The sequence below is a fragment of the Chiloscyllium plagiosum genome, unplaced genomic scaffold (genome assembly GCF_037043375.1).
Source record: "Chiloscyllium plagiosum isolate Xiang-an unplaced genomic scaffold, Cpla_swu_hap1 HiC_scaffold_4, whole genome shotgun sequence".
Lineage (NCBI taxonomy): Eukaryota > Metazoa > Chordata > Chondrichthyes > Orectolobiformes > Hemiscylliidae > Chiloscyllium > Chiloscyllium plagiosum.
Window position 1 is genome coordinate 143,035,703 of NW_028270142.1, and position 287,297 is coordinate 143,322,999.

The 287,297-nt window shown below is 48.3% G+C and overlaps 2 protein-coding genes across 9 annotated transcripts; both read left to right on the forward strand.

The window, feature by feature from the left end:
• The first annotated feature begins 116,215 nt into the window (after positions 1-116,215).
• Positions 116,216-240,304, forward strand: LOC122548822 (carbohydrate sulfotransferase 9-like). Of its 6 annotated transcripts, none has more exons than XM_043687634.2 (4): positions 116,216-116,391; positions 186,692-186,891; positions 233,060-233,097; positions 236,795-240,304. In XM_043687634.2, exons 2-4 carry the CDS (start codon positions 186,729-186,731, stop codon positions 237,824-237,826), a joined length of 1,233 nt encoding a protein of 410 aa, XP_043543569.1. In that variant the 5' UTR covers positions 116,216-116,391; positions 186,692-186,728; the 3' UTR covers positions 237,827-240,304. The 6 variants fall into 6 exon arrangements, with proteins under 6 accessions (XP_043543569.1, XP_087842856.1, XP_087842855.1 ...); XM_087986730.1 differs by lacking the exon at positions 116,216-116,391 and adding an exon at positions 130,139-130,206; XM_087986729.1 differs by lacking the exon at positions 116,216-116,391 and adding an exon at positions 172,180-172,488.
• Positions 240,305-260,041: 19,737 nt separating this feature from the next.
• aqp4 (aquaporin 4) lies at positions 260,042-280,233 on the forward strand. 3 transcript variants are annotated; one of them, XM_087986734.1, is made up of 6 exons: positions 260,044-260,547; positions 264,757-265,165; positions 272,462-272,626; positions 272,722-272,802; positions 275,229-275,555; positions 279,965-280,233. In XM_087986734.1, exons 1-5 carry the CDS (start codon positions 260,450-260,452, stop codon positions 275,505-275,507), a joined length of 1,032 nt encoding a protein of 343 aa, XP_087842860.1. In that variant the 5' UTR covers positions 260,044-260,449; the 3' UTR covers positions 275,508-275,555; positions 279,965-280,233. The 3 variants fall into 3 exon arrangements, with proteins under 3 accessions (XP_087842861.1, XP_087842860.1, XP_043543564.1); XM_043687629.2 differs by having other exon boundaries at positions 260,045-260,547; positions 275,229-280,233; XM_087986735.1 differs by lacking the exon at positions 272,722-272,802 and having other exon boundaries at positions 260,042-260,547; positions 275,229-280,233.
• Positions 280,234-287,297: the final 7,064 nt, after the last annotated feature.

The window sequence follows — 287,297 nt, forward strand, 5'->3', positions numbered from 1 at the left end:
TGTGTGTGAGTGAGATAGATGGGGTGTGTGTGTGTGTGAGATAGATGGTGTGTGTGTGTGAGAGAGATGGGGTGCGTGTCTGTGTGTGTGAGAGAGATGGGGTGCATGTGTGTGTGTGTGAGAGAGATGGGGTGCGTGTGTGTGTGTGTGAGAGAGATGGGGTGCGTGTGTGTGTGTGTGAGAGAGATGGGGTGTGTGTGAGTGGGTGAGATGGGGTGTGTGTGTGTGTGTGAGTGAGTGAGATGGAGTGTGTGGGAGTGAGTGAGTGAGATGGGGTGTGAGTGAGTGAGTGAGATGGGGTGTGTGTGAGTGAGTGAGATGGGGTGCGTGTGTGAGTGAGTGAGTGAGATGGGGTGTGTGTGAGTGAGTGAGTGAGATGGGGTGTGTGTGAGTGAGTGAGTGAAATGGGGTGTGTGTGTGAGCGAATGAGATGGGGTGTGTGTGTGAGTGAGTGAGATGGGGTGTGTGTGAGTGAGTGAGTGAGATGGGGTGTGAGTGAGTGAGTGAGATGGGGTGTGAGTGAGTGAGTGAGATGGGGTGTGTGTGAGTGAGTGAGTGAGATGGGGTGTGAGTGAGTGAGTGAGATGGGGTGTGAGTGAGTGAGTGAGATGGGGTGTGTGTGTGTGAGTGAGATAGATGGGGTGTGTGTGTGTGTGAGATAGATGGTGTGTGTGTGTGTGTGTGTGTGAGAGAGATGGTGTGTGTGTGTGTGTGTGTGTGAGAGAGATGGGGTGCGTGTCTGTGTGTGTGAGAGAGATGGGGTGCATGTGTGTGTGTGTGAGAGAGATGGGGTGCGTGTGTGTGTGTGTGAGAGAGATGGGGTGCGTGTGAGTGGGTGAGATGGGGTGTGTGTGTGTGTGTGAGTGAGTGAGATGGAGTGTGTGGGAGTGAGTGAGTGAGATGGGGTGTGTGTGAGTGAGGGAGTGTGTGGGAGTGAGTGAGTGAGATGGGGTGCGTGTGTGTGAGAGAGAGATGGGGTGCGTGTGTGTGTGTGAGAGAGATGGGGTGCGTGTGTGTGTGTGTGAGAGAGATGGGGTGTGTGTGAGTGGGTGAGATGGGGTGTGTGTGAGTGAGTGAGATGAGGTGTGTGTGTGTGTGAGTGAGTGAGATGGAGTGTGTGTGAGTGAGTGAGTGAGATGGGGTGTGAGTGAGTGAGTGAGATGGGGTGTGTGTGAGTGAGTGAGTGAGATGGGGTGTGTGTGAGTGAGTGAGTGAGATGGGGTGTGTGTGAGTGAGTGAGTGAGATGGGGAGTGTGTGAGTGAGTGAGTGAGATGGGGTGAGTGAGTGAGTGAGATGGGGTGTGTGAGTGAGAGAGATGGGGTGTGTGTGAGTGAGTGAGTGAGATGGGGTGTGAGTGAGTGAGTGAGATGGGGTGTGTGAGTGAGTGAGATGGGGTGTGTGAGTGAGTGAGATGGGGTGTGTGAGTGAGTGAGATGGGGTGTGTGTGAGTGGGTGAGATGGGGTGTGTGTGTGTGTGTGAGTGAGTGAGATGGAGTGTGTGGGAGTGAGTGAGTGAGATGGGGTGTGAGTGAGTGAGTGAGATGGGGTGTGTGTGAGTGAGTGAGATGGGGTGCGTGTGTGAGTGAGTGAGTGAGATGGGGTGTGTGTGAGTGAGTGAGTGAGATGGGGTGTGTGTGAGTGAGTGAGTGAAATGGGGTGTGTGTGTGAGCGAATGAGATGGGGTGTGTGTGTGAGTGAGTGAGATGGGGTGTGTGTGAGTGAGTGAGTGAGATGGGGTGTGAGTGAGTGAGTGAGATGGGGTGTGAGTGAGTGAGTGAGATGGGGTGTGTGTGAGTGAGTGAGTGAGATGGGGTGTGAGTGAGTGAGTGAGATGGGGTGTGAGTGAGTGAGTGAGATGGGGTGTGTGTGTGTGAGTGAGATAGATGGGGTGTGTGTGTGTGTGAGATAGATGGTGTGTGTGTGTGTGTGTGTGTGAGAGAGATGGGGTGCGTGTCTGTGTGTGTGAGAGAGATGGGGTGCATGTGTGTGTGTGTGTGAGAGAGATGGGGTGCGTGTGTGTGTGTGTGAGAGAGATGGGGTGCGTGTGTGTGTGTGTGAGAGAGATGGGGTGTGTGTGAGTGGGTGAGATGGGGTGTGTGTGTGTGTGTGAGTGAGTGAGATGGAGTGTGTGGGAGTGAGTGAGTGAGATGGGGTGTGTGTGAGTGAGGGAGTGTGTGGGAGTGAGTGAGTGAGATGGGGTGCGTGTGTGTGAGAGAGAGATGGGGTGCGTGTGTGTGTGTGAGAGAGATGGGGTGCGTGTGTGTATGTGTGAGAGAGATGGGGTGCGTGTGTGTGTGTGTGAGAGAGATGGGGTGTGTGTGAGTGGGTGAGATGGGGTGTGTGTGAGTGAGTGAGATGAGGTGTGTGTGTGTGTGAGTGAGTGAGATGGAGTGTGTGTGAGTGAGTGAGTGAGATGGGGTGTGAGTGAGTGAGTGAGATGGGGTGTGTGTGAGTGAGTGAGTGAGATGGGGTGTGTGTGAGTGAGTGAGTGAGATGGGGTGTGTGTGAGTGAGTGAGTGAGATGGGGTGAGTGAGTGAGTGAGATGGGGTGTGTGAGTGAGAGAGATGGGGTGTGTGTGAGTGAGTGAGTGAGATGGGGTGTGAGTGAGTGAGTGAGATGGGGTGTGTGAGTGAGTGAGATGGGGTGTGTGAGTGAGTGAGATGGGGTGTGTGAGTGAGTGAGATGGGGTGTGTGTGAGTGAGTGAGTTGGGGTGTGAGTGAGTGAGTGAGATGGGGTGTATGTGAGTGAGTGAGATGGGGTGTGAGTGAGTGAGATGGGGTGTGAGTGAGTGAGTGAGATGGGGTGTGTGTGAGTGAGTGAGTGAGATGAGGTGTGTGTGTGAGTGAGTGAGATGGGGTGTGTGTGTGTGAGTGAGTGAGATGAGGTGTGTGTGTGAGTGAGTGAGATGGGGTGTGTGTGTGTGAGCGAGTGAAATGGTGTGTGTGTGTGAGCGAGTGAGATGGGGTGTGTGTGAGTGAGTGAGTTGGGGTGTGAGTGAGTGAGTGAGATGGGGTGTGTGTGAGTGAGTGAGATGGGGTGTGAGTGAGTGAGATGGGGTGTGAGTGAGTGAGTGAGATGGGGTGTGTGTGAGTGAGTGAGATGGGGTGTGAGTGAGTGAGATGGTGTGTGAGTGAGTGAGTGAGATGGGGTGTGTGTGAGTGAGTGAGTGAGATGAGGTGTGTGTGTGAGTGAGTGAGATGGGGTGTGTGTGTGTGAGCGAGTGAAATGGTGTGTGTGTGTGAGCGAGTGAGATGGGGTGTGTGTGAGTGAGTGAGATGGGGTGTGAGTGAGTGAGTGAGATGGGGTGTGAGTGAGTGAGTGAGATGGGGTGTGTGTGAGTGAGTGAGATGGGGTGTGAGTGAGTGAGATGGGGTGTGAGTGAGTGAGTGAGATGGGGTGTGTGTGAGTGAGTGAGTGAAATGGGGTGTGTGTGTGAGCGAATGAGATGGGGTGTGTGTGTGAGTGAGTGAGATGGGGTGTGTGTGAGTGAGTGAGTGAGATGGGGTGTGTGTGAGTGAGTGAGTGAGATGGGGTGTGAGTGAGTGAGTGAGATGGGGTGTGAGTGAGTGAGTGAGATGGGGTGTGTGTGAGTGAGTGAGTGAGATGGGGTGTGAGTGAGTGAGTGAGATGGGGTGTGAGTGAGTGAGTGAGATGGGGTGTGTGTGTGTGAGTGAGATAGATGGGGTGTGTGTGTGTGTGAGATAGATGGTGTGTGTGTGTGTGTGTGTGAGAGAGATGGGGTGCGTGTCTGTGTGTGTGAGAGAGATGGGGTGCATGTGTGTGTGTGTGAGAGAGATGGGGTGCGTGTGTGTGTGTGTGAGAGAGATGGGGTGCGTGTGTGTGTGTGTGAGAGAGATGGGGTGTGTGTGAGTGGGTGAGATGGGGTGTGTGTGTGTGTGTGAGTGAGTGAGATGGAGTGTGTGGGAGTGAGTGAGTGAGATGGGGTGTGAGTGAGTGAGTGAGATGGGGTGTGTGTGAGTGAGTGAGATGGGGTGCGTGTGTGAGTGAGTGAGTGAGATGGGGTGTGTGTGAGTGAGTGAGTGAGATGGGGTGTGTGTGAGTGAGTGAGTGAAATGGGGTGTGTGTGTGAGCGAATGAGATGGGGTGTGTGTGTGAGTGAGTGAGATGGGGTGTGTGTGAGTGAGTGAGTGAGATGGGGTGTGAGTGAGTGAGTGAGATGGGGTGTGAGTGAGTGAGTGAGATGGGGTGTGTGTGAGTGAGTGAGTGAGATGGGGTGTGAGTGAGTGAGTGAGATGGGGTGTGAGTGAGTGAGTGAGATGGGGTGTGTGTGTGTGAGTGAGATAGATGGGGTGTGTGTGTGTGTGAGATAGATGGTGTGTGTGTGTGTGTGTGTGTGAGAGAGATGGGGTGCGTGTCTGTGTGTGTGAGAGAGATGGGGTGCATGTGTGTGTGTGTGAGAGAGATGGGGTGCGTGTGTGTGTGTGTGAGAGAGATGGGGTGCGTGTGTGTGTGTGTGAGAGAGATGGGGTGTGTGTGAGTGGGTGAGATGGGGTGTGTGTGTGTGTGTGAGTGAGTGAGATGGAGTGTGTGGGAGTGAGTGAGTGAGATGGGGTGTGTGTGAGTGAGGGAGTGTGTGGGAGTGAGTGAGTGAGATGGGGTGCGTGTGTGTGAGAGAGAGATGGGGTGCGTGTGTGTGTGTGAGAGAGATGGGGTGCGTGTGTGTATGTGTGAGAGAGATGGGGTGCGTGTGTGTGTGTGTGAGAGAGATGGGGTGTGTGTGAGTGGGTGAGATGGGGTGTGTGTGAGTGAGTGAGATGAGGTGTGTGTGTGTGTGAGTGAGTGAGATGGAGTGTGTGTGAGTGAGTGAGTGAGATGGGTTGTGAGTGAGTGAGTGAGATGGGGTGTGTGTGAGTGAGTGAGTGAGATGGGGTGTGTGTGAGTGAGTGAGTGAGATGGGGTGTGTGTGAGTGAGTGAGTGAGATGGGGAGTGTGTGAGTGAGTGAGATGGGGTGAGTGAGTGAGTGAGATGGGGTGTGTGAGTGAGAGAGATGGGGTGTGTGTGAGTGAGTGAGTGAGATGGGGTGTGAGTGAGTGAGTGAGATGGGGTGTGAGTGAGTGAGTGAGATGGGGTGTGAGTGAGTGAGTGAGATGGGGTGTGTGAGTGAGTGAGATGGGGTGTGTGAGTGAGTGAGATGGGGTGTGTGTGAGTGAGTGAGTGAGATGGGGTGTGAGTGAGTGAGTGAGTTGGGGTGTGAGTGAGTGAGTGAGATGGGGTGTATGTGAGTGAGTGAGATGGGGTGTGAGTGAGTGAGTGAGATGGGGTGTGTGTGAGTGAGTGAGATGAGGTGTGTGTGTGAGTGAGTGAGATGGGGTGTGTGTGTGAGTGAGTGAGATGAGGTGTGTGTGTGAGTGAGTGAGATGGGGTGTGAGTGAGTGAGTGAGATGGGGTGTGTGTGAGTGAGTGAGTGAGATGGGGTGTGTGTGAGTGAGTGAGTGAGATGGGGTGTGTGTGAGTGAGTGAGTGAGATGGGGAGTGTGTGAGTGAGTGAGATGGGGTGAGTGAGTGAGTGAGATGGGGTGTGTGAGTGAGAGAGATGGGGTGTGTGTGAGTGAGTGAGATGGGGTGTGTGAGTGAGAGAGATGGGGTGTGTGTGTGTGAGTGAGTGAGATGAGGTGTGTGTGAGTGAGTGAGATGGGGTGTATGTGTGTGAGTGAGCAGGTGAGATGGGGTGTGTGTGAGTGAGTGAGTGAGATGGGGTGTGTGTGTGTGAGCGAGTGAGATGGGGTGTGTGTGAGCGAGTGAGATGGGGTGTGTGTGAGCGAGTGAGATGGGGTGTGTGTGAGCGAGTGAGATGGGGTGTGTGTGAGTGAGTGAGTGAGATGGGGTGTGTGTGAGTGAGTGAGTGAGATGGGGTGTATGTGTGTGAGTGAGCAGGTGAGATGGGGTGTGTGTGTGTGCGCGAGTGAGATGGGGTGTGTGTGTGTGAGCGAGTGAGATGGGGTGTGTGTCTGAGCGAGTGAGATGGGGTGTGTGTGTGTGAGCGAGTGAGATGGGGTGTGTGTGTGTGAGCGAGTGAGATGGGGTGTGTGTGTGTGAGCGAGTGAGATGGGGTGTGTGTGTGTGAGCGAGTGAGATAGGGTGTGTGTGTGAGTGAGTGAGTGAGATGGGGTGTGTGTGAGTGAGTGAGTGAGATGGGGTGTGTGTGAGTGAGTGAGTGAGATGGGGTGTGTGTGAGTGAGTGAGTGAGATGGGGTGTGTGTGAGTGAGTGAGTGAGATGGGGTGTGTGTGAGTGAGTGAGATGGGGTGTGTGTGAGTGAGTGAGATGGGGTGTGTGTGAGTGAGTGAGATGGGGTGTGTGTGAGTGTGTGAGTGAGATGGGGTGTGAGTGAGTGAGTGAGATGGGGTGTGAGTGAGTGAGTGAGATGGGGTGTGTGTGAGTGAGTGAGATGGGGTGTGTGTGAGTGAGTGAGATGGGGTGTGTGTGAGTGAGTGAGATGGGGTGTGAGTGAGTGAGTGAGATGGGGTGTGTGTGAGTGAGTGAGATGAGGTGTGTGTGTGTGAGTGAGCAGGTGAGATGGGGTGTGTGTGTGTGCGCGAGTGAGATGGGGTGTGTGTGAGCGAGTGAGATGGGGTGTGTGTGTGTGTGAGTGAGATGGGGTGTGTGTGAGTGAGTGAGATGGGGTGTGAGTGAGTGAGTGAGATGGGGTGTGAGTGAGTGAGTGAGATGGGGTGTGAGTGAGTGAGTGAGATGGGGTGTGAGTGAGTGAGTGAGATGGGGTGTGTGTGAGTGAGTGAGATGGGGTGTGAGTGAGTGAGATGGGGTGTGAGTGAGTGAGTGAGATGGGGTGTGTGTGAGTGAGTGAGATGAGGTGTGTGTGTGTGAGTGAGCAGGTGAGATGGGGTGTGTGTGTGTGAGCGAGTGAGATGGGGTGTGTGTGTGAGCGAGTGAGATGGGGAGTGTGTGAGTGAGTGAGTGAGATGGGGAGTGTGTGTGTGAGTGAGTGAGATGGGGTGTGAGTGAGTGAGTGAGATGGGGTGTGTGTGAGTGAGTGAGTGAGATGGGGTGTGTGTGTGAGTGAGTGAGATGGGGTGTATGTGTGTGAGTGAGCAGGTGAGATGGGGTGTGTGTGTGTGCGCGAGTGAGATGGGGTGTGTGTGTGTGAGCGAGTGAGATGGGGTGTGTGTGTCTGAGCGAGTGAGATGGGGTTTGTGTGTGAGCGAGTGAGATGGGGTTTGTGTGTGAGCGAGTGAGATGGGGTCCGTGTGTGTGTGAGTGAGATGGGGTCCGTGTGTGTGTGAGTGAGCTGGGGTCCGTGTGTGTGGGAGTGACATGGGGTGCGTGTGTGTGAGAGAGAGATGGGGTGCGTGTGTGTGTGTGTGAGAGAGATGGGGAGCGTGTGTGTGTGTGTGAGAGAGATGGGGTGTGTGTGTGTGTGAGATAGATGGGGTGTGTGTGTGTGTGAGATAGATGGTGTGTGTGTGTGTGTGTGTGTGTGAGAGAGATGGGGTGCGTGTCTGTGTGTATGAGAGAGATGGGGTGCATGTGTGTGTGTGTGAGAGAGATGGGGTGCGTGTGTGTGTGTGTGAGAGAGATGGGGTGTGTGTGAGTGGGTGAGATGGGGTGTGTGTGAGTGGGTGAGATGGGGTGTGTGTGAGTGAGTGAGATGAGGTGTGTGTGTGTGTGAGTGAGTGAGATGGAGTGTGTGTGAGTGAGTGAGATGGGGTGTGAGTGAGTGAGTGAGATGGGGTGTGTGTGAGTGAGTGAGTGAGATGGGGAGTGTGTGAGTGAGTGAGTGAGTGAGATGGGGTGTGTGAGTGAGTGAGATGGGGTGTGTGAGTGAGAGAGATGGGGTGTGTGTGAGTGAGTGAGTGAGATGGGGTGTGAGTGAGTGAGTGAGATGGGGTGTGTGAGTGAGTGAGATGGGGTGTGTGAGTGAGTGAGATGGGGTGTGTGTGAGTGAGTGAGTGAGATGGGGTGTGAGTGAGTGAGTGAGTTGGGGTGTGAGTGAGTGAGTGAGATGGGGTGTGTGTGAGTGAGTGAGATGGGGTGTGAGTGAGTGAGATGGGGTGTGAGTGAGTGAGTGAGATGGGGTGTGTGTGAGTGAGTGAGTGAGATGAGGTGTGTGTGTGAGTGAGTGAGATGGGGTGTGTGTGTGTGTGTGTGTGAGCGAGTGAAATGGTGTGTGTGTGTGAGCGAGTGAGATGGGGTGTGTGTGTGAGCGAGTGAGATGGGGTGTGTGTGTGAGGGAGTGAGATGGGGTGTGTGTGTGTGAGGGAGTGAGATAGGGTGTGTGTGTGTGAGCGAGTGAGATGGGGTGTGTGTGTGTGAGCGAGTGAGATGGGGTGTGTGTGTGTGAGCGAGTGAGATGGGGTGTGTGTGTGTGAGCGAGTGAGATGGGGTGTGTGTGTGTGAGCGAGTGAGATGGGGTGTGTGTGTGTGAGCGAGTGAGATGGGGTGTGTGTGTGTGAGCGAGTGAGATGGGGTGTGTGTGTGTGAGCGAGTGAGATGGGGTGTGTGTGTGTGAGCGAGTGAGATGGGGTGTGTGTGTGTGAGCGAGTGAGATGGGGTGTGTGTGTGTGAGCGAGTGAGATGGGGTGTGTGTGTGTGAGCGAGTGAGATGGGGTGTGTGTGTGTGAGCGAGTGAGATGGGGTGTGTGTGTGTGAGCGAGTGAGATAGGGTGTGTGTGTGAGTGAGCGAGTGAGATAGGGTGTGTGTGTGAGTGAGCGAGTGAGATGGGGTGTGTGTGAGTGAGTGAGTGAGATGGGGTGTGTGTGAGTGAGTGAGTGAGATGGAGTGTGTGTGAGTGAGTGAGTGAGATGGGGTGTGTGTGAGTGAGTGAGATGGGGTGTGTGTGAGTGAGTGAGATGGGGTGTGTGTGAGTGAGTGAGATGGGGTGTGAGTGAGTGAGTGAGATGGGGTGTGTGTGTGTGAGTGAGATGGGGTGTGAGTGAGTGAGATGGGGTGTGAGTGAGTGAGTGAGATGGGGTGTGTGTGAGTGAGTGAGATGAGGTGTGTGTGTGTGAGTGAGCAGGTGAGATGGGGTGTGTGTGTGTGCGCGAGTGAGATGGGGTGTGTGTGAGCGAGTGAGATGGGGTGTGTGTGTGTGTCTGAGCGAGTGAGATGGGGTTTGTGTGTGAGCGAGTGAGATGGGGTTTGTGTGTGAGCGAGTGAGATGGGGTCCGTGTGTGTGTGAGTGAGATGGGGTCCGTGTGTGTGGGAGAGAGATGGGGTGCGTGTGTGTGTGTGTGAGAGAGATGGGGAGCGTGTGTGTGTGTGTGAGAGAGATGGGGTGTGTGTGTGTGTGTGAGATAGATGGTGTGTGTGTGTGTGTGTGTGTGAGAGAGATGGGGTGTGTGTGTGTGTGTGAGATAGATGGTGTGTGTGTGTGTGTGTGTGTGAGAGAGATGGGGTGCGTGTCTGTGTGTGTGAGAGAGATGGGGTGCATGTGTGTGTGTGTGAGAGAGATGGGGTGTGTGTGAGTGGGTGAGATGGGGTGTGTGTGTGTGTGAGTGAGTGAGATGGAGTGTGTGTGAGTGAGTGAGATGGGGTGTGAGTGAGTGAGTGAGATGGGGTGTGTGTGAGTGAGTGAGTGAGATGGGGAGTGTGTGAGTGAGTGAGTGAGATGGGGTGTGTGAGTGAGTGAGATGGGGTGTGTGAGTGAGAGAGATGGGGTGTGTGTGAGTGAGTGAGTGAGATGGGGTGTGAGTGAGTGAGTGAGATGGGGTGTGTGAGTGAGTGAGATGGGGTGTGAGTGAGTGAGTGAGATGGGGTGTGTGTGAGTGAGTGAGATGGGGTGTGAGTGAGTGAGATGGGGTGTGAGTGAGTGAGTGAGATGGGGTGTGTGTGAGTGAGTGAGATGAGGTGTGTGTGTGTGAGTGAGCAGGTGAGATGGGGTGTGTGTGTGTGCGCGAGTGAGATGGGGTGTGTGTGAGCGAGTGAGATGGGGTGTGTGTGTGTGTCTGAGCGAGTGAGATGGGGTTTGTGTGTGAGCGAGTGAGATGGGGTCCGTGTGTGTGTGAGTGAGATGGGGTCCGTGTGTGTGGGAGAGAGATGGGGTGTGTGTGAGTGGGTGAGATGGGGTGTGTGTGTGTGTGAGTGAGTGAGATGGAGTGTGTGTGAGTGAGTGAGATGGAGTGTGTGTGAGTGAGTGAGATGGGGTGTGAGTGAGTGAGTGAGATGGGGTGTGTGTGAGTGAGTGAGTGAGATGGGGAGTGTGTGAGTGAGTGAGTGAGATGGGGTGTGTGAGTGAGTGAGATGGGGTGTGTGAGTGAGAGAGATGGGGTGTGTGTGAGTGAGTGAGTGAGATGGGGTGTGAGTGAGTGAGTGAGATGGGGTGTGTGAGTGAGTGAGATGGGGTGTGTGAGTGAGTGAGATGGGGTGTGAGTGAGTGAGTGAGATGGGGTGTGTGTGAGTGAGTGAGATGGGGTGTGAGTGAGTGAGATGGGGTGTGAGTGAGTGAGTGAGATGGGGTGTGTGTGAGTGAGTGAGATGAGGTGTGTGTGTGTGAGTGAGCAGGTGAGATGGGGTGTGTGTGTGTGCGCGAGTGAGATGGGGTGTGTGTGAGCGAGTGAGATGGGGTGTGTGTGTGTGTGAGTGAGTGAGTGAGATGGGGTGTGTGTGAGTGAGTGAGATGGGGTGTGAGTGAGTGAGATGGGGTGTGAGTGAGTGAGTGAGATGGGGTGTGTGTGAGTGAGTGAGATGAGGTGTGTGTGTGTGAGTGAGCAGGTGAGATGGGGTGTGTGTGTGTGCGCGAGTGAGATGGGGTGTGTGTGAGCGAGTGAGATGGGGTGTGTGTGTGTGTGAGTGAGTGAGTGAGATGGGGTGTGTGTGAGTGAGTGAGTGAGATGGGGTGTGTGTGAGTGAGTGAGTGAGATGGGGTGTGTGTGAGTGAGTGAGATGGGGTGTGTGTGAGTGAGTGAGTGAGATGGGGTGTGTGTGAGTGAGTGAGTGAGATGGGGTGTGTGTGAGTGAGTGAGATGGATGTGTGTGTGAGTGAGTGAGTGAGATGGGGTGTGAGTGAGTGAGTGAGATGGGGTGTGAGTGAGTGAGTGAGATGGGGTGTGTGTGTGTGAGTGAGTGAGATGGGGTGTGTGTGTGTGAGTGAGTGAGATGGGGTGTGTGTGAGTGAGTGAGTGAGATGGGGTGTGAGTGAGTGAGTGAGATGGGGTGTGTGTGAGTGAGTGAGATGGGGTGTGAGTGAGTGAGATGGGGTGTGAGTGAGTGAGTGAGATGGGGTGTGTGTGAGTGAGCGAGTGAGATGGGGTGTGTGTGAGTGAGCAGGTGAGATGGGGTGTGTGTGTGCGCGAGTGAGATGGGGTGTGTGTGTGTGAGTGAGATGGGGTCCGTGTGTGTGTGAGTGAGATGGGGTCCGTGTGTGTGTGAGTGAGATGGGGTGCGTGTGTGTGTGAGAGAGATGGGGTGCATGTGTGTGAGAGAGATGGGGTGTGTGTGTATATGTGAGAGAGATGGGGTGCGTGTGTATGTGTGAGAGAGATGGGGTGCGTGTGTATGTGTGAGAGAGAGATGGGGTGCGTGTGTGTGTGTGAGAGAGATGGGGTGCGTGTGTGTGTGTGTGAGAGAGATGGGGTGCGTGTGTGTGTGTGTGAGAGAGATGGGGTGTGTGTGTGTGAGATAGATGGGGTGTGTGTGTGTGTGAGATAGATGGGGTGTGTGTGTGTGTGAGATAGATGGGGTGTGTGTGTGTGTGAGATAGATTGTGTGTGTGTGTGTGTGAGAGATGGGGTGCATGTGTGTGAGAGAGATGGGGTGCGTGTGTATGTGTGAGAGAGAGATGGGGTGCGTGTGTGTGTGTGAGAGAGATGGGGTGTGTGTGTGTGTGAGATAGATGGGGTGTGTGTGTGTGTGAGATAGATGGTGTGCGTGTGTGTGTGTGTGAGAGAGATGGGGTGCGTGTGTGTGTGTGAGAGAGATGGGGTGTGTGTGTGTGTGAGACAGATGGGGTGTGTGTGTGTGTGAGATAGATGGTGTGCGTGTGTGTGTGTGTGAGAGAGATGGGGTGCGTGTGTGTGTGTGTGTGAGAGCGATGGGGTGCGTGTGTGTGTGTGTGAGAGAGATGGGGTGCGTGTGTGTGTGTGTGAGAGAGATGGGGTGCGTGTGTGTGTGTGAGAGAGATGGGGTGCGTGTGTGTGTGTGTGAGAGAGATGGGGTGTGTGTGAGTGGGTGAGATGGGGTGTGTGTGAGTGAGTGAGATGAGGTGTGTGTGTGTGTGAGTGAGTGAGATGGAGTGTGTGTGAGTGAGTGAGTGAGATGGGGTGTGTGTGAGTGAGTGAGTGAGATGGGGTGTGTGTGAGTGAGTGAGTGAGATGGGGTGTGTGTGAGTGAGTGAGTGAGATGGGGAGTGTGTGAGTGAGTGAGTGAGATGGGGTGTGTGAGTGAGTGAGATGGGGTGTGTGAGTGAGTGAGATGGGGTGTGTGTGAGTGAGTGAGTGAGATGGGGTGTGAGTGAGTGAGTGAGATGGGGTGTGTGTGAGTGAGTGAGTGAGATGGGGTGTGAGTGAGTGAGTGAGATGGGGTGTGTGAGTGAGTGAGATGGGGTGTGTGAGTGAGTGAGATGGGGTGTGTGTGTGTGAGTGACTGAGATGGGGTGTGAGTGAGTGAGTGAGATGGGGTGTGTGAGTGAGTGAGATGGGGTGTGTGAGTGAGTGAGATGGGGTGTGTGAGTGAGTGAGATGGGGTGTGTGAGTGAGTGAGATGGGGTGTGTGTGAGTGAGTGAGTGAGATGGGGTGTGAGTGAGTGAGTGAGGTGGGGTGTGAGTGAGTGAGTGAGATGGGGTGTGTGTGTGTGAGTGAGTGAGATGGGGTGTGAGTGAGTGAGATGGGGTGTGAGTGAGTGAGTGAGATGGGGTGTGCGTGAGTGAGTGAGTGAGATGCGGTGTGTGTGTGTGAGTGAGCAGGTGAGATGGGGTGTGTGTGTGTGCGCGAGTGAGATGGGGTGTGTGTGTGTGAGTGAGTGAGATGGGGTGTGTGTGTGTGAGTGAGCAGGTGAGATGGGGTGTGTGTCTGAGCGAGTGAGATGGGGTGTGTGTGTCTGAGCGAGTGAGATGGGGTTTGTGTGTGAGCGAGTGAGATGGGGTCCGTGTGTGTGTGAGTGAGATGGGGTCCGTGTTTGTGTGAGTGAGATGGGGTGCGTGTGTGTGTGAGAGAGATGGGGTGCATGTGTGTGAGAGAGATGGGGTGCATGTGTGTGAGAGAGATGGGGTGCGTGTGTATGTGTGAGAGAGATGGGTTGCGTGTGTATGTGTGAGAGAGAGATGGGGAGCGTGTGTGTGTGTGTGTGAGAGAGATGGGGTGCGTGTGTTTGTGTGTGAGAGAGATGGGGTGTGTGTGTGTGTGAGATAGATGGGGTGTGTGTGTGTGTGAGATAGATGGTGTGTGTGTGTGTGAGAGAGATGGGGGGCATGTGTGTGAGAGAGATGGGGTGTGTGTGTATGTGTGAGTGAGATGGGGTGCGTGTGTATGTGTGAGAGAGAGATGGGGTGCGTGTGTGTGTGTGTGAGAGAGATGGGGTGTGTGTGTGTGTGAGATAGATGGGGTGTGTGTGTGTGTGTGAGATAGATGGTGTGCGTGTGTGTGTGTGTGAGAGAGATGGGGTGTGTGTGTGAGGGAGTGAGATGGGGTGTGTGTGTGTGAGCAAGTGAGATGGGGTGTGTGTGCGTGAGCGAGTGAGATGGGGTGTGTGTGCGTGAGCGAGTGAGATGGGGTGTGTGTGTGCGTGAGCGAGTGAGATGGGGTGTGTGTGTGTGAGCAAGTGAGATGGGGTGTGTGTGTGTGAGTGAGTGAGATGGGGTGTGTGTGTGTGAGCGAGTGAGATGGGGTGTGTGTGTGTGAGCGAGTGAGATGGGGTGTGTGTGTGTGAGCGAGTGAGATGGGGTGTGTGTGTGTGAGCGAGTGAGATGGGGTGTGTGTGTGTGAGCGAGTGAGATGGGGTGTGTGTGTGTGAGCGAGTGAGATGGGGTGTGTGTGTGTGAGCGAGTGAGATGGGGTGTGTGTGTGAGTGAGATGGGGTGTGTGTGAGTGAGTGAGCGAGTGAGATGGGGTGTGTGTGTGAGTGAACGAGTGAGATGGGGTGTGTGTGTGTGAGTGAGTGAGTGAGATGGGGTGTGTGTGTGTGAGTGAGTGAGTGAGATGGGGTGTGTGTGAGTGAGTGAGTGAGATGGGGTGTGTGTGAGTGAGTGAGATGGGGTGTGTGTGAGTGAGTGAGATGGGGTGTGTGTGAGTGAGTGAGTGAGATGGGGTGTGAGTGAGTGAGTGAGATGGGGTGTGTGTGAGTGAGTGAGATGGGGTGTGAGTGAGTGAGATGGGGTGTGAGTGAGTGAGATGGGGTGTGAGTGAGTGAGTGAGATGGGGTGTGTGTGAGTGAGTGAGTGAGATGAGGTGTGTGTGTGTGAGTGAGCAGGTGAGATGGGGTGTGTGTGAGTGAGTGAGTGAGATGGGGTGTGTGTGAGTGAGTGAGTGAGATGGGGTGTGAGTGAGTGAGTGAGATGGGGTGTGAGTGAGTGAGTGAGATGGGGTGTGAGTGAGTGAGTGAGATGGGGTGTGTGTGAGTGAGTGAGTGAGATGAGGTGTGTGTGTGTGAGTGAGCAGGTGAGATGGGGTGTGTGTGTGTGTGAGCGAGTGAGATGGGGTGTGTGTGAGCGAGTGAGATGGGGTGTGTGTGAGTGAGTGAGATGGGGTGTGTGTGAGTGAGTGAGATGGGGTGTGTGTGAGTGAGTGAGATGGGGTGTGTGTGAGTGAGTGAGTGAGATGGGGTGTGAGTGAGTGAGTGAGATGGGGTGTGTGTGAGTGAGTGAGATGGGGTGTGTGTGAGTGAGTGAGTGAGATGAGGTGTGTGTGTGTGAGTGAGCAGGTGAGATGGGGTGTGTGTGAGTGAGTGAGTGAGATGGGGTGTGTGTGAGTGAGTGAGTGAGATGGGGTGTGTGTGAGTGAGTGAGTGAGATGGGGTGTGAGTGAGTGAGTGAGATGGGGTGTGAGTGAGTGAGTGAGATGGGGTGTGTGTGTGTGAGTGAGTGAGATGGTGTGTGTGTGTGTGAGCGAGTGAGATGGGGTGTGTGTGTGTGTGAGCGAGTGAGATGGGGTGTGTGTGTGAGCGAGTGAGATGGGGTTTGTGTGTGAGCGAGTGAGATGGGGTCCGTGTGTGTGTGAGTGAGATGGGGTCCGTGTGTGTGTGAGTGAGATGGGGTCCGTGTGTGTGCGAGTGAGATGGGGTCCGTGTGTGTGTGAGTGAGATGGGGTCCGTGTGTGTGTGAGCGAGTGAGATGGGGAGTGTGTGTGTGAGCGAGTGAGATGGGGTGTGTGTGTGTGAGCGAGTGAGATGGGGTGTGTGTGTGTGAGCGAGTGAGATGGGGTGTGTGTGTGTGAGCGAGTGAGATGGGGTGTGTGTGTGTGAGCGAGTGAGATGGGGTGTGTGTGTGTGAGCGAGTGAGATGGGGTGTGTGTGTGTGAGCGAGTGAGATGGGGTGTGTGTGTGTGAGTGAGTGAGATGGGTGTGTGTGTGTGAGTGAGTGAGTGAGATGGGGTGTGTGTGAGTGAGTGAGTGAGATGGGGTGTGAGTGAGTGAGTGACATGGGGTGTGTGTGAGTGAGTGAGATGGGGTGTGAGTGAGTGAGATGGGGTGTGAGTGAGTGAGTGAGATGGGGTGTGTGTGAGTGAGTGAGTGAGATGAGGTGTGTGTGAGTGAGTGAGTGAGATGAGGTGTGTGTGTGTGTGAGTGAGCAGGTGAGATGGGGTGTGTGTGAGTGAGTGAGTGAGATGGGGTGTGTGTGAGTGAGTGAGTGAGATGGGGTGTGAGTGAGTGAGTGAGATGGGGTGTGAGTGAGTGAGTGAGATGGGGTGTGTGTGAGTGAGTGAGTGAGATGAGGTGTGTGTGTGTGAGTGAGCAGGTGAGATGGGGTGTGTGTGTGTGTGAGCGAGTGAGATGGGGTGTGTGTGAGTGAGTGAGATGGGGTGTGTGTGAGTGAGTGAGATGGGGTGTGAGTGAGTGAGTGAGATGGGGTGTGTGTGAGTGAGTGAGATGGGGTGTGAGTGAGTGAGATGGGGTGTGAGTGAGTGAGATGGGGTGTGAGTGAGTGAGTGAGATGGGGTGTGTGTGAGTGAGTGAGTGAGATGAGGTGTGTGTGTGTGAGTGAGCAGGTGAGATGGGGTGTGTGTGAGTGAGTGAGTGAGATGGGGTGTGTGTGAGTGAGTGAGTGAGATGGGGTGTGAGTGAGTGAGTGAGATGGGGTGTGAGTGAGTGAGTGAGATGGGGTGTGAGTGATTGAGTGAGATGGGGTGTGTGTGAGTGAGTGAGTGAGATGAGGTGTGTGTGTGTGAGTGAGCAGGTGAGATGGGGTGTGTGTGTGTGTGAGCGAGTGAGATGGGGTGTGTGTGAGCGAGTGAGATGGGGTGTGTGTGAGCGAGTGAGATGGGGTGTGTGTGAGTGAGTGAGATGGGGTGTGTGTGAGTGAGTGAGATGGGGTGTGTGTGAGTGAGTGAGTGAGATGGGGTGTGAGTGAGTGAGTGAGATGGGGTGTGTGTGAGTGAGTGAGATGGGGTGTGAGTGAGTGAGATGGGGTGTGAGTGAGTGAGTGAGATGGGGTGTGTGTGAGTGAGTGAGTGAGATGAGGTGTGTGTGTGTGAGTGAGCAGGTGAGATGGGGTGTGTGTGAGTGAGTGAGTGAGATGGGGTGTGTGTGAGTGAGTGAGTGAGATGGGGTGTGTGTGAGTGAGTGAGTGAGATGGGGTGTGAGTGAGTGAGTGAGTGAGATGGGGTGTGAGTGAGTGAGTGAGATGGGGTGTGAGTGAGTGAGTGAGTGAGATGGGGTGTGAGTGAGTGAGTGAGATGGGGTGTGTGTGAGTGAGTGAGATGAGGTGTGTGTGTGTGAGTGAGCAGGTGAGATGGGGTGTGTGTGAGTGAGTGAGTGAGATGGGGTGTGTGTGAGTGAGTGAGTGAGATGGGGTGTGAGTGAGTGAGTGAGATGGGGTGTGAGTGAGTGAGTGAGATGGGGTGTGTGTGAGTGAGTGAGTGAGATGGGGTGTGTGTGTGTGTGAGCGAGTGAGATGGGGTGTGTGTGTGTGTGAGCGAGTGAGATGGGGTGTGTGTGTGTGAGCGAGTGAGATGGGGTGTGTGTCTGAGCGAGTGAGATGGGGTTTGTGTGTGAGCGAGTGAGATGGGGTCCGTGTGTGTGTGAGTGAGATGGGGTCCGTGTGTGTGTGAGCGAGTGAGATGGGGAGTGTGTGTGTGAGCGAGTGAGATGGGGTGTGTGTGTGTGAGCGAGTGAGATGGGGTGTGTGTGTGTGAGCGAGTGAGATGGGGTGTGTGTGTGTGAGCGAGTGAGATGGGGTGTGTGTGTGTGAGCGAGTGAGATGGGGTGTGTGTGTGTGAGCGAGTGAGATGGGGTGTGTGTGTGTGAGCGAGTGAGATGGGGTGTGTGTGTGTGAGTGAGTGAGTGAGATGGGGTGTGTGTGAGTGAGTGAGTGAGATGGGGTGTGAGTGAGTGAGTGAGATGGGGTGTGTGTGAGTGAGTGAGATGGGGTGTGAGTGAGTGAGTGAGATGGGGTGTGTGTGAGTGAGTGAGTGAGATGAGGTGTGTGTGAGTGAGTGAGTGAGATGAGGTGTGTGTGTGTGTGAGTGAGCAGGTGAGATGGGGTGTGTGTGAGTGAGTGAGTGAGATGGGGTGTGTGTGAGTGAGTGAGTGAGATGGGGTGTGAGTGAGTGAGTGAGATGGGGTGTGAGTGAGTGAGTGAGATGGGGTGTGTGTGAGTGAGTGAGTGAGATGAGGTGTGTGTGTGTGAGTGAGCAGGTGAGATGGGGTGTGTGTGTGTGTGAGTGAGTGAGATGGGGTGTGTGTGAGTGAGTGAGATGGGGTGTGTGTGAGTGAGTGAGATGGGGTGTGAGTGAGTGAGTGAGATGGGGTGTGTGTGAGTGAGTGAGATGGGGTGTGAGTGAGTGAGATGGGGTGTGAGTGAGTGAGATGGGGTGTGAGTGAGTGAGTGAGATGGGGTGTGTGTGAGTGAGTGAGTGAGATGAGGTGTGTGTGTGTGAGTGAGCAGGTGAGATGGGGTGTGTGTGAGTGAGTGAGTGAGATGGGGTGTGTGTGAGTGAGTGAGTGAGATGGGGTGTGAGTGAGTGAGTGAGATGGGGTGTGAGTGAGTGAGTGAGATGGGGTGTGAGTGAGTGAGTGAGATGGGGTGTGTGTGAGTGAGTGAGTGAGATGAGGTGTGTGTGTGTGAGTGAGCAGGTGAGATGGGGTGTGTGTGTGTGTGAGCGAGTGAGATGGGGTGTGTGTGAGCGAGTGAGATGGGGTGTGTGTGAGTGAGTGAGATGGGGTGTGTGTGAGTGAGTGAGATGGGGTGTGTGTGAGTGAGTGAGTGAGATGGGGTGTGAGTGAGTGAGTGAGATGGGGTGTGTGTGAGTGAGTGAGATGGGGTGTGAGTGAGTGAGTGAGTGAGATGGGGTGTGTGTGAGTGAGTGAGTGAGATGTGGTGTGTGTGAGTGAGTGAGATGGGGTGTGTGTGAGTGAGTGAGTGAGATGGGGTGTGAGTGAGTGAGTGAGATGGGGTGTGAGTGAGTGAGTGAGTGAGATGGGGTGTGTGTGAGTGAGTGAGTGAGATGGGGTGTGTGTGAGTCAGTGAGTGAGATGGGGTGTGAGTGAGTGAGTGAGATGGGGTGTGAGTGAGTGAGTGAGATGGGGTGTGTGTGAGTGAGTGAGTGAGATGAGGTGTGTGTGTGTGAGTGAGCAGGTGAGATGGGGTGTGTGTGAGTGAGTGAGTGAGATGGGGTGTGTGTGAGTGAGTGAGTGAGATGGGGTGTGTGTGAGTGAGTGAGTGAGATGGGGTGTGAGTGAGTGAGTGAGATGGGGTGTGAGTGAGTGAGTGAGATGGGGTGTGAGTGAGTGAGTGAGTGAGATGGGGTGTGTGTGAGTGAGTGAGTGAGATGGGGTGTGTGTGAGTGAGTGAGTGAGATGGGGTGTGAGTGAGTGAGTGAGATGGGGTGTGAGTGAGTGAGTGAGATGGGGTGTGTGTGAGTGAGTGAGTGAGATGAGGTGTGTGTGTGTGAGTGAGCAGGTGAGATGGGGTGTGTGTGAGTGAGTGAGTGAGATGGGGTGTGTGTGAGTGAGTGAGTGAGATGGGGTGTGTGTGAGTGAGTGAGTGAGATGGGGTGTGAGTGAGTGAGTGAGATGGGGTGTGAGTGAGTGAGTGAGATGGGGTGTGTGTGAGTGAGTGAGTGAGATGGGGTGTGTGTGTGTGAGCGAGTGAGATGGGGTGTGTGTGTGTGTGAGCGAGTGAGATGGGGTGTGTGTGTGTGAGCGAGTGAGATGGGGTGTGTGTCTGAGCGAGTGAGATGGGGTTTGTGTGTGAGCGAGTGTGATGGGGTCCGTGTGTGTGCGAGTGAGATGGGGTCCGTGTGTGTGTGAGTGAGATGGGGTCAGTGTGTGTGTGAGCGAGTGAGATGGGGAGTGTGTGTGTGAGCGAGTGAGATGGGGTGTGTGTGTGTGAGCGAGTGAGATGGGGTGTGTGTGTGTGAGCGAGTGAGATGGGGTGTGTGTCTGAGCGAGTGAGATGGGGTTTGTGTGTGAGCGAGTGTGATGGGGTCCGTGTGTGTGCGAGTGAGATGGGGTCCGTGTGTGTGTGAGTGAGATGGGGTCAGTGTGTGTGTGAGCGAGTGAGATGGGGAGTGTGTGTGTGAGCGAGTGAGATGGGGTGTGTGTGTGTGAGCGAGTGAGATGGGGTGTGTGTGTGTGAGCGAGTGAGATGGGGTGTGTGTGCGTGAGCAAGTGAGATGGGGTGTGTGTGCGTGAGCGAGTGAGATGGGGTGTGTGTGTGTGAGCGAGTGAGTTGGGGTGTGTGTGCGTGAGCGAGTGAGTTGGGGTGTGTGTGCGTGAGCGAGTGAGATGGGGTGTGTGTGCGTGAGCGAGTGAGATGGGGTGTGTGTGTGTGAGCGAGTGAGATGGGGTGTGTGTGTGTGAGCGAGTGAGATGGGGTGTGTGTGTGTGAGCGAGTGAGATGGGGTGTGTGTGTGTGAGCGAGTGAGATGGGGTGTGTGTGTGTGAGCGAGTGAGATGGGGTGTGTGTGTGTGAGCGAGTGAGATGGGGTGTGTGTGTGTGTGAGCGAGTGAGATGGGGTGTGTGTGTGTGAGCGAGTGAGATGGGGTGTGTGTGTGTGAGCGAGTGAGATGGGGTGTGTGTGTGTGAGCGAGTGAGATGGGGTGTGTGTGTGTGAGCTAGTGAGATGGGGTGTGTGTGTGTGAGCGAGTGAGTGAGATGGGGTGTGTGTGAGTGAGTGAGTGAGATGGGGTGTGAGTGAGTGAGTGAGATGGGGTGTGTGTGAGTGAGTGAGATGGGGTGTGAGTGAGTGAGATGGGGTGTGAGTGAGTGAGTGAGATGGGGTGTGTGTGAGTGAGTGAGTGAGATGAGGTGTGTGTGAGTGAGTGAGTGAGATGAGGTGTGTGTGTGTGTGAGTGAGCAGGTGAGATGGGGTGTGTGTGAGTGAGTGAGTGAGATGGGGTGTGTGTGAGTGAGTGAGTGAGATGGGGTGTGAGTGAGTGAGTGAGATGGGGTGTGAGTGAGTGAGTGAGATGGGGTGTGTGTGAGTGAGTGAGTGAGATGAGGTGTGTGTGTGTGAGTGAGCAGGTGAGATGGGGTGTGTGTGTGTGTGAGCGAGTGAGATGGGGTGTGTGTGAGTGAGTGAGATGGGGTGTGTGTGAGTGAGTGAGATGGGGTGTGTGTGAGTGAGTGAGTGAGATGGGGTGTGAGTGAGTGAGTGAGATGGGGTGTGTGTGAGTGAGTGAGATGGGGTGTGAGTGAGTGAGATGGAGTGTGAGTGAGTGAGTGAGATGGGGTGTGTGTGAGTGTGTGAGTGAGATGAGGTGTGTGTGTGTGAGTGAGCAGGTGAGATGGGGTGTGTGTGTGTGTGTGAGTGAGTGAGATGGGGTGTGTGTGTGTGAGCGAGTGAGATGGGGTGTGTGTGTGTGAGCGAGTGAGATGGGGTGTGTGTCTGAGCGAGTGAGATGGGGTTTGTGTGTGAGCGAGTGAGATGGGGTCCGTGTGTGTGCGAGTGAGATGGGGTCCGTGTGTGTGTGAGCGAGTGAGATGGGGAGTGTGTGTGTGAGCGAGTGAGATGGGGTGTGTGTGTGTGAGCGAGTGAGATGGGGTGTGTGTGTGTGAGTGAGTGAGTGAGATGGGGTGTGTGTGAGTGAGTGAGTGAGATGGGGTGTGTGTGAGTGAGTGAGATGGGGTGTGTGTGAGTGAGTGAGATGGGGTGTGTGTGTGTGTGAGTGAGTGAGATGGGGTGTGTGTGAGTGAGTGAGATGGGGTGTGTGTGAGTGAGTGAGATGGGGTGTGTGTGAGTGAGTGAGATGGGGTGTGTGTCTGAGCGAGTGAGATGGGGTTTGTGTGTGAGCGAGTGAGATGGGGTCCGTGTGTGTGCGAGTGAGATGGGGTCCGTGTGTGTGTGAGTGAGATGGGGTCCGTGTGTGTGTGAGTGAGATGGGGTGCGTGTGTGTGTGAGAGAGATGGGGTTCATGTGTGTGAGAGAGATGGGATGCATGTGTGTGAGAGAGATGGGGTGCGTGTGTATGTGTGAGAGAGATGGGGTGCGTGTGTATGTGTGAGAGAGAGATGGGGTGCGTGTGTGTGTGTGTGAGAGAGATGGGGTGCGTGTGTTTGTGTGTGAGAGAGATGGGGTGTGTGTGTGTGTGAGATAGATGGGGTGTGTGTGTGTGTGAGATAGATGGGGTGTGTGTGTGTGTGAGATAGATGGTGTGTGTGTGTGTGAGAGAGATGGGGGGCATGTGTGTGAGAGAGATGGGGTGTGTGTGTATGTGTGAGAGAGATGGGGTGCGTGTGTATGTGTGAGAGAGAGATGGGGTGCGTGTGTGTGTGTGTGAGAGAGGTGGGGTGCGTGTGTGTGTGTGAGAGAGATGGGGTGTGTGTGTGTGTGTGAGATAGATGGGGTGTGTGTGTGTGTGTGAGATAGATGGTGTGCGTGTGTGTGTGTGTGAGAGAGATGGGGTGTGTGTGTGAGGGAGTGAGATGGGGTGTGTGTGCGTGAGCAAGGGAGATGGGGTGTGTGTGCGTGAGCGAGTGAGATGGGGTGTGTGTGCGTGAGCGAGTGAGTTGGGGTGTGTGTGCGTGAGCGAGTGAGATGGGGTGTGTGTGTGTGAGCGAGTGAGATGGGGTGTGTGTGTGTGAGCGAGTGAGATGGGGTGTGTGTGTGTGAGCGAGTGAGATGGGGTGTGTGTGTGTGAGCGAGTGAGATGGGGTGTGTGTGTGTGAGCGAGTGAGATGGGGTGTGTGTGTGTGAGCGAGTGAGATGGGGTGTGTGTGTGTGAGCGAGTGAGATGGGGTGTGTGTGTGTGAGTGAGCGAGTGAGATGGGGTGTGTGTGAGTGAGCGAGTGAGATGGGGTGTGTGTGTGTGAGTGAACGAGTGAGATGGGGTGTGTGTGTGTGAGTGAGTGAGTGAGATGGGGTGTGTGTGAGTGAGTGAGTGAGATGGGGTGTGTGTGAGTGAGTGAGATGGGGTGTGTGTGAGTGAGTGAGATGGGGTGTGTGTGAGTGAGTGAGTGAGATGGGGTGTGTGTGAGTGAGTGAGTGAGATGGGGTGTGAGTGAGTGAGTGAGATGGGGTGTGTATGAGTGAGTGAGATGGGGTGTGAGTGAGTGAGTGAGATGGGGTGTGTGTGAGTGAGTGAGTGAGATGGGGTGTGTGTGAGTGAGTGAGTGAGATGAGGTGTGTGTGTGTGAGTGAGCAGGTGAGATGGGGTGTGTGTGAGTGAGTGAGTGAGATGGGGTGTGTGTGAGTGAGTGAGTGAGATGGGGTGTGAGTGAGTGAGTGAGATGGGGTGTGTGTGAGTGAGTGAGTGAGATGGGGTGTGTGTGAGTGAGTGAGTGAGATGGGGTGTGTGTGAGTGAGTGAGTGAGATGAGGTGTGTGTGTGTGAGTGAGCAGGTGAGATGGGGTGTGTGTGTGTGAGCGAGTGAGATGGGGTGTGTGTGTGTGAGCGAGTGAGATGGGGTGTGTGTGTGTGAGCGAGTGAGATGGGGTGTGTGTGTGTGAGCGAGTGAGATGGGGTGTGTGTGTGTGAGCGAGTGAGATGGGGTGTGTGTGTGTGAGCGAGTGAGATGGGGTGTGTGTGTGTGAGCGAGTGAGATGGGGTGTGTGTCTGAGCGAGTGAGATGGGGTGTGTGTGTGTGAGCGAGTGAGCAGGTGAGATGGGGTGTGTGTCTGAGCGAGTGAGATGGGGTCCGTGTGTGTGCGAGTGAGATGGGGTCCGTGTGTGTGTGAGTGAGATGTGGTCCGTGTGTGTGAGCGAGTGAGATGGGGTGTGTGTGTGTGAGCGAGTGAGATGGGGTGTGTGTGTGTGAGCGAGTGAGATGGGGTGTGTGTGTGTGAGCGAGTGAGATGGGGTGTGTGTGTGTGAGTGAGTGAGTGAGATGGGGTGTGTGTGAGTGAGTGAGTGAGATGGGGTGTGTGTGAGTGAGTGAGATGGGGTGTGTGTGAGTGAGTGAGATGGGGTGTGTGTGTGTGTGAGTGAGTGAGATGGGGTGTGTGTGTGTATGAGTGAGTGAGATGGGGTGTGTGTGAGTGAGTGAGATGGGGTGTGTGTGAGTGAGTGAGATGGGGTGTGTGTGTGTGAGTGAGTGAGATGGGGTGTGTGTGTGTGAGTGAGTGAGATGGGGTGTGTGTGTGTGAGTGAGTGAGATGGGGTGTGTGTGTGTGAGTGAGTGAGATGGGGTGTGTGTGAGTGAGTGAGATGGGGTGTGTGTGAGTGAGTGAGATGGGGTGTGTGTGAGTGAGTGAGTGAGATGGGGTGTGTGTGAGTGAGTGAGTGAGATGGGGTGTGAGTGAGTGAGTGAGATGGGGTTTGTGTGAGTGAGTGAGTGAGATGGGGTGTGTGTGAGTGAGTGAGATGGGGTGTGAGTGAGTGAGATGGGGTGTGAGTGAGTGAGTGAGATGGGGTGTGTGTGAGTGAGTGAGTGAGATGAGGTGTGTGTGTGTGAGTGAGCAGGTGAGATGGGGTGTGTGTGTGTGAGCGAGTGAGATGGGGTGTGTGTGTGTGTGAGCGAGTGAGATGGGGTGTGTGTGTGTGTGAGCGAGTGAGATGGGGTGTGTGTGTGTGAGCGAGTGAGATGGGGTGTGTGTGTGTGAGCGAGTGAGATGGGGTGTGTGTCTGAGCGAGTGAGATGGGGTGTGTGTGTGTGAGCGAGTGAGATGGGGTGTGTGTGTGTGAGCGAGTGAGATGGGGTGTGTGTGTGTGAGCGAGTGAGATGGGGTGTGTGTGTGAGCGAGTGAGATGGGGTTTGTGTGTGAGCGAGTGAGATGGGGTGTGTGTGTGTGAGCGAGTGAGATGGGGTGTGTGTCTGAGCGAGTGAGATGGGGTGTGTGTGTGTGAGCGAGTGAGATGGGGTGTGTGTGTGAGCGAGTGAGATGGGGTTTGTGTGTGAGCGAGTGAGATGGGGTCCGTGTGTGTGAGAGAGATGGGGTGCATGTGTATGTGTGAGAGAGATGGGGTGCGTGTGTATGTGTGAGAGAGATGGGGTGCGTGTGTATGTGTGAGAGAGATGGGGTGCGTGTGTGTGTGTGTGAGAGGGATGGGGTGTGTGTGTGTGTGAGTGAGTGAGATGGGGTGTGTGTGAGTGAGTGAGATGGGGTGTGTGTGAGTGAGTGAGATGGGGTGTGAGTGAGTGAGATGGGGTGTGTGTGAGTGAGTGAGATGGGGTGTGTGTGAGTGAGTGAGATGGGGTGTGTGTGAGTGAGTGAGTGAGATGGGGTGTGTGTGAGTGAGTGAGTGAGATGGGGTGTGAGTGAGTGAGTGAGATGGGGTGTGTATGAGTGAGTGAGATGGGGTGTGAGTGAGTGAGTGAGATGGGGTGTGTGTGAGTGAGTGAGTGAGATGGGGTGTGTGTGAGTGAGTGAGTGAGATGAGGTGTGTGTGTGTGAGTGAGCAGGTGAGATGGGGTGTGTGTGAGTGAGTGAGTGAGATGGGGTGTGTGTGAGTGAGTGAGTGAGATGGGGTGTGAGTGAGTGAGTGAGATGGGGTGTGTGTGAGTGAGTGAGTGAGATGGGGTGTGTGTGAGTGAGTGAGTGAGATGGGGTGTGTGTGAGTGAGTGAGTGAGATGAGGTGTGTGTGTGTGAGTGAGCAGGTGAGATGGGGTGTGTGTGTGTGAGCGAGTGAGATGGGGTGTGTGTGTGTGAGCGAGTGAGATGGGGTGTGTGTGTGTGAGCGAGTGAGATGGGGTGTGTGTGTGTGAGCGAGTGAGATGGGGTGTGTGTGTGTGAGCGAGTGAGATGGGGTGTGTGTGTGTGAGCGAGTGAGATGGGGTGTGTGTGTGTGAGCGAGTGAGATGGGGTGTGTGTCTGAGCGAGTGAGATGGGGTGTGTGTGTGTGAGCGAGTGAGCAGGTGAGATGGGGTGTGTGTCTGAGCGAGTGAGATGGGGTCCGTGTGTGTGCGAGTGAGATGGGGTCCGTGTGTGTGTGAGTGAGATGTGGTCCGTGTGTGTGAGCGAGTGAGATGGGGTGTGTGTGTGTGAGCGAGTGAGATGGGGTGTGTGTGTGTGAGCGAGTGAGATGGGGTGTGTGTGTGTGAGCGAGTGAGATGGGGTGTGTGTGTGTGAGTGAGTGAGTGAGATGGGGTGTGTGTGAGTGAGTGAGTGAGATGGGGTGTGTGTGAGTGAGTGAGATGGGGTGTGTGTGAGTGAGTGAGATGGGGTGTGTGTGTGTGTGAGTGAGTGAGATGGGGTGTGTGTGTGTATGAGTGAGTGAGATGGGGTGTGTGTGAGTGAGTGAGATGGGGTGTGTGTGAGTGAGTGAGATGGGGTGTGTGTGTGTGAGTGAGTGAGATGGGGTGTGTGTGTGTGAGTGAGTGAGATGGGGTGTGTGTGTGTGAGTGAGTGAGATGGGGTGTGTGTGTGTGAGTGAGTGAGATGGGGTGTGTGTGAGTGAGTGAGATGGGGTGTGTGTGAGTGAGTGAGATGGGGTGTGTGTGAGTGAGTGAGTGAGATGGGGTGTGTGTGAGTGAGTGAGTGAGATGGGGTGTGAGTGAGTGAGTGAGATGGGGTTTGTGTGAGTGAGTGAGTGAGATGGGGTGTGTGTGAGTGAGTGAGATGGGGTGTGAGTGAGTGAGATGGGGTGTGAGTGAGTGAGTGAGATGGGGTGTGTGTGAGTGAGTGAGTGAGATGAGGTGTGTGTGTGTGAGTGAGCAGGTGAGATGGGGTGTGTGTGTGTGAGCGAGTGAGATGGGGTGTGTGTGTGTGTGAGCGAGTGAGATGGGGTGTGTGTGTGTGTGAGCGAGTGAGATGGGGTGTGTGTGTGTGAGCGAGTGAGATGGGGTGTGTGTGTGTGAGCGAGTGAGATGGGGTGTGTGTCTGAGCGAGTGAGATGGGGTGTGTGTGTGTGAGCGAGTGAGATGGGGTGTGTGTGTGTGAGCGAGTGAGATGGGGTGTGTGTGTGTGAGCGAGTGAGATGGGGTGTGTGTGTGAGCGAGTGAGATGGGGTTTGTGTGTGAGCGAGTGAGATGGGGTGTGTGTGTGTGATCGAGTGAGATGGGGTGTGTGTCTGAGCGAGTGAGATGGGGTGTGTGTGTGTGAGCGAGTGAGATGGGGTGTGTGTGTGAGCGAGTGAGATGGGGTTTGTGTGTGAGCGAGTGAGATGGGGTCCGTGTGTGTGAGAGAGATGGGGTGCATGTGTATGTGTGAGAGAGATGGGGTGCGTGTGTATGTGTGAGAGAGATGGGGTGCGTGTGTATGTGTGAGAGAGATGGGGTGCGTGTGTGTGTGTGTGAGAGGGATGGGGTGTGTGTGTGTGTGAGTGAGTGAGATGGGGTGTGTGTGAGTGAGTGAGATGGGGTGTGTGTGAGTGAGTGAGATGGGGTGTGAGTGAGTGAGATGGGGTGTGTGTGAGTGAGTGAGATGGGGTGTGTGTGAGTGAGTGAGTGAGGTGAGGTGTGTGTGAGTGAGCAGGTGAGATGGGGTGTGTGTGTGTGCGCGAGTGAGATGGGGTGTGTGTGTGTGAGCGAGTGAGATGGGGTGTGTGTCTGAGCGAGTGAGATGGGGTTTGTGTGTGAGCGAGTGAGATGGGGTCCGTGTGTGTGTGAGTGAGATGGGGTCCGTGTGTGTGTGAGTGAGATGGGGTGCGTGTGTGTGTGAGAGAATGGGGTGCATGTGTGTGAGAGAGATGGGGTGCATGTGTGTGAGAGAGATGGGGTGCGTGTGTATGTGTGAGAGAGATGGGGTGCGTGTGTATGTGTGAGAGAGAGATGGGGTGTGTGTGTGTGTGTGTGTGAGAGAGATGGGGTGCGTGTGTGTGTGTGTGAGAGAGATGGGGTGTTGTGTGTGTGAGATAGATGGGGTGTGTGTGTGTGTGAGATAGATGGTGTGTGTGTGTGTGTGAGAGAGATGGGGTGCATGTGTGTGAGAGAGATGGGGTGCGTGTGTGTATGTGTGAGAGAGATGGGGTGCGTGTGTATGTGTGAGAGAGAGATGGGGTGCGTGTGTGTGTGTGTGAGAGAGATGGGGTGCGTGTGTGTGTGTGAGAGAGATGGGGTGTGTGTGTGTGTGAGATAGATGGGGTGTGTGTGTGTGTGAGATAGATGGGGTGTGTGTGTGTGTGAGATAGATGGGGTGTGTGTGTGTGTGAGATAGATGGTGTGCGTGTGTGTGTGTGTGAGAGAGATGGTGTGCGTGTGTGTGTGTGTGAGAGAGATGGGGTGCGTGTGTGTCGGTGAGAGAGATGGGGTGCGTGTGTGTGTGTGTGAGAGAGATGGCGTGCGTGTGTGTGTGTGAGAGAGTGATGGGGTGTGTGTGAGTGGGTGAGATGGGGTGTGTGTGAGTGAGTGAGATGAGGTGTGTGTGTGTGTGAGTGAGTGAGATGGAGTGTGTGTGAGTGAGTGAGTGAGATGGGGTGTGTGTGTGTGAGTTAGTGAGATGGGGTGTGTGTGTATGAGTGAGTGAGATGGGGTGTGTGTGTATGAGTGAGTGAGATGGGGTGTGTGTGTATGAGTGAGTGAGATGGGGTGTGTGTGTGTGAGTGAGTGAGATGGGGTGTGTGTGAGTGAGTGAGATGGGGTGTGTGTGAGTGAGTGAGATGGGGTGTGTGTGAGTGAGTGAGATGGGGTGTGTGTGAGTGAGTGAGATGGGGTGTGTGTGAGTGAGTGAGATGGGGTGTGTGTGAGTGAGAGAGATGGGGGTGTGTGTGAGAGAGATGGGGTGTGTGTATGTGAGAGAGATGGGGTGTGTGTATGTGAGAGAGATGGGGTGTGTCTGTGTGAGAGAGAGAGATGGTGTGTGTGTGTGAGAGAGATGGGGTGTGTGTGTGAGAGAGATGGGGTGTGTGTGTGTGAGAGATGGGGTGTGTGTGTGAGAGATGGGGTGTGTGTGTGAGAGATGGGGTGTGTGTGTGAGTGAGATGGGGTGTGAGTGATTGAGTGAGATGGGGTGTGTGTGAGTGAGTGAGTGAGATGGGGTGTGTGTGAGTGAGTGAGTGAGATGGGGTGTGTGTGAGTGAGTGAGTGAGATGGGGTGTGTGTGAGTGAGTGAGTGAGATGAGGTGTGTGTGTGTGAGTGAGTGAGATGGGGTGTGTGTGAGTGAGTGAGTGAGATGGGGTGTGTGTGAGTGAGTGAGTGAGATGGGGTGTGTGTGTGTGCGCGAGTGAGATGGGGTGTGTGTGTGTGAGCGAGTGAGATGGGGTGTGTGTCTGAGCGAGTGAGATGGGGTTTGTGTGTGAGCGAGTGAGATGGGGTAGGTGTGTGTGCGAGTGAGATGGGGTCCGTGTGTGTGTGAGTGAGATGGGGTCCGTGTGTGTGTGAGTGAGATGGGGTGCGTGTGTGTGTGAGAGAGATGGGGTGCGTGTGTATGTGTGAGAGAGATGGGGTGCGTGTGTATGTGTGAGAGAGAGATGGGGTGCGTGTGTGTGTGTGTGAGAGAGATGGGGTGCGTGTGTTTGTGTGTGAGAGAGATGGGGTGTGTGTGTGTGTGAGATAGATGGGGTGTGTGTGTGTGTGAGATAGATGGGGTGTGTGTGTGTGTGAGATAGATGGTGTGTGTGTGTGTGAGAGAGATGGGGGGCATGTGTGTGAGAGAGATGGGGTGTGTGTGTATGTGTGAGAGAGATGGGGTGCGTGTGTATGTGTGAGAGAGAGATGGGGTGCGTGTGTGTGTGTGTGAGAGAGGTGGGGTGCGTGTGTGTGTGTGAGAGAGATGGGGTGTGTGTGTGTGTGTGAGATAGATGGGGTGTGTGTGTGTGTGTGAGATAGATGGTGTGCGTGTGTGTGTGTGTGAGAGAGATGGGGTGTGTGTGTGAGGGAGTGAGATGGGGTGTGTGTGCGTGAGCAAGGGAGATGGGGTGTGTGTGCGTGAGCGAGTGAGATGGGGTGTGTGTGCGTGAGCGAGTGAGTTGGGGTGTGTGTGCGTGAGCGAGTGAGATGGGGTGTGTGTGTGTGAGCGAGTGAGATGGGGTGTGTGTGTGTGAGCGAGTGAGATGGGGTGTGTGTGTGTGAGCGAGTGAGATGGGGTGTGTGTGTGTGAGCGAGTGAGATGGGGTGTGTGTGTGTGAGCGAGTGAGATGGGGTGTGTGTGTGTGAGTGAGCGAGTGAGATGGGGTGTGTGTGAGTGAGCGAGTGAGATGGGGTGTGTGTGTGTGAGTGAACGAGTGAGATGGGGTGTGTGTGTGTGAGTGAGTGAGTGAGATGGGGTGTGTGTGAGTGAGTGAGTGAGATGGGGTGTGTGTGAGTGAGTGAGATGGGGTGTGTGTGAGTGAGTGAGATGGGGTGTGTGTGAGTGAGTGAGTGAGATGGGGTGTGTGTGAGTGAGTGAGTGAGATGGGGTGTGAGTGAGTGAGTGAGATGGGGTGTGTATGAGTGAGTGAGATGGGGTGTGAGTGAGTGAGTGAGATGGGGTGTGTGTGAGTGAGTGAGTGAGATGGGGTGTGTGTGAGTGAGTGAGTGAGATGGGGTGTGTGTGAGTGAGTGAGTGAGATGGGGTGTGAGTGAGTGAGTGAGATGGGGTGTGTGTGAGTGAGTGAGTGAGATGGGGTGTGTGTGAGTGAGTGAGTGAGATGGGGTGTGTGTGAGTGAGTGAGTGAGATGAGGTGTGTGTGTGTGAGTGAGCAGGTGAGATGGGGTGTGTGTGTGTGAGCGAGTGAGATGGGGTGTGTGTGTGTGAGCGAGTGAGATGGGGTGTGTGTGTGTGAGCGAGTGAGATGGGGTGTGTGTGTGTGAGCGAGTGAGATGGGGTGTGTGTGTGTGAGCGAGTGAGATGGGGTGTGTGTGTGTGAGCGAGTGAGATGGGGTGTGTGTGTGTGAGCGAGTGAGATGGGGTGTGTGTCTGAGCGAGTGAGATGGGGTGTGTGTGTGTGAGCGAGTGAGCAGGTGAGATGGGGTGTGTGTCTGAGCGAGTGAGATGGGGTCCGTGTGTGTGCGAGTGAGATGGGGTCCGTGTGTGTGTGAGTGAGATGTGGTCCGTGTGTGTGAGCGAGTGAGATGGGGTGTGTGTGTGTGAGCGAGTGAGATGGGGTGTGTGTGTGTGAGCGAGTGAGATGGGGTGTGTGTGTGTGAGCGAGTGAGATGGGGTGTGTGTGTGTGAGTGAGTGAGTGAGATGGGGTGTGTGTGAGTGAGTGAGTGAGATGGGGTGTGTGTGAGTGAGTGAGATGGGGTGTGTGTGAGTGAGTGAGATGGGGTGTGTGTGTGTGTGAGTGAGTGAGATGGGGTGTGTGTGTGTATGAGTGAGTGAGATGGGGTGTGTGTGAGTGAGTGAGATGGGGTGTGTGTGAGTGAGTGAGATGGGGTGTGTGTGTGTGAGTGAGTGAGATGGGGTGTGTGTGTGTGAGTGAGTGAGATGGGGTGTGTGTGTGTGAGTGAGTGAGATGGGGTGTGTGTGTGTGAGTGAGTGAGATGGGGTGTGTGTGAGTGAGTGAGATGGGGTGTGTGTGAGTGAGTGAGATGGGGTGTGTGTGAGTGAGTGAGTGAGATGGGGTGTGTGTGAGTGAGTGAGTGAGATGGGGTGTGAGTGAGTGAGTGAGATGGGGTTTGTGTGAGTGAGTGAGTGAGATGGGGTGTGTGTGAGTGAGTGAGATGGGGTGTGAGTGAGTGAGATGGGGTGTGAGTGAGTGAGTGAGATGGGGTGTGTGTGAGTGAGTGAGTGAGATGAGGTGTGTGTGTGTGAGTGAGCAGGTGAGATGGGGTGTGTGTGTGTGAGCGAGTGAGATGGGGTGTGTGTGTGTGTGAGCGAGTGAGATGGGGTGTGTGTGTGTGTGAGCGAGTGAGATGGGGTGTGTGTGTGTGAGCGAGTGAGATGGGGTGTGTGTGTGTGAGCGAGTGAGATGGGGTGTGTGTCTGAGCGAGTGAGATGGGGTGTGTGTGTGTGAGCGAGTGAGATGGGGTGTGTGTGTGTGAGCGAGTGAGATGGGGTGTGTGTGTGAGCGAGTGAGATGGGGTTTGTGTGTGAGCGAGTGAGATGGGGTGTGTGTGTGTGAGCGAGTGAGATGGGGTGTGTGTCTGAGCGAGTGAGATGGGGTGTGTGTGTGTGAGCGAGTGAGATGGGGTGTGTGTGTGAGCGAGTGAGATGGGGTTTGTGTGTGAGCGAGTGAGATGGGGTCCGTGTGTGTGAGAGAGATGGGGTGCATGTGTATGTGTGAGAGAGATGGGGTGCGTGTGTATGTGTGAGAGAGATGGGGTGCGTGTGTATGTGTGAGAGAGATGGGGTGCGTGTGTGTGTGTGTGAGAGGGATGGGGTGTGTGTGTGTGTGAGTGAGTGAGATGGGGTGTGTGTGAGTGAGTGAGATGGGGTGTGTGTGAGTGAGTGAGATGGGGTGTGAGTGAGTGAGATGGGGTGTGTGTGAGTGAGTGAGATGGGGTGTGTGTGAGTGAGTGAGTGAGGTGAGGTGTGTGTGAGTGAGCAGGTGAGATGGGGTGTGTGTGTGTGCGCGAGTGAGATGGGGTGTGTGTGTGTGAGCGAGTGAGATGGGGTGTGTGTCTGAGCGAGTGAGATGGGGTTTGTGTGTGAGCGAGTGAGATGGGGTCCGTGTGTGTGTGAGTGAGATGGGGTCCGTGTGTGTGTGAGTGAGATGGGGTGCGTGTGTGTGTGAGAGAATGGGGTGCATGTGTGTGAGAGAGATGGGGTGCATGTGTGTGAGAGAGATGGGGTGCGTGTGTATGTGTGAGAGAGATGGGGTGCGTGTGTATGTGTGAGAGAGAGATGGGGTGTGTGTGTGTGTGTGTGTGAGAGAGATGGGGTGCGTGTGTGTGTGTGTGAGAGAGATGGGGTGTTGTGTGTGTGAGATAGATGGGGTGTGTGTGTGTGTGAGATAGATGGTGTGTGTGTGTGTGTGAGAGAGATGGGGTGCATGTGTGTGAGAGAGATGGGGTGCGTGTGTGTATGTGTGAGAGAGATGGGGTGCGTGTGTATGTGTGAGAGAGAGATGGGGTGCGTGTGTGTGTGTGTGAGAGAGATGGGGTGCGTGTGTGTGTGTGAGAGAGATGGGGTGTGTGTGTGTGAGATAGATGGGGTGTGTGTGTGTGTGAGATAGATGGGGTGTGTGTGTGTGTGAGATAGATGGGGTGTGTGTGTGTGTGAGATAGATGGTGTGCGTGTGTGTGTGTGTGAGAGAGATGGTGTGCGTGTGTGTGTGTGTGAGAGAGATGGGGTGCGTGTGTGTCGGTGAGAGAGATGGGGTGCGTGTGTGTGTGTGTGAGAGAGATGGCGTGCGTGTGTGTGTGTGAGAGAGTGATGGGGTGTGTGTGAGTGGGTGAGATGGGGTGTGTGTGAGTGAGTGAGATGAGGTGTGTGTGTGTGTGAGTGAGTGAGATGGAGTGTGTGTGAGTGAGTGAGTGAGATGGGGTGTGTGTGTGTGAGTGAGATGGGGTGTGAGTGATTGAGTGAGATGGGGTGTGTGTGAGTGAGTGAGTGAGATGGGGTGTGTGTGAGTGAGTGAGTGAGATGGGGTGTGTGTGAGTGAGTGAGTGAGATGAGGTGTGTGTGTGTGAGTGAGCAGGTGAGATGGGGTGTGTGTGTGTGCGCGAGTGAGATGGGGTGTGTGTGTGTGAGCGAGTGAGATGGGGTGTGTGTCTGAGCGAGTGAGATGGGGTTTGTGTGTGAGCGAGTGAGATGGGGTAGGTGTGTGTGCGAGTGAGATGGGGTCCGTGTGTGTGTGAGTGAGATGGGGTCCGTGTGTGTGTGAGTGAGATGGGGTGCGTGTGTGTGTGAGAGAGATGGGGTGCATGTGTGTGAGAGAGATGGGGTGCGTGTGTATGTGTGAGAGAGATGGGGTGCGTGTGTATGTGTGAGAGAGAGATGGTGTGCGTGTGTGTGTGTGTGTGAGAGAGATGGGGTGCGTGTGTGTGTGTGTGAGAGAGATGGGGTGTGTGTGTGTGTGTGAGATAGATGGGGTGTGTGTGTGTGTGAGATAGATGGTGTGTGTGTGTGTGAGAGAGATGGGATGCATGTGTGTGAGAGAGATGGGGTGCGTGTGTGTATGTGTGAGAGAGATGGGGTGCGTGGGTGTGTGTGTGTGAGAGAGATGGGGTGCGTGTGTGTGTGTGTGAGAGAGATGGGGTGTGTGTGTGTGTGAGATAGATGGGGTGTGTGTGTGTGTGTGAGATAGATGGGGTGTGTGTGTGTGTGAGATAGATGGTGTGTGTGTGTGTGAGAGAGAGATGGGGTGCATGTGTGTGTGTGTGTGAGAGAGATGGGGTGCGTGTGTGTGTGAGAGAGAGATGGGGTGCGTGTGTGTGTGAGAGAGATGGGGTGCATGTGTGTGAGAGAGATGGGGTGCGTGTGTATGTGTGAGAGAGATGGGGTGCGTGTGTATGTGTGAGAGAGAGATGGTGTGCGTGTGTGTGTGTGTGTGAGAGAGATGGGGTGCGTGTGTGTGTGTGTGAGAGAGATGGGGTGTGTGTGTGTGTGTGAGATAGATGGGGTGTGTGTGTGTGTGAGATAGATGGTGTGTGTGTGTGTGAGAGAGATGGGATGCATGTGTGTGAGAGAGATGGGGTGCGTGTGTGTATGTGTGAGAGAGATGGGGTGCGTGGGTGTGTGTGTGTGAGAGAGATGGGGTGCGTGTGTGTGTGTGTGAGAGAGATGGGGTGTGTGTGTGTGTGAGATAGATGGGGTGTGTGTGTGTGTGTGAGATAGATGGGGTGTGTGTGTGTGTGAGATAGATGGTGTGTGTGTGTGTGAGAGAGAGATGGGGTGCATGTGTGTGTGTGTGTGAGAGAGATGGGGTGCGTGTGTGTGTGAGAGAGAGATGGGGTGCATGTGTGTGTGTGTGTGAGAGAGATGGGGTGCGTGTGTGTGTGTGTGAGAGAGATGGGGTGTGTGTGTGTGTGAGATAGATGGTGTGCGTGTGTGTGTGAGAGAGATGGGGTGCATGTGTGTGAGAGAGATGGGGTGCGTGTGTGTTTGTGTGAGAGAGATGGGGTGCGTGTGTGTGTGTGTGAGAGAGATGGGGTGCGTGTGTGTGTGTGAGAGAGATGGGGTGTGTGTGTGTGTGAGATAGATGGGGTGTGTGTGTGTGTGTGAGATAGATGGTGTGCGTGTGTGTGTGTGTGAGAGAGATGGGGTGCGTGTGTGTGTGTGTGAGAGAGAGATGGGCTGCGTGTGTGTGTGTGTGAGAGAGATGGGGTGCGTGTGTGTGTGAGATAGATGGGGTGTGTGTGTGTGTGAGATAGATGGTGTGCGTGTGTGTGTGTGTGAGAGAGATGGGGTGCGTGTGTGTGTGTGTGAGAGAGAGATGGGGTGCGTGTGTGTGTGTGTGAGAGAGATGGGGTGCGTGTGTGTGTGTGAGATAGATGGGGTGTGTGTGTGTGAGATAGATGGTGTGCGTGTGTGTGAGAGAGATGGGGTGCATGTGTGTGAGAGAGATGGGGTGCGTGTGTGTTTGTGTGAGAGAGATGGGGTGCGTGTGTGTGTGTGTGAGAGAGATGGGGTGCGTGTGTGTGTGTGAGAGAGATGGGGTGTGTGTGTGTGTGAGATAGATGGGGTGTGTGTGTGTGTGTGAGATAGATGGTGTGCGTGTGTGTGTGTGTGAGAGAGATGGGGTGCGTGTGTGTGTGTGTGAGAGAGAGATGGGCTGCGTGTGTGTGTGTGTGAGAGAGATGGGGTGCGTGTGTGTGTGAGATAGATGGGGGGTGTGTGTGTGTGAGATAGATGGTGTGCGTGTGTGTGTGTGTGAGAGAGATGGGGTGCGTGTGTGTGTGTGTGAGAGAGAGATGGGGTGCGTGTGTGTGTGTGTGAGAGAGATGGGGTGCGTGTGTGTGTGTGTGAGAGAGATGGGGTGCGTGTGTGTGTGTGTGAGAGTGATGGGGTGTGTGTGAGTGAGTGAGATGGGGTGTGTGTGTGTGAGTGAGATGAGGTGTGTGTGTGTGTGAGTGAGATGAGGTGTGTGTGTGTGTGAGTGAGTGAGATGGAGTGTGTGTGAGTGAGTGAGTGAGATGGGGTGTGTGTGAGTGAGTGAGTGAGATGGGGTGTGTGTGAGTGAGTGAGTGAGATGCGGTGTGTGTGAGTGAGTGAGTGAGATGGGGAGTGTGTGAGTGAGTGAGTGAGATGGGGTGTGTGAGTGAGTGAGATGGGGAGTGTGAGTGAGTGAGATGGGGTGTGTGTGAGTGAGTGAGTGAGATGGGGTGTGAGTGAGTGAGTGAGATGGGGTGTGTGAGTGAGTGAGATGGGGTGTGTGAGTGAGTGAGATGGGGTGTGTGTGAGTGAGTGAGATGGGGTGTGAGTGAGTGAGTGAGATGGGGTGTGAGTGAGTGAGTGAGATGGGGTGTGAGTGAGTGAGATGGGGTGTGAGTGAGTGAGTGAGATGGGGTGTGTGTGAGTGAGTGAGTGAGATGAGGTGTGTGTGTGAGTGAGTGAGATGGGGGGTGTGTGTGTGTGTGTGTGAGCAGGTGAGATGGGGTGTATGTGTGAGCGAGTGAAATGGTGTGTGTGTGTGAGCGAGTGAGATGGGGTGTGTGTGTGAGGGAGTGAGATGGGGTGTGTGTGAGGGAGTGAGATGGGGTGTGTGTGTGTGAGCAAGTGAGATGGGGTGTGTGTGTGTGAGCGAGTGAGATGGGGTGTGTGTGTGTGAGCGAGTGAGATGGGGTGTGTGTGTGTGAGCGAGTGAGATGGGGTGTGTGTGTGTGAGTAAGATGGGGTGTGAGTTAGTGAGTGAGATGGGGTGTGAGTGAGTGAGTGAGATGGGGTGTGTGTGAGTGAGTGAGTGAGATGGGGTGTGTGTGAGTGAGTGAGTGAGAGAGTGAGATGGGGTGTGTGTGAGTGAGTGAGTGAGATGGGGTGTGTGTGAGTGAGTGAGTGAGATAGGGTGTGTGTGAGAGAGTGAGTGAGATGGGGTGTGAGTGAGTGAGTGAGATGGGGTGTGTGTGAGTGAGTGAGTGAGATGGGGTGTGTGTGTGAGTGAGTGAGATGGGGTGTGTGTGTGTGAGTGAGCAGGTGAGATGGGGTGTGTGTGTGTGGGCGAGTGAGTTGGGGTGTGTGTGTGTGAGCGAGTGAGATGGGGTGTATGTCTGAGCGAGTGAGATGGGGTTTGTGTGTGTGTGAGTGAGATGGGGTCCGTGTGTGTATGAGTGAGATGGGGTGTGTGTGTGTGAGAGAGGTGGGGTGCATGTGTGTGAGAGAGATGGGGTGCATGTGTGTGAGAGAGATGGGGTGCGTGTGTATGTGTGAGAGAGATGGGGTATCTGTGCGTGTGTGTGAGAGATGGGGTGCGTGTGTGTGAGAGAGATGGGGTGTGTGTGAGAGAGATGGGGGTGTGTGTGAGAGAGATGGGGTGTGTGTATGTGAGAGAGATGGGGTGTGTGTATGTGAGAGAGAGAGATGGGGTGTGTGTGTGTGAGAGAGAGAGATGAGGTGTATGTGTGTGTGTGAGAGAGAGATGGGGTGTGTGTGTGAGAGAGAGAGAGATAGGGTGTGTGTGTGTGAGCGAGTGAGATGGGGTGTGCGTGTGTGAGCGAGTGAGATGGGGTGTGTGTGAGTGAGTGAGTGAGATGGGGTGTGTGCGTGTGAGCGAGTGAGATGGGGTGTGTGTGTGTGAGCGAGTGAGATGGGGTGTGTGTGTGTGAGTGAGCGAGTGAGATGGGGTGTGTGTGTGTGAGTGAGTGAGTGAGATGGGTGTGTGTGTGTGAGTGAGTGAGAGAGATGGAGTGTGTGTGAGTGAGTGAGTGAGATGGGGTGTGTGTGAGTGAGTGTGATGGGGTGTGTGTGAGTGAGTGAGATGGGGTGTGTGTGTGTGGGCGAGTGAGTTGGGGTGTGTGTGTGTGAGCGAGTGAGATGGGGTGTATGTCTGAGCGAGTGAGTTGGGGTGTGTGTGTGTGAGCGAGTGAGATGGGGTGTATGTCTGAGCGAGTGAGATGGGGTTTGTGTGTGTGTGAGTGAGATGGGGTCCGTGTGTGTGTGAGTGAGATGGGGTGCATGTGTGTGAGAGAGGTGGGGTGCATGTGTGTGAGAGAGATGGGGTGCATGTGTGTGAGAGAGATGGGGTGCGTGTGTATGTGTGAGAGAGATGGGGTATCTGTGCGTGTGTGTGAGAGAGATGGGGTGCGTGTGTGTGAGAGAGATGGGGTGTGTGTGAGAGAGATGGGGGTGTGTGTGAGAGAGATGGGGTGTGTGTATGTGAGAGAGATGGGGTGTGTGTATGTGAGAGAGAGAGATGGGGTGTGTGTGTGTGAGAGAGAGAGATGAGGTGTATGTGTGTGTGTGAGAGAGAGATGGGGTGTGTGTGTGAGAGAGAGAGAGATGGGGTGTGTGTGTGTGAGAGAGAGAGAGATGGGGTGCGTGTGTGTATGTGTGAGAGAGATGGGGTGCGTGTGTATGTGTGAGAGAGAGATGGGGTGCGTGTGTGTGTGTGAGAGAGATGGGGTGCGTGTGTGTGTGTGAGAGAGATGGGGTGTGTGTGTGTGTGAGATAGATGGGGTGTGTGTGTGTGTGAGATAGATGGTGTGCGTGTGTGTGTGTGTGTGTGAGAGAGATGGGGTGCGTGTGTGTGTGTGTGTGTGAGAGAGATGGGGTGCGTGTGTGTGTGTGTGAGAGAGAAATGGGGTGCGTGTGTGTGTGTGTGTGAGAGAGATGGGGTGCGTGTGTGTGTGAGATAGATGGGGTGTGTGTGTGTGAGATAGATGGTGTGCGTGTGTGTGTGTGAGAGAGATGGGGTGCGTGTGTGTGTGTGTGAGAGAGAGATGGGGTGCGTGTGTGTGTGTGTGTGAGAGAGATGGGGTGCGTGTGTGTGTGTGAGATAGATGGGGTGTGTGTGTGTGAGATAGATGGGGTGTGTGTGTGTGTGAGATAGATGGTGTGCGTGTGTGTGTGTGTGAGAGAGATGGGGTGCGTGTGTGTGTGTGTGTGAGAGAGATGGGGTGCGTGTGTGTGTGTGTGAGAGAGATGGGGTGCGTGTGTGTGTGTGTGAGAGAGATGGGGTGCGTGTGTGTGTGTGTGTGAGAGTGATGGGGTGTGTGTGAGTGAGTGAGATGGGGTGCGTGTGAGTGAGTGAGATGAGGTGTGTGTGTGTGTGAGTGAGTGAGATGGAGTGTGTGTGAGTGAGTGAGTGAGATGGGGTGTGTGTGAGTGAGTGAGTGAGATGGGGTGTGTGTGAGTGAGTGAGTGAGATGGGGAGTGTGTGAGTGAGTGAGTGAGATGGGGTGTGTGAGTGAGTGAGATGGGGAGTGTGAGTGAGTGAGATGGGGTGTGTGTGAGTGAGTGAGTGAGATGGGGTGTGAGTGAGTGAGTGAGATGGGGTGTGTGAGTGAGTGAGATGGGGTGTGTGAGTGAGTGAGATGGGGTGTGTGAGTGAGTGAGATGGGGTGTGTGTGAGTGAGTGAGTGAGATGGGGTGTGAGTGAGTGAGTGAGATGGGGTGTGAGTGAGTGAGTGAGATGGGGTGTGTGTGAGTGAGTGAGATGGGGTGTGAGTGAGTGAGATGGGGTGTGTGTGAGTGAGTGAGTGAGATGGGGTGTGAGTGAGTGAGTGAGATGGGGAGTGAGTGAGTGAGATGGGGTGTGTGTGAGTGAGTGAGATGGGGTGTGAGTGAGTGAGATGGGGTGTGAGTGAGTGAGTGAGATGGGGTGTGTGTGAGTGAGTGAGTGAGATGAGGTGTGTGTGTGAGTGAGTGAGATGGGGTGTGTGTGTGTGTGTGTGTGTGAGCAGGTGAGATGGGGTGTGTGTGTGAGCGAGTGAAATGGTGTGTGTGTGTGAGCGAGTGAGATGGGGTGTGTGTGTGAGGGAGTGAGATGGGGTGTGTGTGTGAGGGAGTGAGATGGGGTGTGTGTGTGTGTGAGCAAGTGAGATGGGGTGTGTGTGTGTGAGCGAGTGAGATGGGGTGTGTGTGTGTGAGCGAGTGAGATGGGGTGTGTGTGTGTGAGCGAGTGAGATGGGGTGTGTGTGTGTGAGCGAGTGAGATGGGGTGTGTGTGTGTGAGCGAGTGAGATGGGGTGTGTGTGTGTGAGTGAGATGGGGTGTGTGTGTGTGAGTGAGATGGGGTGTGAGTTAGTGAGTGAGATGGGGTGTGAGTGAGTGAGTGAGATGGGGTGTGTGTGAGTGAGTGAGTGAGATGGGGTGTGTGTGAGTGAGTGAGTGAGATGGGGTGTGAGTGAGTGAGTGAGATGGGGTGTGAGTGAGTGAGTGAGATGGGGTGTGTGTGTGAGTGAGTGAGATGGGGTGTGTGTGAGTGAGTGAGTGAGATGGGGTGTGTGTGTGAGTGAGTGAGATGGGGTGTGTGTGTGTGAGTGAGCAGGTGAGATGGGGTGTGTGTGTGTGTGCGAGTGAGTTGGGGTGTGTGTGTGTGAGCGAGTGAGATGGGGTTTGTGTGTGAGTGAGTGAGATGGGGTCCGTGTGTGTGTGAGTGAGATGGGGTGCGTGTGTGTGTGAGAGAGATGGGGTGCATGTGTGTGAGAGAGGTGGGGTGCATGTGTGTGAGAGAGATGGGGTGCGTGTGTATGTGTGAGAGAGATGGGGTATGTGTGCGTGTGTGTGAGAGAGATGGGGTGCGTGTGTGTGAGAGAGATGGGGTGTGTGTGAGAGAGATGGGGGTGTGTGTGAGAGAGATGGGGTGTGTGTGAGAGAGATGGGGTGTGTGTGAGAGAGAGATGGGGTGTGTGTGTGAGAGAGATGGGGTGTGTGTGTGAGAGAGATGGGGTGTGTGTGTGTGAGAGATGGTGTGTGTGTGTGAGAGATGGAGTGTGTGTGTGAGCGAGTGAGATGGGGTGTGTGTGTGTGAGCGAGTGAGATGGGGTGTGTGTGTGTGTGAGCGAGTGAGATGGGGTGTGTGTGTGTGTGAGCGAGTGAGATGGGGTGTGTGTGTGTGTGAGCGAGTGAGATGGTGTGTGTGTATGAGTGAGTGAGATGGGGTGTGTGTGTATGAGTGAGTGAGATGGGGTGTGTGTGTATGAGTGAGTGAGATGGGGTGTGTGTGTATGAGTGAGTGAGATGGGGTGTGTGTGTGTGAGTGAGTGAGATGGGGTGTGTGTGAGTGAGTGAGATGGGGTGTGTGTGAGTGAGTGAGATGGGGTGTGTGTGTGTGTGAGTGATGGGGTGTGTGTGAGTGAGTGAGATGGGGTGTGTGTGAGTGAGTGAGATGGGGTGTGTGTGAGTGAGAGAGATGGGGGTGTGTGTGAGAGAGATGGGGTGTGTGTATGTGAGAGAGATGGGGTGTGTGTATGTGAGAGAGATGGGGTGTGTCTGTGTGAGAGAGAGAGATGGTGTGTGTGTGTGAGAGAGATGGGGTGTGTGTGTGAGAGAGATGGGGTGTGTGTGTGTGAGAGATGGGGTGTGTGTGTGAGAGATGGGGTGTGTGTGTGAGAGATGGGGTGTGTGTGTGAGTGAGATGGGGTGTGTGTGAGTGAGTGAGATGCGGTGTGTATGAGTGAGTGAGATGGGGTGCGTGTGAGTGAGTGAGATGGGGTGTGTGTGAGTGAGTGAGTGAGATGGGGTGTGTGTGAGTGAGTGAGTGAGATGGGGTGTGTGTGAGTGAGTGAGTGAGATGGGGTGTGTGTGAGTGAGTGAGTGAGATGGGGTGTGAGTGAGTGAGTGAGATGGTGTGTGTGTGAGTGAGTGAGTGAGATGGGGTGTGTGTGAGTGAGTGAGTGAGATGGGGTGTGAGTGAGTGAGTGAGATGAGGTGTGTGTGAGTGAGTGAGATGGGGTGTATGTGTGTGAGTGAGCAGGTGAGATGGGGTGTGTGTGTGTGCGCGAGTGAGATGGGGTGTGTGTGTGTGAGCGAGTGAGATGGGGTGTGTGTGTGTGAGCGAGTGAGATGGGGTGTGTGTCTGAGCGAGTGAGATGGGGTTTGTGTGTGAGCGAGTGAGATGGGGTCCGTGTGTGTGCGAGTGAGATGGGGTCCGTGTGTGTGTGAGTGAGATGGGGTCCGTGTGTGTGTGAGTGAGATGGGGTGCGTGTGTGTGTGAGAGAGATGGGGTGCATGTGTGTGAGAGAGATGGGGTGCGTGTGTATGTGTGAGAGAGATGGGGTGCGTGTGTATGTGTGAGAGAGAGATGGGGTGCGTGTGTGTGTGTGAGAGAGATGGGGTGCGTGTGTGTGTGTGTGAGAGAGATGGGGTGTGTGTGTGTGTGAGATAGATGGGGTGTGTGTGTGTGTGAGATAGATGGTGTGTGTGTGTGTGAGAGAGATGGGGTGCATGTGTGTGAGAGAGATGGGGTGCGTGTGTGTATGTGTGAGAGAGATGGGGTGCGTGTGTATGTGTGAGAGAGAGATGGGGTGCGTGTGTGTGTGTGTGAGAGAGATGGGGTGCGTGTGTGTGTGTGAGAGAGATGGGGTGTGTGTGTGTGTGAGATAGATGGGGTGTGTGTGTGTGTGAGATAGATGGGGTGTGTGTGTGTGTGAGATAGATGGTGTGCGTGTGTGTGTGTGTGAGAGAGATGGGGTGCGTGTGTGTGTGTATGAGAGAGAGATGGGGTGCGTGTGTGTGTGTGTGAGAGAGATGGGGTGCGTGTGTGTGTGAGATCGATGGGGTGTGTGTGTGTGTGAGATAGATGGTGTGCGTGTGTGTGTGTGTGTGAGAGAGATGGGGTGCGTGTGTGTGTGTGTGTGAGAGAGAGATGGGGTGCGTGTGTGTGTGTGTGAGAGAGATGGGGTGCGTGTGTGTGTGTGAGATAGATGCGGTGTGTGTGTGTGAGATAGATGGGGTGTGTGTGTGTGTGAGATAGATGGGGTGTGTGTGTGTGTGAGATAGATGGGGTGTGTGTGTGTGTGAGATAGATGGTGTGCGTGTGTGTGTGTGTGAGAGAGATGGGGTGCGTGTGTGTGTGTGTGAGAGAGATGGGGTGCGTGTGTGTGTGTGAGATAGATGCGGTGTGTGTGTGTGAGAGAGATGGGGTGTGTGTGTGTGTGAGATAGATGGGGTGTGTGTGTGTGTGAGATAGATGGTGTGCGTGTGTGTGTGTGTGAGAGAGATGGGGTGCGTGTGTGTGTGTGAGAGAGAGATGGGGTGCGTGTGTGTGTGTGTGAGAGAGATGGGGTGCGTGTGTGTGTGTGAGATAGATGCGGTGTGTGTGTGTGAGATAGATGGGGTGTGTGTGTGTGTGTGAGATAGATGGTGTGCGTGTGTGTGTGTGTGAGAGAGATGGTGTGCGTGTGTGTGTGTGTGAGAGAGATGGGGTGCGTGTGTGTGTGTGTGTGAGAGAGATGGGGTGCGTGTGTGTGTGTGAGAGAGATGGGGTGCGTGTGTGTGTGTGTGTGAGAGAGATGGGGTGTGTGTGAGTGAGTGAGATGAGGTGTGTGTGTGTGTGAGTGAGTGAGATGGAGTGTGTGTGAGTGAGTGAGTGAGATGGAGTGTGTGTGAGTGAGTGAGTGAGATGGGGTGTGTGTGAGTGAGTGAGTGAGTGAGATGGGGTGTGTGTGAGTGAGTGAGTGAGATGGGGTGTGTGTGAGTGAGTGAGTGAGATGGGGAGTGTGTGAGTGAGTGAGTGAGATGGGGTGTGTGAGTGAGTGAGATGGGGAGTGTGAGTGAGTGAGATGGGGTGTGTGTGAGTGAGTGAGTGAGATGGGGTGTGTGTGAGTGAGTGAGTGAGATGGGGTGTGAGTGAGTGAGTGAGATGGGGTGTGTGAGTGAGTGAGATGGGGTGTGTGAGTGAGTGAGATGGGGTGTGTGAGTGAGTGAGATGGGGTGTGTGTGAGTGAGTGAGTGAGATGGGGTGTGAGTGAGTGAGTGAGATGGGGTGTGAGTGAGTGAGTGAGATGGGGGTGTGTGTGAGAGAGATGGGGTGTGTGTATGTGAGAGAGATGGGGTGTGTGTATGTGAGAGAGATGGGGTGTGTCTGTGTGAGAGAGAGAGATGGTGTGTGTGTGTGTGAGAGAGATGGGGTGTGTGTGTGAGAGAGATGGGGTGTGTGTGTGTGAGAGAGATGGGGTGTGTGTGTGTGAGAGATGGTGTGTGTGTGTGAGAGATGGGGTGTGTGTGTGTGAGAGATGGGGTGTGTGTGTGAGAGATGGGGTGTGTGTGTGAGAGATGGGGTGTGTGTGTGAGTGAGATGGGGTGTGTGTGAGTGAGTGAGATGCGGTGTGTATGAGTGAGTGAGATGGGGTGCGTGTGAGTGAGTGAGATGGGGTGTGTGTGAGTGAGTGAGTGAGATGGGGTGTGTGTGAGTGAGTGAGTGAGATGGGGTGTGTGTGAGTGAGTGAGTGAGATGGGGTGTGAGTGAGTGAGTGAGATGGGGTGTGTGTGAGTGAGTGAGTGAGATGGGGTGTGTGTGAGTGAGTGAGTGAGATGGGGTGTGAGTGAGTGAGTGAGATGGTGTGTGTGTGAGTGAGTGAGTGAGATGGGGTGTGTGTGAGTGAGTGAGTGAGATGGGGTGTGAGTGAGTGAGTGAGATGAGGTGTGTGTGTGTGAGTGAGCAGGTGAGATGGGGTGTGTGTGTGTGCGCGAGTGAGATGGGGTGTGTGTGTGTGAGCGAGTGAGATGGGGTGTGTGTGTGTGAGCGAGTGAGATGGGGTGTGTGTCTGAGCGAGTGAGATGGGGTTTGTGTGTGAGCGAGTGAGATGGGGTCCGTGTGTGTGCGAGTGAGATGGGGTCCGTGTGTGTGTGAGTGAGATGGGGTCCGTGTGTGTGTGAGTGAGATGGGGTGCGTGTGTGTGTGAGAGAGATGGGGTTCATGTGTATGTGTGAGAGAGATGGGGTGCGTGTGTATGTGTGAGAGAGAGATGGGGTGCGTGTGTGTGTGTGAGAGAGATGGGGTGCGTGTGTGTGTGTATGAGAGAGAGATGGGGTGCGTGTGTGTGTGTGTGAGAGAGATGGGGTGCGTGTGTGTGTGAGATCGATGGGGTGTGTGTGTGTGTGAGATAGATGGTGTGCGTGTGTGTGTGTGTGAGAGAGATGGGGTGTGTGTGTGTGTGAGATAGATGGGGTGTGTGTGTGTGTGAGATAGATGGTGTGCGTGTGTGTGTGTGTGAGAGAGATGGGGTGCGTGTGTGTGTGTATGAGAGAGAGATGGGGTGCGTGTGTGTGTGTGTGAGAGAGATGGGGTGCGTGTGTGTGTGAGATCGATGGGGTGTGTGTGTGTGTGAGATAGATGGTGTGCGTGTGTGTGTGTGTGAGAGAGATGGGGTGCGTGTGTGTGTGTGTGTGAGAGAGAGATGGGGTGCGTGTGTGTGTGTGTGAGAGAGATGGGGTGCGTGTGTGTGTGTGAGATAGATGCGGTGTGTGTGTGTGAGAGAGATGGGGTGTGTGTGTGTGAGATAGATGGGGTGTGTGTGTGTGTGAGATAGATGGTGTGCGTGTGTGTGTGTGTGAGAGAGATGGGGTGCGTGTGTGTGTGTGTGAGAGAGATGGGGTGCGTGTGTGTGTGTGAGATAGATGCGGTGTGTGTGTGTGAGAGAGATGGGGTGTGTGTGTGTGTGAGATAGATGGGGTGTGTGTGTGTGTGAGATAGATGGTGTGCGTGTGTGTGTGTGTGTGAGAGAGATGGGGTGCGTGTGTGTGTGTGAGAGAGAGATGGGGTGCGTGTGTGTGTGTGTGAGAGAGATGGGGTGCGTGTGTGTGTGTGAGATAGATGCGGTGTGTGTGTGTGAGATAGATGGGGTGTGTGTGTGTGTGAGATAGATGGTGTGCGTGTGTGTGTGTGTGAGAGAGATGGTGTGCGTGTGTGTGTGTGTGAGAGAGATGGGGTGCGTGTGTGTGTGTGTGAGAGAGATGGGGTGCGTGTGTGTGTGTGAGAGAGATGGGGTGTGTGTGTGTGTGAGATAGATGGGGTGTGTGTGTGTGTGAGATAGATGGGGTGTGTGTGTGTGTGTGAGATAGATGGTGTGCGTGTGTGTGTGTGTGAGATAGATGGTGTGCGTGTGTGTGTGAGAGAGATGGGGTGCGTGTGTGTGTGTGTGAGAGAGAGATGTGTGCGTGTGTGTGTGTGTGAGAGAGAGATGGGGTGCGTGTGTGTGTGTGTGAGAGAGATGGGGTGCGTGTGTGTGTGTGTGTGAGAGAGATGGGGTGTGTGTGAGTGAGTGAGATGAGGTGTGTGTGTGTGTGAGTGAGTGAGATGGAGTGTGTGTGAGTGAGTGAGTGAGATGGAGTGTGTGTGAGTGAGTGAGTGAGATGGGGTGTGTGTGAGTGAGTGAGTGAGTGAGATGGGGTGTGTGTGAGTGAGTGAGTGAGATGGGGTGTGTGTGAGTGAGTGAGTGAGATGGGGAGTGTGTGAGTGAGTGAGTGAGATGGGGTGTGTGAGTGAGTGAGATGGGGAGTGTGAGTGAGTGAGATGGGGTGTGTGTGAGTGAGTGAGTGAGATGGGGTGTGTGTGAGTGAGTGAGTGAGATGGGGTGTGTGTGAGTGAGTGAGTGAGATGGGGTGTGAGTGAGTGAGTGAGATGGGGTGTGTGAGTGAGTGAGATGGGGTGTGTGAGTGAGTGAGATGGGGTGTGTGAGTGAGTGAGATGGGGTGTGTGTGAGTGAGTGAGTGAGATGGGGTGTGAGTGAGTGAGTGAGATGGGGTGTGAGTGAGTGAGTGAGATGGGGTGTGAGTGAGTGAGTGAGATGGGGTGTGTGTGAGTGAGTGAGATGGGGTGTGAGTGAGTGAGATGGGGTGTGAGTGAGTGAGTGAGATGGGGTGTGTGTGAGTGAGTGAGTGAGATGAGGTGTGTGTGTGAGTGAGTGAGATGGGGTGTGTGTGAGCAGGTGAGATGGGGTGTGTGTGAGCAGGTGAGATGGGGTGTGTGTGTGAGCGAGTGAAATGGTGTGTGTGTGTGAGCGAGTGAGATGGGGTGTGTGTGTGAGGGAGTGAGATGGGGTGTGTGTGAGGGAGTGAGATGGGGTGTGTGTGTGTGAGCAAGTGAGATGGGGTGTGTGTGTGTGAGCGAGTGAGATGGGGTGTGTGTGTGTGAGCGAGTTAGATGGGGTGTGTGTGTGTGAGCGAGTTAGATGGGGTGTGTGTGTGTGAGCGAGTTAGATGGGGTGTGTGTGTGTGAGCGAGTGAGATGGGGTGTGTGTGTGTGAGTGAGATGGGGTGTGAGTTAGTGAGTGAGATGGGGTGTGAGTGAGTGAGTGAGATGGGGTGTGTGTGAGTGAGTGAGTGAGATGGGGTGTGAGTGAGTGAGTGAGTGAGATGGGGTGTGTGTGAGTGAGTGAGTGAGATGGGGTGTGTGTGAGTGAGTGAGTGAGATGGGGTGTGTGTGAGTGAGTGAGTGAGATGGGGTGTGTGTGTGAGTGAGCGAGATGGGGTGTGTGTGTGTGAGTGAGCAGGTGAGATGGGGTGTGTGTGTGTGGGCGAGTGAGTTGGGGTGTGTGTGTGTGAGCGAGTGAGATGGGGTGTATGTCTGAGCGAGTGAGATGGGGTTTGTGTGTGAGTGAGTGAGATGGGGTCCGTGTGTGTGTGAGTGAGATGGGGTGCGTGTGTGTGTGAGAGAGATGGGGTGCATGTGTGTGAGAGAGGTGGGGTGCATGTGTGTGAGAGAGATGGGGTGCATGTGTGTGAGAGAGATGGGGTGCGTGTGTATGTGTGAGAGAGATGGGGTATGTGTGCGTGTGTGTGAGAGAGATGGGGTGTGTGTGAGAGAGATGGGTGTGTGTGTGAGAGAGATGGGGTGTGTGTATGTGAGAGAGATGGGTGTGTGTATGTGAGAGAGATGGGGTGTGTCTGTGTGAGAGAGAGAGATGGGGTGTGTGTGTGTGAGAGAGAGAGATGAGGTGTATGTGTGTGTGTGAGAGAGAGATGGGGTGTGTGTGTGAGAGAGAGAGAGATGGGGTGTGTGTGTGTGTGAGAGAGAGAGAGATGGGGTGTGTGTGTGTGTGAGAGAGAGAGAGATGGGGTGTGTGTGTGTGAGAGAGAGAGAGATGGGGTGTGTGTGTGTGTGAGAGAGAGAGAGATGGGGTGTGTGTGTGAGAGAGAGAGATGGGGTGTGTGTGTGTGAGAGAGAGAGAGATGGGGTGTGTGTGTGTGTGTGTGTGAGAGAGAAGGGGTGCGTGTGTGTGTGTGTGTATGAGAGAGAGAGAGATGGGGTGTGTGTGTGAGAGAGATGGGGTGTGTGTGTGAGAGAGATGGGGTGTGTGTGAGAGAGATGGGGTGTGTGTGTGAGAGAGATGGGGTGTGTGTGTGAGAGAGATGGGGTGTGTGTGTGTGAGAGATGGGGTGTGTGTGTGTGTGAGAGATGGGGTGTGTGTGTGAGAGATGGGGAGTGTGTGTGAGCGAGTGAGATGGGGTGTGTGTGTGTGAGCGAGTGAGATGGGGTGTGTGTGTGTGTGAGCCATTGAGATGGGGTGTGTGTGTGTGTGTGAGCGAGTGAGATGGGGTGTGTGTGTGAGCGAGTGAGATGGGGTGTGTGTGTGTGAGTGAGTGAGATGGGGTGTGTGTGTATGAGTGAGTGAGATGGGGTGTGTGTGTATGAGTGAGTGAGATGGGGTGTGTGTGTGTGAGTGAGTGAGATGGGGAGTGTGTGAGTGAGTGAGATGGGGTGTGTGTGAGTGAGTGAGATGGGGTGTGTGTGAGTGAGAGAGATGGGGTGTGTGTGAGTGAGAGAGATGGGGGTGTGTGTGAGAGAGATGGGGTGTGTGTATGTGAGAGAGATGGGGTGTGTCTGTGTGAGAGAGAGAGATGGTGTGTGTGTGTGAGAGAGATGGGGTGTGTGTGTGAGAGAGATGGAGTGTGTGTGTGTGAGAGATGGTGTGTGTGTGTGAGAGATGGGGTGTGTGTGTGAGAGATTGGGTGTGTGTGTGAGAGATGGAGTGTGTGTGTGTGAGAGATGGGGTGTGTGTGTGAGCGAGTGAAATGTGGTGTGTGTGTGTGAGCGAGTGAGATGGGGTGTGTGTGTGTGAGCGAGTGAGATGGGGTGTGTGTGTGTGAGCGAGTGAGATGGGGTGTGTGTGTGTGAGCGAGTGAGATGGGGTGTGTGTGTGTGAGTGAGTGAGATGGGGTGTTTGTGAGTGAGTGAGTGAGATGGGGTGTGTGTGTGTGAGTGAGTGAGATGGTGTGTCTTAGTGAGTGAGATGGGGTGTGTGTGAGTGAGTGAGATGGGGTGTGTGTGAGTGAGTGAGATGGTGTGTGTGTGAGTGAGTGAGATGGTGTGTGTGTGAGTGAGTGAGATGGTGTGTGTGTGAGTGAGTGAGATGGGGTGTGTGTGAGTGAGTGAGTGAGATGGGGTGTGTGTGAGTGAGTGAGTGAGATGGGGAGTGTGTGAGTGAGTGAGTGAGATGGGGTGAGTGTGAGTGAGTGAGATGGGGTGTGAGTGAGATGGGGTGTGTGTGAGTGAGTGAGTGAGATGGGGAGTGTGTGAGTGAGTGAGTGAGATGGGGTGAGTGTGAGTGAGTGAGATGGGGTGTGAGTGAGATGGGGTGTTTGTGAGTGAGTGAGTGAGATGGGGTGTGTGTGTGTGAGTGAGTGAGATGGTGTGTGTTAGTGAGTGAGATGGGGTGTGTGTGAGTGAGTGAGATGGGGTGTGTGTGAGTGAGTGAGATGGTGTGTGTGTGAGTGAGTGAGATGGGGTGTGTGTGTGTGAGCGAGTGCGATGTGGTGTGTGTGTGTGAGCGAGTGAGATGGGGTGTGTGTGTGTGAGCGAGTGAGATGGGGTGTGTGTGTGTGAGCGAGTGAGATGGGGTGTGTGTGTGTGTGAGCGAGTGAGATGGGGTGTGTGTGTGTGAGCGAGTGAGATGGGGTGTGTGTGTGTGAGCGAGTGAGATGGGGTGTGTGTGTGTGTGAGCGAGTGAGATGGGGTGTGTTTGTGTGTGAGCGAGTGAGATGGGGTGTGTGTGTGTGTGAGCGAGTGAGATGGGGTCCGTGTGTTTGAGAGCGAGTGAGATGGGGTCCGTGTGTGTGAGAGAGAGATGGGGTCCGTGTGTGTGAGAGAGAGAGATGGGGTCCGTGTGTGTGTGAGAGAGATGGGGTGCGTGTGTGTGTGTGTGAGAGAGATGGGGTGCGTGTGTGTGAGAGAGATGGGGTGCGTGTGTATGTGTGTGAGAGATGGGGTGCGTGTGTTTGTGAGTGAGAGATGGGGTGCGTGTGCGTGTGTGTGAGAGAGATGGGGTGCGTGTGTGTGAGGGAGATGGGGTGTGTGTGTGAGAGAGATGGGGTGCACTTGTGTGAGAGAGATGGGATGTGTGTGTGAGAGAGAGATGGGGTGTGTGTTTGAGAGAGAGATGGGGTGTGTGTGTGAGAGAGAGATGGGGTGTGTGTGTGAGAGAGAGATGGGGTGTGTGTGTGAGAGAGAGATGGGGTGTGTGTGTGTGAGTGAGTGAGATGGGGTGTGTGAGTGAGTGAGATGGGGTGTGTGTGAGTGAGTGAGTGAGATGGGGTGTGTGTGTGTGAGTGAGTGAGATGGTGTGTGTGTGTGTGAGCGAGTGAGATGGGGTGTGTGTGTGTGAGCGAGTGAGATGGGGTGTGTGTGTGTGAGCGAGTGAGATGGGGTGTGTGTGTGTGAGCGAGTGAGATGGGGTGTGTGTGTGTGAGCGAGTGAGATGGGGTGTGTGTCTGAGCGAATGAGATGGGGTGCGTGTGCGTGTGTGTGAGAGAGATGGGGTGCGTGTGTTTGAGGGAGATGGGGTGTGTGTGTGAGAGAGATGGGGTGCACTTGTGTGAGAGAGATGGGATGTGTGTGTGTGAGAGAGATGGGGTGCATGTGTGTGAGGGAGATGGGGTGTGTGTGTGAGAGAGATGGGGTGCACTTGTGTGAGAGAGATGGGATGTGTGTGTGAGAGGGAGATGGGGTGTGTGTTTGAGAGAGAGATGGGGTGTGTGTGTGAGAGAGAGATGGGGTGTGTGTGTGAGAGAGAGATGGGGTGTGTGTTTGAGAGAGAGATGGGGTGTGTGTGTGAGAGAGAGATGGGGTGTGTGTGTGAGAGAGAGATGGGGTGTGTGTGTGTGAGTGAGTGAGATGGGGTGTGTGAGTGAGTGAGATGGGGTGTGTGTGAGTGAGTGAGTGAGATGGGGTGTGTGTGTGTGAGTGAATGAGATGGTGTGTGTGAGTGAGTGAGATGGGGTGTGTGTGAGTGAGTGAGATGGGGTGTGTGTGAGTGAGTGAGTGAGATGGGGTGTGTGTGAGTGAGTGAGTGAGATGGGGAGTGTGTGAGTGAGTGAGTGAGATGGGGTGTGTGTGAGTGAGTGAGATGGGGTGTGAGTGAATGAGATGGGGTGTGTGTGAGTGAGTGAGTGAGATGGGGTGTGTGTGTGAGTGAGTGAGATGGGGTTTGTGTGTATGTGTGTGTGAGCAGGTGAGATGGGGTGTGTGTGTGTGAGCGAGTGAGATGGGGTGTGTGTGTGTGAGCGAGTGAGATGGGGTGTGTGTGTGTGAGCGAGTGAGATGGGGTGTGTGTGTGTGAGCGAGTGAGATGGGGTGTGTGTGTGTGAGCGAGTGAGATGGGGTGTGTGTGTGTGAGCGAGTGAGATGGGGTGTGTGTGTGTGAGCGAGTGAGATGGGGTGTGTGTGTGCGAGTGAGATGGGGTGTGTTACTGAGCGAATGAGATGGGGTTTGTGTGTGTGTGAGCGAGTGAGATGGGGTCCGTGTGTGTGTGAGTGAGATGGGGTCCGTGTGTGTGAGAGAGAGATGGGGTCCGTGTGTGTGAGAGAGAGATGGGGTGTGTGTGTGAGAGAGAGATGGGGTGTGTGTGTGTGAGTGAGTGAGATGGGGTGTGTGAGTGAGTGAGATGGGGTGTGTGTGAGTGAGTGAGTGAGATGGGGTGTGTGTGTGTGAGTGAGTGAGATGGGGTGTGTGTGAGTGAGTGAGATGGGGTGTGTGTGAGTGAGTGAGATGGGGTGTGTGTGAGTGAGTGAGATGTGGTGTGTGTGAGTGAGTGAGTGAGATGGGGTGTGTGTGAGTGAGTGAGTGAGATGGGGAGTGTGTGAGTGAGTGAGTGAGATGGGGTGTGTGTGAGTGAGTGAGATGGGGTGTGAGTGAGTGAGATGGGGTGTGTGTGAGTGAGTGAGTGAGATGGGGTGTGTGTGTGAGTGAGTGAGATGGGGTTTGTGTGTATGTGTGTGTGAGCAGGTGAGATGGGGTGTGTGTGTGTGAGCGAGTGAGATGGGGTGTGTGTGTATGAGCGAGTGAGATGGGGTGTGTGTGTGTGAGCGAGTGAGATGGGGTGTGTGTGTGTGAGCGAGTGAGATGGGGTGTGTGTGTGTGAGCGAGTGAGATGGGGTGTGTGTGTGTGAGCGAGTGAGATGGGGTGTGTGTGTGTGAGCGAGTGAGATGGGGTGTGTGTGTGTGAGCGAGTGAGGTGGGGTGTGTGTGTGTGAGCGAGTGAGATGGGGTGTGTGTGTGTGAGCGAGTGAGATGGGGTGTGTGTGTGTGAGCGAGTGAGATGGGGTGTGTGTCTGAGCGAATGAGATGGGGTGCGTGTGCGTGTGTGTGAGAGAGATGGGGTGCGTGTGTGTGAGGGAGATGGGGTGTGTGTGTGAGAGAGATGGGGTGCACTTGTGTGAGAGAGATGGGATGTGTGTGTGAGAGGGAGATGGGGTGTGTGTTTGAGAGAGAGATGGGGTGTGTGTGTGAGAGAGAGATGGGGTGTGTGTGTGAGAGAGAGATGGGGTGTGTGTTTGAGAGAGAGATGGGGTGTGTGTGTGAGAGAGAGATGGGGTGTGTGTGTGAGAGAGAGATGGGGTGTGTGTGTGTGAGTGAGTGAGATGGGGTGTGTGAGTGAGTGAGATGGGGTGTGTGTGAGTGAGTGAGTGAGATGGGGTGTGTGTGTGTGAGTGAATGAGATGGTGTGTGTGAGTGAGTGAGATGGGGTGTGTGTGAGTGAGTGAGATGGGGTGTGTGTGAGTGAGTGAGTGAGATGGGGTGTGTGTGAGTGAGTGAGTGAGATGGGGAGTGTGTGAGTGAGTGAGTGAGATGGGGTGTGTGTGAGTGAGTGAGATGGGGTGTGAGTGAATGAGATGGGGTGTGTGTGAGTGAGTGAGTGAGATGGGGTGTGTGTGTGAGTGAGTGAGATGGGGTTTGTGTGTATGTGTGTGTGAGCAGGTGAGATGGGGTGTGTGTGTGTGAGCGAGTGAGATGGGGTGTGTGTGTGTGAGCGAGTGAGATGGGGTGTGTGTGTGTGAGCGAGTGAGATGGGGTGTGTGTGTGTGAGCGAGTGAGATGGGGTGTGTGTGTGTGAGCGAGTGAGATGGGGTGTGTGTGTGTGAGCGAGTGAGATGGTGTGTGTGTGTGCGAGTGAGATGGGGTGTGTGTCTGAGCGAATGAGATGGGGTTTGTGTGTGTGTGAGCGAGTGAGATGGGGTCCGTGTGTGTGTGAGTGAGATGGGGTCCGTGTGTGTGAGAGAGAGATGGGGTCCGTGTGTGTGAGAGAGAGATGGGGTGCGTGTGTGTGTGTGTGAGAGAGATGGGGTGCGTGTGTGTGAGAGAGATGGGGTGCGTGTGTATGTGTGTGAGAGATGGGGTGCGTGTGTTTGTGAGAGAGAGATGGGGTGCGTGTGTGTGAGGGAGATGGGGTGAGTGTGTGAGAGAGAGATGGGGTGTGTGTGTGAGAGAGAGATGGGGTGTGTGTGAATGAGTGAGTGAGATGGGGTGTGTGTGTGAGTGAGTGAGATGGGGTTTGTGTGTATGTGTGTGTGAGCAGGTGAGATGGGGTGTGTGTGTGTGAGCGAGTGAGATGGGGTGTGTGTGTGTGAGCGAGTGAGATGGGGTGTGTGTGTGTGAGCGAGTGAGATGGGGTGTGTGTGTGTGAGCGAGTGAGATGGGGTGTGTGTGTGTGAGCGAGTGAGATGGTGTGTGTGTGTGCGAGTGAGATGGGGTGTGTGTCTGAGCGAATGAGATGGGGTTTGTGTGTGTGTGAGCGAGTGAGATGGGGTCCGTGTGTGTGTGAGTGAGATGGGGTCCGTGTGTGTGAGAGAGAGATGGGGTCCGTGTGTGTGTGAGAGAGATGGGGTGCGTGTGTGTGTGTGTGAGAGAGATGGGGTGCGTGTGTGTGAGAGAGATGGGGTGCGTGTGTATGTGTGTGAGAGATGGGGTGCGTGTGTTTGTGAGAGAGAGATGGGGTGCGTGTGTGTGAGGGAGATGGGGTGTGTGTGTGAGAGAGAGATGGGGTGTGTGTGTGAGAGAGAGATGGGGTGTGTGTTTGAGAGAGAGATGGGGTGTGTGTGTGAGAGAGAGATGGGGTGTGTGTGTGAGAGAGAGATGGGGTGTGTGTGTGTGAGTGAGTGAGATGGGGTGTGTGTGAGTGAGTGAGTGAGATGGGGTGTGTGTGTGTGAGTGAGTGAGATGGTGTGTGTTAGTGAGTGAGATGGGGTGTGTGTGAGTGAGTGAGATGGGGAGTGTGTGAGTGAGTTAGTGAGATGGGGTGTGTGTGAGTGAGTGAGATGGGGTGTGAGTGAGTGAGATGGGGTGTGTGTGAGTGAGTGAGTGAGATGGGGTGTGTGTGTGAGTGAGTGAGATGGGGTTTGTGTGTATGTGTGTGTGAGCGAGTGAGATGGGGTGTGTGTGTGTGAGCGAGTGAGATGGGGTGTGTGTGTGTGAGCGAGTGAGATGGGGTGTGTGTGTGTGAGCGAGTGAGATGGGGTGTGTGTCTGAGCGAGTGAGATGGGGTGTGTGTCTGAGCGAATGAGATGGGGTTTGTGTGTGAGCGAGTGAGATGGGGTCCGTGTGTGTGTGAGTGAGATGGGGTCCGTGTGTGTGAGAGAGAGATGGGGTCCGTGTGTGTGTGAGAGAGATGGGGTGCGTGTGTGTGTGTGTGAGAGAGATGGGGTGCGTGTGTATGAGAGAGATGGGGTGCGTGTGTATGTGTGTGAGAGATGGGGTGCGTGTGTTTGTGAGAGAGAGATGGGGTGCGTGTGCGTGTGTGTGAGAGAGATGGGGTGCGTGTGTGTGAGGGAGATGGGGTGTGTGTGTGAGAGAGATGGGGTGCACTTGTGTGAGAGAGATGGGATGTGTGTGTGAGAGAGAGATGGGATGTGTGTGTGAGAGAGAGATGGGGTGTGTGTGTGAGAGAGAGATGGGGTGTGTGTGTGAGAGAGAGATGGGGTGTGTGTATGAGAGAGAGATGGGTTGTGTGTTTGAGAGAGAGATGGGGTGTGTGTGTGTGAGAGAGAGAGATGGGGTGTGTGTGTGAGAGAGAGATGGGGTGTGTGTGTGAGAGAGAGATGGGGTGTGTGTGTGAGAGAGAGATGGGGTGTGTGTGTGAGAGAGAGATGGGGTGTGTGTGTGAGAGAGAGATGGGGTGTGTGTGTGTGAGAGAGATGGGGTGTGTGTGTGTGTGTGAGTTGGAGAGAGAGAGAGAGATGGGGTGTGTGTGTGAGAGATGGGTGTGTGTGTGTGTGTGTGTGAGTGAGAGAGAGAGAGAGATGGGGTGGGTGTGTAAGAGAGAGATGGGGTGTGTGTGTGAGTGAGTAAGAGAAAGAGAGAGATGGGGTGTGTGTGTGAGAGAGATGGGGTGTGTGTGTGAGAGATGGGGTTGTGTGTGTGTGAGAGATGGGGGGTGTGTGTGTGAGAGAGATGGGGTTGTGTGTGAGTGAGAGAGATGGGGTTGTGTGTGTGTGAGAGAGATGGGGGTGTGTGTGTGAGAGAGATGGGGTGTGTGTGAGAGAGATAGGGTTGTGTGTGTGTGAGAGAGATGGGGTTGTGTGTGTGTGAGAGAGATGGGGGTGTGTGTGTGAGAGAGAGATGGGGTGTGTGTGTGAGAGATGGAGTGTGTGTGTGAGAGTGATGTGTGTGTGTGTGTGTGAGAGAGAGAGAGAGAGAGAGATGGGGTGGGTGTGAGTGTGAGAGATGGGGTGGGTGTGTGAGAGAGAGATGGGGTGTGTGCGAGAGATGGGGGGGTGTGTGCGAGAGATGGAGTGGGTGTGTGTGAGAGAGATGGGGTGTGTGTGAGAGAGATGGGTTGTGTGTGAGAGAGATGGGGGGTGTGTGTGAGAGAGATGGGGGGTGTGTGTGAGAGAGATGGGGGGTGTGTGTGAGAGATGGGGGGTGTGTGTGAGAGAGATGGGGGGGGTGTGAGAGAGATGGGGGGTGTGTGTGAGAGAGATGGGATATGTGTGTGAGAGAGATGGGGTGTGTGAGAGATGGGGGGTGTGTATGAGAGAGAGATGGGGTGGGTGTGTGAGAGAGAGATGGGGTGGGTGTGTGAGAGAGAGATGGGGAGTGTGTGTGAGAGATGGGTGTGTGTGTGTGTGTTTGTGTGAGTTGGAGAGAGAGAGAGAGAGATGGGGTAGGAGTGAGTGTGAGAGATGGGGTGGGTGTATGAGAGAGAGATGGGGTGGGTGTGTGAGTGAAAGATGGGGTGGGTGTGTGAGAGAGAGATGGGGTGTGTGTGTGAGGGAGAGATGGGGTGTGTGTGTGAGAGATGGGGTGTGTGTGTGAGAGAGATGTGTGTGTATGAGTGAGAGATGTGTGTGTGTGTGTGATTGAGTGAGAGAGAGAGAGATGGGGGGTGTGTATATGAGAGATGGGGTGTGTGTGAGAGAGAGATGGGGTGTGTGTGAGAGAGAGATGGGGTGTGTGTGTATGAGAGATGGGTGTATGTGTTTGTGTGAGTTGGAGAGAGAGAGAGATGGGGTAGGAGTGAGTGTGAGAGATGGGATGGGTGTGTGAGAGAGAGATGGGGTGTGTGTGTGAGAGAGAGATGGGGTGTGTGTGTGAGAGATGAGGTGGGTGTGTGAGAGAGAGATGGGGTATGTGTGTGAGAAATGGGTGTGTGTGTGTGAGTGAGAGAGAGAGATGGGGTGTGTGAATGTGTGAGAGATGGGGTGTGTGAATGTGTGAGAGATGGGGGGTGTGTGTGAGAGATGGGGGGTGTGTGTGAGAGATGGGGGGTGTGTGTGAGAGATGGGGGGGTGTGAGAGAGAGATGGGGTGTGTGTGTGAGAGAGATGGGGTGTGTGAGAGATGGGGTGTGTGTGTGAGAGAGAGAGATGGTGTGTGTGTGTGTGAGAGAGAGATGGGGTGTGTGTGTGAGAGAGATGGGGTGTGTGAGAGATGGGGTGTGTGTGTGAGAGAGAGAGATGGTGTGTGTGTGTGTGAGAGAGAGATGGGGTGTGTGTGTGAGAGAGAGAGATGGTGTGTGTGTGTGTGAGAGAGAGATGGGGTGTGTGTGTGAGAGATAGATGGGGTGTGTGTGTGTGTGTGTGAGAGAGAGAGAGAGATGGGGTGTGTGTGCGAGAGATGGGGTGTGTGTGTGCGAGAGATGGGGTGTGTGCGTGTGCGAGAGATGGGGTGTGTGCGAGAGAGATGGGGTGGGTGTGTGCGAGAGAGATGGGGTGGGTGTGTGAGAGGGAGATGGGGTGGGTGTGTGAGAGAGAGATGGGGTGTGTGTGTGAGAGAGAGAGATGGGATGTGTGTGTGTGAGAGATGGGGTGTGTGTGTGTGAGAATGGGGTGTGTGTGTGTGAGAGATGGGGTGTGTGTGTGTGTGAGAGATGGGGTGTGTGTGTGTGAGAATGGGGTGTGTGTGTGTGAGAGATGGGGTGTGTGTGTGTGAGAGATGGGGTGTGTGTGTGAGAGATGGGGTTTGTGTGTGAGAGAGATGGGGTGCGTGTGTGTGTGTGAGAGTGAGATGGGGTGTGTGTGTGTGAGAGATTGGGTGGGTGTGTGAGAGAGAGATGGGGTGGGTGTGTGTGAGTGAGAGAGAGAGAGAGAGATGGAGTGGGTGTGTATGTGAGAGATGGGGTGCGTGTGTGTGAGAGAGATGGGGTGCGTGTGTGTGAGAGAGAGAGATGGGGTGACTGTGTGTGAGAGAGAGAGATGGGGTGCGTGTGTGTGAGAGAGAGATGGGGTGCGTGTGTGTGAGAGACAGATGGGGTGTGTGTGTGTGAGTGAGATGGGGTGTGTGTGAGTGAGTGAGATGGGGTGTATGTGAGTGAGATGGGGTGTGTGTGTGAGTGAGTGAGATGGGGTGCATTTGAGTGAGTGAGTGAGATGGGGTGCGTGTGAGTGAGTGAGAGAGATGGGGTGCGTGTGTGTGTGTGTGTGTGAGAGAGATGGGGTGCGTGTGTGGGTGTGTGAGAGATGGGGTGGGTGTGTGAGAGATGGGGTGGGTGTGTGAGAGATGGGGTGGGTGTGTGAGAGATGGGGTGGGTGTGTGAGAGAGAGATGGGGTGGGTGTGTGAGAGAGAGATGGGGTGTGTGTGTGTGAGAGAGAGAGATGGTGTGTGTGTGTGTGAGAGAGAGATGGGGTGTGTGTGTGAGAGATAGATGGGGTGTGTGTGTGTGTGTGTGTGAGAGAGAGAGAGAGAGATGGGGTGTGTGCGAGAGATGGGGTGTGTGTGTGCGAGAGATGGGGTGTGTGTGTGCGAGAGATGGGGTGTGTGCGTGTGCGAGAGATGGGGTGTGTGTGAGAGAGATGGGGTGGGTGTGTGAGAGAGAGATGGGGTGGGTGTGTGAGAGGGAGATGGGGTGGGTGTGGGTGTGTGAGAGAGAGATGGGGTGGGTGTGGGTGTGTGAGAGAGAGATGGGGTGGGTGTGGGTGTGTGAGAGAGAGATGGGGTGGGTGTGTGTGAGAGAGAGAGATGGGGTGGGTGTGTGTGAGAGAGAGAGATGGGGTGCGTGTGTGTGTGAGAGAGAGATGGGGTGCGTGTGTTTGTGAGAGAGAGATGGGGTGCGGGTGCGTGTCTGTGAGAGAGATGGGGTGCTTGTGTGAGAGAGAGATGGGGTGCACTTGTGTGAGAGAGATGGGGTGTGTGTGTGAGAGAGAGATGGGGTGTGTGTGTGAGAGAGAGATGGGGTGTGTGTGTGAGAGAGAGATGGGGTGTGTGTGTGTGTGTGAGAGAGAGATGGGGTGTCTGTGTGTGAGAGAGATGGTGTGTGTGTGAGAGAGAGATGGGGTGTGTGTGTGTGTGAGAGAGAGAAATGGGGTGTGTGTGTGTGAGAGAGATGGTGTGTGTGTGTGAGAGAGATGGGATGTGTGTGTGTGAGTTGGAGAGAGAGAGAGATGGGGTGTGTGTGTGAGAGATGGGGTGTGTGTGTGAGAGATGGGTGTGTGTGTGTGTGAGTGAGAGAGAGATGGGGTGGGTGTGTGAGTGAGTAAGAGAAAGAGAGAGATGGGGTGTGTGTGTGAGAGAGATGGGGTGTGTGTGTGAGAGAGATGGGGTTGTGTGTGTGTGAGAGAGATGGGGGTGTGTGTGTGTGAGAGAGATGGTGTGTGTGTGTGAGAGAGATGGGGTGTGTGTGTGAGAGAGATGTGTGTGTGTGTGTGTGAGTGAGAGAGAGAGAGATGGGGTGGGTGTGAGTGTGAGAGATGGGGTGGGTGTGTGAGAGATGGGGTGGGTGTGTGAGAGAGAGATGGGGTGTGTGTGAGAGAGATGGGGGGTATGTGTGAGAGAGATGGGGGGTGTGTGTGAGAGAGATGGGGTGTGTGTGAGAGAGATGGGGGGTGTGTGTGAGAGAGATGGGGGGTGTATGTGAGAGAGATGCGGGGTGTGTGTGTGTGAGAGAGATGCGGGGTGTGTGTGTGTGAGAGAGATGGGGGGTGTGTGTGAGAGAGATGGGGGGTGTGTGTGAGAGAGATGGGGGTGTGTGTGAGAGAGATGGGGGGGTGTGTGTGAGGGAGATAGGGGGTGTGTGTGAGAGAGATGGGGTGTGTGAGAGATGGGGTGTGTGAGAGATGGGGTGTGTGTATGAGAGAGAGATGGGGTGGGTGTGTGAGAGAGAGATGGGGTGTGTGTGTGAGAGAGAGATGGGGAGTGTGTGTGAGAGATGGGTGTATGTGTGTTTGTGTGAGTTGGAGAGAGAGAGAGAGATGGGGTAGGTGTGAGTGTGAGAGATGGGGTGGGTGTATGATAGAGAGATGGGGTGGGTGTGTGAGGGAGAGATGGGGTGGATGTGTGAGAGAGAGATGGGGTGTGTGTATGTGAGAGGTGTGTGTGAGTGAGTGAGAGAGAGAGATGGGGGGTGTGTATATGAGAGATGGGGTGTGTGCGAGAGAGAGATGGGGTGTGTGTGTGAGAGATGGGTGTATGTGTGTGTGTGTGTTTGTGTGAGTTGGAGAGAGAGAGAGATGGGGTAGGTGTGAATGTGAGAGATGGGGTGGGTGTATGAGAGAGAGATGGGGTGGGTGTGTGAGGGAGAGATGGGGTGGGTGTGTGAGGGAGAGATGGGGTGGGTGTGTGAGAGAGAGATGGGGTGTGTGTGTGAGAGAGAGATGGGGTGTGTGTGTGAGAGAGATGGGGTTGTGTGTGTGTGAGAGAGATGGGGGTGTGTGTGTGTGAGAGAGATGGGGTGTGTGTGTGAGAGATGGAGTGTGTGTGTGAGAGAGATGTGTGTGAGTGAGAGAGAGAGAGATGGGGTGGGTGTGAGTGTGAGAGATGGGGTGGGTGTGTGAGAGATGGGGTGGGTGTGTGAGAGAGAGATGGGGTGTGTGTGAGAGAGATGGGGGGTATGTGTGAGAGAGATGGGGGGTGTGTGTGAGAGAGATGGGGTGTGTGTGAGAGAGATGGGGGGTGTGTGTGAGAGAGATGGGGGGTGTGTGTGAGAGAGATGGGGGGTGTATGTGAGAGAGATGCGGGGTGTGTGTGTGTGAGAGAGATGCGGGGTGTGTGTGTGTGAGAGATGGGGGGTGTGTGTGAGAGAGATGGGGGGGGTGTGTGAGAGAGATGGGGGTGTGTGTGAGAGAGATGGGGGGGTGTGTGTGAGGGAGATAGGGGGTGTGTGTGAGAGAGATGGGGTGTGTGAGAGATGGGGTGTGTGAGAGATGGGGTGTGTGTATGAGAGAGAGATGGGGTGGGTGTGTGAGAGAGAGATGGGGTGTGTGTGTGAGAGAGAGATGGGGAGTGTGTGTGAGAGATGGGTGTATGTGTGTTTGTGTGAGTTGGAGAGAGAGAGAGAGATGGAGTAGGTGTGAGTGTGAGAGATGGGGTGGGTGTATGATAGAGAGATGGGGTGGGTGTGTGAGGGAGAGATGGGGTGGGTGTGTGAGGGAGAGATGGGGTGGATGTGTGAGAGAGAGATGGGGTGTGTGTATGTGAGAGGTGTGTGTGAGTGAGTGAGAGAGAGAGATGGGGGGTGTGTATATGAGAGATGGGGTGTGTGTGAGAGAGAGATGGGGTGTGTATGTGTGTGAGAGATGTGTGTGAGCAAGTGAGAGAGAGAGACGGGGTGTGTGTGTGAGAGATGGGGTGGGTGTGTGAGAGAGAGATGGGTGTGTGTGAGTGAGTAAGAGAAAGAGAGAGATGGGGTGTGTGTGTGTGAGAGAGATGGGTGTGTGTGTGTGTGTGTGAGAGAGAGAGAGAGAGATGGGGTGTGTGTATGAGAGTGACGGGGTGTATGTGTGAGAGTGACGGGGTGTGTGTGTGTGAGTGATGGGTTGTGCGTGTGTGAGAGATGGGATGTGTGTTTGAGAAATGGGGTGGGTGTGTGAGAGAGAGATGGGGTATGTGTGTGAGAAATGGGTGTGTGTGTGAGTGAGAGAGAGATGGGGTGTGTGAATGTGTGAGAGATGGGGGGGGTGTGTGTGAGAGATGGGGGGTGTGTGTGAGAGATGGGGGTGTGTGAGAGAGATGGGGTGTGTGTGTGAGAGAGATGGGGTGTGTGAGAGATGGGGTGGGTGTGTGAGAGAGAGATGGGGTGTGTGTGTGAGAGAGAGATGAGGTGTGTGTGAGAGATGGAGTGTTTGTGTGTGACAGATGTGTGTGTGTGTGTGTGAGTGAGAGAGAGAGAGATGGAGTGGGTGTGTGTGAGAGAGATGGGGTGGGTGTGTGAGAAAGGGATGGGGTGTGTGTGTATGAGAGGTGTGTGTGTGTGAGTGAGTGAGGGAGAGACAGATGGGGGGTGTGTATGTGAGAGATGGGGTGTGTGTGAGTGAGAGATGTGTGTGTGTGAGTGAGTGAGAGAGTGAGAGAGAGAGAGATGGGGTGGGTGTGTGTGTGAGAGATGGGGTAGGTGTGTGAGAGAGAGATGGGGTGTGTGTGTGAGAGATGGGTGTGTGTGAGAGTGAGTAAGAGAAAGAGAGAGATGGGGTGTGTGTTTGCGAGAGAGATGGTGTGTGTGTGTGTGAGCGAGATGGGGTGTGTGTGTGTGAGAGAGATGGGGTGTGTATGTGAGAGAGATGGGGTGTGTGTGTGTGAGAGAGATGGGTGTGTGTGTGTGAGAGAGATGGGGTGTGTGTGTGAGAGAGATGGGGTGTGTGTGTGAGAGAGATGGGGTGTGTGTGAGAGAGATGGTGTGGGTGTGTGAGAGATGAGTGTGTGTGTGAGTGAGTAAGAGAAAGAGAGAGATGGGGTGTGTGTTTGAGAGAGAGAGATGGGGTGTGTGTGTGTGTGTGAGAGAGAGAAATGGGGTGTGTGTGTGTGTGTGTGAGAGAGAAATGGGGTGTGTGTGTGTGAGACAGATGGTGTGTGTGTGAGAGAGATGGGGTGTGTGTGTGTGTGTGTGAGTTGGAGAGAGAGAGAGATGGGGTGTGTGTGTGAGAGATGGGGTGTGTGTGTGAGAGATGGGTGTGTGTGTATGTGTGAGTGAGAGAGAGAGATGGGGTGGGTGTGTAAGAGAGAGATGGGGTGGGTGTGTGAGTGAGTAAGAGAAAGAGAGTGATGGGGTGTGTGTGAGAGAGAGATGGGGTGTGTGTGTGAGAGAGATGGAGTGTGTGTGTGAGTGAGAGAGAGAGAGATGGGGTGGGTGTGTGAGAGAGAGATGGGGTGTGTGTGTGAGAGAGATGGGGGGTGTGTGTGAGAGAGATGGGGGGTGTGTGTGAGAGAGATGGGATATGTGTGTGAGAGAGATGGGGTGGGTGTGAGTGTGAGAGAGATGGGGTGGGTGTGTGAGAGAGATGGGGTGGGTGTGTGAGAGAGATGGGGGGTGTGTGTGAGAGAGATGGGGGGTGTGTGTGTGAGAGATGGGGGGTGTGTATGAGAGAGAGATGGGGTGGGTGTGTGAGAGAGAGATGGGGAGTGTGTGTGAGAGATGGGGTGTGTGTGTATGAGAGATGTGTGTATGTGTGTGTGTGTTTGTGTGAGTTGGAGAGAGAGAGAGAGAGATGGGGTAGGAGTGAGTGTGAGAGATGGGGTGGGTGTATGAGAGAGAGATGGGGTGGGTGTGTGAGTGAAAGATGGGGTGGGTGTGAGTGTGAGAGATGGGGTGGGTGTGTGAGAGAGAGATGGGGTGTGTGTGTGAGAGAGGTGTGTGTGTGTGTGTGTGTGAGTGAGTGAGAGAGAGAGAGATGGGGGGTGTGTATATGAGAGATGGGGTGTGTGTGAGAGAGAGATGGGGTGTGTGTGTGTGTGAGAGATGTGTGTGAGCAAGTGAGAGAGAGAGAGAGACGGGGTGTGTGTGTGAGAGATGGGATGGGTGTGTGAGTGAGAGATGGGGTGTGTGTGTGTGAGAGATGGGTGTGTGTGAGTGAGTAAGAGAAAGAGAGAGATGGGGTGTGTGTGTGAGAGAGAGATGGGTGTGTGTGTGAGTGAGAGAGAGAGATGGGGTGTGTGTGTGAGAGATGGGATGGGTGTGTGAGTGAGAGATGGGGTGTGTGTGTGTGAGAGATGGGTGTGTGTGAGTGAGTAAGAGAAAGAGAGAGATGGGGTGTGTGTGTGAGAGAGAGATGGGTGTGTGTGTGAGTGAGAGAGAGAGATGGGGTGTGTGTATGAGAGTGACGGGGTGTGTGTGTGAGTGACGGGGTGTGTGTGTGAGTGACGGGGTGTGTGTGTGTGAGTGATGGGTTGTGCGTGTGTGAGAGATGGGATGTGTGTTTGAGAGATGAGGTGGGTGTGTGAGAGAGAGATGGGGTATGTGTGTGAGAAATGGGTGTGTGTGTGTGAGTGAGAGAGAGAGATGGGGTGTGTGAATGTGTGAGAGATGGGGTGTGTGAATGTGTGAGAGATGGGGGGTGTGTGTGAGAGATGGGGGGTGTGTGTGAGAGATGGGGGGTGTGTGTGAGAGATGGGGGGTGTGTGTGAGAGATGGGGGGTGTGTGTGAGAGATGGGGGGGTGTGAGAGAGATGGGGTGTGTGTGTGAGAGAGATGGGGTGTGAGAGAGATGGGGTGTGAGAGAGATGGGGTGTGAGAGAGATGGGGTGGGTGTGTGAGAGATGGGGTGGGTGTGTGAGAGATGGGGTGGGTGTGTGAGAGAGAGATGGAGTGGGTGTGTGAGAGAGAGATGGGGTGTGTGTGTGAGAGAGAGAGATGGTGTGTGTGTGTGTGTGAGAGAGAGATGGGGTGTGTGTGTGAGAGATAGATGGGGTGTGTGTGTGTGTGTGAAAGAGAGAGAGAGAGATGGGGTGTGTGTGCGAGAGATGGGGTGTGTGTGTGCGAGAGATGGGGTGTGTGCGTGTGCGAGAGATGGGGTGTGTGTGAGAGAGATGGGGTGGGTGTGTGAGAGAGAGATGGGGTGGGTGTGTGAGAGGGAGATGGGGTGGGTGTGTGAGAGAGATTGGGTGGGTGTGTGAGAGAGAGATGGGGTGTGTGTGTGAGAGAGAGATGGGGTGTGTGTGTGTGAGAGATGGGGTGTGTGTGTGTGAGAGATGGGGTGTGTGTGTGTGAGAGATGGGGTGTGTGTGTGTGAGAGATGGGGTGTGTGTGTGTGAGAGATGGGTGTGTGTGTGTGAGTGAGAGAGAGAGAGATGGGGTGCGTGTGTGTGAGAGAGAGAGATCGGGTGTGTGTGAGAGAGATGGGGTGTGTGTGAGAGACAGATGGGGTGTGTGTGTGTGTGAGAGAGATGGGGTGTGTGTGTGTGAGAGATGGGGTGTGTGTGTGTGTGAGAGAGATGGGGTGTGTGTGAGAGAGATGGGGGGTGTGTGTGAGAGAGATGGGGGGTGTGTGTGAGAGAGATGGGGTGTGTGTGTGAGAGATGGGGTGGTTGCTTGAGAGAGAGGTGGGGTGCATGTGTGTGTGAGAGAGATGGGGTGCGTGTGTGTGTGTGAGAGTGAGATGGGGGGTGTGTGTGAGAGAGATGGGGTGGGTGTGTGAGAGAGATGGGGTTTGTGTGTGAGAGATGGGGTGGTTGCTTGAGAGAGAGGTGGGGTGCATGTGTGTGTGAGAGAGATGGGGTGCGTGTGTGTGTGTGAGAGTGAGATGGGGTGTGTGTGTGTGAGAGATGGGGTGGGTGTGTGAGAGAGAGATGGGGTGTGTGTGTGTGAGTGAGAGAGAGAGAGATGGAGTGGGTGTGTGTGAGAGAGATGGGGTGCGTGTGTGAGAGAGAGTTGGGGTGCATGTGTGTGAGAGACAGATGGGGTGTGTGTGTGTGAGTGAGATGGGGTGTGTGTGAGTGAGTGAGATGGGGTGTATGTGAGTGAGATGGGGTGTGTGTGTGAGTGAGTGAGATGGGGTGTGTGTGTGAGTGAGTGAGATGGGGTGCGTGTGTGTGTGTGAGAGAGATGGGGTCCGTGTGTGTGTGAGTGAGATGGGGTGCGTGTGTGTGTGTGAGAGAGATGGGGTCCGTGTGTGTGTGAGAGAGAGAGATGGTCTGTGTGTGTGTGAGAGAGAGAGATGGTCTGTGTGTGTGTGAGAGAGAGAGATGGGGTGTTTGTGTGTGAGAGATGGGGTATGTGTGTGAGAGATGGGGTATGTGTGTGAAAGATGGTGTGGGTGTGTGTGAGAGAGATGGGGTCCGTGTGTGTGTGAGAGAGAGATGGGGTCCGTGTGTGTGTGAGAGAGAGAGATGGTCTGTGTGTGTGTGAGAGAGAGAGATGGGGTGTTTGTGTGTGAGAGATGGGGTATGTGTGTGAAAGATGGAGTGGGTGTGTGAGAGAGAGATGGGGTGGGTGTGGGTGTGTGAGAGAGAGATGGTGTGGGTGTGTGAGAGAGAGATGGGGTGGGTGTGTGTGTGAGAGAGAGATGGGGTGCGTGTGTGTGTGAGAGAGAGATGGGGTGCGTGTGTGTGTGAGAGAGAGATGGGGTGCGTGTGTTTGTGAGAGAGAGATGGGGTGCGTGTGTGTGTGTGAGAGAGATGGGGTGCTTGTGTGAGAGAGAGATGGGGTGCACTTGTGTGAGAGAGATGGGGTGTGTGTGTGAGAGAGAGATGGGGTGTGTGTGTGAGAGAGAGATGGGGTGTGTGTGTGTGTGAGAGAGAGATGGGGTGTGTGTGTGTGAGAGAGATGGGGTGTGTGTGTGTGAGAGAGATGGGGTGTGTGTGTGTGTGTGTGAGAGAGAAATGGGGTGTGTGTGTGTGAGAGAGATGGTGTGTGAGAGAGATGGGGTGTGTGTGTGTGTGAGTTGGAGAGAGAGAGAGATGGGGTGTGTGTGTGAGAGATGGGATGGGTGTGTGAGTGAGTAAGAGAAAGAGAGAGATGGGGTGTGTGTGTGAGAGAGATGGGGTGTGTGTGTGAGAGAGATGGGGTTGTGTGTGTGTGAGAGAGATGGGGGTGTGTGTGTGTGAGAGAGATGGGGTGTGTGTGTGAGAGATGGAGTGTGTGTGTGAGAGAGATGTGTGTGTGTGTGTGTGTGTGTGTGTGAGTGAGAGAGAGAGAGATGGGGTGGGTGTGAGTGTGAGAGATGGGGTGGGTGTGTGAGAGATGGGGTGGGTGTGTGAGAGAGAGATGGGGTGTGTGTGAGAGAGATGGGGGGTATGTGTGAGAGAGATGGGGGTGTGTGTGAGAGAGATGGGGTGTGTGTGAGAGAGATGGGGGGTGTATGTGAGAGAGATGGGGGGTGTATGTGAGAGAGATGCGGGGTGTGTGTGTGTGAGAGAGATGCGGGGTGTGTGTGTGTGTGAGAGAGATGCGGGGTGTGTGTGTGTGAGAGAGATGCGGGGTGTGTGTGTGTGAGAGAGATGGGGGGTGTGTGTGAGAGAGATGGGGGGTGTGTGTGAGAGAGATGGGGGGTGTGTGTGAGAGAGATAGGGGGTGTGTGTGAGAGAGATGGGGTGTGTGAGAGATGGGTGTGTGAGAGATGGGGTGTGTGTATGAGAGAGAGATGGGGTGGGTGTGTGAGAGAGAGATGGGGTGTGTGTGTGAGAGAGAGATGGGGAGTGTGTGTGAGAGATGGGTGTATGTGTGTTTGTGTGAGTTGGAGAGAGAGAGAGAGATGGGGTAGGTGTGAGTGTGAGAGATGGGGTGGGTGTATGATAGAGAGATGGGGTGGGTGTGTGAGGGAGAGATGGGGTGGATGTGTGAGAGAGAGATGGGGTGTGTGTGTGAGAGAGAGATGGTGTGTGTGTGTGAGAGATGGGTGTATGTGTGTGTGTGTGTTTGTGTGAGTTGGAGAGAGAGAGAGAGATGGGGTAGGTGTGAATGTGAGAGATGGGGTGGGTGTGTGAGGGAGAGATGGGGTGGGTGTGTGAGAGAGAGATGGGGTGTGTGTGTGAGAGAGAGATGGGGTGTGTGTGTGAGAGAGAGATGGGGTGTGTGTGTGAGAGAGATGGGGTGTGTGTGAGAGAGATGTGTGTGTGTGTGTGAGAGAGAGAGAGAGAGAGAGAGAGAGATGGTGTGGGTGTGAGTGTGAGAGATGGTGTGGGTGTGTGAGAGAGAGATGGGGTGTGTATGTGTGTGAGAGGTGTGTGTGAGTGAGTGAGAGAGAGAGATGGGGGGTGTGTATATGAGAGATGGGGTGTGTGTGAGAGAGAGATGGGGTGTGTATGTGTGTGAGAGATGTGTGTGAGCAAGTGAGAGAGAGAGAGAGACGGGGTGTGTGTGTGAGAGATGGGGTGGGTGTGTGAGAGAGAGATGGGTGTGTGTGTGTGTGTGTGAGAGAGAGAGAGAGATGGGGTGTGTGTATGAGAGTGACGGGGTGTGTGTGTGTGAGTGAGTAAGAGAAAGAGAGAGATGGGGTGTGTGTGTGAGAGAGAGATGGGGTGTGTGTGTGTGAGAGAGAGATGGGTGTGTGTGTGTGTGTGTGAGAGAGAGAGAGAGAGATGGGGTGTGTGTATGAGAGTGACGGGGTGTGTGTGTGTGAGTGACGGGGTGTGTGTGTGTGTGAGTGATGGGTTGTGCGTGTGTGAGAGATGGGATGTGTGTTTGAGAGATGGGGTGGGTGTGTGAGAGAGAGATGGGGTATGTGTGTGAGAAATGGGTGTGTGTGTGTGAGTGAGAGAGAGAGATGGGGTGTGTGAATGTGTGAGAGATGGGGGGGGTGTGAGAGATGGGGGGTGTGTGTGAGAGATGGGGGGGTGTGAGAGAGATGGGGTGTGTGTGTGAGAGAGATGGGGTGTGTGAGAGATGGGGTGGGTGTGTGAGAGAGAGATGGGGTGTGTGAGAGATGGGGTGGGTGTGTGAGAGAGAGATGAGGTGTGTGTGAGAGATGGGGTGTTTGTGTGTGACAGATGTGTGTGTGTGAGTGAGAGAGAGAGATGGAGTGGGTGTGTGTGAGAGAGATGGGGTGGGTGTGTGAGAAAGGGATGGGGTGTGTATGTATGAGAGGTGTGTGTGTGTGAGTGAGTGATGGAGAGACAGATGGGGGGTGTGTATGTGAGAGATGGGGTGTGTGTGAGTGAGAGATGTGTGTGTGTGAGTGAGTGAGAGAGTGAGAGAGAGAGAGATGGGGTGGGTGTGTGTGTGAGAGATGGGGTAGGTGTGTGAGAGAGAGATGGGGTGTGTGTGTGAGAGATGGGTGTGTGTGAGAGTGAGTAAGAGAAAGAGAGAGATGGGGTGTGTGTTTGCGAGAGAGATGGTGTGTGTGTGTGTGAGCGAGATGGGGTGTGTGTGTGTGAGAGAGATGGGGTGGGTGTGTGAGAGAGAGAGATGGGTGTGTGTGTGTGAGAGAGATGGGGTGGGTGTGTGAGAGAGAGAGATGGGGTATGTGTGTGAGAGATGGGTGTGTGAGAGAGAGATGGGTGTGTGTGTGAGTGAGTGAGAGAAAGAGAGATGGGGTGGGTGTGTGAGAGATGGGTGTGTGAGAGAGAGATGGGTGTGTGAGAGAGAGATGGGTGTGTGTGTGAGTGAGTGAGAGAAAGAGAGAGATGGGGTGGGTGTGTGAGAGATGGGTGTGTGAGAGAGAGATGGGTGTGTGAGAGAGAGATGGGTGTGTGTGTGAGTGAGTGAGAGAAAGAGAGAGATGGGGTGGGTGTGTGAGAGAGAGAGATGGGGTGTGTGTGTGTCTGTGAGAGAGAGAGGTTTTATTGATAATGCCTGAAACTGTCGGTTCCATGTTCACAGCTCTGGCTTTGTGCTCTCCTTTGCATTTACTCTGGGTCTACATCCAGGCTTAACCAATCAATCATTGATGGGAACCATGAGAAAGTGAGTACTGCAGATGAAGGAGATCAGAGACAAAGAGTGTGGTGCTGGAAAAGCACAGCAGGTCAGGCAACATCCGAGGAGCAGGAAAGTCGATCTTTCAGGCAAATAACCTTCATCAGGAATAAAGGTGTGGCCCAAGGGGACTGAGAGATAAATGGGAGGGGGTAGGGCGGGGGGTGGGGGCTGGCGTTGTAGCTGAGAATGCAACAGGTCGATGAAGGTGGAAGGTAATCATGATAGGTCAGAGAGGAGGGTGGAATGAATAAGTTAGAAGGAAGATGGACAGGTCAGGAGGGCAGTGCCGAATTGGAGGGTTGGTTCTGGGATGAGGTGGGGGGATGGGAGCTTTGGAAACTGGTGAAGGAATCAAGATCACCCAATCGTGATCTGGTTGAATCATGGATCAGGCCTGAAGGGCCGAGTGGCTTACGGTTGCTATCCCATTCAATGGGCACTTTGACTCCCCCTCCCACTCCGCCAAGGACATTCAAGTCCTGGATCTCTCCATCACCAAACTCTTACCATCCGACACCTGGAGGGAGAATGCCTCATCTTCTGCCTTGGGACCCTCCAACCACAGGCGATCAACGTCGATTTCATCAGTTTCCTCATTTCTCCTCCCCCACCCACCTCATCCCAGACCCACCCTTCCAACTCGGCACCGCCCTTTTGAACTGTCCTACCAGTCCATCTTCATTCCCACTATCCACTCCACCCTTCTTTCCGACCGATCACCTTCATCCCCCTACTCCATCTACCTCTCGCATTCCTGGCGACCTTCTCCCAAACCCCAACCCTCTGCCATTTATCTCTCAGCCTCCTTGGCCACCCCCTCATTCCTGAGGAAGGGCTTATGCTCGAAATGTCGACTCTCCTGCTCCTTGGATGCTGCCTGACCCGCTGTGATTTCCTAGTGCCACACTCTTTGACTCATCGATGACAAGCAGGCTCTCTTATTGAAACGCAATTAAACATTACACCCAGATCATGGTTACTGTTGTGGGTGGGAACAGCTTAGAGCAAAATAATTTTTAATCACAATCAAAGACCGCAAAACTTGAATTAAACTTGACATACATGAAGTTTAAAATGACCAGTCAGCCAATTTAATGCAGGTCGTGTTATGTTATGATATTATCAATAGAATCTCTTGGCCTGAATACTTTGTATCTTCCCTCCACACCCACCAAAAAGTGAACTTTCATTACTGCTGACTGAGTCACTATCCAAACAGCAGGAGGCCATTCAGCCCATCTTAGCTGAAAATGTGTTGCTGGAAAAGCGCAGCAGGTCAGGCAGCATCCAGGGAACAGGAGAATCGACGTTTCGGTCATAAGCACTTCTTCAGGAGGGCTTATGCCCGAAACGTCGATTCTCCTGTTCCCTGGATGCTGCCTGACCTGCTGCGCTTTTCCAGCAACACATTTTCAGCTCTGATCTCCAGTATCTGCAGACCTCACTTTCTCCTCCATTCAGCCCATCTTACCCTGTCCTGTTATTCAGTGAGATGGTGTCAATGGCTGGTGGTTTTGTTGACATTCCAGTGCCCAACTATAAAGTGGGAGTCAAATAAAGCTGAACAGACTGAACTGAAACGGACGTGTCCACACATGACACTGACAACAGGCCTCACGACAGCAACTTCAGGAGAGAGTGCACTCCCCAGGACGGTGTTCTCAAGAGGTGAAGGCTGTGAAACCACCTGCCCAAGAGCGGGGCAAATCTGGAGGTGAGCTCTGGTTGTTGAAAACCCTAACCGAGAGTGGGCAGTTCCTGGCAGAGGGAGGCCAAGGGGCTGCTGAGGGAGGTCAATGAGGCCTTCTCAAGTTGGACATCGTTTCCCTGTCAGATAGACTTAGATTAACAGAAAACACAGACCAGGTTTGTGTACCTTACAAGCAACCCGCTGGATTGCTCTACAGAGAGTCAGTATGAGCTTGATGGTCGGAATGGCCTCTCTTCTGTGTCACAGTGACTCTCGTGAGTCTAACCATGAGACGGTTTCCAAATTGCTGGCTGCTTCTGCAAGGTCCCAAGTTATTTTTGAATTTCCCCTTTTGATTTTTTTTAAGAAGTTGGTTGTCATCAACAGTTGTGAGATCTGACTGTGCCTCTGCGTGATCGAAATAACCGACTAGTGCTTCCACTCTGGGCCAACTGCTGATGCGGTTCATCAGGAACGTTGATTTTGCTGCTCCTCGGATGCTGCCTGAATTGCTGCGCTCTTCCAGCACCACTGATCCAGAATCTGGTTTCCAGCATCTGCAGTCGTTGTTTTTGCCAAGTGCTAATGGTCTAGAAAAGAGGTTGGGGGGAGGGGGGAGGGGGATGCGGTTTAGATCAGCCCAAGGGAGAAGCAGGTCCAGTCAATGGATTTCTGGAAGACCAGTTGAATTTGGCAGCAGTAATCGGGATGAAACAATAAATCCCCATCGTTCAACTTATTACAAATAAACAGTTTCTAACAACAGGTAAAAAACAATGACTCGTGACATATACCTGTACTTGTGAAAACTCTAATTCCCTTCTAAACCACCCCCATCAACACACACGCGCAGGTACACGCACACACACACACGTACAGACACAAAGCATTGGCATTAGAGATGGGGGCATAACACAAATACTGGGCAAATAGTTCACTCGCACCAAGCCTCAGGATTGATATGGTTTCCCCTTTTGTTTTCCTAGGTCCTTCAGTTCCCCGAGTTTTTCCTTCTGGTTCTTTCACTTCTTCCCAGGAGGCACAGGGCAACTGGGACACAACTTACAAAGTCTCTGACTTACTGGTCGAAAGCAATAGCTTCCACCAACTGGTAAGAGAGACATACTTTTTAGGTTTCTTTAGCTTCAGCTATTATACTGGAGAGAGAGAGAGATAAAATAAATTGGATCATTTTGTGAATGTCCACCTCTAATTTGAATATAGATCATTCAGGGAAGGTCAAACTGAGGTGTATAAAAGTAGTAAAGAAGACTGCAGTACAGATAAAATATTGATTTTTTTTAAGGAGTTAGATTATAGTTCTTACAGGGAGAAAGTGGGAAAATGGGACTGAGTTGGCTGATCGACTGTGAACATATTGAATGGTAGAGCAGGCACAAAGGGCCAAATGGCCTACTCCTGCTCCTATTTTTAATGTTTCTATGTATAACCTGCAACCGAGAAGTTATATTCCTCAAACTAAAGTTATCTTCTGAAATAAAATGATCAATAAAAAACTGGGTGAGAGTCCATGAGAGGGTGCAGAGGAGATTTGCCAGAACAGTTCCAGCGATAAGGGACTTTTGATGCAAAGTCAGATTGCAGAAACTAAGATTATTTTCTTTGGAGAATTGAGGGGCAATTAATCAAGGCATGTGAGAGTATGACAGGTTAGGTCAGGTAGACAGGTCAGGTAGTTGATACAGGAACCACAGATTGACTGAAGGTGGTGGGAAGAGATATGAGGACAGCTTGAAGATGAAACTTTTTCACATGGCTGAGGGAGACACTTAAGACGGAGATGAGGAGGAATTTCTTCTCTCCGAGGGGACTGAATCTGGAATTATTTACACAGAGGGCTGCCGAGGCTGGGGCATTAAGTATATTCAAGGCTGAGAGATTTTTAATTGGGAAGGGGAATCAAGAGTTATGGGGAAAAGGCAAGAAAATGCAGTTGAGGATTATCAGATCAACAATGATCTCATTGAATGATGGAGAAGACATGATGGGCTGAATGGCCTGCTTCTGCTCCTATATCTTTGGAGTGGGAATGATTTGAATCACACCATCCATGGGGATAGTGCAAGTACAGGAGAGGCAAGAGCCCAGTGATATAATTGCTGGACTGTTAAACCAGAGACTCAATTAATGTTTTGGGGACCCAGTTTCAAATCCTACCACAGCAGATGGTGGAAAATGAATTCAATAAATATCTGGAATTAAAAGTCTAATGATGATCATAAATCTATTGTTGGAGGAAAACCCGTCTGGTTCACTAATGTCCTTTATGGAAGGGAACTGTCATCCTTACCTGGTCTGGCCTACATGTGACTCCAGACCCACAGCAATGTGGTTAACTCTCAACTACCCTCTGGGTAATTAGGGATGGGGCAATAAATGTTTCCTACCATCCACCCTCATCCCAGGAATGAATAAAGAAAAAGTAGAGGCAGCAGTTGACTTAAAAAGGAAATTGCATGGGCACTTGAGTCAAGTAAATCTGCGATCAAAAAGTGTGGTGCTGGAAAAGCACAGCAGGTCAGGTTTCGGGCATAAGCCCTTCATCAGAAAGTAAAGCTGCAGGACTGCGGGGATAGGGCAGGGAACAGAACCCAGTGGATTGCTCTCCAGAAAACTAGTATGAGCTTGATGGTCAGAATGGCCTCTCTTCTGTGACTCTCATGAGTCTAAACATGAGACGGTTTCCAAACTGCTGACTTCTTCTGCAAGCTCCCAAGCTATATTTGAATTTCCCCTTTTTGTTGTTTTCTTTTAAGAAGTTGGGTTGTCATCAACAGTTGTGAGGTCTGACTGTGCCTCTGCGTGATCGAAATAACCAAACAGTGCTTCCACTCTGGGCCAGTAAAGAGGAAGGAAGAACGCCATTTAGATCAGCCCAAGGGAGTAGCAAGTTCACCTTTCCCGTCAATGGGTTTCTGGAAGACCAGTTGAATTCAGTTGAAATCCATTAAGCAGACGAATAAGGATTAAACAATAAATACCCATCGTCCAAAGGACCCAGACTGAGCTATTGAACGCTTTTAGTCAAGGTCAGACATTACAGGAAAAGAAAAAAATCAGAGTCTCGGCAGCTGATGGCTTTCACTTTCACTGGGGGTGAAAATTATTTTGCGTCGCTGTTCCCTGCCAATGAGATATTGGGTGATGCAACGTTAAGGTTACTGGTGAAAGGTAAAATAGCCCAACAAATCAACACTTGAGACAAGGGGAAGAGACAAAGTGGCAGCTCTGTGAAAAAAATGTAATAAAATCAAGAGGAAAACTCAAAGCAGTAAAAGACACAAGCCAGTACTACAATAAACCTATCAAACCACTAAAGTGTCTTCCTCTGAAATACCAAAATAGGTTTAATAATTCATGTTAGCTGAGCACACATTTTCCACGCTACAGTGTTTGCTACATCAATTCTGATTTTGATCACTTAATGTTGTTGCATTATTCACACACATTTTTTTTTGAAAAAGACATATTTTCAAGACTCTTCACATTAACTCGCTAAAAGATGCAGATGGGAAGTTGTGCAGTTATTCTGTTTTGAGTTCTCGCATCTTGGGTGTTCTGCTGTTTGATGTATGATCATGTTGTGTTGTATATAAATGAAATTGCGAATCTTTCTCAGGCAAACCGAACGCATCCAAATCGAAACTCGCCAAAGCAGTGTGGGCAAAAAGCCTTCTGATATTTCTATGAAATTCTCCTACATTTATTCAAGTAGATTTGATGCAATCTATAATTTACATCTTCTCAGTGACACATTACTGTGTTTGAGTAAACCACTCCTAAGGTACGAAGGGTTTTAGATTAGATTAGATTCCCTACAGTGTGGAAACAGGCCCTTCAGCCCAGCCAGTCCACACCGACCCTCCGAAGAGTAACCCACCCAGACCCATTTCCCCCTGACTAATGCACCTAATGCTATGGGCAATTTTAGCATGGCCAATTCACCTAAGCTGCACATCTTTGGACTGTGGGAGGAAACCAGAGCACCCAGAGGAAACCCTCACAGACACGGGGAGAATGTGCAAACTCCACACAGATAGTCACCCGAGGCTGGAATCGAACCTGGGACCCTGGTGCTGTGAGGCAGCAGTGCTAACCACTGAGTTGTAACTGTGCAAGATGCTGGTGAGGCTACATTTGGTTTACTGCCTGCAGTTCTGGTTGCCCTGCTATAGAAAGGACATTATTAGATTAGAAAGAGTGTGGAAAAGATTTATTAGGATATTATGTGGACTGGAAGGTTTGAGTTAGAAGGAGAGGTCAGAGAGGCTGGGACTTTTACCCTGGAGCATTGCAGCCTGAGGGGTGACTTTATAGAGGTCTATAAAATCATGAGAAGCAAAGACAAGGTAGATAGCTGACTGCCTTTCCCCAGGGTAGGGGAGTCGAAAACTAAAAGGACATGGGTTTAAGATGAGAGAGGAGAGATGCAATGTTTCCACACAGAGTGGTGAGTGTCTGGAAAGACAGTCAGCGGTAGTGGGGTGAAAGTGAGTACAATTTTGTCATTTCTGAAACATTGAGACAGGTACATGGATGTGATAGCAATGCAGGGGTAAGGACCAAATGTGACTATGGGGCTAGTTTAGTTGTGGAAACTGGGCTGAAGGGCCTGTTTTCATGCTGTTGACCTCTATGACTCTACGGTCCATTCAAGATGCCTCTAGATTGTATACAGGAAATTTTATACCCTACAATGAAAAGGTCAACGAGCAGGTTAAAGGTTTGAATCTCACAAAAGGAATTCAGAACAGAAGGACATAAGAAGTAGATAGAGGAATTGATCATTCAGCCCTTTGAGACTGCTCAACCATCAGTATGATCATTAGTGACTACTGACCACATCTCACATTGGATTGCTGTTTTCCATTGATCTCAGTCATGGACATACTCAATGATAAAGCTTCCACAACCTTCAGTATAGAGTTTCAAAATTCCCTACCATCTGAGTGAAGAGATTCCCCTCTCCTTCTCAGCCCAGGGCCTCTTCTGCCTGGGGAGAGCCATCTCTCAAGACCCATTCCGCCAACTTCCTTGCTACATTCCGGCCTCTCAGGACTCTCACCATTCCATTAGATCATTCTCAACTTTTACCATATAACACTTACCCCATCTCTGTCACTGATCAACGCCTCTGAGTCACTGTCACCATAAGACTGTAAGTCATAGGAGCAGAAGTTGGCCATTCAGCCCATCAAGTCTGCTCTGTTACTTAATGCAATCACGGTTGATCTGATGATCCTTATCTCCACCTCTCTGCCTTTTCTCCATCACCCTCGATTCCCCTTCCTGATTAAAAATCTGTCTGTCGCAGCCTTGAATATACTCAATGCCCCAGCCTTGACAGCCCTCTGAGGTAAAGAATTCCACAGATTCACTCCCCTCTGAGAGAAGAAACTTATCCTCATTTTCATCTTGAATGGACAACCCTTTATTCTGAGATTATTCCCTCTGGTCCTAGACTCCCCCACAAGGGGAAACAACCTCTCCACATCGACCTTGTCACTTCTACCCAAGAGTCTTGTATGTTTCAAACCCCTCATTCTTCCATATTCCAATGAGTGCAGACCCAACTTACTCAACCTCTCCTCGTAGGACAGCCCTTCCACACTTGGTATCGGCCAAATGAACCTTCTCTGGACTGCCTCCAATGCCTGTAATAACCTGTGTGTCACGGTCTGGAAATGTGGCACTGGGGGCTTCAACTTTCTTGCTATGCCCAGGGTTGATTAGGTATCTCTCCTGCTGTCACCGTCTGTCATTGGCATGTGACGAATGGTGGTGTGGGATGATTTACTGCCTATTGGTGGGTTATGAACACAGCTTTCTCGGAGATTGAGTCCAGGGTTTGGATTCTAACCCAACCTCAAGGAAGAACAAGCCCCACTGCACTATAAGGTCACCTCTTCATGAATTTACCCAGCTAACATTTGTTGGAGGAGTGGTCAAGGTTGAAGAGTCACCTACCCCTTGGTTAAAGGAATTCTTCCTGATGTCACCTTGCAAGAGCCCAGCTGGAATTTTGTGGGTATATCCATTTGTCCTGTTTTTCATCCACTAGAGGAGATAGTTATTCTCCTCTGGTGGGTGGCACGGTGGCACATCAGTTAGCACTGGGCCTCACAGCGCCAGAGACCCAGGTTCAATTCCCGCCTCAGGCAACTGTCTGTGTGGAGTTTGCACATTCTCCCCGTGTCTGTGTGGGTTTCCTCCGGGTGCTCCGGTTTCCTCCCACAGTCCAAAAATGTGCAGGTTAGGTGAATTGGCCATGCTAAATTGCCCGTAGTGTTAGGTGAAGGGGTAAATGTAGGGGAATGGGTCTGGGTGGGTTGCGCTTCGGAGGGTCGGTGTGGACTTGTTGGGCCGAACGGCCTGTTGCCACACTGTAAGTAATCTAATCTAATCTAATATCAGGGAGGAGATGGTCTTGAGGTATTATTGCTAAACTATTCACCCAGAGACCCGGCTGACATTCTGGGGACCTGCGTTTAAATCCTATTCTGATAGATGGTGGAATTTAAATTCAATGAAATTCTGAAATTAAGAGTCTAATGATGACCATGAAACCAGTGTTGGAGGAAAAAACCCTGGTTTCTGGGTCACTAAAGTCCTTTAGGGAAGGAAACTGCCATCCTTACCCGGTCTGGCCACATGTGACTCCAGACCCACAGCAATGTGGTTGACTCTGAATTGCCCTCTGGGCAATTAGGGATGGTCAATAAATGCTGGCCTAGCCAAAGTGACTGCAAGTCACATTTATATTTACTAACCCTCCAGCTCCTGGTACAATCCTGCAAATCACATTAATTCATTCATGAGACCATACTGTCACTAGCTAGGCCAGTATTTATTGCTCATCTATAACTACCCCTGGGTTTTGAGAAGATTTGTAGCTCAGGTTGATGTTCTGGATGTAGGTTTTCTCGCTGAGCTGGAAGGTTCGATTTCAGATGTTTCAACAACAAGCAAAACTAATGTCATTTACAAAATACTGTGCAAGAACACTACAATGGACAAACAGGCAGAAAACTAGCCACCAGGATACATGAACACCCACTAGCTACAAGACGACATGACCCTCTCTCACTAGTATCCTTACATACAGATAAGGAAGGACCCCACTTCGACTGGGACAACATATCCATCCTAGGACAAGCCGAACAGAGACACGCACGAGAATTCCTAGAAGCATTTCTTTCCAACCAGAACTCTGTCAACAAACACATTGACTTGGATCCCATTTACCACCCCCTGAGAAAGAGAATGGGAAATGACATCACCACAGTCAATGACATCACGAACCCAAGGAAACTTAAACATAAATAGAAAGCGGGCCATACAATCAGTGCTTCATCCAGAGGCTCACTGATGATGTTACCTAGTATGGTGACGAAATGTCTGAAAAATGAACCTTCCAGCTCAGCGAGCAAGCCTCCATCCAGCATGTGAGTATCTCTGGCTGGGCCAGTATTTATTCTTCTCCTTGATTACTCCGAAGTGGACAGAAGTGAGCTACCTACTTGAAACATTGTAGTCATGAGGTTGTACAGACACCTTCAGTGTGATTCAGGACGTGTCCAGGATTTTGACCCTGCGACACAGAAGGAACAATGATATAATTCCAAGACAGCATGGTGTAAAACTTGAAGAAGAAAGATGGCATTCCCATGTATAGGTTGTGCTTCTAGGTGGCAGTGGTTGTATGTTTGGCAGGTGCTGTCTGGAGATCTTTGGTGAATTTCTGTCATGCATCTTGTAGATGGTACACTCTGCTGCTACTGAGTGTCGGTGGTGGAGGGAGTGGATGTTGAAAATGCTGGATGGAGTGCTAATTACGCAGGTTACTTTATCATGTATGGTGTCATGTCACTATTACTAAAGACTTGTGCTGCAGAACTTGCCATGCCTCTGGCCAAGCTGTTCCACACTGGCATCATACAATTATAGAATCCCTGCAGTGTGGAAGCAGGCCCTTTGACCCATCGAGTCCGCACTGACCCTCCAAAGAGCATCCCACCCACACCCACCCGCCTATCCCTCTATTTCCCATGGCCAACTCATCTGACCTGCACACCTTTGGACTGTGGGAGGAAACCGGGGCACCTGAAGGAAACCTATGCAGACACAGGGAGAATGTGGCACGGTGGCACATGGGCGGCACGGTGGCACAATGGGCGGCACGGTGGCACTATGGGTGGCACGGTGGCACAGTGGTTAGCACTGCTGCCTCACAGCGCCAGAGACCCGGGTTCAATTCCCGACTCAGGCGACTGACTGTGTGGAGTTTGCACGTTCTCCCCGTGTCTGCGTGGGTTTCCTCCGGGTGCTCCGGTTTCCTCCCAAACCAAAAATGTGCAGGTCAGGTGAATTGGCCATGCTAAATTGCCCGTAGTGTTAGGTTAAAGGGGTAAATGTAGGGGTATGGGTGGGTTGTGCTTCGGCGGGTCGGTGTGGACTTGTTGGGCCGAAGGGCCTGTTTCCACACTGTAAGTAATCTAGTCTAATCTAAAATGTGCAAACTCCACACAGACAGTCACCTGAGGCTGGAATCGAACCTGGGACCCTGGCACTTGATGAAGCATTGGGTCACAGCTAAGAGTGAGGATTGGGGGTTTTTTCAGGTTAATGACTCATGATCAGTGGGGTTCCACTGGGATCAGGGCTTGAACCAGAACTGTTCACAAAATATATCAATGACTTGAAGGAAGGAAATGAATTTACTTTGGGCAAATTTGCAGCTTACACAAATGTAGGTGGAAAGGCAAGTTGTGAGGGAGAGACAGTCAGTTTTTGCCACTGTGTGTCCAGTTAAATTACTGTTCAGTGGTAACCACCAGGATGTTGATACTGGGAGATTCAGTGACATTAGCACCATTTAATTTCAAGGGGCAATGGTTAGATTGTCTCTTACCCGGTGATGGTCATAGCCTGGCATTCATATGGCATAAATGTTACTTGTATTCACATTACCTGAACGTTGCATAGCAAACAGCACAAGCAGTGAGTGACAAACAGAGCTAAGTAATCCCAACATGAACAAATCAGTGCTATACTGATTACCAAACTTAGTGATCGCAGACTAAGCCCCACTCTCTGCAACTGGTTCCTCAGTTTCCTGACCCACAGGCCACAATCAGTGAAGATTGGGGACAATATTTCATTCTCACTAACACTCAACACTGGAGCCCCCCCAGGGGTGCGTACTCAGCCCCCTACTGTACTCACTGTATACCCATGACTGCATCACCAAATACCAGACTAATGCCATTTACAAGTTCACTGATGACACCACCATAGTCTGTTGAATCTCAGATGGCGATGAAACAGATTACAGACAGGAGGTGGAAGACCTGGAAGAATGGTGCACTGAGAATAACCTAGCTCTCAATGCCAGCAAAACCAAGGAACTCATTACTGACTTTCAGCAGGATGTTACTCATGCCCCCCTACGCATTAACAGCACAGAGTTAGAATGAGTGGAGAGTGGTCATCCACAACAAGCTTTCTTGGACTCTTCATGTGGACGTACTGGTTACAAGGGCCCAACAATGTCTCTTCTCCCTCAGGCAGCTGAGGAAATTTGGCGTGATGGTGAATACCCTCGCCAACTTTTATAGGTGTGCCATCTGTCTGGATGTATCACTACCTGGTCTGGCAACTGTACCATTCAAGATCGGAGACGGTTACAGAGAGTGGTGAACTCGGCCTGGACAATCACAAAGGCCAACCTCCCATCTATAGAATCCATCTACCAGGCCCGCTGTCAAGGAAAGGCGCCAGCATTCTCAAAGATCCATCCCACCCTGGCAATGTTTTTCTACAACCTCTACCATCAGGGAGAAGGTACAGAAGCCTGAACACATGCACCAGCCGTTTCTACCCTAATGTTGTTAGAATACTGAATGGACTCACAAACTCTTAACATTCGCCTGTCCCTGTGTTTTTGTTTTTGCCGCTGTTTACCTATTATTTACTATCTGTGCTACTTAACTCTGTGATCTGCCTGTATTGCTCACAAGACAAAGCTTTTCACTGTGCCTCGGTACACGTGACAATCAATTCAATTCAGTTCAATACTCTGTAGGTCTGTCACATTTAGTCATGAATGGTGGGTGGTTTAAACTTATATCGGAGAAATTTGTTGTCATGAAACCTGAACCAGCTGAACTGTACCAGGATATTCGGCCATCAGATTGATTCCGAGAGAAACACTTAAAGCACAGAATGCTCAGAATAAGTGCATTTCTGCCCTAAAGAAAAAAAAATCAAATATGGTTGGGAGCATACCATCAATGATTAACTCAAGAAGTTAAGGGGAGCATGATAAGGAAAAAAGATGTCATTGCACAAAGGCAAATCAGTTGGTTAGTCAGAATGTAAAGAGTGGCAGAGAATGACTAATACATTTAATCCACACAAATAAATTAGAATGTGAAAGTAAGGTAGCTAGAAACGAAAGAAAAAGATATCAAGACTTTCTATTGATGTCTAAAAAGGAAACCTGTAAATAAAATGTGTGTCAGTCTTTTCAAGGGTGAGAATTTGGAGTTGTTATGATCCCAACTGATGTTTTAGATTAGATTACTTACTTACAGTGTGGAAACAGGCCCTTCGGCCCAACAAGTCCACACCGACCCGCCGAAGCGTAACCCACCCAGACCCATTCCCCTATATTTACCCCTTTACCTAACACTACGGGCAATGTAGCCTGGCCAATTCACCTGACCTGCACATCTTTGGACTGTGGGAGGAAACTGGAGCACCCGGAGGAAACCCACGCAGACACGGGGAGAATGTGCAAACTCCACACAGACAGTCACCTGAGGCAGGAATTGAACCAGGGTCTCTGGCGCTGTAAGGCAGCAGTGCTAACCACTGTGCCACCGTGCCGCCCACATGTTATTACCGGACAAGTAACAAAGAGGATGGATGAGGGAAGAGCGGTAGATGTGATCTATATGGGCTTCAGTAAGGCATTCGACAAGGTTCCCCATGGGAGACTGATTAGCAAGGTCGGATCTCACGGAATACAGGGAGAACTAGCCATTTGGATACAGAACTGGCTCAAAGGTAGAAGACGGAGGGTGGTGGTGGAGGGTTGTTTTTCAGACTGGAGGCCTGTGACCAGTGGAGTGCCACAAGGATCGGTGCTGGGCCCTCTACTTTTCACCATTTACATAAATGATTTGCATGCAAGCATAAGGGATATAGTTAATAAGTTTGCAAATGACACCAAAATTGGAGGTGTAATGGACAGTGAAGAAGGTTACCTCAGATTACAACAGGATCTTGATCAGATGGGCCAATGGGCTGAGGAGTAGTAGGTGGAGTTTAATTCAGATAAATGCGAGGTGCTGCATTTTGGGAAAGCAAATCTTAGCAGGATTTATACACCGAATGGTAAGGTCCTAGGGAGTGTTGCTGAACAAAGAGACCTTGGAGTGCAGGTTCATAGCTCCTTGAAAGTGGAGTCACAGGTAGATAGGATAGTGAAGAAGGTGTTTGGTATGCTTTCCTTTATTGGTCAGAGTATTGAGTACAGGAGTTGGGAGGTCATGTTGCAGCTGTTAGGCCACTGTTGGAATACTGCGTGCAATTCTGGTCTCCTTCCTATCAGAAGGATGTTGTGAAAGGGTTCAGAAAAGATTTATAAGGATATTGCCAGGGTTTGAGGATTGGAACTAAAGGGAGAGGTTGAATAGGCTAGGGCTGTTTTCCTTGAAGCGTCGGAGGCTGAGGGGTGACCTTGTAGAGGTTTATAAAATCATGAGGGGCATGGATGGGGTAAAAAGATAAAGACTTTTCCTGGGAGTGGGGGAGTCCAGAACTAGAGGGCATAGATGTAGGGTGAGAGGGGAAAGATATAAAAGAGACCTAAGGGGCAACTTTTCCACGCAGAGGGTGGTGCGTGTATGGAATGAGCTGCCAGAGGAAGTGGTGGCAATTGGTACAATTACGACATTTAAAAGGCATCTGGATGGGTATATGAATAGGAAGGGTTAGGAGGGATATGGGCTGAGTGCTGGCAGTTGGGACTAGATTGGGTTGGGATATCTGGTCAGCATGGATGGGTTGGACCGAAGGGTCTGTTTCCGTGCTGTACATCTCTATGACTTTATGACTAAGTCAGATCCTACACTGAAATCTGGCTTGATGGATTTTATTTTGTTTAACAAGATAGGTTTTTACTGAAATGCAAGCACCCACAAACATCTCTTTGCAGTTTCTAATTGCTAGAGAGAATTCCGTTCTTCATCACATCTGGAGGTTTGACTTAAGTGTGCTTCCAGTTCCCAATCTTGAGAGTTTAATAGTCTCTTCCTTGAGTATTCATACAACTGAACTTTGACTTTCTCAGCTTTGAATAACTCATTCAGGGTTCTAACCAAACACTTCTGATCTGGAACTTTCAAACTCAACCCTTCCATTGTGGTAATCTATTTATTAATTTTTGAATTAATTCTGTCTTCTTGGACATCTACTTCAATCAGGACATCTATGAACTGAAACCAATATTTCCACACTCGGGGGTTTTTCCCCCAAGGGAAAAAAATTGCCAACAATTTTAACTGAAAGCAGATTGATGCTCTTCAGTGTTGTACTTGCGAAGTTCTCCCAATGCAAACAGATTCCCATTACCACTCTGCGATGAAAATAAGATAAAAGGAACAAAAATGGAATTTAGCTAAGCTAATAGTAGATAATAAGGAAATGGCAGATGCAATGACCAAATGTTCCACAGGATAGAGAGACAATAACCATCTCGGTTAAAGGTGGAAATGAGGAGGTGGATGGAAGAGAGGAATTTAGTGGAATTATAATCACTAGGGAAACAAGACTGAGCAAACTGATAGAACTACTGGTTGAGAAGCCTCTGGGTCCTGATGGACCTTATCCTAGAGTTTTAAAAGAGGTCACTAATGTGCGTACTAATTTTCAAAAATGCATGAGATTCAGCAGCTGCATCATTCCAGTGCCAAAGAAAAATTACACAGCGTGTCTGAATGACTACCACCCAGTGGCTCTGACCTCCATTATTATGAAATGATTCAAGAGGTTAGTCATGGCTCAGATCAATTCCAGCCTCCCAGCTTGCCTTGCTCCTTTGCTGTTCACCTACCAGCACAACAGGTCCACATCTCCCTGGTCCATCACTCTTCCCTGGAATATCTGGATAATAAAGCTGCCTACATCAGGTTCCTATTTATTATTCAATACCATAATTCCAAACAAACTGATCTCCAAACTCTGAGATCTAGGTCTCAGCCTCCCCCCTCTGGAACTGGATCCTTGACTTGCTGATCCACAGAATATAATCGGTAAGGACATGTGACAACTGTCCTCCACCATAATCCTCAACCTCTGACTGTACTCCGTATACACGCACAACTGTGTGGCCAAACGCAGCTCTAACTCCATTTACACATTTGCTGATGACACCGCCGTAGTGAGTTGGATCTCAAACAATAACAAGATGGAGTGCACGAAAGAGGCAGAGCTAAATGATATGGTGTAAAGACAACAATCTCTCCCTCAGCATCAGCAAAACGAAGGAGCTGGTCATTGAGCTCAGGGGGCAGGGTGGAGGTTACACCCCTGTCTGTATCAATGAGGCTGAGGTGGAGATGGTGGACAGCGTCAAGTTCCTGGGAGTGACCATCACCAACAATCTGTCCTGGTCCACCCATGTCAACGCTACAGTCAAGAAAGCACAACAACGTCTCTACTTCCGCAGGAGGCTAAGGAAATGCAGTATGTCCACAATAACTCTGACCAATGTTTACAGATGCACTGTAGAAAGCATCCTATCCGGATGTATCACAGTGCGGTACGGCAACTGCTCTGCCCAAGATCACAAAAAACTACAGGGAGTTGTGAACACAGCCCAGTCCATTACACAAACCAGCCGCCCATCCACTGACTCCATCTACACTTCCCACTGCCTCGGGAAAGCGACCGATGTAATCAAAGACACCTCCCACCCCGGTTATACTCTCTCCCACCCTCTTTCATCGGGCAGAGGATATAAAAGTTTGAACACAGACTCGAGAACAGCTTTTTCCCAACTGTTACCAAACTTTTGAATAGACCTCTCAAATGGTCTGTCTCTCAGACCTTCCCTGCAGCTCGAACACTGTATTGTGCACCCTGTTCTGCTTCCCTGGTGCACTTTGTATGATCTGCCTGTACAGCACACAAAACAATACTTTTCACTGTATCTTGGTACATGTGACACTATTAAATCCAACTCAAATTCAAAGGCTCCTTCAAACTGGAATGTAGCAAATCAAGAAGGGCAGGAGACAGAAATCAGGAAATTAGTTCACTTAGTGTCTGTTATGGAGAATACGTTAGAATGATCACTAAGGAGATTATAACCAGGATTTTGGAAAGACTCAAAGCAATTGTTAAGAATCAGTGTGATTTTTATGAAAAAGAAATCATAATTGATCAATTTATTGGAGTTCTTTCAAGCAGTCACCTGCAGTGTGGATGAAGAGACACCCCTTGGTGTGTTGTACCCAGAAGGCAGTTGACAAGGTGCCCACACAAAAGGTTATTGTGCAAAACCAGGGCTCATGGTGTTGGGGATAAAAACCAGCACAGATGGAAGCAACAACTGGAGAAACTCAGCAGGTCTGGCAGCGTCTGTGGAGGGAAAGCAGAGTTAATATTTCGAGTCCAGTGACCCTTCTCCAGAGCTCTTCTAGAGAACGGCCACTGGACCCGAAATGTTAGCTCTGCTTTCCCTCTCCAGATGCTATGATGTGGAGGTGCCGGTGTTGGACTGAGGGGTGAGCAAAGTCACAAGTCACATGACACCAGGTTATAGTCCAACAGGTTTATTTGAAGTCACAAGCTCTCAGAGCGATGCCCCTTTGTCAGGTGAAGTAAAGGGGCATTGCTCCGACAGCTTGATTTCAAATAAACCAGTGGGACTATAACCTGGTGTCATGTGACCTCTGACTTTCTCCACAGATGCTGCCAGACCTGTTGAGCTTCTCCAGCAGTTTCAGTTTTTGTTGCAGATCAGCCATGATCTTATTGAGTAGTGGAGCAGGGCTTGAGGGGCCAAATGACTTGAGTCTCCTCCTATTTTTCTACATCTGTACATATTTCCAAATGGTGTTGTGTGATTTTTAACTCTTTTCCCTGGGGTCAGGGAGTCCAGAACTAGAGGGCATAGGTTTAGGGTGAGAGGGGAAAGATATAAAAAGAGACCTAAGGGGCAACTTTTTCACGCAGAGGGTGGTATGTGTATGGCATGAGCTGCCAGAGGATGTGGTGGAGGCTGGTACAATTACAACATTTAAGAGGCATCTGGATGGGTATATGAATAGGAAGGGTTTGGAGGGATATGGGCCGGGTGCTGGCATGTGGGACTAGATTGGGTTGGGATATCTAGTCGGCATGGACGGGTTGGACCGAAGGGTCTGTTTCCGTGCTGTACATCTCTATGACTCTATATGCACTTTTATGGTGTTCAGAGACATCTAGCGTCTTCTCTCGTGCAGGAATAATGGGCTCAGACAAAGTACGGAACTTCCACCAGAGGGCAGTCATGGATAAAGATTGTGGATTACTCTATGAATTCACACTGGGAACTTCTCATGGTTGTGTTTAAAACAACGATGTGCTGCATGTGGGGGGTGCAGAGTAAATGGAGCAAATTAGGAGAAATGGGAGGACCAGAGGGGGACAGGGATCAGGTGAAGAAAAGGAAACTGTGCCTTCCTGTAGTGTCTTTTGTGCTGTCAGGACAGCCCACACTGCTACACAACCAAAGACACACTTCTGGAAGGTAATCACTCCGGGAGCATTAAGGGTGTCTTTAAGGGAAAGGCGGGAGGCATTTTGTGCACAGCAAGATCCCATAAACTGCGGTGACCTGATGGCCAGATAATCTGCATTTGTGATGATGATGGATGGGTAAATATCGCCCAGGACACGGGTCGGGGACAAATCCTCTGCCTGTTTTCAAATTAATCTCACGGATCTCTTAAATTCAACAGACAAGGTGTCAGTTTTGGTCTCGTTATTTAATTTTCGAGGAGGCAATGACACCTCGAGGTTGTAAGTTTGTTTGCCGAGCTGGTGTGGTTTTCGTTAAAAAAAATCACACAGCACCAGGGTATAGTCCAATAGGTTTATTTGAAAGCACCAGCTTTCGGAGCGACGCTCCTTCATCAGCTGGTTGTGGGGCAGGACCGTAAGACACAGAATTTATCACAAAAGATTACAGTGTCATGCAACTGAAATGATATACTGAACAAACTTAGATTGCTGTTAAGTCTTTTATCTTTTAGAATGGGTTGCAGGGTTTCGGTTCATTAATATGTAAATCCCAGAACTGCATTCAAAATCACATTCTCGAGATAAGGTTTTATTTAAAAAAAGTGACATCTCAGCTAAGACAATGTATTAAAGTAGTGAGATTAGAGTCTGTCTGTATCTCAATCTTGAGTCAGACTGGTTCTATTTCCAAAGTAGGAATTTATAAAATATTACATGAACTGACTGCCTACAGATTGTGTGCTTTTTGAACAAAATAGAATGTATCTGCGAAGATAATTCTACACTATGGTGTGGTTTTCCGCAGATGTTTCATCGTCTTGCTCGGTGACATTGTCAGGAGAGAGTGAGGACTGCAGAGGCTAGAGATCAGAGTTGTGAGAGTGGTGCTGGAAAAGCACAGCAGGTCAGGCAGCATCCGAGGAGCAGGAGAGTCGACGTTTCAGGCAGGAGCCCTTCTTCAGGAATGAGGCTGGGAGTTTCGGGGGTGGAGGTAGTCAGTATAGATGGGCTGGCAGATATAAGGAGGGGCCACGGCTTTCAAAACAGGGAGGGGATTTATAGAATCAAGTCCTTGATGACTAGAAGCCAATGTTGGCAAACACAGGGATAATGGGAGAATGAACTCCCTGAGGATTAACCAGCAGAGTTTGGATAAGCACAAGCTCACAGAGGCTAGAATGGGGGAGAACAGTTGGGGGGGGGGGGTACGTTGGAGTGGTCAGGTCCAAATACAATCAGGTTTCAGTACCGGGGGCTAGGTTAATGACTAAAACAGAGAGACAGGCAGTAAAGGATTGAAGGTCGCTGAGCATTCGAAATGAAATGGAAGTTGTGAGGATGTTCACAGGGAGATGACAGGTGACGCAGATCACAGATGGAGTACACTGTTGGGAAGTGAGAGTTTATTCACTTTGGGTGAAAGAACAGAAAATCAGATTCTTTTCTAAAGAGGTTTGCAAATCGTTGCTGTTCAGAGGGACTCACTTCTGCCTGTACAGCACAGAAAGTCATTCATACCTTGAATTGAATGAGCTTTATTGTCACATGTATTCAATTAAAAATTTACTTATGGTGCCATCGTAGGTCCAAGGTTCCCTGGGCACAGAGTCTTCAGTACAGGTTCTGAGGAAAAAGAATTGGTAAAATAAAGAAGTAAAGCCCAGCGTTAAAGAGCAGGAGTAAATTAAAAACATTGAGAAATAACAAGTTCAGAATAACACTCCTTCCAATCCAGTCCACATGGGCTTCAAGCCATCTCAAGGATCAAAGTCCACACTGAGTCTATACTGGGCCGAGAGACCCCCACACAGGGCTGAGACCCTTGGGATTGGAGAGGGTGGACGCTAAGAAATTGTTTCCGTTAGGCGAGGAGACTAGGACCTGTGGGCACAGCCTTAGAATTAGAGGGGGTAAATTCAGAACAGAAATGCGGAGACATTTCTTCAGCCAGAGAGTGGTGGGCCTGTGGAATTCATTGCCGCAGAGTGCAGTGGAGACTGGGACACTAAATGTCTTCAAGGCAGAAATTGATAAATTCTTGATGTCACAAGGAATTAAGGGCTACGGGGAGAATACGGGTAAGTGGAGTTGAAATGCCCATCAGCCATGATTGAATGGCGGAGTGGACTTGATGGGCCAAATGGCCTTACTTCCACTCCTATGTCTTATGGTCTTACACCGGGCCGAGAGACCCCCCACACAGGGCTGAGACCCCCACACAGGGCTGAGACCCCCCACACAGGGCTGAGACCCCCACACTGGGCTGAGACCCTCACAGGGCTGAGACCCTCACACTGGGCCAAGAGACCCCCACACAAGTCTGAGACGCTCACACTGGGCTGATAGACCCCCACACAGGGCTGAGACCCCCACACAGGGCTGAGAGACCCCCACACAGGGCTGATAGACCCCCACACAGGGCTGAGACCCCCACACAGGGCTGAGAGACCCCCACACAGGGCTGAGACCCCCACACAGGGCTGAGACCCTCACACAGGGCTGAGACCCCCACACAGGGCTGAGAGACCCCCACACAGGGCTGAGACCCCCACACAGGGCTGAGAGACCCCCACACAGGGCTGAGACCCTCACACAGGGCTGAGACCCCCACACAGGGCTGAGAGACCCCCACACAGGGCTGAGACCCCCACACAGGGCTGAGAGACCCCACACAGGGCTGAGACCCCCACACAGGGCTGAGACCCTCACACAGGGCTGAGACCCTCACACAGGGCTGAGACCCCCACACAGGGCTGAGACCCTCACACAGGGCTGAGACCCCCACACAGGGCTGAGACCCCCCACACAGGGCTGAGAGACCCCCACACAGGGCTGAGACCCCCACACAGGGCTGAGAGACCCCACACAGGGCTGAGACCCCCACACAGGGCTGAGACCCTCACACAGGGCTGAGACCCTCACACAGGGCTGAGACCCCCACACAGGGCTGAGACCCTCACACAGGGCTGAGACCCCCACACAGGGCTGAGACCCTCACACAGGGCTGAGACCCCCACACAGGGCTGAGACCCCCCACACAGGGCTGAGAGACCCCCACACAGGGCTGAGACCCCCACACAGGGCTGAGAGACCCCACACAGGGCTGAGACCCCCACACAGGGCTGAGACCCTCACACAGGGCTGAGACCCCCACACAGGGCTGAGACCCTCACACAGGGCTGAGAGACCCCCACACAGGGCTGAGACCCCCAGACAGGGCTGAGACCCCCCACACAGGGCTGAGACCCCCACACAGGGCTGAGACCCCCACACAGGGCTGAGAGACCCTCACACAGGGCTGAGAGACCCCCAGACAGGGCTGAGACCCCCCACACAGGGCTGAGACCCCCAGACAGGGCTGAGACCCCCACACAGGGCTGAGACCCCCACACAGGGCTGAGACCCCCAGACAGGGCTGAGACCCCCCACACAGGGCTGAGACCCCCACACAGGGCTGAGACCCCCACACAGGGCTGAGAGACCCCCACACAGGGCTGAGACCCCCACACAGGGCTGAGACCCCCACACAGGGCTGAGACTCCCACACCAGACTGAGAGACCCCCACACAGGGCTGAGACCCCCACACAGGGCTGAGACCCCCACACAGGGCTGAGAGACCCTCACACAGGGCTGAGACCCCCACACAGGGCTGAGACCCCCACACAGGGCTGAGAGACCCCCACACAGGGCTGAGACCCCCACACTGGGCTGAGACCCCCACACAGGGCTGAGACTCCCACACCAGACTGAGAGACCCCCACACAGGGCTGAGACCCCCACACAGGGCTGAGACTCCCACACCAGACTGAGAGACCCCCACACAGGGCTGAGACCCCCACACAGGGCTGAGACCCCCACACAGGGCTGAGAGACCCTCACACAGGGCTGAGACCCCCACACAGGGCTGAGACCCCCACACAGGGCTGAGACTCCCACACCAGACTGAGAGACCCCCACACAGGGCTGAGACCCCCACACAGGGCTGAGACCCCCACACAGGGCTGAGACTCCCACACCAGACTGAGAGACCCCCACACAGGGCTGAGACCCCCACACAGGGCTGAGACCCCCACACAGGGCTGAGAGACCCACACAGGGCTGAGACCCCCACACAGGGCTGAGAGACCCCCACACAGGGCTGAGACCCTCACAGGGCTGAGACCATCACACCGGGCCAAGAGACCCCCACACAGGGCTGAGACCCCCACACAGGGCTGAGAGACCCCCACACAGGGCTGAGAGACCCTCACACAGGGCTGAGACCCCCACACAGGGCTGAGACCCCCACACAGGGCTGAGACCCCCACACAGGGCTGAGAGACCCCCACACAGGGCTGAGACACCCCACCAGACTGAGAGACCCCCACACAGGGCTGAGACCCCCACACAGGGCTGAGACCCCCCCACACACCAGGAGAGGACACCAATCAAGTCCGCGCTGAGTTCAGGAGTTGCTGAGAAGAAAGAAAAGAAGAAAAGACACAAAAGAGTAAAAAAGAGAAATAAAAGGGAAAGGAATGGATGTAGTGGCCGAGCTGCGGATGAGGCATCCTATTCTGTCACTATCTCGACACGGGTTACCATGTTGACATTACCACAAGGGAATTGGACGGCAGGAATAAGGACGTTTTGATACAATTGGCCAGGGCATTGGTGAGACCAGACCTTGAATATTGGACTCTGTTTTCACCTCCATGATTAAGGAAGGAGGTATGGTCAGTTCTGCTATAAGGCGTCTTTCATTAATGCGAATTGGCTGTTACTTGATTGGGTGAATAGGGAGTGCTGTTTCTAAAACACAAACTTTTAAAAGCGTGTGTTGGCTATGACGCGATTACATCACCAACATTTGAAGTGTTGTTTGTATCACACAATTTTTTTGTTGCATGCGGTCGTCCAGGAATGCAACGATTGTGTCCTGGAAGAGCAGGTTGTAGGTGTTTTCAAGGTAGTACAGTGAAGGTTTGCTGCATTGGTCCCTGGGGTGAGAGGTGTGTCCTGTGGTGAGAGGCTAGATCGATCCTCTCTGGTGTGGGAAACCATCAGATTGAAAGACTGAAGCTTGCTGCAGAGATTGAGCAGGTAGACCCTGAGTGATCGTTTCCACCCTGGCCAGAGAATCAGGAATGCAGGGCTCAGGAGAAGGAGGCGATTGTTTGGGGCTGAGGTAGCGTCATAGAGTCATAGAGATGTGCAGCACGGAAACAGACCCTTCGGTCCAACCCGTCCATGCCGACCAGATATCCCAACCCAATCTAGTCCCACCTGCCAGCACCCGGCCCATATCCCTCCAAACCCTTCCTATTCATATACCCATCCAAATGCCTCTTAAATGTTGCAATTGTACCACCCTCCACCACATCCTCTGGCAGCTTATTCCATACACGTACCACCCTCTGTGTGAAAAGGTTGCCCCTTAGGTCTCTTTTATATCTTTCCCCTCTCACCCTAAACCTATGCCCTCTAGGTCTGGACTCCCCCACTCCAGGGAAAACAGCCCCAGCTTGTTCAGCCTCTCCCTGTAGCTCAAATCCTCCAACCCTGGCAACATCCTTGTAAATCTTTTCTGAACCCTTTCAAGTTACTTTTTTTTAGATTAGATTACTTACAGTGTGGAAACAGGCCCTTCGGCCCAACAAGTCCACACCGACCCGCCGAAGCGCAACCCACCCATACCCCTACATTCACCCCTACCTAACACTACGGGCAATTTAACATGGCCAATTCACCTGACCTGCACATCTTTGGACTGTGGGAGGAAACCGGAGCACCCGGTGGAAACCCACGCAGACATCTTTCCGATAGGAAGGAGACGAGAATTGAACGCAATATTTCAACAGTGGCCTAACCAATGTCCTGTACAACTGCAACATGACCTCCAACTCCTGTACTCAATACTCTGACCAATAAAGGAAAGCATACCAAACACCGCCTTCACTATCCTATCTATCTGCAACTCCACTTTCAAGGAGTTAGGAACCTACACTCCAAGGTCTCTTTGTTCAGTAACACTCCCAGGACCTTACCATCAAGTCCTGCTAAGATTAACTTTCCCAAAATGCAGCACCTCGCATTTATCTAGGTGAGGGGAGTTTTCTTCACTCAAAGAGATGTGAATCTTTGGAATTCTTTACCCCTGAGTCGTGTGGATTCTGCGTAAGTAAATATATCCAGACTGGGAGGGGCAGACTTTTGGTCCGACAGGGGATCAAGGGATAGGGTTGGTGGGTTGATGCTCAAAATCAGCCGAGATCATACTGAATACAGGAGCATGCTCAGTGGCCAGAGTGGTCACCTCTGCCAGGCGAAAGTGAGAACTGCAGATGCTGGAGATCAGAGTCCAGATTAGAGTGGTGTTGGAGAGGTAGCATCCGAGGAGCAGGAAAATCAATGTTTCGGGCAGGATCCCTTCATCATTCCTTCTCTGGTGAATACAGGCCCAATTTGCCCAGTCTCTCTCCGTAGGACAGCTCTACCAAACCAGGAACAAGTCTGGGGAACCTTTATTGCACACCCTCTATAGGGTTAACATAATTCCTGATGATGGGCTCCTGCCCAAAACATCGATTTTCCTGCTCCTCGGATGCTGCCTGACCTGCTGTGCTTTTCCGGCACCACGAGATTCCTGAAGAAGGGCCTGTGCCCGAAACGTCGAGTCTCCTGTTCCCTGGATGCTGCCTGACCTGCTGTGCTGTTCCAGCAATAAAGTTTCAACCACTCTAATCTCGTCAACTCTGCTCCCTCTCCCTAAATGTCCTTCGCTACATGCAATACATAAAGCTACCACATGGTGGCAGGTAACACTGTAATTCTGAGCTGAGTTAAAAATCACACAACACCAGGTTATAGTCCAACAGATTTATTTGGAAGCACTAGCTTTCGGAGTGCTGCTCCTTCATCGGATAGCTGTGGAGCAGGATCATAAGACACAGAATTTACAGTGAAATGCAACTGAAATGACATGTTGAACAAGCCTAGATCATTGTTAAGTCTTTCATCTTTTAGAATGGGTGGCAGGTTTTGGTTTATTATAAATGCAACCCATTCTAAAAGAAGAAAGACTTAACAGAAATATAGGTTTGTTCAATAATGACATTGTTATCTTTCCCTATAAATTCTGTGTCTTATGATCCTGCTCCACAACCTCCTGATGAAGGAATGGTGCTCCGAAAGCTAGTGCTTCCAAATAAACCTGTTGGACTATAACCTGGTGTTGTGGGACTTTGTACACCCCAGTCCAACACTGGCTCCTTCACATTGTTGTAACACAAATGTCATTGTTGTACCTAGTTCCCGATATAGCTCATCACATCGTTTCTCTACATCCAATTTACAACAAAAAACACCTATGAACCATTCTTGAATAAACCACAAGGTTATTTGGAATGTGCAAACAGAAGTAGGCCATTCAGCCCATTGAGACTGCTCCACCATTCAATGGCTGATCAAACATCACAATACCTTTGACCCACTCCAACCCCATAACTGTTTATACTAATTATTAATCAATGTTTAACAATCTCTACTTTAAACAGATTCAGTGACTAAGCTTCCACGACCTTTCAGAGGTAGGTAATTCCAAAGGTTCATAACCCTGAGAGTAAAATAATTTCTCCTCATCTCGGAACTAAATGATATCCCCTTTATCATTAAGTTGTCTTCCCTGGTTCCAGACTCCTAACGATGGGAAACATCTTACCTACATTGAACCTGTCTACCCCTTTAAGTATTTTGTAGGTCTCAATGAGGTCACCTCTCATTCTTTGACGCTCTGATGAATACAGGCTCAGTTTGCCCAGTCTCTCTCTGTAGGACAGTCCCACCATCCCAGGTACAAGTCTGGGGAACCTTCATTACCCTCCCTCAATGGCAATAATATCCTTCCTGAGATAAGGAGACCAAACCTGCACACAGTACCCCAGGTGTGGGTCTAACCAAGCTCCTATACAACTGGAGCAAGGGTTCACTGCTCCTGTACTCAAATCCCCTGGAATAAAGGCTAACATTCCATTAGCCTTCCTAATAACATGCTGCACCTTTATGTTAGAGTTGATAAAATGTGGAGCTGGTAAAAGGACAGCAGGTCGAGAAGCATCAGAGGAGCAGGGAAGATGACTTTTCAAATCGGAATCTTCCATTAGTCCTCACTATCTCCATGGACCTACATTAGTCTTTTGTGAACTATTGAGAAAGGTACCTAGCCCCTTTGTACATGTACACTTTCCAACCTCTTCCAATTACAAAATACTCTGTGCATCTGTTTCTCCCATCAAGGAGAATCCCACATTACATTCCATCTGCCATAACACCATCAGACACAGGAGCAGAAGTAGGCCATTCAGCCCATCGAGTCTGTTCCACCATTCGGTGAGATTATGGCTGATCTGATAATCCTCACCTCCACCCTCCTGCCTTTCCCCCGTAATGTATTTTCAGCAGCCTGTCAGACTGTGTGTTCTTGGTTGGTCAGTTTAAGTAAGTGCTTACTCAGGACATAGTTCTGGAAGGGGGTTTGAATTTCTGATCAGCAATTGTCCCCGTTCCCCTTGGGATGTTCTGCAGAACTCTCTGATATTGGACAGATCTGATTCACGTATCTGGATAGATAGCCAGGACTTTTTGGACTGAAATTCCTAGGCATCTGTGGGAAGCTATGATGTGGTGGCAATGTCACTTGACTCATAATTCAGAACGCAATCGTGTGGTGCTGGAAAAGCACAGCAGCTCAGGCAGCATCCGAGGAGCAGGAAAATCGACATTTCGGGCGTAAGCCCTTCATCAGAGCATCGATTCTCCTCGGACGCTGCCTGACCAGCTGTGCTTTCCCAGCACCACACTTTTCGACTCTGACTCTCTAGCATCTGCACTCCTCCCTTTCTCCCAGTAATTCAGAACCCCAGGTCACCATTGCTCTGGGGTCTGGCCTGGTCTTTCGAGCCAGATTAACGAGCACGCGTATCCAATGTTTTTTCATTATCCATTCAAGGAATCTTAGAAATTCCTTGTATCTTAATTCTTACAAATAAAAGTGAGCTCCACCTTCTCATATGTTAATTTACTGTATGAGCATAGTTTGAACCGAATGAGTACACTAGCACTTCCAATAACTTAAAGGCATCTCTGATCTTGGTTGTGTTGGATAATCAAAGCTGGGGGAGAATTTCCTGACACCACCCCCCATTATACATTGTACTGAAAACCATAAGTTGGGGGTTTCTTTAATGTCATTACACTCATAATCTACCAACATTGACCAAGCCTTAGTTTTATTGATAAATGAGGTAAAAACAATGACTGCAGATGCTGGAAACCAGATTCTGGATTAGAGGTGCTGGAAAAGCACAGCAGTTCAGGCAGCATCCAAGGAGCAGCAAAATCGATGTTTCGGGCAAAAGCTCCTGATGAAGGGCTTTTGCCCGAAACGTCGATTTTCCTGCTCCTCGGATGCTGCCTGACCTGCTGTGCTTTTCCAGCACCTCTAATCCAGAATTATTGATAAACGATGCAAACTGTCACCCTCAAAGCTCTTCTCTCACCACTCAGATTCTGCATTGGCTTTTATTTCAAAAAGGAGAAAGTGAGGACTGCAGATGCTGGAGATCAGAGCTGAAAAACGTGTTGCTGGAAAAGCGCAGCAGGTCAGACAGCATCCAAGGAGCAGGAGAATCGACGATTCGGGCATAAGATTCCTGAAGAAGGGCTTATGCCCGAAACGTCAATTCTCCTGCTCCTTGGATGCTGCCTGACCTGCTGCGCTTTTCCAGCAACACATTTTTCAGCTTTTATTTCAAAGAGAATAGAGTATAAAAGTAGGGAGATTTTGCTAAGACTATACAAGGCACTAATCAGACCCCAGCTGGAATAATGTGAACAGTTTTCTGCCCCTTATCTAAGGAAAGGTAGACCGACATTGGACAAGGTCCAGGGAAGGTTCACTCAACTGTTCCCAGGGATGGAGGGACTGTCTTATGAGGAGAGGGAAGTAGGTTGGGCCTGTACTCACTGGAGTTTAGAAGAATGAGAGGGGACCTCATTGAAACATATAAGATTCTTAGGGGATTTGACAGGGGACATGTGGAGAGGTTGTTCCCCCTTGTAAGAGAGTCTATGACCAGAGGGCATTATCTCAGAATAAATGTCGCATATTTAAGACAGAGATAAGGAGGAATTTCTTCTCTCAGGGGGGAGTGAATCTGTGGAACTCTTTCCCACAGAGGGCTGTCGAGGCTGGGGCATCGAGTATATTCAAGGCTGAGACAGGCAGGTTTTTAATCAGGAAAGGGTTACATGGAAAAGTCAGGAAAGTGGATCGTCAGATCAACCACAATTGCATTGAATGGCGGAGCAGACTCGATGGGCTGAATGGCCTGGTTCTGCTCCTGATGATTTTATGTCTGTCTCACATGGGATCCCTTCTGCTGCTAAAATTATCCATGAATCCGTCTGATCCAGGAGCAACGGAATAGGTTTCTGAAATAAATGTTTGTGGAATGAAGGGAAATATAGCTGACACTTACCGTACACAAGGTTACTGACCTGGTCTGACTTTTACAATACAATTCAGGTTTCCATTCAGAAACAAGGGGATTGCACCTCATAATAGTGTGCTTGATCAATGTCTGAAGAGACATTTTAGTCAATGACCCCCAGCTCTCCCTCGTAGACTCTGTGAGCAGTTTAAGGGTCAAAATTAAATGGACACTTCAAGACCACCACAGTAGTGACCTCTGAGCTCTGTTTTGTTTGGTTCAGCAACTCCTTATGAGTGTCTTCAAGCGTAAGACACTAATTGCAGGCATAAATTAAGCCTGCCCTTGGAGTATCCTTTGCATGTTCCTCCTCACTGTGAGGTCAGGTTCCTCTGAAGAACCCTCGTAAGAGCTGAATGCCTGCACTGTATTATTATTGGATGATTAGTTGGATATAAATAGTTTACAAGGATTTGGGGAAAAGGCAGAAGGCTGGTGAGAGCTAGTGAAGCTGGTTTGCAGAGCTGATGCAGGCACAATGGGCCGAATGGTCTCCTTCCCTGCCATAAAAATTCCAAGATTGCCACTCTATCACAAAAGGAGGGAGCTCCTCGACTCTGAGGGGAGATTGTGATGAGGGCTCCCTCGGATTTACAGAGCCCTCCTGCCAGGTCGTGGCATAACTCACAGCCTTTTTCATTCCCTAAAGAACACTAGGGAACCTGATGGCTTGTTTCTATCACAGAAGCAACAAAGATTATCATTAGTCTATTATCTTATTTCCAGGAATTTACAGTTGTGTTCAAATTTCACCATCTTCCATAGAACATGTGTCCCAAGAACATTAGGCTGGGGTTCTGGATTGCAAGTCCACCTTCTCAAGCAAATAAAGACATGACAGAAGCTTAAACCTGTCATCTTCCAACTCAAAGGCAAGGCTGCGTACTCAGGCCCTTACTATACTCCTTGTACACTCGTGACAATGTGGCCAAGTTTCATCCTAACTCTATCTACGAGTTCATTGGTGACACCACCATTGAAGGCCGGATCTCAAATAATGACGAGACAGAATACAGGAAGGACATAGAATGTTCGGTGGCGTGGTGTAGGGATAGCCATCTCTCCCTCAATGTCAGCAAAATGGAGGAGCTAGTCTTTGACCTCAGGAAGCAGGGTGGAGGTCATGACCCTGTCTGTATCAATGGGACTGAGGTGGAGATGGTGGACAGCATCAAGTTCCTGGGAGTGACCATCACCAACAATCTGTCCTGGTCCACCCACGCTGGTTCACAACAATGCCTCTTCTTCAGGAGGTGAAGAAAATTCGGCAAGTCCGAAAAGACTCTTACCAATCTTAATAAATGCACAATACAAGGAATTCTATCCTAATGCAGTCACACGACACCAGTTATAGTCCAACAGGTTCATTTTAAAATCACAGGCTTTCGAAGTGCTGCACCTTCATCACCTGACAAAGGCGCAGCGTTCCAAACGCTTCTGAGTTCAATTTAACCTGTTGGACTATGACCTGGTGTCATGTGACTTCTGACTTTGTCCATCCCAGTTCAACACCAGCACCTCCACATCCAGATGCATCACAGCTTGGTGCAGCAACGGCTCTACCCAGGACTGTAAGAAACTACAGGGAGTTGTGAACGCAGGCCAGACCATCGTGGAGCCAACCTCCCATCCCTTGACTCTGTCTACACTTCCCACTGTCTCAGGAAGGCAGCCAACATCATCAAAGACCCTTCCCACCTCGGTTATAATTCCTTCCAACCTCTTCCATCAGGCAGAAGATACAGAAGCATACCGACAGGTTCAAGAACAGCTTGATGTTGTGCCGACCTGTGAAATTAATCTGAAGCCCATCTAACCTGCATTATTCCATTCTTGTCCATATGCCTAACAATGACCATTTAAATGCCTTTAAAGTTGGTAAGTCTACAACTGTTGCAGGCAGTGTGTTCCGTGCCCCAAGTACATTCTGAGTAAAGAAACTCACTGTTATTAGACTTCTGAGTGGACCTCTCAAATTCCAAATCTAATGTGGACCTTGGTCTTTGCGCACCTTCTCTGCAGTTTAACACAGTATTCCTCACTCAGTTCAATCACCCTGTGTACGGTATAATCTGTCAGTACTGCACACAAAACAAAACATTTCACTGTGCTTAGGTACATGTGATAGCAATAAATCAAGTCAAATCAAAGGCCGTGGCGTGACCAACAAATTTGGGAGCTATCAATCCTTCCAAATGTTCGGTGCTTTACACACTGTCAAAATGTGTAGGGTCCCTTTAAATGCTAATCTACTGGAAACTGTGTTCAGCCATTGAAGTTAAAATGTGCAGGAACAATGTCATTTGGAACTGAGGAATTCATGCTCCTCTGTGAAGCCCAGAAAAATTAATACTTTATCCAGTAAGCCTATTAATTCTCAGTTAATGACCCCTGGCTATGTCATTACACTCAATGTCAAAGGCACAAACCTATGAATCAATGCAATTAATCTTCCTACAAGTTCGGTGCTAGGATAACAAACAGGCATTGCTGAGCCCTGAGCAACAGTTTCAATCTGCTTTAATACAATTTATTAAAGTAATCCTCTCGTCTGTTGAGGCCAATTTTCTGAAGGTGCAAAGATAGTTCAGAAAGCTATGGGTGAGGAAGGGATAGAGACAGGTTCAGAGAGTGGGCAACAGTCAGGCAGCTGGGGGATAATGTGGGAAAATCTGAGATTATCTAACATTGGGGAGAAGTATGGAAACACCAAATATTATTTAAACCATCGCAAGTTCAGTTGAGGTATTCAAGGGAGAACTGGGTGATTAATTAAATGAAAATGTAGTCAGACCACATTTGGAGTCCTGTGTTCGATTCTGGGCACCTGGCTTAAGGAAGGATGTTGAAGCCCTTGACCGAGTGCAAAGGAGATTTACTAGATAGATCCAGGAAATGAGGGATTTTAGATACAGGCAAAGATTGGAGAGAATATAACGTAGTTCCTCATGATCAGCAGCCTCCAGCAGCCAATTGACAGACTGATTAGATTAGATTACTTTACAGTGTGGACACAGGCCTTTTGGCCCAACAAGTCCACACTGCCCCGCCGAAGCGCAACCCACCCATGCCCCTACATTTACCCCTTACCTAACACTACGGGCAATTTAGCGTGGCCAATTCACCTGACCTGCACATCTTTGGACTGTGGGAGGAAACCGGAGCACCCGAAGGAAACCCACGCAGACACGGGGAGAATGTGCAAACTCCACACAGTCTTCCCCCTTAAGAATCCTGTAGACTCTGACCCTGGCACTCGGGAGACAACATCCCATCTGGGAGTCTCGTTTGTGGTCACACAATCTCCTGTCTGTTCCTCTCACTACTATTATTACTATTACTATCACACTCCTATTCTCCCCCCTTCCCTTCTGAGCCATAGAGCCAGGCTCAGTGCCAGAGATTTGACCGCTGTGGCTTTCACCGGTAGATTGCCTGAGGCGGGAATTGAACCCGGGTCTCTAGCGCTGTGAGGCAGTAGTGCTGACCACTGTGCCACCGTGCCGCCCACACAGGGCCAAATAGGAGTGGAAACAGACACGCGAACTGTTGGGTAAGTGACCTAATATATTCGGGCAGCAGCTAAACCCGTAACACGACACATGCAGTGTCTGACATCCGTCTTACCACAAAAAAGGAGACTCTGTGTGGAGGGTTGGTTAGATAAGGTTTATTTTTTTAACTCTCTTGGTGGTTTAGAGCAGAGGGGATGGAAGCTAGCGCCATTGTATGCTCTTCCTACAGGATGTGGGAGGTAAGGGTGTCCCTGCTGACTACACCCATGAGAAGTGCACCCAACTCCAGCTCCTCACAGACCGCGTTAGGGAACGGGATCTGGAGCTAGATGAACTGCGGATCATTCGGGAGGCTGAGGGGGTGATCTAGAGGTAGTTACACCTAAGGTACAGGATAAAGGTAGCTGGGTGACTGTCAGGAGAGGGAATAGGCAGGCAGTGCAGGGACCCCCTGTGGCCATTCCCCTCAATAATAATATACTGTCTTGGATACTGCTGGGGGGCAATCAACCTACCGGTGAAAGCCACAGCGGTCAAATCTCCGGCACTGAGCCTGGCTCTGTGGCTCAGAAGGGAAGGGGGGAGAATAGGAGTGTGATAGTAATAGTAATAATAGTAGTGAGAGGAACAGACAGGACATTGTGTGACCACAAACGAGACTCCCAGATGGGATGTTGTCTCTCGAGTGCCAGGGTCAGAGTCTACAGGATTCTTAAGGGGGAGGGAGAGCAGCCAGAGGTCGTGGTACACATCATAATGACATAGCTAAGAAAAGGGATGAGGACCTGAAAAATGAATATAGGGAGTTAGGTTGGAAGCTAAAAGGCGGGACGAGCAGAGTCGTAATATTAGGATTACCACCTGTACCAAAGGCTAGAGAGGCGAAGAAAGAGAGCAATTGCAGCAGAGCTGGTGTAGGAGGGAGGACTTCCCATAATGTGCATCATGGGAGACCTTCTGTGCAAGGTGGGACCTGTACAAGATGGACACGTTGCACCTGAACTGAAGGGGCACCAATATCCTGGGTGGGAGGTTTGCTAAGGCTCTTCGGGAGGGTTTAAACTAGTTTGGCAGGGGGATGGGAACCAGAGCTACGGATCAGAGGATGGGGTAGCTGGTGAACAGGCAGATGCAGCGTGTAGAGAGTCTGTGAGGAAGGGTAGACAGTTGATAGGGTAAAGTTGCAGTCAGTGTGATGGGTTGAAGTGTCTATTTTAATGCAAGAAGTGTTAGGGATAAAGGTGATGAACTTAGAACATGGATCAGTACTTGGAGGTACGATGTTGTGCCCAGCACGGAGACTTGGATATCACAGGGGCAGGAATGGTTGTTGGGCAGGGTGGTGGTAGATGGCAAGTATTCAGCCTGGAGCTCGGTGACCAGTGGTGTTCCATAGGGATCTGTTCTGGGACCTCTGCTCTTTGTGATTTTTATAAATGACTTGGATGAGGAACTGGAAGGGTGGGTTCATACATTTGCCAATGACACAAAGGTTGGTGGAGTGGTGGATAGTGTGGAGGGTTGTTGTAGGTTGCAATGGGACACTGACAGGATGCAGAGCTGGGCAGAGAAGCGGCAGATGGAGTTCAACCTGGAATAGTATGAAGTGATTCATTTTGGAAGATTGAATTTGAATGCTGTAATCTGGGCTAAAGGCAGGATTCTTGGCAGTGTGGAGGAACAGCAGGATCGTGGGGTCCATGTACATAGATCTCTAAAAGTTGCCACCCAAGTTGATAGAGTTGTTACGGAGGCATATGATGTGTTGGCTTTCATTAGCAGGGGGATTGAGATTAAGAGCCTCAAGGTTATGAAGCAGCTCTATAGAGCCTTGTTTAAACCACACTGGGAATATTGTGTTCAGTTCTGGTCGCCTCATTACAGGAAAGATGCGAAAGCTTTGGAGATGGTGCAGAGGAAATTTACCAGGATGCTGCCTGGACTGGAGGGCATGTCTTATGAAGAAAGGTTGAGGGAGCTAGGGCTTTTCTCATTGGAGTGAAGAAGGATGAGAGGTGACTTGATAGAGGTGTACAAGATGATGAGAGGCATAGATAGACTGAATAGCCAGAGACTTTTTCCCCAGGGCAGAAATGTTACAAGGGGGGATAATTTTAAGGTGATTGGAATAAGGTTTAGGGGAGATGTCAGAGGTAGGTTCTTTACACAGAGAGTGGTGGGTGCATGGATGCACTGACAACAGTGGTAGTAGACTCATAGACATGAGGGACATTTGAGTGACTCTTGGATAGGCACATGGATGATAGTACAATGAAGGGTACGTAGGTTAGTTTGATCTTAGCGTAGGATAAAAGGTCGGCACAACATCGAGGGTCAAAGGGCCTGTACTGTGCAATACTGATCTACATTCTATGTTCTGTATTCTAGATTGGGCTTATAGTCCTCAGTGCAGAGAAGATAAAGAGGTGACCTTGTTGAGGTGTTTAGAATTATGAAAAATTCTGACAGGGGAAAGAACAAAGGACAAAAAACAATACAGCACAGAAACAGGCCCTTCGGCCCTCCAAGTCTGCGCTGACACATTCTGCCCTTCTATATTAAAACTGTCTTCACTTACAGGATCCCTATCCCTCTACTCCCTTCCTATTCACAATCTTATAAACTTCTATCAGGTCACGCCTCAACATCCTGCATTCCGGTGAAAACAAACCCAGTCTATCCAACCTTTCTTCATCACTAAAATCCCCCATCCCAGGTAACATCCTGGTAAACCTTTTCTGTACCCTCTGCAAAGCATCCACATTCTTCTGGAAGTGTAGTGACCAGAACTGTACACAATGTTCCAAGTGTGGCCTAACTAAAGTCCTACAAAGCTGCAGCATAACTTGTCTATCCTTATACTCAATGCCCCTTCCAATGAAGGTAAGCATGCCATAGGCCATTTTTACTCCCTTATCTACCTGCACTGCCACCTTCAGTGATCTGTGGGCCTGCACACCCAGATCCCTCTGCATATCAATTTTCCTAAGGGTTCTGCCCTTCAGTGTGTAAAGAAAGATATTGTGTTTCCACTAGTTAGTGTGTCAGTAACTAGGGGGTTACAATTTCAAGACTGTCACCAAGACAGCTATGAGTGAAGTGAGGAGAAAATATTTTTACTCAGAGAGTTGTTTGGATTTGGAGTGCCTGGGAGCGTGGCAGAGGTGGATTCTATAGGAGGTTTCAAAAGAGAGCTGGATATATATCTGAAAAGGATGTATATATAAGGCTGGAGAGTGGGACTAGCTAGTTAGCTCTGTCAGAAGCCAGTACAAAAATAATGCATCAAATGGCCTCATTCTTACTGTAAAATCCTATGGATTCTATAAACAATGAATCTAGAACTGGGGATCACTGTTCCAAATAAGGGGGTGCCCCTTTAAAACAGAGAGGAAGAAACATTTTTCTCTCTCAGAGAGTTGGGAGTCTTTAGTGAATGCAGAAGCTTTAAATATTTTGAAGGTAGAGGGAGATAGATTCTTGATCACTGGGAGAGGGTGGGGTGAAAGATTATCAGAGGATATGCAGGAACGTAGAGTTGAGTTTCAAATCAGATCAGCCACGATCTTATCTAATGGCGGAACAGGCTTGAAGGGCTGAGTGGCCTCCTCTTGTTCCTTGTTGGAATGTTCATAGATGTTATGGGGAAAAGACAGGGAATGGCACTAAGTTACAATGCTCAGAGAGCTGGATCTCCCTTCTGCACTGTGACATTTCCGTCATTTGATGATTCTATGAAATAAAGAGGGGGTGAGAGAGAGAGAGAGAGAAGGACACAGAGAGAAAGAGAGAGAGAGAGAGACTGCAGATTTCTGTGGGAGACAGGGTCCTGGGTATCCTTAAAAATTAACCCAAGGGTCAGTCTGCAAGGAATTGGGAAGACAACTAGACAAAGAACAAAGAACAAAGAAATTTTACAGCCCAGGAACAGGCCCTTCAGCTCTCCAAGCCTGAGCCGATCCAAATGTACTGTCTAAACCTGTCGCCCAATTCCTAAGCATCTGTATCGCTCTGCTCCCCACCTACTCATGCATCTGTCCAGACGCATCTTAAATGAATCTGCCGTGCCTGCCTCTACCACCTCTGCTGGCAACGCGTTCCAGACGCCCACCACCCTCTGTGTGAAGTACTTGCCACATGTATCCCCCTTAAACGTTTCACCTCTCACCTTGAAAGCGTGACTTCTCGTTATTGAATCCTTCACCCTGGGAAAAAGCTTGTCTCTATCCACCCTGTCTATACCCTTCATGATTTTGTAAACCTCAGTCAGGTCCCCCCTCAATCTCCTTTTTTCTAATGAAAGCAATCCTAACCTACTCAACCTCTCTTCATAGCCAGCACCTCCCATACCAGGCAACATCCTCGTAAACCTTTTCTGTACCCTCTCCAAAGTGTCCACATCCTTTTGGTAATGTGGTGACTAGAACTGTACGCAGTATTCTAAATGCGGCCGAACCAAAGAATTGTATAATTTTAACATGACCTGCCAGCTCTTATACTCAATACCCTGTCTCATGAAGGCAAGCATACCATATGCCTTCTTGACCACTCTATCCACCTGTGCAGCCACCTTCAGGGTACAATGGACCTGCACTCCCAGATCTCTCTGCTCATCAACTTTTCCAAAGGCTCTTCCGTATACAGTATAGTTCGCTCTGGAATTAGACTTCCCAAAATGCATCACCTCACATTTGCCTGGATTGAACTCCATCTGCCACTTTTCCGCCCAACTCTCCAGTCTATCTATATTTTCCAGTATTCTTTGACAGTCCCCTATGTTTTCTGCTACTCCACCAATCTTTGTGTCATCTGCAAACTTGCTGATCATACCAACAGTGCCCTCTTCCAGATCATTTACGCATATTACAAATAACAGTGGCCCCAGCACTGATCCCTGTGGTATATCACTGGTCACCTTTCTCCATTTCGAGAAACTCCCTTCAACTACTACTCTCTGTCTCCTGTTGCTCAACCAGTTCTTTATCCACCTAGCTAGAACATCCTGCACACCATGTGACTTCACTTTCTCCATTAGTTTACCATGGGGAACTTTATCAAATGCCTTACTAAAGTCCATGTATATGACATCTACAGCCCTTCCTTCATCTATCAACTTGGTCACTTCCTCAAAGAACTCAATTAAGTTGGTAAGGCATGATCTCCCCCGCACAAAACCATGTTGCCTATCACTGATAAGCCCATTCTTTTCCAAATATAAATAGATCCTATCCCTCAGTACCTTCTCCAGCAACTTTCCCACCACTGACATCAGGCTCACTGTAGTTACCCAGAATATCCCTACTACCCTTCTTGTACAGGGGGACAACATGAGCAACCCTCCAGTCCCCCAGCACCTCACCTGTATTTAAAGATGCTACAAAGATATCTGTCAGGGCCCAAGCAATTTTCTCTCTCGCCTCCCTCAGCAACCTGGTATAGATCCCATCTGGTCCTGCGGGTTTGTCCACCTTAATATCCTTTAGCCTACCCAACACATCTTCCCTACTTATGTCAACATGATCCAGAGTCAACAAACTTCTATCTCTAATCTCAACGTTCATCACCCCCTGCTCCTCAGTGAACACTGATGCAAAGTAACCATTCAGAATTACACCAATTCTCTCAGGTTCAACACACAACCTTCCTTCCTTATCCTTGAATGGACCAACCCTTTCTCTAGTTACCCTTTTGCTTCTTATTTATGAATAAAAGGCCTTGGGATTCTCCTTAATTCTGCTCACTAAAGTTATTTCATGACCCCTTTTAGCCCGCTTGATTCCTTGTTTAAGACTGGTCCTACTCTTCCTATATTCCTCCAGGGCCCGTTCTGTTCTTAGCTGACTAGACATTACGTACACTTCCCTTTTCCTCTTGGCTAGTCGCACGATTTCTCCTGTCATGAATTTTGCCTTTCCTCTCCCTTGTTTTCAAAGGGACATGCCTATCCTGCACTATCTTTAACCTATCTTTGAAAGCCTCCCACACATCAAATGTGGACTTCCCTTCAAATAGCTGTGTCCAATCCACACTTCCCAGCTCCTGCCTAATTTTGATATAATTGGCCTTGGCCCAGTTTAGTACTCTTCCCTTAGAGCTGGAAATGTGTTGCTGGAAAAGCGCAGCAGGTCAGGCAGCATCCAGGGAACAGGAGAATCGACGTTTCGGGCATAAGCCCTTCTTGAAGAAGGGCTTATGCCCGAAACATCGATTCTCCTGTTCCCTGGATGCTGCCTGACCTGCTGCGCTTTTCCAGCAACACATTTCCAGCTCTGATCTCCAGCATCTGCAGACCTCACTTTCTACTCTTCCCTTAGGTCCACTCTTATCTTTATCTATGAGCATTCTAAAACTTATAGAATTGTGGCCACTATTCCCAAAGAAATCCCCCACTGCAACTTCTACCACCTGGCCTGGCTCATTTTCCAACACCAGGTCCAATACGGCCCCTTTCCTCGTTGGACTATTGACATACTGCTCTAGAAAACTTACCTGGAAGCTCCTTACAAATTCTGCCCCATCCAGACCTCTGCCACTAAGTGTATCCCAGTCAATGTTGGGAAAATGTTTACCTATTTGTTCTTCTGCCTCACACTCACTGTTGGGAGGCCTGTAATACAGCCCCAACAATGTAACTGCACCCTTCTTATTTCTCAGCTCCACCCATAATGCCTCACTGCTCAAGCCCTCCATAGTGTCCTCCTTTAACACAGCTGTGATATCATCCCTGACCAGCAATGCAACTCCACTCCCCCCCCCCCCCCCCCCACTTTTATTTCCCTCCCTGTCCTGTCTGAAGCGTCTATATCCTGGAACATTTAGTTGCCAATCATGCCCTTCCTTCAACCAAGTCTCTGCGCTTGCAATAATGTCATACTCCCAGGCACCAATCCAAGCCCTAAGTTCATCTGCCTCACACACTATACTCCTTGCATTAAAGTAGATGCACTTCAGGCCACCAGTTCATCTGCACTCTGCCTACTCTTTCCCCTTATTAATGCTATCTTCATGATTCTTACAGTCTCCAGTTTCCACCTCACTGTCTGGTTCCCAGCCTCCTGCCACATTAGTTTAAAACCTCCTGAACAGCAAGAGCAAAAACTCCCCCAAGGACATTAGTTCCAGTCTGGTTTAGGTGTAGACTGTCCAATTTGTAATCGTCCCACCTTCCCGAGAACCGGTCCCAATGTCCCACAGATCTGAACCCCTCCCTCCTACACAATCCTCAAGCCAGGTATTCATCCTGCCTGTTCTTTCATTTCTACCCTGGCTAGCACGGTGGGCGGCACGGTGGCACAGTGGTTAGCACTGCTGCCTCGCAGCGCCAGAGATCCGGGTTCAATTCCCGCCTCAGGCGACTGACTGTGTGGAGTTTGCACGTTCTCCCTGTGTCTGCGTGGGTTTCCTCCGGGTGCTCCGGTTTCCTCCCACAGTCCAAAGATGTGCAGGTCAGGTGAATTGGCCATGCTAAATTGCCTGTAGTGTTAGGTAAGGGGTAAATGTAGGGGTATGGGTGGGTTACGCTTCGGCGGGTCGGTGTGGACTTGTTGGGCCGAAGGGCCTGTTTCCACACTGTAAAAAGTAATCTAAAGTAATCTAAAGTAATCTAAAGCACTTGGCACTGGTAGCAATCCTGAGATCACTACCTATGAGGTCCTCCTCTTTAACTTCTCTCCTAGCTCCCTGAATTCTGCTTTCAGGACCTCATCTCATTTGATCGTTGGTGCCAATATGCACCACGACAACTGGCTGCTCACCCTCCCCTTTTAGAATGCTCTGCAGCCGATCGGTGACATCCCTGACCCGAGCACATGGGAGGCAACATACCATCCGGGAGTCCCATTTTCAGCCACAGAACCGCCTATCTATCCCCTCACAATAGAATCCCCTATGACTATGGTCCTATCAGTCTTTTTCCCATCCTTCTGAACAGCAGTGCCCGCCATGGTGCCATGGTCCTGGCAACTGCTGCCCTCCCCTGGTGAGCCATCTCCCCCAACAGTATCCAGAACAGTATACCTGTTTTGGAGGGAGATGACCGCAGGGGACATCTGCACTGCCTTCCTAATCTTTTTCTGTCTTCTGGTCACCCATTCACTGTCTCCTTCAGCAACTCTAACCTGCGGTGTGACCAGTTCACTAAACGTGCTGTCCACAACCTCCTCAGCATCGCGGATGCTCCACAGTGAGTCCATCCACAGCTCCAGAGCCGTCATGTGGTCAAACAAGAGCTGCAGCTGGACACACTTCTTGCAAGTGTAAGAGTCAGGGACATCAGCCACTTTCCTGAGCTCCCACAACAAGCAAGAGGCCCATGCCATGGGTCTGAGGTCCCCTGCCATTAGCTTTATATGAACTAACTAAAACCAAACAATGCACTTAAATATATGAATGAAATGAAGAAAAAAAAGCCTTACCTTATCGAGTTCTTTTCTTCTGATTAGGAAAGGGGGGGCAGGAGGGAGATAATACACGTGTAGTATCTTGGGTTTAGCCGCTGCCCAAATTAATACTAAGTCCTTACCTTCCCGGCAACCTCCTGGTCTCCAACATCACCTCAGCTCTATCTCCCACTGCTCCCGGGAAGGAAAAAGACCTTCAGCCTTGATTGCAATGAGTTACGCCTGTACACAGCATTGTTGGCAACCCATCTAAAGTACTGTATGCAATTCTGGTCACCTTACTTAAGGAGGGACACATTTGTATTGGATACGGTTCTGAGAAGGTTCACTCAGCTGATTCCTGGTGTTAGGGCTTTGTTTTATGAGAAATGAGCTGGTTGGGCCAAATGCATTGGGAGTTTTGAGCAATGAGAAGTGATCTTACTGAAGCACATTCTGGGGTTTGATAGGAATGCAGGATTTAAAAATAAAACACCCAGGTGGAGAAAGCACAGTCCCATTCTGTTGTCAGCTTTCTGAACTAAACCTCTACAATAATCAATTCCACAGAGTCACCACCCTCCGGCTGAAGAAATTCCTCCCCGTCTCAGTTCTAAAGAGTCATCCTTTCTCTCTGAGGCTCTCCCTTGGGTCCTTGTCTCTCCCACTAGTGGAAACATCTTCTCCATGTCCTCTCAGTATTCCGTAAGTTTCACTGATATTTTTCTCATCCTTCTAGTCTCCATCAAGTACAGACCCAGAGTTGACAAAAATTCCTTTTATAAGAAACTCCTCATCCCCGGGACCATTCTTGCAAACCTTCTCTGGACCCACTCTCCCCAACCCCTAACAAGGCCAACGCATCCTTCCTTAAATATGGGGCCCAAAACTGCTCACAATAATGGCAAAAAGAAGGATTGCAGATGCTGGAGTTCAGAGTTGAAAAGAGACATTCCTGAAGAAGGGCTTATGCCCGAACCATCGACTCTCCTGCTCCTCAGATGCTGCCTTACCTGCTGTGCTTTTTCAGTGCCGACACTGCTCACAATAATGACTGAGTTAAAGATCACCCAACACCAAGTTATAATCCAACAGGTTTATTTGGAAGTACAAGATTTTGGAATGCTGCTCCTTCATCAGGTCGCTAGTGGGGCGGGCTAACTGGCCTATAGTTTCCTATCTTTCACCTCCCCTTTCTTCTTAAACAGGGGGGCTCCATTAGCCATTTCCCAGTCCTCTGGGACCCTCCCTGAATCCAGTGATTCCTGAAAGATCACCACTAACGCCTCCACAGTCCCCTCAGCTGTCTCATTCAGAACTCTGGGCTGCAGTCCATCTGGAATGGGAGATGTACCCACCTTTAGGCCTTGCAGCTTCCCCAGCACCTTCTCCTTAGTGATGGCCAATACACTCACCTCTACCCCGGACTCTCTTTCCTTCATGTGGATAGGAAAATGAACTCTTGGTAACAAAGGCTGACTGACCTCCCCAATCCCTGCAATCTTCCAGCCAGGGTGTTGGGTAGGACTAAGGTCTGGTCACCTTATTTCCCTCTCGATAGTCAACGCTGCCTCCCGTGGAGCTAGGTAAAAACAATGACTGCAGATGCTGGAAACCAGATTCTGGATTAGAGTGGTGCTGGAAAAGCACAGCAGGTCAGGCAGCATCCAAGGAGCTGGAAAAGCGACGTTTCGGGCAAAAGGTGGAGCTGCCCAATTTGGGCAAGAGTGAAACCAAAGAGTTCTTGTCGCTCCTCTGACACTCTGTTAGTTTTTTTAAATTGCAAAAATATACTTAATTCATAGAAAGAAATCATTGGTACATGTACAGTTAATGGAGCCATTCAGATCTATACACTCTTTACTTACAGAGAGCAAATGAAGTCTTTGATGCTCATAGTTCTCTATATCTACAGTCAACCTCTTGGTATTTAGCTGAGATGTCAGCAGTCCCAATTACTAATGGACCCCCATTACGCTTCAGCAGAAGGACCTCACACAGTGGTCTTTCCCCACTGCACTCTGTTAGTCACTGTTGCTGCCTGTTGTTAATCTCCTTCCAAACATGGGCTCTCCTGGGGCAACTAGGGACGGGAATCTCACAGGATTCTGCTAGATGTATTCCAAAATGATCAAAAGTCTCTATCTCCCCTGAGCTCTGAGATTGAACACATGCCATTCAGATATAGGATCAATACGGGGCACTGGATATATCGATAAGTCTCTGCATTCTGGGATCTCTGCTCCTCAGTACAATCTAGGTTACTGTACCAACTTGGAGTAGTCTTTCCCCAGCTCTGACAGCAGCAGGACTGCTACTGTTATATGCTCAGGTTTTTAAATTCAACTTGTCGCTATTTCATAATTCTATCGCTGAGCGTGAGGAAATAAAAATCTATTCCTGTCTCACATCTCCTTCCATTTCCACAGTTGAAAATCCACAATCATTTTAACTCACCCAATATTTCAAAGTTGGGGACTGTATGCTTTTTAAAAAATACATTGTTCCTTGATGCTTCCTTGAGAAACCAGTTCTCTTATAGTTCTGAATGTCCACACACTTTCAGCTGTATCATTCCCGATGATTTCATATGATGCCCTTGTCTGTTTGTAAAGACACTTAACAAGAAAAATCCCAAAGAAATGTGGACACTGAAAGTCAAAAACAAATTCTGAAATTGCTGGAAAAGCACAGCAGATTTGGCAGCATCTGTGGAGAGAAATCATAGTTAACATTTCAGGTCCAGTGAAACTTTTGCAGAATAGACACTTACTTCAGAGACCAAGGTTACAGCAAGTAATACACTAAGGTACAATTGGCATGTCTTTAAACATGGAGGAGAAAGTGAGGACTGCAGATGCTGGAGATCAGATTCAAGATTAGAGTGGTGCTGGAAAAGCACAGCAGGTCAGGCAGCATCCAAGGAGCAGGAGAATCGACGTTTCAGCACCGCCTTCCTAACCTGCACTCGAACTCAGCACCGCCTTCCTAATCTTCTTCCTGACCTCTCCGCCCCCACCCCACTCCGGCCTATCACCCTCACCTTGACCTCCCTCCACCTATCACATTTCCAACGCCCCTCCCCCAAGTCCCTCCTCCCTACCTTTTATCTTAGCCTGCTGGACACACTTTCCTCATTCCTGAAGAAGGGCTCATGCCCGAAACGTCGATTCTCCTGCTCCTTGGATGCTGCCTGACCTGCTGCGCTTTTCCAGCAACATTTTCATGTCTTTAAACATGCCTCAATTCAGCTTCACTATCATTCTCTGACATCTCTTCCATCCTTATGAGGACAGAGCAGGCTGTGATTAATGTCACTTCTGAGGTAAGATCACACAATGCACTCCCTCATAGAAGAATTGACATTTCGGGCATAAGCCCTTCTTCAGGAATCCTGAAGAAGGGCTTATGTCTGAAACGTCAATTCTCCTGCTACTTGGATGCTGCCTGACCTGCTGCGCTTTTCCAGCAACACATTTTTCAGCTCTGATCTCCAGCATCTGCAGCCTTCACTTACTCCCTCATAGAATCCTTACAGTATGGAAGCAGGCCATTCGACCCATTCAGTCCACACCAACCCTCTAAAGCGTATCCCACCCAAACCCTGCCCTATTCCTGTATCCCCCATGGCCAATCCACCCTGACCTGCACATCTTTGGACTGTGGGAGGAAACCGGAGCACACCCAGGGGGAGAATGTGCAAACTCCACACAAACAGTCACCCCAGGCTGGAATCGAACCCAGATCCCTGGCGCTGTGAGGCAGCAGTGCTAACCACTCAACCATCCCTACTGCTGACTGTGACAATGTCACCCTTCACCTCACACTCTGGAGTCTAGATTAGGGCTTAAACCCAAAATCTCCTGTTCCCAAGCTGACAGATTTCCCCATTGAGCCGAGTCCCTAGTCATTCCGACCGTAGGCTTCAAACACAGAAACATAGAGAGAAAAGTAGCTGGAACAGGCCATTCAACCCATCAGTCATTCTTATTCACAGGACCCTGGGTTTCCCACATTTTTGGGAAGTCATTTATATCCTCCTTTGTGAAGACAGAACTAAAGTATTGTATTTAATTAGTCAGCCATCTCTTTGCTCCCCAGTATAACTTGCCCTGTTCCTGTCTGTGAGGGAGCTACTCATGTTTTCACTAATCCTTTTCTCATGGTCACGACACCTTTCCCATTTGACGATGAGTACGTCAGTCGCAGCTGATGTTTTAACTGGCTTCTGAGTCAGTTTGAAACCTGGGCGAATGTAAATTGGTGTGTTACTGAAGGTCAGGGATGGAACCTTTACAAAGAGGTTGGGGGAGGCGGAAGGCAGGCAAAATACCACAGGAAGGTGTTCAGGTGGGAGTTGTTGGTGGCACCATCTCCCATTGCCAATGCCAATCGGCTAACTTTAAGAAGGCGGAAGTGGGTACTGCAGATGCTGGAGATCAGAGTCAAGATTAGAGTGGTGCTGGAAAAACACAGCAGGTCAAGCAGCATCTGAGGAGCAGGAAAATCGACATTTCGGGCAAAAGGGCTTTTGCCTGAAACGTCGATTTTTCCTGCTCTTCGGATGCTGCCTGACCTGCTGTGCTTTTCCAGCAACACTCTAATCTTAACTTTGAGGAGGACTCTACCCAGACAGCTGAGAGTCACTTCTGATGGCTGGAGATCTCAGCAGGTGACCCAGTGAAATCCCACCCTTATGGGCCCTCAATGACTCAAGGGTAGTACTCTGTGGCTCAGTGGTTCGATTCCAGCCTCGGGTGACTGACTGTGTGGAGTTTGCACATTCTCCCCATGTCTGTGTGGGTTTCCTCCGGATGCTCTGGTTTCCTCCCACAGTCCAAAGATGTGCAGGTCAGGTGAATTGGCCATGCTAAATTGCCTCTAGTGTCTGAGGATGTGTAGGTTAGGTGAGGTTAACTATGGGAAAGGCCAGAGTACAGAGGTACAGTAGTGGGATAGGTCTGGGTGGGATGCTCTTCAGAGGGTCGGTTTGGACTTGGTTGGCCGAATGGCCTGCATCCACACTGTGGGCGTTTTATGGAATGCAGCCAAGGATGGAAAATCCCCAAATGGTGCGATTTCAACTATTCTTCATCCATGGGACAGAATGTCACTTCCTTTCTGAACTTCTTTGAACAGAAGCGATATAATTGTGAAATTTCCTGGGATGGCAAGACTGATAAAGAGAGGTTGGATTGGTTTGGACTTTATTCACTGGAGTTTAGTGGAATAAGGGGGAATGCCATAAAAACTTATAAACTTTTAACAGGATCTGACAGGGTAAACACAGGAAGGGTGTTCCCGGTGACCGGGGAGTCCAGAACCAGGGGTCATAGTCTAAGGATACGGGGTGGGCCATTTTGGACTGAGATGAGGAGAAATGTCTTCACCCAGAGAGTGGGGAGCCTGTGGGATTCTCTACCACAGAAAGTGGTTGAGGCCAAACTGTTGAATGCTTTCAAGAAGAGTTAGATATTGTTCTTAGGGCTAAAGGGATCAAAGGGTCTGAGGAGAAAGTGGGAACAGGGGACTCAGTTAGACAGTCAGCCATAATGCATTTGAAGAGGCAGGGACTAATCAAAAACAGGCAACATCATCTTGTTAAGGGGAGGTCATGTCTGACCATCTTGTTGAGGGGAGGTCATGTCTGATCAACTTGTTGAGGGGAGGTCATGTCTGACCAACCCGTTGAGGGGAGGCCATGTCTGACCATCTTGTTGAGGGGAGGTCATTTTTGACCATCTTGTTGAGGGGAGGCCATGCCTGACCAACCTGCTGAGGGGAGGCCATGTCTGACCAACTTGCTGAGGGGAGGTCATGTTTGACCAACTTGATTGAATTTTTCAAAGAGGAGGTTTGGTTTGTCGATGAGTACAATACATTAGACCTAGTCACTTGGACTTCAGCAAGGCTTTTGATTATGTCCTGCCTGGAAGACTGATGTCAAAGGTTAGAGCCAATGGGATCCAAGAAATATTGGCAAATTAGATTCATAATTGGCTGAGCAGCAGGAAGCAGACAGTGATGATTGAGACATGTTTTTCCGAGTGGATGTCTGTGTCCAGTGGGGTCCCACAGGGGTCAGTATTGGGCCCTTTGCTGTTTGCAGTTTATATAAATGAATTAGACTCGAACGTAGGGAGGTTGATCAGTATCTTCAAGGAAGATGTGAAAATTGGTATCGTGATAAATAGGATGTCAGCCTTAGATGGCAGGAAGATATAAACTTGCAGGACGAGATGGGCTGATTGGTGTCAAATGGAATTCAGTCCAGAATAATGTGAGTGATGCACTTGGGCAGGACAACCAGGCCATGGGAATACATGATGAGCAATAGGACTCCAGGAAACACAGAGAATTAGAGAGACCTTGGTGTGTATGTCCACCGATCTCTTAAGATAGCAGGGTAGGGAGATGAAGTGGTTAAGAAGGCATATGGGATACTTGCCTTTATCACCTGAGGAATGGAGTTTAAGAGCAGGGTGGTGAAGCTGAAACTGTATAAAACATTGGTCAGGCCATAGTGAGAGTACTGTGTGCAGTTTAGGAATCCACATTGTGAGGGGGATGGGATAGCACTGGGAGAGGGTGCCGAAGGAGATTTACCAGGATGTAGGAGTAAATTACTACAGGTTTTGAAACTCAAAACATAAAATGCTGGCGATCACAGCGGGTCAGGCAGCATCCACAGAGAGAGAGCAAGCTAACGTTTCGAGTCTGCATGACTCTTTATCAGAGCTGACGTGAAGTGTGGAGGGGGCAGCATTTATGCAATAGTGAGGGAGGGAGTTGGGGGTGGAGTGCTAGGGGAGAAAGAACATTGATAGTTCAGGATACGTGACCAAAACATTAGCTCTCTGTCCATGGATGCTGCCCGATCCGCTGTCATCTCCAGCATTTTAGCTTTTACCAGCATGTTGCCTGGGCTGGAGAGTTTCAGTGATGCAGAGAGATTGGACAGACCGGGGTTGTTTTCCTTAGAGCAGAGGGGACTGAGGGGGACATGACTGAGACGGATAAAGTTAAAAGGGGCGTAGATGGGGAAACATCTCTGCCTGCTTGGATGGGGTTAGCAATTTCCAGGAGATATAAATCTAAGATCACGGGAAGGAGGTTTAGAGGGAAGGTGAGGAAATATATTTTCCCCCAGAGGGTGGTGGGAAATTCGAACTCACTGCCTGTCAGGGTGGGAGAGGGGGAAACCCTCATCACATTGAAGAAAGATTTAAATGTGCATTTGCCATGCCAAATGCTGGGAAATGGGATTCAAATAATTAGGTAGCAGTTGTTGACTGGCACAGACTGGATGGGCCGAAGGGCCTATCTCTGTGCTGTAGATTTATATGCCTCTATGATTCTATCAAATTAAATGGTGGAGCAGTCTTGATGGGCCGAAGGGCCTTTTTTCTATGCTGTGGATCTGTGATTCTATCATATTGAATAGCAGAGTAGATTTGAAGGGCTGAATGGCCTATTCCTAGTTTTGATTGTTTGGATGTTTCTAAAATGGGCTGGCACGTTTCCTTTGCATTCCAGATTTACTTTGGTACTGTTAATCACTGATAGGGTGTTATTCCTGACGTGAACCTTCCTGTCTCATATATCTAACTACCCAATGACAGATGGAACATGCTGTTAGAGGCTGCTTCACGCTTCACCATTTAACCAAAATCCCCCGACATCTGCTTTATGTTTTCATTGAAAATTGCTGCAGAATTCTTGGACTGTGGGGAGGCGAGCGGGGCTGAGAGCGGGGCTTGAACAAAATCCCATAGCAGATTCTTTTAAAAATCTGTGCATATACAGTCCACCTCCTCCCCCCACCACCTTCCAGTCCATCGGATTTGATCTATTCAAAGCCTTCAGCTGCAGGGGATAAGTGAATGTATTCAGAGAGCAAGCAGTGAGAGACAGGGCTCTCTGGCTGGTGCTCCAGGAGGTGTCAGTGTGTGTTGTAGACCAGACAGAGAAGGTAACCCTCACGTGTGGGAGTGTACGAGAGCTGTCTGACCTTACACTTTTCAGTCGGTGCGCTACAGCAGCTTTGAGATCCTCGCTGGGTAAGTGGAAATGTTCGCTGATTGATGTGTTGGGGCTGACCTCTCGTTGACCCGTTCGCTATGTGCACACAGGGCCTTCCAATACGTAATCCCACCAATCTCCCCCACCCCTCCACCAACCCTCCCTCTAGCTTCCGGCAGCTAATAATTGACACAGCCCATTGCCCACCATCACGCTGCAGCCCTGCTTCCACTGAGCAACCACTCAGTCATCAAAGCCAGCCGCTCCTACAGCTGCGGAAATAACTGCAGCCATTCTCCGAGAGGCAGTGCTGTCAGGAGTGTGCCCAAGTCAGCCCCTAGCCCCCCCACCTCCTGACTTCAAGCAATCAGGGAGTCTTCAACTACTGGGGGAGTGGGTGTGCGAGCCAACCAGCCATTACACACCCCAATAATATAAAACCACGAATCACAGGCACCGGGGATAGAATAAACACTCTACACTGTGGGGCCAGGCCATTCGGCCCATCGAATCCATACCTTTGACAATTTCTTTACAGAGAGAGTGGTTCACATGTAGAATGAACCTCCTGAGGAAGTGGTGAATACGGGCTCAACTACACCATTTAAAAGGCATTTGGATGGATAGGAAAAGGTTTGGAGGGATATAGGCCAGGAGCAGGCAGGTGGGGCTGGTTTCGTTTGGGATTATGTTCGGCATAGACTGGCTGGACCGGAGGGTCCGTTTCAGTGCTGTATGACTCTGTGAACAGTATCCCAACCAGACCCACCCCAAATCATCCCCGTAATTGTGCATTTCCCATGGTTAATCCACCTAGCCTGCACACTACAGGGCAATTTAACATGGCCAATCCAACCAAACTTGCACATCTTTGGACTGTGGGAGGAAATCAGAGCACCCGGAGGAAACCCACGCAGACACGGGGCGAATGTGCAAACTCCACAGACAGTCGCCCGAGGTTGGAATCGAACCCAGGTACCTGGTGCTGTGAGGCAATAGTATTAATCACTGTGCTACCCCTACAGCAAAAGTGGAGAAACTCAGCAGGTCTGGCTGTATCTGTGGAGAGAGAAGCAATGACCCTTCTTCACATCATTTCACACCTCACCTGGATGTCCAGATAGCCTTCCTGCTGAAATTCCATTATAAACCCCGCTCCCCCCCACACCCAAACTACCAGCTGTAAATATTCTGTATACTTCAGCTCCTTCCAATCCCTGCCCCTGAGTGTTGCTGGCTGGGCCCAGCATTTACTGCCCTTCCCTAGTTGCCCCTTGAGAAGGTAGGGGTGAACCGCTGCAGTCCATGTGCTGTAGGTAGACCCACAATGCCCTTGGGGAGGGAATTCCAGGATTCTGACCCAGCGACACTGAAGGAACGGCGATATATTTCCAAGTCAGGATGGTGAGGGGCTTGCAGGGGGTGGTGTTCCCATGTACCTGCTGCCCTGGACCTCCTAGGTGGAAGTGGTTGTGAGTTTGGAAGGTGCTGCCTGAGGATCTTTGGTGAATTTCTGCAGTGCATCTTGTAGGTAGTACACCTTGCTGCCACTGAGTGTCAGTGGTGGAGGGAGTGGGTGTTTGTGGATATGGGGCCAATCAAGTGGGCTGCTTTGTCCTGGAGGGTGACAAATTTCTTGAGTGATGTTGGAGCTGCCCCCATCCCAGGCAAGTGGGGAGTATTCCATCACACTCCTGACTTGTGCTTTGTAGATGGTGGACAGGCTTTGGGGAGTCAGGAGGTGAGTTACTCATTGCAGTATCCCTAGCCTCTGACATGCTCTTGGAGACACTGTTTATGTGACAAGTTCAACTGAGTTTCTGGTCAATGATAACCCCCAGGATGTTGATAGTGGGAGATTCAGTGATGGCAGCACCATTGAATGTCAAAGACGATGGTTGGACCATCTCTTATTGGAGATGGTCAATGGTGTGGCGTGAATGTTACTTGTTGCTTGTCAGCCCAAGCTGACCAGGATGGCAGTTTCCTTCTCTAAAGGACATTAGTGAACTCAGTGGGTTTCTCCTGACAATTGACAATAATTTCATGATCATCATTCGGTCTTAATTCCAGATTTCTTTTTGTTTTGTTGAATTCAAATTGTACTCTCTATCATGGTAGGATGTGAACTCAGGTCCCAAAACCATTGCCTGGGTCTCTGGATTAATACCATTAGACTATCGCCTCCCCAAAGCTGCCTATGTTTTCCCTAGGTGGCAAGGCAAGGCAGAAGTGGAGACAGAGTTTAGAGTGTGTTGCTGGAAAAGCACAGCAGGTCAGGGAGCATCCGAGGAGCAGGGAAGTTGACATTTCAGGGAAGTGGAGACAGTTAACTCTGGTGAGCTGGCCAGAGTGTGAAGAGACAAACCAGGGCAGGGGCACTGTGGGTATTCAGGCAGAGTCTAAGTGACTGAGTGCCAACAGGGCAAGTAGCCCTGGGGTGGAGCCTGGTCTGAATGGTGAGCTGTGTGCCCATCCGAGTGTCCTCACAGCAATCTGCAATCCCAAAGGCAGCATGGCAGTGAGGAACCATACTGCAAATGGGCCAAAGATTTACCACGAAGGTGCGGTGAGGTTGGCACCTGTCTGATGCCAATGTACAAAGTGTGTGGTGTCACTGCCGATGGAGCGTGCCCTCAGATCCTCATGGTGGCTGCTCAAGGTGGCAGCCTGGAGGAGCAAGGCACCAGGTACCCACTCGGATATTCCTGTCAGGAATTGTCACCATCTGGTTTCTATCCTGTGGATGGGAGAACATGCTAATGAAGTGAGATTATTAATAAGAGCCATAACCCCCATGGCACGGTGGCACAGTGGTTAGCACTGCTGCCTCACAGCGCCAGAGACCCGGGTTCAATTCCCGCCTCAGGCAACTGACTGTGTGGAGTTTGCACAGTCTCCCCGTGTCTGCGTGGGTTTCCTCCGGGTGCTCCGGTTTCCTCCCACACTCCAAAGATGTGCAGGTCAGGTGAATTGGCCATGCTAAATTGCCCGCAGTGTTAGGGGCAGAGGGGAATGGGTCTGGGTGAGTTGCGCTTCGGCGGGTCGGTGTGGACTTGTTGGGCCGAAGGGCCTGTTTCCACACTGTAAGTAATCTAATCCATTAATAGACTTATCGTGTTGCACGAGAGGGAATCTCATCTACACATCCAGAACTCAGTTGGAAACTGCGACTTCTCAGTCTCGACATCCAGAAGGGACTCACTGATGGGGATTTTCGCGAATTCCATAGAATCCCTACAGTATGGAAGCAGGCTATTCGGCCCATCGAGGTCACACCACCCCTCCAAAGGGCATTCCACCCAGACCCACCCTGCATTCCCCATGGCTAATCCACCCAGTCTGCACATCCCTAAACACCGTGGGGCAATTTCCCTTCGGCCAATCCACCAAACCTGGACTGTTGGATGAAACTGGGGCATCCGGGGAAGACTTGGGGAGAACATGCAAACTCTACAACTGACAGACACTCCAGGGTGGAACTGAACACTCGTCCCTGTCACTGTGAAGCAGCAGTGCTAACCACTGTGCCACTATTTTCACCATCGTCCACGCTGTTAGTGGTGGGGTGGGGGTTGGGGAGGTTTGTTGGGAGACTCTGCTGTCTGTAGCCATGGGGATCTGGAATATATAACAGTCACGACACTGTCGGCAGCATTGATTGGAAGCCTCACCTCCAAATCTCACCAGCCACATTCCTGCAGAATTTAATTTTAGCTGTCCTGTGAAATGATTCTTATTTCTAGGGCAGAGAATAAATCTTGTTGACAGATACTAATATATTCTAGAGTGTACTGTTGATGAAAATAGATTTGAATGCTTCACATATTCACTTGATATTCCCCATTGCAAAACTTTAATGAACGGCATTAACCCACTTTTTAAACTCGACCCTGTAAGGTTCTATCAAAATTCCAGTGACAGATTCCACTTGAATCGATTTCATATGTAACAACAGCACTATGAGGAGAAAGCTTATTTTACACAGAGCCTGGTAAGTATTTGGAATGCAATGCCTGAGAGCATGATGAAGGTAGAATCCATTGGAGTTTTTGAAAGAGAATTAAATAATTATTTGACAGCATAACAACGGGCTGAAGGGCCTCCTCCTGCTCCTATGTTTTATGGTGTTCATTGGCAGGGCCTTGGAGGAGGGAGTGGGGAGTTGGTCTTGCAGAGAGCTTTGTTTTTCTTGTCCTGTGACATTTCCTGCTGCAAGCTGTTAGTGAACAGCCTTACCACATTTTCTTAAAAACCTGGACCTGTAAGATCCTATCAAAATCTCTCCGACAACTACCACTTTCGTTCGACAACTATCAGTTTCGTAGGTAGCAACGGCGATGGGGGGGAGAAAGCTTTTTTTCCATGGAGTGTGGTCAGTGTCCGGAATGTCTGAGTGTACAGCGATTTACAGAATTATGGTGAAAGAGTCTGGGCCCCAGGAGTGAGGGTAGATTGGGAAGCTGGGAAGAGAGGAAGTCTGAGAGGATATCTGATAGAGGTTTTCAAAATCATGAGTGGGCTGCATGGAGTAGGTAGAGACAAGCTGATCCTGCTTGTTAAAGGAACAAGAACGACAGAGCATAGATTTCAAATGAGAAGTAAATGAAACAATGGTGTAGTGAGAATAAAGTGAGCAGTCAGGGCATGGAATGCACTGCCTGGAAATATTATGGAGGCAGGTTCCACTGAGGCATTCAGGAGGGACATTGTTTTATTATTTGGATAGAAATGGTGAGCAGGGATATGGGGAAAAGGCAGGAGATTGGCCCCAAGGGATAGAACCGGTGTAGGCACAATGGACAGACTGGCCTCCTTCCACACTATAACAATTCTGTGGTTCGGTATTATCCTGCGTGTTATATTTATCCTCGATTTCAAATCTCACCATGTCCTGCCCTCCTCCCAGTCTTTGTCATGTCCTCCAGTCTATGTCCCTCCCTGACCTACACATTCCTCTAACCCATATAGTAACCAGCCCAAGTGGGCATTCTTACTGAGACAACACTGCTGCTACATCACTGCCCACCTCACAAACAGGTGGTGGTGGTGTTGATGGGTGGATGCGGTGGGGTGGGGTGTGGTTTGGGGGCTTATGTGGTCAATTAGTTTTAGTGGCAGTGTGATGCCAGGTCATTAGGCTGCAAATCCCACCACCGTGGTTCAAGAGAGTGGCTCTCAACAGCACTTTCTCAAGGCAATTTAGGCTAAGCAATAAAACTATTGTTGCCAATGTCTTGCTATTTCTGATCTTGTTACAAAATTGTAAATTGACACAGTGCAAACTGAGGTGTAAAGACCACTTTTATGGATCTGACTGAGGTTCATAAAATGCTAAAGAGGATTGATAAGGTGGATGAAGGACAGTGTCAAACAAGAGGGTAGAGATACAGGTCATTCTGTTTATATATTTCATAAACACGAATGCACTGTAATGTGATTGACGAGTTGGGGACACTGTTTCTAAAGCGCGCATTTTTAAAACATGTGTTGGCTGTAACGCGATTACATCACCAACACCTTAACACTGTTTCTAAAGTGCAAAGTTTCTATAGCACAGGGTTGCACAAGAACACAACAATCGCATTATAGAAGAACCGACTGTATGGAGTGAGAGGAGGTAGGTTCAGAACTGAGATGAGGAGAAACTTCTCCTGTCAGAGGGTGGTGAATCTGTGGAACTCTCTGCCCCAGAGAGCAGTGGAGGCAGAATCCATCACCAGATTCAAGAAAGCAATCAATTTGTTTCGGATGAAAAAAGGAATAACGGGCTATAGGGAGCAGGTAGGATAGGAGATCTGAAACCAGGATAAGATTAGCCGTGACCATGTTAAATGGCGGAGTGGGATCAATGGGCTGACTCTGACTCCTAATCCCGATGTTCCTATGTTTATAGTTCTGCACTGTGGACTAAAAAAATGGGGAAAAGCTTGAGGCTTGAGGAAGAAGATATTTGAAGAAAAAATAAATTTGCTGAATTGAATGTCTGTTGTATCCTCCATAAGTGGGTGTCCAAGGCAGACTTGCATTCTTTTGATCAGTTTGGAATACTCGGCACAATAACAGTTTCTTGATTGGTTCCTGGGCCAGTGACTACAGTACTATAAATTAAAGAACGAATAGCAGAATTCAGAAGGCCTAACAGCACATCTGTGGAGAGAAAGTAAAGTTAATGGTGGCTCAGTGGTTAGCACTGCTGCCGCACAGCACCAGGGACATGTGTTCGATTCCAGCCTCAGGCAATTGTCTGTGTGGAGTTTGCACGTTCTCTCTGTGTCTGTGTGAATTTCCTCCAAGTGCTCTGGTTTCCGCCCACAGTCTGAAGATGTGCAGGTTAGGGTAGATTGGCCATGGGAAGTTGTTCCATAGTGTCCATGGATGTGCAGATTATGTGAATTAGGCACAGAAATATGGGTTACAGGGATGGGGTGGGTTTGAGTGGGATGCTTGTTGGAGGGTTGGTATGGGCTGAATGGCCTACTCCATACTGTAGAGATTTTTAATAGTTTGTGTCCAATGACACTTTTTCACAACATTGCCGAACCATTCAGTCTCTGAAGAGAACACATCTCTCTTCTGTTCTTTCTCTCTCTCTCTCCCTATGTACTTGAATGGAAAAGTAAGAGAGATTTCAAGCAGCTGGGTATTCCAGCTACTTTGAAAGGGAACATAAATCACCTTTTCGGGATACTGAGAGGGCCTAGTAAATGAAAGATTGAGATTAGGTGTGTCCACAATCTCATGTGTTGCTCATTAACACATTGGAAGAAGGGAACTGGAGGGAAGGGGGTATTGAGTATAAGGGCTGGCAGGTCATGTTAAAATTGTACAAGACATTTTTCTCAAAGAACAAAGAACAAAGGAAATTTACAGCCCAGGAACAGGCCCTTCAGCCCTCTAAGCCTGAGCCGATCCAAATGTAATGTCTAAACCTGTCGCCCAATTCCTAAACATCTGTATCCCTCTGCTCCCCACCTATTCATGCATCTGTTCAGACGCATCTTAAATGAATCTATCTTGCCTGCCTCTTCCACCTCTGCTGGCAACGCGTTCCACCTCTGCTGGCCGCATTTGGAAAACTGTGTACAGTTCTGGTTGCCACATTACCAAAAGGATGTGGATGCTTTGGAGAGGGTGCAGAGAAGGTTTACGAGGATGTTGCCTGGTATGGAAGGTGCTAGCTATGAAGAGAGGTTGAGTAGGTTAGGTTTATTTTCATTAGAAAAAAGGAGATTGAGGGGGGACCTGATTGAGGTTTACAAAATCATGAAGGGTATGGACAGGGTGGATAGAGACAAGCTTTTTCCCAGGGTGAAGGATTCAATAATGAGAGGTCACGCTTTCAAGGTGAGAGGTGGAAAGTTTAAGGGGGATACACACAGCAAGTACTTCACACAGAGGGTGGTGGGTGCCTGGAACGCGTTGCCAGCAGAGGTGGAAGAGGCAGGCAAGATAGATTCATTTAAGATGCGTCTGAACAGATGCATGAATAGGTGGGGAGCAGAGGGATACAGATGTTTAGGAATTGGGCGACAGGTTTAGACAGTACATTTGGATCGGCTCAGGCTTAGAGGGCTGAAGGGCCTGTTCCTGGGCTGTAAATTTCCTTTGTTCTTTGTTCTTTGAGAACATTGTCACCCAGACTGGTGCCAGAACTGAGCTTCACTGACTTTCTTATTCCTTCCCCCGCTGGAATATTTTTGTTTTATCCAGTTCTTTGTGCTCTGTTTGTATGTGTATGGGATTTTCTTTTCTTATAAAAAAGGTGTTGAGTTTAAATTACAATACGGGCAGAAGCAGGCCATTCAGCCCATTGAGTCAACTCCACCATTCAATGAGATCATGGCTGATCTGATAAACCTTACCCGCCCCCCCAGTCTCCTGCCTCTTCCCCATCACCCTCGATTCCCCTTCCTGATTAAAAACCTGTCTGTCTCAGCCTTGAATTTAATTAATCCAAAGATGTACAGTTTAGGTAAATTGGCCATGCTAAATTGCCTGTAGTGTTCATGGATATGTAGCTTAGGTTCATTTGTCAGGGGTAAATGGAAAGTAATGAGGCATGGGAATGGGTCTGGGTGGATTACTCTTCGGAGGGTCAGTGTGGACTTGGGCCAAATGGCCTGTTTCCACACTGCAGGGATTCCATGATTCTATCTATGAATATCCCAGCCTCGACAGCATTCTGCGGTAAGGAATTCCACAGATTCACTCCACTGTGAGAGAAGAAAATTCCTCCTCATTTCCGTCTTCAACGTGTGACTCCTTATTCTGGGATTATTCCCTTTGGTCCGAGACTGGCTCACAAGGGGAACCAACATTTCCCCTGACAGGTCCCTGAAGAATCTTTTGTATGTGTCAATAATGGCACATCTTATTCTTTTAAACTCCAGTGAGTACAGACCCAACCTACTCAACCTCTCCTCATAAACCAGTCCCTCCATACTCGGCATCAGCTGAGTGAACTTTCTCTCGACTGCCTCCAATGTCAGTCTATTTTTCCTTCGATACAGGAGTCAAAACTGTTCACAGTATTCCAGCTGGGGTCTGATTAATCTCTTGTATAGTTTTAACAAGCCTCCCTTGTTTTATATTCCATTTCCTTTGAAGCAAAATAGAGAAATTGAGAGGAACCTCGATTATCCGAAGGACACCAGCAGGGAGTGTTTCATTTGGTTAATCAAATTCTGGATAATGGAATGTCGGATAACATAGTTTAGCCGAGCATTGGGACTTTGCGATCTTACCGGATATTCTGATATTCAAATAATCAAATGCCGGATAATCGAGGTTTCTCTGTATAAGTTAGTGGCTCATGTTTTTATAAGTAAAATGGAAAAGGGTGGCAAAAGTGGATGTAGGTCCCTTGCAGGACGAGAGAGGGGAATTAATATTGGATAATGCAGAAACAAGCTGAGGCCTTGAATAACTATTTTGTGTCAGTCTTCATAGTGGACGATGTGTCTAACGTGCCAAAGAATGATGTTAAGGATACGATGGGAGGTGAGGACCTCAATTCAATTGTTATCACTAAAGGAGTAGTGTTGAGCAAACGTGAGGGTCTAAAGGTAGATAAGTCCCCTGGCCCTGATGGACTGCATCCCAGGGTGCTGAAAGAAATGGTGGAAGTTATAGCAGATGCGTTAGTGTTAATTTACCAAAATTCACTAAACTCCGGGCGGGTCCTGACAGATTGGAAGACAGTGAATGTCATGCTGCTGGTTTAAAAAAAAGATGCAGGTAAAAGGCAGGTAACTATAGGCCCAGTTAGCTTAACAGCTGTAGTCAGGAAAATGCTGGAGGCTATCATTAAAGAAGAAATAGTGAGACATCTGGATGGAAAGGGTTCCATCAGGCAGACTCAGCCTGGATTCAGGAAGTGAAGGTCATGTTTGACAAACCTACTGGAGTTCTTTGAGGATGTAACAAGCGTGGTGGATGGAGGGGAACAGGTGGATGTTGTATACTTGGATTTCCAGAAGGTGTACAATATGGTGCCGCATAAAAGACTCATCCGTAAGATAAGAATGCATGGAGTTGTGGGGAATATACTAGTGTGGATAGAGGACTGGTCAACCAATAGAAGGCAGATAGTTGGGATAAATAGGTGTTTCTCTGGTTGGAGATCAGTGGTGAGTGGGGTGCCGCAGGGGTCGGTGTTAGGCCCGAAACTGTTCATGATATGTATAAATTATTTTGAAGAGGAGACCCAGTGTAATGTATCCATGTTTACTGATGACACTAAATTTAGTGGAAAGGCAAATTGTGCAGAGGGTGTGGAGGGTCTGCAGAGACGTTTAGATAGGTTGAGTGAGTGAGTGGGCAAGGGTCTGGTGGATGGAGTACAATGTTGATAAATGTGAGGTTATCCAGTTTGGAAGTAAAAATAGTAGGTCAGAGTATTATTTAAATGATGAAAGTTTGCAGCATGGTGATGTGCAGAGGGACTTAGGAGTGCTCATACATGAATTGTTAAAAGTTGATTTGCAGGTGTAACAGGTAATCAGGAAGACAAGCGTAATATTGGCTTTCATTGCTGGAGGGATTGAATTTAAGAGCAAGGACATTCTGCTGCAATTATACAAGGTGTTGGTGAGGCCGCACCTGGAGTATTGTGCACAGTTCTGGTCTGCTTACCCGAGGAAGGGTACACTGGTTTTGGAGGTGGTGCAGAGGAGGTTCACCAGGTTGATTCCGGAGGTGAGGTGGGTTACTCTATGAGGAGAGGTTGAGCCACTTGGGACAGAATTCAGAAGAATGAGAGGAGATCTTATAGAAACATATAAAATTATGAAAGGGATAGATAAGATGGAGGCAGGCAAAATGTTTCCGCTGGTGGGTCAGACTAGGACGAGGGGGCATTGCCTCAAGATTAGGGGAGTGGACTTAGGACAGCGATGAGGAGGAACTGCTTTTCCCAGAGATTACTGAATCTATGGAATTCTCTGCCCAAGGAAGGAGTAGAGGCAGCTTCATTAAATATATTCAAGACACAGTTGGATAGTTATATGCATGGTTATATTGTGTACAGTTCTGGTCGCCCCATTACAGGAAGGATGTGGAAGCATTGGAAAAGGTGCAGAGGAAATTTACCGGGATGTTGCCTGGTCTGGAGGGAAGGTCTTATGAGGAAAGGCTGAGAGAGTTGTGTCTGTTCTCATTGGAAAGAAGAAGGCTAAGGGGGGATTTGATAGAGACATACAAGATGATCAGAGGATTAGATAGGGTAGACGGTGAATGACTTTTTCTGAGGATGATGATGTCAGCTTGTACGAGAGGGCATAACTACAAATTGAGGGGTGATAGATTTAAGACAGAGGCAGGTTCTTTATGCAGAGAGTGGTAAGGGTGTGGAATGCCCTACCTGCCAATGTAGTTAATTCAGCCACATTAGGGAGATTTAAACAATCCTTGGATGAGCACATGGATGATTTTGGGTTAGTGTAGGGGGACGAGCTGTGAATAGTTCACAGGTCGGCGCAACATCGAGGGCCGAAGGGCCTGTTCTGCGCTGTATTGTTCTGTGTTCTATAGGGGAATTAAGGGTGGTGGGGATAATGCAGGTAGGAGGAGCTGATCAATGGATAGATCAGTCATGATTTGGAGATGCTGGTGTTGGACTGAGGTGTACAAAGTTAAACATCACACAACACCAGGTTATAGTCCAACAGGTTTAATTGGAAGCACTAGCTTTTGGAGCGATGCTCCTTCATCAGGTGATAGTCAGAACCCTGGTGAGAGTTTTCTTTTCCCTTGGGTTCGCAATCAGGTAAATTGTGGGTTTTAGATAGTTTGATTAAATCTATTTCCCATTCATGACAACCCAAGAACAGTGGCACTCAATCTCCAGCGATTTTGAGAACAGCCATTTGCCCAGTGTGTCTGTTTGAATACGCCATCCAATTAATCCCACTTCCCCGCACGTTCCCTGTCGCCTTGCAAATTGTTCTGTCTTCAAGCGTTGATCCAATTCCCTGTCGGAAACTGTTGTGAAAGCTGCTTCCACCTTCCAGTCAGGCAACGCATTTGAAAGTAATCTAGCTTCATTCTGGGCTTGTGTAAAGAACTTAAGATGAAATTATCGTATCTGCTTCTTTCTTTGGGAAGAAAAATAGCCCTGGGGTGGGAAAATGTAGCTGACATTTCAATCCTCGGTCAAGCATCTGTTGTTGAGAACAATGACTGGGCACTGTCCAGTGCACTTATGGCCAATTTATATGTTTCCTTTAAGACTGTTGGCTGTTCCTTTTATCAGTGTTCTCCTCGGTTACCCTGCTTTAATCATGGTCAGTTTTCCTGAATTGAAGCTGTCCAGCTGACATTGCTTTGTTTACACATTATCTTTTACTCTATCCCCATTCCAGAGATGGGTCTTTATGTTTTCCTGATTTGTTTTTTTAGATTACTTACAGTGTGGAAACAGGCCCTTCGGCCCAACAAAACCCACACCGACTCTCCGAAGAGCAACCCACCCAGATACATTCCCCCACATCTAACCCTGCGGGCAATTTAGCATGGCCAATTCACCTGACCTGCACATTTTTGGACTGTGGGAGGAAAACGGAGCACCCGGAGGAAACCCACGCAGACACGGGGAGAATGTGCAAACTCCACACAGGCAGTTGCCTGAGGTGGGAATTGAACCCAGGTCTCTGGCGCTGTGAGGCAGCAATGCTAACCACTGTGCCACCGTGCCGCCCATCTGTAAGGGCTGCATAAGGAACAGTTTGCCTCCCGACTTAATTTGCAGGGTGTTTTCCAAAGTGTGACTTGCATCTAAGCGCGCGTTTTGATTCTTGGTTGTTGGATGTTTTGGGGTTGGGGTGGGGCGGGGGGGAGGTTGTTACAGACCAGACTAAAACCTATCGCCCTTTCCTAATGGTGTCGCCCCTCACTGAGACAGCACATTGCAAATCACTCCCTGCAATTCCGGGTATTGTCGCAAAGTAAGATCTTAAAAGTGCACAAAGCTGTCTGGTTTTCAGACAGAGGCTGACAGAAATCATTTCTTTTGCCCGAAATGTCGATTCTCCTGCTCCTCGGATGCTGCCTGACCAGCTGTGCTTTTCCAGTAACACACTCTCGACCCTGATCTCCAGCATCTGCAGTCCTCACCCTCTCCTGGTCGAAATCAGTCACCAGGGAATAATGGATGAGAATGGTCTCAGCGATGGAGAGAGGCTGGATAAGCTTGGGCTGTTTTCTTTGGAGCAGAGGAGGTTGGTGGGGGAACTTGATAGAGGGGTGTAAGACTAAGAGGGGCACTGGCAGGGTGGGTGGGAAACAGCTGTTCCCCTGAGTGGAAGGGTCTAGAACGAAGAGGCACTGCTGCAAGGTAAAAAGCAGGGAGATTTGAGCAAATGATTTATCACTCAGAGGGCTGTGAGAGTCTGGAATGGTCTTCCGGAGGGGGGTGGGGGGGGGGGAGCAGTTGAGGTAGGAAACCTCACCACCTTTACAAAGTATTTGGATGAGCACTTGAAATGTCATAAAATTCGAGCTTATGTTGGGAAGTGGGATTAGTGCAAGACAGCAGCGTATCTCCTGGCAAGTGTGACTCGATGGACCGAAGGGCCTCTCTGTCTGTATGCTTATGTGACTTGATGTATCCACCCAATTCCCTTTGATATCATCCATGAGCTTCTCTTCCACATGGACAGTGAGTCCCAGGATCATTACCCGTCTGTGTGTCAAGTATTTTTCCAGGCTGAGCCACAGTGATAATTTAGTCAAGGGGACCGCTCAGTAACCTCCCACAAACAGCGACGGAATAAAGGCCAGGGATTCCACAGTGACCCTTGACATTTGTCACATTAATCAATGACTTGGATTTCTGTGCTTCACAGATTGTCTGAATTACAAGACTGGGTATTCCTAGCAGCCAATGTCCATCTTCCGATTCTTTTCCAAAGTTGGTCCCAAAAAATGTGGCAGCCTCGCGGTCAGATGAACCTAAACCTTTGGAGATCATATGACCTCATTTTGCCTCATGATTTTGTTCTTAAACAACCTGAAACTGTGAAGAAATAGACTGAAAAGGCTGGGAATTTTTTCACCGGAATGTAAGAGGTTGACGTTATACAGGTCTGTAAAACCATGAGGGACGTGGATAAGGTGAATGTCAAGGGTCCTTTCCCCGGGGTGGGGGAGTTCAAACCAAGGGGATATATTTTTAAGGCGAGAGGAGAATTACTTAAAACGGAACTAAGAGGCAATTTTTTTTAACAGAGTGCTTCGAGTGTGGAATGAGCTACCTGGGGAAGTAGTGGATGTGGGGACAGTTACAATCTTTAAAAGACATTTGGCTAAGTGCATAAACCGGAAAGATTTGGAAGGACATGTGCCAAATACAGGTAGGTGGGACTAGTTTAGTTTAGGAACATGGTTGGTGTGGACGTGTTGGACTGAAGGGTCTGTTTCTATGCTCAATGGCTCTATGGCACTTTGACTAGGCATGTCTAAGGAGAGATGGTGGCTTAGAGATAACGTCACTTTGCTTTGAACCCAGAGCTAATTCCCACCGTAGCAGATTATTTAATCCGGAATCAAAAACTCATCTCAGTGATAGTAATCATGAAGCTGTCATCGATTGTTGTGATCAACCTTTCTGGACCTATCAGCATATGGTTTAATGGTCTTTGTTGCAAGAGGATTTGAAATCAGACATAGGAATGTCTTAGTGCAGTTATACATGACCTTAGTGAGACCACACCTGGAATAGTGTGTACAGTTTTGGTCTCCCTACCTGAGGAAGGATACACTTCCCACAGAGGGAGTACAGCGGAGGGTCACTCGGCTGATCCTGGGATGGCAGAGCTGTCCCTTGAGGAGTGGGTGGTTTGACGGGGCCCTGTATTTGCTAGAGTATAGAAGGATGAGAGGGGGATTGGATTGAAACGTTTAAAATTCTAACAGGGCTGGACAGACTAGATACAACGGAGGGTGATCCCCCCTGGGCAGGGAAGTCTAGACCCAGGGGACACAGTCTCAGGATACGGGATAGACCATTGAGGATTGAGAGGGGAAAACATTTCTTCATTGAGGGGGGAGGGAACGTGTGGGATTCTCTACCACAGTAGGCTGGGGAGGCCAAGTCACTGAGTAATATTCAGGGAAAGGATGGGTAATTTTTTTAGATTTTAAAGACATTGAGGGGAATGGTGCATAAGCAGGAATTTGGCATTGAGAGAGCAAATGATCATACTGAATGACAGAGCAGGCTGGATGTGCTGAATGGCCTACTCCTGCTATGATTTTCTTTGCTTTAACTTTTTCATGACCCACTGAAATATATAAGATCCTGAGGAGATCTGACAGGGTGGATGTACCGATGATATTTCGTCTTGTGAGAGAATCTAGCTATCACTGTTTGAAAATCAGGGGCTATCTATTGATAAGGAGAATAATTTTCTCGCTGAGTAATTTCCTCCGAAGGTGGTAGAAGCAGAATCCTTGAATTTCTTTTTGTCAGAGAGTGATAGTTTTTTTATTAAGTAAGCTGGAGGCTAGTACAGTTGCAACATTTCAAAGGCATCAGGATGGGTAATTGAATAGGAAGGATTGAGTGGGAAATGGGCCGGGTCCTTGCAAATGGGACTAGATAAGGTTGGGATATCCGGTCAGCATGGACGGGTTGGTCCAAAGCTCTGATTCCATGCTGTACGTCTCTATGACTCTGTGACTAAATGGAGTGGCTGGGAATGTGGAATATTCCAATCAGCCATGATCCTACTGAGCACGCTCAAGGGATCTACTCCTGTTCCTGCCTTGTTTAATATATGATGCCCTTTAGGGAGGGAAATCTGCTGTACATACCCAGTCTGGCCTACATGTGACTTCAGACCCACAGCACTCGGATTGACTTGTAACCTCTGAAGTGGCGAAGCAAGGCTCTCGGTTCAAGGGCAATTAGGGGCAGGTAACACATGCTGACCGTGTTGGCAATGTTCACGTCCCGTGAATGAATGCAAAACATAAGTCCTGCATGCAGTTTGGAATTTGGGCCCATGGCATTTCACATACTGTCTTGGCTTGCATCGGAATTCCAGACAGGCTGGGGCAGTTCAAGACTGTGGAAAAAGTGTCAGATGGATTAAAAGTTTCATAACTCTATAAGTGGAGCTGTCCTCGCCTGGGCCTCAATAGTGATGTAGTGTCAGCCCACTCTCAGAGCTGTGTCTCTGCTGTGTACGTCACTGAGGGAATGATGCATGGTGTGCAGCCCATCATCTCTCAAATGAGACATTAAACAGACAATTCTCACCTCCCCCCCGACACCTGCAGGACGGATGTTCCCGATGGTGGGTTGGAGGTGTTCGGAACCAGACGTCATAATTTAAGGATGTGAGGTAAACCATTTAGGGTTGAGATGAGGAGAAATGTCTTCACCCAGAGAGTGGGGAGCCTGTGGAATTCACTACCACCCAGACCCATTTCCCTCTGACTAATGTACCTAACACTACGGGCAATTTAGCATGGCCAATTCACCTAACCTGCACATCTTTGGACTGTGGGAGGAAACCGGAGCACCCGGAGGAAACCCACGCAGACACAGGGAGAATGTGCAAACTCCATATAGACAGGCTAGCATTGAACCCAGGTCCTAGGTGCTGTGAGGCTACAGTGCTAACCATTGAGCCACTGTGCCGCCCATAATGGTGGGAGGGTTTAGGGATATTGAGCACGATGATCAGCCATATCGTATTGATTGGCAGAGCAGACTCGAAGGGACGAATGGCCTTCTCCTGCTCCTTTTTGTTTATAATTCTACGTTTCAAACAGTATTGTATTCATTTTATACAGGACTCCAGAGACACAGAAAACCTTGCTGCATTCTAGTTAAAGACACAAATCAACTGAAGTGATTCTTGTTTTAAATCATCTCTCACCAGACTAGAAACAAGAATCAGCCATTCAGCCCATCTAGCTCCCCTGCACTAAATATAGGCTTTTGTCAAAGCTTCCTGTAACATCTTAACAACGAGAGTAAAAGCAGGAGTCCAATAGCCATGTCAAGTCAAGAGTAGATCATCATCATTTGGTCATACCCAACTTCAGTGTTGTTGAAAGAAAAACACTGGACAATTCACCAGAAATACCAAAGCAACAGGAAGGCATAATTTCTACAGTATCAGGGGAGAGTGCTGAGTGGTTAACATTGTCAGTGAATCTGGGTTCACTTCAGACTGTACTACACTCAGTCCCTACACATGCAATTCTTTCATTATCTCTAAATTGTTCAGGCCTGTAAAAGCTACAAATATCTCCTGCCATTAAGCTATAAGACACAGGAAGTAGGCCATTCAGCCCATTAGGGCTGTCCCACCATTCAATGAGATCACGGCTGATCTGATGATCCTCAACTTCACTTTTCTTCCTTTCCTCCCCTGTGGGAGAGTCTAAGACCTAAAGGCATAATAACAGGATAAGGGATCACCCATTTAAGACAGAGATGAGGAGGAATGTCTTCTCTCAGAGGGGAGTGAATCTGTGGAATTCTTTACCTCAGAGGGCTGTCAAGACTGGGGCATTAAGTATATTCAAGGCTGGGGAAATAGGATCCAACCACATTGCTGTGGGTCTGGAGTCACATGTAGGCCAGGCGAGGTAAGGAAGGCAGATTTCCTTCCCTAGAAGACATTATTGAACCAGATGGGCTTTTCTGACAGTTGACAATGGCTCAATGATCACTGTTGAACTATTTCTCAGTTTTAATTTTTTTAATTTCATCTATTATTCTGTTCAGAGATGTTATTACACACCTCTGGGCTTAAACCCAGTCTTCCTCGTTTAGGGGTAGGGACAGTACTACAAGAAGGACTGAGTTTACAGTTTTGTGAATTGATCTTAAGTTCCTCTAGCTTGTCAAGGGATTTGATCCCACATCCCCACTGTTGGATTACTAGTTCAGAGATATGGACACTCCCATGGTCTCATATGACATCCTTTATGAGTGTAAACCTTCCCTCCCCCTCATTCATACAGTGACCCCACCCTCCTCCTCCCACCCCCTTTGTGCTTCAGCCTGGGGGCACTGTACTCCTCTGGTTCTGTTCGTATCCATTTCATTGTATCCAGAGTACCACCTTCAATGGGCTTCTCTTCCAATATTACTCCATCAAGGGTCAAGCAGTAACCCCCACCTGTCTCTCATTAGGGCCAGCACAGTGGTTAGCACTGCTGCCTCACAGCGCCAGAGACCCGGGTTCAATGTGTGAAGTTTGCACATTCTCCCCGTGTCTGCGTGGGTTTCCTCCGGGTGCTCTGGTTTCCTCCCACAGTCCAAAAGTGTGCACCTTAGGTGAATTGGCCATGCTAAATTGCCCGTAGTGTTAGGTGAAGGGGTAAATGTAGGGGAATGAGTCTGGGTGGGTTCTGTGTCGGTGTGGACTTGTTGGGCCGAAGGGCCTGTTTCCACACTGTAAGTAATCTAATCTAATCAATGGCTGGCCCTCGGCATCATCCTCCAAAGGCCATGAATATTTCCAAGTCAGGATGGTGAGGGGCTTGGAGGGGAACTTGCAGGGGGTGGTGGTCCCATGTATGCTTCTGGATAGAAGTGGTCATGGGTTTGGAAACTGCTGTCTGAAGATCTTTGGTGAATTTCTGCAAAGCATCTCGTTGAGCTATTGTTCATTTGACCCACTGTTGAATCTTCTATCCGAACTCGCTACTGAATTGCTGTACTTCATGTACAAATTAGGGTTCTATACAAATGTTGTCATTGCCTGCTGATAAATGCTATTAGTTGGTCGCCAGATTTATTTAAAGTGCATTTTTGTTTGACCTCAGACTGGAGTGTGCATTCGAACAAAAACAAGACTTGGGCAGATCTTTCGTTTTCGCGGAGGTTTTGTATTACAAACGGAGGCGACACACAGTCACGGCTTTGTTTAATTTCTCTCCCGCCCAACCTCCACCTCCTTCCTCAGCAAGACTCCCGATATTGAAACCACGCTCTACTTTTTGATTTGTGTGTTTTTCTCTCTCTCGCTCTCTCTCTCTCTGTCTCCGAGCCTGGCTGTCTGAGTGGAAGATTACATTCTTCTGCCGACAATGGACCCATTGTGTCCCTTTCCAACCACTGACAGAAGCTGCTCGCCAGTGAAGTGCAGCCTCTGTAATGGAGGCCACAAACAAACCTTTGGAAATTCATGCACACCACCCTCCACCACCTCCCCCACACACACCCCCCCACCCCACTCTAAACCTCCGCCAACCTATTCCTCACCATGGAGAAAGTGAGGACTGCAGATGCTGGAGATCAGAGCTGAAAATGTGTTGCTGGAAAAGCGCAGCAGGTCAGGCAGCATCCAAGGAGCAGGAGAATCGACGTTTCGGGCATGAGCCCTTTCCTGAAGAAGGGCTCATGCCCGAAACGTTGATTCTCCTGCTCCTTGGATGCTGCCTGACCTGCTGCGCTTTTCCAGCAACATTTTTTCAGCTAATCCTCACCCCCCCCCCCCCCCCCCCATCATCCACCTAGCAGTGCAGTTTGGCCTTATTAAACTACAGGACCCCAGACCTGTGAGAAACATCCCATAGGATGTGTCAGCTGTGGTTCAGGGGGTTATCATTGAGTGTCCCTTTTGAGTCCCATTCCAGAAACAGTGGAATATAACAAATAAAAGCATAAAATCACACAACACCAGGATATAGTAAGACCATAAGATATAGGAGCGGAAGTAAGGCCATTCGGCCCATCGAGTCCACTCCGCCATTCAATCATGGCTGATGGGCATTTCAACTCCACTTACCCGCATTCTCCCCGTAGCCCTTAATTCCTTGTGACATCAAGAATTTATCAATTTCTGCCTTGAAGACATTTAGCATCCGGCCTCCACTGCACTCTGCGGCAATGAATTCAACAAGCCCACCACTCTCTGGCTGAAGAAATGTCTCCGCATTTCTGTTCTGAATTTACCCCCTCTAATTCTAAGGCTGTGTCCATGGGTCCTAGTCTCCTCGCCTAACGGAAACAATTTCCTAGCGTCCACCCTCTCCAAGCCATGTATTATCTTGTAAGTTTCTATTAGATCGCCCCTTAATCTTCTAAACTCCAATGAATACAATCCCAGGATCCTCAGCCGTTCCTCATATGTTAGACCTACCATTCCAGGGATCATCCATGTGAATCTCCGCTGGACACGCTCCAGTGCCAGTATGTCCTTCCTGAGGTGTGGGGACCAAAACTGGACACAGTACTCCAAATGGGGCCTAACCAGAGCTTTATAAAGTCTCAGTAGCACAACAGTGCTTTTATATTCCAACCCTCTTGAGATAATTGACAACATTGCATTCGCTTTCTTAATCACGGACTCAACCTGCATGTTTACCTTTAGAGAATCCTCAACTAGCACTCCCAGATCCCTTTGTACTTTGGCTTTATGAATTTTCTCACCGTTTAGAAAGTAGTCCATGCTTCTATTCTTTTTTCCAAAGTGCAAGACCTCTCATTTGCTCACATTGAATTCCATCAGCCATTTCCTGGACCACTCCTCCAAACTGTCTAGATCCTTCTGCAGCCTCCCACTTCCTCAGTACTACCTGCCTGTCCACCTAACTTTGTATCATCAGCAAACTTCGCTAGAATGCCCCCAGTCCCTTCATTCAGATCATTAATATATAGGGTGAACAGCTGTGGCCCCAACACTGAACCCTGCGGGTCACCGCTTGACGCCGGCTGCCATTCTGAAAAAGAACCTTTTATCCCAACTCTCTGCCTTCTGTCAGACAGCCAATCCTCAATCCATACCAGTAGCTCACCTCGAACACCATGGGCCCTCACCTTGCTCAGCAGCCTCCCGTGTGGCACCTTATCAAAGGCCTTTTGGAAGTCTAGGTAGACCACATCCACTGGGTTTCCCCGATCTAACCTACTTGTCACCTCTTCAAAGAACTGCAACAGGTTTGTCAGGCACGACCTCCCCTTACTAAATTCATGCTGACTTGTTCTAATCTGACCCTGCTCTTCCAAGAATTTAGAAACCTCTTCCTTAATGATGGATTCTAGAATTTTACCAACAACCGAGGTTAGGCTAATTGGCCTATAATTTTCCATCTTTTGCCTTGATCCTTTCTTGAACAAGGGGGTTACAACAGCGATCTTCCAATCATCCGGGACTTTCCCTGACTCCAGTGACTTTTGAAAGATCTCAACCAACGCCTCCGCTATTTCCTCAGCCACCTCCCTCAGAACTCTAGGATGTAGCCCATCGGGGCCAGGAGATTTATCAATTTTAAGACCTTTTAGCTTTTCTAGCACTTTGTCTTTTGTAATGGCAACCATACTCAACTCAGCCCCCTGACTCCCTTTAATTGTTGGGATATTACTCATGTCTTCCACTGTGAAGACTGATGCAAAGTACTTATTAAGTTCTCCAGCTATTTCCTTATCTCCCATCACTAGGCTTCCAGCATCAGTTTGAAGTGGCCCAATGTCTACTTTTGCCTATTGTTTGTTTCTTATGTACTGAAAGAAACTTTTACTATCATTTCTAATATTACTGGCTAGCCTACCTTCATATTTGATCCTCTCCTTCCTTATTTTTCTCTTTGTTATCCTCTGTTTGTCTTTGTAGTCTTCCCAATCTTCTGATTTCCCAGTGCTCTTGGCCACTTTATAGGCTCTCTCTTTTTCTTTGATACATTTCCTGACTTCCTTTGTCAGCCATGGCTGTCTAATCCCTCCCCGGATAATCTTTCTTTTCTTGGGGATGAACCTCTGTACAGTGTCCTCAATTTAACCCACAAACTCCTGCCATTTTTGCTCTACTGTCTTCCCTGCTAGGCTTTGCTTCCAGTCTATTTTTGTCAGTTCCTCTCTCATGCCCTCATAATTACCTTTATTTAACTGTAACACCATTACATCCGATTTTGCCTTCTCTCTTTCAAACTGCAGACTGAACTCTACCATATTACGATCGCTGCTTCCTAAGTGTTCCCTTACTCTAAGATCTTTTATAAAGTCTGGTTCATTACATAGCGCTAGGTCCAGAATAGCCTGCTCCCTTGTGGACTCCATGACAAGCTGTTCCAAAAAGCCATCCTGTAAGCATTCCATGAATTCCCTTTCTTTGGATCCACTGGCAACATTATTTACCCAGTCCACCTGCATATTGAAGTCCCCCATGATCACTGTGACCTTGCCTTTCTGACATACCTTCTCTATTTCCCAGTACATGTTGTGCCCCTGGTCCTGACCACTGTTAGGGGGTCTGTACATAACTCCCATTATGGTTTTTTTGCCTTTGTGGTTCCTCAATTCTACCCACATAGACTCCACATCATCCGACGCTATGTCATTCAGTGCCATGGATTTAATTTTGTTCTTAACTAACAAGGCAACCCCACCCCCTCTGCCCGCCTCCCTGTCTTTTCGATAAGTTGAAAATCTTTGGATGTTTAACTGCCAGTCCTGACCCCGCTGTAACCACGTCTCTGTGATGCCTACCACATCATAATCATTCACAATGATCTGTGCCATTAGTTCGTCTGCTTTGTTATGAATGCTACGAGCATTCAGGTAAAGTGCCTTAATGCTAACTTTCTTATCATTAGAGATATTGGAAGTCATAAGATGTCCTAAGTTCTCTTTCCTTTTTGCTGCATTCCCAGTCTGCCTCAAGTTTAAATCTGCCTGCACATATGCTATCCTGCCGCTTATCTTTCCATTTAACTCCATACTCCCTGTTGCTTTCACTTTCCCTTCCCCCCCAACTCAGAAGTTTAAAGTCCTACTGACCACCCTATTTATCCTCTTCGCTAGAACATTGGTACCTGATCGGTTCAGGTGGAGACTGTTCCAATGGTACAGATCCCCCCGGTTCCAAAACTGATGCCAATGCCCCGTGAAGTGGAATCCCTCTTTCCCACACCAATCCCTTAGCCACGTGTTTACTTCCGTAATTTTCTTATCCCAATGCCAATTGGCACGTGGCTCGGGCAGTAATCCGGAGATCTGGACCCTTGAGGACCTGTACTTCAATTTCCTTCCTAATGCTCAATAATCCCCAAACAGGTCCTCCACCCTAGCTTTGCCTATGTTGTTAGTCCCAACGTGGACCACAACAACTGGATCCTCCCCCTCCTTAAACAGACCCTGGAGGAATTTGGGAGAGTAGGACCAGTCTTAAACAAGGATTCAAGTGGGCTAAAAGGGGTCATGAAATAGCTAAAGTGAGCAGAATTAAGGAGAATCCCAAAGCCTTTTATTCATAAATAAGACGCAAGTGGGTAACTAGAGAAAGGGTTGGTCCACTAAAGGATAAGGAAAGAAGGCTGTGTGTCACACCTGAGAAAATGGGTGAAATTCTGAATGGTTACTTTGCATCAGTGTTCACTGAGGAGAGGGACATGATGAATGTCGAGATTATAGAGATAGAAGTTTGATTACTCTGGATCACGTTGGCATAAGTAGGGAAGATGTTTTGGGTAGGCTAGAGGTTATTAAGGTTGACAAATAACCAGGACCAGATGGGATCTATCCCAGATTGATGAGGGAGGCGATAGAGGAAATAGCTGGGGCCCTGATAGATATCTTTGTAGCATCCTTAAACACAAGTGAGGTGCCAGAGGACTGGAAGGTTGCTCATGTTGTCTCTCTGTACAAGAAGGGATATTCCAGGTAACTACAGATCAGTGAGCCTAACATCAGTGGTGGGAAAGTTCCTGGAGAAGGTACTGAGGGATAAAATCTATTTATATTTGGAAAGGAAAGACTTATCAGTGATAGGCAACATGCTTTTGTGCGGGGGAGATTGTGCCTTACCAACTTAATAGAGTTCTTTGAGGAAGTGACCAAGTTGATAGATGAAGGAAGGGCTGTAGATGTCATATACATGGACTTTAGTAAGGCGTTTAATAAAGTTCCCCATGGTAGATTAATGGAGAAAGTGATGTTATATGGTGTGCAGGGTGTTCTAGCCAGGTGGATAAAGAACTGGTTGAGCAGCAGGAGACAGAGAGTAGTAGTTGAAGGGAGTTTCTCGAAATGGAGAAAGGTGACCAGTGGGGTTCCACAGGGATCAGTGCTGGGGCCACTGTTATTTGTAATATGTGTAAATGATCTGGAAGAGGGCATTGTTGGTATGATCAGCAAGTTTGCAGATGACACAAAGATTGGTGGAGTAGCAGAAACCATAGGGCACTGTCAAAGAATACAGGAGAACGTAGATAGACTGGAGAGTTGGGCAGAGAAGTGGCAGATGGAGTTCAATCCAGGCAAATGTGAGGTGATGCATTTTGGGAAGTCTAATTCTAGAGCGAACTATACTGTATACGGAAGAGCCTTGGGAAAAGTTGATGATCAGAGAGATCTGGGGATGCAAGTCCATTGTACCCTGAAGGTTGCTGCACAGGTGGATAGAGTGGTCAAGAAGGCATATGGTATGCTTGCCTTCATTGGATGGGGGATTGAGTATAAGAGCTGGCAGGTCATGTTAAAATTGTACAAGACATTGGTTCGGCCGTATTTAGAATACTGTGTACAGTTCTGGTCGCCACATTACCAAAAGGAGAGGGTGCAGAGAAGGTTTACGAGGACGTTGCCTGGTATGGAAGGTGCTAGCTATGACGAGAGGTTGAGTAGGTTAGGATTATTTTCATTAGAAAAAAGGAGATTGAGGGGGGACCTGATTGAGGTTTACAAAATCATGAAGGGTATAGACAGGGTGGATAGAGACAAGCTTTTTCCCAGGGTGAAGGATTCAATAACGAGAAGTCACACTTTCAAGGTGAGAGGTGGAAAGTTTAAGGGGGATACACACGGCAAGTACTTCACACAGAGGGTGGTAGGCGTCTGAACGCATTGCCAGCAGAGGTAGTAGATGCAGGCACGGTAGATTCATTTAAGATGCACCTGGACAGATGCATGAGTAGGTGGGGAGCAGAGGGATACAGATGGTTAGGAATTGGGCGACAGGTTTAGACAATACATTTGGATCGGCTCAGGCTAGGAGGGCTGAAGGGCCTGTTCCTGGGCTGTAAATTTTCTTTGTTCTTTGTTCATTTGGCTCATCGAGGCTGTTCCACCATTCAGTAAAATCAGGATGGATCTGAAGTGACCTGAGCTCCTCTTTCCTGTTTCCACCTGCATCCCTTTTGACTCCTACACAGTCCTTGGTTTTCTTGTCAATCAAAACATCTGTCAAACTCAGCCTTGAACCTGCAGGCAGTCCCCTGATTTACAAATGTCCAACTTACAAACATATGATCCAGATCCCATTTAACTTTAAGAACCCTACATGTGAACGTTCTCTCATACCTTCGACTCAATCTTTGATATTGCACTGTATTGTGATCTAACTTGCCTACAAATTGTCTTACGGACATACTCAGGAGTGCATGTAATTTGTACATACACTCTGTTTGTAATCTGGGGACAGCCCGTTCTCAATGACACAGCCTCTGCTTCATTCTGGGGAAGAGAATTCCACAGACTAACAGGTCTGTCTTAAATGGGAGAGAATTTCGTTTTGGAACTGATTGCCCTCGTTCTAGACTTCCACAGGAAGGGAAACATCCTCTCAACACCTACCCCCTCAGAGACTGAGAAGTTCCAGTAAGGCCACCTGTCATTCTTGTAAACTCCAGTGAGCACAGGCCCAATCTGCTCAACCTCTCCTCACGACAGAAACACTTCATCCCTGGAATCGGCCAAGCAAACCTTCTCTAGACCGCTTACAATGCAACTATGGCATAGTGGTATTATTGCGGGATTGCTATTGCAGAGGACCAGGTAACATGCCAGGTTCAAATCCCCTATGGTAGATGGTGGAATTTGAATTAATAATAAAAAAAATCTGGAAGTAAGAGTCTGATGATTCCATTCTGGACTGTTGTGAAAACCCATCTGGTTTGCTAATGTTGTTTACGGAAGGTTATTTGCCAACCTTACTTGGTCTGGCCCATATGTGACACCAGACTCACAACAATGTAGTTGATTCATAACTGCCCTTGGACAATTAGGGACGGGCAATAAAAGCTGGGCTAGCCAGAGACACCCTCATCCTGTGAATGAATTTTTTAAAATCCCTTTTTGAGTGAGGAATCTGAAATTGCACACTCTATTACCAATGCCTTGTACGGTTGTCACAAAATTTGCAATTTCTACACGCCGTCATAGAACATAGAACATTACAGTGCAGTACAGGCCCTTCGGCCCTCAATGTTGCACCGATCTGTCATACCAATCTGAAGCCCATCTAACCTACATTATTCCATGTATGTCCATATGTTTGTCCAATGACGATTTAAATGTACTTAAAGTTGGCGAATCTACTACCGTTGCAGTCAAAGCATTCCATACCCTTACTACTCTCTGAGTAAAGAAACTACCTCTGACATCTGTCCTATATCTATCACCCCTCAATTTAAAGCTATGCCCCCTCGTGCTCGCCGTCCCCATTTTTGGAAAAAGGCTCTCCCTGTCCACCCTATCTAACCCTCTGATTATCTTATATGTCTCTATTAAGTCACCTCGCAAACCTTCTTCTCTCCAATGAAAACAGTCTCAAGTCCCTCAGCCTTTCCTCGTAAGACCTTCCCTCCATACCAGGCATCATCCTAGTAAATCTCCTCTGCACCCTTTCCAAAGCTTCCACATCCTTCTTATAATGTGGTGACCAGAACTGTACACAATACTCCAAGTGCGGCCGGACCAGAGTTTTGTACAGCTGTAGCATAACCTCATGGTTCCGGAACTCGATCCCTCTATTAATAAAAGCTAAAACACTGTATGCCTTCTTAACAACCCTGTCAATTTGGGTGGCAACTTTCAAGGATCTGCGTACCTGGACAAGAGGATCTCTCTGCTCATCTACACTACCAAGAATCTTACCATTAGCCCAGTACTTTGCATTCCAGCTACTCCGACCAAAGTGAATCACCTCACACTTGTCCGCATTAAACTCCATTTGCCACCTCTCAGCCCAGCTCTGCAGCTTATCTATGTCTCTCTGTAACCTACAACATCCTTCGTCACAATCCACAAATCCACCGACCTTAGTGTCATCTGCAAATTTACTAACCCACCCTTCGACGCCCTCATCCAGGTCGTTTATAAAAATGACGAACAGCAGTGGACCCAACACCGACCCTTGCGGTACACCACTGGTAACTGGACTCCAGGATGAACATTTCCCATCAACCACCACCCTCTGTCTTTTTTCAGCAAGCCAATTACTGATCCAAACTGCTATATCTCCCACAATCCCATTCCTCCGCATTTTGTACAATAGCCTACTGTGGGGAATCTTATCGAACGCCTTGCTGAAATCCATATCCACCACATCAACCAGTTTACTCTCATCTACCTATTGGGTCACCTTCTCAAAGAACTCAATAAGGTTTATGAAGCACGACCGACCCTTCACAAAACCGTGCTGACTATCCCTAATCAAATTATTCTTTTCGAGATGATTATAAATCCTATCTCTTATAACTTTTTCCAACACTTTACCAACAACTGAAGTAAGGCTCACTGGTCTATAATTACCAGGATTGTATCTTCTCCCCTTCTTGAACAGGGGAACCACATTTGCTATCCTCCAGTCTTCTGGCACTATTCCAGTAGACAATGACGATTTAAAGATCAATGCCAAAGGCTCGACAATCTCCTCCCTGGCTTCCCAGAGGATCCTAGGATAAATCCCATCCGGCCCAGGGGACTTATCTATTTTCACACTCTGCAGGATTTCTAATACCACTTCCTTGTGAACCTCAATCACACCCAGTCTAGTAGCCTGTATCTCAGTATTCTCCTCGACAACATTGTCTTTTTCTAGTGTGAATACTGACGAAAAATATTCATTTATGCTTCCCCTATCTCCTCTGACTCCACACACAACTTCCCACTACTATCTTTGATCTTACTCTTGTCATTCTTTTATTCCTTAAATACCTATAGAAAGCCTTAGGGTTTACCCTGATCCTATCCACCAATAATTTCTCATGTCTCCTCCTGGCTCTTCTGAGCTCTCTTTTTAGCTCTTTCCTGGCTACCTTGTAACCCTCAAGTGCCCTAACTGAGCCTTTACATCTCATCCTAACATAAGCCTTCTTCTTCCTCTTGACCAGAGATTTCACTTCCTTCATAAACCACAGCTCCCGCGCTGTACAGCTTCCTCCCAGCCTGACAGGTAAATACTTATCTAGGACACACAGTAGCTGTTGCTTGAATAAGCTCCACATTTCTAATGTGCCCATCCCCTGCAGTTTCCTTCCCCATCCTATGCTTCCTAAATCTTGCCTAATCGCATCATAATTGCCTTTCCCCCAGCTGTAACTCTTGCCCAGTGATATACACCTATCCCTTTCTATCACTAAAGTAAACATAACAGAATTGTGATTGCTATCGCCAAGGTGCTCACCTACTTCCAAGTCTAACACCTGGCTGGGCTCATTACCCAATACCAAATCTAATGTGGCTTCGTCCCTTGTTGGCCTGTCTACATACTGTGTTAGGAAGCCCTCCTGCACACTGGACAAAAACTGACCCATCTATAGTACTCATACTATCGTGTTCCCAGTCAATATTTGGAAAGTTGAAGTCCCCCATGACAACCTACCCTGTCTCTCTCACTCCTATCAAAATCATCTTTGCTATCCTTTCCTCTACATCTCTGGAACTATTCGGAGGCCTATAGAAAACTCCCAACAGGGTGACCTCTCCTTTCCTGTTTCTAACTTCAGCCCATACTACCTCAGTTGATGAGTCCCCAAACATCCTTTCTGCCACTGTAATACTGTCCTTGACCAACAATGCCACACCTCCCCCTCTTTTACCATCTTCTCTGTTCTTACTGAAACATCTAAATCCTGGAACCTGCAACAACCATTCCTGTCCCTGCTCTAACTATGTCTCCGAAATGGCCACAACATCGAAGTCCCAGGTACCAACCCATGCTGCAAGTTCACCCACCTTATTCCGGATGCTCCTGGCGTTGAAGTAGACACACTTCAAACCAATGTCTTGCTTGCCGGTGCCATCTTGCGTCCCTGAAACTTGATTTTGGACCTCCCAAATCTCAACCTTTTCTATACTCGAACTACAATCACTGAGGAATTTGGTTTGCTTAGTTAGCTCGAGGCCTGATTTACAATGCAAATTGATACCAAACAGTGCAGGTTCAATTCCTGACATGGTGTGATCTTCTGATTAAATGCTGTACCTCTCAACTCTCTCTGATGAGAGCACAGAATTCTAGGGCTACTGGCTGAGGGGAGTGTACTGCACTGTTAGAACTGTCACCTTATGTATAGACTGGTAAACAGGCCCATCATCTGGATACAGAGGCAGTGATGTTATCCCAGAAGTCTTGGCCATACCAATCCCTCCATTAATGATACCTGAACAAAAATGTGTCAGTTCCTGTACGTCACTCTACAGCTATGGCATTTTGCTGTGTGTGACTTGGCTGCCGGGAAGGCTACTTTACATTTCAAAATACGCAGGCAGTCAGAAATCATTGATGGTGCTATAGAAATTCCGTGTTTCCTTTCTGAGGGAAAAACAAATTTCTTCAAGGGTTTACAATGTTTCATGGGGCTTATTTTTAGAAAGAAAGAGTCTTCTGGTGCTGAAGTTATTTTTGTTTGTTTCTTTATGTTGCAAGATGGTAAAATTGTTTGATTCCCCTGACCTTCACCTGCCAGGCGTCGTCTATGTGAGCACCAGGATAGTCAAGCTGAAGCCCACTTTCCTCAACACCGATATCAAAACAACATCTTGCATTTGCATAGCACCTTTAATGTGACAACATGGTCATGCGACCAAGGTGCCAAAGATGGGGTGGAGATTCCTCAGATGGAATTAATTCTAGAAAGGGAAACTTTGAAGGCAAACATCCCACCCGAGACTAACTGAAGTCTTTCAGTGGACACTTGAAGACCAATCCCACAGTCAATACAATCTATCCTATCAACTAACACTCAGAATTAACATGAGGCAAACATGAATTAACAGTCAAACTGCACTTGAATATATACTACACAGACCCTAGGTCAATGAATGTACAACTTACAAATACATTTCCGTACAGGGGTGTAACTTTAAAGATCCAACATATGAACATTTGCAGTACTTACAAATTTTATATTGCTCTGCATTGTGTTCCGACTTGTCTACAAGTTGATTACAGCTGGATAGAACCCTCGTTAGGCCATATTTGCAATATATTGTGCAGTTCTGATTGCCACACTACCAGAAGGATGTGGATGTTTTGGAGAGGGTGCAGAGATGGTTAACCAGGATATTGCCTCATCTGGAGGGTTTTAGTTATGAGGGGAGGTTGGATAGACTTGGATTGTTTTCACTGGAAAGATGGAGGCTGAGGAGCAACCTGATAGAGGTCTACAAAACTATGAGAGACATAGATAGGGTGGGTAAGTCAGAGGCTTTTTCCCCAGGGTGGGAAGGTCAACTACAAGAGGGCACAGGTTCAAGGTAAGAGTGGGCAAGTTTATGGGAGAGGTGTGGGGAAAGTTTTTCACCCAGAGGGTGGTGGGTGCCTGGAGTGCACTGCCAGTGGAGGTGGTTGAAGTAGGCACGTTAACAACGTTTAAGGCATTTCTTGATATACACTTGAGCAGGAGGCGAACTGAGGGATAGAAGCCACGTATGGGAAATAAGTAGTGGGTCTAAATCAGTTCTGAGGAAGGTTCACGGGACCCGAAACGTTAACTCTGATTTCTCTTCACAGTTGCTGCCAGACCTGCTGAACTTTCCCCCCATTTCTATTTCTATTTAGTTCTAAATAAGGATTAGGAATGGGCACAGGCTTGGTGGGCCGAAGGGCCTGTTCCTGTGCTGCATTGTATTGTACTGATTTGCGAACAAACTCAGGAACACAATCCATTCACAACCCAGGGACGACCTGTAAGTTACAAATTAAATGGAAAATTCAACTGAGGCAGATCCCAAGCAGGTCCACCCAGATGTAACAATAATCCTTCAATCGCTAGCTTCCTCATAAAGGGGTTTCCTTATAGAATCATACAGCAAGGAAACAGACTTCGACAACGATTTCCCTTCGACAGCAGCTCCAATGCAGTCTTCAGGCTTCCTTGCCTCTTGCAGTTGTCATTGCTACTTGCTAGTTGGTTATAATTATCTCAATGAGTAAGGAGAAACCAGTGGCTGTCGGGTTGGTGAGAGGACACAGATATAAAATGAGTGGTGTAAGAAACAGAAGGAAGCTGAAGAGAAATCCTTTATTACACAGTGGTGTGTGATTATTGGAATGTGCTGTCTGAAGCCAGGATAAAACTGGTTCCATTTTAAACTTGAAACAAGCGTGGGATACCTTTTTAAAGGAGACCTTACCTTCAGGGCTATGGAAGAGGAGCTGAGGACGAGGTCAAATATTCCAACGTTTCAAATAGGACACCTCATTCAAAAAGGAGCAGGAGAATCGACGTTTCGGGCATGAGCCTTCTTCAGGAATCCTGAAGGAGGGCTTATGCCCGAAATGTCGATTCTCCTGTTCCCTGGATGCTGCCTGACCTGCTGCGCTTTTCCAGCAACACATTTTCAGCGCTGATCTCCAGCATCTGCAGTCCTCACTTTCTCCACCTCATTCAAAGAGCTGACATAGACATAATGAGGTGAATGGCCTCCTATACTGTAAATTTCTGCAATTACTTGGTAATGGTTACAGAATAAGCAAAGGGTATCTTAGATCTTCAAATTAAACTTAAACAATGAGTTGTTTCAGGCTCACGTTGTGATATTTAGATTAGAATCCCTACAGTGTGAAAACATGCCATTTAGCCCAACAAGTCCACAAAAACCCTCTGAAGAGTAACCCAACCAGACCCATTCCCCTCCCCACTACTCTACATTTATCCCTGACTAACACACCTAACCTACACATCCCTGAACACTATGGGCAATTTAGCATGGCCAATTCACCGAACCTTCACATCTTTGGACTGTGGGAGGAAACCAGAGCACCCGGAGGAAACCCACGCAGACACGGGGAGAATGTGCAAACTCCACACAGTCACCTGAGGCTGGAATTGAATCCAGGTCCCTGGTGCTGTGAGGCAGCAGTGCTCACCACTGAGCCACCACGCTGCCATTATATTCAGTGGAATTCTCGTTTTGGGAAGTGAGTGAGAGAGGGAAGCTCAGTGGTGTGTGATTATTGGAATGTGCTGTCTGAAGCCAGGATAAAAACTGGTTCCATTTTAAATTTGAAACAAGTATGGGATACCTTTTTAAAGGAGGCCTTATCTTCATTCCTTTTAAATGAGGTCTCCTGAATTTAGAGTTAATCATGGACTTAACGGTTCAGTGGGGTGGACCCTCCATAGGATAAAAGGCCACTGGGATGGCAGTCCCTCCTTCACTAACACTCAGTAGCAGCAGTGTGTACTATTTACAAGATATACTGCAGAAATTCACCAAAGATCCTGAGACAACACCTTCCAAACACATAACCACATCTATTTAGAAGGACAAGTACAGCAAGTTCCCCTCCAAACCCCTCACCATCCCAACTTGGAAATATATCTCCGTTCCTTCAGTGTTGTTGGGTCAAACTCCTGGAATTCCCTCCCTAAGGGCATTGTGGGTCTACCTACAGCACATGGACTGCAGTGGTTCAAGAAGGTAGCTCACCACCACCTTCTCAAGGGGCAACTAGGGACAGGTAATAATTGCTGGGCCCAGCCTGTGATGCTGACATCCCACAAGTGAATGAAAAATTTCCATCCTGTAAGTGTTGGAGGCCAATCATTGGATCCATTGGACAAAAGCACCAATGGAGAGGCAATGGTTGATGTTGGCACTGCACCCACCCAAGAGGTTCATTTATTTATTCCCAGTCGAGAGGTGAGTGGTAGCAGGAGGAGAGTCGGGGTAGAAGAGTCAATGGCAAGGAAAAGGAGAGGATGGTCCTGAGCTGGTCCAACCCCACACCCCAGATCTTGGTCCCCTTGGTCATATGCTGACTGTCTTTGGATGAGGGACCCATCAGTGTGAACAACACAAATTATTCTGCATCAGTTTGTTTCTCACAGCTCCCTCCCCCCACCATGTCACGCTCTACCTGCTGCTCAAGGAATAACAGCAGGCACAGGGTCAGGCTGTCAGCAGGCATCAATTGATCTAGTTGACAGTGGAGTGCGGATGTATTCAGGGTGGGGTGAGAAAGTGGCAGTTCCCCCCTCCACCATTCCCCCAGCCAATCCCCACCCACCATCACCCAGCCAATCCCCATCCACCATCCCCCCAAGCAATCCCCATCCACCATCCTCCCAGCCAATCCCCATCCACTATCACCCAGTTGATCCCCACCCACCATCCTCCCAGCCAAACTCCATCCACCATCCTCACAGCCAATCCCCACCCACCATCACCCTGCCAATCCCTATCCACCATCCTCACAGCCAATCCCCACCAACCATCCCACCCAAACAATCCCCATCCACCATCCTCCTAGCCAATCCCCATCCACATTCCTCACAACCAATCCCCATCCATCATCCTCCCAGACAATTTCCCCATCTACCATCCTCCTAGCCAATCCCCATCCACCATCCTCCCAGACAATTTCCTCATCCACCATCCCACCCAGCCAATCTCCATCCACCATTCTGCCACAGTCAATCCCCATCCACCATTCCACTCCCAGCCAATCTCCATTCACCATCCCCAGTCAATCCCTATCCGCTGTCCCCCCATCCAATCACCATCCACTATCCCCCCAGGCAATCACCATTTATCATCCTCATAGCCAATCCGCATTCACCTTCTTCCCAGACAGTCCCCATCCAGAGCCCGGGTGTCCTTGGAGAAGGAGCACGCGGTGTCCACCAACACCCTGGAGTTGTTCAGGGAGAGGTGGGCGCCGCAGGGAGTGGAGTGCATCATTTCTCCCTCCAACTCTATTTTGATTTAGATTAGATTAGATTAGATTAGATTAGATTACTTACAGTGTGGAAACAGGCCCTTCGGCCCAACAAGTCCACACCGACCCGCCGAAGCGCAACCCACCCATACCCCTACCTTTACCCCTTTAACCTAACACTACGGGCAATTTAGCATGGCCAATTCACCTGACCCGCACATCTTTGGACTGTGGGAGGAAACCGGAGCACCCGGAGGAAACCCACGCAGACACGGGGAGAATGTGCAAACTCCACACAGTCAGTCGCCTGAGTCGGGAATTGAACCCGGGTCTACAGGCGCTGTGAGGCAGCAGTGCTAACCACTGGGCCACCGTGCCGCCCAGTGGCCCTACCCTCCCCTTCACTGTTTTGATCACACAGCACTGCCCTTTGATGTGAAGGGCAGTGTTTGTCACTGGCCACCCGGGCATTTTCCTATCTTCCTGGTGGTGGAAATTGATTAAAGATTTGTGCACTTTGTGTCTTCCACTGTGTCTCACACCTGCACACACACACACCAAGGGTGCTGGGGATAAAATAAGCACTACCGCACTTAGGTGGTAGTGTGGGGGTTAAATTAAAAAAATATATATAAACAGGAGAAGGTCCAGGCAGCGAGCCGTGGAGAGGGTCGTTAGGGCCAACTGCCTGCCCCTAAGAAGAAAGAAAAAAAAACAGTCCCCATCCACCATCCCCCTAGCTAATCACCATCCACTATCACTCCCAGCCAAGTCCCCATCCATCACCCACCCCAGCCAATTCCTATCCACCATCCCCCAGCTAATCCCCATCGACCATCCCCCAGCCAATGCCCATCCACGATCCCCGAGCCACAGGTGAGTGCATTTTCATGGATGGTTCCAAGAATGAGGCAGTTCAGTGATGAGGTGAGAGTGAAGAGGGTGGGACTGTTCTTCCTGGACAGAAGAAGGCCGAGAGGGGATCTGATAGATGTTTCCAAAATCAGGAGTGGGTTTGATGGTGAAGCTGTCCCCACTTTTCCTTGATGTTGACTCTCACATCACCCTTGGTTTCATTTGCATCTCAGGGGAGGTATTAATGCTGGATTTGTTAAACCAGAGACCCAGGTATTGGTCTGGGGGACCTGGGTTCAAATCCCACCACACCCGATGGTGGAATTTGAATTCGATTTTTTAAAATCTGGAATTAAGAATCTAATGATGACCGTGAAGCCATTACCGATTGTCGGAAAAACCCATCTGGGTCACTAACGTCCTTCAGGGAAGGAAGCTGCTATCCTTACCCAGTCTGGCCTACATGTGACTCCAGACCAACAGCCAATGTGGTTGACTCTTACCTGCCCGCTGGACAATAAATGCTGGCCTGGCCAGGGACACCTTCATCACGTGAATGAATAAATTAAAAGAAACTTGGTGAAAAGATCAACAACGAGAAGGCACTGAGTGTTAAAATGAGGTGCAACCAAAGCAAGGGTGATGTGACAGAGAGCTAACTCACTCAGTCAGTAGTTTGGGTCTGGAATGAATGTGAAGAAAGTTGAATCAGTCATGATCCAGTTGAATGGCAAAGCAGTCTTGAGGGGCTGAATGGCCTATTCCTGCTCCTTATGGCGGAATCAGGTTCAATTGAGGCATTCAAGAGGGGCTTTGGATGGGTATTTGGATAGAAGTGGTGAGCAGGGATATGGGGAATAGGCAGGAGATTAGGCACTGGGGGATAGAAATGGTACATGAACAATGGGCTAAATGGCCTCCTTCTGCACCATAATTATACACTGATTAATTTCAACCCATAGAGTCTGAGGCAAACTCAAACATCTCATGGTTAAACAATAGGTTTGTATAAACGGAGCCATAGGTTAAAGAGGAACACAGGTGTCCATCTCTGTTTGAGAGAGACAGTTGGTTGTGTAACGACAGAGTAAATGTGGAGGTGTGATGAGCCTCCACAGATAGTCACAGCCAGTTTGAGGATTGACCCCACACAGCTGGTTTTATTCTGTACTGCACTGTAGACATCCAGCCAACTGAGCTGACCAACCCCACCAGAGCACCAAGCAGGACTAGATAACGGTAAACGATGAATTCGCTTTGAGAAAGATTTGGCCGAACTCCTGCCTAGTTCTTCATCTTAACATTTCTCTGATGTGAATGCTGAATCACTTGGGCCGTTAAAAGATTAAATCCTGCCTTCCAGGCGTTTCAATAGCTCTGACCTTGGCATAACTTCTGTCCCAATGAGGTGTTGGCTATTAGAGCTGTGTGGGGCCAGAAAGGGGTCAAAGGATCACCTAGAGACACACAGAAGGGAATCAGTCAAAGGTCAAAGTTGTACACTGCCTCCTCCCAACACTGACAGATCACTTTGGGAAGGCACCATTCACTAGTCACTGATACATGCAGTTCTTTACTAATTGTCTGCCAGTAATACAGGAAATCCAATAATGCTGTAAATCAGAAACAAAAACAGAAATTGCTGGAAAAGCTCAGCAGGTCTGGCAGCATCTGTGTCGTGAAAAAACAGAGTTAATGTTTCAAGTCTAATATGACTCTTCTTCAGAAGGGTCACCAGATCCGAAACGTTAACTCTGATTTCTCTGCACTGACACCACCAGACCTGCTGAGCTTTTCCAGCAACTTTGAACGACAATATAAGCCTAAAGGAGAATTTTTAAGTCAAATGTTTAGCCAACACCATTCCCAACAAACTCTGATAAGTTACATGTAGAGACTGGAGGATCTGCGATTGTTCTGCACGAAGCAGAAAGTGGTGGGGAACATCAGTAAGTCTGGCAGCATCTGTGCAGTGAAAAAACAAAATTAATGTTTCAAGTCTAATAAAACTCTTCTTCAGAACTTCCATGGGTTTCCGAAGAAGCATCATATTAGATTTGAAACATTAACTCCAATGCCGCCAGACCTGCCGAGTTTCTCCAGCACTTTCTGTTTTAATTGCAAATTTACAGCATCTGCAGTGATTTTCTTTTATTTGAAGGAGAAAGGGAAATTTAATGAAGATGTTCAAAATCACGGTTACGACCACAGTTTGCAAAAGTGGGGACTATTTTCTTCAAAGAGAAGGCTGAGGGGTGATTCAATTCAGATGGTGCTCAAAATCATCAGAGGTCTGCAAAGAGCAGAAGCGAGAGATGGGGGGGGGGGGAGTTTGCGAATGAGAGAGCATTGGTTTACAGTAATTGGTAAAAGAAGCAGAGATGGCAGGAGGAAAATGCTTTTCACACAGAAAACAAACAAGGGTCAGGTGTAGGCCACTCAGCCCTTCCATCCTATCCCACCATTCAATAAGATGGTGGCTGATCGGATTTTAACCTCAACTCTGTATTCCTGCATATCCCTGATAATCTTTCATCCCCTTGGAAACCAAGAATCTATACCTCCCACTGCCTTAAAAAATATTTAAAGATTCTGCATTTTCTGTCCTTTGAGGAAGAGAAATTTAAAGACTCACTACCCTCTGAGAGAAGAAAGCATGCTTCCTCATCTCTGTCTTAAATGGGCAAACCCCTATTTTAAAGCAGTGACCCCTGGGCAGTGCGGTGGCTCAGTTAGTACTGCTGCCTTACTGCACCAGGAACCTAAGTTCAGTTCCAGCCTCGGGTAACTGTCTGTATGGAGCTTGCACATTCTCCCTTTGTGGGTTTCCTCCGGGTGCTCTGGTTTCCACCCACAGTCCAAAGATGTGCAGGTTAGACTGGGTTGCCGATAGTGTCCAAGGATGTGCAGGCGAGGTGGGTTAACCATGGGAAAATGTTGTGGGTGGGGTGCTGCTTGGAGGTCAGTGTGGACTGGGAGGGGTAAACGGCCTGCTCCCACACCGTGGGGATTCTGTATGATCTAGTGCCGGGTTCTCCCACAAGAGGAAACATTCTTTTCCCCATCGACCTGGCCAAGTTACAATCAAGTCACCTCTGACAGGGTCACAGTGCGCTGCCTGACAGTGTGGTGGAGGCAGGTTCAGAAGGAAGTGAGGCCAATACAGGTCTGAAAGTAGAGCCTTCCTATGAAACCTTTGTAAGCTGAAATGGTAGAAAGTGAGAAGCAATTACCATTGATTTATATGGGAAACATTTTGAGCGTTCCCAGACACAAAAATAACCCACCAAAACCTACCCAATAACACTTAAAACCAAAAATAACACAAACACATAGTAAAAGCAGGAATGATATGATAAATACACGTAAAGTAGAAATAATGTACGTACAGTGTAGTTTCACTCAATAGAATCAGGAACACAGCAAGCACACTGGAAGGCTGAGAGGTGGTGGTGGTGACGATGGTGTGTTAGAGTGAGTTGTCTGAGGTTGGGGTGGTGGGACATACAGGAGACCAGGGTGTAGGAGAGAGAGGAAGAGGGTCATCTATTAACCCTTCCGAGGAAGGCGCTTGGCGGCACAACTCTCGCTGTGTGCGCTTTTTCTTTCAGTGAACGAAAACAGGTACTAATATAGGGCTTTCGTAAAAGCGAGTTGGCGTAAAGTGAACGTTTGAAAAGCGGGGGATACCTATATTTAAAAAGGAAGAATGTGCAGGGTAACAGGGAGAAAGCAGGAGACTGTCACTCAGTGAGGTGTTCCACTAAAAGAGCTAGTTCTCCATGATGGAGCGAATGGCCTCCTCCTATCTGTGCTCAACTGTTCTGTGATGATGAATGGTGTAAATAGGAAGGTAATGTTTAATCTGACTGGGTGGCAGTGTCTGTAACAAGAACACGCTGATTTACAATGACTGCCTGAAGAAGCAACAAGGCTAGATAAGTGAGTTTTTTGAGAACGCAGTGCCCGAAAAGGGTCTTGGGAGTGGATTCAATTAAACCTTTCAAAAGAGAGTTAGATTATTTTTTTTTTAAATTGTAGAATTATGGGGAAAGAGCAGGGAAATGGGACTAATGGTCTTTTTCAGAAAGCAGGCAGAAACTTGATGGTAAAAACAATGACTGCAGATGCTGGAAACCAGATTCTGGATCAATGGTGCTGGAAGAGCACAGATAACAAGGAGTGAGTCACAAAATCGCAGAGTCATAGAGTCATAGAGATGTACAGCATTGAAACAGACCCTTTGGTCCAATCCGACCATGCCGACCAGATATCCTAACCTACTCTAGACTCTTTTTCAAGCACTTGGCCCATCTCCCTCCAAACCTTCCCATTCATATACCCATCGATCTGCATTTTAAATGTTGCAATTGTACCAGCCTCCACCACTTCCTCTAACAGTTCATTCCATTCATGTACCACTCTCTGAGGGAACAAGTTGCCCCTTCGGTCTCTTTCATATCTTGCTGAAGCTGCTCGGATGCTGCCTGAACTGCTGTGCTCTTCCAGCACCATTGATCCAGAAACTTGATTGGTTGAATGGTCTCTTTCAGCGCTGTAAGAATCCAACTTATCCCAGGGCTGTGATTGGCAGAGAGAGAGAGTGTCAGGATGGGGAGGTGGAGTCAATGCAGCTGCTGGAGACTCAGATACCATCAAAAGCACCTCGTGAGAGTTGTTTGTCAAACAGATGGGAAGGGTTTAGGTTTAAGGGTGAAATCATCCACAACATGGTGGTGAGATGGATCACAGAGTGTTGAAGGAGTAAAGAGAAAAGCTCTGGCAGTGATGTACACATCTTCTCTGGGCACAGGTGAGTTTCCAGAGGACTGGAGGGCAGCTGATATAGTACCGTTATCCAAAAAAGGGGAGAAATCAGGAAATTTGGCCAGTCATAGAATAGAATCTTAGAAACTCTACAGTGTGGAAGCAGGCCAATCAGTCCACACTGCTCCTCTGACCCACACCCACTTCCTCATAACCCTTGCATTTCCCATGGCCATTCCACCCTAAGCTGCGTATAGATTCCTAGAGGTGTACAGCATGGAAACAGACCCTTCGGTCCAACTCGTCCATGCCGACCAGATATCCTAACATAATCTCGTCCCGTTTGGCTCACATCCCTCTAAACCCTTCATATTCAAATACCCATCCAGCTGTCTTTTAAATAATGTAATTGTACCAGACTCCACCACTTCCTCTGGCAGCTCCTTCCATATTCTTTGGACTGTGGAAGGAAACCTGAGCAAATTCATGTAGACACGGGGTGAATGAACTTGAAGCCCTCACTTTCTGGCAAGCAAGGAAATGATTCACCTTGGAGTGTAGTCACATTAAGTCAGAATTCTCGTGAGCAGGACCAGTCCCAGAGCTGCTTGAATTTAGGAAAAGCAATTAAACCAATTAACACGATATCTCTCAACACATTTGAATTTGAGACACAGGAGAGCAGAATGCATCTTGAGGTGGGCTGCAAACACTTTGAATAATGGCTGGGTTTGGGCATGTGAGTATGTGTGTGTGAGTGTGTGTGTGTGTGAGTGTGTATGTGTGTGAGTGTGAGTGTGTGTATGAGTGTGTGTGTGTGTGAGTGTGTGTGTGAGTGTGTGTGTGTGTATGTGTGTGTATGTGAGTGTGTGTATGTGAGTGTGTGTGTGTATGTGTGTATGTGAGTTGTGTGTGTATGTGTGTGTGTGTATGTGAGTGTGTGTGTGTGTGTGTATGAGTGTGTGTGTATGTGAGTGTGTGTGTATGTGAGTGTGTGTGTGTATATGTGAGTGTGTGTGTATGTGTGTGTGTGTATATGTGAGTGTGTGTGTGTATATGTGAGTGTGTGTGTGTGTATATGTATGTGTGTGTATGTGAGTGTGTGTGTGTATATATGTATGTGTGTATGTATGTGTGTGTGTGAGAGTGTGAGTGTATGTGTATGTGAGTGTGTGTGTGTATATATGTATGTGTGTGTATGTGAGTGTGTGTGTGTATATATGTATGTGTGTGTGAGTGTGTGTATGTGTGTGAGTGTGTGTATATGTGTGAGTGAGTGTGTGTATATGTGTGTGTGTATATATGTGTGTGTATATGTGTGTGTATGTGAGTGTGTGTATTTGTGTGAGTGTGTGTGTACAGAAGCTCTCTCACGCCAGTACTAAACAAGTACCTCTGGGATCCCTGAGGAAATCTCAGGCTGGTTACGCTCCTTCACCGGGGTATTGGGCCTGTTGGATTTTTCCAGTCGTGACTCTCAGAAAAGCTCGGTGGTGACAATTAATCAGCAACAGTGAGAGAGAAAAAACAACACCCCCCCACCCAACCACCACAAAGCTCAACAGGCCCCAGATCTCTATGGGAGAGTTTAACTTGACATGCTGAGTCATTTGTTTACAGGGATCTTGCCGAGAATCCTGTAGGGGATTCAGTTTGCTGATGGAGGATATGTATAAAATCTCTTCTAAGTTTGTGTTCTATTCTGCGGGACATGATTCTAAGTGCGAGCAGATGAGCACACACTGTTGTACTCCCAGGTTAGCCCCAGCATTACGTTTACTGGAAGGTACTCAGGCTGAGTTCCAGATTGGCAACGCCAGGCTATTCACCTCGATGTGTATCAAAGGTAGGTACAGGTTACAAAAGGGCCAGAGACTGAGGGCGAGGATGAGTCAACATGAACGAAACGTGTTGCTGTTTACTGGAAAGGGTGGAGGAAACAGAGTACATTACAGCTGGCTTGTCTCAAAGCTTGTTATCTGACACCAGTAGTACGTGATGCTTCACCAGGTAAAATAACTGAGTGGCTTGCTGAGATACCCAGAAGCAAAAAAACAATTTACATTTATGTAGCACCCACCCTGAGCGGAAGATGAGCCAATTGAGTGCTTTACAACCAATGTAGCCCTTGACCTTTGATACTCAGCAAGATCCCACAAATAGCAATGAGATAATGATCATATAATCAAATTTTATTGACTTTGATCGCAAGGACTCATAATTGGCCAGGACATCAGGAAGAAATTTCCAGCTCTTCCTCAAATATCACTGAGGCATCTTTTTTCTCTTCTGTTTATTTGATTTATTTGTTTGCTTTATTTATTATCACCTGCATATTGTTGCAAACTTGTTGTGGTTTAGAATCAGATCAGCCAGAGTCATATTGAATAGCGGGTCAGGGTCAAAGGGCTGAGTGGCCTGTTTGTGTTCCCTGTTTGCACATTCATGTGGTCATGAGACCACCTCAGTACATTGGGATCAGGTGACATCGCTTGTCAACCTTGTGTTGAATATGGAGAGAAAAATCAGAACGGGGACCAAGTTGGATGATCAGCCGTGAGCGGGTTGAATGGCGGAGCAGGCTCGAAGGGCCGAATGTCCTCCTCCTGCTCCTAGTTTCTATGTTTCTATGTCAATCCTCCCAACACAACTTCCGGTAAGATGGCAGTGGAATAGGGCTTGTCAGCCCGGGCTCCTCAGGTCTCACAACACTCTGAGAGAAAAAAATATTTCCTCAGAGTTTTGAATGGATGGCCCTGTGTTTTTAAACTATGACCACTAATTCTAGATTCGCCCACACAAGGAAGCATCCTTTCTGCACCCACCCTGTCAAGTCCCCTCAGGATCTTATTTATTTCAGTCCAGTCACCGCTGACTCTTCTAAACTCCAGAGGAGAAACTGGAGAAGGGCCTGTGCCCGAAACGTCGAATCTCCTGTTCCCTGGATGCTGCCTGACCTGCTGTGCTGTTCCAGCAATAAAGTTTCAACTTTGATCTCCAGCATCTGCAGACCTCACTTTCTCCTTAAACTCCAGAGGATACAGGCCCAAACCTGTTTAGCCTTTCCTCATAAGGCAATCCACTCTTTTCAGGGATTAGATTCAGTAAACTTTCTCTGAACTGCTTCCAATGCATTAACACCCCTCTGTAAGCGCGGTGACCAGTCCTGCAACACTGTACCCCACGTGTGGTCTCACCAATGCCCTGTATAACTGAAGCCTACCCTCCCTAATCTTGCATTCGGTGACTCTTCCCATAACATTCTGTGACCTTTCCTGATGAAGGGCTTATGCCCGAAACATCGACTCTCCTGCTCCTCGGACGCTGCCTGACGTGCCGTGTTTTTCCAGCACCACACTTTTCGACTCTGACTTTCCAGCATCTGCAGTCCTCACTTTCTCCGACTTGCTGTATCTGCATACTAACCCTCTGACACCCTCTGCGGTGGGACCAGAGATCGCACTCCACAAACAACTCTGCGGGTGTGGATGGAGAGAGAATTCACAGCAGTGTGAGACAGAGCTGTGAATATTGGGGGGGGGGGGGGGTCAGCTCTTGAGGTTACGATGGAAATTTGAACCTAATGCAGAACATTAACTCTTCAAAAGATTTCAACCGTAAAGTCTCTTGAGATTAGCTCACATGTGAAACATATTTGTCTTTTATTCATGGTCACATGCAGCTCACAGTGCAGGGTCATTAACATAGTGAAATGTTCCAACTGTTTCCTCAGGAAGTTAGCAAAATGGAATCTGAGACAGAGTCACATATGAAGATGTTAGAGTGGGGTGACAAAAGCATGACAATTGATAGCGTTCTGCAGGGGCTACTAGAGAATACAAGACAGCATCTTTTCAACAATACCTACCCATAATATATCATAGAGGTTTAGGAAATCATGAAGGGTATGGAAAGGGTAAATAGATGAGGTCTTTTCCCTTGGAGTGGGACAGGCTAGAACTAGAGAGTATCGGCTTAGGGTGAGAGCGGAAAGAGGGGCAACCATTTCCACACAGAGGGTGGTGGGATATGGAATGAGCTGCCAGAGGAAGTGGTGGAGGCTGGCAGCATTTAAAACTAACAGCATTTAAAAGGCATCTGGATGGACACCTGAATAGGAAGGTAAAAACAATGACTGCAGATGCTGGAAACCAGATTCTGGATTCGTGGTGCTGGAAGAGCACAGCAGTTCAGGCAGCATCCGAGGAGCTGCCTGAACTGCTGTGCTCTTCCAGCAGCCCTAATCCAGAACCTGAATAGGAAGGGTTTGGAGGAATATGGGCTGAGTGCTGGCAAATGGGACAAGATTAGGTTGGGATATCTGGTTGGCATGGATGAGTTGGACCGGAGGGTCTAATTCCATGCAACAATGCTGTCACTCAGTGTAAGAGATTGGTGGTGTTAGTTGTATTTAATAATGGTTAATTCCATCACTGGTTGCTGCATTGGGCATCAGCTACCTCCCTCCCCACTGCTCCCTCATATTCATATCATTGTTACTTCTGGTTGTGACTATTCCAGTGGTTTCCTCAGTAGCCTCCTAACCATGAGCACTCTAACCCTGAGCTGAGCCGAATCTCTGCTAGCCACGTTCTAACTTGCACCTGGACATTGACCAATACTGGCCCCTTGAGCATTACCTTGATCTTGAAATTCTTGCCTTTGGTTTTGAAAGCCTTTTCCACCCCTGTCAGCTCCTCTAACTCCATGAAACATTCCCCTTTTGTGGTCCTCTTGACCAGCACTGATTTTAATCACTCCGCCACTAACCAATACATCTTCAGCTGCCTGGCCCCTAACTTCCGAAATTCCCTCCCTAAATAATCATCCAAAGGCTCAAACTAATGCTCGAGGGTCGTGGGTTCAATCCCACTATGACTGCTGGTGGAGTTTAAATTTGATTAATGAATGAGAAATATAAATCTATCACACTGAAAAACAGAAAGTGCTGAGGAAGCTCAGCAGGTCTGGCAGCGTCTGCAGAGAAAGAGAAACAGAGTTAGCGTTTCGAGTCCAATATGAGTCATCCTCAGAGCTTCCTTGAATTTCCAAAGAAGAATCATATCAGACTCAAAATATTAGTAGCTGCCCGACATGCTGAGTTTAATGTTTCAAGTCCACTGAACCTTACTTCAGAAAGGAAATCTATTCTGAGTAATGGTGCCATTAAACGATCATGGATTGTTGCAAAATTTCCACCTACTTCACTAACGTCCTTTTGGAAAGATAATTGTAGCCCTTACTCGGTTTGGCCTACATGTGACTCCAGACCCACAGCAGTGAGGTTGACTCTTATCTGCCCATCTGATTGATAGGCCGAATGGCCTGCACCCACACTGCAGGGATCCTATGAAATGATCTTAGTATGTCACTTGGTTCAAGGCCAGTTAGGAATGGGCAACAAATGCTGGTCTTGCCACTGACGTCCAGAAAGAATAATGGGAAAAAAAAATCACACACTGTCTACCGGCAGACGGCATGGTGGCTCAGTGGTTAGTACTGCTGCTTCACAGCACCAGGGTCCCAGGTTCGATTCCAGCCTCGGGCGGCTGTCTGTGTGGAGTTTGCACGTTCTCCCTGTGTCTGTGTGGGTTTCCTCCCACAGTCCAAAGATGTGCAGGTCAGGCGAATTGGCCATGTTAATGTGCCCATAGTGTTAGGTGCATTAGTCAGAAGGAAATGGGTCTGGGTGGGTTACTCTTCGGAGGGTCGGTGTGGACTGGTTGGGCCGAAGGGCCCGTTTCTGCACTGTAGGGAATCGAATCTAATCTAAATCTCGCTCTCCCTCCTCCTTAAACACACCTCTTTGACCTAGTTTTTGGTCCCATGTCCTAATATTTCCTTATGAGATTTAGCGCCAAAGTTTATCTGATAATCACTCTTGTGGGCTGCTTTTGTATATCGCATGACATTAAAGGTGCTCTATAAATGTGAGTGGTTGTTAACTCTTTCCCACACTCTCTCCCTTTCCTGAGAGATATCTTTCGACTATCCTTGCCAAAAGTTCAGACTGAGTTACCCCTCTCTGTTCCAGTGCTCAAAATGTCCCTCAGAACACAAATTAAATGTTTTGATCAATGCACATCATGTGTAGCATAATGGCACTTAAACTTATTACAATCTCTCGTAAAATAACACTCCACAGAGGCAGGCCTTTCAGCCCATTTTGCCTGCACTTGCTCTTTTGATGAACTAACCAATTACTCCTCAGTTCTTTTCCTGTTAATTTCTTCAGATAATTAGTTGACGCACGCAACGCCATGAACCAAGGGCTGGAATACAGGATTGGATTAGGCAGACTGCTTAATGCGTGATGACTGACTGGGCATGATGGGCCGAAGGGCCTTTTTCTGTGTTGTTAAAAACTCTGTGACTCCAACAGTGTGTATCCAATTCCATTTGAAAGTAACTACTTTTCTAACACCCTTCCAAGCAACACACAGATCACAACAAACACGTTACATTTTGAAAAGATAATTTGATGACATTGCCGCACCACCACCACCTTCACCCCTGGAATAAGGGCATTACAGTTTTCATTGCAGAGACGATGTTTAATCAGGAGCCCATGTCCGAAAACTCAGGGGTAATCTTCAGCCAATGTTCGATGTCCCAAAGGCACGTACACTTTACCGGCTTACAATCGGAAAGGAAAGACACTTCACACAGAGTTTCTTACCAGTGAGTTCATTTTCTGAAAGGTTACCCTTTGTTGTGAAGGTAATTAAAACCAACTGGCTGCCAGCCATAAACAGATGTGAACAAATTTCATCAATCCTCAAAACAGAAATCTGATAAAACCTCCTGCTCATCACAATCATTGAATGTTTTCAAGAAGGCTTTAGATATAATTCTTAAGACTAAAAGGATCAAAGGACTTGGGGAGGAATTGGGAACAGGGGACTGAGTTGGATGCTCAGCTATGATCATATTGAATGGTGGAGCAGGCTCAAAGGGCCGAATGGCCTATTCTCCCCCTATTGTCTATGACCCATTGTGGAGAAGGGTCCCTGGACCGAAATGTTAACTATGCTTTTTTCTCCACAGTTGCTGCCAGACCTGCTGAGTTTTTCCAGCAATTTATGATTTTGTTTCCTATTTTCCGTGATTCCATCATCTCCTGCTTTGGTTCTTTCGTGCAACATGGTGGCTCAGGGGTTAGCACTGCCAGGGACCTGGGTTTGATTCCAGCCTACGGCAACTGTTTGAAGTTTGCATGTTCTCCTAGTGTGGGCTTTCTCCCACAGTCCAAAGATGTGCCAGTTAGGTGGATTGGCCGTGGGAAATTGCCCACAGTGTTCAGGCTAGGTGGGCTAGCCATGAGAATTGGAGGGTCCTAGCGATGGGGTGGGTCTGTGGCAGCTACCCTTCAGAGGGTTGGTATGGACTCATGGGCCGAATGGCCTGCTTCCACTCAGTAAGCATTCTATGATGTTTTGCCAGTTACCTTACGCCTGTCTGCCTAGGTCACTGATCTCCTGTCAATAAAAAGTTTCTTCTTATTTCCTCAATCCAAAATCCTGTCTGATTTTAAAACGCTTTATTGAAATTTGCCTTAACCTTTTCTCATCTAAAGATGAACAAGTTATCTTTAGAGTACCAAGATTAACTTTCAACACAAGTCCTGTCCCGACTACCTCTCCACTTTAGGCATACCATTCCTCAATGAGGAGCCCTTTGCACTTGGTTGGAAACGGATTGTGTTCTATATCTGTACCCAGCTCAGCTTTACCAGGGCCCCAGGGGAGACAGTGGTCCAGTAATAGCATCACTGGTCTAACCATCGAGAGGCTCAGTCTGACTCTCCGCTGACAAAGGTTCAATTCCCACCCCAGCAACTGGTGCAATTTAAATTCAATTCACAGTAGCTGGAATTGGAAGTTAGTCCTAGTAATGGTGACAGTGAAGCTATCGTTGGTTTTCATAAAGCTCATCTGCATTTACTGAAATATTCTGAGCGGCAGGATTAATCAACACTTGGAAAGGCAGGAATAGTTAGCACGGATTTGTTGGAGGGCGATCCTGTCTGACCAATTGAGTTTTTTTGAAAAGGTGACTACACCTATTGATGAGGGTAGAGCAGTTGATGTGGTTTACATGGATTTCAATAAGGCTTTTGACAAGGTCCCACATGGAAACCTGGCTACAAAGATAAGAGCTGATGGGATCCAAGGCAAGTTGACAAAATGGATCCAAAATTAGCTTAAAAAGAGGAGGCAAAAAGTGATGGTGGAGGCTTGTTTTTTTTTGTAATTGGAAGCCTGTGACCAGAGGTGTATCACAGCGATGAGGCTATTCTGCCCCTTTAACAAGGTTATGTTGTCCTTGGTTTTTTTTTCAAGAGGGGTCATAAAGGCAGTGGTGCTGACATGGCTGACAGACACTCCCAATCAGAGGACGCCTTTAGGTCTTATTTTTAAAACAATTGTGAAATGGAAGGGGTAGTGCCCAATTCCCCCAGTTCAGGTTTTCCCAGCTTGGTCTGGTACTAAAGCCTGCTAGGGACCTAGAGAAGCAGCTACAGTAAGAAGAGGTTCCGTGCTTCAACAGATGTTTCTTACCTGGAGTTTTCTCTCTGAAACCTCTACAGCCTGTAAGGAGCTGTGTTCGAATTTACCTTTTACCAAGGGGTGTGTTTATGGGATGTTGCGGGATTTGGAACAGCTTTGTTAAGTTCTGTGGAGTCAGTTGGGTTTTCAACTAAGTTGTTATTCTAAATTCTGTTCCCCTTTGTTGGTGTTTCATTCATAGTGTTTAAATGAATTCTGCTTTGTTAAGGCTGAGTGGTTTGACCAGCTGTATCACTCCTGGAATATCCACTTCACATCCACTGACAAAAAGAATAAGATGTTAGGGTCTGGGCTACTTTCTTAAAATGTTTTAACAGGGATCAGTGAAGGGAATCTTGATGTTTGTTATATACATTAGCAACTCGCATATGAATATAGAAGGTTTAATTAGCAAGTTTACAGATGACACCAAAATTGCTGGTGTTATTGATAGTGGGGAGGGTAGACTCAGGCTACAGTTTGATACTGATTAGCCGGTAAATGGAGCAGGTGAAATTTAAATCTGATAAGTGCAAGGTGTTGCATTTTTGGAGGTCTAATAAGGGAAAGATATACACAATGAATGATAGGACCCTATGGAATACTGAGGGACCTTGGTGCAAAAGTCCATAGCTCCCTGAAGGTGTCAGCACAGGTAGGCAGGGCGGGGAAGAAGGCATATGGGATACTTGCCTTCATTAGCTGGGGTGTAGAACATAGGAACAGGAAAGTCTTGTTACAACTTTATAAAGCATTGGTTAGGCCACAGATGGAATACTGTGTGCAGTTCTGGTCACCACACTGTAGGAAGGATGTGATTGTGCTGGAGAAGGTGCAGAGGATGTTGTCTGGGATGGAAAGCCTCAGTTATGAGGTGAGACTGGATAGGCTGGGATTGGTTTCCCTGGAGCAGAACAGGCTGAGAGAGGATCTGATTGAGGTGTACAACATTTTGAGAGACAGGGTGAGAATCTTTTCCCCGTGGCAGATGTATCTAAGACCAGAGGGCACAGGTTTAAGGTGAGGTGGAAGTGTTTTGGAGGAAATCTGAAAAAGCTTTTTTGCCCCAGAGGGTGGTGGGAATATGGAATGTGCTGCCTGAGAGGGTGATGGGGACAGTACTCTCATAATATTTAAGAAGCATTTGGACAAGCACTTAAAATGCCAGGGCACAGTACAGGTAAATGGGATTGGTGTAGCTTGGGCAGCATTGGCATGATGGGCTGATGGAGAAAGTGAGGTCTGCAGATGCTGGAGATTAGAGCTGAAAATGTGTTGCTGGAAAAGCGCAGCAGGTCAGGCAGCATCCAGGGAACAGGAGAATCGACGTTTCGGGCATAAGCCCTTCTTCAGGAATGAGGAAAGTTGGTCCAGCAGGTTAAGATAAAAGGTAGGGAGGAGGGACTTGGGGGAGGGGCGTCGGAAATGTGATAGGTGGTTTTAGAGGTCGAGGGCAGGTAGGAGGCCAGCACGGGGTGTCCAGGTGGATGGGGTGTGTTGGAGGCGGGAGAAGGGGTCGTCAGAGGGTGGGCGAGAGTCTTGGTTAATTTTTAGAGGTCGAGGGCACCTATCACATTTCCGACGCCCCTCCCCCAAGTCCCTCCTCCCTACCTTTTATCTTAGCCTGCTGGACCAACTTTCCTCATTCCTGAAGAAGGGCTTATGCCCGAAACGTCGATTCTCCTGTTCCCTGGATGCTGCCTGACCTGCTGCGCTTTTCCAGCAACACATGATGGACTGATGGGTCTGTTTCCATGCTATATGACTCTATGCCTCTAATGTCTTTAGGAAAGGTAATCTACCATCATTTTCTGATGAAGGGCTTTTGCCCGAAACATCGATTTTCCTGCTCCCCGGATGCTGCCTGACCTGCTGTGCCTTTCCAGCACCACACTAATCTAGAATCTACCATCCTTACTTAGTTTGCCTTACATGTGACTCCACGCTCTTCACTTCCCCCTGAAACAGCCTGAACAAGCCGAGCCATTCAAATGATAATTGGGAAGGAACAGAAAGTACCAGTCTAATCGATGACGCCAACATCCTAAGAAATAAATGAATCTAAGAGAGCAAGAATATCCAGGAAGCTGCAGGGCGGTCGGTCTAACCCCATTGGTGGGGAGACTACTGGAAGCAATTCTGGGGAATTGAAACAATTTGCATTTGGAGAGACAGGGATTAGTTAAGAACAGTCAGCAAGTCTTTGTTAAAGGAGCCGCATGCCTGACTAATTTGTGTGAAATAATTTGAAGAGGTACTCAAGTGTGTAGATGAGAGCAACATATTTGATGGAGTCCACTTCATGTGTCTGAGCTCAGATACTAACCCAGCCCAGTATAATGGGGTGAGTTCAACAATGGACATACAGATTGTTATAACCCAGGTACTAGTGACGTCTCTCAGTCATGTGGCATTCAGCAAGGTAAATAAATGGGGAACTTCATTTGCAAAATCCATTGGGAGATGCATAAAATAGGCTTTATGTTTATTTATGGCATGTGGGTGTCACTGGCTGGATCACCATTTACTGGCCGTCCCTACTTGCCCCTTGAGAAGGTGGGGGTGAGCTGCCTTCTTGAACCACTGCAGTCCATGTGCTGTAGGTAGACCCACAATGCCCTGAGGGAGGGAATTCCAGGATTCTGATACACCAACAATGAAGAACGGTGATATGTTTCCAAGTCAGGATGGTGAGGGGCTTGGAGGGGATCTTTTAAATGGTGGTCTTCCAATGTATCTGCTGCTATTGTCCTTCAAGAATTTATACACACTCAGGCCCTCGTGATCCTCTGTACTTTCTGGGATCCTACCATTCACAGTAGAATTCCACTCTTTGTTAATTCGCTCAAAATGCAACAACTCAAACCTTTCAGGACTAAATTCCATTTGCATTGTTCAGCCCACCTGACAAGCTGGTCTACATGGTCCTGGAGTTTAAGGCTTTCCTCCTCACTGTATACCATGTCACCAGTGTTCATGTTATCTGTGAACTCACTGATCATACATCTTACATTCATGTCTCGATCATTAATGTACACAACAAACAGCAAGCAACCCAGCGCTGAACCCAATGGTATGCCACTGAGCACATTTTCAATTGCTTTCTAGATGGAAGAGGTTGTAGATTTGGAAATTGCTGTCTAAGGGGCCTTGGTGAATTTCTGCAGTGCATTTAGTAGATGGTACACACTGCCGCTACTGAGGTCAGTGGGTGAGAAAGTCAATGTTGAAAGTGGTGGATGGTGTGTGATTGGGCAGGAGGCTTTGGTTAACTGATGGTTTGGGCCAGTTGGGGCTGCTTTGAGTGTTCATAATATATTTTTAGTGGAACACAATCTGACTGGTGATCCATAACCTCCTATGTGCTGGCATTTTAAGTGCATGTCCGGATGCTTCTTAAATGTCGTGAGAGTACCTTCATCCACCACCCTCTCAGGCAGCACATTCCACATTTCTACCAGCCTCTGCATGAGAAAAATATTTCTCAGATTTCCTGTCAACCACTTACACCTTGCCTTATACCTATGCCCTCTGGTCTTAGACAGATCTGCCATGTTATTTATTGGAATTTGGTTGGGTCCAACTCAGATGTTAGACATGGATACACTAAGAGGCATTTTTGAAGTTTTGGGTCAAGAATTTGGGACAAAAACAGCTTCACTTTGGATAGGTTCCCAGCTCTCATTCTGGTTGGATTTGATCTACTGAGTGAGAAATGTACTCATACTCTCTGCAGGCGGGGCTGACAATCCAAGGGTGCTCCAGTCCTCTGAGGGGAAAACATTCCTCACAATCTCAGTCCTGAAGAAGGGTCACTGGACCAAAATGGTTACCTCTACTTTTTCCCCACAGATGTTGCTGGACCTGCTGAGTTTCTCCAGTGATTTTGTTTTTGTGTTTTTGATGTCAGTCCTGGATGGCTATGGTACAAGCAGACCAGCTCTGTAAACCATGCAAGCTACTGTTCCTGCTGAACATTGCTGTCACCATCCTCTGTACACAAAGCACAGGGCCTCCTTAGTCTTATCTGGGAGATAGAGAAACACTTCCTGGTCTAACTAGCAGACATGAACAAGGTTTAGTTTCTGGTCTGTGAGCATCTTGTTACATACATTGACATTGATGGACATTGTTCCTGAGACTTTGAGAAGGTTCCAACACTCCTTCGAGATCCCCCACTGTTCTGTCATCAAGTCCATATGACATCATCATAGTGGGTGGTGGTTCTGGCAGTCCTTGGTGTTAACTCTTTCAGACTCATATACAACAACCTCGTATGAGACCTTGTCCCCACGTTTTAAACTCTCAAAGAATTCCATATGTTTTACTAAGATCGCCTCTAACTTTGAGAGAAAGTGACGGCTGCAGATGCTGGAGATCAGAGCTGAAAATGTGTTGCTGGAAAAGCGCAGCAGGTCAGGCAGCATCCAAGGAGCAGGAGAATCGACGTTTCGGGCATAAGCCTGAAGAAGGGCTCATGCCCGAAACGTCGATTCTCCTGTTCCTTGGATGCTGCCTGACCTGCTGCGCTTTTCCAGCAACACATTTTCAGCTCACCTCTAACTTTGCCCATTCTATTGAACAGCTCCTCGTGAAGCTGCCCTTTCATTAGTGGGATCAGTCTGGTGAGCTGTGAACTCAAGACTTACTGAAAGAACAATACAGCATAGGAACAGGCCCTTCAGCTCTCTTAGCCTGCGCTGACACTTTTTGCCCTTCCATATTAAAGCTGTCTTCATTTACATGATCTGTATCCCTCTATTCCTTTCCTATTCATGTATTCATCCAATGAATGCTACTATTGTGTCTGCTTCCACCTCCTCCTCTGACAGCGCGGTTCAGGCACTCACCACCCTCTCTGTGAAAGATGTGTCTCACACATCTCTTTTAAACTCCACCCCCCTGCCCCTTGAACCTGTGTCCCCCAGTAATTGACCACTCCACCCTGGGAAAAAGCCTCAGAATTTCCACTCTATCCATGCCATTAACAATCTTATAAACTTCTATCAGGTCACCCCTCAACCTCAAACCCAGTCTATCCAACCTTTCTTCATTGCTAAAATCTCCCAGACCAGGGAACATCCCAGTAAACCTTTTCTGTACCCTCTGCAAAGCATCCACATCCTTCTGGTAGTGTGGTGACCAGAACTGTACCCAATAATCTAAGTGTGGCCTAACTAAAGTCCTACAAAGCTGCAGCATAACTTGTCTATCCTTATACTCAATGCCCCTTCCAATGAAGGTAAGCATGCCATAGGCCATTTTTACTACCTTATCTACCTGCACTGCAACCTTCAGTGATCTGTGAGCCTGCACACCCAGATCCCTCTGCATAGCATTACTCCTAACGGTTCTACCATTCACTGTATAATTTCCACCTATATTTGATCTTCCAAAATGCATCACCTCACATTTGTCTGGATTAAACTCCAATTGCTATTTTTCTGCCCATGCCTCCAACTGATCAATATCCTTCTGTATCTTCTGACAATCCTCACTATCCACAACTCCACCAATATTTGCATCATCCACAAACATACTAATTAAATCAGACATGTGTTTCTCCCAATCATTTGTGTGGACCATGAACAGCAGAGTTCTACTAGTCTTAACCCTCCTTTCGGAAAAGCATCCTTCCACCGCTACCCTCTGTCTCCTATGACTAAGCCAGTTCTGTATCCATCTTGCCAGCTCACCCTCATACCATGTGACTTCACCTTTTGTACCAGTCTGCTGTGAGGGACCTTGTCAAAGGCTTTACTGAAATCCATGTAGACAACATCAACCGCTTTTACCTCATCAATCGTCTTCGTCACCTCCTCAAAAAACTCAATCAAGTTAGTGATGCATGACCTCCCCTGCACAAAACCATATTGTCTATCGCTATTAGAGCCATTTGCTCCTAAATGTGTATGGATCTTGTCCCTGGGAATCTTTTCCAATAATTTCCCTACCACTGATGTGAGGCTTATGGGCCTGTAATTTCCTGGATTATCCCTGCTTTCCTTCTTTAACAATGGGACAATATTGGCTATTCTCCAGTCCTCTGGAACCTCACCTGCGGCCAAAGAGGATACAAGGACGTCTGTCAATGCTCCAGAAATTTGTTCTCTTTCCTTCCTCAATATTCTGGGGTAGATCCCATCAGGACCTGGGTCTTATCTACCTTAATACTTTTTAAGATGCACAACACCTCTTCCTTTTTAATAACAACTTGGCTTAGAAAGTTGACTCCCTTCCCTGAGATTATCCTCCACCAGTTCCTTCTCTTTGGTGAATACTGTCAAAAATCACACAACACCTTCTGAAGTAGCAAGGCTCGGAAAAATTATGTTGTCAAATAAACCTGTTGGATTATAATCTGGTGTCGTGTGATTTTTGACCTTGTCCAACCCAGTCCAACACTGGCACCTCCACGTCATGGTGAATACTGACACAGAGAAGCAGACTTACTGAAACATACATGATTCTTAGAGGTTTTGACAGAGTGGATGTGGAAAGGTTGTTTCCCCCTTGTGTGAAAGTCTAGGACCACACGGAATAATCTCAGAATAAGGGGTCACACATTTAAGACGGAGATGAGGAGGAATTTCATCTCTCAGAGGGGAGTGAATCTGTGGAATTCTTTCCCACAGAGGGCTGTCGAGGCTGGGGCATCGAGTATATTCAAGGCTGAGGCAGTTAGATTTTTAATTAGGAAGGGGAATCAAAAGTTATGGGGAAAAGGCAGGGAGGTGGAGTGGAGGATTGTCAAATAAACCATGATCTCATTGAATGGTGGAGCAGACTCGATGGGCTGAATGGTCTACTTCTGCTCCTCCATCTCATGATCTCTTCTAGCCAAGTGTATCCTTCCTCATGGGGAGATAGATAGCCAGTCGGTGGAGCATCAGACTGTTAATCAGAGAGTCCAGGGCTGAGGGCTCTGACTGAGCAATGTTTTTGAGGGTGTTCTGGTGTGGTGGTAGTGTCTCCATCTCTGAGTTAGGAGATGTGGTTTCAAGTCCCACCTGTTTTAAAGATGTGTCATAACATCCTTGAAAAGGGTGGGGGTGTGTGTGAGTTTGCCTGTGTGGGTATGTGTATGAGTCTGTGTGTGTGAATGTCTGTGTGTATGTGGAGTGTGTGCGTGTGTGTGTCTATGTGTATAGGTGTATGAGTTTGTATGTGTGTCGATGTGTCTGTGGAGTGTGTGTGTGTGTCTGGAGTGTGTGTTTGTGTGTGTCTATGTGTGTCTGTGGAGTGTGTGTCTATGTGTGTATGTGGTGTGTCTATGTGTGTCTGTGTGTATGTGTGTGTCTATGTGTGTCTGTGGAGTGTGTGTGTGTATGTGTGTGTGTGTATGTGTGTCTCTGGAGTGTGTGTGTGTCTATGTGTGTCTGTGGAGTGTCTATGTGTGTCTATGTATCTATGTCTGTCTGTGGAGTGTGTGTGTGTGTGTCTGTGGAGTGTGTGTGTGTCTATGTGTGTATGTGGTGTGTGTGTGCCTATGTGTGTCTGTGGAGTGTGTGTGTGTCTATGTGTGTGTGTCTATGCGTGTCTATGTCTGTCTGTGGAGTGTGTGTGCCTATGTGTGCCTATGTGTGTCTGTGGAGTGTGTATGTGTGTCTGTGAGTGTATGTGGTGTGTGTGTGTGCCTATGTGTGTCTGTGGAGTGTGTGTGTGTCTATGTGTGTCTGTGTGTGTGTGTGTGTGTATTGTCTAACTGGAGCAAGAGTTTGTTACTTTTATACATCAATCAGCTTGCAATACAATGTTATTTGCCTTACTAATTGCTTGACTATGCCTTCAGTGTAAATATTGCATTCACATCAAACTGATGGTCAGTGAATGTTTGTGCAAATAAAACTCTTCCAATCCAGATCTGAAATGCTCCAATGGGAACTTTTGATGAGAACAGCAAATCGCTCATTTCATTGCAGCCTCATATCAAAATGAACAAATTGCTGTTAACAAATACTGTTAGATTAACTCAAAACTCTAAAATGAGACTGGGTTGATCCACTTATTACTGGACTTTGTAATTCCTGCCTTTGGTGAAAGTTGATTTGCATTGGGGACGAGGCATTTTTAATTGTAATCCCCTCAGTCTTCTCTCCTTATTTCACTCTCATGTAGAATTTCTTTCTCAGCAAAGTTATGCCTGTGAATGTCTAATGCAGAGGCTGTAGTTGGTGAAGAGCTGGTGCTGCTATTTGATATCTGCCCATTCCTGGGTTGGATGGATTTATCGGAGTGGGTTACTGTAGTCACTGAACACAACGTGGGAGTGGCTGATCATGCTGATTGTTTTACACCAGATGTTAAATTTGAGGCAGGACAGAGAAATTTACTGCTTTAATCTCTCTCTCTCTCTCTCTCCTCACATACACACAAACATACAGACACATCAGAGATTATCGTCTGTGTGTGTGTGTGTTTGGAACAAGAAGTGGGAGCTCTAGTATTCTCCCATTTCCAGAGAGGTGTCAAGGCTGAGGCAGACAGAGAAGGAAAACAGTAACATGGGAAAAGGTTTCAGGCTATTACTTCTCAGGGCAAGGAATGCGTTCACTCGTGCAACATCTGCAAAGCTCTGCTGACTGTGGAAACAGAGCGAGAATCATTTTCTGTGAGTGGGTGAGTACTTTTTTTCTCTCCAAAAGAAAATATCAGATTATCTTGCTTTTGAGGCTCCGGCAGAACCTGAGAATTTACAAAGAGCCTGTTGAGTGGAGGAGCTCTGGGGAGTTTCAGCAACTGTGCGAGCACTGTGTGTGTTTTATATTTTGCAGAATGGCTCACTGTGTGCAAAAGGTTCCATTGAACGTAGGAATCTGCAAGGGTTTACAATTCTATTGCAAGTGACAGCCTGCCTTCAGGCACCCCTGTTTCTGCCTGAAACATTGCAATGTGGTGATAAAGTATTTTACCTGTCCGCCTCTGTCTGTGTCTGTTTGTGTGTGTGTGTATCTGTGTCTAACTGTGTGCATGTGTGTTTGTTTGTGTCTGTGTGTATCTGTTTGTGTGTGTATCTGTGTCTAACTGTGTGTATGTGGGTGTGTGGGTGTTTTTATCTCTCTCTATGTTGTTTAAATTTAGTATATGTCTCCAAAGTGGTAAGTGGTGGGGGAGGGAGCTGTGAGCTTACTTGGGTAAGTGTGACATTACTGACTCTAATAAAATGCGAACGTGAATTGAGAGTACAAGAAAAGACAAGAACTAAGAATGTGGGGATGACATTTTTCTGAGATGGCAACAAGGAACCAATGATGGGAGGAGAAGCTGAATTATTTTTTATTCACTTGTGGGAAGTAGGCATCACTGGTTGGCCCAGCATTTATTGCCCATCCCAAGTTGCCCCTTGAGAAGGCGGGGGTGAGCTGCCTTCTTGAACCGCTGCAGTCCACATGCTGTGGGTAGACCCACAATGCCCTTAGGGAGGAAATTCCAGGATTTTGACCAGCGACACTGAAGAAAATATTTCCAAGTCAAGATTGTGAGTGGCTTGCAGGGGAACTTGCAGGAGGTAATGTTCCCATGGATCTGCTGCCCTTGTCGTTCCAAATGGAAATGGTTGAAGCTTTGGAAGGTGCTGTATAAGGAGACTTGGTGAATTCCTGCCGTGCATCTTGTAGGTAGGACACACTGCTGCTACTGAGCGTCATCATGGAGGGAGTGAATCTGCAAGCTACCCTTCGCACTACTCATTCTGACTTTGGAAACATATCGTGATTCTTTCAAGAAGGCAGCTCACCACCTTCTCCTCAAGAACGACTAGGGACGGGCAATAAGAGCTGGCCCAGCCAGCGATGCCTACATCACATAAATTAGTAAATACAAATGAAAAGAAACTTCCCCACTGAGAGAGTGTTCAATCTCTGGAGCTGTGGGAGCTCAGTCATTCAAGATGAGAATGATGGAGTTGTGGTTACTAATGACATCAAGGGGTATGGGATGGCATGGAAATATGGCATTGAGGTTGATGATCTAGAATGACTCAGTAGAGTTGAAGGGCTGAATGGCCTACTCCTGTTCCTATTCATTAATCAACTGCTGAAATAGGGTCTATCCAGTTTGTAAACCCATCGTTGCAAGGATTTGAGAAGATAAAAAAAAAATTGTGAAAATAAATTTGTAACTTTTTATTGTTGGTTGATGAGTAGAAAAACAAAATGATCATGCATATTTTCACCATGAGGTAATCCTGTGCTCGTGATATGTTTCAGTATTAATTACAATTTTGTGTCCTTTTTGTTTTTCCAAAAGTTGTTTGACCATTAATTTCTCATGAAAATGATGTCACTTGAACCAATAAGTCTGTGATAAATTAATCATCGCTTGGCAAAGTCTCGGATTTAAAAATTCACACCCTTGTTTTTAAAACCCTCCAAGGTTTTACCTCTTCCTTTTCTCTGTGAACTGCTCCAGCACCCCCTAATCCTCTGGGATCTCTGTATCTCATTAACTCTGTCATCCAAGTCACACTTCCTCAAGGAGGTTCTAACACAAAGGCACCAATGTCTACGTCCAGGGAAAATTACGCAACTTAAAGTGTTGATGCCTTATGACCAGTCTCCCAGAATTAAGCCAATGTACATTATCAAAAGACGATTTACATTTTTGGCACCTTTCGCTACCTCAGAATTTCCCAAAGTGTAACATTGTTAAAGTGCATTCAATATATTTTTCCTTTATTCTAACATGAGATGTGGTCATCAGTATTGTCAGCATTTCTTGTCTAACTCTAACTGCCCTGAAACAGAGTTTCTTTCTTGACCCTTTTCATGCAATTCCTACAGTGTGCCCATTCGGCCTATCGAGTCCTCACCGACCCTCTGAACAGCATCCCACCCAGACCCACACCCCTAATCCTGTAAACCTGCATTTCCCATGGCTAATCCACCTAGCCTGGACAGTATGGGCAATTTCACCCGAACCTGCACATCATTGGACTGTGGGAGGAAACTGGAGCACCCAGTGGAAACCCATGCAGACACGAGGAGAATGTGCAAACTCACACAGACAGTCGCCCGAGGCTGGAATCGAACCCGTGTTCCTGATGCTGTGAGGCAGCAATGGTAACCACTGAGCCACCGTGCCACCATTTTGGAGGGCAGTTAAGAGTCAATCACAATGCTGTGGGTCTCGAGTCACATGTAGACTAGACGAGGTAAGGGCGGCAGAATTCCCTCCCTAAAGGACATTAGTGAACCAGATGGGGTTCTGGACTATTTGTTTGTGGTAGTGAGTTTCTCATTCTCACTGTTGCAGTCTATGCCAACTCTGATTCACTGAAAGAGCTACTGCTAATGATGAAGGTTCCTCTTTAAGAGTAGAAAATGACAGGTGCAGTGTGGTTGAGAGAAGCCGCATTTTGTTCTAACTAGAAGTCTCCTTCCGTTACTGATAGAGTTTGCTGAGAAAGCGAGGTCTGCAGATGCTGGATATCAGAGCTGAAAATGTGTTGCTGGAAAAGCGCAGCAGGTCAGGCAGCATCCAGGAAACAGGAGAATCGACGTTTCGGGCATAAGCCCTTCTTCTTTCCTGAAGAAGGGCTGATGCCCGAAACGTCGATTCTCCTGTTCCCTGGATGCTGCCTGACCTGCTGCGCTTTTCCAGCAACACATTTTCAGCTCTGATAGAGTTTGCTGCCTATTAGCAACTAATTGCAGATTACACTGATATGATAGACATTGTCCCAAAGACCTTGAAGAGGGTCTGATGCAAGGTTTCCATCCTTTGAGATCCCAAATCATTCTGCCACCAACTCGATATGACTTCACTATGTTGCGTTGTACTGATATTATTTCAGATACGTTACTTGCTATTCCTTGGGGAAAGGGATTTCTTCTGAATTTCCAATTAGATTAAAGACTTCCACTTCTTTCAATGTTTTAAAATTGATTTCCAGGATGTGGGTGTCACTGGCCAGGCAAGCATTTGTTGCCTGTTCGAATTGCCCAGAGGGTTGTTAAAGTCAAAGAATCATAGAATCCCTACAGTGTGGAAGCAGGCCATTCAGCCCACTGAGTCCACCTAAACCTTCCGAAGATCATCCCACCCAGTCCCACCCCTGTAGCTAACCCACCTAACCTACACGTCCCTGAACACTGTAGGCATGGCCAATCCACCCTAACCTGCACATCCCTGGACTGTGGGAGAAAACTGGAATATCCAGAGAAAACCCACAGAGACACGGGGAGAATGTGAAAACTCCACACAGACAGTCGCCCGAGGCTGGATTCGAACCTGGGTTCCTGGTCCTGTGAGGCAGTTAACCACTGAGATACCATGCGACCCCCCATTGCTGTGAGTCTGGAGCCATTTGGAGGCCAGACCAGGTAAGGAGAGAAATTTCCTTCCTTAAAGGGCATTAGTGACCTAGGTGAGGTTTCTCCCCGTCAATTGGGCACGGTGTCACAGTAACCATTAGGTACTGAATTCCAGAGTTTTACCAATTTCAATCTCTACCATCTACTATGGTGCAATTTAAACCCAGGTCCCTGGGAACATTACCTGGGCCTCTGAATTAATAGTCCAGCAGTAATATCTAGTAGGTCATCATTTCCCTGGGCATATCTAAAGCACTTTCCAGCCAGTGTAGAGCTTTTGTGGTGTAGGCAATTTGACTCCTGATCCAGGAACAGCAAGCTGATGAAGCAGATGTAAAATTATGGTTAAAAACCATAAATCCTATTTCTTGTATTCTTATGGTTTCTCTGCAACTGTGGTGAAGTGAGTAACTACCTACCTCCAATGTCTGATCATCATTTAGTTCAAGTCCTACTCCAGGACTTGACTGTCACACAAGATGTATTTATAATGTAGCTGAAAATGTGTTGCTGGAAAAGTGCAGCAGGTCAGGCAGCATCCAGGGAACAGGAGAATCGACGTTTCGGGCATAAGCCCTTCTTCAGGAAAGGCTCGATTCCTGAAGAAGGGCTTATGCCCGAAACGTCGATTCTCCTGTTCCCTGGATGCTGCCTGACCTGCTGCGCTTTTCCAGCAACACATTTTCAGCTCTGATCTCCAGCATCTGCAAACCTCACTTTCTCCCCGTATTTATAATGTAGCCAAACAGGTTGATTCTAAAATGACTGTGGTCCCTGGGAAGTGAGCAAGGATCTTCTTGTCACCCAGTGTGATGAGGCAACCTGCCCACAATCAAAGTCTCTGTGCACATGTTCCCCGTCACACGGTTCAGTCTATCTGCCGATGGGTTCCTGAGCTCCAACTGAAGTCTCAGGGCTCTGCTGATAACCTGACTTCCTGCCAACCTTTCGTTGTACCTTAAAATTAAATCTGGCTCCAAACAAAGGAAATTGGTTCAGTGAATCGGTCTCAATTCCTTTCTCATAGGCTAGGCTGGTTAAGACGTTTTGAATAAATAAAGTGCTTAATTTGCACTTTTAACAGAACTGGATGCCTTCTTTGAACACTGATGGCTATTTAACTGAGAAATTTATCATCTGCCAAAATTAAAGCCAAAATCACTGTGATGATGAGGAGTGATAGCATTATCCCACTTTAAAACCATGATAACAGGTTTGTTTAGATCAAAAACCCAGCTGGTTAAAATAGAACGGTGATAATAGATTGCAAGAAAAACCAAAAATGCTAAAAATATTTGACCTGAAATGTTAACTCTGTTTCTTTCTCCTCAAATATTTCCAGCATTTTCTGTTTCAGTGCTGGCACAGGATTCTGCTTTTCAAGTAATTAATTTGACTTTTTCAATTGTTCTGTTATGAATTGTTGGCAAGACTAATCAATATTTCCTGCCTGAGGGTAATAACTGCAGCCTGTTTGCAGAGCAGTTCAGCACAACTCAGTGTCTCGTTTGGACATTTACAGCTCAGTAACATTGCTGTGGGTCTGGAGTTACACGTAGGCTTGACCTGATAAGGATGGCTGATTTTCTTCCCTAAAGGGAACTAAAGGGATTTTTATGACAATTGGTGGTAGTGTCAGTCCCTGAGGCAAGCTTTCAATTCCAGATGTATTCATTAGTTTAATTTACCTAGAATCATGGAACCCTACAGTGTGGAAGCAGGCCATTCAGCCTCTCCAATGAGTACCCCCCCCCCGACACCCTCAACTGTGCCGTATCCCTGTAAAACTGTATTTCCCATGGCTAAACCAGACAGCCTGTGCATCCCTGGGCAATTGCCCATGGCTAACCCACCTAGCCTGCACGTGTTTGGACTGTGGGAGGAAACTGGAGCACACCCATGAAGACATGGGGAAAACATGCCAGCCCCACATAGAGAGTCTGGGATTGAACCTAGATCCCTGGCACTGTGAGGCAGCAGAGCTAACCACAGAACTACCCCTGAGGTTGGGTTAGAACACTTGTCCCCAAATCAGCTAGATGTAAGCCCAGTGATATTGCTGCTAATTCCCTCATCTCGCTGTTTTAGATTCCAGAAGTGTACAGTTTGAGTTTAATGAACATCATACTCACTTCAGTTGTACCAATCTTTTCTTATTGTTGCTTTATCATTTACACTTAAGTTGCTGTAAGATAGATTTAGCTACTGGATTTCATGGATTTATCTAAAATAAATATCCCTCCTTAGACATCCTCCTTTTTGACCAGACCACCATACTATAATCCCAAACCGAGGAGCTCTGCATCCCACCTTACATCCCAGAGTACTCAAGGAAGTGTCCTTGGAAATTAAAGTTCTGTAGACTCTGGAGCAGTCCTACAGATTGGAGGGTGGCAAATGTAACCCCATTATTTAATAATGGAGGGAGAGAATTACAAGCCACTTACCCTAACATCAGTAGTGGGCCAAATGCTTTTATAAAAGATATGATAACACAACACTTGGAAAGCATTAATAAGATTAGAGGGCCAATATAGCCTTATAGAAGGCAAATCATGCTTATCAAAAATTGTGGAGTTTTTTTCAGCATGTAACTAGTAAAATAAATGAAGGAGACCCAATGGATGTGGTGCATTTGAGAAGGCCTTTGATAAGATCTCTCATTAGAGACTGCTGGGCAAAATTAAAGCCCATGAGATTGGGAATAATACATTATTATGGATTGAGAATTAGTTTACCGACAGGAAACGGGGGAATCAATGGATCTTTTTCCAAATTAGTGACTGGTGGAGTACCTCAGGGATCAGTGCTTGGGCCCCAGCTATTCCCAATCTATAACAACGACCTGGTTGAGGGAACTAAATACAACATTCCCACGTTTGCTGAAGGCACAAAACTGGTGGTGGGGCATGGGGGGGTGGGGGTTGGTGCCGTGAGTTTTGTGGAGGAAGCAAAGGGGGCTTCAGGGTAATTGAGACAGGTTGAGTGAGTGGGTAAAGACATGGCAGATGCAGTACAGTGTGGCTAATGTGAAGTGATACACTCTGCAGGGGCACCCAGTCATACAGAAAAAAAAAACGACCATGAAGGGAAGATGCAGCTCTGATATCAATAGTCACATACTGTCAGGAGTGGAGTAGCCGGAGAATGGTGCTGTAATCAGTATTTCAGACTGCGAACAGACAGCTTATAGGTGGGAGTGAGAGAGAGTTATTATAGTCATAGAGACATACAGTCCGATGACTGTATGATGTACAACACTGAAACAGAACCTTTGGTCCAACTCATCTGTGCCAACCAGATATCCTAACATAATATAGTCCCATTTGCCAGCACTTGGTCCATATCCTTCTAGAGCCTTCCTATTCATACCCATCCAAGTGCCTTTTAAATGCTGTAATTGTACCAGCTTCCACCACTTCCTCTGGTAGCTCATTTCATACATGCACCACCATCTGCATGAAAAAGTTGCCCCTTAGGTCCATTTTAAATCCTTCCCCTCTTACATTAAATCTGTGCCCTCCAGTTCTGGATTCCCCCACCCCAGGAAAAAGACCATGATTTTGTAAGCCTCTATAAGTTCACCCCTCAGCCTTCGACGCTCCAGGGATAACAGCCCCAGTCTATTCAGCCTCTCACTCTAGCTCAAACCCTCCCAACCCTGGCAACATCCTTGTAATTTTTTTTTTCTGAACCTTTTCAAGTTTCATAACATCCTTCCGATAGGAAGGAGACCAGAATTGAATCTAGTATTTCAAAAGAGGCCTAACCAATGTCCTGTACAGCCGCAGCATGACCTCCCAATTCCTGTACTCAATGCTCTAACCAATAAAGGAAAGCATACCAAACGCTTTCTTCACTATCCTGTCTACCTGTGACTCTACTTTCAAGGAACTATGAACCTGTACTCCAAGGTCTCTTTGCTCAGCAACACTCCCCATTCAGTGTATAAGTTGTGCCCTGATTTGCCTTTCCAAAATAGAGCGCCTCACATTTATCAAAACTGAACTCCATCTGCCACTCCTCGGCCCATTGGCCCATCTGGTTACCCTTAGATAAGTCTAGGCACTGATGAAGCAGACTGAGATCAGGAGCAGCCTCGTGTGCAGTGCATGCACCCACTACACAGAGAACCCATAGCAGGCAGAATCTGTGCAGGATACCAACGCAGGCTTAAATCTGTGGAATCCACTCATTCCATAGGAACTGCCATCGCAGCTGAAAGGACATTGGCACTGATACTCATTCAAGACATGAAGTAAGCTGTTAGTGCTCCACCCTGATCAGTCTCGGGAGCAGATACATAAGCACTCTGCCTAGTCCCAGTCTGTTCAGGGAGCATGAAGGTCAGGAGCATGGGGCTGAATTACAACCCAATAATATATAACCAAATAATACATATGTGAGATAGCCTGTACATGACCACAAGATTACAACCAAAATTCAGATGGCTGGTTTCTGTGAACCATCTTATTTCCTGGATTGTCCGGGACTGCTACACGCAGGGAAACTTTGGGATCCTGGAGGTGGATAGATTCCTATTAAGCAAGGGGTGAAAAGCTATCAGGTATAGGTGGGAATGTGGGACGGACGTTAATATCGGAACAGCCATGATCTCCTGGAACAGGGCAGCAGACTCGATGGGCTGAATGGCCTATTCCTCCTCCTGATCCACCCGCCTTCTTGTCACTCAGATTGGATCGGATCTGTTTTGCTGTGAAATAAACGGGGGGGGGGGGTTCAGATCTCGCCAGGTGAAGGTGGGTAGATCCTGAACAAATCTAAAAGCAGCCTGCTGTGAGAGCAGGAGGAGCAGCTCACATCGGTGAAGGTGGTGTGTGTGTGTGTGTTTGAGAAGAGAGGGGGAGGTGTGTGATGCTATTGGTGAGTCAGATAGAGCTCTGTACAATGCACTCTCTTCCAGCCAAGCACAGCGTTACGAACAGCGATAGCTGATATGGAGCACCCAGGCCTTTATGTGAAACAGAAGCTATTCTCTAATGATGGTAATGGAAAATAAATTACGAGAGCAGCCTTTATCTTGTGGACCGACGGGTAATGTAATATGGTCAGACAGCTTTGAAATAATTAATCTGTTGTAGGAATAGAAGACAGCATTGTGATTGCAGTAATCTGATTTTTGCAATGAAACGGGAGTGAAATGGAACGAGAGGACATAGTTTGATTGCTGTTTCTCTTGAAGACAATTTTCATTTTTGATAATGAAGAAAATTGGATGAAAGGACAGCGAGCGTTTTTCTCTCAGCTCTGGCTGACGTCCAAGGGAGACTTCCTCTCCCCGGACATCCTGAGATTGACTGACCCAGTTCTCTCTCCCTTTAAACAGTTCAACAGTAAGAGTTCCAAACTAAGAACAGTAGGACAGCTTGGTGTGCGTGACCGAAATAAACACTCCTTATGCAAATGCACAGCAATCGAGTTGCAAATTTTCTTTTTAATTCTCTCACGGATGTGGGTGCCGCTGGCTGGGTCAGCATTTATTGCCCATCCTTACTTGTCCCTCCAGAAGGTGGGGGTGAGCTGCCTTCTTGAATTGCTGCAGTCAACCTCCTATGGGAGGTTGCCCTCAGAGAGGGATTTTGGCCCAGCGACACTGAAGGAACATCGATATATATCCCAGTCGGAATGGTAAGTGGCTTGGAGGGGAACGTCCAGGGGGGTGGTGTTCCCACGTATCTGCTGCCCTTGTTCTTGGACCTGAACCCATCCAGGCAAATGGGGAGTATTCCATCATACTCCTGAGTTGTGCCTTGTAGATGGTGGACAAGTCTGGGGAGTCAGGGGGTGAGTTACTTGAACATTGAATTGCAGGGGTAAATCTGCTTAACATGGTAACAGGCACTGAGTCAAGGCTGAGAGGAGGTCAAGAATGGCAATTGAATGTGCCAGGGCACCTGCTGCAGGACTCTATGCTCTCTCTTCGGAGGGTTTGTGGGTGGGGGAGCAGGATTGGGCATACCAGTGTCCCCAACCTGCTATTGATTGTGTATGGAGAGGGCAAGATGCAGGGGATTTCCCAGAGGGAGGAAACAGTAAAGAAATTGGGAAAGAAACAGACAGGTCATAGTGGAGATTCATTTTGAAGTAAACAGAATGAATGTGTATCTGGGAAGAAAGAATTTGTAGTTAGCAGGAAAAATCTGATTGCCAGCAAAGAAAAAGAGTTCATCATTAATATGATTCTACAATTTAAGATCAATGGCACAAGAAATATAAGTAATTTCCTACATGATGTAAATCCAGGGTAATACTATTTGAAAGTAAAGTTTCGGTAGGGCAGTTCAGTCCTGTGTATTCCAGTGTGTGGGACCTCTCAGTCATGCCTGACAGCCTCACGACCACATCTCCAGGAGATACTGTTGGTTTGGTCAGTGTGAGTGCTGGCTTTCAGTGCTTGAGCAGGTACAGCAGTGCATCTGTGAGGCTGCGAGTCACATGGACATTCCTGAAGAAGGGCTCATGCCCGAAACATCGATTCTCCTGCTCCTTGGATGCTGCCTGACCTGCTGTGCTTTTCCAGCAACACATTTTCAGCTCTGATCTCCAGCATCTGCAGAGCTCACTTTCTCCTAGTCACATGGACAGCAAGGTTTTAAACATGGTCGCCCACAGCTTCAGAAAGTGCAGTCCACGAGGGAAGGGATGACCATCAGTCAGAAGGGAGTCAAACAGATAGTCAGGAACCCCCCAGCCAGGGTGCATTACACTCAAGACCAGATTCTCTGAGTTGGAAAACTGGTGACGGTGATGGTTCCTCTGGGGAGGGCAGCCAGAATCCAGCTACATAAGGAGGGGAGCAAAAAGCGAGGGAAAGCTATAGTGGTAGAAGGTTCATCAGAAATAGGAACAGGCAGATGTTTCTGCAGCCGCACTTGTCTCCAGGATGGGGTGATCTCTCTCTGGCAGGATGTCACGGAGCCTCTACAGGGCATACTGAAGGGGAGAGGGTGATCAGACAGAGACCATGGTACACATTGGAAATATGGACATTGGTAGAGAGAGAGAGATGAGATCCTGAAGCAGGGTTTAGAGTAGAGTTTTAAAAAGCAGGACTTCATAAAAGTTGTGATGTCTGGATTACACCTCGGGCCATGCGCTGGTGAGTACAGGAACAGAACAGACGAATGCACAGCTGAAGAGTTGGTGCAGGAGAAGGGGTCTTTTGATTCCTGGATCACTGGGACCATTTCCGGGAGAAGTTGGGCAGGTTGTGTCTGAACCGGAACTGGGACCAAGTTCCTTACAAGCAGCTGTGCTAGTGTGGTTGGCAGGAGTTTGAACAAATTTGGGATAAGGAGTGAGGCACAGTAGGGATGATCTGCAGATAAATATAGAATAAAACAAGTCAGTCTGTGAGGCGGAGCATATATGGTCAAGTTAAGACACAAGGAAAATGGCGGACTGGCTGGCATTTACTTTAATACAAGGAACTGAAAAAGTAAGGCAGAAGGGTTGAGGGCTGATTAATGCATGGGGATGGGATAGGATAAGGGCGTCTTCACTGTCACTGGGTCAATAACCTGGAATTCACTCCCTAATCGCATTGTGGGCCATCCCACAGAAGGTGGATTCAAGAAAACAACTCACCACCACGTTTTGTTTGAGATGACAGAATCCTCGCATTGTTTAAACAGGACATTCGGCCCATTGAGTTCACACCGACTCTCCAAAGACATCCCACCCAGACCTAGGCCCCTGCTCTATCCCTGTAACCCTGCATTTCTCATGGCTAATGTACCTAACCTACACATCCCTGAATACCATCGGTAATTTAGCATGGACAATCCCCCTGACCTGCACATCTTTGAACTGTGGGAGGAAACTGGAGCACCCGGAGGAAACCCACGCAGACACGGGGAGAACATGCAAACTCCACGCAGCTAGGGGTGTGGGTGGTAGGTGTTGGCCTAGTGATATTATTGCTAGACTATTAATCCAGAGACTCAGGTAATGTTCCGGGGAATCCTGGTTCAAATCCCACCACTGCAGCTGATGGAGTTTGAATTTGTTTTTTTTTTAAAATCTGGAATTAATAATTTAACAATGACCATGAATCCACTGCCAATTGTTGGAAATGTACATCTGGGTCACTCATGCCCTTTAGGGAAGGAAACTGCCATCCTTACCTGGTCTGGCCTACATGTGACTCCAGACCCACAGGTTGACATTTAACTGCCCTCTGGGTAATTAGGAATGGGCAATAAATGCTGGTCTAGCCAGAGCCACCCATATCCCAGAATGATTTTTTAAAAATCCTTGGTATTGTGGAGACATAGTTGAGAGAGGGACAAGACTGGCAGCTCAAAGTTCTGGGGTATTGGGTCTTCAGATGAGATGGAGTGGGTGGGGGGCGGGGGTGTAATGGTGCAATGTTGATCAAGAAGTCAAACGCTGCAAATGGAGGATTGCTATCTTGTAATGTTCCTCTAATGAGGCATATCAGAAGAATTTTGAAATAAACAGGGCAGTCATTTTGTTGGGGGTGTGTCATAGACATTCAATCAGTCAGGCAAAGACAGAAGGATGCATATTAGATTAGATTAGATTCCCTACAGTGTGGAAACAGGCCCTTCGGCCCCACACTGACCCTCCGAAGAGTAACCCACCCCCCTCTGACTAATGCACCTAACACTATGGGCAATTTAGCAGGAATTATCGGCAGTGCTTTGCCCGGAGGACCACTGAAGATATAACCTAGTAGGGTGACGAAACATCTGGAAATGAACCTTCCAGCTCAGCGAACAAACCTACGCCCAAATTTGGCTGAATTTATCAAATACTGTGCACAGTCCTGGTCCCCACACAATAGGAAGGATGTGATTGCATTGGAGAGGATACAGAGGAGATTCACCAGGGTAGGAATGATTCAGTGGTCTGCTACACCCAGCTCTTATTCTCTGGAACTGGGTTTCAGCCTGGTGCTGGCTGCTTTGTAATGCCCAAAACAGCCGAGCTCTGTTCTCGACAATGAGAGCTTACTCCTCCTCAATGTCTTCATTCTCCTCATCAGATGACAGCTCTTGCTACCGCAGCTACCACCCCATCTCATTGTGCACTCTGATGGTGCACAGTTACAGTGCACCAGGGCGATGTGGCACATTCCGTCCTGGAGAATTCCCCGCAGACCTGTCCATACTTTCAGCAAGCCCAGTGTCTGCTCCATCACATCCCTGGCATTTGTACCATCTTGGCGAAGGTATCACTCTGGCTGAGGGACTGACACATCCCAATAAAAAGGGAGAACCTGCTGAACTCTGACCTTCTCCCCATCCCAGACTCACCTCGATCATTCAACTTTTCATCGTATTCAGGCCAGTCCATCATCATACCCACATGACCTACAGCACAGTGCTGTCCCCTTGTCTCATAGCACCCTTAGAAATTTTTCCTTTGTTCAGCGTTCCCTTCTCTTTAACTTCATGTCCCTACTTTCTGTATCTGAGATGGCAATGTTAGATTTACAAGCACCACTGCACAGGGCAAACCACTATTGACCAACATTTGATGCAGAAACACGTTACTCTGTGTGCATTCCAAACAGATAACGCAATGATCAGGAATGAAACCTGGATGGAGTTTTTGGAGCACAGCTCATGGTGGATACCATCAGCATTGGGCTCCGTCTGAGACTAAGCTCTCTCCCCCTCCCCCACACTGCCTCCATGACTCTATTTATCTCTCACTAACAGTTATTTCCACCCAGCTTCCCCCTCCACCAAGTGGAGACCGACCACAATGAACTTCTAACTCTCCCCCTTGAACGTTGACATTATATCTTATTGATGCCAACTCTGTTTCTCTATGCCCAAGGTGGTGGTCACTGCCAATAAGCCCCCATCCTGTAGCTTACCATGACCCCATTAACACGTGGAGCACCAGGATTGTATTGGCCTGTGAACTCTGACTGGGTTCAGTGGGCAGCCACTGGACGTGATTGACCCAGTCCCTGTCCGGTGTCTTTACAGCCCCCTGGCTGGTGATATACAATTCCCCCTGACTGCTACTGCTGCTGACCCCACAGCACTGACCACTGCCCAGACTGTAGTCAGACAGAACCCCACCTAACCATCAGTGTCCCCAGTGAATGACGGATCACAGCCAAACCCCTGGACTGTGTGCGGAATGAGCCCCCCACTGGAACTAATGGCGGACCTGCTGGAACTTGCAGGGGGTGGTGTTCCCATGTATCTGCTGCCCTTGTCCTTTGAGGTAGAAGTGGTCCTGGGTTTGGAAGTGCTGTCTGAGGATCTTTGGTGAATGTTTGCTGGGCATCTTGTAGATGGTACACGCTGCTGCTACTGAGCGTCGGGGGTGGATGTTTGTGGATGTGGTGCCAATCAAACGGTTTGCTGTGTCCTGGATGGTTTCAAGCTTCCTGAGTGTTGTTGGAGCTGCCCCCATCCAGGCAAGTGGGGAGTATTCCTGACTTGTGCCTTGTCGATGGGGCTTTAATAACCAGAGCTGTATCTGTTTCCTCAGGATGTCCAACGCGAAAATATGAACGCATGAAGATGAAATGCCACAATGTGTGAAGGCCATGCCAAGAGGAAGATGCTGTTATAAAGGTTCAGCTAAAGACATGAACCTGAGACATATCTTTTTGTCCATTTTGTCATTTGGAGTGGCTGGGCTGTTACTTATCATGTATTTCCACGTGTGGATTGAAGAACAGCCTGTAGGTGAGTCAAAGCTGCTTTGGTCTTTTGACCTTGTTTTCACAGAAAGTGCAACCAAACCTGGAGAGGAGGGACCCCTCCTGTTTAGACATGTTTGAGCAGCTGAGCCCCATTAATGTGTGGGGAGAGGTGGAAAGTTTAAGGGGGGTACACGCAGCAAGTACTTCACGCAAAGTGTGGGTGGGTGGGAACGCGTTGCCAGCAGAGGTGGTAGAGGCAGGCACGGTAGATTCATTTAAGATGCGTCTGGATAGATGCATGGAGTAGGTGGGGAGCAGAGGGACACAGATGCTTAGGAATTGGGCGACAGGTTTAGACAGTACATTTGGATCGGCTCAGGCTTGGAGGGCCGAAGGGCCTGTTCCTGGGCTGTAAATTTTCTTTGTTCTTTGTTCTTTACCTTCTGGGCAATTAGGGACAGGCAATAAATGTTGGTCCAGTCAGTGTCAGTGACACCTTTGTCCCATGAATGAATAACGTGATCAGTTTTATGTAATTAATTAAATGCCTACTTTGCCGATTGCTAAAGGATTGACATTTCGTTGAAACATTTGTCTTGCAATCATCAGGACAACTCACAAGAATACCGACATACAGAGGATCATTGCGTACTGTTTGAGAAGAGATTGCTAATAGGTTGGCAAATGGTCTCTGATTAGTTGACATGTTTCCATGGATACTGCACCAGTTACTGAATGAATTTAAGTCATGCATCTTAACTCTGGTTGGTAAAGACATTTGCCTGGGAAATGAACCTGAGAATCGCTGTTGTCTATTTTGTAGAGTTGATATTGGTGCAGTGTATGTGCATGTTCTTTCTGTCTGCAAAGGGCAGGATGCTGTGTACAGTTTGATACATGGAGGTGAGCCACACAGCAAACCCAGTGAACTATCTTAAATTGGTTGTCACTGTGTCATTCTTCACACACTCAGGATTATTTAGCTTGCAGTGGCTCAGTGATTAGCACTGCTGCCTCACGGCGCCAGGGACCCAGGTTCAATTCCAGCCTCAGTCTGTGTGGAGTTTGCACATTCTCCTCATGTCTGCGTGAGTTTCTCTGGATATTTTGATTTCCCCCCACAGCCCAAAGATGTGCAGGTTAGGTAGATTAGCCATGCTGTCCAGGGATGTGTAGGCTAGGTGGGTTAGCCTTGGGAAATGCAAGGTTACAGAGATAGGGTAGGGGGATGGGTCTAAGTGAAATGTTCTTCGGAGGGTTGGTGTAAATTCGATGGGCAAGGTAGCCTGCTTCTACACTGTAGGGATTCTATGGATTGTTACTCTCAACCATCAGTCAGGATTAAAATTATATCTCTCCCTCTCACACCTGCCTTCAGGAAATGGACTTGCCTCTGACTTGCTAAAATGATGGTCTTGTCAGTGATGCCTTTTATAAAATTCATATATGGGCAGCACTGGCTGAGTCAGCACTTATTGCCCAGAGGGCAGTTAAGAGTCAATCACTTTGCTGTGGGTCTGGAGTCACATGTCGACCAGGCCAGCTAAGGATGGTAGATTTCCTACCCTGAAGGATATTAGTGAAACACTGGTTTTTACTGCTATCAGCTAATGGTTACAGCTAGACCAACGTTTTTAATTTCAGAAACTGCTGAAAAAGCTCAGCAGGTCTGGCAGCACCTGTGAAGAGAAATCAGTGTTAATATTTCGGGTCCAGTGACCCTTTCTCATGATCTGTTTCTGATTTACAGCATCTACAGTTCTTTCAATTTCTTTATTAGATTCCCTACAGTGTGGAAACAGGCCCTTCGGCCCAACAAGTCCACACCGGCCCTCCGCAGAGCAACCCACGCAGACCCATTTCCCTCTGACTAATGCACCTAACACGATGGACAATTTAGCATGGCCAATTCACCTGACCTGCACATCTTTGGACTGTGGGAGGAAACCCACGCAGACACGAGGAAAATGTGCAAACTCCACACAGGCTGTCACCCGAGGCTGGAATCGAACCTGGGACCCTGGTGCTGTGAGGCAGCATTGCTAACCACTGAACCATCGTGCCGCCCCATTTTGTATTTTTATTCAGTTTAAACTTTGATTATTGACTAAGTCATGCTCCTAGAGTCCCACCCTGGGGTGATAGCCCAGTGATGTTCCCTCTACACCACTGCCTCCCCATGCCTGAGTAATGAAGGGGGGTTTAGTGCTGTGGGTAAATGCTGCAGGAATATGAAGATATGGAAACATAAAAATAGTAGGAACCAATAGTAGGCCATTCGGCCCTTCGAGCCTGCTTTGCCTTTCAGTATGATCATGACTAATCATCCCACTCAGTTCCCTCAGCTTTCTTCCCCATACTCTTTGATTCCTTCTAACTCCTTCTCAAAAATATTCAATGTTCTGACCTCAACCACCTTCTGCGGCAGAGTATAAAACCGGTTAAATAATGTTTCAACAGGCTTTTTATGGAATCAATGAGGTTGGTCCTACAGTTCTGGATGCAATGCATATTGCTGAAGTCTGTTTATTGTGAAAAGTCTCGTTGCTATGTTTCCATCTGGGTAATAAACGAGCAGGAAGCCTGCTGGAGCTGGGGTAGCTTTCTGTGGTATTCATTTCCTGATGGCTGGAGAGAGAAATCCATACCAGCCAGGTTCTGAAGGCTTCTGTAAACTGTGGGACATACAAAATACCCTTTTTATGACCCTAACGCACTTTGACTTTTCCCCTTGTATGATGACCATGACCCCCAAGTTGGTAAATATAATGTCAAAGCCTGAGCAGTGAAATCACTGCTTCCATTTTCTCTGGAGGAAGGAACAGTTGAAATAATTGCTTCATGGTTTATGAGCCAAGAGCTCTGCACTGAATCTCACTGGTGATTACCTTTTTATTCATAGAGGTGGAATGTTATTGGAGAGTTATAACTCTCTAATGTTTATGGAGGTTCTGAACATTTAAAACAAAGAACGTTAATTCTAAAACATTTCTCACAATCTCAGGACGTCATAGGGGTCTATAACACAGGTTCCTAACACCCTCTGGGTGAATACATCTTTCCCACATCCCCTCTAAACCTCCTGCCCCCTTAATTTAAATCTATTCCCCCTGGTTATTGATCCCAGCATCTGTCTGTCCTGTGTCCCTCATCATTTTATCCATCTCAGCCATGACCCCTCTCAGTCTCCTCTGCTCCAAGGAAAGCAACCCCAGTCTTTCTTCATCACTGAGACTCTCCAGCCCAGGCAACATCCTGGTAAATCTCCCTCTGCACCCATGCCCAGTTCTATCCCATCCCTTCTAGAATGTGGATTCTAGAACTGTACACAATACTCCCGCTGTGGCCTTATCAATGTTTGATATAGTTCCAGCATCACCTCCCTGCTCTTCAACTCTATGCCTTGGCTAATAAAGGCAAGTATCCCATATGCCTTTTTTACCTACATGTTCTACTACCGCAAGGGACTGGTGTACGTGCACACCAAGGTCCCTCTGATCCTCAGTGCTTCCCAGGATCCTACCGTTCATCATGTATTCACCCTGCCCATTGGATGTCTCGAATCTCTTTAGTCACTGTTGTAATGGAGGAAACATGGCAGCCAATCAGTGCACAGCAAGATCCCACACACTCAAAGCAATGTGACATCGACCAGACCAGACCAGTGATGCTGATTGAGGGATGCCAAGCCCTTCTTCCAGAGAGTGCTGTCGCCCTGAAAAGTCAGCTGAGGATTCATTTTCTGGGTTGAAGCTGTGAGAACAGTCCCTCTGACAGTGCAGCACACCCTCCATGCTGCACTCAGAGAGACTTGACCCTGAAATTTTCCAAATTAGGTGCAAGTTTGCTCGAGCCCAAAAACTCTTGGATATTATTCTGTTAAACGTTGACCAGCAATAATTCAGCATGACAATTATTCACACAAAACAAACTAGCCTGACATCACATAACAACTGCTTCATCACAAAGAAATTCAATGTAAGTTTAAAATGGTTGTCACAGGCTGTGGGTGACACTGGCTATGCCTAGTATTTAATGCTCCTCCTAACTGCCCTTGAGGACATGGTGGTGAGCTACTTTCTTGAACCGTTGGTATCAATCTAGTACAGCTGCACCCACATTGCTTCCCAGAAGCAGAAGAGCTCTATAGAGATATTTCTGAAGACATTAGATGTCTTCTACAATTCCCCTCCTTCCCTCTCCCTTGCTGTGGACAAATACCTCCAAGATTTCCCTCCAAGCCACGCACAATGCTGACTTGGAAATATCTCACCCCCTCCTTCAATGTCAATGGGTTAAAATCCTAGAATTCCTTCCCTGACAGCATTGTGATGTCCCACCACTAAAACTGGGTGCAGTAGTTCAAGAGAGTAGCTCACTGTCACCTTCTGAGGGGGCAATTATGGATGGGTAATAAATGAAGACCCAACCAGCAACACCCACATCCCATGAGTGAATAAAAAAAGAGACATTCCGCCTCCTCACTGTAGTGATTGGCACCAGTTGGGTCTTATTGACGATGAGATCCCTCACTGGGGTTGTTAACATGGACCAATCAGGGAGCCCTGGCTGACAGATATAAACAGGGGATTTCACACACACCATGGGTGTGGGGAAAAATAAGCACTACCGCAGTTAGGTGGTAGTGTGAGAAAAAAAAAATAAACAGGGGATTTAGAATTCCTCAGTTCGGGGACTGACTCCGAGCTGGCTGGTCACAGTAAATAAAGGGTGACTTGGTGACAGGATACCAGCCTCTATTTCACACACAAAGAACAGCCTCAACAAAATCCGTCTTCCCTCAAACCACACGTTTTATATCAAGAACAATTTTTTCTGTGTACTTCCCTGCACAAAGCACAGAGTGAAATCACTGTTGCTGGAGTTTCCCGATTAAGTTATAAGTATCAGGTTACATTTACCAGAAATGTTCTAAATTGTCTTTTATATTTGACCAACCATTGGTGGCGACGTTCCAGAATTAGCTCAGTCCTCGTGAATTCAAACAGCAAAGGCAGTAACTGTGCAGGTTCACTGCTCTGTCAGTTTCTTTCTCTCTCTCTCTCTCCTGCACTGACCTCACCATGTGCTTCCTTTGCCTGTTCCTCTCCCTTTTAAAACTGCTGTTGTTTTGATTTTTTTTCTCTCCAAAGTTCCAAAACAATGCAACAGTATATAAAATAGTAATTGCTTCTCCTGGAATTTAAGGGAATCACCTCCAACACCTAAAATATCTCAAAAACAGAGCAGCTGTTACAGCCAGAAATTTTTCCTGTCTTCCATCTTGAGCGTCTTACTGAGATATTTGTATCATCGATAGTCACAGGTGAGGTGCCGGAAGACTGGAGGCTGGCTAACGTGGTGCCACTGTTTAAGGAAGGTGTAAGGACAAGCCAAGGAACGATAGACCGGTGAGCCTGACCTCGGTGATGGGCAAGTTGTTGGAGGGAATCCTGAGGGACAGGATGTGCATGTACTTGGAAAGGCAAGGACCAATTAGAGATAGTTAACATGGCTTTGTATTTGGGAAATCATGTCGCACAAACTTGATTGAATTTTTTGAAGAAGTAAAAAGGAGGATTGATGAGGGCAGAGTGGTAGACGTGATCTATATGGACTTCAGTAAGGCGTTTGACAAGGTTCCTCATGGGAGACTGATTAGCAAGGTTAGATCTCATGGAATACAGGGAGAACTAGCCGTTTGGATACAGAACTGGCTCAAACGTAGAAGACTGAGGGTGGTGGTGGAGGGATGTTTTTCAGACTGGAGGCCTGTGACCAGTGGAGTGCCATAAGGATCAGTGCTGGATCCACATCTTTTTGTCATGTATATAAATGAGTTGGATGTGAGCATAAGATGTAAAGTTAGTAAGTTTGTAGATGACACCAAAATTGCAGGTGTAGTGGACACGAAAGAAGTTTACTTCAGATTACAACCAGATGGATCCGGACCAGATGGGCCAATGGGCTGAGAAGTGGCAGATGGAGTTTAATTCAGATAAATGCGAGGTGCTGCATTTTGGGAAAGCAAATCTTAGCAGGCCTTATACACTTAATGGTGAGGTCCTAGGGAGTGTTGCTGAACAAAGAGACCTTGGAGTGCAGGTTCATAGCTCCTTGAAAGTGGAGTTACAGGTAGATAGGATAATGAAGAAGGCGTTTGGTATGCTTTCCTTTATTGGTCAGAGTATTGAGTACAGGAGTTGAGGGGTCATGTTGCGGCTGTACAGGACATTGGTTAGGCCACTGTTGGAATATTGCGTGCAATTGTGGTCTCATTCCTATTGGAAAGATGTTGTGAAACTTGAAAGGGTTCAGAAAAGATTTACAAGGATGTTGCCAGGGTTGGAGAGTTTGAGCTATAGAGAGATGCTGAATAGGCTGGGGCTGTTTTCCCTGGAGCGTCGGAGGCTGAGGAGAGACCTTAGAGAGGTTTACAAAATTATGGATAGGGTAAATAGACAAAGTCTTTTCCCTGGGGTGGGGGAGTCCAGAACTAGAGGGCATAGTTTAGGGTGAGAGGGGAAAGATATAAAAAAGACCTAAGAGGCAACTTTATCACACAGAGGGTGATATGTGTATGAAATGAGGAAATGGTGGAGGCTGGTACCATTGCAACATTTAAGAGGCATTTGGATGGGTATATGAATAGGAAGGGTTTGGAGGGATATGGGTCGGGTGCTGGCAGGTGGGACTAGGTTGGGTTGGGATATCTGGTCGGCATGGACGGGTTGGACCGAAGGGTCTGTTTCCATGCTGTACATCTCTATGACTCTATGACTCTATGATGCCAAAGTCCTAATAAATTATTTAGAAAAAGGGATCAAGTGTGTTCCGTTGGGGCTCAGACACCTGAGGTCATGGGCTGAGGGCCCAGGTTGGAAGTAATACCATATAAACATATAAACAAGGGACTGGTATTGGCCACTCTGCCCTTTGAGTCTGCCCCACCATTCAATACGATTGTGGCTGACCTGATTTTAACCTCAACCCTACATTCCTACATATCTGAAATTAAAGTGGAGCCAAATGTGGTGACTTATACACTGTATTTTCATAACTATAAGTGACAATAAATTGCTATTCTATTCTATTCACTCCCCGACAATCTTTCATTCCCTTGGTTATCAAGAATCCAAGTGCTCTGTCTTAAAATTACTTAAAGATTCTGCATCGTTTGCCTTTTGAGGAAGAGAATTCCAAAGACTCACAAGTCTCTGAGGGAAAAGAAAATATTTCCACATCTCTATTTTAAATGGGCAACCCCCTTATTATCAAACAGTGGCCCTCTAATCTGAGATTATCCACATCTTTTCCTCATCCACCCAGTCAACTTCCCTCAGGATCTTATGATTAAGTCATCCCAAACTCCAGGTGATACAGGCCCAGCCTTTTCTCATAAGCCATTATACCCATATATTCCTTACAGTGCAGATAAAGGCCATTCTACCCATCGTGTCTGCATTGATCATCAAAGAGCATCCCACCCAGACTCACAACCCCACATTACCATGGCTAATCCACCTAGCCCGCACCTCCTTGGACCCTTTGGAACAATTTGGCAAGTCCAATCCACCCAACCCGCGCATCTTTGGACTGTAAGAAGAAACCAGAGCACCCGGAAGAAACCCATAAAGACACGAAGAGAATGTGCAAACTCTGCATAGGCAGTTGCCCAAGGCTGGACTCAAACCAAGACCCCTGGAGCTGTGAACCACAATGCCATCCTTCCAGGTGCCAGTCGAGTAAACTTTCTCTGCACTAACACCCTTCTATAAATACAGTGAGCAGTGCCGTACACCAGACATGCGCTCACCAATGCATAGCCTCCCAACTCTTGCAGTCAATTCCTCTCACAATAAATAACTGTCTATCCAATTTCCTGATTCATTTCCTGCAGGCTAACCTTCCACGATGAACTTTAATGTCCACACCCAATGACGTGTGACATAGATTAGATTTGTATTTCTCTGAGTAACAAAGTTTAATTAGATTGAGGCCTTCAAGAAGATTAAAAGTGGTGGCTAGATAGCAGTTAGACAGAAGCTAACACCCCCCCCCCCCTCCCCCCAGGTGGTGGGATGGGAGGTAGGAGTGGTGTGGATGGGAGCTGGTGCACAACAAGGGAACGGGACAGAACATCCCTGCAGCTTTGGAGGCTGAGGGTGACCTTATGAAGGTTTATAAATCATGAGGGGCATGGATAGGGTGAATAGACAAGGTCTTTTTCCTGGGGTGGGGGAGTCCAGAACTAGTGGGCATAGGTTTAGGGTGAGAGGGGAAAGATATAAAAGAGACCTAAGGGGCAACTTTTTCACGCAGAGGGTGGTGTGTGTATGGAATGAGCTGCCAGAGGAAGTGGTGGAGGCTGGTACAATTGCAACATTTAAGAGGCATTTGGATGGGTATATGAATAGGAAGGGTTTGGAGGGATATGGGCTGTGTGCTGGCAGGTGGGACTAGGTCACCTGGGATGTCTAGTTGGCATGGACGGGTTGGGCCAAAGGATATCTTGCCATGCTGTATGACTGCATGCCTCTACTGCTTTCTCCATCTGCCTTGCCACTTTCAATGACCCAAGACTCTCTGCTTCTGTACCCACTAAAAAACCTAATGTCTATATCCATGAAATTTGGTTAACCCTCATACAAGGCTTAGTGTATGTGAAGGACATTGTACATTCAGTAACTAAAGTATCGCTTCTGTTTTTGAATAAATCATTTCAAGTCGAAGCCCTGAAAGTGAGATGGAGTTGGATGTTCTCTCTCTGCTGGCCCAGACACATGGGCTGAATGGCCACCATCCATCCTGTAAATTTCTATCACACCACATGGTCTGCACACGATGAGGGAACAGTGTGCTTGGATTCTCCTCCTGCCTGACTCACTTGTGCGCTTAGCATCACTGCTGCCTGGGGCTGCTTTTGATCTTGGGACCTCAGCTTGCTTTTTGGAAAGAGACTGGAAAATCCTTTCCCAGCTCCAGATGTGAAACAGTTGTTTGAGAATTAAAGGCAGGAAGATGATGAAAAGAGCAGGCGATTGCAGTATGCGAGGTGTCAGGAAGCAGCTGGCCCTGAGGTGCAGCCCCAGGCTCCAGGTACAGAGGGAAATCTCAGGTTCACACCGACCAGGTAGACAACGTCTGCTACAGGTCCAGGTGGCTGTAACGACAGGATCAATCATTTCAGGAATGATCAATAACCTCCTTTGTGTCCTAGAGCTGAATTTGTTACAACTATAATACCTGCCTTTCTATAATACCCTGGTAAATACTATCAGTTACTGATAAATAGTGTTAGCTACTAGTAAGCAGTATTCATTACTGGTATATAGTTACTTTGAATGCTGCCAGACTAAATTGACTCAGGTGTATAATATATATATATGGAGGCCATTCGGCCCACTGAGTCTGTTTTAGCTGTTTTGAAGAACTTATTCCCATCCGTTCCACACATCCCCACAATACTTACTACTTCTCAAATTCAAGTCTTCACACGCTCATTCCACTGTTTGCACTCGGTCTTCTTGTCTGAGAGAATGAAAATGGTTAGCATCCTCACAGATGCTTCTTCGCCAGCTGTTCAACTAGAGATTCCCACCTGACCATTGGGAAGGAGCATTTTATCGCAGAGGCTTTGAGGATATCCCCGAATCTGTACCCTATTGACCATTCAGGCTCTTGTCCTTATTCCATTCCAACTCTCTACAATTTTACACACTTGTCTTATGAGGAGAGATTGAGCAGTTTAGGCCGATGCTCCTCTGAGTTTAGAAGAATGAGAGGAGATCAAATGGAATTCTGTAAGGTGCTAAAGGGGATTGACACAGTAAACATGGAGAGGGTGTTTCTTCATGTGGGGTAATCTGGAATGAGAGGCATAAGGCGGGGCAGATTTATAACAGAGATGGGGAGGGATTGCTTCTCTAAAAGGGTCATGAATCTGTGGGATTCACTGCCCCAAGAGTGGGGGGGGATGCTGGGACACTGAGTAAATTTAAGGAGGGAATAGACAGATTTTTAACTTACTAAGGGGTTGGCGGGTTATGGGGCATTGAGGCAGAGATGAGATCAGCCATGATCATAGTAAATGGCGGAACAGGCTTGAGGGGCTGAATGGCCTACTTCATCAGTTCTTATTTTGATCCATTAAATACACAAATGAAACAAAATTCAGATCTAGATTCACAGTCTAGAAGACATATCATTACAAGTGTCAGTATAAATCTGGTTTCCCCCACCCTATCCAACAGGGAATTCCATATCCTGAACACTTGCGGCAAAAAGTTATTCTTCATGTTTACTTTCATACAGTAATGTGTGTATAACATGGACTTTGTACGTTCAGTGACAAAGGAACTGCTGCACATTTTGAAAAAAAATAATTTCAGTAAAGAAATTCAGTGGTTATGAACGTACAGACAAACACAGAAAATTGGGAGCAGGACTAGGGAACTGACTCCCCAAAGTCTGTCCACCATCTACAAGGCACAAGTCAGGAGGGTGATGGAATACTCCCCACTTGCCTGGATGGGGGCAGCTCCAACATCACTCAGGAAACTTGACACCATCCAGGACAGAGCAGCCGCTTGATTGACACCACATCCACAAACATCTACTCCCGCCATCACTGACAGTAGTAGCAGTGTGTACTGTCTACACAGTCCACTGCAGAGATTCACCAAAGATCCTCAGACAGTACCTTCCAAACCTGTAACATCTACCACAGAATCACAGACTTATTATAGCACAGAAGGAGGCCATTCAGCCAGTTATACCTATGCTGACTCTCCAAACAAGCATCATTACCTAGTGCCAATCTCCTGCCTTGTCCCTATTTCCCTTCACATTATTTCTGACCAAATAATCACCCACATCTCCTCTTGAAAGCCTCAGTTGAACCTGTTTCCAGTGCAGTGGTGGTGTCCCTATCTCTGAGCCAAGAGACCTGGGTTCAAGTCCTACCTGTTGCAGAGGTGTTTAACATTTAATCAGCCTGCCCCACATTCACACCCTAAGTATCCACTGAGTGAGAAAGTGTTTTTCACCCATCGCCCTCACTTTGTTTGTACTTTACATTAAATCAAAACACTGAGTTATTTTTTTATTTTACAAGCAGGAACACCTTCTCTATATCTGCTGTATCCAGTCCCCTCATCGTTTTGAAAACCCCGATCAGATTTCCTTGCAGCCTTCTCCTCTCTAAGGGACAACGGCCCTAATACTCCATACATAGTCCCCCAACTCCATCCATAACCCCCCCCCCCACTCCATCCAAACCCCCCCACTCCATTCATACCCCCCCACTCCATCCATACCCCCCACTTCATCCATACCTCCCCCCACTCCATCCATACCCCTCCCACTCCATCCATACCCCTCCCACTCCATCCATACCCCCCCCACTCCATCCAAACCCCCCACTCCATTCATACCCCCCCCACTCCATCCATACCCCCCACTTCATCCATACCCCCCATTCCTTCCATACCCCCACTCCATCCATACCCCCCCACTCCATCCATACCCCCCCACTCCATCCATACCCCTCCCACTCCATCTACACCTCCCCCAACTCCATCCATACCCCCCATTCCTTCCATACCCCCCACTCCATCCATACCCCCCACTCCATCCATACCTCCCCCCAACTCCATCCATATATCCCACTCCATCCATACCCCCTCACTCCATCCATACCCTCCACTCCATCCATAACCCTCCCACTCCATCTATACCTCCCCCAACTCCATCCATACCCCCCACTCCTTCCATACCCCCCCACTCCATCCATACCCCCCACTCCATACATACCTCCCCCCAACTCCATCCATAACCCCCCACTCCATCCATACCCCCTCACACCATCCATACTCCCCCCCACTCCATCCATACCCCCCCAACTCCATCCATACCCCCCACTCCATCCATAACCCCCCACTCCATCCATACCCCCCCATTTCATCCATACTTTCCCTCACTCCATCCATACCCCCCCACTCCATCCATACCCCCCACTCCATCTTTTCCTCCCCGAACTCCATCCATACCCCCCCACTCCATCTATACCTCCCCCAACTCCATCCATACCCCCCACTCCATCCATACCCCCCACTTCATCCATACCCCCCACTTCATCCATACCTCCCGCCACTCCATCCATACCCCCCCACTTCATCCATACCTCCCCCAACTCCATCCATACCCCCCACTCCATCCATACCCCCCACTCCATCTATACCTCCCCCCAACTCCATCCATACCCCCCACACCATCCATACCCCCCCAGTCCATCCATACCCCCACTCCATCCATACCCCCCACTCCATCCATACCTCCCCCCACTCTATCCATATCCCCCCACTCCATCCATACCCCCCACTTCATCCATACCTCCCCCCACTTCATCCATACCTCCCCACTCCATCCATACCTCCCCCCACTCCATCCATACTCCCCCACTCCATCCATACCTCCCATTCCATCCATACCTCACCCCACTCCATTCATACCTTCCCCACTCCATCCATACACCCCACTCCATCCATACCTCCCCCACTCCATCCATAACCCCCACTCCATCCATACCCCCCTACTCCATCCATAGCTCCCCACTCCATCCATACCCCCCACTCCATCCATACCACCCACGGACTCCATCCATACCTCCCCCACTCCAACCATACCCCCCCACTCCATCCATAATCTCCCCCACTCCATCCATACCCTCCACTCCATCCATACCCCCCACTCCATCCATACCACCCCACTTCATCCATACCCCCACTCCATCCATACCTCCCCCACTCCATCCATACCTCCCCCACTCCATCCATACCCCCCACTCCATCTATACCTCCCCCCACTCCATCCATACTCCCCCCCACTCCATCCATACCCCCCACTCCATCCATACCCCCCCAACTCCATCCATACCCCCCACTCCATCCATACCCCCCACTCCATCCATACCCCCGCCACTCCATCCATAGCCCCCCACTCCATCCAACCCCCCCACACCATCCATACCCCCCACACCGTCCATATGCCCCCACTCCATCCATACCCCCCTACTCCATCCATTACCCCCTACACCGTCCATACCCCCCACACCGTCCATATGCCCCCACTCTATCCATACCCCCCTACTCCATCCATTACCTCCCCTACACCGTCCATACCCCCGACACCGTCCATACACCCCTACTCCGTCCATACCCCCCACTACATCCATACCCCTCTACACCATCCATACCCCCTACAATGTCCATACTCCCCCTACACTGTCCATACCCCCCTACTCAGTCCATGCCCCCCTACTCCGTCCATACCCCCCTACACCATCCATACCCCCCCCACTCCATCCGTACCCACCTACTCCGTCTATACCCCCCTTCCCTGTCCATACACTCCCTACTTCATCCATACACCCCCCCTACTCTGACCATACCCCCTACACCGTCCATACCCCCTACTCTGTCCATACCACCCCCACACCGTCCATACCCCCTACTCCGTCCATACGCCCCCAACCCGTCCATATGCCCCCACTCCATGCATACCGCATACTACACCGTCCATATACCCACTACTCCGTCCATACTTCCCCTTCCCTGTCCATACCCCCCTCCTCAGTCCATACCCCCCTTCCCTGTCCATACACCCCCTACTCCGGCCATACACCCCCACTCCGTCCATGCCCCCCCACTCCATCCGTACGCCCTCCTACACCGTCCATGCACCCCACACCGTCCAAACCTCCCCTACACCATCCATACCCCCCTACACTGTCCATATCCCCCTACTCCATCCATACCCCCCAACCGTCCATACCCCCCTACTCCGTCCATACCCCCCCTACACCGTCCATACCCCCCCACTCTGTCCATACCACCCCCACTCCGTCCTACCCCCTCCTACACAGTCCATGCACCCCCTACACCGTCCATGCCCCCCCACTCCGTCCATACCCCCCTACTCTGTCCATACCCCCTCTACACCGTCCATACACCCCCACTCCGTCCATACCCACCTACTCCATCCATACTCCCCCTACACCGTCCATACACCCCCACTCCATCCGTACGCCCCTACTCCGTCCATACCCTCCCTACTCTGTCCATAATCCCCCTACTCCGTCCATACCCCCCTACTCCGTCCATACCTCCCTACACCATCCATACACCCCTACTCCGTCCATACCCCTGCTACACCGTCCATATCCCCCTACTCCGTCCATACCCCCCAACACTGTCCATATCCCCCACTATGTCCATACCCCCCACACCATCCATAACCCCCCCTCCGTCCATACCCCCCCACTCCGTCCATACACCCCCTACACCGTCCATTCCCCCCTACTCCATCCATACCCCCCTACACCGTCCATACCCCCCCTACACCATCCATACCCCCCACTCCCCCATACCCTCCTTCCCTGTTCATACGCATCCTACTTCGTCCATACGCCCCCTACTCCGTCCATACCCTCTCCTACACCGTCCATAACCAACCCAATCCGTGCATATGCCCCTACTCTGTCCATAATCCCCTATTCCGTCTGTACCCTTCCTACTCCGTCCATACCCTCCCTACTCCGTCCATACCCTCCCTACTCCGTCCGTAACCCCCCTACACCGTCCATACCCCCCTGCTCTGTCCATACCCCCCATTCCATCCATACCCCCCTACACTGTCCATACCCTCCCAATCTGTCCATAACCCCCTACACCGTCCATAACCCCCTACACCGTCCATACCCCCCTACTCCGTCCATACCCCCCTACACTGTCCGTACCCCACTACTCTGTCCATAACCCCCTACACTATCCATTCCCCCCTACACCGTCCATACCCCCACACTCCGTCCATACCCCCCTACACCATCCGTACCCCCTACTCCGTCCATACCCCCCCACTCCGTCCATATACCCCCCACTTCGTCCATACCCCCTACACCATCCATACACCCCTACTCCGTCCATACCCCCCCCCCACACTCCATACCCCCCTACTCCGTCCATACCCCCCAACACTGTCCATATCCCCCACTCCGTCCATACCCCTCCACACCATCCATACCCCCCTACTCCATCCATACTCCCCCACTCCGTCCATACACCCTACACTGTCCATTCCCCCTACTCCATCCATACCCCCCCTACACCGTCCATACCCCCCTACACCATCCATACCCCCCACTCCCTCATACCCTCCTTCCCTGTCCATACGCACCCTACTTCGTCCATACGCCCCCAACTCCATCCATACCCCCTCCTACACCGTCCATAACCACCCCAATCCGTGCTTACTCCCCTACTCTGTCCATAATCCCCTATTCCATCCGTACCCTCCCTACTCCGTCCATACCCTCCCTACTCCGTCCGTAACCCCCCTACACCATCCATACCCCCCTGCTCTGTCCATACCCCCCCATTCCATCCATACCCCCCTACACTGTTCATACCCACCTACTCTGTCCATACCCACCTACACTGTCCATACCCTCCCAATCTGTCCATAGCCCCCTACACCATCCATACGCCCCTACACCGTCCATACCCCCCTACTCCGTCCATACCCCCCTACACCGTCCGTACCCCACTACTCTGTCCATAACCCCCTACACCGTCCATACCCCCCACTCCATCCATACCTCCCCTACACCGCCCATACCCCCCTACACCATCGATACCCCCCACTCCTCCATACCCTCCTTCCCTGTCCACACACACCCTACTCCGTCCATACACACCCCCGCTCCGTGCATACCCCTCTACTCTGTCCATAGCCCCTTACTCCGTCCGTACCTTCCCACTCAGTCCATACCCCTCCTACTCCATCCGAAGCCCCCTCCTACACCGCCTATACACCCCGTACTCCGTCTGTACCCTCCCTAATCCGTCCGTACCTCCCTTCCCTGTCCATACACCCCCCTTCTCCGTCCGTACCCCCCCACTCCGTCCGTACACCTATACACCGTCTATACCTTCCTTACTCTGTCCATTCCCCCTTACTCCGTCCGTACTCCCCACTCCATCCATACCCCCCCACTTCGTCCATACCCCACCACTCTGTCCGTATCCCCCCCACTCCGTCCGTACCCCCCTACTCCGTCCATATCCATCCACTCCGTCCGTAGCCCCCCTACTCCGTCCGTACCCCCATACTCCGTCCATACCCCCTACTCTGTCCGTACTCCCCCTAATCCGTCCGTACCCCCCCAATCTGTCCGTACCCCCCACTCCGTCTGTACCCCCCCACTCCGTCCATACCCCCCCACTCCGTCCGTAACACCCACTTCGTCCGTACTCCCCCTAGTCCGTCCATACCCCCCTATTCCGTCCGTACCCCCCCACTCCGTCTGTACCCCCCCCAACTCCGTCCGTACCCCCCCCAATCTGTCCGTATCCCCCTACTCCGTCCATACCCCCTACTCCGTCCATACCCCCCTACTCCGTCCGTATCCCCCCACTCCGTCCGTAACACCCCTACTCAGTCCGTACCCCCCCACTCTGTCCGTACTCTCCCTAATCCTTCTGTACCCCCCCACCCCATCCATACCCCTCCCACTCCGTCCATACGCCCCACTCGTCCGTAGCCCCCCTACTCCGTCTGTACTCCCCCTAATCCATCGATACCCCCCCACTCCCTCCGTACCCCACCTATTCCGTCCATACCCCCCCTACTCCGTCGTACCCCCACTCTGTCTGTACCCCCCTACTCCGTCCATACCCCCCCACTCCTTCTGTACCCCCCTACTCCGTCCGTACCCCTCTTCTCCGTCCGTACCCCCCCCCCACTCCGTCTGTACCCCCCACTCCGTCCGTACCCCCCTTCTCCGTCCGTACCCCCCACTCCGTCCGTACCCCCCCACTCCGTCCGTACCCCCCACTCCGTCCATACCCCCCGCAGTCCGTCTGTACCCCCCTACTCCGTCCATACCCCCCACTCCGTCCCCCCCCACTCCGTCCATACCCCCCACTCCGTCTGTACCTCCCCTAATCCGTCCATACCCCCCACTCCGTCTGTACCTCCCCCACTCCGTCCATTCCCCCCCCGCGTCCATACCCCCCCAGTCCGTCTGTACCCCCCTACTCCGTCCATACCCCCCCACTCCATCCATACCCCCCACTCCATCCAAAGCCCCCTACTTCGTCCTTGCCCCCCCATTCCGTCTGTACCCCCCCCACTCCGTCTGTACCCCCCAATCCGTCCATACCCCCCCCACTCCGTCCATACCCCCCTACTTCGTCCATACCCCCCCTATTCCGTCCGTACCCCCTACTCCATCCATACCCCCCAATCCGTCCGTTACCCCCCTACTCCATCCATACCCCTCTACTCCGTCAATACCCCCCTATTACGTCCGAATCCCCCCTACTCCGTCCATACTCCCCCACTCCATCCATACCCCTCTACTCCGTCCATACCCCCCCACTCCGTCCATACCCCCCTACTCCGTCCATACTCCCCCACTCCATCCATACCCCTCTACTCCATCCATACCCCCCTACTCCGTCCATACCCCCCCACTCCATCCATACCCCTCTACTCCGTCCATACCCCCCCACTCCGTCCATACCCCCCTACTCCGTCCATACCCCCCCACTCCGTCCATACCCCCCTACTCCGTCCATACCCCCCCACTCCGTCTGTACCCCCCATTCCGTCCGAACCCCCCCTACTCCAACCATACCCCCCTATTCCGTCCATACCCCCCTACTCCGTCCGTACCCCCTACTCCGTCTGTACCCCCCTAATCCGTCCATACCCCCCCCCCACTCCGTCCATAGCCCCCATTCCTACTCCGTCCATACCCTCCTAATCAGTCCATACCCCACTATTCCGTCCGAACCCCCCCTATTCCGTCCGAACCCCCCCTACTCCGTCCATACCCCCCTACTCCATCCATACCCCCCTACTCCGTCCATACCCCTCTACTCCATCCATGCCCCCCAATCCGTCTGTTACCCCCCCTACTCCATCCATACTCCCCTACTCCGTCAATACCCTCCTATTACGTCCGAACCCCCCCCTACTCCGTCCATACCCCGCCACTCCATCCATACCCCCCTACTCCATCCAAGCCCGCTCATGATTTTGGAAACCTCAATCAGATCTCCTCCGTGTGCCCCTCAATCCTTGGAGAACACAGAATTACAGAAATGGCATTTTTGCCACTGCATGAGGCTATTCAGCCCCAAGTGCCTGTACTGGTTCATTAAATGAACATCATTCATTACTTTGTGGCAATTTAAATGCCTTGAATGCACCAATTCATTTAGCAGCGCATCCCCGAGAAGGGCCCTGTACAGACTGCTGCTGCACACCGTCCACCTCTTCTCCCTCATCCACCGTCCGGACACGCCTTGGCGTGCCCATTTGCCACCGGGCGGTGGGGATCCCCAGTGGAGGGCTCTGTACGCGGGAGTCCTCCCCCTTTCTCTCGGGGATCTGGGGTGGAGGGTGCTGCATGCAGCAGTCCCCTGCAACTGCAAGTTGCGGTGGTTCACGGACTCCCAGCCCAACTGCTTGTTCTGTGGCGCTGCGGAGTCCGTGGACCACGTGTATATTGGGTGTGGGCGTTTGCACTCCCTTTTTGATTTCCTTAAAAACCTTCTCCTCTGTTTTTGGCTGCACTTCAGTCCCACGCTCCTGATCTTTGGGCACCTGGTACGGAGGAGGGAGGGCAGGTCTGAAGACCTCCTCGTGGGTCTGCTCCTGGGCCTGGCCAAACTGGCCATCAACAGGTCCAGGCAGCGGGCCGTGGAGGGGGTCGTTAGGGCCGACTGCCTGCCCCTCTTCCGCGGTTACGTTAGAGCCCGGGTGTCCTTGGAGAAGGAGCACGCGGTGTCGACCAACACCCTGGAGTTGTTCAGGGAGAGTGTGGGGGTTAATTTAAAGAAAAAGAAAGAAAAAAAAAGAAGAAAAAAAAGAAAAAAAGGAAAAAGCAGCGCATCCCACCCCCCCACCCACCCACCCAATCAGTCTTCAGGAGTCGAGTAGAATTGCTTAATTTGTCCTTTCTACCATACAAATGAAAACGAGACAGCATTCTTCTAGGACCAAGGTGCTATATAAACGCACACACTGCACTAGAGTACAGTCAAACACAGGGCAGCAGAAAGTGCACAGAAAAGTGCAAAACATGCAACATATAATTCCTGACAAGACAAGACAATAAGCACAGTGGTGGGCAAATTACACTGTAACAATGAACGATCATTAACAAAATATTGTAGCAGCAGCAAATCAAAAAGTCATCTGAAAATTGCAAATGGAATAGAGTGTGATCATACAGTGTTAAGGAGCCTGATGGCCCTGCAATCTTCTTCCTGACCTCTCCACCCCCACCCCCTCTCCAGCCTCTCACCCTCACCTTGACCTCCTTCCACCTATCACATTTCCAACGCCCCTCCCCCAAGTCCCTCCTCCCTACCTTTTATCTTAGCCTGCTGGACACACTTTCCTCATTCCTGAAGAAGGGCTCATGCCCGAAACGTCGATTCCCCTGCTCCTTGGATGCTGCCTGACCTGCTGTGCTTTTCCAGCAACACATTTTCAGTGCGGAATGCACTGCCTGGAAGAGTGGTGGGGGTAGGTTCCATTGAGGCATTCAAGGTGGGGCAATGGCCTTTCTTTTTGGGATAGTAAAGGTGTGTATGGTTATGGAGAAAAGGCAGGATAAAGCCAGACTAGATTAATAGGGGTATTGCAGACACCTTCTGCTCTGTAATATTTCTGTGGTGTGGACCCAATACATGTGATTGCATGCAGGACATGAAGGATGTGCTTTTAAAGCAGGGAGAGATGGAAAGGCTATCTGGTTACCTCCTCACTATTCATTATTGAGCTGTCAAGGCATCTTTACTTAGTAAGTGGAGACAACTCCCGTCTGCTTCCAGATGCTCTTGCTTGTTGGCACACAAGTCTCTGAGCTATACAGAACTCAGAGAGCTGACTGTTATCAGCACTGTGTTGGCAGGAAGTGCGGGAAACACAATCTTCCCACCGGGAGAACGGCTGACCCTGAGGGCAGAGGCAGTTGGGTGTCTTTGCACAGGGACCAGGGGAAAGGCAGTGGGCCTGTTTGATCCAATTAAACAGATTTCTACGGCTGTACCAAAGCTTGTGGACTGAGCTCTCACCAAAATAAAGCGCTTCCTCCAAATATAGCCCAAGACATAAGAATACTTTGCTCATGGTACACTGTTAAATGATACAACCTGCAATCATTGGCCATCAATATAATTTTTCTAACTACTTTGACCCTGAGAGAAACTACACAGAAAAGAGGGAGACCCTTTCCTACTGACAGGATCATCTTTACCTTGTGAGGACATTTGATTCCCATCACCGCAGCCCCCAACCCTTCTGAGCAATGAGGACATTTTCTTACAAGACGTCTGTCGATTTGATACATTGTGATTATGAGCTAATTTTGTTTTACCCATCCATCTTGTCACCGTCCAGGAGAAAGTGAGGACTGCAGATGCTGGGGATCAGAGCCTTTCGCCGGGTGAGAAAGGTTTTCCTCACTTCACTCTCGCTCCGTTTGCAAATCACTTTAAATCCGTGCCCTCCACTATAAGGAGAAGTAGCTGCTCCCGAAGGAGATTGCAGGGGGTCTGACATTAATTTTCAAGATGTGGAGGTGCCGGTGTTGGACTGGGGTGGATAAGGTCACACGACACCAGGTTATAGTCCAACAGGTTTATTTGAACCCACGCGTTTTCGGAGCGCTGCCCCTTCATCAGGTGGTAGCGATTCATTTTCAAATCCTCTCCAGCCTGGTGCAGGAAGGGGTGGGAGGTGCCAGAGGATTAAATGACCGCTCCTGTGGTACCATTATTCAAAAAAGTGCGGTAGGATTAATCAAGAAACTATAGGTCAGTGAGTATAACATCAGCGGGAAGGAAACTATTGGAAAAACATCAGTGCAGCAGAATTAACTGCCATTTGAAGAGGCAAGATTAATAAAGGTAATTGTTATGGCTTTGTCAGGGCAAGCTAACAAATGTTTAAAATACTGTGCAGTTCTGGTATAGGAAGGATGTGAGTGCACTGGAGGGGGTGCAGAGGTGATTCACCACCATAGTGCCAGAGGAGTGGAGGACAGCAAATGCAGTCCCCTTGTTCAAGAAGGGGAGTAGAGACAACCCTGGAAATTATAGACCTGTGAGCCTTACTTCAGTTGTGGGTAACCTTGTGGTCAACATGGTTTTGTGAAGGGTAGGTCATGTCTCACAAACCTTATTGAGTTCTTTGAGATGGTGACCAAACAGGTGGATGAGGGTAAAGCAGTTGATGTGGTGTATATGGATTTCAAAAAGGTGTTTGATAAGGTTCCCCATGGTAGGCTATTGTACAAAATACGGAGGCATGGGATTCAGGGTGATTTAGCGGTTTGGATCAGAAATTGGCGAGCTGAAAGAAGACAGAGGGTGGTGGTTGATGGGAAATACTCATCCTGGAGTTCAGTTATTAGTGGTGTACCGCAAGGATCTGTTTTGGGTTCACTACTGTTGTCATTTCTTTAAATGACCTTGCTGAGGTCGTGGAGGATGGGTTAGTAAATTTGTGGATGACATAAAGGCCAGTAGAGTTGTGGATAGTGCCGAAGGATGTTGCAAGTTACAGAGAAATATGGGTAAGTTGCAGAGCTGGGCTGGGAGTGGCAAATGGAGTTTAATGCGAAAAAGTATAAGGTGATTCACTTTGGAAGGAATAACAAGAATGCAGAATACTGGGCTAATGGTAAGATTCTTGGTAGTGTGGATGAGCAGAGAGATCTCAGTGTCCAGGTACACAGATCCTTGAAAGTTGCCACCCAGGTTGATAGGGTGATTAAGAATGCATACGGTGTATTAGCATTTGTTAGTAGAGGGATTGAGTTTCGGAACCATGAGGTCATGCTGCAGCTGTACAAAACTCTGGTGCAGCCGCACTTGGAGTATTGCGTGCAGTTCTGGTCACTGCTTTATAGGAAGGATGTAGAAGCTTTGGAAAGGGTTCAGAGATTTACTCGGATGTTGCCTGGTATGGAGGGAAGGTCTTACAAGGAAAGGCTGAGGGACTTGAAGCTGTTTTTGTTAGAGAGTAAAAGATTGAGAGGTGACTTAATTAAGACATATAAGATGATCGGAGGGTTAGATAGGTTGGACAGTGACAGCCCTTTTCCGCAGATGGTGATTGCTAGCATGAAGGGACATAGCTTTAAATTGAGGGGTGATAGATATAGGACAGATGTCAGAGGTAGGCTCTTTACTCAGAGAGTAGGAGGAGTGTAGAACGCACTGCCCGCGATAGTAGTAGACTCGCCAATGCTAAGGGCACTTAAATGGTCATTGGACAGGTATATGGATGATAATGGAATAGTGTAGGTTAGATGGGCTTCAGATTGGTTCCACAGGTCGGGAGAACATCATGGGCCGAAGGGCCTGTACTGCGCTGAAATGTTCTATTTCCTATGCTTAGCATGTCTTGCCTGGCAACTCTTTGGGAATGACCAGTTAAGCCTATGCAAGAGTATTCCCTGAACCATTTGGTACCAGTTACCTTCAAAGGAAACAAAGCCTTACATTTGTATAGCACCTTTTTACAATCGCAGGGCAGTCCAAGCTACATGTCAGACAATGAAATACTTCCAGTTTCCCATTGCAAACTGGAAAGCACGGCAGCTAATTTACACACAGCAATCTCCCCAAAACAGCAACCTGACAATCTCAGAATCTCAGAGCTGTTACAGTGCAGGAGAAAGAGGCCATTTGGCTGGATTGGCTCTCCACGTGAGTGGTTCATTTAGTGCGACACTCCTGTTTTTTTCCCTCTTGAAACCCACACAATGTTTCTTTCCGAATCACTGTCTTACTGCATTCTGAAGCCGTCTCCAGTGCACTCTCAGGCAGTGCCTCCAGGTTCCGGCAGATCATGGCTGAAATTGAAATCCTCCCCCCCCCCCCCCCCCCCCCACCCCCTGTACTCCTGCCCTGATGAAGACCCTGTAGTGGGTTCAAGACCCGTTCTGGAGATTTAAGCACAAACGTGACACTCCCTGGGCAGTACTGAAGGAGAGCTGCACTGCCAGACCTGCCCCCTTGATTAAATCTCCCTTTAATCTCCTCAGTTCGAACAAGAAGAAGGCTCATATATAAAAGGCAGGAGTATAACGATGCAGATGTTCTGCTGCAGTTCTACAAAAGCCCTAATTAGAGCCCATATAGAGTTCTGTGATAGATTGGCTTTGGGAGGAAGTCCTATGCAGGTTTACAAGGATCAGGGGTTAGGCTCTGAGGAGAGATTGGTCAAATTAGGCCTTTATTCTCAAGAATTTAGAAGATTAAGGGGTGATCTAATCGAGGTCTTCAGGATACTAACAGGGAAAGACAGGGTAGATAAAGATAATCTATGTCCACCAGTTGAAGATACTAGAACCCCAGAGGCATTGTCTGAGAATTAGGGGCCAACCTATTCACGACAGAAGTTAGAAAGCTCTTCTACATGGAGAGAGAAGTGGAGGTTTGGAACTCTGTCCTCAAGCGACATTTTTTACTAATTCAAGTAAATTGAATGGAATTGAATTGATTGTCACGTGTACCGAGGCACAGTGAAAAGCTTTGTCTTGTGAGCAATACAGACAGATCACAGAGTTAAGGAGCATAGATAGTAAATAATAGGTAAACAGCAGCAAAAACAAAAACACAGGGACAGGCGAATGTTAAGGGTTTGTGAGTCCATTCAGTATTCTAACAACAGTGGGGTAGAAACTGTTGTGAAACCGGCTGGTGTGTGTGTTCAGGCTTCTGTACCTTCTCCCCGATGGTAGAGGTTGGAGAAAAACATTGCCAGGGTGGGATGGATCTTTGAGAATGCTGGTGGCCTTTCCTTGACAGCGGGCCTGGTAGATGGATTCTCTAGATGGGAGGTTGGCCTTTGTGATTGTCCAGGCCGAGTTCACCACTCTCTGTAACCGTCTCTGATCTTGAATGGTACAGTTGCCATACCAGGTAGTGATACATCCAGACAGAATGCTCTCACTGGTGCACCTATAAAAGTTGGCGAGGGTATTCACTGTCATGCCAAATTTCCTCAGCTGCCTGAGGAAGAAGAGACATTGTTAGGCCTTTGTAACCAGTGTGTCCACATGAAGAGTCCAAGAAAGCTTGTTGTGGATGACCACTCCCAGGAGCTTGATACTCTAATGGCATGCTGGCCTTCATAACAAGAGGAATTGAGTATAGGAGCAAAGAGGTCCTTCTGCAGCTGTACAGAGCCCTGGTGAGACCACACCTGGAATATTGTGTGCAGTTCTGGTCTCCAAATTTGAGGAAAGACATTCTGGCTATTGCGGGATTGCAGCGTAGGTTCACGAGGTCAATTCGCAGAATGGCGGGACTATCATATGCTGAAAGATTGGAGTGACTGGAGTTGTATACACTTGAGTTTAGAAGGATGAGAGGGGATCTGATTGAGACATATAAGATTATTAAAGGATTGGACTCTGGAGGCAGGAAACATGTTTCCGCTGATGGGTGAGTCCCAAACCAGAGGATACAGTTTAAAAATAAGGGGTAGGCCACTTAGGACAGAGATGAGGAGGCCAAGTCTCTAGATACTTTCAAGAAAGAGTTGGATAGAGTTCTTAAGGATAGTGGAATCACGGGTTATGGAGATAAGGCAGGAACAGGATACTGATTGTGGATGGTCAGCCATGATCATATTGAATGGTGGTGCTGGCTCGAAGGGCAGAATGGCCTACTCCTGCACCTAATGTCTATTGTCTCTCCACTCATTCTAACTCTGTGCTGTTAATGTGTAGGGGGTCATGAGTAACATCCTGCCAAAAGTCAATAATGATTCCTTTGGTTTTGCTGGCATTGAGATCTCGGTTGTTCTCAGTGCATCATTCTTCCAGGTCTTCCCCTCCCCTCTGTAGTCTGTTTCATCGCCATCTGAGATTCAACCGACTATGGTGGTGTCATCAGCGAACTTGTAAATGGCATTAGTCTGGTATTTGGTGATGCAGTCATGGATATACAGTGAGTACAGTAGGGGGCTGAGTACACACCCCTGGGGATCCAATATTGAGTGTTAGTGAGGATGAAATATTGTCCCCAGTCTTCACTGATTGTGGCCTGTGGGTCAGGAAACTGAGGATCCAGTTGCAGAGAGTGGGCTGAGACAGAGATCACTAAGTTTGGTAATCAGTCTCGAGGGGATAATAGCGTTGAAGGCTGAACTGTAGTAAATGAGTAGGATTCTTACGTCGTTGTTCTTGGTGTCAAGATATTCTTGAGAGGAGTGAAGGGCAAGTGATGTTGCATCTGACGTGGATTTGTTGGTCCGATAGGCAAATTGGAGTGGGTCAAGAGTAGTGGGGAGGCTGGAGTTAATTAATGCCATAATGCCATTAAATCTGCTACAGACAAATTTTTATTGAGCAAGGGTATCAAGGGGTATGGGCTCAAGATAGGGATATGGAGTTAGGTCACAGATCAGCCATGATCACATTGAATGGGGGAACAGGCTCAAGGGGCTGAATGGCCTACTCCTGTTCCTAAGTTCTGTCCAGGAAACTCATCATTGGCTAAACTTAAAAACACAGCCCACAAACGTTCGCTGTTAAGTGAGGTGCCCTGGCTGTCTCTTCAAATTCAGATTGATCAAAACTGCTGGAGAAACTCGACAGATCCAGCAGCATCCCTGGACGTTCTAAAGAAGGGTCACTGGACTCGTAGAGTCATAGAGTCATAGAGATGTACAGCACGGAAATAGATCCTTTGGTCCAACCCGTCCATGCCGACCAGATATCCCAACCCAATCTAGTCCCACCTGCCAACACCTGACCCATATCCCTCTAAACCCTTCCTATTCATATACCCATCCAAATGCCTCTTAAATGTTGTAATTGTACCAGTCTCCACCACTTCCTCTGGCAGCTCATTCCAGACTCACACCATCCTCTGTGGTTCCCTTTTATGTCTCTTTTATATCTTTCCCCTCTCACCCTAAATCTATGCCCTCTAGTTCTGGACTCCCCCACACCAGGGAAAAGACTTTGTCTATTTACCCTATCCATGCCCCTCATGATTTAAAAAAAACTACTATAAGGTCACCCCTCAGCCTCCGACACTCCAGGGAAAACAGCCCCAGCCTATTCAGCCTCTCCCTATAGCTCAAATCCTCCAACCCTGGCAACATCTTTTCTGAAACCTTTCAAGTTTCACAACATCCTTCCTACCGCAGGGGGACCAGAATAGCACGCAGTATTCCAATAGTAGCCTAACCAATGTCCTATATGGCTGCAGCATTAAAGACTTGAAATGTAAACTCTGTCTTTCTCTCACTCTGTCTACAGATGCTGCCAGACCTGCCGAGTTTCTCCTGCATTCTCTGTGTTTGTTCCATACTTAGGCAGAAGCTGTAGTAATTTCTTACAAGAGTGTTTTCTACAGCGTTAAAATTCACACAACACCAGGTTATAGTCCAACAGGTTTAATTGGAAGCACACTAGCTTTCTGAGCGACGCTCCTTCATCAGGTGATAAAGGAGCACCAGATGAGGGAGCGTCGCTCCGAAAGCTAGTGTGCTTCCAATTAAACCTGTTGGACAATAACCTGGTGTTGTGTGATTTTTAACTTTGTACACCCCAGTCCAACACCAGCTCCTCCAAATCATGTTTTCTACAGCAAGTGACTCCAAAGAATAGAATATAAATGTCAGGCTGCCCTCTGCAGGCGATGCCTGGAAGTGTTCCTCTGGTGAAATTAAATCCTTTTGTGAGATGCAGGTATCCCTGGTGTTTGTTCCTGGTCCCTAACTGCCCTGGAGACGGTGGTGGTAATCCAACTTATTGAACGACTGCATAGCAGGAGGCACACCCGTAATGCTGCAATAAATGCCAGAATTTTTATTTTCGCCGCGAAATAGGGATGTGAGAATTTTTGAGGTGGTTTTAAAAGCTCGGATGGAATTAATCATTTTCACACAATGATAACATTTTCAGTTGAACTTTCGTGGCATTCTTGATGAGATGACATTGTTTTAAAATCCTCACTGACAACCAAGGGGGCGCACAGAGAGACGTGCGAGGGTTTCGGGCCCATGAAGTAACCTTGTGATTATGTCATAGTGCTGCACATCACTGAGTATAAATAGCAAAGTATGAGTGGAATTAGAACAGATAATACAACTTCAGAAATTCTGGAAGACAAAGCAGATTAAGCTGTAATGTAGATATGAAGGCAGAAGAGCCTGGTGTATCAATGATTACCATGCACAGCAGTATTTAATATTCATGTATAGTCACAGAATTGTTGCAGGGCAGAGAAGGCCATTTGTCCCATCACTCCTACACTATTCTATCCCCTAGGGCTAATCTCCTGCCTTTTCGCCATATACTTGCTCACCATTTCAATCCAAATAATCATCCAATACCCTCTTGAATGGCTCAATTGAACCTGTCTCCCCCATTTGTAATAATGAATAGTGTTACTTGGAAGTCAATAGACTGAAGGCCAATTCTTTGCTTTGACTCAGACCCACAATGCCCTTAGGGAGGCAATTCCAGGATTTTGACCCAGCGACACTGAAGAAAATATTTCCAAGTGGAGATGGGGTGTGGTTTGGAGGGGTAGGGACCCTACTCCCACACCACAAGACGGTTGCGTGCCTTACCTCTATCCTTTACACTGACCCGTTCACTGGGACATTACTGCCTTTTTGAACTGAGTCCTGTTGGTAAAGAATTGCTCAGTGGTTTGTACTGATTGAGGGAACTAAATGCATTATCTCTAAGTTTGCAGACGACACAAAGCTGGGTGGGAGGGTGAGCTGTGAGGAGGAAGCAGAGAAGTTCAGTGTGATTTGGACAAGTCGAGCGTCAGTACGTGGCGTTGGCCTGTAATTTAAGAGCTATTTCTACAAGAATTTTCAAAGGAGATTCGACCTGGGAGGTGAGTTTATTCAAGATTGTGTGGAAATGGAAATTAAGAGCAGTAAACAGTAGGAGGAATGTCTATCGGGGGGTGGGAGCTGGTGGCAGTGACTCGTGCACAGAAAGAAAGAACCTACCTTTATATAGCAACTTTCACAACCTTGGGATGTCAGATTGCATTCTTATGGGGTAGTCAGTGCTGTAATACAAGAGATGTAGCCTTCAGCATCCAACAAAAGAGGGGTAGATTAGGGGGTCCTCAGAAAGAACAGGTTATTAGGAGGAGTTTCCCAGTGTGCCACCAAGGTTTCTGATAGCTGGGAAACAGTGTTCAGTGTTCTGAATAATGCAGCATTATTATTGTCATTGGTGGCTCCTAAGCTATGTGAAGAGTGATGATGTCATGAGGAGAGGCATGTGTAAGGTTGAAGAGGGTTGGAAGCAGGGCATATGGGTGATTCTCAGAAGCCACCATTTTGTCCCCCATCTGTGTGTCTGGCTTTCATCTGAATGGGGCGATAGGAAGCACCACACACCCAACAGACAGACTGACCTGCTTTCCCCGTTGGATAACTTATCTCATTTCCCACCCTCCAGGAAGATGGGAGGTCAGCAGGGTGGCGTGTTGTCCACTTGAGGGTGTTGGTTCATCAGGAGTTGTGGCCAAGATGAGATCAGGCATGATCGTATTAAATGGTGGAGTAGGCTTGAGGGGCTGAATAGCCTCCTCCTGCTCCTAGCTCTTAGCAAAATCCAAAGTGAAATTTTCCCATTTGTTTTCTACATGGGATGTGTAATGTGGGAACATCATGCCACCCCTCCCCCACCTGGGTGAGTTATCTCATTGACAACTGAGAATGGTCAATTATCTCGACAAATCACAGCCCTCGACCCTTGTGACCTGGGTGACCTGAAGGTGCTGGACAATCAAAGACCACGTAGCCATTGCTGTAAAATCTCACCTAAGTCACTAATGTCCGTTCAGGGAGGGAAATCTGCTGTCCTTACCCAATCTGGCCTACATGTGACTCCAGACCCACAACCTCAGGCTCACAGATTTTGCCAGTCATGTTCAATTGCTTGGGGCATCCAGTGGTAAATAGGTAAAATGTTTGCTTTGTTTTAATGGAGTATGGGTCATGGAGAGAGAGAGAGGGGTGGGTGGTGCAGGATTTTGGATGTCATTGGCATCTAGAGAATCCATCTACCAGGCCCGCTGTCAAGGAAAGGCCGCCAGCATTCTCAAAGATCCATCCCACCCTGGCAATGTTTTTCTACAACCTCTACCATCGGGGAGAAGGTACAGAAGCCTGAACACATGCACCAGCCGGTTTCACAACAGTGTCTACCTGACTGTTGTTAGAATACTGAATGGACTCACAAACTCTGAACATTCGCCTGTCCCTGTGTTTTAGTTTTGCCGCTGTTTCCCTATTATTTACTATCTATGCTATTTAACTCTGTGACCTGCCTGTATTGCTCACAAGACAAAGCTTTTCACTGTGCCTCGGTACACGTGACAATAAATTCAATTCAATTCTATTCAATCCAGAAGCCAGCCATTTACCAATACCTCTGACTACTCCATGTGGAACAATTAGTGTAACTTTCCCCCAGACCACTGACAAAACCAACTCAGCCAATGGCCCCAGTTTCACAGCTGGGGAGTGAGGCAGCTTTCCAGCAAACCAAGGAAGCAGGTCAGGAGGGGGGGTGGTGAGGTGTAGCCATTAAATGGGCACTAATTGAGCAGTTAAATACTCCCATCACTAGTGAGTTGAGAAAGTCAATTTGTTGCTGAAGAGGTGAGTATGGGTATTCGAGTGGTACAGCACCGAAACAGACCCTTCAGCCCAACTCATCCATGCCAACAAGATATCCTAACCCAATCTAGTCCCACCTGCCAGCACTTGGCCCGTATCCCTCTCTAAAGCCTTCCTATTCATATACCCATCCAGATGCCTTTTAAATGTTGTAATTGTACCAGCCTCCACCACTTCCTCTGGCAGCTCATTCCATACACGTACCACCCTCTGCATGAAAAAGTTGCCCCTTAAGTCCCTTTTAAATCTTTCCCCTTCTCACCCTAAACCTATGCCCTCTAGTTCTGGACTCCCCAACCCCAATGAAAAGACTTTGTCTATTTATCCTATCCATGCCCCTCATGATTTTATAAACCTCTATAAGGTCACCCCTCAGCCTCCAACACTCCAGGGAAAACAGCCCCAGCCTGTTCAGCCTCTCCCTATAGCTCAAATCCTCCAACCTGGCAACATCCTTGTAAATCTTTTATGAACCCTTTCGAGTTTCACAACATCTTTCCGATAGGAAGGAGACCAGAATTGCACACAATCTTCCAACAGTGGCCTAACCAATGTCCTGTACAGCCGCAACATGACCTCCCAACTCCTGACCTCAATGACTCTTTCTCTCCATTATTTCCCAATCCAGGAAGGGGAACATCATGCCCCTATCCTCATTGACCGAGTTCTGATGGAGTGCTGCACTACCATCTTCCTTCTCACATGAACCTACAAGATCCCCAGTGCAATTTTTAAAAAGATGAGGCATTTACCCCCAGTGTCCTGGCCTATACTTGGGGCATTTACCCCCAGTCTCCTGGCCAATACTTGGGGGCATTTACCCCCAGCATCCTGGCCAATACTTGGGGGAATTTACCCCCAGTGTCCTGGCCAATACCTGAGGCATTTACCCCCAGCGATCTGGCCAATACCTGGGGGCATTTACCTCCAGTGTCCTGGCCAATACTTGGGGGCATTTACCCCCAGTGTCCTGGCCTATACTTGGGGCATTTACCCCCAGTCTCCTGGCCAATACTTGGGGCATTTACTCCCAGTGTCCTGGCCAATACTTGGGGGAATTTACCCCCAGTGTCCTGGCCAATACCTGAGGCATTTACCCCCAGCAATCTGGCCAATACTTGGGGCATTTACTCCCAGTGTCCTGGCCAATACTTGGGGCATTTACCCCCAGTGTCCTGGCCAATACCTGGGGGCATTTATCTCCAGTGTCCTGGCCAATACTTGGGGGCATTTACCTCCAGTGTCCTGGCCAATATTTGGGGCATTTCAATCCAGCATCCTGGCCAATGCTTGGGGGCATTTACCTCCAGTGTCCTGGCCAATATTTGGGGCATTTAACCCCAGCATCCTGGCCAATACTTGGGGGCATTTACCCCAGTGTCCTGGCCAATATTTGGGGGCATTTACCCCAGTGTCCTGGTCAATACTTGGGGACATTTACCCCCAGCATCCTGGCCAATACTTTGGGCATTTACTCCCAGTGTCCTGGCCAATATTTGGGGGCTTTTACCCCCAGTGTCCTGGCCAATACTTGGGGGCATTTATCCCCAGCATCCTGGCCAATACTTTGGGCATTTACTCCCAGTGTCCTGGCCAATATTTGGGGGCTTTTACCCCCAGTGTCCTGGCCAATACTTGGGGGCATTTATCCCCAACATCATGGCCAGTACTTGGGGGCATTTACTTCCATTGTCCTGACCAATACTTGGGGGTATTTATCCCCAGCATCCTGGCCAATACTTGGGGGTATTTATCCCATTGCCCTGGCCAATACCTGGGGCATTTACCCCCTGTGTCCTGGCCAATACTTGGGGGCATTTACCCCCAGTGTCCTGGCCAATACTTGCAATTAAATATTGCTGTTTTTGGGAGCTTGCTGTGTGCAGGTTGGCTCCCGAACTCATTGTTGGTTCGTCCATGCAACATGGGCGTCGCTGGCTGGGCAGCATTTTTATTGTCCATCCCTAGTAGCTCCTTGAGAAGATGGGGGTGAGCTGCCTTCTTGAACTGCTGCACTCCCACGATGCCCTTAGGGAGGGAATTCCAGGATCTTGACAACTGTAATGTAGCACTTGATAGGCTGTAAAGCATTTCGGGATGCCCTGATATCCTGAGCGGTGCTAAATAAATGCAGCTCTATTAATCTGAGAATTCGTTCAGTACTAGCACCAGCGCGCACAGATTCACCAACAAGGAGAAAGTAATGTTTAGCAACGAGGAGGTGTTGAAATTAAAAATTCCAGCTTTAAACAAATCCAAAAGGATTTGGGATTTCATAGCCAACGGCTGTAAACCAGGAACAATTTTAGTGGAATGAATTGCATCAAAGCAGCATCACCAGCAGAGGGGGCCATTTTAGTTGGAAAGTTCTACAGCATCATCCAGGCCACAGGAACTCATGAGGACACAAGAGCAAAAGTAGGCCATTCAGCCCATTGAGTCTCTCTGCCCTTCAATAGGATTGTGTCTGATCAGATAATCCTCGACTCCACTTTCCTGCATTTCCCCCATAACCCTCGATTCCCCTTCCTGATTAAAGATCTGTCTGCCTCAGCCCTGAATATACTCAATGCCCCAGCCTCGACAGCCCTCTGCGGGAAAGAATTCCACAGATTCACTCTCCTCTGACAGAAGAAATTCCTCCTCATCTGAGCTACAGGGAGAGACTGAACAGGCTAGGGCTGTTTTCCCTGTAGCGACGGAAGCTGAGGGGTGACCTGATCGAAGTTGATAAAATTATGAGGGGCATGGATAGGGTAAGTAGACAAAGTATTTTCCCTGGGGTGGGGGAGTCCAGAACTAGAGGGCATAGGTTTAGGGTGAGAGGGGAAAGATATAAAAGAGACCTAAAGGGCAACTTTTTCACACAGAGGGTGGTGCGTGTATGGAATGAGCCGCTAGGTGAAGTGGTGGAGACTGGTACAATTACACCATTTAAAACGCATCTGGATGGGTATATGGATAAGGGGTTAGAGGGATATGGGCCAAGTGCTGGCAAATGGGACAAGATTAATTTAGGATATCTGGTCAGCATGGCTGAATTGGACCGAAGGGTCTGTTTTCATGCTGCACATCTCTATGACTCTGTTTTAAATGAGGAGAAATCGACAAACTTGGTTTGATTTCACTTGAACAATCAGTGGCGACCTGATAGATGTTTACAAAATGATGGGAGACGTGAGTAGAATGGATAGTCAGTCTTTTGCCCAGGATAGGCCCCATTTGGAGTACTGTGTCCAGTTTTGGTCCCCACACCTCAGGAAGGACATACTGGCACTGGAGCGTGTCCAGCAGAGATTCACACAGATGATCCCTGGAATGGTAGGTCTAACATACGAGGAACGGCTGAGGATCCTGGGATTGTATTCATTGGAGTTTAGAAGATTAAGGGGAGTTCTAATAGAAACTTACAAGATAATACATGGCTTGGAGAGGGTGGACGCTAGGAAATTGCTTCCGTTAGGTGAGGAGACTAAGACCCATGGACACAGCCTTAGAATTAGAAGGGGTAAATTCAGAACAGAAATGCGGAGACATTTCTTCAGCCAGAGAGTGGTGGGCCTGTGGAATTCATTGCCGCAGAGTGCAGTGGAGGCTGGGACGCTAAATGTCTTCAAGGCAGAAATTGATAAATTCTTGATGTCACAAGGAATTAAGGGCTACGGCGAGAATGTGGGTAAGTGGAGTTGAAATGCCCATCAGCCATGATTAAATGGCGGAGTGGACTCAATGGGCCGAATGGCCTTACTTCCACTCCTATGTCTTATGGTCTTATGGTCTAAACTAGGGGACATAGGTTTAAGGTGAAATGGGGGAAAGCTTAAAGAAGGCACGAGAGGCAAATTTATTTTTACACAGAGGGTGGTCAGTGCCAGGAAAGCACTGCCAGAGAATGTGGTGGAGGCAGATATGATAGCAATGTTTGAGAGGTACGTTGACAGATATATAAATAAGCAGGGAATGGAGGGATACAGACTGCATGGAGACAAAAGGTTTTCAAGTTAGAAAAGGGTCATGTGTCAGCACAGTTTTGGTGGGCCAAAGGGCCTGTTCCTGTGCTATACTGTTCTTTATCTAAATATGTGACCCCTTTCTCTAAGGTTATACCCCTCCGGTCCTAGACTCTCCCTCAAGGGGAAACCTCTCTGCATTTACCCTGTAAGAATCTGGTACATTTCAATAATGCTACCTCAGGCCCTCTTGGGGCACAGAGGTAGTATCTCAATGCCTGGGTTCAAGTCTCACCTGCTCCAGAGGTGTGGAATAACATCTCTGAACAGGTTGGTTAGAAAAATAGGTTAAATTTTATAGAGGGACATAGATAAGATGCAGAGCTGGGCTGAGAAGTGACAAATGGAGTTTAATGCAGAAAAGTGTGAGGTAGTTCATTTCGGAAGAAATAACAGGAATACTGGGTTAATGGTAAAGTTCATGGTAGTGCAGATGAACAGAGAGATCTCGGTGTCCTGGTGTTGTAAATCCCTGAAAGTTGCCACCCAGGTTGATAGGGTTGTTAAGAAGGCATATGGTGTGTTGGCGTTTATTGGTAGGGGGATTGAGTTTTGGAGCCACGAGGTCATGCTTCAGCTGTACAAGACACTGGTAAGGTCGCAACTGGAGTATTGCATGTAATTCTGGTCACTGCATTATAGGAAGGATGTGGAAGCTTTGGAAAGGGCTCAGAGGAGATTTACCATGTTGCCTGGTACGCAAGGGAGGTCTTACGAGGAGAGGCTGAGAAAAGGGGTTTTTGTTAGAGAGAAGAAGGTTGAGAGGCGACTTAATCGAGACGTATAAGATAATCAATGAGTTAGATAGGATGGACAGTGAGAGCCTTTTTCTTCAGATGGTGAAGGCTAACATGAGGGGACATAGCTTTAAATTGAGGGGTGATAGATTTAGGACAGAATTAGGGGTAGCTTCTTTCCTCAGAGAATAGTAGGGGCATGGATTGGGCTGCCTGTAACAGTAGTAGACTCGCCGACGTTAAGGGCATTTAAATGGGCATTGGACATACATATAGATAATAATGGAACAGTGTAGGTTAGATGGGCAACAGATTATTTCACAGGTCAGCGCAATATGATTTAGACCGAAGGGTCTGTTTCCATGCTGTATGTCGCTATGACTCTGTAACATCGAGGGTCGAAGTGCTGTAACGTTCCATGTTCTATGATACCGCTCATACCGCTGAACCCTGATGAGTACAGGCCAAATCTACTCAACTTCCCGGCATAAGACCGTCGCTGAATAGCTGGTGTCAGCAGTGTAAACCTTCTCTGGACTAAGTTAAAATTCCCACAACACCAGGTTATAATCCAACAGGTTTATTTGGAAGCACTAGCTTTCGGAGCACTGCTCCTTCATTGGGTGGTTGTGGGGCAAGATCATAGGGCACAGAATTTATAGGGAAAGATCAAAGTGTCATACAATTGGTGCAATTTATTGAACAAACATAGATTGCTGTTCAGTCTTTAATCACTTAACCTGCAGCCTCATTCTAAGTGATTAAAGACTGAACAGCAATTGTATGATACTTTGATCTTTCCCTATAAATTCTGTGTCCTATGATCCTGCTCCACCAGCTACCTGGCGAAGGAGCAGCATTCCGAAAGCTAATGCTTCCAAATAAACCTGTTGCACTATAACCTAGTGTTGTGTGATTTTTAACTTTGTCCACACCGGCATCTCCACATTTTCTCTGGACTGTTTAGTTTCAGGTGCAGCTCCACAGCTGATGAAGCCTTTCCTGATTCTAAGTGTCCCTTCCTCATCTATAGCTCCTTAGACAGCAGGTATCTGAACCCCGATCACCCACAGATCTCTGCTGCCCTTTCACTCTGGCGTCTTGTGTACAGGCGGAGGTGGGTACTGCAGATGCTGGAGATTAGAGGCAAGGTTAGAGTGGTGCTGGAAACGCACAGCAGGTCAGGCAGCATCCGGGGAGCAGGAAAACTGACGTTTTGGGCAAAAGCCCTTTATCAGGAATGAGTCTTGTGTACAGCTCTAACAGTGAACCTCAGTACACGATAGGTGCTGTAAATGCAAGCCGCCTGTGATTCCCCTCTTGGGTTTCAATGTGGAAAGACCATAAGAAATGGGAGTGGAAGTAAGGCCATTCGGCCCATCGAGTCCACTCCACCATTTAATCATGGCTGATGAATATTTCAACTCCACTTATCCACATTCTCCCCGTAGCCCTTAATTCCTTGCAAGATCAAGAATTTATCAATCTCTAAAGCAGGGGGGGTCCCTCTTCAGGCAACTTCTTTAATCACTGACTAGGTCAATATTCATTGCCCGTTGCTCATTACCCTCAAACTGAGCGGCTTGCAAGACTATTTCTGAGGCTGATTGAGAATCAACAACATACCGTGAGGCTGTGATGCAGTCTTGACATTACTGAACCCCACGATGTCAAAAAGCTAATATCATGGTGACCATGTAACCACTGTCAATTGTTAAAACCCATCTGCTTCACTAATATCCTTTAGGGAAGAAATCTACCATCCTTACCAGGCCTGACCTACATGTGACTACATAGCAATGCGGTTAACTCTTAACTGTTCTCTGGACAATTAGGGTTGGGCAGTAAATGCTGGGTTGGCCACATAACAAAAGATGTTTTTTTTGTAACAATTGATAGGCCAACTTTTTTTTTATTTATTCACAGGTCAAAGACATCACTGGCTGGGCGATTATACCCCTTCCCTAATTACCCAGAGGGCAGTTGAGAGTTAACCACATTGCTGTGGGTCTGGAGTCACACAGACCTGGTGAGGGTGGCAGTTTCCCTCCCGAAAGGATGTGACTCGGAGGTGCCAGGGTTGGACGGGGATGGACAAAATCAAAAATCACACGACACCAAGTTAGAGTACAACAGGTCTATTCTTTCGGAAAGCTTGTGATTTCAAATAAACCTATTGGACCATAACCTGGCATCATGTGATTTTCCCTGAAGGGCATTAATGAACCAGGTGTTTTAACAGCAATGGTTTCATAGTCATCATTAGAGTCTTAATTGCAGGCTTTTATTGAATCCCAATTTCACCATCTGCCATGGTAGGATTCAAACCCAGGTGGAGATCATTGCTTGCGTCTCTGAATTAACAGTCCAGCAAACGACCACCAGACCATCGCCCCACCCAACACTGCAGCTCACTGCTATCGGCAGTCACTTTAGATTGAGTATCATCTGTCATTTGGAACACCTTGGGCTGAAAGCATCAGCAAGAATACTCCTTCCTGTTTAAAATTGGCCCTTAGAAAATGAATAAGAGACATTCCTGAGTGATGATAGAGACGCAATGGTCTCCCTCTGCGTTACATTGTATTCTGATGAGTCAACACCTGAGTGACTGTCTTGCAAAGATTCATGAAGTGGTTGGTGATGTACTAATAACCCTAAATATGGGATCTATTGAACGTGATGGGAAAGCGTTGTGCGTGTTTATTAATGAGCCTAACAATTACAATTGTGTTCCAATAACAAATGTAGTTGCTAAATGGTAACTGAGGGAATTCAAACATTCCCCGACAGTCTGCTTTGTTTAATTTCATTCAATCAGCATCAACTCGAGTGTTCTCTTTCATGTTTCACATTGCAAAGGGAACCAGGTTCTTGGCAAAAACCTCTTCCAAGGAGATTGTGTTAATCCTTTATGGAAAGTGTGTGTCTGGATTGCTTGTTTGTCTGTGGGAAATCCTGCAAGCGTGCAAATTTAAAGGCACAATTGTCAAGTGCCAAGCTGGTAGGAATCAGCTGCCAATGACACAAATTGTGCTGCGGGAGGTTTCTACATCAAACAGGCCTTTCACAATGCTGCTACCATCACTGTGAATTGGGATGTCTCTCCGAAATGTGACTTGCCCATGTTTTTACTCACCAACTTTTTAAGCATTGTCCTCATGCCTTTTCACCTGACAACCCACACTCTTCCACATCCCATTGCCTTGCAGAAGTTAAAATGCTACCACAAAGGACTGGAACTTAATTCACTTCACTCTTTTCAGTTCTGAGGAAGGGCCACCGGATCCAAAACCTTAACTCTGATTTCTCTCCACTGACGCTGCCCGACCTGCTGAGCTTTTCCAGCAACTTCTGTTTTTGTTTCTGATTTATACAATCCTTTCGGTTGTGACTTAACTCTTTGCCTGCTATTGCACAGTAGACTCTCTCTTCCATTGAGTTAGCAGGGTTTGTCGAGGATAAGATGTCGGCTTGAAGCTAGCTTGTGACCCAGGGGAACGCCAACAGCATGGGTTCAATTCCTGTACTGGCTGATGTGACCATGAAGGACTCTCCTTCTCATCCTCTCCCCTCACCTGAGGCGAGGTGACCCTCAGGTTAAACCACCACCAGCCGTCTGTCTCTAATGAGAGAGCAGCTCCACTGTCTCCTAGGACTTAGATGATTTTATTTAAGTTTTAGGCAATGTCTAGAGTTCCATTCAGACCATCATGTTGATCCTTCGTTCTTCGAAGCAGCTCTACATGATTATCCCCTCCTCCTTCCATACTTTTACTTCCCCTTCAAGTCCTCACTGTTTGGCCACGTTCTTTAAATACCTTCTTTGACCACACACAAGGCTAAAATCTGGAGATTCTGGCTCAGAGTCAGGAACACTACCCAGTGCACCATGAGGCCACAACTTGAAAATCCATCAGAGGTTAAAAAAATGTGGTGAGACCAGGAATTCCCTCCCTCTGGGCATTGTGGGTCCACCTACAGCACATGGACTGCAGCGGTTCAAGAAGGCAGCTCACCCCCACCTTCTCAAGGGGCAACTAGGGACAGGCAGTAGATGCTGACCCGGAAGGTGATGCCCACTGATCCACAAGTGTCATCAGACAGAGACAGCTGGTTTAACCTGAAGGTCACCATGCATCAGGTGAGCTGAGAGTTTGAGAAGGAGAGTCCTTTGTAGTCAAGTCCACCGGTGTGGGAATTGAACCCACGTTGTTGATATTACTCTGTGTCACAAATCAGCTAGCCAGCCAACTGAGCTAGACAATCCCCAGTGCATCACCTCTGAACTGCTTCCAACCCACTGACATTGAGTCATAGAGTCTTAGAGTGATACAGCATGGAAACAGGCCCTTCAGCCCAAACTGGTCCATGTTGACCATGGTGCCCACTCAGTCAGTTCTAATTGCTTGCATTGGGTCCACATCCCTCTAAACCCCTTCCCATCCAGGGTACCTATCCAAATAGTTTTTTAAATGTTGTGTTGTACAAGCCTCTGGCAGTCCATTCCATATAAACACCACTCTCTGTGTGAAGAAGTTGCCCCTCAGGTCCTTCTTAAATCTTTCCCCTCTCACCTTAAACCTATGCCCTTGAGTTTTCAATTCCCCATCTCTGGGAAAAAGACTACCCTACCTACACCCCTCATGATTTTATTTACCTCAATAAGGGCACCCCCTCATTATTCCACATTCTAAGGAATGAAGTTTTACCCAACCTCTCCCTACAACTCAGGCATACTAGTCCTAGCAACATCCTTGTAAATCATCTTTGCACTCTTTCCAGTTTAATTATGTTGTTCCTATAACAGGGTGACATCCTTCTGTACGTAGTGACCAGACCTGTACACAGTACTCCAGTACACAATACAGCTGTTCAGGAGACAAATTACAGCTGGAAATACTCATCAAACTGGAACAATCTCTCCACTGGTACGTGGAAAGTGTTAATCAGGGTGTCACAGGAATGGCTGTACACGGTCCAGTGCCCTGGAGTAACTTGATGAAATATTAAAAGTCACATTATTTTCATGACCCATTCTTTGAAGTGAATTTATGAAGCTAGGAAACTAATCCTCGGAAAGGTTGAAAGGTCATGCCTGTGAACGGGAACGGTAAGCTGGTGTGCAGAGAGGATTAATTCCACGTCAGGGCACAGTTAGTGTTGGCAAGTGAACAGAGTCAATAAAAACTTGTGTTTCCATCAGAGACCTGGGCTGCTCGGAGCAAACCTGTATAGACTCCTGGCCTAACTGCTGACTTTACTGTGCTGGGAAGTCCGTGGATCTTGAATGCGTTGGTTATGAGCACATGGACTCCCTTTTTAGTTATTTGAGAAATCTTTTTGTTGTGTTTCTGGCTGCACCTCAGCCCTGTGCTCCTGATGTTTGGGGTAGATCTCCTTGTGGGTCTGCTCCTGGACTTGACCAGACAGTGGGTCGTGGAGAGGGTCATCTCTGCTGACTGCCTGCCCCTCTTCCATAGTTATGTTCATGCCTGTGTGTCCCTGGAGAGTGCCCATCAATACTCTCGATGCCAAGAGGTGGGCACTGTGGGGGGAGGGGGGGGTGATGTAGTGTTTTAACTCCCCGTTTGCCAGCTCCCTACCCCTCCCTCATCTTCAAGAACTTGCATTGCCCGTAAACAGCTTTGCAAATAAACTATTCCATTGGAAAACACAAGCGATTTACTGCTAGTGCTTAGATGAAATTCCACAGGTGATTCGGCTATGGGCAAAAATAAACATTCTGTTGTGTGTAAGAACGCTCACTTCTGTATTTAAGCAAAATAAAAACTCTTGTGTTTTCTGCCTGACACTGTCATAACCACACTTGTTCTTCTTTGTCTTAATCTCTACCTCCTTTGTCATCAGGGAGCTCAGGATTTGTTTTCTTTACATTTTCTATTTGAGGCAATATGTCTCAATGTATCCAAACCATCCTCTCTTTGTTCAATTCCTGCTTTCCCCACCAAACCCCTACTCCATTAATCCTGCTGAACCCTATCCGTATCCCAATGAAGTCTGCTCTCCGCAAATTAATTTTTCAAACTTTGGGTTGTTGAATGTCATTGTCATCCATCATCCTGAAGCGTCTGAGTATTGTCACTTAGACATTCCCCCACTGACACTTGATCCACTTGGTCCACTTCATTTCCAAGCACCATTAGACCATAAGAAGTGTATCCTTTGTTGGGCTGGACATATCTCGATGAAGGAAGCTCTCCTGCATGCAATCTAGAGACACTTGCCCCTTGCTGCCCTGTACACTAGAAATAGCCCAGTTTTTGTTTGGGTCATTGAAGTCTCCCATCATATCAACTCTGCGCTGTTAGCATCGTCCTATAATCTACACAATGACTTGTTCTGCTACATCCTTACTAGTTGGTGGTGTGTAGACTACACCAAACAGTGCAATTATAGCCTGCATGTCCCTTATTTCTAGCCAAATTCATTCTGTCTTTGCACCCTCTGAGACATCCATTCTCCCCCCAACACTGCAATGCCTTCTTTCATCAATACTGCAACCTCCTCTCCTTTCTATCTGTTCTGAACACCTTGTAACCAGGAATATTTAACCCCCTGAAGTCTTGGTCTTCCTTGAATCAGATCTCTGTTATAGTCACTGTATCAAAATTCCACGGGATATTCTTCACCTGTAACTCTCCTAACTCATTGACTGTGCTCTGTGCATTCCCATGCATGCATAGAACCCTGAAGTTGACTTCATTTCTGTCTTCTCTTCTCTGGCTTCACCGAACTTACTTCTCTCTGTGCTAGTGTTTTGCGAAGCCTGGATATCTCCCTTGGTTCCCACACTCCAGTTAGTTGAAAGCTTTCCCAAAGATACAGGTAAAACATCCAGCAAGAAACTCAGTCCCAGCTCTGTCCCGGTCCGAGTCATCTGTGCTCAAGTATCATTTTCCTGAAAACCGCTAATGGGCCCCTTGCTGACAGATTGAGACCTGGCTTCACTCATGGATGGTTCAGACATTAGATTTGATATTCATTCTCTCAGCCTTGGTCATTAGCGTTTCGCTGCCTGCATAATTGTAACTGGTTCCTTTGTTGTGGGAATTTTTAAATCAGAGCTCCATTATGTAAATGATTTTTTGCTCTGCCTAATTGGAGTCTCAGTATTCAGCTGACAGCAGTAATTGTTCAATGCAATCATAGCCCAACAGACAGAACTGGGACAGAACATCACCCCATAAACGAACACACCAAGCTGTCCCAGTGCCGCACTGTCAGAGGACAGTGCTGAGGGAGTGCTGCACTGTCGGAGGGTCAGTGCTGAGGGAGTGCTGCACTGTTGAAGGGTCAGTGCTGAGGCAGCTCCGCACTGTCAGAGGGTCAGTGCTGAGGGAGTGCCGCACTGTAGGAGGGTCAGTGCTGAGGGAGTGCCGCACTGTCCGAGGGTCAGTGCTGAGGGAGTGCCGCACTGTCCGAGGGTCAGTGCTGAGGGAGTGCCGCACTGTCGGAGGGTCAGTGCCGAGGGAGTGCCGCACTGTCGGAGGGTCTGTGCTGAGGCAGCTCTGCACTGTCGGAGGGTCAGTGCTGAGGGAGCGCCGCACTGTCGGAGGGTCAGTGCTGAGGGAGCGCCGCACTGTCGGAGGGTCAGTGCTGAGGGAGTGCCGCACTGTCGGAGGGTCAGTGCTGAGGGAGTGCCGCACTGTCAGAGGGTCAGTGCTGAGGGAGTGCCGCACTGTCGGAGGGTCAGTGCTGAGGGAGTGCCGCACTGTCGGAGGGTCAGTGCTGAGGGAGTGCCGCACTGTCGGAGGGTCAGTGCTGAGGGAGTGCCGCACTGTCGGAGGGTCAGTGCTGAGGGAGTGCCGCACTGTCGGAGGGTCAGTGCTGAGGGAGTGCCGCACTGTCGGAGGGTCAGTGCTGAGAGAGTGCCGCACTGTCGGAGGGTCAGTGCCGAGGGAGTGCCGCACTGTCGGAGGACAGTGCTGAGGGAGTGCTGCACTGTTGAAGGGTCAGTGCTGAGGCAGCTCCGCACTGTCAGAGGGTCAGTGCTGAGGGAGTGCCACACTGTCGGAGCGTAATGCTGAGGGAGTGCCACACTGTCGGAGGGTCAGTGCTGGGGGAGTGCCTCACTGTTGGAGGGTCAGAACTGAGGGAGTGCCTCACTGTTGGAGGGTCAGTGCTGAGGGAGTGCTGCACTGTCGGAGAGTCAGACTAAAGGAGTGCTGCACTGTCCGAGGGTCAGTGCTGATGAAGCGCAACACTGTCGGAGGCTCACTGCTGAGGGAGTGCTGTACTGTCTCACAGTTTCTTTAAAACGTTAGTTTTCTTAAATTTTTTCAATATTTAATGAAGAAACATTGTACAAAGCTACAGCACAGAGGGATGTGGGGATTCTCTGCATAAATTGTAATATACTTATACATAATTTCATCAGGAAATAGGGTAAACAAATGTACATTTGGACATGTGGAGAATTGCCCAGGTATGTCCTGTACACACAAAGCAGGACAAATCCAACCCAGCCAATTACTGCCCCATCAGTCTACTCTCCATCATCCGTAAAGTGATGGGAGATGTCATCAACAGTGCTATCAAGCAGCACCTGCTCAGCAATAACCTGCTCAGTGACACCCAGTTTGGGTTCCACCAGGGCCACTCAGCTCCTGACCTCATAGTAGTCTTGGTTCAAGCTGGACAAAAGAGCTGGATTCCAGAGGGAGGAGGAGAGTGACAGCCCTTGATATCAAGGCTAAATTTGACCGAGTGTGGCATCAAGGAGTCTTGTTAAAACTGGAATCAACGGATATTGGGGGGGGGGAACTACCTGCTGGTTGGAGGCATACCTGGCACACAGCATTGTTTTGGTTGTTGTTGTTCGAGGTCAGTCATCTCAGTTCCAGGACATCTCTGCAGGAGTTCCTCAGGCTTGTGTCCTAGACCCAACCATCTTGAGCTGCTTCATCTGACCTTCCTTCCATCATAATGTCAGAAGGGGGAATGTTCACTAATGTTTGCACAATGTTCAGCACCATTTGCAACTCCTCAGTAGCAGTCCATATTCAAATGCAGCTACATCCAGGCTTAGGATGACAAGTAAGTGAGGTCTGCAGATGCTGGAGATCAGAGATGGAAATGTGTTGCTGGAAAAGCGCAGCAGGTCAGGCAGCATCTAGGGAACAGGAGAATCGACGTTTCGGGCATTAGCCCTTCTTCAGGAAGAAGGGCTCATGCCCGAAACGTCGATTCTCCTGTTCCCTAGATGCTGCCTGACCCGCTGCGCTTTTCCAGCAACACATTTCCATCCCATTTAGGATGACAAGTGGCAAGTAACATTCTCATTACACAAATGCCAGACAATGACCATTTCCAACAAAGGAGAATCTAACCATCGCCCCTTGTCATTCAATGGTACCATCACTGAATCTTCCATTATCAATATCCTGGGGAGCAGTGTTGACCAGGAACTTAATTGGACTCCCCATATAAATACAGTGGCACCAACAGCAGGTAAGAGACTAAAAATACTATAACAAGTAATTCACCTCCTGACTCCCCAAAGCCTGTCCACCATCTACAAGGCACAAGTCAGGAGTGTGATGGAATACTCCCTACTTGCCTGGATGGGGGCAACTCCAACAAAACTCAAGACACTTGACACCAACCAGGACAAAGCAGCCCGCTTGATTGGCCCCACATCCACAAACATCCACTCCCACCAACAGTGATGCTCAGTAGCTGCAGTGTGTACTATCTACAAGATGCACTGCAGAAATTCTCCAAAGATCCTCAGGCAGCACCTTCCAAACTCACAACCACTTCCATTTGGAAGGACGAGGGCAGCAGATACATGGGAACGCCACCCCCTGCAAGTTCCCCTCCAAACCCCTCACCATCCTGACTTGGAAATATATCGCTGTTCCTTCAGTGTCACTGGGTCACATCCTGGAATTCCCTCCCTAAGGGCATTGTGGGTCTACCTACAGCACATGGACTGCAGCGGTTCAAGAAGGCAGCTCACCCCCCAACTTCTCAAGGGGCAACTAAGGATGGGCAATAAATGTCCAACAATGCCCATGTCCTGCATGTGAAAAAATATCTACTGTCCTGCCAGGGATTTACAGGGCCTTTTTATTGGAGTGTGAATGAGTAAATTGCCCCCCCCCCCCCCCCCCCCGGTTTAAGGAGAAGAGACTTCTGCCTTTAACATGATGTGTATTACTCTGTGTTGGGAACCAGGTACAAGTTACTCTGATTTGATAGATATTGTTACAGAGATGCGGAGCAAGATGCACATGGAATGTTATAATCCTGCAAGATCCTGCGCTGTTTCCCCAGACCTGCCCCCTTCCATATCTGTCAGGCATCATCGTACTCGCTGATGCTCAGCACCAACCTCCCAAAGCCTTACACCCTTATCTGACCCTTCTCAATGGAGGAGGTGGCTTTCTTCCACTCCGATGCCGTGAGTCTTTGGGGAGGGTTCTTCTCCAGTTGGGGTGGTCTTGAGCTAGAGATTCCCACGGGTCCATTGACAAATTACATCTTTGCAGGAGAGGCTTTGAGGATGCCTGTGAAGAGGTTCTCTGCCCTCCAGGTAACCACTCGCCGTGACAACGTTCAAAGTAGAGAGCTTGTTTTGGATGTGTTGGATCAGGCATGGAGCCAAGGTGATCCTGCCAGCACAGCTCATTGACCTAATAATGCCTCAATACCAGGGCCACTAGGCCAAGCGAGGACACTGTTCTTGGAGTGTTTATCCCGCCTGAAGCAGGGTTCCCAGCCAAAGACATGGTCACAGAGACATGGACAATGTATAGCAGATACCTCAAACCACTTCAGAGATATGACCAGTGAAGCCTTCATACAAACCTGCTCGTCTATGGGCTTAGCCCATAATGTGTAAACTCCAGAAATTGCTCTCTGATTTATTTATTAACAACTAGCATGGGGGTGGCACAGTGGCTCAGTGGTTAGTACTGCTGCATGGCACACTGCCAGGGACCCAGGTTCGATTCCTACCTTGGATGACTGTTTGCGTGGAGTTTGCACATTTTCCTCATGTCTATGTGGGTTTCCTCCGGGTGCTCCGGTTTCCTCCCACAGTGCAAAGATGTGCAGGTCAGGTGAATTGGCCATGCTAAATTGCTCATAGCGTTAGCTGCATTATTCAGGGGTAAATATAGGGTAGGGGAATGGGTCTGGGTGAGTTACTCTTCAAAAGGTCAGTGTGGACTTATTAGGTCAAAGGGCCTGTTTCCACACTGTAGAGAATCTAATCTAATCAAACTGTAAGTACTGATAGCTTCACTGGATTGCTGCTCCAAAACCCAGGCTATAATTCTGCCTTCAGAGGTGGTTTATTTCACTTGAATTTCTTGGAATGTGGGTGTCACTGTCTGGGCTGCCCATCCCTAGTTGCCCCTTTTGAAGTTGGGGAGTTGAGCAGCCTTCTTGAATCTCTGCAGTCCATGTGCTGTAGGTAGACCCACAATGCCCTGAGGGAGGGAATTCCAGGATTTTGACCCAGTGGCAGTGAAGGGACGGGCGATATATTTCCAAGTCAGGATGATGAAGTGGCTTGCAGGGGAACTTGCAGGGGGTGGGGTTCCCATGTATCTGCTGCCCTTGTCCTTCCAGATGGAAGTGATCATAGGTTGGAAGTAGATTAATTTATAATTCTAAAGATTACACTTACCTGACCATTAATCTTGATCTTCGTTCTGTTTTTTTCTTTTAGTGTTGGGATACAAGATTCAACAGGACCAAACTACGAAGGTAACTGACACTCATGACCTTGTTGTACAATGTTGTGTACGGGAACCATGAGAACATATCAAAAATAGGAACAGGACGAGGCTGTTCAGCCCTTCAACTTTGCTCGGCCATTCTAGGTCATAGTTGATTATCTACCACAATGCCATCCCATACTCCTTGATTGTCGTTAGTTACACAAATCTAACATATTCACATTGAACTCACTCAATGACTGAGTTCCCATAGCCCCAAAGATTTACCACCCTCTCAGTGAGTAAGTTTTGATTTCATTTTGATTTATTTATTCATGGGATGTAGGCATTGTTGGATTGCATTTTCCTGGAGCCCTTAGAAAGGCTAATGACCTGCTTTTTTGAAGAAATTATGATATATTTCAAAGTCAGGATGGTGAGTAGCTTGAAAGGCAATTTGTAGGCTCACTCCCTCCATGATCACTACCTGGTCACAGCAGTGTATACCATTTACAAAATGTGTTTCAGAAATTCACCAAAGATCCTTAGATAGCTTTTTAAACCCATGACCACTTCCATCTCGAAGGATAAGGGCAGCAGAGTGGAAGCAATGGCCTAGTGGTATGATCCCTGGACTGTTGATCCAGCAACACATGGAAAGTTCTAGAGGCATGAGTTTGAATCCTGCCATGGTGGAATGTGAATTCAATAAAAATCTGGAATTAAGAATCTAATGATGACTGTACATCAATTGTTGGAAAAACCCATCTGGGTCACTAATGTCCTTCAGGGAAGGTAAATGCCATTTTTACCTGGTCTGGCCTACATGTGGCTCCAGAACCACTGCAATGTGATTTACACTTAACTGCCCTCTGGGTAATTAGGAATGGGCAATAAATGCTGGCCTGGCCAGTGATACCCTCATCCAATGAACTAATTTTTTTCAAATACATGGGAACACCACCTCCTGCAGGTTCCTCTCCAAGCCCTCACCATCCTGACTTGGAAATATATTGCCGTTCCTTCAGTGGCGCTGAGTCAGAATCCTGGAATTCCCTCCCTAAGGACATTGTGGGTCTACCTACAGCACATGGACTGCAGCGGTTCAAGAAGGCAGCTCACCCCCACCTTCTCGAGGGGCAACTAGGGATGGGGACTAAATGCTGACCCAGCCAACGACACAAGAATTCACAATACTAAATGAATAGACAAAGATTCTCCCTGCTCCCTATTTAAAGAAAATTCCCCTAAATTCTGGTCTGGATACATTTAGGGATTGTCTTACATTGATAGCACTCATTTTCATCATTTCAATTTTGTTCATAAGTGGAAATACTGATTGAGACATTGAAACTGGGAGCAGGAGGAGGCCATTCAACCCTTCAAGCCTGCTCCACTATTCAATAGGGTCATGGCTGATCGTCCAACTCAATCCCTTGTTCGACTTTCTCCCCAGACCCAATCGATCCCTTTATCCCTAAGAACCATATCTAACTCCTTCTTGATTCAATGTTTCGGCCCCAACCACTTCCTGTGGTAGAGAATCCCACAGGATCCCCACTCTCTGGGTGAAGACATTTTACCTCATCTCAGTCCGAAATGGCCCACCCCATTTCCTTAGACTGTGACCCCCCGGTTCTGGGCTCCCCGGTCACTAGGAACATCCTTCCTGTGTCTACCCTGCCTAGTCCGGTCAGAATTTTATATTTGATCATGAGATCGCCCCTCATTCTTCTGAACTCCAGTGAATATAGTCCTAACCAATCCAGTCCCTCTTCCTACATCAGGAATCATATCTGAGATATTACAGTAGTGACCAAGAATCTTCCAACAACTCATCTAATTGAGGATTAATCTTTACTAAAACCATGTACTTGTCAAATACCATGACCCTGCTGGGGGGTAAGATTCAGGATCACGGGTGTGTGAGATCCCTCACCTCCACAACTGGGACTGGAAACACCCAAGACATTTAACAGCGTTCCATGTGTTCCTAACCATCATCCTTTGACCTTTATTGACACTACAGTCAGATTTACAACCCTCTCAGAGAAGAAATTCCTCATCATCTCTGTCTAAATTGTCTTATTCTGAGATTATACCCTCTGGTCCTAGACTTTCCCACAAGGGGAAGTAATAATTAATCAAAAAAGAACGACAACATCTCTACTTCCTCAGGAGGCTAAGGAAATTCAGCATGTTTACAAGGATCCTTACCAATGTTTACAAATGCACCAGAGAAAGCATCCTATCCGGATGTATCACAGCTTGGTTTGGCAACTGCTCTGCCCAAGATCACAAAAACTACAGAGTTGTGAACACAGCCCAGTCCATCACACAAACCAGCCTCCCATCCACTGACTCCATCTACACTTCCCACTGTCTTGGGAAGCTAGCCAACATCATCAAAGGCTCCTCCCACCCCGGTTATACTCTCTCCCACCCTCTTCCATTGGGCAGAAGATACGAAAGATTGAAAACACGTACCAACAGATTCAAAAGCAGTTTCTTCCCCGCTCGGCACGGTGGCACAGTGGTTAGCACTGCTGCCTCACAGCGCCAGAGACCCGGGTTCAATTCCCGCCTCAGGTGACTGACTGTGTGGAGTTTGCACATTCTCCCCGTGTCTGCGTTGGTTTCCTCCGGGTGCTCCGGTTTCCTCCCACAGTCCTAAAATGTGCAGGTTAGGTGAATTGGCCACGCTAAATTGCCCGTAGTGTTAGGTGTTAGGTCTGGGTGGGTGCGCTTCGGCGGGTCGGTGTGGACTTGTTGGGCCGAAGGGCCTGTTTCCACACTGTAAGTAATCTAATCTAATCTAAACCTCTCATATATTAGAGCTGGTCTTTCTCTGCACCCTCTCTGTAGCTGTAACACTATATCCTGCATTCTGTTCTATTATCCTGATGTGCATATGTAAGGTATGATTTGTATAGTTAGCAAGCAAAATAATACTTTTCACTGTATTTCGGCACATGTGATAATAATAAATCAAAATCAACTCAAAGTCTTTCCACATCTACCCTGTCAAGTCCCCTAAGAATTTGGTATGTATCAATAAAGTTATGTCTTGTTTTTTGATATGCCGGTGAGTACAGGTCAAATTTACTCAACCGCTCCTCATAAGACCGTCCCTTTGGGATCAGCTAAGTGAACTTTCTCTGGACTGTCTCCAATGCCAGTCCTTTGATAAGGAGCAAGCCTTTTAAGACTTCATTTATTGCATCTTAAAAGGTTTGAAGTTTGCATTTTCCATTTTCGAATGTATTTGCTGGACTTTGGGTTGCACCAGGCGATCAGACTTCAGCTTTTATTTAAAGCACACGCGCAAAAAAAAAAACAAGAATGTTGGAGAAACTCAGCAGGTCTGGCGGCATCCGTGGAGAGAGAAACAGAGTTAATATTTTGAGTCCAGTGACCCTTCAGCCATGCCGCTTGGTCATTGCCTGTCCCTGATTCTGACCCCTGGGCTGCTCAGCACTCCGATCTCCCTTGTTCTGTAAAGTGTGGGTGCAGATGTAGACCATTCAGCCCATCTGCCAGACCTGTGGAGTTTCTCCAGCAATTTCTGTTTGTGTTTGTTTCGGATCTCCATCACCCTCAGTTCTTTCTTTTACCTCAGCTTTCTTTTATCTCACCTCACTCCTCTCTTTTGCCGCCCACCACCCCCAACTCCCCACCCACACATCCCTTACCCCCAATGCCCACCCTCCCAATCCTCCCATTCCCACCCCACCCACCTTCTGCAGGTCTGGATTGGACCCACAGAGATGCAGGAGAAAAGTGCGGAGGCCAAGGCTGACCGAGTGAAGGGTCCGAGCCCCGGGACTGGGCCTGGGACTGGTACTGGGTCTGCCAGGGATGGGACCTCTCTGAGGAAGCAAAGGAAGGTGGGGAGCCTGCTGCTGAAGAGATTTCTCCAGCCCGAGCCACTGGGCCCGAGGAGTGAGCGGACGCTGGCGGTGGACGAGCACCACGAGCGGAGGAGGCTGCACGTCGCTGAGTTCTGCAGGAGGTATCAGGTCAGCAGGCCCAGGGGCTCCCTTAACAGGCTTGTCTCGCGTGTGTATGTGGAGGACAGGCACAAGCTGCTGTACTGCGAGGTACCCAAGGCTGGGTGCTCCAACTGGAAGAGGGTCCTGATGGTGCTGAACGGCCTGGCCTCCTCCCCGTACAACATCTCCCACCAGTTTGTGCACTACGGGACACACCTCCGCCGCTTGGACAGCTACAGCCTACACAAGAGCTACCAGCTCCTGGGCAGCTTCACCAAAGTGCTGTTCGTGAGGGACCCCATGGAAAGGCTGGTGTCCGCCTTCAGGGATAAGTTCGAGCACCCCAACGTCTACTACCACCCGGTGTTTGGCAAGGCCATCCTCAGGAAGTATAGAGCCAACGCCAGTGCCGAGGCACTGGGCACAGGGGCTGGCGTGACCTTCGGTGAATTTGTTCACTATCTCCTGGACCCACAGAAGCCCGTTGGCATGGACATCCACTGGGAGCCCATCAGCCGGCTCTGCTCGCCCTGCCTCATCGATTACGACTTTATCGGGAAGTTCGAGGATCTGGAGAAGGATGCTAACTACTTCCTGAAGCTGATTGGTGCTCCTGTCGATCTCCAGTTCCCCAGTTTCAAAGACCAGCATTCCAGTGATGAGAGAACCACGCCATTGGTTGTCAAACACTATCTCCTTCAGATACCACCCTTGCAAAGGCAACAACTCTACAACCTTTATTACCTGGACTACCTCATGTTTAACTATTCAAAGCCACACTTTTGATACATTTGGGGGGGGGCCTGAGAAATGGCAGTAATTTATCAATCAGGAAAGCCTAATATATTCTGTGATGTAGATCTTATTTTGATGTCTCCTGCAGGTGGAATCCTATTTGAACTTGGAACCTTCAAAGTATTTTCTTACTCTTTCTTTTACTCAGTAGAATAATAGGATGATGGGATTGAAAATGGTGGCCCCCACTCTCAGCTCAGTTCCTTCAAAGACAAATGCGGTGTGCTGTTCACCTAATTGATGAACAGGATAAGGTACATAGGTGGGGTCGAAAGACTGAAATCCTAGCCTCCGCTGATGAAGTTATTCCCAGCTGAGGTGCCCACATTTTGCATGAGGCATTCCTGAACTGGGGAAGGGGAGATTTGTTCCATCAAGGTACCTATGTGTGGGCAGAGCGATGCAGGCTGTGGTGCACTCCACAGTTGAATAGCATCGTCTGGCCTCACGGTCAAGAAACCTCTTGCGTCAGGAATGGCTTTCTCAGAGAGAATCTTGGAGGTTGTCATCCCATCCCTGGGGCAAGAGTCTTCAGGGGTGAAAAGGAAATGATGGAGAAAATTGTAAGGGGACTGATAAGGTAGATGTTTACAGCTAGCAGTCTATGAGGTGATAATTACTCCTAACTCTTTATTTCCAATCAGGATGATGTGTAACCGAGGGAGAGAATGTTGGATCATCCTGGTGTATCTCTTTTTTTCACTCTGCACGACCAGCTGAGTGGATTTGGAAATGATTTCCCCAGTTGCCCTTTCTAAAGGTGCTTGGATTTTCCTTCCTTCACTCAGGCGATATTGGTGTCTCTGAAAAGACCAGCAATTACCCATCCCTAATTGCCCCTCAAACTGTGTGGCTTGCTCAGTCATAAGACATAGAAGTGAAAGTGGGCCATTCAGCCCATCGAATCTGCTCTGCCTTTCAATGAGGTCATGACTGTGGGCCATTACAGGGGGGCAGTTAAGAATCAACCACATTGCTGAGTGTCTGCAGCCACATGTAGGCCATGCTGCATAAGGATGGCAGATTTACCTATCTAAAAGGATATTAGTGAGCCAGGGTTCTGAGGAAGGGTCACTCGACATCAGCTCTGGTTTCTCTCCACAGTTGCCGCCAGGCCTGCTGAGCTTTTCCAGCAACTTCAATTTTTGTTAGTGAACCAGATGGTTTTTTACCACAATTGAGGAGTTACTTTGAGGTGGTTAGCTCAGTTCTCTGGACAGCTGGCTTGGAAGGCACTGTAGCGCCAACAGCATAGGTTCAGTTCCCGTACCAGCTGTGGGTAGCACAGCAGCCTGACCTTCTCAACCTCTTCCTGAGGCGAGGTGTCCCTTGGGTTAAACCACCACCAGATATCTCTCTCTAATGAGAGAGCAGGCCCAATATTTTGTAGAAGTATGGTGCTGCTCAAGATCAGAGTAAAATTACTGACGATAACTTTTATTTTTAGCTGATTTAATTTGTTGACATTAGATATCCCCAGCAGTGCTGGGAGTTGAATTCTTGGTCATTAATCTAATCCTCCAAAGGGCAAATCCACGTGGGTAACCACTACAAACAGTGCCGGTTTAGGATTCCACTGTTCTCTCATTACCAGTTCAACACAGTTGGGCATCAGTTTAACAGTTGCCAGGCACACAAGTTACGGCAATTCTGAAGACTGGATTTTCCTCGCCCTGTACTGCTCAGGTCATGGAAGCTCTTGAATCTCCCCTGGCAACCCCAGGATGAAGGGCCTTTGCCCGAAACGTTGATTTTCCTGCTCCTCGGATGCTGCCTGAACTGCTGTGCTTTTCCAGCACCACTCTACTCCAGATTGTTGAGTTAGAGTCAATTGCTAAAACACAACAGGGCACCAAGAGACAACAGGAGCCAATCACAAAATGCACAAAACCCCCACCTCCTTCAGGGTTTGTGGAATGTTGGTCCTCCAACAGGGTGGTTTCTGGGCCCATTAAAAATACCCTGCCAATACATGCTGCTGCTTGCCCTAACCCCAGGATATCCAGTCGCTCTGAGGTGACTCCTGAAACAGGGGAATTTGTATGGTGCTGCTCCCAGCCATCAGCATTTAAAGATAGAGGGGTGTGAGTGGGTCAGGGAAGATGGGGGGGATTGGTGAGGAGTGGTAGGAGCTAAACGTGGGTTGTGGAGAAGGAAAAAATGGGCTTCCCATAGAGGGCACAGATAGAAAAACCAGGATTGGGTCACCCATATTGTTCAATCCTCCCGATTGCGTCTGACCCTTGAGTTAAATAGGGACCAGATAATGGAAGAGAAAAGTCTTAGTCTTAAAAATTACTAAAAGTAGGATTGATTTCATTGTTTCTGAGTTACAATCCTGGTCGTAAAAATAACTAATAATGAATAATTTTCTTAGGGTTTAAACCTAATCACAAATGTGGAATTTATTTCAGTTTTGTCTGGTTTCCATTGTAACGGTGGTAATGAAATAAAATGACTTATATTTTCATACGATGCCATTGGATTCATTCTGTTTGGGGTCACCCAGCTCAGTTCACTTGGTAACGTAGCGTGATGCCAACAAGATGGGTTCAATTCCATGGTCACCAAGTAGGACCCACATTCTCGATCCTTCCTGTGATGTGGTGACCTTCAGATTCGCCTCAATGCCATTGTCTCTCTCTCTCTCTCTCTCTCTCTCTCTTCCTCTCTGATGAGTGAGAGCAGCCTACAGTCCTGCGGGAATTGGCAATCCTCCATTCATGTTGCCTTTCAAGGTGAAGTGGACCATGGTTATCACAGCAAGTACCATGTGTCAGCAAAGGAAGTGTGTGTAAATACCTGAACTGTAACTCTGCCAAGTCTCATGGTGGGAGTGTTTGTCTTACAAAATCTATACGGTAGGTATCAATGTTCAACATCACTGAGTCAACTTTAGCTAATTCCATCAAAGTGAGGGCCTTTTACAAACTGACAGAACTTGCTACGATTTGGTAACAGCTGTAACTTTGAGTCCCAGTTCAGAACGAAAGTCTGTTATGGAACAGATCAAGCCCTCTAAAAATATATTAAGAGTGTACTCTATTTTAAAGATAATTGCCAGATGGTGTGTTCTAGATGTAACTTGATTGGTCAAACTACCAGATTTGAAGCAAAACACACTTTATTTGTACACTATTAGTTAAAATACAACAAAAGAAAGAAGAAATTGGAATAACTTAACTCTATTGGAATACTTAACAGAATGGATTTGGTTTGCTCGCTGAGCTGGAAGGTTCCATTTCAGACGTTTCGTCACCATACTAGGTAATGTCTTCAGTGAGCCTCCGGACAAAAGCATTGGTGATTATTCCTGCTTTCTATTTATATGTTTGGCTTTCTTTGGGTTGGTGATGACATTTCCTGTGTTTACGTCATTTCCTATGGTGATGCCATTTCCTGTTCTTTTTCTGACGGGGTGGTAAATCGGGTCCAAGTCAGTGTGTTTGTTGATAGGATTCTGGTTGGAATGCCATGCTTCTAGGAATTCTCGTGTATGTCTCTGGCTTGTCCTAGGATGGATGTGTTGTCCCAGTCGAAGTGGTGTCCTTCCTCATCTGTATGTAGTGAGAGAGGGTCATGACTTTTTCTGGCTAGTTGATGTTCATTTATCCTGGTGGCTAGTTTACTGCCTGTTTGTCCAATGTAGTGTTTGTTACAGTTCTTGCACGGCATTTTGCAATTGACATTGGTTTTGATTGGTGGCTGTATAGAGTCTTTCAAGTTTATTAGCTGCTGTTTTAGTGTGTTGGTGGGTTTGTGGGCTACCATGATGCCAAGGGGTCTGAGTAGTCAGGCAGTCATTTCCGAGATGTCTTTGATGTAGGGGAGAGTGGCTAGGGTTTCTGGATGTGTTTTGTCTGCTTGTTTGTGATTGTTGCTGAGAAATCTGCAGACTGTGTTCATTGGGTACCCATTAGAACATAGAACATAGAACAATACAGCACAGAACAGGCCCTTCGGCCCACGATGTTGTGCCGAACCTCTAACCTAGATTAAGTACCCATCCATGTACCTATCCAAATGCCGCTTAAAGGTCGCCAATGATTCCGACTCTACCACTCCCACGGGCAGCGCATTCCATGCCCCCACCACTCTCTGGGTAAAGAACCCACCCCTGACATCTCCCCTATACCTTCCACCCTTCACCTTAAATTTATGTCCCCTTGTAACACTCTTTTTGAATACACGGTATAGGTGATTTTCCTCTGCTCTGTGTAGTTCCTCTGTGCTGCAGTCTGTGTTGGCTCGTTGGAATAATGTTCTGATGCAACTTCGTTTGTGGATGTTGGGGTGATTGCTTCTGTGATTCAGTATTTGGTCCATATGTGTTGTTTTCCTGTAGACGCTGGTTTGAAATTCCCCATTGGCTGTTCACTCTACTGAGACTTATTGCTGAGATTTCGACTGGGACACCACTTCGACTGGGACAACACATCCATCCTAGGACAAGCCAAACAAAGACACGCATGAGAATTCCTAGAAGCATGGCATTCCAACCGGAACTCTATCAACAAACACATTGACTTAGAATCAAGAGAAAATGCTGGAAATCTCAGCAGGTCTGGCAGCATCTGTAAGGAGAGAAAAGAGCTGACGTTTCGAGTCTAACTGACCCTTTGGACCCGATTTACTAGCCCCTGAGAAAAAGAACCGGAAATGACATCACCGTAGGAAATGATGTCACATAGGAAATGACATCACTAACCCAAAAAACCCAAACCCATAAATAGAAAGCAGGAATCATCACCAATGCTTTATTCGGAGGCTCACTGAAGATGTTACCTAGTATGGTGACGAAACATCTGAAAATGAACCTTCCAGCTCAGTGAGCAAACCTACATCCAGAACCTCAACCTGAGCTTCAAATCTTCTCAAAACCTGCTAACTTAACAGAATAATAGATTAGTTAAGTACTAAACAGTAACTGTTCCAACATAGTAACAACCTATAAACACAAGTTCAGTGAAATAGATTGTCCCACAGGCAACTCTCCAGTCCACAAGGCAAAAAACATCAAAAGAAACCTGAGAGAGTGAAAGAGAGCAGCAGAGAGACTTGTACATGCAGCTTCCAAACACTGATTAGATTAGATTACTTACAGTGTGGAAACAGGCCCTTCGGCCCAACAAGTCCACACCGCCCCGCCGAAGCGCAACCCACCCATACCCCTACATTCCCCCCTTACCTAACACTATAGGCAATTTAACATGGCCAATTCACCTGACCTGCACATCTTTGGACTGTGGGAGGAAACCGGAGCAAACCCACGCAGACACGGGGAGAACGTGCAAACTCCACACAGTCAGTCGCCTGAGGCGGGAATTGAACCCAGGTCTCTGGCGCTGCGAGGCAGCAGTGCTAACCACTGTGCCACCGTGCCGCACTGCTTCAAGTCCCCAGCAACTTAAAAAAACTAAACTAAAAATCCTGGTTCTGTGGGAGCTTCCGTCACCCATTCAGGCTCCTTCTATTGTTCCGACCTTAGAAAAAAGCCCCAAGGCATCACAAACCGTTTGGTTTTTTGGCTTTGAAGCAGACTGATCATCGCCTCAGACCTCAACCTTCCTTTATTAAAAAAAACTAAGACAAAATGCACCTCTTAATAAAGACATTGTAGTGTCACAAGTCTTGGACGCTGCTTCAGTGAAGATTGTGAGATGGCAATGCAGAAACAGAAGGACTGCTTTTTATTTGCGTCATTAAAGCAAGGTCTCAGTCTTCACTGAATTGTTGTAAAATGGAGGTATTTTCGAAGGAGGGATTCAGCCTTGATGTCCAGCTCCGTCTTTAATCATTGTAAAAGCAGATTATCCTTATCAAACTGCATTTGAGAGCAATAAGGTACATGAGACAGAAAGGATGACAAAGGAGGATCAATTTCTGTCAAGATTTTGTTACGCATCTGTTGATTAATTTGGTGGAAAAGTAATGTTGGGATAAATGAGAAATCCTCAGTGGAATTTCACTGCCTATAAGCTTGAGTTTAAGGTGAAAAAGCCAGGAACTCGATAGTATCGTCCCATGTTTAACCCTATGTGAATTGACATGTCATCAAATTCCTTGTCTAATGATGATAATGCAGAGCAACCAGAAATGTGTCACGGTAGGTGCTACAGTCAGGAACACGTGTTGAAATTTGCTGTGTATAAATTGTCTGCTGCAAAATTGACAACATTACAACAACAATGACATTTCAACCATACTTCATTGACCGTAAAGAATTCTTGGGCATCCAATGACTGTGAAAGGTGCTATGTGACAATGAAATCCTTTCTTTTACTACTCCAAATTGAATTCAACATACAGACTGGACTACTGTCTCTAGTAAAGAGATGACTAGGGGTTGATGTGACAAGCAGTATTTCAGATAATAAAAACAGGGAGACAGAGGTAAGACCTCAATCATAAAAACATACAAACTGAGAGTATGGTGTTGGAAAAACACAGCAGGTCAGGCAACATCCAAGGAGCATCAAGCATCTGCCTGAAACGTCGACTCTCCTCCAAGGATGCTGCCCAACCACCTGTGCTTTTCCAGTACCACACTTTTCAATATGAACTAAAGTAGGTCATTCAGCCCATCGAGTCTGTTCCACCATTCGATGAGGTCGTGGCTCATCTGATAATCCTCAACTCCACTCTCCTGTTTTTGCCCTGTAAGCCTTGATTCCCCTTCCTGACTAATAATCTGACTATCTCAGCCTTGAATGTATTTAATGACCCAGTCTCAATAGCCCAGGGACTATCTCATGAAGAGAGGTTGAGTAGATTTGGCTTGTACTTGTTGGTGTTTTGAAAAATGAGAGCCAACCTTATTGAAACATATAAGATTCTCAGGGGTGCTTGGCAGGGTAGATGTGGAAAAGTTGTTTCCCCCTGTGGGAGAGTCTAGGACCAGAGGGAATCACCTCAGAATAAGGGGTCACCCATTTAAAACAAAGATGGGAAAGAATTTCTTCTCTCAGAGGGGATTCTTTACCATAGAGAGCTGTCGAGGCTGGATCATGAAGTGTGTGCAAGGCTGAGACAGACAGGTTTTTAATCAGGAAGGGGAATCGAGGGTAATAGGGAAAAACTGGGAAAGTGGAGTTGAGAATGATCAGATCATCCATGATCCCATCAAATGGTGGAGCAGACTCGATGGGTTGAATGGCCTACTTCTGTTCCTGTGTCCTATGGTGTTACAGGTATTAGTCAAAGCAAATTGGCATTTGAGAGCAATGAGGTACATGAGACAGAAAGGATGACAAAGGAGGATCAATTTCTGTCAAGATTTTGTTACGCATCTGTTGATTAATTTGGTGGAAAAGTAATGTTGGGATAAATGAGAAATCCTCAGTGGAATTTCACTGCCAATAAGCTTGAGTTTAAGGTGAAAAAGCCAGGAACTCGATAGTAACGTCCCATGTTTAACCCTGTGTGAATTGACATGTCATCAAATTCCTTGTCTAATAATGATAATGCAGAGCAACCAGAAATGTGTCATGGCAGGTACTACAGTCAGGAACACATGTTGAAATCTGATCCAAACAGACTGAGGCTAAAGAAAGGTCAACAGGAGTCACTTTTCATCTTTACCGTGACAGTTTAGGGACAGAATCAAGCCAATATATTACAAGGAACAATCATGGAATAAAGCCAACTGAGTCGAAAGGAATGGTGTATTTATCACAATAAAATCAGAAACAAGATTCTTAATGAGTGTGCGAGATACCTTGTTCAAGGATAAATCACATTTCTGGTAATAAAAAATATATTATGTGTTTTCAGATTACCAATTATCACCCCATCAATCTTCTTTCAATCATCAATAAAGAAATGGAACAGTGCTATCAAGCAGCACCTACTCAGCAATAACCTGCTCAGTGACGCCCTGTTTAGGTTCCCCCAGGGCCACTCAGCTCCTGACCTCATTACAGCCTTGGTTCAAACATGGACAAAAGAGCTGAATCCCAGAGGGGAGGGGAGAGGGACAGCCCTTGATATCAAGGCCGTATTCTACTGAGTGTGGCATCAAGGAGCCTGAGCAAAACTGGAATCAATGGGTATCAGGGGGCAAACTCTCTGCAGATTGGAGTCATACCTGGCACATAGGAAGATGGTTGTGGTTGTTGGAGATCAGTCATCTCAGCTCCAGGACATCTCTGCAGGAGTTCCTCAGGGTAGTATCCTGAGCCTAACCATCTTCATCTGCTTCATCATAAGCTCAGAAGTAGGGATGTTCGCCAATGATTGCACCATGTTCAGCACCATTCATGACTCCTCCAATATCAAAACAGTCAATGTTCGAATGCAACAATACCTGAACAATTTCCAGTTGTGCATTGACAGTGGCAAGTAGCCTCTGCTTCACACAATTGCCATGCAACGACCATCTCCAACAAAAGAGAATCTAACCATCAACCCTTGACATTCAGTGGTAATGCCATCAGTGAATCCCTCATGATCAATATCCTGGGGGTTAACATTCACAAAACCTGAATTGGATGAGCCGTATAAATGTGGCTACAAGAGCAGATCGGAAGCTGGTATTCCTGCAGCAAGTAACTAACCTTGTGTCTCCAAAAAGCCTATCCACCATCTACAAGGCACAACTCAAGAGTGTGATGGAATACTCCCCTTTTGCATGGATGGGGGCAGCTCCAACAACACTCAAGATATATAATACCATCCATCACATTCAACGTTCATTCTCTTCATCATCAATGCTCAGTAGCAGCAGATTGTACCATGGACAAGATGTACTTCAAAAATTCACTAAGGCTCCTTCAACAGTAACTTCCAAACCCCTAGCCACCATCACCTCAAGGACAAGGGCAGCAGATACATGGGAACACCATCCCCTGCAAATTCCTCTCCAAGCCCCTCACCATCCTGACTTGGGAAATATATCGCCATTCTTTCATTGTCACTGGGTCAAATTCCTGGAATTCCCTCCCCAAGGGCATTGTGGGTCTACCTACAGCACATGGACTGCAGTGGTTCAAGAAGGCAGCTCACCCCGACCTTCTCAAGGGGGAACTAGAGACGGGCAGGAAATGCTAAACCAGCCAGTGACGTCCCCGTCCCAAGATAACATTTTTAAAAATCTATTTTCTATTGCTCATTATAGACAAAAGATGATTCCAGCTCAATTATTGAACAAACTCTAATGTTATTTCCAGATAGTTAGTATTACTACAGATAGTGTACACATCATTAAGGGCGGCAGGATAGGTGGAGAGGGAGCAGTTAATAAAGCATGCAATGACCCCAGCTTTATTATTCAGGGCATACATTACAGAGCACAGAGTTGATGTTGAACTTGTACAACACACTTGTTAGACCTCAGCTGGAGTATTGTGACAGTTGTGGACCACATTGTAGAATTCACCAGCATCCAAATCTCCCCACTCCCCACCTCATCCCAGGTCCAGCCCCTTCCTCTCCACCCCACCCCTTTAACCTGACCCTAACTGTCCATCTTCCTTCCCACCTATCCACTCCACCCTTCCCACTGACCAATCACAGCCACCTCCTACCTGCATCCACCTATGGCCATCCTACCCACCTTTCCCCCAGCCACACTCCGTCCCTCTCATCTCCCTTCCCCCTCCCCCAGTCCTGATGAAAGGTTCCGACCTGAGACGTTGACTCCTCTACCCCATTGATGCTGCTTGACTGCTGTGCTTTTTCCAGCTCCACAGTTTACCCACTTCCTCCTAATTCAAGCACGGGCCAGCATTTGTTGTTCATCCCTAGTTGCCCTTGAGAAAGTGGTGGTGAGCTGCCTTCTTGAACCGTACTCTGTGGGAGATGATGATGCATACACAGTGTCTTTTCAGTCACCATTTGCAGGACCGATGTGTGTGTGTTAATATACTTCAGCAAATAAAACAACAACTTGCACTTATCTAGCACCTTGAAGATTGTAAAACAATCCCTTTCCCGGGAGTGATTGTCAAACTAGTCTGAGCCATGACACAAAATACGCGGGAAGGGAAGAGTAACACAAAGGCTTTGGGATATAAACGGGTTGAGTGAGTGGGCAAAAACCTGACGGCTGGAATATAACGTGGGATAATGAAAAGTTATGTGTTTTGTTAGGAAGAATGGAGGAACTAAATATTATGCAAGTGAAGAAAAAGTGCAGACAGCTACGGAACAGAGAGATTTATGAGTCCTTGTCCATAAACCAGGAAAAGTTAGCATCCAAGTTCACTGGGTAATAGGGAAAGCAAATGAACTGTAGCTCTTTACTTCAAAGGGAATGGAGTAGAAAAGGAGAGATGTTTTGCTAAAATTAACAAGGTACTAGTCAGACCTCAGCTCGAATACTGTGAACAACTTTGGGCCCCTTATCTAAGGAAAGATGGGCTGATGTTGGAGGTAGTCCAGGGAAGGCTCACTCAGCTGATCCCGGATGTGGAGGGACTGTCTCACCATAGTATTCCTACCGTGTGAAAATAGGCCCTTCAGCCCAACAAGTCCACACTGACCCTCCGAAGAGTAACCCACCCAAACCCATTCCCAGAATCTACTACTCTACATTTGCCCCTAACTAATGCACTTGACCCACACATCCCTGAACACTGTGGGCAATTTAGCATGGCCAATCCACCTAATCTGCACATCTCTGGACTGTGGGAGGGAACTGGAACCGGAGGAAATCCACGCAGGCATGTGGAAAATGTGCAAACTGCACAGAGACTGTCACCCAAGGCTGGAATCGAACCCGGGTCCCTGGTGCTGTGAGGCAGCAGTGCTTACCACTGAGTCACCATGCCTCTGCCTTGTGAGGAGAGGTTGGGTAAATTGGGCTTGTATTCATTGGAGTTTAAAAGAATGAATGGGGAACTTATTGAAATAAAAGATTCTATGGAACTTGATGCAGAAAGGCTGCTTCCCTTTGTGGGGACTAAAGGGAATAATCTTGGAAGAAGGGGTTATCCATTTAAGACAGAGATGAGGAGGAATTTCTTCTCTCAGAGGGGAGTGAATTCTTTCCCGCAGAGGGCTGTTAGGGCTGGGTCATTGAGGCTGAGATAGACAGATTTTTAATCAGGAAGGGGAATTGTGGGTAATGGGGACAAGGCGGGAAGGTGGAGTTGAGGATTATCAGATCAGCCATGATCTCAATGAATGGCGAGGCAGACTTAGTGGGCTGACTGGCCTTCTTCTGCTGCTGCATCTCCTGGTCTTATTGGGACAGAGGCCAACACCTTTGAAGATGTTGAAGGAAAGGGAGGCTGTGAGGTTATTCCTGGACTTTGCACCTAGGCAGCCAAAGTCATGGATGGCAATGGTGGAGTGATGACATTTGGGGTTACTCAAGAGGCTAAGCATGATATTCCATCCTTCTGGACTACATTTGAACCCAGAGCCCAATGATAAAAGATCACTGATTAAACTATCACGTCATTTAATTTATGCAGGACCCAGTACTTACATAACAGTGTGACTGAGCTCAGTGCAGGATCATCTCACTCTGTGTACTTTATCAGCTCTTCATACATTCTTGTTCTCCCCATGAAGCTCAGTCCTTCATTGGTCAGGATCCCCCGGCTCTGGTTGGATACATTCCAGAAAACATGCTGCCTCTTCACAGCCACACTCAGTGTGACAGACATTTGAACCCAGTTCCGATATTTTTACAACGTTCAAAGATATTTAAGAAAGCAGAGTGCTTCTCCAATGTTGCTGGTGAGTGGATGCTTGTAGTAGCAGGCCCAAATCTAACTTTTAAATTCTTAAGGTTCTGGGGCAATCCCAGAGTATTGGAAAATTCTGGTTTTAAATTTCCTTTGGCATGGTTTCATCTCTGTGAGTCTGGCAGGGTACTATTTAAAACTAGCTGAGCAAAAGGGAACAAAGATCATTAGATCACTGGATGTCTTCCAGGCTGGAGGAAGGTTTCCCAGGAATCCGATTGGGATTCGATTGGTTTTCCTGGCTCTTGAAGTGCAGGGGGCAATTTCAAAGTGTGCAGATGACACAAGGTTTGGAGGAATTATAAACTGCAAGGGACATAGTGTGTAACTCCAAAAGGACATTGACAAGTTGGTGGACTGAGAGGATAAATGGCAGATGAGGGTCACTGTAGGGAAGTGTGAGATGACGCCCTTTGGTCAGTAGAGCATTGAATATAAAACAGGGGGTACAATTCCAAAGGGGATGGAAGACTTGAGGGAGCTGGGTGTATATTGAAGGTCATTGAAGGTGGTAGAACAGGTGGAGAGAGCAGTTAATAAAGTATACAATGTCCTCTGCTTTATTAATAGGGACAAGGAGACACTTGTCAGACCTCAGCTGGTGTAGCTGATGAAGGGCTTTTGCCTGAAACATCGATTTTCCTGCTCCTCGGATGCTGCCTGACCTGCTGTGCTTTTCCAGCACCACTCTAACCTTGTCTCTGATCTCCAGCATCTGCAGTACCCACTTCTGCTCAGCTGGAGTATTGCGTACAATTGTGGGTGCCACATTATAGGCAAGATGTGAACACATTGGAGAGACTGAAGAAGTGGTTCACAAGAATCATTCCAGGAATCAGACACTACAGTGAGGAGGATAGATTTAAGAAGTTGGGACTGTTCTCCCTGGAGAAAAGGTATCTGAGAGGAGAGTCAAAAGGTGTGGCACTGGAAAAGTACAGCAGGTCAGGCAGCACCTGAGGAGAATCGCCAATGTGGATACAAGCCCTTCATCTGAGAGGAGACCTGGGTACTCCAAGATGGAGGATGGGAAAAATTTCTGGCTGTAAGAGCTGCTCCTTTTTTTGAGGTATTTTAGGTGTTGGAGGTGATTTCCTCGAATTCCAGGAGCAGCAATTACTGTTTTATATGCTGTTGCATTGTTTTGGAACTTTGGAAAAAAAAGTCAAAACAACAGCAGTTTTAAAAGACAGAAGAGCAGACAAAGGAAACACATGGTGAGATCAGTGCAGGGGGGAGAGAGACAGTGAGAGAGAGAGAGAGAACCTGCATAGTTTTAGATTAGATTAGATTACTTACAGTGTGGAAACAGGCCCTTCGACCCAACAAGTCCACACCGCCCCGCTGAAGCGCAACCCACCCATACCCCTACATTTACCCCTTACCTAACACTGCAGCAAATTAACATGGCCAATTCACCCGACCTGCACATCTTTGGACTGTGGGAGGAAACCGGAGCACCCAGAGGAAACCCACGCAGACACAGGGAGAACGTGCAAACTCCACACAGTCAGTCGCCTGAGGTAGGAATTGAACCCGGGTCTCTGGCGCTGTGAGGCAGCAGTGAGGCAGCAGTGCTAACCACTGTGCCACCGTGCCGCCCAAAGTTACTGCCTTTGCTGTTTTTGAATTCATGTATCGCTGGCCATTGGAGTGCATCTGGGAAAATTAACAAACAGTGAATTTCACAACTAATCTTGGAGGAACCTGTTTGGGCGAAGTTCACAACACAGAATCAGATAAGTTAATTGTTGTTTTAAGTCTGTCCAAGAGAAAGGCTGTATTAGTGAGTATAGTGGGTTCTTTCTTGATTATATGTTTTTGGAGATAAGTCTCTTGATTAAACTTAAAATATAAGCCATAGCTATTAATTTAACCTGGGGCAGTGTTTTGTAGAGGAATAAGATGGTGTTATTTTCCGGGCCTGTAGATTGTAAAGGAGCAAAAATGGCCTTTGCAGTGATATGTACTTCTTGTCAGATGTGGGAGTTTAAAGAGAGTTTAAGGGTTACTGCGGATTATATCGACCATAAATGCTGTTGGAGGCGAATCTTATCAGATCGAGTGGATCAGTTGGAGAGACAGATAAAAGCGATGAGGAATTTGCAACAGCAACAGTATGTGATGGATGGCAGTTATAGGAAGGGGGGGAAAAGTCTCAGATACAGTAACATAGATGGGTTAACTCCAGGAAGGGTAAGAGAGGTAGGCAGCTAGAGCAGGAGTCTTTTGTGGATATACCCATTTCAAACAGGAATGCTGTTTTGGAAAATGTAGAGGGTGATGGGTTCTCAGGGGAACGTAGCACGAACAGCCAAGTTTCTGGTATTGAGACTGGCTCTAATGCAACGAGGGGTATGTCGGCTTCCAAGAGATCAATTGTGTTAGGGGGTTCTGTAGTCAGAGGTACAGACAGACGTTTCTGTGGCCAGCAGCGAAAAATCAGAACAGTGTGTTGTTTCCCTGGTGCCAGGATCAAGGATGTCTCAGAGACGGTGCAGAATGTTCTCACGGGGGAGAGGGGCCAGCAGGAAGTCATTGTCCACATTGGAACCAACGATATAGGAAGGGAAAAGGTTGAGACTCTGAAGGGAGGTTACAGAGAGTTAGGCACAAATTTAAAAAGGAGGTCCTCAAGGGTAGTAATATCTGGATTACTCCCAGTGCTACGAGCTAGTGAGGGCAGGAATAGGAGGATAGAGCAGATGAATGCATGGCTTTGGCAAATAGAATTAAGGGTTTTTACAAATATATTAAGGACAAAAGTGTAACTAGGGAGAGAATAGGGCATCTCAAAGATCAGCAAGGCGGCCTTTGTGTGGAGCCACAGAAAATGGGGGAGATACTAAATGAATATTTTGCATCAGTATTTACTGTGGAAAAGGATATGGAAGATATAGACTGTAGGGAAATAGATGGTGACATCTTGCAAAATGTCCAGATTACAGAGGAGGAAGTGCTGGATGTCTTGAAACAGTTAAAGGTGGATAAATCCCCAGGACCTGATCAGGTGTAACCGAGAACTCTGTGGAAAGCTAGAAAAGTGATTGCTGGGCCTCTTGCTGAGATATTTGTATCATCGATAGTCACAGGTGAGGTGCTGGAAGACTGGAGGTTGGCAAACGTGGTGCCACTGTTTAAGAAGGTTGGTAAGGACAAGCCAGGGAACTATAGACCAGTGAGCCTGACCTCGGTGGTGGGCAAGTTGTTGGAGGGAATCCTGAGGGACAGGATGTACACGTATTTGGAAAGGCAAGGACTGATTCGGGATAGTCAACATGGCTTTGTGCGTGGGAAATCATGTCTCACAAACTTGATTGAGTTTTTTGAAGAAATAACAAAGAAGATTGATGAGGGCAGAGCAGTAGATGTGATCTGTATGGACTTCAGTAAGGCGTTCGACAAGGTTCCCCATGGGAGACTGATTAGTCAAGGTTAGATCTCATGGAATACAGGGAGAACTAGCCATTTGGATACAGAACTGGCTCAAAGGTAGAAGACAGAGGGTGGTGGTGGAGGGTTGTTTTTCAGACTGGAGGCCTGTGACCAGTGGAGTGCCACAAGGATCGGTGCTGGATCCTCTACTTTTTGTCATTTACATAAATGATTTGGATGCGAGCATAAGAGGTACAGTTAGTAAGTTTGCAGATGACACCAAAATTGGAGGTGTAGTGGACAGCGAAGAGGGTTACCTCAGATTACAACAGGATCTGGACCAGATGGGCCAATGGGCTGAGAAATGGCAGATGGAGTTTAATTCAGATAAATGTGAAGTGCTGCATTTTGGGAAAGCAAATCTTAGCAGGACTTATACACTTAATGGTAAGGTCCTAGGGAGTGTTGCTGAACAAAGAGACCTTGGAGTGCAGGTTCATAGCTGCTTGAAAGTGGAGTCGCAGATGGATAGGATAGTGAAGAAGGCGTTTGGTATGCTTTCCTTTATTGGTCAGAGTATTGAGTACAGGAGTTGGGAGGTCATGTTGAGGCTGTACAGGACATTGGTTAGGCCACTGTTGGAATATTGCGTGCAATTCTGGTCTCCTTCCTATTGGAAAGATGTTGTGAAACTTGAAAGGGTTCAGAATAGATTTACAAGGATGTTGCCAGGGTTGGAGGATTTGAGCTATAGAGAGAGGCTGAAAGACTGGGGCTGTTTTCCCTGGAGTGTCAGAGGCTGAGGGGTGACCTTATAGAGGTTTACAAAATTATGAGGGACATGGATAGGATAAATAGACCAAGTCTTTTCCCTGGGGTGGGGGAGTCCAGAACTGGAGGGCACAGGTTTAGGGTGAGGGGGGAAAGATATAAAAGAGACCTAAGGGGCAACCTTTTCATGCAGAGGGTGGTACGTGTATGGAATGAGCTGCCAGAGGAAGTGGTGGAGGCTGGTACGATTGCAACATTTAAGAGGCATTTGGATGGGTACATGAATAGGAAGGGTTTGGAGGGATATGGGCGGGTGCTGGCAGGTGGGACTAGATTGGGTTGGGATATCTGGTCGGCATGGACACGTTGGACCGAAGGGTCTGTTTGCATGCTGTACATCTCTATGACTCTACAATGGAGGTTTTTAAAATCATGAGCAGGGTTTGACAGAGTCAATAGAATCATATTATCCCTACAGCGTGGAAGCAGGTCATTTTGCTACACCAACTCTCGAAACAGCATCGCACCCAATCCCAGCCCATCCCTGTAACCCTGCATTTCCCATCACTAATCCAGCGAGCCTGCACATCCCTTGTCACTATGGGCTAAATCCGCATGGCCAACCTATTTAACTGCACATCTGTGGACCATGGGAGGAAACCAGAGAGCCCAGAGGAAACCCATGCAGACACAGGGAGAACGTGCAAACTCTGCCTAGACTGTCACCTGAGGGTGGAATCGAACCCAGGTCCCTGGCGCTGTGAGGCAGCAGTGCTAACCACTGAGCCACTGTGCCATGAAGCTGGGTAAAACTGTTCCCACTTGTAAAAGAAATAAGATTGAGAGGTCATTGATTGAAAGTGATGTGTGAATGAGGCATGGAAAAGCTTTTTCTCACAGTGCGTAATCAGTGTAAGGAATGTCCACTGCCTGGAAATGTTTCAAACACCTAGAATTAGAATCTCTACAGTGTGGAAACATGCCCTTCAGCCCAACAAATCCATACCAACCCTCTAAAGAGTACTCCACCCAGACCCATTCCCCTATATTTACCCCAACTCATGCACCTAACCTATACACCCCTGAACACAAGGACAATTTAGCATGGCCAATTCACCTAACATGTACATCTTTGAATTGTGGGAGGAAACCTACACAGACACGGGGAGAACATGCAAACTCCACACAGACGGTTGACTGAGGCTGGAATTGAACCCAGGAATGATGAGGCAGCAGTGCTAACCACTGAGCCAACTCATTTTGATTCTTTATTCATTCACATGATATGTGTGCCCCTGGCTGGACCAGCAGTTATTGCCCATCCCTAATTGCCCAGAGAACAATAAAGAGTCAACCACATTGCTGTGGGTCTGGAGTCACATGGAGGCCAGACCAGGTAAAGGCTATTAGTGAATGAATCAGGTTTCTCCCGATATTCACTAATGGTTTATTGGTCATCAAGAGAGTCTTTCTATATGGAATTCAAATTCCACCATCTGCCATAAGAGATTTGAATACAGGTCCCCAGAAAATTACCTTTGTCTTTGGATTGATAGTCAGGTGATAACATCACTAGGTACCCAGTGAAATGTCAGCAGATTCCTCTGGGTTCTCTGGTTTCTTCCCATAGTCCACAGATGTGCAGTTAAATGGATTGGCCATGGGGAATTAGCCCATAGTGTCAAGGAATGTGTAGGCTCGCTGGATTAGTGATGGGAAATGCAGGGTTACAGTGAAAAGCCTAGTCTGTCCAACCTGTCTCACAAGATAAATTGCTCATTCCAGGTACCGATGCTGCCTGGCTTGCTGTGTTCTCCAAGCCTCCTGCTTGTCATTCTAGGTACTAGTCTGGTTAATCCTTCTCTATCCTGCGTCCAATGCATTTATTTCATTCCTAATAAAATATAAGACGATATATACATTGTTACTAAGACTATGAGGAGAACTGTGGTCAGAGGTCTTCAACTTACAGGATCCTAAAATCTCAAAAAGATAGCACTCAAAACATTAACTCTGTCTCTGTCTCTATCCACAAATGCTGCCGACCTGTCGAGATTCCCCAGCACTTACTGTTTTTAATTCAGATCCTAAAATATTCTGTGTCGTTCCCACCCAAGCCTGAATGACATCATCAGGATGGGTGGAGCTTAATGCAGTCTCCAGCATTAAGCCTTCCCATTAGCTTTTACAACATGGTCCTGTGAAATGGTCTGGTATATTTTATATCAAACAATGATCTGTTCTCCACACGGACAGCAGCGGTTTGAGCAGGCAGCTCACCACCTCTTTCTCAAAGTCAACTCAGGAAGGACATCAAATGCCAACCTTATCAGTGACGCCCACGTCCCGTGAATGAATAGAACATTTAAAACAAATCGTGGGCAGTCTGTGACATTGAAACACATAGCTTCTGAGGGAAGGTCTCTTATCTGTTTTAAATGATGATCAATAGGTTTTTGACATTACCATGATGTTAGTCCTCCATTTTACTTGCATCTGAGCTGAGATGACCCATTTTCACCCCCCCCCCCATATCATAACTTGCACCCATTTTACATTTCAGTTTCCCTCTCAACCGTATTCACCACCCCTTTTGTCCTGGGCGTCTGCACTATCTGATCCCCTTGCCTTGTTAGAATTGAATAACTGTGTGTTAGATTTCCTGATGAAGGGCTTATGCTCGAGATGTTGATTTTCCTGCTCCTCGGATGCTGCCTGATCTGCTGTGCTTTTCCAGCACCACTCTCTTGACTCTGTTCTCCAGCATTTGTAGGCCTCACTTTCTCCATATGTTGGGCCTAACCTGAACCACCAGCAAGTCACAGTTTCCTTCTGTTTCAATATCCAGAAGGAATATCTAGTTAAGGTTTTGAAGTTTGACATTAATAGTACCCATTTGTTAACTTGACCTCATCTAAAACTCTGCTGACTGAATCTGACGGATTACTGTTGAGGGGCTCTTGTCCAAAATGTCTACTCTCCTGCTCCTCAGATGCTGCCTGACCTGCTGTGCTTTTCCAGCGCCACTCTAATCTTGACTCTAATCTCCAGCATCTGCAGTCCTCACTTTCACCTGACTGAATTTAACTCACACCAAGATCCATCCTTCAATCATCCCAATGCTCACTGACTTACACTAGCTCCCAGACTAGCAACGCCTCCATTTCAAAATTCCCACCCTTTTGTTTCCAAATCCCTCCATGTTCCCATCACCTCTTTCCCCACCTCTGTAGTCTTCTCCAGCTCCACAATCTACATTATACAAGGACAATTGGAATTATCTCATTGCAAACATCAGAAGGAAGGGGTTAATCTCCTTTACCCCAGCAATGCCTTTACAAACACTCAGACTCAATAAGTCCTCAGCCCCATCTCCATGGTAAGTCTTCTTGCTCTGCAAGGCATGGCTGTAATCAGCTTCCTTACAGCAAATGTCTATTGTGCATTCAGGAAAAGCTGCTTTCTTTAGTTACTGTATCTCCCTGAAACCCTTTAAACAGCTGCTAATTCAGCTCACTATTACTTAACATAGGTTCCCTAAGCACATGTGTTCAACAGCTTTATGGGTGTCTTCCTCTCCGGCCCACCCACAATTTTCTGCTTCAGAAGTTTTCTTCTCATGGGCTTCCAAACTCTCGGAAGTTTGCCCCACTCTTGTGTGCACGTAAACTGTGAACAACAGCACGTCTGATCAATGGCCTTTTCTCTAAGCATGAACTTGCTTCATACCACTCTCTCTCTCCATATCTATCTATCTATTTATCCAGCTTGTTTTCTATCTATCTATCTATCTATCTATCTATCTATCTATCTATCTATCTATCTATCTATTATTTCTATCTATCTATTATTTCTATCTATCTATTATTTCTATCTATCTATCTATTTACCTATCCATCTATCTCAAGTCATCAAACACCTTCATGATAATCTCTCAGTTCATTTGCCGGTCATTTAACTAAAACCACGTCATCTTGCAAATGCAGTTTTGAACTCACTGACCAAATGACTTTCTGATCTTTTAAAAAGAACAAGTCAGACACTTCACAGAACTGGAAAACTAAAACCCATACTCACTGGGTTCCAAACAACAATAATACATAAGAGCTTTCCTCACACCATCACTGCATCGTTGATTGATGGGGCGCTGGATTCGAAATGTTAATTCTACTTTCTCTCCACAGATGCTGCCAGAACTGTTGAGTTTCTCCAGCAATTTTTTAATGCAAGAGAAAAACACCATCTTACCATCTGCCCAGTGGAGTCTCCTCAGGATCCTTCAGGTATCCTCTCCATAAAACATACATACAAAAGCATACAGTACAGAAAGAGGCCCTCTGGCCCATCAAGTCTGTCCCACAGTACACTAATCCCAATACTCGCATTAAACCCATAGCCTTAAATGTTTTTATACTTCAAATGTTCATCAAAGTACTTTTTAAAGTTTGTGAGATTTCCTCACCTCCCAAGCAAAGCATTCCAGAGCTCCATCACCCTCTGGGTGAAACCCCTTTCATCAAATCCCCTCTAAAACCTCCTGCCTTCCACTTTAAAATCATGTCCCCTCGTTATTGACCCTTTGACTAAGGGGAACAATTGCTTTCTATTCCCCCACCCCTGTCTATGCCCCTCATAACCTTACAACCCTCTATCAGGTCCCCCCTCAACCAAACAGAACAGCCTGAGTGTATCCAGCCTCTCTCCATTGCTGAGGTGAAATACACTGGTGATTTTTCAAGACAGAAAGAAAGAAAACCCAATAATTTGATGGCTTGCCTCTGTAAGTGATAAATGACATAAAAGGAATTTCATTTTGACAGGGCGTTCTGTAAATTCAGCCTGTCCCAGTCATTGAGGGGAAGCCCCTGCTGGAAGCTAGGGAACAGAACACACAGTGAGCTTTCACAAACAACAATGTAATGATAACCTGATCATCTGATTCTGAGTCACATGGAACCACAGAATCCTTACTGCGTGGAAACAGGCCATTCGGCCCATTGAGTCCACACCGATCCTACCAGGACCCATGCCCTCACCCTATCCTTGTAACCCTGCATTCCCCATGGCTAGCCTGCACATCCATGGCCAATCCACCCTAACCTGCACATCTTTGGCCATTTTATGGGATAGATATTGACCTGCCCACTGGGGATAGCACCCCTTCATTTGCAACAAGCTGATAGAGTAAATAGGTCCTGAGGTTAATACCACACCCCAAACGATTGCAGTCAGTGATCTGAAGTGTCTTCAGCAGTGGCTCAGTTACTAACATTTTTAACCCTGCATCTGGAGGTCCCACTGTAGGGCTTGCAATTGTGTAGTGGATTAGGGGAACATAAGTTGTGTTCCTTTCCTGATTTTGGGAATGTGAGGCCAATGCCTCTGCCCATATCTGCTATCATTATCCTCCTGAAGGTATGAGCTGGTGGTTGTGGGGGAATGCCTAACTCCCAAGACAGCAAAGAATATGGGTGGTCATAGTAAGCTGTTTAGAAGGCACGACTAGTCCATTTCCTTTTCATTAAAGATCAGAAAAACTAGGAGCAGGAGTAGGCCATTCAGCCCCTCAATGCCGCTCTGCCATTTGATACGATCATAGCTGATCTCATCTCCACTTTCCTGCCTATTTCCCATAATCCTTAAACCTATTACTAATTAAAAACCTGTCTAATTCCTCCCTAAGTGCATTCACTGTCCCAGCATCCACTGCAGTCTGGACTGGCGAATTCCACACATTCACCACACTAAGTAATGATGCTGCTCTGAAGAGCCAGTGCAGGCATGGTGGGCTGAATGGCCTCCCTTCTGCAATGAAGCAATCTGTGACACTGTTTGTGTATCAGTCTGAGTGAGTGTGCATTTGTGTATGTGTGGATGAGCTTGTGAGTCTGTGTGTGGGAATATGTGTGTGTGAATATGTGTGAAGGAGTGTGTGTGTTTGTGAGAATATGTGTGTGTGAATAGGTGTGAAGGAGTGTGTGTGTGAGAATATGTGTGTGTGAATAGGTGTGAATGAGTGTGTGTGTTTGTGAGAATATGTGTGTGTGAATAGGTGTGAAGGAGTGTGTGTGTGTGAGAATATGTGTGTGTGAATAGGTGTGAATGAGTGTGTGTGTGAGAATATGTGTGTGTGTAGGCATATAAGCTATATACGCTCGTGTGTATATAAGCTCGTGAGTCTGTGTGTTTATATGTGTGAATGTGTGTGTGTGAGAGAATGGGTGTCGGAGTGTGTATGTGTGTATGCATGTGAATGTGTTTATATGAGCTCGTGAATCTGTGTGTGTGTGTGTATGTGAATGTGCGTCTGAGTGCGTATCTCTGTGTGAATGCGCGTGTGTGTATGTATGTGGTTGTGAGTCTGTGTATGTGTGAATATGTGTGTGTGTGAGAATGTGTGTGTTTGTGTGCATGAATGTATGTGTATGAACTCATGTGTCTGTGTGTGAACGTGAGCGTGTGTGTATGAGCTTGTGAGTCTGTGAGTGTGTGTGTGCGCTTGTATATGTGAGTGTAAGTGATTATGAGGTTGTGTCTATAAATACATATGTGTGTGTGTGTGTGTGGTATTTGCTGGTCTGTTATTTAAGCATTTGTTATTTAAGGCAGAGTAGCATTAGGTCAGACTGTGTTGGACAGAACCTGGGGAAGAACTACCCTAGTTATTCTGGTATTACCCTGTTCCAGACGTGGGACGGCTCTCTCTCTCTCTCTTTCTCTCTCTACCCCACCGTCAGGCTGCTATTAAAGAGAGCTGCTGGGACTACTGAATACAATGCATCGCCCGCACCCAGGAATCAAGCCGGAATCTCAGTCCCAGCACTCGGTCCAATCTCTGCCTCCTGTAACATCTGTGTACCTATCGACTGCAAGGTATTTAGTAGAACTTTGAAAACCTAATACAGATCAACTTTGAGATCTGTCAGGTCTCGCAAATAGATTTTGTGAGAAAGAAAGGAATATAACTTTGAAATAAGTCACTGTAAATTCAATGGGTTTTAAAATTGGAAGTAACTTTCAGAAGTGGCAACGCAACATGATATTATTCAGTGATTGAATAATGGCAAGTTATATTAAATTGAAAGCAGGCATGTTGAATTAATGTTCATGTTTAGCGAATGGGTTGTGGGTGGGATGCTCAAATATTGATAATAGCTTATATCCCAAAATCATTTTACAATGTAAATTTGTTCGGAAATTTGTTAGTTTGAAGTTAGACCAGTGAGGCATGTCGTGTGTTGTTAATGTCCAGAACGGTGTGTTTACTGATTTCATTGCCACACCATAAGAGCGAGGAGTAGAAGTAGGTCATTCAGCCCATTGAGTCTGCTCTTTCATTCAATGGGGTCATGGCTAATCTGATAATCCTCAACTCCACTTTCCTGCCTTTTCCCCATCACCCTCGACTCCCCTCACTGATTAAAAACCTGTCTGTCTCAGCCTTGAACATACTTAATGCCCCAGCCTCAACAGCCCTCTTGTATTGAGGTCAGCCAGGTGGACCTCATAGAATCTGAGTTCCCTGACTGGGGCTGTTAATCTGGTCCAATCAGGAAACCCTGACTGACAGATAGAAACAGGAGTGTCAGAGGTTTTGTTCACTCTGAGAGCTGGCTCTGAGGGAACTAGGTCAGTGTCTGGGACTCTACACATGTGAATAAAGGGGAACTTGGTGATTGGACACAGGTCTCTGTGTTGTTCTTTCACGTCTGTGGCATAGGATTCCACAGATTCACTCTCCTCTTAGAGAAAAAGTTCCTCCTGTCTTAAATCTGTGACCCTTTATTCTGGGATTATTCTCTCTGGTCCTAGACTCTCCCATGAGGGGAAACAACCTTTCCACATCTCCCCTGTCATGTCCCCTAAGAATAGCATATGTTTCAATAAGGTTGTCTCTCATTCTTCTAAACTCTGGTGAGTACAAGCCCAACCTACTTAACCTCTTCTCATAAGACAGTCTGTCCATGGCTGGTTCATTGATGTAAGTCTGGGAAGTCTTTGAGTGAAATCAGTTGCCAATTGGTTAAAACTCATCAATATAGTCATCTGGCACAGAAACAGACCTAACTGTTCCAACTTCCTTTCAATAATAATCTGCATTTTTATAGCAGTGTGAACATTTGGGGTTGGTTAGTTCAGTTAGTTGAATGGCTGGTTTGTAATGCCACTAGCATGGGTTCAATTCCCATACCGGCTGAGGTTACTAAAAAGGGCTCTCCATCTTTATGGTCTCCCCTTACCTGAGATGACATGACCATCTGGTTAAACAACACTAGCCATCTCTCTGTGATGAGGGAGTGGGACTGCGGTGATCTTACTTGTTTTTAATATCATAAAACATCCTAGGGCTCTCACAGGAAGTTGATTAAAATTTTGCACTACCCCATTTAAGGAGACAGTAAGGCAGGTGACCAAAAGCTTAATCAAAGAGACAGGTTTTAAGGTATGGAGCTAAAGTTGGAAAGTGGGAGAGAGAGAGAGCAAATTCCAGAGCTTAGTTTACAGGCAACTGAAGACACAACTGTCAATAATGGAGCAATAAGACTGGTCTTACAAACCAGACCAGGACTGGAGATCACAGAGTCATAGATTGGCTATACTGCAGGAGGAGGCCATTCAGTCCATCGTGCCTGCACGGGCTCTCTGACCATTTTGACTTAGTGCCAAACCCCTGCCTCTTCCCTGCAATGTTGCATGCTGTTTCTGTTTAAATAACCATCCAATGCCCCTCCTGAAAGCCTCAGCTAAAGCTGCCTCCACCACATTTCCCGGTAGTGTATTCCAGAGCCTAAGTATTCACATTTATTCCTCACCTCGTATTTTGCTCCTTTTGCAAAACGCTTTAACGTTTTGTCTTTTGTGATTAACTTTTTCACAAGTGTTGAACCTTTGGAGAAGGGACTGAGGAAGGGGAACATTGCTGGACTGCATGGAATATCACGGAGCTTCCGGAATGATTGAATAACACCAGAACGATGGGCCAAACTGCATAATTCAACAAACCCATTTGTATTGCTGATTGCTCTGATGGGCTTGTTTTTTTTTAACTGAAAAACTCTGAAAACCTCTATCACATCTCCTCTTGTTCTTCTCCTCTCAAGAAGAAGAGTCCCAACGTTTTCGATCTGTCCTCATCACAGAAGTGTCCCATCCCAGGAACCATTCAACAAGGCCACAGTTGAGAACAAGGTTATGAGATTGGGGATGGGGGGGGGGGGTGGGAACGATGGCATGAGAAGATTTAACAATATAGTCATTGAGTCATCAAACCAACTTGTCCATGCCGACCAGATATCCTAAACTAATCTAGTCCCATTTGCTAGCACCCGACCCATATCCCTCCAAACCCTTCCTATTCATATACCCATCCAGATGCCTCTTAAATGTTGCAATTGTACCAGCCTCCACCACATCCTCTGGCAGCTCATTCCATACACGTACCACCCTCTGCGTGAAAAAGTTGCCTCTCAGGTCCCTTTTATATCTTTTCCCTCTCACCTTAAACAAAGTCCTCTAGTTTTGAACTCCCTCACCCTCAACAACTACTCTACTCGATGGTCAAACAATAGAAGGACCCAGTTAAGAAATATTAACTCCATTTTAGTAATAAGAATCTTATTCCGTCAGTTAAAAATAACAAGCACATCAGAGCAATCAGCAATACAAATGGTTTGTAGAATTATGCAGCACATCCAAAGGCCCTTCAGCCCTTTTCTTTCTGATGCGATCCAATCACTTCTAAAGCTCCTGCTATTTCAAGCAGTCCAGCAAATGTTCCCCTTTCTAATTTTTGTCTCATTCTCTCTTCAAAAGGTTTAACTCTTGTGAAAAGTATTATTCACAAAAGGTACAACATAAAACTTCATTGTTTCTACCTCTGTCTGATGGTATTAAAAGCATGCCAAACCTTTCTAGGCATCAATAACTGATTACTGGTAGTCTTGCTTGCCTCCTTTAAAATGCTCCTTAGAACCTCCCTCTTTTCCCAAACGTTTTGACACCTGACCCCTTGAGGCTGGGTGTCACATTTTTGCTGATGACACTCCTGTGATGATCCGGCTTTAGTACATTGAAAGGTGCTATGGGAATGCAGGTTTTGATTACTGTTAGGAGGCAGTGTAGGCTGGAACTCAGTTATGGGCTGTGGCCTTACTTCAATATTGAGCACTGTTCATGGGACCTACGTTTGGCAAGGAGTGATATTCACCACTGGACAGGAACAAGTTTACAATCGATGTCTGTGAAATTCACTAGCATCTTTAGGGAATCACAGAACATTATAGCACAGCAGGAGGCCCTTCAGCCCTTCTTGTCCGTGTTGGCTGTTTGAAGGAGCTATCGAATTGGTCCCACTCCTCCAATATTTCTTCCATTGTCCTGAAAGTTTCCCCTTTTTCAGTGAGTGACTATAATCTTTAACTTTTAACTTGACTCCTTATTTCTTTCCACCTTGCTCTGAAGGTTTTGTACCTAGGCACTTGTACCTAAGATTGCGCCATGTGTGGCGATATTGAAAACTTTTCACCGCCTTCCTGTACGTCAGTGTGAATAAAGTCTAAACCTAAATCTGAAACTTAACTTTTGGAAATTGGATCTGCCTCCACCTCCTGGTCAAACAATGCATTGCAGATCATAACTTGCTGCGTTAAAAATGAATTCTCCTGGTCACTGGGTTTGGGGTTCTTGCTAAGAGACCAGACCAGGTAAGTACGGTGGATTTCCTTTCCTAAAGGACGTTAGTGAGCCAGATGGGTTTTTATGACAATTGACAATCATCACATGCTCATCATTAGACCAGATTTTTATTCGAGATTTTATGGAAATCAGATTTCACCATGGATAGCTTTCGAGACTCGGTCATTAAGTACATTCAAGGCTAAGCTAAACAGATTTTTAATCAGGAAGGGGATGGAGGGTAATAGGGAAAAGGCTGGAAGGTGGGTATGAGGGTGATCAAATCAGCCATAATCTCATTGAATGGGTTAGTAGACACTGTGGGCTGAATGGCCTACTTCTGCTTCCAGGTCATATGGTCTGATGTTCTCAAAGTACTAACTTTTCCTTATCCTTTGCTCCTTCCAGTAAGTCCTCAGCACTGTGTAGGTGTCAGGCAGCTATGGCGGCTTTCAAAGGAATATGGACACAACAGTTCTGGAGAGCGGTTTCTGGGGAATTTCTGGCGACACTCATCTTTGTCCTTCTCGGCCTGGGCTCTACAATCTCTTGGGGAGATGAAAATGCACCTTTGGACATTGTCCTCATCGCTCTATGTTTCGGACTTAGCATCGCGACCATGGTGCAGTGCTTTGGTCACATCAGTGGGGGTCACGTGAACCCAGTGGTAACTGCTGCCATGGTGTGCACAAGGAAGCTAAGCCTGGCCAAGGGAATCTTCTACATCATCGGGCAGTGCCTGGGTGCCATATCTGGTGCTGGGATCCTCTACCTGATCACGCCATCCCATGTTGCGGGTGAACTGGGAGTAACCAAGGTACATCAAATTCAGAGGGCAACCAGCTGAATGGGCAGCAATGGGGGTTGATCAGGACACAACCATTGCCAACCGTGGTGGTAACAGACTCAGCTGTGACTCGGTTGGGAACACCCCAGCCCCAAGCAATTTGCCCCAGGCAGGATAGTACTGAGAGCATTCCACATTGTTGACTCTGCACCCTCCATGCTTTCAATTGAACAATAGCCTCTGTTTCATAGAGTAGAGCAGTGTCTCCAAGGATCTTGGCCCAGGATCACCCACCGACCAAAATGAGTAAAACAAACTATCATCTCAGCGTCATAATGCTGTTTGTGGGATCTCACTGTGGAATTCCTACATTCTGGTATTCCTAGATCCAATGAGTGCAGTGACGGTACTTCAGAAGGGTGACCATAAGAAATAGGAACAGGGGTAGGCCATTCAGCCCCTCAAGCCTGTTCAACTCTTCAATGGAGTCTGGCTGATCCAACATTCCTCACACCCACTTTCCTGCCTTTTCCCTGTAATCCTCGATTCACTGATTGATCAAGAGTATATTTGCCTCCAAGATGCTTTGGGATTTGCTAAGGTTATGACAGCAATTAATTCATACTTTCATTTTCCAAACCAGAAAGATAACCTTTGAAATTGCTCTTTGTTTTTTCATATATTGATGCATAAATGTGGGCATTGCTAACTGAGCAACCATGTATTGCCCGTCCCTAGTTACCCCCTTAAATTGAATTGAATTAATTGTCACGTGTACCGAGGCACAGTGAAAAGTTTTGTCATGTGAGCAATACAGGCAGATCACAGAGTTAAATAGCATAGATCAGTAAATAATAGGTAAACAGCAGCAAAAACAAAAACACAGGTACAGGCGAATGTTCAGAGTTTGTGAGTCCATTCAGTATTCTAACAACAGTCGGGTAGAAACTGTTACGAAACCGGCTGGTGCGCGTGTTCAGGCTTCTGTACCTTCTCCCCGATGGTAGAGGTTGTAGAAAAACATTGCCAGGGTGGGATGGATCTTTGAGAATGCTGGCGGCCTTTCCTTGACAGCGGGCCTGGTAGATGGATTCTCTAGATGGGAGGTTGGTCTTTGTGATTGTCTGGGCCAAGTTCACCACTCTCTGTAACCGTCTCCGATCTTGAATGGCACTGTTGCCATACCAGGTAGTGATACATCCAGACAGAATGCTCTCGATGGTGCACCTATAAAAGTTGGCGAGGGTATTCACCATCATTCCAAATTTCCTCAGCTGCCTCAGGAAGAAGAGACATTGTTGGGTCTTTGTAAACAGTGCGTCCACATGAAGAGTCCAAGAAAGCTTGTTGTGGATGACCACTCCCAGGAGCTTGACACTCTCCACTCATTCCACCTCTGAGCTGTTGATGTGTAGGGGGCATGAGTAACATACCGCAGAAAGTCAATAATGCGTTCCTGGGTTTTGCCGGCATTGAGAGCTACGTTGTTCTCAGTGCACCATTTTTCCAGGTCTTCCACCTCCTGTCAGTTGTCTGTTTTATCACCAACTGAGATTCGACCGACTATGGTGGTGTCATCAGCGAACTTGTAAATGGCATTAGTCTGGTGTTTGGCAATGCAGTCATGGATATACAGTGAGTACAGCAGGGGGCTGAGTACACACCCTGGGGATCGAGTGTTGAGTGTTAGTGAGGATGAAATATTGTCCCCAGTCTTCACTGATTGCGGCCTGTGGGTCAGGAAACTGAGGATCCAGTTACAGAGAGTGGGGCTGAGACAGAGATCACTAAGTTTAGTAATCAGTCTCGAGGGGATAATAGCGTTGAAAGCTGAACTGTAGTCAACGAGTAGGATTCTTACGTAGCTGTTCTTGGTGTCAAGGCGTTCTAGGGAGGAGTGAAGGGCAAGGGGTATGTCATCTGATGTGGAGCTGTTGGTCCGATAGGCAAATTGGAGTGGGTCAAGAGTAGTGGGGAGGCTGGAGTTGATTAATGCCATGACCAGCCTTTCAAAGCACTTCATGACCACCGAAGTTAGAGCCACTGGGCGGTAGTCATTGAGACATGCTGCATGAGCCTTCTTAGGCACAGGGATGATATTGGCCCCTTGAAACAGGCAGGGACAGTGGCCTGCTGCAGGGAGAGGTTGGAGATGTCCAAGAAGACCTCTGCCAGTTGATCTGGTGTAAGGTCTGGTACTCCGCCTGGTCTCATCACTTTCCTTGGATTCACACGAAGAAAAACTGATCTGACCTCTGATGCAGTGACTGTCGGGATAGGTTTGTCAGGACTTAGAGTCATAGAGATGTACAGCATGGAAACAGACCCTTCGGTCCAACCCCGTCCATGCCGACCAGATATCCCAACCCAATCTAGTCCCACCTGCCAGCACCCGGCCCATATTCCTCCAAACCCTTCCTATTCGTATACCCGTCCAAATGCCTCTTAAATGTTGTAATTGTACCAGCCTCCACCACTTCCTCTGGCAGCTCATTCCATACACGTACCACCCTCTGTGTGAAAAAGTTGGCCATTAGGTCTCTTTTATATCTTTCCCCTCTCACCTTAAACCTAAGCTCTCTAGTGCTGGACTCCCCGACCCAGGGATAGGTGTTACCTCTCCACTGAAATTCTGCTCAAAGCAAGCATAGAAGGTGTTGTTACAATCTGGGAGGGATGTGTCATCGTCTGCTCTCTTACACTGTCTCTTTTTAGAACCTTGAGAAGGTGGGGGTAAGCTGCCTTCTTGAACCGCTGCAGTCCATGTGCTGTAGATAGACCCACAATACCCTTAGGGAGGGAATTCCTGGATTTTGACCCAATGACAGTGAAGGAATGGTGAGTGGCAGAGGGAGTTTGCAGGGGGTAGTGTTCCCATATATCTGCTGCCCTTGTCCTTCTGGATGGAAGTGGTCATGGGTTTGGAAGGTGCTGCCTGAGGATGCAGGTGAATTTCTGCAGTGCATCTTGTAGGTAGTACACACTGCTACTACTGAGTGTCGGTGGTGGAGGGAGTGGATGTTTGTGAATGTGGGGCCAATGAAGCGGCTACTTTGTCCTGGATGGTGTCGAGTTTCTTGAGAGTTGTTGGAGCTGCCCCCATCCAGGCAAGTGGGGAGTATTCCATCACACTCCTGACTTGTACCTTGTAGATGGTGGACAGGCTTTGGGGAATCAGATGAGTTACTCGCTGCAGTATTCATAGCCTCTGACCTGCTCTTGTAGCCATTGTATTTATATGGTGAAGTATTTATACTACTACTACTACTGCTCCTCAGATGCTGCCTGAACTGCTGTGCTTTTCCAGCACCACTCTAATCTAAACTCTGGTTTCCAGCATCTGCAGTCATTGTTTTTACCTATTTATATGGTGAGTTCAGTTCAGTTTCTGGTCAATAATAACCCATGATGTTGATAGTAAGGGATTCAGTGATGGTAATGCCATTGAATATCGAGAGGCAATGGTTAGATTCTCTCTTGTTCAAGCTGGTTGTTGACAGCACTGAATGTGTGGCATAAATGTTTCTTGCCACTTAGCAGCCCAAGCCTGAATTATTGTCCAGATCTTACTACGTTTGACCTCCAACAACCACAACCATCTTCCTGTGCGCCAGGTATGACTCCAACCAGCAGATAGTTTTCCATTGATACTCATTGATTCCAGTTTTGCTCGGGCTCCTTGATGCCACACTCGGTCAATTGCAGCCTTGATGTCAAGGGCTGTCCCTCTCCCCTCCCCTCTGGAATTCAGCTTCTTTGTCCTTGTTTGACCCAAGGCTGCAATGAGGTCAGGAGCTGGGTGGCCCTGGTGGAACCCAAACTGGGCATCACTGAGCAGGTTATTGCTGAGCAGGTGCTGCTTGATAGCCCTGTTGATGAGGATCAACTCACCGAAAGTGAGGACTGCAGATGCTGGAAATCAGATTCTATTCCTGACGAAGGGCTTTTGCCTGAAACATCGATTTTCTTGCTTCTCAGATGCTGCCTGAGCTCCTGTGATTTTCCAGCACCACTCTAATCTAGCACTGTTGGTGACATCTTCCATCACTTTACTGATGATGGAGAGGAGATTGATGGGGCAGGAATTGGCTGGGTTGGATTTGTTCTGCTTTTTGTGTACTGAGCTGGATAATTTTCCGTATTGTCAGATGGATGCCAGTGTTGTAACTGTACTGGAAGAGGTTGGCTAGGGGAGCGGCAAGTTCTGGAACACGTGTCTTCAGTTCTATTGCTGGAATGTTGTCAGGGCCCATAGCCTTTGCAGTATTCAGTGCCTCCAATCATTACTGTGTGGAGTGAATCGAGTTGGCTAATGACTGATATCTGTGATTCTGGGGAGCACTGGAGGAGGCAGAGCTGGATCATCCACTCAGCTCTTCTGGCTAAAGATTGCTGTGAATGCTTCAGCCTTATCTTTGCACTGATGTCCTGAGCTTTGAGCGTAAATATATTTTTCCCTCTTGTTGGTTCCCTCACCACCCGCTGCAGACCCAGTCTAGCAGCTATATCCTTTAGGACCCGACCAGCTCGATCAGCAGTGCTACTGCTGTGCCAATTTTAGTGGTGGGGCATTGAAATCCTCCCACCCAGAGTACATTTTGTGCTTTTGCATAAAGATTTGTTCAACATAGAGGATTACCAATTCATCAGCTGATGGAGGAGGGTATGGGGTAACCAGGTGGAGGTTTCCATGCCTGTCTTTCAGCTGTTGCCATGAGGTCCAGAGTCAATACTGAGCACTCCCAGGGCAACTCTCTGCAAACTGCATACCACTGTGCCACCACCAGTACTGGGTCTGTCCTGCTGGTGGGATGGGGCATATCCAGGGATGGTGATGGGGATGGTGGTGTCTGGGACATAGTCATACTCACAGAATCATATCTTACAATGTCAGGCTGTGGCTTGATTAGTCAGTGAGACAGCCATCCCAATTGTGCAATCACCACCTCTCCACTCCACTGCCCTCCCCTCCCTACCCTACCTGCTCCACCCCCTTTCCCTGATGCAATGAGGTGTGTGCAGGTTCAACATGGCTGTTCTCCATTCTCTCAGGAACCTTAGTCAATGACGGGTGGTCAGTCTCCTTTTGATGCCTTTTTGAGAATTTCCAGCAGTTGAACAACTGAGTTCTTGCTCAGCCATTTCTGAGGGCTGTTAAGAGTCAACCACATCATGGTGGGTCTGGAGTCATACATTGGCCAGACTGGGTAAGGGCGCAGATTTCTCTCCTGACAGGACAGATGTGACCTTGGTGGTATTTCTACAATGGGTTGTATTTGTACAGAGAGGAGTCTCTTGGCACACTGGTTGATGAGCCTGCTCCTGAGCTAATATCTTCAGGTTCAAGACCACTTCAGGAGTTGATAGGATGTTTCTGACATGCCAAATCAACTGATAAGCAAAGGGACAATCCTTCCAACACACTGATAGTAGGCAATAAGAGCAGAAAAGATTTCTAAGCCTGATGTGTCGTGATGGTCGAAATAAAAGATCTGGTCCATTGTTGGATGAGAGGTTCATTATGTGTGAATGTAACTTTTTTTCCCCTGGGATTTGACTCTTTCTACCCATTTCAAATTGTCCTTGATTTCAGGATCTTGCTTGATCATTAGGAACAGTAAGAGTAAGGTAAAAACGAGGACTGCAGATGCTGGAAAGCAGATTCTAGATTAGAGTGGTGCTGGAAAAGCACAGCAGGTCAGGCAGCATCCGAGGAGCAGGAGAATCAACGTTTCAGCAAAAGCCCTTCATCAGGGATAGAGGCCACAAGTAAGTGTGATTGATAAATATTTAGATTTTAAAGTCGTCAATGGATTTGGAGAGGAACAGGATTAGGATATTGAGATAGACGATTAACCATAATCATGTTTAAAGGTGAAGCAGACTTGAAGGCCGAATAGCCTGTTCTCAATGTTAAAACACATTGCTCAGGTTCTGGAATCACATGTAGGCCAGGTCCAGTTGGAAGATTTCCTTCCCCTAAAAGACTTCAGTGAACCCGATGAGTTTTCCCAACAATCGATGGTCGTTTCATGCTCATAGAGACTAGCTTTCAATTCCGGATTTATGAATTGAATTTAATTTCCACCAGTTGCTGCTGTGACAGGATTTGAACCCATTTCCCCAGAGCACTAGCCTGGCTCTCTGGATTACTAATCCTTGTCAAATTCCTGTAAAACAGAACAAGCAATTTGTCATAAAGGCATTTGGATGGGTACACGAATAGGAAGGGTTTGGAGGGATATGGGCCAGGTGCTGGCAGGTGGGACTAGATTGGGTTGGGATATCTGGTTGGCATGGACGGGTTGGACCGAAGGGTCTGTTTCCATGTTGTACATCTCTACGACTCTATCACTCTATGACTCCAATGATCGTGAAGTTTAAGTGGAGCATAGATGATTTAAATTAGTTCATTTTGGTTGAGCTTTCCTCATTGAAAGTTTTGAATTAATCCCTTAAGCAATGTTTTCTCTAGTTGCTTCAAGTTCAGCAGAAATAAACCACCAAGCAAGGCTAGGGCAGTGAGTTTGTGAATAATGTCAAACGTCACTAAATACAATCATACAGAACACTGCACTTATTGAATTATTAATCAGAATTTACATATTCAACAAAAACTGTAAAAGCCCACAGCAGTAGGGTGCCTCTTCATTGTCCTCTGGGCAATTAGGGATGGGCACTAAATGCTGGCCTGGCCAATAATGCCCACATTGAACAAACATGTAAAAACATCACTGAGTGTGTTATGTCTCAAACAAGCAAGAGGATACCTGTTCCATCCACATTGAACTCTACATCTGAAAAGGAGTTGGATATCATTCTTTGAGCTAAAATGACGAAAGGGAATGTGGGGAAAGTGGGAACAAGGGACTGAGTTGGATGATGAGCTGCGATCACCTTGAATGGTGTTGCAGGCTCGAAGGGCTGAATGGCCTACTCCTGCTCCTGTTTTCTACCTTCCAATATTGAAAATGCAGAGTTAGTGTAATTACTGAAAATGAATAACAATATAATCTTTGTTCATTACTGACAATTAATTACTTATCCTTTGAGTAAAGCCCCTTGAGGTACCTTTGAAGTCAGCATCTGTTGCTGGCTCTGACTGAGAGTTTAGTTTGTTCGTGTTTGAGATAATTAGCATGCCAGCACAAGATAGCTTCCTTCAAAGATAATGTCACAAAGTGACCTCTTGGCCCTGTTAAGTCAACAGTGTTCAGGCGTTTGTTAAAAAGTCTCTGAAAATGGTTAGATTAAGCAAACCAAGCCTTAAAACCAAAACATTCTAAACCCCGGAGCAGCTGACAAAACTTCATCTTGATGTTGCAGATAAACAGGAAGCTTTCGGCAGGACATGGTCTATTGGTCGAGCTGTTTATTACATTCCAGCTGGTGTTTACCATCTTTGCTACATGTGACTCTAAGCGCAATGACCTCAAAGGCTCAACAGCTTTAGCCATTGGTCTGTCCGTGGTCATTGGGCACCTGTTTGCAGTAAGTGTATTGAACCACCTTTTAATCGATTGGGATTGATTGCAAGCTGCTTATATACCTCAGAGTTCCTGCTGACTTGTCTTCCTGTGCTCCAGGTTAACTACACGGGAGCGAGTATGAACCCTGCTCGATCATTTGGACCTGCAGTTATTACAGGGAAATGGGAAAACCATTGGGTAATTATCAGTCACTCGTCATTAATGCAATTACAAATTTTTCCAATTGCAGGTTATGTGGTCAAATTGGCACATTGCCCAGACTCAATGGGCTGAATGGCCTCCTTCAGTGATGTATTGATACCAAGATTTTTAAAAAGTTATTCACTCATGGGATATGGTGGGCTGGGTCAGGCATCTCTATTGCCCTTTGAGAAGGCGGTGGTGAGACAACTTCTAGAACCACTGCAGTCCACAATGCCCTGAGGGAGGGATTTCCAGGATTTTGACCCAGTGACTCTGAAGGAATGGAGTTAAATTTCCAAGCCAGGATGGTGAGTGGCTTGGAGGGGAACTTGCATGTGGCGATGTTCCCGTCTACCTGCTGCCCTTGTGCTTCGAGATGGAAGTGGTCGTGGGTCAAAGGGGCTGTAAACTATGTTCTGACCACTCCCTAGCGTTACATATTTTCCCATTCAATTTCTATCTTCTCCATAATGGTTCCTAAATGTACTTCCACCGTCGTTTCAGACAATGCACTTCAGATCGCAACAAGCCACTTTGTAAATAAATTCCTCCTTGTTTTTTTTTGTCCATCTAGTGTCATAGCGAGCAATGAACAGAATGACATCCACTTCCCTCCCACATTAGACACTACCAGCTGCCAAAGGCTTCCAGTAGGCATTGTGGCTTAAACCTGTTAGAGCTTAAAACAATACAAGACAGTAAGGACTGCAGATGTTGGAGGTCAGAGTCAATGGATGAAGCTGGAAGAGCACAGCAGATGGGGAGCAGTCCTGATGAAGGGTTTCGGCCCGAAACGTTGACCTTCTTGCTCCTCAGATGCTGTCTGACCTGCTGTGCTCGCCCAGCTTCACATCTATAGACTTAAGACAGCAATGAGTTAGAGCAGGCAGTTTAATCTTTCCAACTCCACCATTCAATAAGCATGGCTAAACATTGTCCTCAACCTGACCTTCTCCATTTCCACCTTATGCCTTAATTCCCTTAAAATCTGCAGTTAGCTCAGCTGGCTGGATTCTCCAATACACAAGAGATGCTAACAACATCGATTCAATTCCTGCACTGGCTGAATATGCTGTGTAGGTCCCAACGTCTCTCCTTGCCCTGAGGCATGGTGAGTCTCAGGATAAAATACTGCCAGTTGCCTCTGTCTAATGAGAGAGCAGGGCTGTGGTGATTTTACTTTTACACACGAACATCTAGTGATTCCAGAATCGAGCATCCACAGCCCTCTGGGACAGAGAATTTCAAAAACTCAACACCTTCTGAGTGAAAAGGTTTCTCCTCATCTCAGTGCTAAAAGGCTGGACTCTTAGAACATAGAAGAATACAGCGCAGTACAGGCCCTTTGGCCCTCGATGTTGCGCCGATCCAAGCCCACCTAACCTATACTAACCCACTATCCTCCATATACCTATCCAATGCCCGCTTAAATGCCCATAAGAGGGAGAGTCCACCACTGCTACTGGCAGGGCATTCCATGAACTTATGACTCGCTGAGTGAAGAACCTACCCTTAACTTCAGTCCTATATCTACCCCCCCTTAATTTAAAGCTATGCCCCCTTGTAATACCCGACTCCATACGCGGGAAAAGGTTCACACTGTCAACCCTATCTAACCCCCTAATCATCTTGTACACCTCAATCAAGTCACCCCTAAACCTTCTTTTCTCTAATGAAAACAGCCCCAAGTGTCTCAGTCTTTCCTCATACGATCTTCCTTCCATACCAGGCAACATCCTGGTAAACCTCCTCTGCACCCGTTCCAGTGCCTCCACATCCTTCCTATAGTATGGCGACCAAAACTGCACACAATATTCCAGATGCGGCCGCACCAGAGTCTTATACAACTGCATCATGACCTCAGGATCCGGAACTCAGGATCTTCTTCTGAGACTGAGCCCATCTTCAAGATTCTCCAGCCTGGGGGTCTCCTTTCTTGTAGTATTTGTTTACTCTCTTAAGCCTTCATAGAATCCCTACAGTACAGAAAGAGGTGATTCAGCCCATCGAGTCTGCACTGACCCTCCGAAGAGGAGCATCCCACCCAGACCCACCCAATAACCCCACATTTCCCATGGCTAACCCACCTAGCCTGCACATGCCTGCTCACTATGGGGCAACTTCCCATGGCCAATCCGCCCCAACCTGCACATCTTTGGACTGTGGGAGGAAACCGGAGCACCCGGAAGAAACCCACACAGACACAGGGAGAATGTGCAAACTCCGCACAGTCAGTCGCCCGAGGGTGGAATTGAACCTGGATCCCTGGCGCCGTGAGGCAGCAGTGCTAACCACTGAGTCTCTTCCATATGTTTCAATTCTGATCACTCTTCAGTCTTATAATCCAACCCAAGCCCAATGACCCACCCCTATGTTTGAGGTTCAATGTCTATACCTTTCTCATTGTGTTATTCCTACAGGTTTACTGGGTGGGCCCAATGATGGGTGGAATCATTGCTGCTGCCTTGTATGAATATCTCTTCTGCCCAGACAAAGAACTGAAGAACTATCTTAAGGACATTCTTAAGCCTATGCAACCTCCCGGCGACAAATGCATTGAGGCAGAGAACAACAGGAGCCAAGCTGTTGAATACGAGGACTTGGTGATCAAACCTGGAGGTTCTGAAATCATTGCCATGGATAAAAATGAGGATAAGATGGAAAAAGATGTCACAAAAGAACTTCTGTCATCTGTATGACTAGCAAAGGGCGTGGAAAGCAGAGACGAGGATTGCAAACTGTTGAGTGTGAGTGTCGTTCCTCTAAAGGAAACAGATCTGCTGTAAATAAGTGGTACCATGTACCTCTTTGCCAACTGTTAGAGAAATTATTCATTCACAGAATCTCAGAATGGTGCAGGAGGAACCATTCAGCCGATCATGCCTGCACCACTTCAATCCCCTAGTGCCAGGTTCCTGCCTTTTCCCCATGTCCCTGCTCACCATTTCTATCCAAATAACTGTCCAATGCCCCTCTTCAATGCCTCAAGTGAACCTGCCTCCCCCATATTCCCAGGTAGTGCATTCCACACCCTAACTGCTAGCTGGGTGAGGAAGAATTCACCCTTGCTTCATCTACAGCTGACTTTAAGTCTTGTTTCTTTTACGAGTTGGAATGGCTTCTCCCTATCAACTCTATCCAGTCCCCTCATGTTTTAAAAAATCTCTATCAAATCTGTCGTAAAAATGATACAATTATTTTTAGAATATTTCAGGAAGGTGACACAAAAGGATGAAGTCATTGAATCCTGACAGTGTGGAAGCAGGCCATTTGGCCCATCGAGTCCACACTGAAGACCATCCCACCCAATCTCTAACCCTGCATTTCCCATGGCTAATCCATCTGGTCTGCACTCTGGGCAATTTCCCATGGCCAATCCACCCTAACCTGCTCGTCTTTGGACTCTGGGAGGAAACTGGAGCACCTGGAGGAAATCTACACAGACCTGGGGAGAACATGCAAACTCTACACAGACAGCCACCTGAGGCTGGAATTGAACTTGGGTCGAAAAGTGTTGTGCTGGAAAAGCACAACAGATCAGGCAGCACCTGAGGAGCCGGAGAGTTGATGTTTAAGGCATATAAGCCCTTCACCAGGAACCTGGGTGCCTGGTGCTGTGAGGCAGGAGTGATATTTGAGTCAGTTGGTTGGTGGATTCCCTTTTATCCAATTCGCTCAGATATTTATAAGGAAGTTTATTTTGAAGAATGTGATTTATGTAGTGATATTATGTAGTGATGGAAAGGTTCCTTGACCCAATGCCTTTCCAAGTGCCTCGTTACCAGTGAAACTTTACGGATGGTGATGAATCATTTTGGATTGAACCAGTTACCGTTGAAAGTCTTTCACAACGTAAGATGCAAGGGGTTTTTTTTAGATTACATTACAGTGTGGAAACAGGCCCTTCGGCCCAACAAGTCCACACCGACCCGCCACAGCGCAACCCACCCATGCCCCTACATTTACCCCTTACCTAACACTATGGGCAATTTAGCATGGCCAATTCACCTGACCTGCACATCTTTGGACTGTGGGAGGAAACCGGAGCACCCGGAGGAAACTCACGCAGACACGGGGAGAACATGCAAACTCCACACAGTCAGTCGCCTGAGGCATGAACTGAACCCAGGTCTCTAGCGTTGTGAGGCAGCAGTGCTAACCATGCTGCCCATGGTGAAGGGTGGTTATGTTTCTGCTGAATGTTTTCCGATGACACTGCTGCTGGGAATGTGACCATGCCACTAACTGTGCCTTGCTGAAATAGCCAATTCACAATTAGCATTGTGGCTCACAGTGGGGCTCAGATGCACTTACAGATATTCACCTGCACCCTGCAGGCAAGAGGAACATGTCCAAGCAAATTCTTCTTTTTATCAATCAGAGGAAAGCAAAGGGGATAATAATTCTCTGGGGCGTTCTCCATGACACCACAGACAATCAGCAGGCCATGCAATATTGCATCAACATTCTTACGCGAGTCCCTGATGCATGCTGCACAGTTTCGACAAGTTGTTTCTCTCTTCAGTATCGATTTAACCGATAGTCATTGGTTTCAGCTACGCCTCAGTTGGTAGCACTATCAACTTGAATGAATTGCAAGATCAGGGGTTTCAGTCCTGCTCCAGGGGATCCAGGATATAAAGAAACAAAAGCTGATGCTGCTATGTAGTTTTATGAGGGAACCCTGGGGGAGAAGACCTTAGACTGAGCCTGTCACATGTGTGTTATAATTTGGAAGTGCCAGTGTTGGACTGGGGTGGCCAAGATAAAAATCACACAAAATCAGGTTATAGTCCTCCAAGTTTAAAGCTTTCAGAGCGTTGCCCCTTCGTCAGGTAGCCACAGCACTAATTGTGAATTGGTTATCTCAGCAATCCATACCTTCCTAAAGACGGAGCAGCGCTCCAAAAGCTTGTACTTCCAAATAAGCCTGTTGGACTAGAACCTGGTGTTGTGTGATTTTGAACGTGTTAAATATCCCATGCAGGGCAGTTGATTTGGGTTTCCTGGCCATCACATTAACAGACTACCTGGTCATTAGAACATTCCTCTTTGTGGGAGCTGGCTGAGCAAAAATTGGATACTGTGTTCCTCATATTACAGCACTAATCACACTTCAATGACTATATTAAATTACTTCAGTGACTGTATAAATCACTTTAGGATCCACTGAAGTCCTAAAGGCGCTATATAAAACCAACTGTTTTCTTCCTTTACCTCCTTGACAAAGCTTTTGGTCACCTGCCATAATATCTCCTCCAGAGATTCACTGACAACATAGCTGTGCAGCACCTTTGAAGGCTCATCCTTTTTTAAGCTGTTATATAGATGCCTCCTGTTGTTGTTATACCAACTGAGGCTTTATTACTAGTCATTTTTTTCTAGTTTATCTCAATTCATGTTTCATTAAAAGGAGACCTATACTGTTCTTTGTATCTAATAGATATGTTCAGCCTTTCTGCCATTTGAATAGGTTGGTAGCCAAGTTTAAAATGGTCTCACTCTGTAGATTTGAAAAAAAAACAGGCATAGTTTGAATGAACTATGACCTCTGGATTTCATTGCTGAATCATTGGAGATGTAGCTGCCTGAGTTTTATTTTCTTAAACTCTTTGCACTTTAACCTAACGTGTTGCTGTTTTGAAATGTTTGTAGGACTTTACTTCAGGTAGGCTAATTAAATCTTCTTACAAGGGCCAAAAATACAGAAAGTCTTGTGATGCATGCTTCCCTACACCATCATCAACATTGAAACTAGGAGGAGGCCATTCAGCCCTTCGAGCCTGCTCCACCATTCAGTTGAATCATGTCTGATCATCCAACTCAATGCTATATTCCCACTTCCTTGATAAATTATTGGGTAAAGTGTCAGCTTTTTAAAAAAAAATTATTCAGAGAAGCAGGGTGCACTGTCTATTGCTTTGGCCCAGCATTTATTGCCCATTCCTAGTTGCCCTTTGAGAAGGTGGGGGCAAACTGCCTTCGTTAAACGCTGCAGTCCATCTGCTGTAAGTAGACCCACAATGCCCTTAGGGAGGGAATTCCAGGATTCTGACCCAGGTGACACTGAAGGAACAGTGATATATTTCCAAGTCAGGATGGTGAGTGGCTTGGAGGGGAACTTGCAGGGGGTGGTGTTCCCTAATACCTGCTACCCTTGTCCTTCCAGATGGAAGTGGTCATGGGTTTGAAAGGTGCTGTCTGAGAAACCTTCCCAAACGTTTGCAGTGTGTCTTGTAGATAGTACACACTGCTGTTACTGAGCATCAGTATTAGAGGGAGCGAATATTGAAGGTGGTGGATAGAGAACCAATAAAATGGGCTACTTTGACCTGCATGGTGTTGAGCTTCTTGAGTGTTGTTGGAGCTGCCCCATCCAAGCAAAGGTGGAGTACTCCATCACCCTCCTGACTTGTGCCTTGTAGATGGTGGACAGGCTTTGGGGAGTCAGAAGGTGAGTTGCTCGCTGCAGAATTTCTAGCTGTTGCGCTCCTTTTGTAGGCACAGTGCCGTATCAGTTTCTGATCAATGATAACTGCTGCCCCACCTCCCTACCCTCTCCTCTTCCCCCTCAGGAGGTGTATGGTGGGGGATTCAATGATGACAATGGCATTGACCTTCAAGAGGCAATGGTTAGATTCTCTCTTACTGGAGATGGTCATTGCCTGGCATTTGTGTGGCACGAATGCTGCTTGCCATTTGTTGGCCCAAGCCTGGATATTGTCCAGATCTTGTTGCATATGAACATGGACCGCTCTAGTATCTGAGGAGTTGTGAATGGTGCTGAACACTGGGCAATCATCGGTGAATATCCCCAAATCTGATCAAATGATGGAGGGAATGTCATTGATGAAGCAGCTGAGGATGGTTGGATCCAGGACACTACCCTGAGGAACTTCTGCAGGGAAGTCCCGGAGCTAACATGACTAACCTCCAACAACCACAACCATCTTCCTATATTTTGTCAGGGTTTCTCAATGCTGCACTTGGCCAATCTCACGTCATCTCTGGAATTCAGCTCTTTCACTCATGTTCAAACCAAGGCTGAACTAAGGCCAGGAGCAGAGCACAGAGATCCCAAGATGAACTCACAACGCATTCTATGGAAAGCCTGTGGAACCAAGCCCCCCTGAGATTAATACTTTCTCCTTTACAGAGCCTGGAATATTCTGGAAATGAGGTGGGGAAGGGGGAAGATGACGAGTTTCTAGATCACTTCGTAGGATTGTGGAGAGATCAGCCAACTGGACCTCAGAATATCAGTTTCCTGATTGGGGCTGTTAATCTGGTTCAATCTGGGAGTCTTGGCTGACATAGAAAAAGGGTAAGTGTCAGAGATACTGACACTCTGGTGCCTGACTGTGTGTGAGGCAGTACATAGTCAAGGGTTGGTCATGTGTAAATAAAGGATGACATGGTAATAGATACCATCCTCTGTGGAGTTATTTCAATTTCTTTGTAGCAATGGTGAATGGAAATGGCAGGATGAAATTACTTTTATAAAGGTAGGTTCAGATGACTTAGCTGTTCCCATTCAATGACCCCTAATCCCATTCCCATAATCCCATTCAATGCTTGTGAGATTATGAATTTGCAGCTATACTCTCATCTAGTGGTTAAAACAACATTGATAATTCGCAAGAAGACAGCCCAGGGCAGGGTAAAAGCAAAGTACTGTTAAATATCAGAAATAAAAACAGAAAGCACTAAAAAAACTCAGTGGATTTTTCTCAGAACTGAAAAACAATCATATCGGACTCAAAATGTTAACTCTGTTTCCCTCTCCACAGGTGCTGCCGAACCTGCCGAGTTTTCTCAGCAATTTCTGTTTTTATTTCAGAGGCAGTATTCATGCAAGTGTTGTTAAGTGATGCATGGGGGAGGCAGTGGTGCAGGAATGATGTCATGGGACTAGAAATCCAAGTACCCAGGTCAATGTTCTGGGGATATGGGTTCAAATCCGACCATAGTAGATGATGCAATTTAAATTCATTAAATGTTAGCCTAGCGCTGACCATAAAGCCATTGTTATATTAAAAAAAACATCTGCTTCACTAGAGTCCTTTAAGCAAAGAGGTCTGGCCCCTGTGTGTCTCATAGCTGCCCTTTGGCGAATAAATATTGGCCCAACCAGTGATGCCCTCATCCCATGAACGATGGCTAAAAAAACCAGCAGAAGAAACGCTCACAACGTCATTTTGAACGAGTTAATATATTAATGAACACGTCTTCACCCTCATCTCAACTCCTAACTCAGGAAACCAAGATACCAGATAGTAGCACTCTAAAAAAAACCTCGCACACATCGTTGACTCTTCATATGCCTTGCAGAGTAACACACAGAGCTTTTCCCTCACAGTAAACCCATTTGTGGAAACTCAAAGTTGGGTGGGCTTGAGAAGTTACTGGTCCTACAGGGATCATCCATGATTGCAGGCTGTCTCCCGTTGACCTCCTTGAACCCAGGTTTCCAGCCAACCAGGTGCAGGTTCCATCCAGAGTTAGAACCTTTGAAGTCAGAAAGCACATAGACTGGGTCCCTTAAGGTATCGCAGCAGGTGGATAAAGTGGGTAACAATGCATATGGGATACTTACCTTTACTGGTCAAAGCATAGAGTTTAAGAGCAAGGAGATGATGCTGGAACAGTATAAAACATTGACAAGGCTACAGCGGGTGTACTGCGTGCAGTTCGGGAATCTCCATTATGAGAGGGATGCGATAGCACTGAGAGAGGGTGCAGAGGGAGATTAACCAAGATGGTGCCTGAGCTGGAGAGTCTCAGTGATGAAGAGAGATTGGACAGACTGGGATTGATTTCCTGGGGACTGAGGGGGGGTGCGGGTCAAGCTGAGATATATTAAATTATGAGGGACATATACAGAGTAGAAACTTTTCCTCTTGATGGAGGGATCAATGACCAAGGGGCTATGATTTAAAGGAAGGGGCAGGAGGTTTAGAGGGGATGTGAGGAAAGCCTTTTCCCCCAGAGGGTGGTGGGGAATCTGAAACTCACTGCCTGTAAGGGAGGGAGAGACAGGAACCCTCATCACATTGAAGATGATTTTAGATATGCACTCACAATGCCAAGACATACAATAGGATTAGAATAGTTAGATGGCTATTTTTGACCATCACAGACTCAATGGGCTGAAGAGGCTAATGGGACATGACAAAAAAGCTAATGGGAACATCTGGATGTAGGTTTGCTCACTGAGCTGGAAGGGTCATTTTCAGACGTTTCGTCACCATACTAGGTAACATCTTCAGTGAGCCTCCGAATGAAGCACTGGTGGTGTAACCTGCTTTCTATTTGTATGTTTGAGATTCCTTGTGTTGGTGATGTCATTTCCTGTGTGACATCATTTCCTATGGTGATGTCATTTCCTGTTCTTTTTCTCAGGGGGTGGTAAACGTTACTATACTGACAAAATGTCTGAAAACAAACCTTCTAGCTCAGCGAGCTAACCTACACCCAAAAGCTCAGCTACAAATCTTCTCAAAAGTGGGAACATCTGTCAAAGAGCCTTCACCCCCTTCACCCGTTCTATCATCAGACTGTCAACGCTGCAGCAATAATAATGTGCCAGGGAGCGTTTGAAGAGGGTTTGAGCAGTTCAGGCTGATATTCTCTGCAGTTTAGAAGAATGAGAGGAGATCTAGTTGGGGGGTATAAGATGCAAAAGGGGATTGGCACAGTGGATGTAGACAGGATGTTTCCTCACGTGGGAAAAATCTAGAATGAGAGGTCATAGCTTTAGGATGGGCGAGGTGCATATTTAAACAGTGATGAGGAGAAATTACTTCTCTCAAAGGGACATGAATCTGTGAAATTCACTCTCCCATAGTGTGGGGGATGCTGGGACACTGAGTAAATTTAAGGAGGGAACAGAGATTTTTAATCAGTAACGGATTGGAGGGTTATGGAGAGAGGGCAGGGAAGGGGAGTTGAGGCCAAGGTGAGATCAGCCATGATTATATTACAAGGTGGAACAGGCTTGAAGGGCTGAACGGCCTATTCCTGCTCCTAGTTCTTATTTTGTTTAAAGTGCAAGCTGAAAGGGTTAACTACATCACAAGATAAGTCCCACCCATCAGGTTAGAAAGGTCAATTTCTGGAAGGAGGTTACAGAGACAGGGAGTTGTCAGTTCCTGGTCTGGTGAGAAATGGTTATGTTCACGTGTCTTTAACTTTTCACCCAAATACTTAAATAGAATTGTGAAATCGCTCTTATTTTGAGCTTGATGTCTATCTAAGAGACTGCCAGGTTTTTAGATGTGATGTAACTCACTATTAGCTAATCGGTAATAAACCCTGCTCCTATTTTGACTTGATTTCTTCATCTCCCCGTACCTATAAAAGTTGGTGAGGGTATTCACCGTCATGCCAAATTTCCTCAGCTGCCTGAGGAAGGAGAGACGTTGTTGGGCCTTTGTAACCAGTGCGTCCACATGAAGTGTCCAAGAAAGCTTGTTGTGGATGACCACTCCCAGGAGCTTGACACTCTCCACTCATTCCATCTCTGAGCTGTTAATGTGTAGAGGGGTGTGGCATGAGTAACATCCCGCTGAAAGTCAATAATGAGTTCCTTGGTTTTGCCGGCATTGAGAGCTAGGTTGTTCTCAGTGCACCATTCTTCCAGGTCTGCCACTTCCCGTCTGTTTCGTCAATATGTACGGGTTGATTTAGAAAATAAGTTTGAGAGAAAGAGACCCAGGAAAGGTCAGAGATGACGTGAGATTAGGTTTTTTCAACGCTAGGAATGATTGGATGAGCTGAGATCTGTTTGTCATAACTGAGCTTGGATATGAGGGGTGAAATGGCCTCTTTCTGCATATAACAGCGTACCAAGTGTTGAATCTTTGGTCATGTCTGGACAAACTATTGGTTTGCAGTTTCAAAGATGTGAAGCAAGCTTAACTAATAGCCCATGCAGCCCATTACAAAACCTGACCTATTCACCCTGATGAAAGCTTGTGATTTTCCAAATGAGTGTAGTCTAAATGATGATCATGTGGTTTTAGAAATAAAATCCCCTCCCAATCTGATCCCCAGTGCATCCGTGATTAGACTGGGATGTTGCAATCTACTTCCATTTTTATGAAACGCTGCTCTGTTAATTAAGCAGCAAGAAATACTTTCAGTACATCAGCTTCCTCTGTGGACTAATTGAACGGGGCTGCCTCATTAAATTCATTCAGGTTGATCCCTCTCTCTGTAGGAAGCAACGGGATTGCAAAGAATACAACTTGGAGCAAAGCTGACACTAATGAGGAGAATTACTGCTGGATATTGCTATGGGAGCAATCAAAACATCTCGACTACATCTTCAACACTGCAATGAGCTTCTGCTAACTGAAGGATTGCCCAGCTTTTTATAACATTCCAAGTGAAGGCCTGTATGTGTGTGTGTATGTGCAGGAAATTACTCAGGACCTGACGGCACATGTCATTTATTTTAACAGAGAAACCAACAAGTGGCAACGTGGGGTCAATATATAGGAGGCCAGTTAAGAGAGAGGCAGAGTTCATTTTGACTTGGGAGTTTTACAACCATAGGACATCACAGTCAATAAAATGGGCTTGTCAATGCTGTAATGCAGAAAACAAGTTGACCAATTTATGGTCAGCAAGCTTCCCCAACAACAACCTGATAAATGATTCAGATAATCTTTTTCGTTTTTCAGCTTTGACCTCAGCAATACATTCTCTGCAATTGTGTCCTTGGCTTTTCCATGGCCAGGCTGGTTTGACATCTCATCTGAAAGACCGAAGTTGAAAAATCCAATCACTCAACAGTGATGTTCCTTTAGTAACTGGGACACGGGCATTGCAGGTGGCAGCATTGATTGCCCATCCTTTATTTCCATTGAAATGGTTTGTTTGGTCATTTCAGAGGGCAGCTAAGAATCAGCCATCTTTTTTGGATCTGTAGTTACATCTCTCCCAGACCAGGTTAGACTTCCTTCCCTAAAGGACAGTCTTGAACCAGATAGGTTTTTGACAAATGCTGGCACTTGTCATGGTCAAGACTTAGCTGATAATTCCCAATGTATTCATTGAATTTAAATATCAAGAGTTTCAGTGATGGGATTTGGGCCCATATCTCACAGCGCCAGGGACCTGGGTTCGATTCCAGACTCGGGCAACTGTCTGTGGGGAGTTTACACATTCTCCCAGTGTCTGCGTGGGTTTCCTCTGGGTTCTCTGGTTTCCTCCCACAAACCAAAGATGTGCGGGTTAGTTGAATTGGCTGTGCTACATTGTCCATGGTGTTCAAGGATGTGTAGGTTAGGTGCATTAGTCAGAGGTAAATTTAGAGTTTTGGGGAATGGGTCTGGGTGGGATATTCTTCAGAGGGTCAGTGTGGATTTGCTGTGCTGCAGGACCTGTTTCCACACTGTAGGAATTCTATTAACCTGAGTCTTCACCTAATTAAATCGCCAGTATCTTGTCATCTTTCCTAACATAGCTCCAAAAGATGTCTTTAAAACACCCCAGTGAGGAACTGGCAAGGGCAAGGTTTGGTCTGGCAAACAAATTAACCAGCAAATTCTTAATAACATCCTGGTATCAAACCAATACCTGAGGGTTTACCAACATTGCCCATAACCCGGGAACAATTTATTTGAACTGGAGTCTCACTAAATATCATGGAGAAAAAGGTATAGCAGTAAGGTGAAAATGGTTTTTTTGTTTGTTTGGACAGTGGACTAAGAATGGGATCCTGCTTTAAATCCAGGAGACTCTGTTTAACAATATTTGCAGTTTCTAAAACAAGTCACTGGAAGATATTGAGCTATACTGATGTGTTACTTTATTCGAGCAGTGAGGGATGATTCCAATCCGCCTGGATGTGTTGAGGACAATGTTGCCCAGAGACTGTTGTGACGATGCTGCCCCTTTAACAAAGTTAGGGTGTCTTTTTCTTCAGATAGGTCATAAAAGACACAGACCCAAAAAGTCTGGGGTTGAAGGGTTTTAGGACCAGTTTGATAATGGATAACAGTTACTGTCTCAGGAGGAAGGCTTTCAAGATTTTAAATAAGAACACTTGTACAATGAAAGGGGAGTGGCCAGTTCTCCCAGCTCAGCTTTTCTCTGGTTTGGTTTGGTTTTAGTGTTTTGCAGCTGCTGGACCCAAAGAAGCAGGTCCAAGCTGGTTCTCTCTCTGACTTCTCTCCCAGAGGCCCTGTGTTTGACTTTTCCTATTGTGCCAAGGGCTGTTCATGGGGATTGTTGCAAGTACTTGGAACAGTATCATTAAATTGGGATGATCAGTTGGGTTTTTGGAGAGTTTAAATTATTTGTTATTCTGTTCTCTTTTGTTGTGTTTCATTCGGTAATCTTGTAAATAAATCCTGTTTTGGGTGTTCAGGTCCATTGTACCCTGAAGGTGGCAATACAGATTGATAGAGTGGTCAAGAAGGCATACGGCATGCTTTCCTTCATCAGACGGAGTATTGAGTACAAGAGTTGGCAGGTCATGTTACAGTTGTACAAGACATTGGTTCGGCCACATTTAGAATACTGCGTACAGTTCTGGTCGCCACATTACCAAAAGGATGTGGATGCTTTGGAGAAGGTGTAGAGAAGGTTTACGAGGATGTTGCCTGGTATGGAGGGTGCTAGCTATGAAGAGAGGTTGAGTAGATTAAGATTATTTTCATTAGAAAGACGGCATTGAGGGGGGAACCCGATTGAGGTCTACAAAATCATGAGGGGTGTAGACAGGGAGGATAGCAAGAAGCTTTTTCCCAGATTGGGGGACTCAATTACTAGGGGTCACGAGTTCAAGTTGAGCGGGAAATAGTTTAGGGGAGACATATGTAGACAGTCCTTTACGCAGAGGTTGCTGGGTGCCTGGAACGTGTTGCCAACAGAGGTGGTAGAGATGGGAAGGTTAGCACCATTTGAGATGTATCTAGATAGATGCATGAATGGCCAGGGAGCAGAGGGACATAGACCCTTAGAAAATAGGTGACAGGTTTAGATAGAGGATCTGGATCAGCGCAGGCTTGGAGGGCCGAGGGGCCTGCTCCTGTGCTGAAATTTTCTTTGTTCTTTTGTTTAAAACTACATGGTTTGACCAACTGCATCCCTCCTGGAATATCTGCGTTACATCGGCTTAAATCAACGAGCAAAGTCACAATCTGGGCTACTTTCTTGGAATGTTTTGAGGGGGTCTGGCCTGGTCCACAGCAGATTGGGGGCTCTTTGTGGGAATTGTTCTATAGTTCCGATTTGGGATTAGGGTGGTTGGACTCAATTACAGCGAGTGGTAGGTGTTAGTGTCTTTTGTTCTGGGTGTTGGATTTGGTTGGTTTAAACAGTGCTTGGGATAGAAATGGCTCTTTCAGTCACCAAGGGCTTTCTGGGGGTGGAGGAAGTGACCTTGGGGGTTTTACAAAAGGTGATTAAGGCCAAGCTGCAGGAATTAACAGACAAGTTGGGGTTGGAGCTGCCTCCTTCTGTGAGGAAAAGAGAGA

Excerpts from the sequence above, each read along its gene's own strand:
- LOC122548822 (XM_043687634.2), top strand. The coding sequence starts at position 186,729 with ATGCCACAATGTGTGAAGGCCATGCCAAGAGGAAGATGCTGTTATAAA. Across the intron at positions 186,892-233,059 it reads GATTGAAGAACAGCCTGTAG|TGTTGGGATACAAGATTCAA; the intron begins GTGAGTCAAAGC and ends TTTTTCTTTTAG. Across the intron at positions 233,098-236,794 it reads AACAGGACCAAACTACGAAG|GTCTGGATTGGACCCACAGA; the intron begins GTAACTGACACT and ends CACCTTCTGCAG.
- aqp4 (XM_087986734.1), top strand. The coding sequence starts at position 260,450 with ATGCATCGCCCGCACCCAGGAATCAAGCCGGAATCTCAGTCCCAGCAC. Across the intron at positions 260,548-264,756 it reads GTGTACCTATCGACTGCAAG|TAAGTCCTCAGCACTGTGTA; the intron begins GTATTTAGTAGA and ends TGCTCCTTCCAG. Across the intron at positions 272,803-275,228 it reads GGAAATGGGAAAACCATTGG|GTTTACTGGGTGGGCCCAAT; the intron begins GTAATTATCAGT and ends TTATTCCTACAG.